Source organism: Halichoerus grypus, chromosome 7 (assembly GCF_964656455.1).
Source record: "Halichoerus grypus chromosome 7, mHalGry1.hap1.1, whole genome shotgun sequence".
Lineage (NCBI taxonomy): Eukaryota > Metazoa > Chordata > Mammalia > Carnivora > Phocidae > Halichoerus > Halichoerus grypus.
In genome coordinates, this window is record NC_135718.1 from 109056892 (window position 1) to 109345249 (window position 288358).

The window sequence follows — 288358 nt, forward strand, 5'->3', positions numbered from 1 at the left end:
TGAAATCATGCCAAGTATATTTTCCAACCACAATGATACAAAACTAAAGACCAACAATAAAACAAAGCTGGAAAACCTACAATGTAAATATTAAATATTTAATATGTAAATATTAACATACTACTGCACAAGCAATGGGCCGAATAAGAAATCAAACAGCAAATCAACTCAAAATTTGTCTCAAAACAAAAGAAAAAGAAAACACAATATTCCAAAACCTATAGGAAGCAGCAAAAGCAGATGTTAGAGTGAAATTTATGCTATAAATACTTGTATTCAGAAAAAAAATTCAAATAATTTAGCATTAGAGGAATGAGAAAAAGTGAAACTTAGCTGAAACTTAGTAGAGAAAGAAAATAACAAAAATAAGAAATAGAGACCAGAATAAACAATAGCATAACATTGAAAGTAATCACCAGTTTAAAAAAAAAAATTAAACAAAATTGGCAATGCCTAAACTGCATTAACTAAGGAAAAAAAAAAGACCCAAAAACCAAAATGAAAAATGGAGGAGAAAACAATGTGACAGATAACCACAAAAATACATAGTGTGATAACAGATTACTATAAATAATTATATACTGACAAATCAGATAACAGAAAAAAACCCAGGTAATTCATAAAAATGCACAAGTTACCAAGATTGAATCATGAATCTTGAATCCAAGAAATAGGAAATCTTCTTAGACCAATAACAAGAAAGTTGAATTAGGAATCAAAAATCTCCCAGCACAGAAAAGCCTAAGACCACATGGTTTCATTGATGATTTCTACCAAACATCTAAAAAATAAATAATTAATGATAATCTTTATCAAAATCTTACACATAATGGAATAGAGGGAGCACATTCAAAATCATTCCATGAGGCCAGTAGTACCCTGATACCAAAGCAGGATAAAAAAAATACAAGAACAAAAAAGCCTAATTTGTCTGATACAAGTATTGCTACTCAAACATTCTTTGGACATTCATTTGCATGATAAATGTTTCTTCACTCCCTCACTTTCAATCTGCAGGTATATGTAGGTCTAAAATGAGTTTCTTGTAGACAACATATAGATGGGTCTTGTTTTTTTTTTTGCCCATTCTGACACCCCATGTCTTTTGATTGGAACAATTAGTCCATTTACATTCAAAGTAATTATTGATGGATTGTACTCATTGCCATTTTATTACTTGTTTTGTCGTTGTTTCTAGAGATTTTCCCTGTTCCTTTCTTGTCTTTGTCATTTTTTGTCTCTCCTTAATATTTCTTGCAGGGCTGGTTTAGTGGTCATGAATCTTTTAAGTTTTTGTTTGTCTGGGAAACTCTTTATTTCTCCTTCTATTCTGAATAATAGCCTTGCAGGATAGAGTATTCTTGCCTGCAGATTTTTCCCATTCAGCACTTTGAATATATCATGCCACCCTCTTCTGGCTTGCCTAGTTTCTGTTGAGAAATCTCCAGCTATCCTTAATGGGTTAAGGCTAAATTAAGGATTTCTTTTGTCTTGCTGCTTTTAAGATTTTTTTCTTTATCACTGTATTTTACAAATTTAATTATAACGTGTCTTGATGTTGGCCTGCTTTTTTGGTTTTGATGTGAGTTCTCTGTGCCTCCTGGATCTGGATATCTGTTTCCTACCCCAGATTAGGGAAGTTTCCTGCTATTATTTCTTGAAATAAATTTCCTGACCCCTTTTCTCTCTCTTCTTCTGGGACTCCTATAATACAAACGTTATTAGGTTTGGTGGAGTCATTGAGTTCCCTAAGTCTATTCTTTCTTTTGTTCAGCTTCATTATTTTATCTTCTAGGTCACTAATTCATTCCTGTGCTTTTGCTAGCCTACTATTCATTAAATTAAGCCTGTGTCCAATCTCATTTATTGTACTCTTCATCTCTGATTGATTCTTTTATCTCTGTTGTAAGGGTCTCGCTGATATCTTCTTTTCTCAAGCCCAGTGAATATTCTTAAGATCATTGCTTTAAATTCTCCATCAGTCATGTTACTTATATATGTTTTGCTTGGATCTCTGGTTGTGGCCTTATCTGGTTCGTTGGGATAAATTCCTCTGACTTCACATTTTGTCTGTCTCTGCCTTCTTCTCTATGTTAGAAAAGCCAGTTATGTCTCCTTCTCCTAAAAGTAATGGCTTTATGAAGAAGAGGTCATGTAGTGTCCAGAGCCTAGCACTTTAGAGAGTGTCTCTGGGGTGTGCTGTGTGCACTCTGCTGTTGTGTTTTAGCTGCTCTGCCCTTCAGGCCAGTTATCTGCAGAGGCTCTCCTTGCCTACCTACTGTGGGAAGTGTTTAATTCCTGGCCTGAGTGTGGCAAGTTTTAACTAGGTATGCTCTGGTCTGCTTGTGAAATGATACCTGACACCAACTCCACCAGAACTGAGGCCCTGCACAACTCTCTGGTCAGGAGACATGGTATAGACAGGGATTTGTGCTGGTCTCCTGGGGGTGGGGTCCACTGCATTGGGACTGAGGCATGCTTGACTGAGAAGGGCGGTCATGCTAGCATACAGTGGGGACGGGGTGTGGGGGAGGCTTGATGTAAGCAAGTTAAGCAGCCAGTGTCAGCTCTGTGCTGCCTCCTGCTATTGGCTCTGTGTTTATGTTGATGGGCAGGGAAGGAAAATGGCACTCACCAGCTCCCCTGTTCCCAGAGAGGTGTCTCTGTGAATGTTGCCTTGTAGGGATGCCGTCTGAGATGAGCAAATAATCTCCCCATTGTGTGCCCCAGGCGCTCTTCAGATTGCTGTTTCCACACTGTCCCCCAGGTTGTTTGCCTGCCTTCTCCCGAGGAGCAGGGCAGTGCCCTCTGGGCTCTATTCCAGCCAAGCCAGCTGATCTTTGAAACTCCAGGCTTTAAGCCCTGCTGGGTGCAAGAACTCACAAAACTCAGCCCCTCTCATTTTCCAAGCCAATGGCTTTGGGGAAGCCTTCTCCTTGTGCATTCCCCTGTGTATTCCTTTCTCCCTCACCCTCCTCTATGACCATGGCTCCCTCCTCTCTGCAGCACCTGAAATGTGGTTCTCCCTTAAACCATGTCTCTATACTTCCTACCTACTTTGATGTGGCCTCTTCTCCCCCTTTAGTTGTGGAGTTTGTTCTATCAGTCTTCAGATTGATTTCTGGGATATTTAGGATGATTGATAGTTATCTAGATGTGTTCATGGCATGAGATGAGCCTAGGGTCCTCCTTCTCCACCTCCATCTTGGGTTCTATCTTCCATGAAGATGTTTTAAGCGATAATATATTAGGTATAGGCCATCTTAATCTCCAGGTTGCTGCTACTCAAACAAAGATCTTTGTAAAATATTATTTTATCCAAATGCTATAAGGTATTGATTCAATTTAGCATCAATGGTGATGGGTCCAAGTTCTGCAATCTCCACCCCTGGGAAGACCATGTTTTGATTTTCTTTGGGCCATAAATCTAATAGCCACTGGGTTTCTGTGTCCATTTAAATTTGTTGGAATCTATTCTAATTTTTATCATTTCTTTTTCTTTTTCTTTCTTTTTTTTTTATGTAGAAAAGCAATTTATTCCATTATAAGCACTTACACAGTTAGTCATGGAGAATAACAGGCCTGCTGGTGAAACAGGTCACCCAAAATAGAGATGGTACCAAACTAGTGGTCAAAGACTAACTCCTTAAAAAAAAAAAAAAAGGCAACTCTTATCCAGGATTAATTTAATTTTAAAAACAAATACAAGCTATCAATTCACTCTTCTCAACTCAACTGGACAGTCTACCTGTGGTATAACTGTCAGGTAAAAACATACATCTTTACAACTTGGTGGTCCCAAGTGTTTTAAAAAACCATTTCACAGAAAGGAAAGAAATATGAAAACAGCTCAAGAAATACACTAACAAGCAAAAATATATGGGGGAAAGAGGAACACATAGTTTTGACTTAACTGAAGAAACTGAGAGGAGACTGGTCTACACAGGAAAATGTGCATCCTGGAAAGTCAGGTGTGAAAATTTTAGAATAAGAATTTATATGAATTGAATCTCCCCCATTTCCTGAATAAAAACGACATCTTGTGGTATTTATACTTCATGGCTCAGACACCTACCTCACTTGGCTCTACTCCTTCCTTACTTTAGCCTTTACTTAACGGAGTCTGAAAAACTTGGGGATATAGCCTAAGAAGAAAAATAACCACACATAACATTCCCCTTTCTGTGCTACTTTAGACCTTTGTTACTAGAAAATTCCTAAAGAAAATTTAAATATAAGTCTGTGGCTTTACTGAATCAAGTCCCCCAGTTAATATTTAGAAAACACCCTCTGTTTGGGCTAGTAACATTGTTGATGGGATGGTACCTATCATAGAGGGATAGCCAAACAAAGTCTGTGTCTCAAAACCAGTGTTAAATCAATCTCAGGGTTGAGAGGGAGAAAAATGGGAGTCTAAAATCACAAGAAGTGCAGACATATCTAGGACCCTGGTCCTTCTGGATCCATGCTTCCTTCAGGATCTTCACCATTATAAATGTTCTCTGCCATTTGCCACACTTGCATGATATTGTCTTCTGATACAGAACAAATCACCCAAGGTTCACTGGGATTCCAGGAGAAATCAGATATCTTGGCAGTGTGACCACCATGAATAAACAACAGTTCCAGTGGCCCATCTTCTGCATCTTCCGGGGATTGTTCCTCTCCAATTTTACTTAAATCCCAGACATTGTCTGCAATCAGTACCACTGGAAGCCAAAATAGTCTCATTGTGAGGCAACTACTGAACCTGGAATATTTCATCCTTACGTGATTCAAAGGAATGCAACTTAAGTTTCAGACTTCTCAGATCCCACAAGGCAACAGTCTTGTCGGCTGATCCTGTGGCCAGAATGAACTCACTATAAGGATTGAAATATATGCAGTTCACTTCAGCAGTGTGAGCATCAACTGAGTGGCTTGGTTTGGAAGTATTGTTTGAACGAGTATCCCAGATCATAAGTTTCTGATCATCAGCAACTGACCCAAACAGAGACTCATGGAGCAGATGCCAGGAAACATATTCTACTACTGCTGTATGTCCTGTAAAGATGGTCTTCGCATCCACCACTTCTCCTTCCTTTGGAACAGCACTGATGTCCCAGAGGCAGATGGTATAGTCATCTGAAGCACTAAGTAAGTGCCCACTGAGATTTGGGTTCCAAGAAAGTCCATAGCCTTCCTTCTAATGTCCACACAGATGCAAGTCTGGGTTGCACTCTCCAGAAGGATCTGGTTTGGAAGGATGTTTTGTATAGTCAAAAACAGGAACATCACTGGATGGAGTCTTTGTTGCAATGATGCAAGCGTTCTGGGGCATATAACGTGCCCGGTTTACTTCTTCATGGTTGATCCTGATTTCTATTTCAATTTTTCCACTAACTGAGCCAAAACCTCCAAATTCTCCTTTCTCACTGTCATAGTGTGAAACATCAAACTGAGCATCATCATTAGGGAGCTGCACACTGGCTATCACAAGATGGTTTTGTTCATCTAACGTGTATATTCCCAGGACAAGTCGGTGAATGCTGAAGTCTTTCTCTTCCGGTCTGGTTACATCTGGAAGCCACTGTGCAGTTAGGCTAGGCCACTCCAGAGCATGGGTCATCACCAAAACACAATGAAAAGGGGTGTTCTTTTTCCATATTTTGTACTCTTCGATGATCACACGTTCTGCGTCATCAAAGGCTTCCTTGTCGGCCATGGCGGGCAGGCAACCCGGGGGGATCCCGGGGTCAAGTGTTGCGGGAGGGGCAGGGAGGCTACCGGCACTCGCTTTGCATGCACGGCCTCTATTTTTCCTGCTGCCTAATTTTTATCATTTCTTGTCTGGTATAAGCTTGCTCTTCAGTGAATCTGATTGGTTATATATTCTCATTTGTTGTAGTTTTGTCTGTTTTTTATGGGCCTAGTTTCTAGTTATAGTTACCAGGGTCAAAGTGTTAAAATAATCCTTGTCCTGGGGTGTGGATTGGTACCCTTAGAAACAAGGGGGTCTGGGTTTCTTCCTACTCTGGAGATGACTTTTTGTGCAGGCACTTTTCCTTTCTGCCTGTCAGCATCCGTGTTACTTCATGCTCCTAATAAGGGTATATAGTTATATAGAATATAACTCACTGGGTTGGGTGATCAGGCTAACATCTGGAGATTCCTTAATTTTAAGTTTTGTCTGGACTAAGTCTTCAGTAGGTCTCCAGAGATCCTCAGAAATGAATATATAATCAATTCTACCCCTAAACCACCTCTTAGGTAATTTTGGTAAGGTTAGTTAATGAGTCATATTAATTACCATCGTTCTGTTGTTCACAACTGTGTTTTAAATGTTTTATTGTAAAACCTTGATGTTGGGGTGCAGATAGTTTATGTGTGGGCCATGCAGGTCAGGGTAGCCAGGCACTTATTACAGGGAACATTCCAGTAGAAGCCTGGTGATGGGAACAGTACAAGTCATCTGTCTACTTCCAAGCCCTAATCTACACAAATGCATATTCACACTGAGGAAGCACTGGAGAAAACTGGACAGCCTTGCCAGGTAGATTGGCTGCTGTAGCCTCTAGTAAGAGACATCTGGGAGCTTTCATTGCTGAACTCCAGACTTCATCAGAAAGCCAGCCAAATGTAGACTGATGTCACTAGTTTAAAGCTGATGCCTCAGAAATATTGTCAGAGGTTGACTTTCACTGCCCAAGAGGTGATACAGATGGTTGGGGCCAGCTGATGTTCCCCAGGCCTTGGGGGCTCTGGCTTCCCAAGGCTGGCTGACAGGTACATACTATGCATGCATGGCCTGTGTAGGTCATGGTAGCTAGGGACCTGGAAGAGGCCAAATGTCAGGAGGGTCCAGGTGTCAAGAGCAGGCTCTTGGGGATCTATGACATATGCTTAAATCTAAGCCCTAATCTACACAAACATGCATATTCTTCCTAAAGGCAAATCTGGAGGAATCTGAACTGCCTTGCCAGGGCACTGCTGAGCAGGCTGGTCAGGGTACCTTTCATTAAGAGAAACCTGACAGCATTGATTACTGGTTTTGGGGAGGAAAATTTTTTTCTCTACCCTTCAATATTCTTCTAACTGGTCTTTCTCTACCCTTCAATATTCTTCTAACTGGTCTTTCTCTACCCTTCAATATTCTTCTAACTGGTCTAAGAATTAAATTGACATGAGACAGATTAACAAGGAGGAAAAAACCTGAAGTTTTATTATGTGTATACAGAGGACCAATAATGAAATTGAGACTCAAAAAATGACCAAGTCATGCAACTTTTTTATGTTTTATACAAAGAAACATAAAATCTGTTAGTAATTGGCAGGACAAATAAAACTTACGTTCTGGAGCTTAATTAATAAAGAATTCTAAATAGCATTTGGGTTGAGGTAATAGATTAGTAAAAGTAACAAGGTTTGATTATACAGCCTTCTTGACTCTGAATTCCTTAGCTCTGATGATTAGGATGTCTCTACCTGGTATAGGGAGGGTACCTCTCACATGGGAGACTTATTTCTTGCTGTCTAGAGATAAAGGAGTATCAGAGTGTTCTTCATACAGTAGCCATCTCTTAGTAACTTTAATTCAAAATAATCAGTGTGCCAAAGTGGCATATTTTGGGGGGCAGTCTGCCTTTAGCCCCTATGGTTCCCTCCTCTGAAACCTCCCTGGGAGTTTTGCATACCAAAATTGGTTCTTTTTTTTTTTATGTTATGTTAATCACCATACATTACATCATTAGTTTTTTTGTTTTTTTTTTATTTTTTTATTGTTATGTTAATCCCCATACATTACATCATTAGTTTTAGATATAGTGTTCCATGATTCATTGTTTGCATACAACACCCAGTGCTCCATGCAGAATGTGCTCTCCTTAATACCCATCACCGGGCTAACCCATCCCCCCACCCCCTCCCATCTAGAATGCTCAGTTTGTTTTTCAGAGTCCATCGTCTCTCATGGTTCATCTCCCCCTCCGATTTCCCCCCCCTTCATTTTTCCCTTCCTGCTATCTTCTTCTTCTTCTTCTTCTTTTTTTTTTAACATATAATGTATTATTTGTTTCAGAGGTACAGGTCTGTGATTCAACAGTCTTGCACAATTCACAGCACTCACCATAACACATACCCTCCCCAATGTCTATCACCCAGCCACCCCATCCCTCCCACCCCCCACCACTCTAGCAACCCTCAGTTTGTTTCCTGAGATTAAGAATTCCTCATATCAGTGAGGTCATATGATACATGTATTTCTCTGATTGACTTATTTTGCTCAGCATAACACTCTCCAGTTCCATCCATGTTGTTGCAAATGGCAAGATTTCATTCCTTTTGACATTGTGTATATTTACCACATCTTCTTTATCCATTCATCTGTCGATGGACATCTTGGCTCTTTCCACAGTTTGGCTATTGTGGACATTGCTGCTATAAACATCGGGGTGCACGTGCCCCTTCGGATCCCTACATTTGTATCTTTGGGGTAAATACCCAGTAGTGCTATTGCTGGATCGCATGGTAGCTCTATTTTCAACTTTTTGAAGAACCTCTATACTGTTTTCCAGAGTGGCTGCACCAGCTTGCACTCCCACCAACAGTGTAGGAGGGTTCCCCTTTCTCCGCATCCCCGCCAACATCTGTCATTTCCTGACTTGTTAATTTTAGCCATTCTGACTGGTGTGAGGTGGTATCTCATTGACGTTTTGATTTGGATTTCCCTGATGCCGAGTGATGTTGAGCACTTCTCCATGTGTCTGTTGGCCATCTGGATGTCTTCTTTGGAAAATTATCTGTTCATGTCTTCTGCCTATTTCTTGATTGGATCATTTGTTCTTTGAGTGTTGAATTTAAGAAGTTCTTTATAGATTTTGGATACTAGCCCTTTATCTGATATGTCATTTGCAAATATCTTCTCCCATTCTGTCGCTTGTCTTTTGGTATTGTTGACTGTTTCTTTTGCTGTGCAAAAGCTTTTTATCTTGATGAGGTCCCAATAGTTCGTTTTTGCCCTTGCTTCCCTTTCCTTTGGTGATGTTTCTAGGAAGAAGTTGCTGTAGCTGAGGTCGAAGAGGTTGCTGCCTGTGTTCTCCTTTAGGATTTTGATGGACTCCTGTCTCACATTTAGGTGTTTCAACCATTTTGAGTCTATTTTTGTGTGTGGCATAAGGAAATGGTCCAGGTTCATTCTTCTGCATGTGGCTGTCCAATTTTCCCAACACCATTTGTTGAAGAGACTGTCTTTTTCCCATTGGACATTCTTTCCTGCTTTGTCAAAGATTAGTTGACTATAGAGTTGAGGGTCCATTTCTGGGCTCTCTATTCTTTTCCATTGATCTATGTGTCTGTTTTTGTGCCAGTACCATACTGTCTTGATGATGACAGCTTTGTGATAGAGCTTGAAGTCTAAAATTGTGATGCCGCCAGCTTTTCTTTTCTTTTCTTTTTTTTTTTTTTAAAGATTTTATTTATTTATTTGACAGAGAGAGACACAGTGAGAGAGGGGAACACAAGCAGGGGGAGTGGGAGAGGGAGAAGCAGGCTTCCCGCCGAGCAGGGAGCCCGATGCGGGGCTCGATCCCAGGACCCTGGGATCACGACCTGAGCCGAAGGCAGACGCGTAACGACTGAGCCACCCAGGCGCCCCGCTTTTCTTTTTAAATATTCCCCTGGCTATTCGGGGTCTTTTCTGGTTCCATACAAATTTTAGGATTATTTGTTCCATTTCTTTGAAAAAAGTGGATGGTATTTTGATGGGGTTGCATTGAATGTGTAGATTGCTCTAGGTAGCATTGACATCTTCACAATATTTGTTCTTCCCATCCATGAGCATGGAACGTTTTTCCATTTCTTTGTGTCTTCCTCAATTTCTTTCATGAGTACTTTATAGTTTTCTGAGTATAGATTCTTTACCTCTTTGGTTAGATTTATTCCTAGGTATTTTATGGTTTTGGGTGCAACTGTAAATGGGATTGACTCCTTAATTTCTCTTTTTTCTGTCTTGTTGTTGGCATATAGGAATGCCACTGATTTCTGTGCATTGATTTTATATCCTGCCACTTTACTGAATTCCTGTATGAGTTCTAGCAGTTTTGGGGTGGAGTCTTTTGGGTTTTCCACATAAATCATATCATCTGCAAAGAGTGAGAGTTTGACTTCTTCTTTGCTGATTTGGATGCCATTTATTTCTTTTTGTTGTCTGATTGCTGTGGCTGGGACTTCTAATACTATGTTGAATAGCAGTGGTGATAGTGGACATCCCTGCCGTGTTCCTGACCTTAGGGGGAAAGCTCTCAGTTTTTCCCCATTGAGAATGATATTCGCTGTGGGTTTTTCATAGATGGCTTTTCTGATATTGAGGTAGGTACCCTCTATCCCTATACTCTGTAAGAGTTTTGATCAAGAAAGGATGCTGTACTTTGTCAAATGCTTTTTCTGCATATATTGAGAGGATCATATGGTTCTTGTTCTTTTATTAATGTATTGTATCACATTGATTGATTTGCGGATGTTGAACCAACCTTGCAGCCCAGGGATAAATCCCACTTGGTCATGGTGAAGAATCCTTTTAATGTACTGTTGGATCCTATTGGCTAGTATTTTGGTGAGAATTTTTGCATCCATGTTCATCAAGGATATTGGTCTGTATATCTCCTTTTTGATGGGGTCTTTGTCTGGTTTGGGGATCAAGGTAATGGTGGCTTCATAAAACGAGTTTGGAAGTTTTCCTTCCATTTCTATTTTTTGGAACAGTTTCAGAAGGATAGGTATTAATTCTTCTTTAAATGTTTGGTAGAATTCCCCTGGGAAGCCATCTGGCCCTGGGCTTTTGTTTGTTGGGAGATTTTTGATGACTCCTTCAATTTCCTTAGTGGTTATAGGTCTGTTCAGGTTTTCTATTTCCTCCTGGTTCAGTTTTGCTGGTTGATACATCTCTAGGAATGCATCCCTTTCTTCCAGATTATCTAATTTGCTGGCATAGAGTTGCTCATAATATGTTCTTATAATTGTTTGTATTTCTTTGGTGTTGGTTGTGATCTTTCCCTTTCATTCATGATTTTGTTGATTTGGGTCATTTCTCTTTTCTTTTTGATAAGTCTGGCCAGGGGTTTATTAATCTTGTTAATTCTTTCAAAGAACCAGCTCCTGGTTTTGTTGATCTGTTCTACTGTTCTTTTGGTTTCTATTTCATTGATTTCTGCTCTGATCTTCATTATTTCTCTTCTCCTGCTGGGTTTAGGCTTGATTTGCTGTTCTTTCTCCAGCTCCTTTAGGTGTAGGGTTAGGTTGTGTATTTGAGACCTTTCTTGTTTCTTGAGAAAGGCTTGTATTGCTATATACTTTCCTCTTAGGACTGCCTTTGCTGTATCCGAAAGATTTTGAACAGTTGTGTTTTCATTTTCATTGGTTTCCATGAATTTTTTTAATTCTTCTTTAATTTCCTGGTTGACCCATTCATTCTTTAGTAGAATGCTCTTCAGCCTCCATGTATTTGCGTTCTTTCCGACTTTCCTCTTGTGATTGAGTTCCAGTTTCAAAGCATTGTGGTCTGAAAATATGCAGGGAGTGATCCCAATCTTTTGGTACCGGTTGAGACCTGATTTGTGACCTAGGATGTGATCTATTCTGGAGAATGTTCCATGGGCACTAGAGAAGAATGTGTATTCTGTTACTTTGGGATGGAATGTTCTGAATATATCTGTGAAGTCCACTTGGTCCAGTGTGTCATTTAAAGTCTTTATTTCCTTGTTGATCTTTTGCTTAGATGATCTGTCCATTTCAGTGAGGGGGGTGTTAAAGTCCCCCACTATTATTGTATTGTTGTCTATGTGTTTCTTTGCTTTTGTTATTAATTGGCTTATATAATTGGCTGCCTATGTTAGGGGCGTAGATATTTATAATTGTTAGATCTTGTTGTTGGATAGACCCTTTAAGTATGATATAACGTCCTTCCTCATCTCTTATTACAGTCTTTGGTTTAAAATCTAATTTGTGTGATATAAGGATTGCCACCCCAGCTTTCTTTTGGTGTCCATTAGCATGGTAAATGGTTTTCCACCCCCTCACTTTCAATCTGGGGGTGTCTTTGGGTCTAAAATGAGTCTCTTGCAGACAGCACATCGATGGGTCTTGTTTATTTTATTTTTTAAAAGATTTTATTATTTATTTGAGAGAGAGAGAGACACAGTGAGAGAGGGAACACAAGCAGGGGGAATGAGAGAGGGAGAAGCAGGCCTCCCGTGGAGCAGGGAGCCCGATGCGGGGCTTGATCCCAGGACCCTGGGATCATGACCTGAGCCAAAGGCAGACGCTTAATGCCTGAGCCACCCAGGTGCCCCGATGGGTCTTGTTTTTTTATCCAATCTGATAGCCTGTGTCTTTTGATTGGGGCATTTAGCCCATTTACATTCATGGTAACTATTGAAAGATATTAATTTAGTGCCATGTATTGCCTGTAAGGTGACTGTTACTGTATATTGTCTGTGTTCCTTTCTGGTCTCTGTTACTTCTAGGCTCTCTCTTTGCTTAGAGGACCCCTTTCAGTATTTCTTGTAGGGCTGGTTTCATGTTTGCAAATTCCTTTATTTTTTGTTTGTCCTGGAAATTTTTTATCTCTCCTTCCATTTTCATTGACAGCCTAGCTGGATATAGTATTCTTGGCTGCATATTTTTCTCATTTAGTGCTCTGAATATATCATGCCAGTCCTTTCTGGCCTGCCAGGTCTCTGTGGATAGGTCTGTTGTCAATCTAATGTTTCTACCATTGTAGGTTACAGACCTCTTGTCCTGAGCTGCTTTCAGGATTTTCTCTTTGTCTCTGAGACTTGTAAGTTTTACTATTAGATGTCGGGGTGTTGACCTATTTTTATTGATTTGAGCAGGGTTCTCTGTGCTTCCTGGATTTTGATGACTGTCTCCTTCCCCAAATTAGGGAAGTTCTCTGCTATAATTTGCTCCAATATACCTTCTGCTCCTCTCTTTCTTCTTCTTCTGGGATCCCAATTATTCTAATGTTGTTTCATCTTATGGTATCACTTATCTCTCAAATTCTGCCCTCGTGATCCAGTAGTTGTTTATCTCTCTTTTTCTCAGCTTCTTTATTTTCCATCATTTGGTCTTCTATATCATTGATTCTCTCTTCTGCCTCATTTATCCTAGCAGTTAGAGCCTCCATTTTTTATTGCACCTCATTAATAGCCTTTTTGATTTCGACTTGGTTAGATTTTAGGTCTTTTATTTCTCCAGAAAGGGTTTCTCTCATAACTTCCATGTTTTTTTCAAGCCTAGCTAGTATCTTTAAAATCATCGTTCTGAACTCTAGATCTGACATCTTACTAATGTCCATATTGATTAGGTCCCTGGCAGTCAGTACTGCCTCTTGTTCTTTTTGTTGAGGTGATTTTTTACATCTTGTCATTTTGTCCAGAGGAGAAGAGATGAATGAGAGAAGATAATGCTAGTACGGTAACAACGTCCCCAGAAAATATACACTAAACAAATCAGAAAAGACCTGAAAACGGGGGAAAAGAAAGGGAAAGAAAGAAAAAAGAAAAAGAAAGAAAAAAGAAAAAGATAAAAACAAACAAAAACAAAACAAACAAACAGAATATGATCAAATATGATCAGGCTGGTGCATAGATCAGTGCCACACACTAGATTTTGGGCATATTTTGGTCTGTTAGAAGAAAGTGCCTCCCAAAATTTTAAGGAAAGAAAAACTTATATACGTACAAAAATAAGGGTTAATATGATGAAGGGATGGAATATGACTGTAATGACGAAAATTATAAAAGATTTTATAAAAGGAATTGATAAGAAGTTGGTTGAAGAAAGAAGAGGATTTAAAAAAAAAAAGAATGTGATCAGGCAGGAGACTAGAACAAAGCCATACACTAGAGATTTAGGGTATATTTTGATCTGTTAGAAGAAACTGTATCTCAAAATTTTAAAGAGAGAACAACTTATATATATATATATATATATATATATATATATATATATATATATATATATATATATACCAAAATAAGGGTAACTACTATGAAGCGATCAAATATGACTCTAAAAATGAAAAATAAAAAATATTTTTTAAGAAAGGGATTGATAAAATGTTGGTTGAAAAAGGGAAAAAGAAAAATTCAAAAAAAAAAGTTAAAAAAAATTAACTTTGAAAGACTAAAGAATCATGGTAAAAAAAGCCATGGATTCTATGTGCATTATTCCCCTAGCACTGGAGTTCTGCCGTTCTCACTGATCAGTAAACTTGGTCTTGGCTGGCTGTTCTTGCTGATCTTCTGGGGGGGGGGGGGCCTGTTGCCGTGGTTCCCAAATGTCTTTGCCGGAAGCGGAATTGCCCCACCCCAGCCGGGTCCAGGCTAAGTCATCTGCTCAGGTTTGCTCTTGGGAGCTTTTGTTCCCTGCAAGGTTTCCATACAGCTTTGGAGGGCGAGAGTGAAAATGGTGGCCTCCCAGTCTCCACCCCGGAGGAGCCGAGAACTCGGAGCCCCGCTCCTCAGTGCACCCCCAGAGAAAAGCAGTCAGTCAGTCCCGTCTTCCTGGTCCCCGGCCGCACTCCATGCTCACCTGGCCTGTGACCGAGCGTTTCTATCTCTGGCACCCGACCCCATGCGGAGTTTCCAAACCCAGCAGATCCCTGCAGTGCGCTCCTGTGCCTCTCCTCCCGGGGGGAGGAAGGGGAGTCTCCCCGGATCTGCCGCTTTTGGGTCCCTGCTGGAGGAGCAGTGGCCCGACTGTGCCGTGGATCACGGTTTACGGCAACCCCGAGCTGAGAGCCCACGCCTCGACTCCATCTCTGTAGCCGGCTTCCCCGCTCTGATCCCTGGGAGCTCTGCCACACTCAGGCATGCCCGGTCTTTCTGTGACCCTGAGGGTCCTGAGACCACACTGTCCCATGAGGGTTCCACCCCCCCGCTTAGCCACTGGAGCGACCTCCCTCAGTGGAGCCGCCTTCTAAAAGTTCCGATTTTGTGCTCCGTGGCTCTATCACTTGCCAGAAGAGGCCAATGGAGGCCCCCTCCCCCACCGTCTATCTTCCCGAATATCACCTCAGATTCACTTCTCCACACGTCCTACCTTCCGGAAAGTGGTCGCTTTTCTGTTCAGAGAGTTGTTGCTATTCCTTTCTTTGATCTCCTGTTGAGTAGTAGGTGTTCAGAATGGTTTGATCCCTATCCAGCTGAATTCCTGGGACCAGATGGAATCCAGGTCTCCTACTCCTCCACCATCTTGCTCCGCCCCCCTCCCCAAAATTGGTTCCTGTTGAACCAGTCTCTTAGTCCTGACAAGAGATCAGTTCAGTTAAACTCATTTCAGGAGGCAGTGTCCAGGTGGTTTTCCAAAGTTAGGCCTATGGTTCAAGTAATCAGTAATAAGTTATCTTATTAAATAAGACACATTTCAATGGAAACAAAACAATGTTTAATGATTGGAGCACATTATAAACCAGATTCTAAGTTCTGAGGGTAGCCAGTTGAGAAGATTTCCAGATGTCAGGATCAAAGTATTTTTATACAGAGTGAAGGCAGGCAATGGCAAGCTGATTTTTTTTTTTTTTCTGTACACAGTTTGAATGTCTCTGGTGATGTTTGTTAGTGGCCACAAAATGGCTGCCAGCACCAGAATATTCATATATGAGCTGTTGTGGTTATTATTCTAAGTTTATATCAAGTCATTCATATTCAGTTTGGAAGGCTTCAGGAAAAAGGTAAGTTTTAGTTTTAAATGATTTCAATTCAAAAGGATGGGAGAAAGTTGAAATTTGAAGAGTTATACCCAGACTTTAGAGGAAACTACAATAACTCAAGATCAAGCCTAGTTTATAGGTAGAAATAAAAACCTTAAAAATAATAGAATTAGTATCTGATATCCAAAAGTATGTATTATAGTTTCAATTGAAAATAACCTCTTCTCAAAGACACGTATCATATGACCTCACTGATATGAGGAATTCTTAATCTCAGGAAACAAACTGAGGGTTGCTGGAGTGGGGGTTGGGGTGGGAGGGATGGGGTGGCTGGGTGATAGACACTGGGGAGGGTATGTGCTATGGTGAGCGCTGTGAATTGTGCAAGACTGTTGAATCACAGATCTGTACCTCTGAAACAAATAATATATGTTTAAAAAAAAGATTGTAGGAAGGGAAAAATGAAGGGGGGGAATTGGAAGGGGAGACGAACCATGAGAGACGATGGACTCTGAAAAACAAACTGAGGGGTCTAGAGGGGAGGGGGTGGGAGAATGGGTTAGCCTGGTGATGGGTATTAAAGAGGGCACGTTCTGCATGGAGCACTGGGTGTTATGCACAAACAATGAATCATGGAACACTACATCAAAAACTAATGATGTAATGTATGGTGATTAACATAACAATAATAATAAATAAAAATAAATAAATGAAAATAACCTCTTCTCTCTATACTCCCATTTCTATCAATGATAACCATGGTAAGACTAATTTGTTTGCAAATTAACTCTAGTTTAAAAAAATTTGGCTTGATTATTTACACAAGTGCAGCAAGAATAGCAATTGATCACTTTAAAATCTGCTTTGCTGGATTGCCTGTGTGGCTCAGTTGGTTAAGCATCTGACTCTTGATCTCAGCTCAGATCCTGATCTCAGGACCATGAGTTCAAGCTCCACACTGCACACCACATATATATTTTATATAAACATAATATATATATATTATATAATTATATATATTATATGTATATGTACATATATATATATATATACATAATATATATATGTTATGTTTATATAAAATATAATCTGCTTTGCTGGAACTTTTCATTAGGACCCTCAGACTGAACTTTTAACAGCCTCTTGAGGCTGAGAATCCAGGCCAAATACTTGCCATCAGATTTCACCTATAGGACTTGATGTTTGGGTTAATTCTTCTTTTCTTGAGTTCCCTTCAAAATATCCCGAGTTTCCTATACCTTTAGGCAGTGACCTTCTTCACTCATCTGGTAAAGCTGCTGGGATCCCTGTAAGCAAGGTATCAGGCCAATATTTCCAAAAAGCTTTACTGGTGTCAGAAAGTCAATCTTAGTTACTTAGAGCTCTCTGGTCATATCTCAGTCTATGTGCATCTCTTTCAAATATGACATTCCAGTCAAAGCCTTGATAATATAACCAATATTACCAATTGTGTCCTGTCACAAAGAGAAGAGATTCTTATTGAACATATGCAAATAAATATATTACCCTGAAAATATAAAAATTTATATTCTCTGGGAGTTTCTGATTCTAGAGGGATCAGGTAGGGAGAAAAAGATGTTTCAGTCCTGCTTACAAAGGTATGATTTACTAAATTAGTGTAAGTCATACTTAGCTTAAGAGGAAAGATTTTCTTATATTTAGAAAACAAAAGATTAAAGATCCAGCAATATTTCAAGCAAAAAGTCATAAAGTATAATTATCCTCCTCAGTTTGTTCAGTCCTGTGTAGTTGATTTTGATCTTTTGTTAGTAGTTGTATGAAGCCATCAGTTTCTTCATTAGAATTCTATAAATCCTTACACAGTTCAGTGGCATGATCTTAAAGGTACTACCTATTACCTGTATTATATAGTACTTGTCAGAATCTTTCCCTTGAATCTCGAGGAGGAGGTTATTCAATTTGTTGACATATAATTTTTTGTAGTAGTCTCTTACAATCCTTTGTATTTCTCTGGTGTTGGTTATTACTACTCTTTCATTCCTGATTTATTTTTTTTTCACTTTTCTTGATGAGTCTGGCTAAAGGTTTATCAATTTTATCTTTTCAAAGAACCAGCTGTTGCTTTCATTCATCTTTTTAACATTGTTTTTATAGTCCTATTGCATTTATATTTGCTCTGATCTTTCTATTTCCTTCCTCCTAACCTTGGGATTTTTTTTTCTACGTCCTTTAGGTATAAGGTTACATTGTTTATTTGGGATTTTTCTAATTTCTTGAGGTAGGACTGTATCATTATAAACTTTGCTCTTAAAATCGCTTTTGCCATGTCCCAAAGATTTTGGGCTGTTGTGTTTTCATTTTCATTTGTCTCCATGTATTTTTTTTCTTTCCCCTTTGATTTTTTTCATTGACTCATTGATTGTTTAGTAGCACATTGTTTAGCCTCCACATGCTTGTTTTGTTGTTGTTGTTGTTACTGATTTCTAGTTTTATACTGTTGTGGTTGGAAAAGATGTATGATATGATTTCAATCTTCTTAAATTTATTGAGACTTCTTTTGTGGCCTAATATGTGATCTATCCTGAAGGATGTTCCATGTGCATTTGAAAAGAATGTGTATTCTATTGTTTTTGGATGAAATGTTCTATGTATCTCTTAAGTCAATCTGGTCTAATATGTCATTCAAAGACACTGTTTCCTTATTGATTTCTGCCTGGACAGTCTATCCATTGATGTAAGTGGGCTGTTAAAGTCCCCTAGTATTATTGTATTACTACCAGTTTCTCCCTTTAGGTCTGTTAATATTTACTATATGTATTTAGGTATTCCAATGTTGGATGCATATTATAATATTAATCTTCTTAAATGAGTCAGACTGTCTGCCCAACTTGGTTTAAGATACTGGGTAGCATTTCTGTCAGCTGCTTTGTCTCAGCATGGCCCGTAATGGTGAAAGTGTTCGCTGCCAGGGATGCCTGAACTTTAGGGTTGTTAAAGTAGATCACTGACCTTGGTTTGTGAACACATACACTTTTTCAATACCAGAGACACCGTTTGCCCCTAACTTCTTTAAGGAGAACTGAAATTTTTTATAATCTGCTGCATAATGTAATATTTTATAATCTATATAATGTAATAAAGTATAGTTATTATACTTTCTTGTTGGATTGACCCCTTATCATTATGTAATGTCCTTCTTTGTCTCTTGTTACAGTCTTTGTTTTACAGTCTATTTTGTCTGGTATAAGTATTGGTACCCTGGCTCTCCCCCCCCCCCCCAGCTTTCATTTGCAAGAAATATCTTTTTCCATCCTTTTACTTTCAGTATGTATGTGTTTTAGGTCTGAGGTGAGTCTCTTGTAGGCACCAGATATGTGGGTCATGTTTTTTTCTCCTACCACCTTATGTCTTTTGATTTGAGTATTTAGACCATTTACCTTTTAAGTCATTATTAATAGTATGTATTTATTGCCATTGTATTGTTTCCTGGTTGTTTTTTGTAGATCTTTATTCATTTCTTTTATTGCTCTTTCCTTGTGATTGATTAGTTTCTGTAGTGTTATGTTTGGCTTTCTCATTATTTTTTGTATATCAATTAGAGGTTTGGGGTTTGTGGTTACTGTGAGATTTATATGTAACATCCTAAGTTTATAGTCTCTATTAAATTGATAGTCATTTAAGTGTGAACACATTCTAAAAGAACTTTTTTTATTCCCCCCTCCATGTTTTATGTATATGTTATATTTTACATCTTTTTACTCATAATTTTCTTTTAATTACAGCCTTTTCTACCTCAAGAACTTTATTTTTTGCTTGCCTAGGAAACTATTTATCCAATTCTGAATGGTAACACTGCTAAGTATTCTTGGTTGTAGATTTTTTCTTTCAGGTTTTTGAATATATCATGCCATTCCATTCTGGCCTGCAAAATTTCTCCTGAAAACAATCAGTTGATAGCCTTATGGGGTTTCCCTTGTATATAACTTTTTGCTTCTCACTGCTTGTAAAATTCTCTGTATTTAACCTTTGAATTTTTTTTTAACTAGGCAAAGAACTTTATTAACTTTGTTTCAAACCTTATTCCCAGACTTCTTCAGTTTAATTAGCTGCAAAGAATGAGTTGTGTATAAGCAAAAACTGAAAAGAGCTGCAATGTCCAAGGGGCTTGGACTTAAAAATATTAGAGATCTAGACTGTATCAGATCCACGAACAAAATTTTAAAAAGCAGTCATAATATAAAATAGTAGCTCCCAGTAACTTCTTCAAGTTTTATCTTCTTCAGAAGTTGACTCAATTCAGTTTACTTCATTCTTGGAAGCTTCATCAAAATTCTTCATAAAATCTGGAATTTTATCATCCTCCATCTCTCTGGTAGCAAGTGGTGTTTTTCCATCCACAGATTGTTTGGGCAGAGCTTCAGCCAGTCTTCTTAAATGAGTCAGACTGTCTCCACCAAGTTGGTTTAAGATACTGGGTAGCATTTCTGTCAGCTGCTTTGTCTCAGCATGGCCCGTAATGGTGAAAGTGTTCACTGCCAGGGATGCCTGAACTTTAGGGTTGTTAAAGTAGATCACTGTCCTTGGTTTGTGAACACATTCACTTTTTCAATACCAGAGATACTGTTTGCCCCTAACTTCTTTAAGGAGAACTGAAATTTTTTATCATCTGCTGTAGCCATTCTATGAACTACCTTCTTTCAGTGAGCAGTTCTTTTCCCACCAATGAGCACGTGTGCTTGTAGTTTGGCAAGTTTCTCCTGGTTCATGATAGTTTCTGCCATCTTTTGGGGTGGAAATGGGACCCCACGGGGGAGTAGGATTGGTGCTCAGGGGGTCTCAGATGGACCAGCTGAGATTAGGTACACACCTGGGGATGCAAGATGGTCTAACCTTGGACATTTTAATTATTGTGTGTCTTGGTGTGGGCCCCCTTGGGTTCATCTTGTTTGGAACTCTATTCTTCCTGAAACTGGATGTGTTTCCTTCTTCAAATTGGGGAAGTTTTCAGCTATTATTTCTTCAAATACATTTTCTGCCTCTTTTTCTCTCTCCTTCTGGGACCCTTATAATGCAAATATTTGTTCACTTGATGTTGTCCAAGAGATCCCTTACCTATCCTCATTTTAAAAATTCTATTTTCTTTTCACTGTTCAGCTTGAGTTTTCATTACCCTGTCTTCCAGATCACTGATCCATTCTTCTGCATCTGCTAAAGTACTGTTGATTCCCTCTAGAATATTTTTATTTCAGTTACTGTATTCAGCTCTGATTAGTTCCTTTATATTTTCCATCTTTTTGTTGAAGCTCTTACTTAGTTCTTCCATTCTTTTCTCCAGCCCAGTGGGCATCTTTATGATCATTACCTTAAGTGCCTTATAGGCATGTTGCTTATCTCCATTTCATTTAGTTTTATTTCTGAGGTTTTGTCTTTTCCTTTGGAGCACATTCTTCTGTCCCTTCATTTTGCTTGACTTTGTTTTGCTTCTATGAATTAGATGGAACAGGTACTTCTCTTAAACTTGAGAAAGTGGTCTTGTGTATGGTCAACCTCTATGTAGACTGTGTGTGCCTGGTGACTGGCTGGTTGGCTGGAACTATGGCTGGTATGTGGGTCCCGGGGAACACCATTCTGGGCCTGCCCTGGTGGGATGGCCAGAGCTGAAGTGGGCATGGGCTTGGTGGTCCTGGGGTTCTCTGTGCAGAGGGTGCCCTGATGGGGCAGCTGGAGCAGAGGTAGGCATAAGCTGGGAGGTCCCAGAGTGCTAGGGGAACCCTACAAGCCATCTTGAGCCAAAGTGGTATGGTCCTGGAGTGTTCTGGCATGCTTTGCATCTGTGTCATCTTGGTGCAATGGGTGGAGCTGTAGTAAACACTACCAGGGGTATGTTGTTGTGTGTCGCACTGGGGCCACTTAGTGAGATGACTGTGGCTGGTGTGGGATAGGGGCTCCAGGCTCAATGAGGTAGTAGGCCAGCCAGGGCACCTGGGCCCTGCTCCCATCCTTGTTGTCAAGATGGAAGGGGAACATACACTAGTGCTGGGCAGCCCCTCTGAGCCAGGGAGAGTTCCAGCAGCTCCTGCACCATTTGGTAGGGTTCCAGGACTAGTTCCTTTCTGTTGTAGTTGCTCTTCTAAACTGAGTCTTTTTTTTCTATGTCCCAGGGTACCTTGGGCTGATGTGGCAGGCCAGGTATGGATCCCAGAACCCTGCTCTCATCTATGCTATCAAGGTAGGAGGAACAAAAAGCGTGGTGCTTGCCAGCCCCTCTGCCACAGACTTCCAGCAGCTCTCTTTCCATTTGGCAGAGTTCTAGGGCTAGATCTTTTATATTCTAGTTGTTCTTTTAAACCACAGCTTTTTGTCAGTACTCCAGGGGATCCAGAGCTCATCAAGGCAGCAGGCCAGCTATGGCCCTGGACCCTGCTTCCATCTGCATTATCAAGGTAGATGCGGGAATGTAAATCATGGTGCTCGACAACTGGGTCAGACCCAGAGAGTTCCAGCAGATCCCTCACTGTTTGGCAGGGTTCCAAGGCTAGTTCCTTTATATTGTAGTTGTTCCTTTATATTGTAGTTGATCTTTTAAACTGCAGTTGTTTTTTTCTGTGCCCCAGGGCAAACAGATCTGCTCATAGTCCCTTGGTATTATTCCTCCCTGCTGCAATTTGTAGCATCAAGGTGGGAGTTCCTTTCATCTGGTGTCTGCCATTCTCTCAATCTTATTGTTCAGGAACTGTTCAGTCAGCCCTCAGTTCTTCTTCAGGAGGAACTGCTCTATAAATAGGTGTATATTTGGTGTGTCTGCAGAGGAGGTGAGTTCAGGGTCATCTTACATCACCATTCTTAAACCAGAGCCTGAACCATCTTCTGATATTAAAACTCATTTTTAAATACATTCATTTTAATCTTAACTAGCTTGACCACACACTAAGATTCCCTTTTTACAATTTTTTTTGGTAACTTTTATAACTTTCCTGTTTTATGTTCAGATTTTGTCCTAAGTTTTTTCCTTTTTCAATAACCAGCCTCATGTTAGGACAAGATTAGTTTTTTCCTCCTACCAAAAATACACTCCCATTCCTCATACCTTCTTCTACCAAAAGCACACATTTTACTTTTCTTACATATGGAGATGTTTCCCTTATTGTTTTTTAGGTTTAACCACATATGTAACTTCTGGTGAAATCCAGATAGTAAGCAATTGTGAATCTTTTATGCCAGCATTCTTTAGATTGACAAATTTATGAATATATTTCTAGAAACAGGTGCTTCTTAATACAATCTTTCAATAAAGCATAAAAAATATTTCATAACAGATCCAAATTCATCTTTAGTTTCTTTGTAATAAGGAAGCCAAAACTAGGTAAACCTATATTCAGTAATATTTTATCTTATTTGGAAATGATCTAGATACTCAATGAATTAATTTAACTCATCACTTAAAGAACCTTACAGTTTCAGGTTACCAAAAACATTGGGAAACTATTGAAAAAGTTTACCTAAAAGCTTTTTAACTTATTTACACCTAATTCAATTTACTTGTTCTTAACAATTATATTTAGATCATCCACAAAAACTTCATGAGTTATCAGACAAAATCAACCATTCTCCTAAGCTATTTTGTTGTCTTTTATAATATGAACTTAAATTTTAGTAACTGAGCAGAGAAGTTTTCATTCTAAATCTGGTAACTATAAGACAGGTTTACTTTAATTAACTCAAAAACCTTAAATTACTTTTAATACCAAATATTTTCCCAGATTATATGAACCTGAAATTTATTTGGATTAAGTTTGTATTTTATTTTTGAGAGTTATGAATACTAAATTTAATACTAAATGCTTAATTTTCTTTAGGCCAATTAAATAGAACTCTTTTACAAATTAATTTTGGCAATAAGATATATCTATAAATGACATACACATACATACATCTAGACAAACATCTCATAGCTTTGGTTTATAAGCAGTAGTTGGAATAAGTTAACTCAGATGATTCAAGTCTTTTGCTATTTTTGGAGAGGACTTTTAAGATTTGTATTTGTCCCTGGAAGTAATCTTAAGGAAACTGTGGCCTAGAGTTTGGGCAAGAGCGCTAATTGTACTTTGTATTTTTAACAAGGCCACTTTTCCTCTTTTTTTTTTTTTTTTTTCACTTTCAGGTGGCTATGGGCTGTGTTCATGTCTCAAAGACACAATGAAATTTCTAACTTCAAGGGAGAGAGAAGAAATCTAAGTGTTTTGAGGTAAATGTTAAATTATTCCCTTAAGTAAGGTCAATTTTGTTTCATTTCAATATCCTGATCTTTTATAATATCTATAAGCATTTTGAGAGGAATGGTCACATTTGGGGATTGGTAAAGATAGGTGGGTTTTGACCTTTTTTCTAGATCTGCATTACAACCTATCAACGGACTAACCCACCTTTCTAATTTCTTTATATCAAGGAGATATATAAGATTTATGCCTTTGTAAAGTCTGTTTAAAGCATTTTGAGTACACAATTCAGCCGTGGCTTCTATCAGCCCCCAAATATTGGCCTTTAGCTGATCATTTGTAGGAGGGACTAGAAGGAATTTTGGTCGTCTGCTTTCTCTGTTAGGGGGCTGTTGTGAATGGTCACAAATCTAATTTTCTTCTAAATTTGGTAGGATCTTCTGAAAGTGGAGGTAAAAGATCTGCTGTCCAGGGGACATGAATTTCTTTTTAGTGGGGGGTCTAGGATATATCTGCAAAGGACATTGCATAGGAATGCCTGAAGCTGGCAGAACCTGATTACAGAGCCCTGAAAAGTAGGAGGAATCATAAGGACCACCTTCTGTTAAATTCACTTTCTGGCTTTCAGCATTTACCCAAGTAACCTGTATACTTTGGTCTAAAGATTAGACCAGAGTGCTCTCTGGAAATCATGTAGGGAAAGGAAGTTGGAGGCCAGATTTTGAAAAGGGGAATTTATATTGAATGTAGACATTAAAATGAAAAAACAGAAATTAGACTTTTTAAAGGAGTCCTTAAGGCCAGCCATTCTATAAAGATTTTTTTTCTTTCTTTAAAGCATCCATCATCTGGCCATTGATGAGTAGGATCTTATTAATCTTAATAGTGACTCAAACCCATAAACACTTTTTTAATGGAAAGACTCTGAGGCAACAGTCTTAGACCCTTGACCCCCATTATTCAAAATATACTTCCCAAAATAGTATAAGAAAGCAAAGGCCTTCACTGCATAGGCAGTAAAAATGATGTAGTCAAGATAGCATCTCTGGTCTCCTGTGAAAATATGAGACCTCTCCAGTCACAGACATGCTAGTCTATGACACTGAACAGGCACTACTGGAATGGTACATTCCAGCACTAACATAATAATCAACAAAGGTTGAGATGAAAGATGTGCTTTATGGGGCAACTCCCCTGAGAGCTGGAATGACCGGAAAAAGAATGCTTCTTGTAACTGCATGTCTTCAAACCTCAGCCTATTTGGCCACCAAGGTGCACTCAGATAAGTGCATTCTCTGGATGGTGGAGACCAGAGAGTATTCTCACTAAACACAAGACAAAAGGAAGAGCTTCATGGATTTTTTTTTTTCATAGAGGACCCACAGCAAAGTTTGTCTAAACAGATACTAATGTGATAAGAACTATGAACACACCAGTCTGTAAATCTGGCTCAAACAGCAGACTTATAAGGGCCTATATCTGCATTCTTTCCTATGGTAATTCCTTTTTATGAAACAAAAAAGTTATTCCATCTCTAGGAGATGAATTATTCAAATCAAGGGTGGTCCATCAAATTTACAAAAGTTGCTAAGCCCAAGGAACTAGTTGCACAAATATTTTCTTCTGCTAATCTAAATTTAGAAAGAGAAAAAGCACTCTCCCCACTCTTGCTCCATTAGATGCTGTAGGCAGAGAGCCAGGAGGCTGATGTGGTAAAGATTCTTACCTTCTGCTAGCTGTTTATCAGATGTGCTGGGATCTCTCAGCTACTGCAGCCTCAAAGCAAATAATGTCCAGCCTGGGAAATTATCCTGCCCCTATGCCAACTGTTGGGGAGGAAAATTTTTTCTACCTTTTAAGATTCTTCTAGCTGGCTAAAGAGTTAAACTGACATGAGATTGACATGAGAAGATTCACAGGAGAAAAAAGGTCAAATTATATGTTCATAGAGACCCAATGTTAAAATTAAGAGCCAAAGAAATGACTAGGCATGTGGTTTTTGAAAAATGTTTTAGACAAATATAAATCTGTGAGGAATGGACAGGACAAACAAAACTTACGTTCAAGGGTTTCAATTAGTAAAGAATTCTAAACAAAATTTGCGCTGGGGTAATAAATTAGTAAAACAGTTTATCTAGGCTTTTTTGGCCCTAAGTTACCTGTTTTTTAGAATAAGGATGTCTCTCTTCCTCCTGATGCAGGGCGGGTATCTTTCACACAAGAGATTTATTCACTGCTTTCAAGAAACAAAGTTTTTAAAGTAACTTTAATTCAAAATACTTAAAGTTTCCACTGTGGAAACTTTTTGGGTGGCCTCCTCTGGGTCCCTACACTGGTAAACCCTGGGACTCCATCAGGTAGCCAGACCAAATGGAGACTATTGCCAGTTTAATGCTGCTGTCTCAGAAAAAATTTCAGGGGGAGGGCTCCCTCTGCTCTGAAGGCCATGTAGATAGTTTGGGACAACCAGTACTACACATCCCTGAAGGCCCTAGGCTGTCCAAGACTGGCACTGCACATGTACAGGTCACAGGGGTTAGGGTAGCCAGGGACCTGTTAAAAGGCAAGTGTCTTTTGGGAGAGGCTGGGTCACAGGAATGGGCTGTATGGGGTAGCAGGCACCCGCCTAATTGCAAGCTCTAAACTACATGAATGTGCATATTCCTCCTGACTGAAGCTGGAGGAAACTGAACTGCCTCCGCAAGGTGTGGACTGACTGATGGGGTATCCTCCAATAAGAGACACCTAGGAGTCTTCATTACTGGAAGTTAGTCTCCTTTCTTTCAGTGATGCCATTAGGGAAAATATGCACATTTGTGTAGGTTAGGGCTTAGAATTAGGCAGATGTCATGGATCCCCAAGAGCCCATTCTTGAGATCTGAACTCTCCCAACATTACCCGCTTCCAGGTTCCTGGGTACTCTGACATGCGTGGCTGGTGCTTGCTTAGTATGCAGACCATTAGCCCACTAAGGGTAGCTATGGCCCTCCAGGCCTGTGGAATTCAGGCCAGTTCCCAACCACCTACATAGCCTGGAAGGAAAAGGGCAAAGGGATCCCATACTCTTAAACTGGTGACAGTTTTATAGGAACCTAATCTGGCCTGTTAAAAAGCCAGACAGATCGTACAGATTTACAGTAGATTATATGTATTTAAACAAACGTTCTCCCCAAATTCAGGGAGCACTCTCAGATACAGGTGCTATCATAAACTATATCACCACTGGATCTGGAACTGATTACCTGGTGATAGATTTATCTGACCTATTCTTTACTATTCTAATTGATGAGGAAAGCCAACCCATGACCACATTCACATGGGAAGGCAGACAATACAAGTTTACTAGGGTACCACAAAGATACCTTAACAGCTCAGTAATAGCCCACAACCATTTAACACAAGACATTCAGGCCTTTGATGAAAACACAACACACATAAACCAGCATTTCCCATATTAATGACATCCTTATATATGATAACTTGAACAGAAAGGGTCAAAAAGAGTTAACTGAATTCCACCCACCTGAGGATGGTCATTGATCTAAGTAATGTCCAAGAACCCCATAGTACAGTAAAATTTATAGGCATTATGGGTCCTCCAAATATCAGACCCAGTCATAAAGAAACTAGATTGCATACCAGCCAATTGAAAGGCTCCCTGGGAAATCTATGAGGCCCTACAAAATACAGAGCCACTGACTGACAAAATAAACCAATTATACTTCAACACCCTATTCTGGAATGGGTAACGCAGACTCCTGACAGAGGGAAACAACCCTTGGTATATTTCATGGTGGAACAAATGGACAGAGGATCAACCCTCTGCATGAATTGAGGTAATCTCAGCAAAGCCACTAGTGGTGCCAAGTTTTTCAAGGGGTGCGCCCACCCAAGCTCAAGCAGTTAGGCAATCAGGAGCATCTGGCCTATGGCTCAATAATACATCGTTTATAAATAGATCACCTCCATAACACCATCTGAATTATGTTGGCATTCCATGGCCTTGAGGACTAATGATGGTCTAACCCTGACAAAATCAAGCTCAGGAGAATCAGCACAATATGCTAAACAGATAGTCCTAAAATAAGTGATTGAATAATCTGTTAATGAAAATCAGAATGAGGTATATCTTTTCTCAGACTAATGAGCAGTAGCTCATAGAACAGCTTTGGTCAGGAACATGTTGAGAAAATGACTGGTAAATGAGAAATAAGACCATATGGGGAAGGACATATGGCAGAATATACAGCACTGGCTGACATCTCCATATTCATTACACATGTCTCTGCACATCGAAAGGACAATGCTGAAGTAACCAAATTTAATACCCAGGTAGACAAACTCACTAGGAAAACTAAAGAGGCAAAGATTTCTAAAATTTAACTTTAAAGGGAGAATGATTCACTGCTAAAGAGGAAACCAACTCAAAATGTAACCACACATATACAAGAAGGGCAATGCAACATATAACTTGAACCCACAGACATGCCAGTTGATAGGATCATTGCATGGGCACATCACCAAGCAGGATCATGCTGCACACATGGCTGCAGAATATGGCTGGAGAAAAGAAACATGTTATGTTTATACCTATCAAACATGTCCAATTTCAGATTAAGAAATATAAGAATTGCATTTGTTTAATGTTTAAAGAAATGTTTAAATCTTGTAGGTCATGAATGAATACTCTAATAAAGTCAAAGCTAAAAGACTTCCAAATTATACAAGTTGATTAGACAAAACCCTTACCTATATCAGAGAATAAACTATATGCATGCACAACTGTAGGCACATGGCCAGGAATATGACTATCCAATCCTTGTAGGAAAAATGATCAAAAGTCCACTGTCAGAGCATTAGACACCTAGATTGCTGGCTATGGTATCCCAACCATCATAAAATTAGATGAGGGTACCCAGTTCCTACGAAAGCTAACATAAAAAATGTGCTAAGGAAGAAGGCATAATGTGGAACTTCTTTTTACCCTACAACCCAACTGCCTCTGGATTCATTGAAAGGGTAATGGCTTGCTCAGGAAAAAACTTAGGTTGCTTACTAACAATCTAGATATGAAAGCTTCGACTAAATCAAAATATCTAAACCATAGATATGGAAACGCTGGAAAAACTCCTATTGCATTCATATTTCAGGCACCCACAGAAATAAGCATTAGCATGAACAGCAGCCCAGAATAGAAGTTAAAAGGAAAAGTATTAATTTAAAAAATAATGATACAGTTTGGGGGAATTATAGCACCCGTCACTAATAAAACTTACTGGGTAACTGAAGGAAAAAGCATATTACATCAAGTTAAAGAAAATAAGATGCCTTTATAAAAATTTCAGGCATGAAGAACTCCAACTTTTATCAACACTAGATGCCTAATATTTAGTCTAGCTTGATTCAGGGCTATTATGCTTGGGGAAATATTGTAATGTCCATAATAACTATAGATAGAATAGAAAGAACAAGAAAGAAATATTTACAGGACACTATCTTTATTTTGCAGGCATGAATCTGCTATGCATATTTAACCCTGACAGGACTAGTAAGCTGGTCAGTCCAGCATGCTGCCTGCTGGCTATTCTGGTTTGCCTATTGCTCACTACTGGATACCATACTCATTGCAGTGAAGAGTACCTGTGACAGCTTCAGCAATGGTAGCTGTGCCCACCAATCCAAGGTGGAATGTCACCTTCTGATCCAGGTATAACTCCACTGTCTGTAACATCCTCTATTTCCTCCATCCTGGTCACCTTGCAACTGAGGACTCACCAGCATCATCATCACCAGTATACCCTAGCCCAACTCTCACCACACCCTTCACTATCAGCACCATCTATTCCCTGGGAAACCTTCAACCAATGGAGAAACCAAATACTTAGGGAAGCTGAAGAAGTGGAAACCTCTACTTCAATCTCTGCAAGAAGTAACGAGGATCCTGAACAACATGCCCAAGAGACACTGGCTTGGGAGATGATGATTGGTCTGAACTATTAAATGGCTCTTGGTAGTATAGCCCAGCATACATATCAAGACAACTAGGTACTGGTGTTTGCCCTGTTATCTTCCTGAAGTGAGTACAGCATTGGACATGTGGCAGAGACTCTATTAAAATAACCCTAATTTAATTCCTGATTTACTTTGTGATCTAACATCTTGTAAAAAAAAAGGAGCTGAATACACATAATGGGCAATTATATCTTTAAATATGCAAGAAATGGGGCACCTGGATGGCTCAGTCAGTTAAGCGGCTGCCTTCAGCTCAGGTCATGATCCCAGGGTCCTGGGATTGAGCCCCACATCGGGCTCCTTCCTCAGCAGGGAGCCTGCTTCTCCCCTATCTGCCACTCCCCCTGCTTGTGCACTCTTGCTTGCTCTCTGTCAAATAAATACATCTTTAAAAAAAATAGGCAAGAAATAATTATTTACTATACTCCCAACTTACACTATTTAATCCATAGTGACCTATTAGAAAATGAAGAGATCCATGGACTCTATGCCCAGATTTTAAAAGAACAGGGACAACTTGTAAGGGGTAAAGAGGACTCATAGGAAACATAGCATATAATACATATCATTATCTTTCATGGCATATACTTCAGGCTTCTATCTCATATCACAGAATTCTACCCTAAGAACGTGGGAACCTTTGTTAGTAAAACTTCTCCTGGTCATATTGGAATCTATAATAGTAGTCAATATCTTGAAATTTAACATACAGGACCTTCAATTCAGATTTAGATTCCCCAAACTGTGCTCAGTTTTATCCACCTTCATTTATGCCCAGTTTACAACCTCTACCAAAAACAGATTCCCTAAAAGGAAGGAAAAACCTTACAGTTCATGTTAGACTGGGAGGGGTTCCATTGGAGGAACAATGGCAGCCACTTTTTTGCAATTCCAAATTGATCAAATAAATTTTAAAAAAATGAAACCGAACAACCTCAGTTTAACACACATACAATGACAGCTTTGTCATAGTTGGGTATATAGATGGATATGATAGGCAATATAAATGAATTTCACACTGAAGCAAATAGAGCAGTAGAAATTTGACATGAAGCAGTTGGAGAAAACACTAAAAATAATTAAACAGTAAGAAAGGATTTTAACAACCTTTCTCTAAAACTGTGGATTGTCAATGTTAAGATTTGGTCGATGTGGGGAATACTCTTAGAACAGATGCTGATCATCTGAGATAACACACAATCCAACCAGAAGTCAAATAGATACCACACACCCTAATGGCTATGATTCCTTGGGCAACTGTAAGATGAATATTGGCACTTAAAAGAGGAAATATGACATGGGTTACCACACTTTTGAGGTTCTGTAATATCAAAAGGGAGAGTCAAGGCCACAGAAAGCCCCCCTATGACAGAAGGAAAACATGTTCCTAAGGATGTGTTGTTGGAAGAGAACCAAAATACCTTTATTACCTCTAGACTGTGGATGTGAACACACCTATGGTTCAGGTACCCATGACTATGGCCCTGATGCCTCCTCAACCAGGAGGAAGCTGGATCAGAATATTTGCTCTCAGCCTAACCTATTGGAGTCAAGGGAAAAACAAGGAACACAGTATGATGGAATGTGTAAAATTAGAATAGGTAGTGAATCTGAACATAGAAAAAAAAGATGTTTGCAGTCAATGGAAGATAAAGGAACTATGAAAAATAACCAGAGAAATGTTTCACACTGAACCTCCGAAAATCTAACAAATGTAAATCCTATATTAGAAAATTTAAGGCACACTTGGAAGATGAGACTAATAAAGTCAAAATAACTTGGCAGGAATTGAAAAGAGAACAGAAACACTCATTCCCTAAAATAATGATTGCCTTGAATTCTGGTGTTATGGCAATTGGCATGTACTTGATAGGGTTTTATGCAAGCTTGCACCCCCTGAAGCTTTATAAAAGTGATCTTTATTTAGAAACATGTTTGACAAGAAAACAGAGTGGCTTAAGAAGGTCATTTGGCAATTGAACAGGCTACCATGTTAAAGAGTTCTTTGTTGTAATATTGGGAATATGGGTTAAACTGGTCATTAAACCATGGTGTAAAAGAATGTGTGTCAAATCAAAATACCCCCAAAAGATGAATGTTTGTGATTAAGATTGTAAGTGATGTAGAATCACAAGGTAGAATGATATTTTTGTGAACTAAGATTTGTACTGGGCATTAAGCCCTTAGTATTTTTTTTTTAAAGATTTTATTTATTTATTTGAGAGAGAGAGAGAATGATAGAGAGAGAGCATGAGAGGGAGGAGGGTCAGAGGGAGAAGCAGACTCCCTGCCAAACAGGGAGCCCGATGCGGGACTCGATCCCAGGACTCCAGGATCATGACCTGAGCCGAAGGCAGTCGCTTAACCAACTGAGCCACCCAGGCGCCCAAGCCCTTAGTATTAATTAATGTGGGAAAGATCAGAAATCACAGGTAGATATCATGTTTATGGCAAAGACAAAAAGTTGGTTAAAGTTGTTTTGATGCAAGAATGAAGTAAGTTGTGTCAGGATGTTATTTCATCTGTTCTCACCAATAAGAACTCTGTAGCTCAGCTCATGAGGGGCCCTGCTGGAGGCTTGTTAATAAAAAACCTATGAAGAAGCAACTGTGCAAGGGGTCACCAGACTGCAAATAAGAGTTTCTGAGGATGCAAGCTGGTACAGCCACTCTGGAAAACAGTATGGAGGTTCCTCAAGATGTTAAAAATAGAGCTACACTATGACCCAGTAATTGCACTACTAGGTATTTACCCCAAAGATACAGATGTAGTAAAAAGAAGGGGCACATGTACCCCAATGTTCATAGCAGCAATGTCCACAATACCAAACTGTGGAAGGAGCTGAGATGTCCTTCAACAGATGAATGGATAAAGATGATGTGGTACATATATACAATGGAATATTACTCAGCCATCAGAAAGGATGAATACCCACCATTTGCATAGACATGGATGGGACTGGAGGAGATTATGCTAAGCGAAATAAGTCAAGCACAGAAAGACAATTATCATATGGTTTCACTCATATGTGGAATATAAGGAATAGTGCAGAGGATCATAGGGAAAGTGAGGGAAAACTGAATGGGAAGAAATCAGAGAGGGAGATGAACCATAAGAGACTCTGGACTCTGGGAAAGAAACTGAGGGTTACGGAGGGGAGGGGTGGTCAGGAGATGGGGTAACTGGGGGATGGGTATTAAGGAGGGCACATGTTGTGATGAGCACTGGGTGTTATATGCAACTAATGAATCACTGAACACTACATCAAAAACTAATGATGTATTATATGCTGGCTAACTGAACATAAAGTTTCTGAGGATGATGAGAGAGTGCTGGGTCTCACTTCTCCCATCTAAAATAGCTCTCTGAAGACCATGGGGTAATTAGCTCCTGCTGGTAAAGGCGACTCTTTTACCTGCAGTGGCAAGAGCTGTGCAGTCACCCCTTGAAGATGGTCATCTTGTCTGTCAACACCAGAACTGTCACTCCTTAGCAATGTGCTCTAGCAACAGGAGAGTTTCACCCTTGTACTGACAGTTGAACTCGGAATTAGGCAGATTCCAGTTACTGCCAACAGCCTACTCCTATGTCCTGGTCTTGCCTGCCATTGTCCTGTTCCAGGTCCCTGGCTACCCTGACCTCCAGTGCTGGGCATGAGCAGCTCGAACCCTACCAACTGCCCTTGGCCAGCTGGGGCTGTCGAGGGCCATGAATCTAGGGTCCATCTCTAACCACCTGCATCGCCTCAATGGTGGAGGAAGCCCACTTTCCAAGAATTGCTCTGAAGGGACCATTGAAATGAGATAGTCTCCACAGGTACTTACTATTTGGGGGGATCCTGGGCTTCTGCAGCAATCAAGACTCCTTGGTATCTCTTTTGAGGGGACACTTGGGCCAGCCTGCCCAATCCAGCCATGGTAAAGCAGTCCAGATTTCTCTAGCTCTACCTTCAGGGGAAATATGGGCATTTGTATAGGTTAAGGCTTGGAATAAGGCAGATACCAGGTACCTCCAATAGCTCCCCAAGTTTGTGTCCCAGCCTTGCCTGCCATTGCCCTGTTCTAGGTCCCTAGCTACCCTGACCTCTAGTGCTGGGCATGAGCAGTTAGAACCCTACCAACTGTCCACATTTGTACTGGCTGCCTGAAGAGGTCCAGAACTTCTCTAGCAATCAAGGTTCCCAGGTGTTTGTTATTGAAGGGTGCCCTGGCCATTCCGCCTTGCCCCACCCTGGCAAGACAGTCCAATTACTCCTAGTTTGCCATCAGGGGGATTATGCCCATTTGTGTGGAGTAAGACTTCAAATTAGGCAGATGCCAGGTAACCTCAATAGAGCGCTTCTAGGGCTCTGCCTTTGATGCTTACTCTGTTCCAGTTCGCTGTCTCCCATGTTCTGCATGGCCTGCACACGGGCAGTACATATCACCCAGAAGCCAGCCTTGTGCAGATCCAGCACTCCAAGCCCATGGAACTCCAACCAGACACAAACTACCTGCATAGCCTCCAGCATGGAGGGACCTCACCTTCCAAAAATCAATCTGAGCTGACAGCTACAAATGGACAATAGTGGCTCCGCATGTGGACTTGCGATCTGATGGGCCCAGGACTTCTCTAGGAAACAGGACTCCCAGACATATCCTCATGGAGGACACTCTGTCTTGTTTGCTTTTCCTTGGAAAAGCAGTTGTAAACCCACACACTTCCTTCGGGGGGAGTATTCCACAATGGGTGAGAAGGCCTTGCCATTAGGCTGATGTTTTATATACCCAAGAGCCCACTCCTGTGCCCTACCCCTCTCCTGCCATTTGCCCTGTTCTAGGTCCCTAACTATCCTCACCTGCATGGCTCACATACAGTATGCACCCATTCAGCTGCTCTTGGGTAGTTGGGGCCCTTGAAGCTATGGAGGTTGGGCCCACCCCCCAAACCTGAACTGCCTCAAAGACAGAGGAAGGCCAATCTCCAAAATGGCTCTGAGTCATCGGCTGAATGAGCAACAGTCCAACCCCATGTAGAAAAACTGCCTGATGAGGTCCTAAGCTTCTGCTGCAATTGAGGCCCCCATGTGTCTCTTAATGGAGGATAGCCCAACCAGCCTGCCTGGCCAAGTCCTCACAAGGCAGTCCAGAATCCTCCAGCATTATCTTCAGAGGGAATATGTACATTTGTGTAGGTTAGGGCTTGGAATTAAGCAGATGCCATGAACTCCCCAAGAGCCTATTCCCATGACCAAGCGTCTCCCAACACTTGCTCTGTTTTAGGTCTCTACCTAGCCTAACCTATATGGCCATGCATACTCAATACCCACCTAGTTTGCCAGCCACGGGCAGCTGTGGCCCTCCAGGCCTGTGGGCAAACACCCACATAGATGTCAGGCTCAAAGCATTTTCAGATAGAGAGCAGGCAGTGACAATCTGACAGCTTTTTCTGGTTTATAGTTTGAATGTCTCTGGTGATCTTTTGGAGTGGCCCATAGACCAGAAGGCATGAAGACTGTCTATTTTGAGCTGTTGTGGTGATTTTCTTAAAGTTTACATAAAGTCATTCATATTCAGCTTGCAGAGCTTCAGGAAAAAGGGAAGTTTTAGTTTTCAAAGATTCTAAGTCAAAAGGATGGAGAAAATTAGAAATGTTATTTTGAAGAGTTGTAACCAGACTATAGAGGAAATTAGAATTTGGGATCTAATCTAGTTTACAGGTAGGAAACAAAACCTCAAGGACAAAAGAACCATAATGTAACACCCACAAAGCTGTGTTACTGAGACATAATTTTTCTCTGAAGTCACCCTATTTTCAAAGTTAGCCAGATAAAGACTCATTTGTAAAGTAAGTTTAGTTTTTAGTAAACTTGATCTGATTATTAACATAAATGCAGCAAGAATAGCAACTGGTCATACATGCTTTTTAAAATCTTTGCTGGAACTTTTCATAAGGAAAGTTCAGATTAAACTTTTACCTGAAATACCTATAGATTTGGGTTATTTCCTCTCTTCGTGGTCCTCAAGATATCCTGTTATCCAAGGTATCTTGGATAATCCCCCTGATGGCAAACTAGGAGTAATTGGACTGTCTTGCCAGGGTGGGGCAAAGTGGAATGGCCAGGGCACCCTTCAATAACAAACACCTGGGAACCCCTGATTGCCAGGAAATGGCCTTCTTTACTCTAGGCTGTTTTTCCAGGGGCTTTATTTGACTCCATAAAGTCAATCCTAGTTCCTTAAGGCAGTCTGGTCATATCTGAGTCCATACATGTTTCTCTTAAATATGACATTCTAGTCAAAGCCTTGGTAACATAACCAGTGTTTCCAACTGTGTCCTGTTGTAAGGAGAACAGATTCTTATTGAATGTACACAAATAAATATATTGCCATGAAAATTTAAGAATACTTACTGTTTCTGAATTCTGGAGGGATCAAGTAGGGAGAAAAAGATGTTTTACAAAGGTGTTATTTACCAAACTACTGTAAATTAGTTAGCTTAAAAAAAAGAGTTTCCTTAAATCTGGAAAGACAAAACATTTAAAAAAATCAGTAATGTTTCAAACAAAAAAATAATAAAAATTATAATCATCCTCTTCAGCTTATTTCATCCCAAGTAATCCTTATTTTGCTTGATCCTGTTCTTCCTGTTAATTCTGGAAATGTTTACCCACTTCAGTTTTGTGACCTTCAAGTTATTTGAAACCTGTATTCTTGAGTCTTTTTCATGAATCTCTTTGAAGATGAAGAATATCTGCAGGAATACCTTTGTAAAAGCATCCAAGTAAAATATAACTGTCTGTAAATGATAGAAGACTTAGTAATGGCATGGTTAAAAATCTGATTCAAGTTCATTACAGTGCAGGAAATTTGGTTATTTCTATTACACAAACAGAAGATAATTAGATAATTAGAATTACTAGAAATAAGATACCAGGACTCATATGTGGAATTTAAGAAACAAAACCGAGGATCATAGGGGAAGGGAGGGAAAAATGAAATAAGACAAAATCAGAGAGGAAGACAAACCATAAGAGACTCTTAACTATAGGAAATAAACTGAGGGTTGCTGGAAAGGAGGTGGGTGGGGGGATGGGGTAACTGGGTGATGGACATTAAGGAGGGCACTTGATGTAATGAACACTAGGTGTTATATGCAATTGATGAATCACTAAATTCTACCTCTGAAACTAATAATATACTATATTTTAATTAATTGAATTTAAATTTAAAAATACATATATAAAAGAAAAAATAAAAATCTAAGAAAAATAAAACATATAAACAGAAAAAAACCCAAATAATATACTAGGACATACCAGATTCTTAGTAGTTTTATACACTTTCTAGAACTCATATTTCAACAACATGTATTACACAAATATAATCAAAGAAGATTTAGCATCACTTATTTGACAACGTTTCCCATATAATTTAACATACCCAATAAACCTAATTAGTTTAATATCTCTTTTTTACAAGGAGAACAAATTCTTTCAATTGTTATAGGGACCCTTTAGAAAACCTCAAAGTTAGTTTCTTGTCAAAGACTCCATTTTAGAATCTGATTTTAGGAAGTTTGTCAAAAAATTTCAAAAGGTTTGGACATTTGATTAAATTAGACCACAGATTATGAAACATTACCTAATTATTTATTTAACCAAAGTGACAATAAAAGATTTCAAAGGCAAGTGCAGAAGTTTACAGGTAGGAAACAAAACTCAGGTCTTGTAATATTAACAGGAGTCAGTTTTCTTAAGTAATCAAAGACCTGATGGTAAGGATATCATGAAGCATAAGAGATTACTTCGATAAAACATAAAATCTTTGTTTTCTGGGCAGATAACTTAAAAAGGTAAAAAAACAAAAACAACAACAACAACAAAAAACCCTTTTACAATCCCTTATTAAGATCAGACCAATAATTTAAGAAAATTATTCTTTTAACAAAGAGTAAACCCAATTTTAATTTTGCACCAGTGTACTTTTGATATTAAAACTCATTTACTGGGGTGCCTGGGTGGCTCAGTTGGTTAAGCATCCAACTCTTGATTTCAGCTTAGATCATGATCTCAGGGTCATGGGATGGAGCCCTGTGTCAGGCTCCACACTCAGTGCAGAGTCTGCTTGTCCTTCTCCCTCTGCTCCTCCCCTGCTCACTCTCTAATACATAAAATCTTAAAAATAAAAATAAAACTCATTCACTTAAATTTATCCCAATCTTAGCCAGTCCTGACCACCCATATACATCTGAGAGTGTGTGCGCGCACGTGCGCGCGTGCGTGTATACACACATCTTCTTTGTCCATTCATCTGTTGATGGAAATCTGGGCTCTTTCCATAGTTTGGCTATTGTGGACATGGGAGCAAATGTTTTATATTACACACAGACACACACACACACACACACACACACACACACACACACAGGAATATTACTCAGCCATCAAAAAATGAAATCTTGCCATTTGCAATGACACAGATGGAACTAGAGGGTATTATGCTAAGCAAAATAACTCAATTAGAGAAAGATAATTATCATACAATTTCACTCATGTGGAATTTAAGAAACAAAACAGGGGAGCATAGGGGAAGGGAGGGAAAAATAAAACAAGAAGAGGGGAGAAGCAAGATGGCAGAGGAATAGGAGACCTGGATTCCGTCTGGTCCCAGGAATTCAGCTGGATAGGGATCAAACCATTCTGAACACCTACAAACTCAACGGGAGATCGAAGAAAAGAATAGCTACAACTGTCTGAACAGAAAAGCGACCACTTTCTGGAAGGTAGGACATGCGGAGAAGTGAATCCGAGGCGATATTCGGGAGGATAGACAGTGGGGGAGGGGGCCTCTGTTGGCTGCTTGTGGCAAGAGACAGAGCAGCAGAGCACAAAATCGGAACTTTAGAAGTCTGCTCCACTGAGGGACGTCGCTCCAGTGGCTAAGTGGGGGGTGAAACCCTTGCTGGGACAGTGTGGTCTCAGGACCCTTGGGGTCACAGAAAGACCACGGGTGCCTGAGTGTGGCAGAGCTCCCAGGGATCGGAGCGGGGAAGCTGGCTGCAGAGACAGAGCCGAGGAGTGGGCTCTCAGTTCGGGGTTGCCATAAACCATGATTGGCGGCACCAGTTGGGCCACTCGTCCTCCAGCAGGGACCCAATAAGTGGCAGATCTGGGGAGACTCCCCTTCCTGCCCCGGGAGGAGCGGTGTGGGTGTGCACTTTAGGGATCTGCTGGGTTTGGAGACTCCACACAGGGTCGTGTGCCAGAGATAGAAACGCTCAGTCACAGGCTGGGTGAGCACGGAGTGCGGCCGGAGACCAGGGAGTCGGGAGTGACTGCTTTGCTCTGGGGGCTCACTGAGGAGTGGGGCCCGGAGTTCTCAGCTCCTCCTGGGTGGAGATTGGGAGGCCACCATTTTCACTCTCGTCCTCCAAAGCTGTACGGAAAGCTTGCAGGCAACAAAAGCTCCTGAGAGCAAACCGGAGCAGATTACTTAGCCCGGACCTGGCAAGGGCGAAGCAATTCTGCCTCTCTCAAAGACATTTGGGAACCATGGCAACAGGCCCCTCCCCAGAAGATCAGCAAGAACAGCCAGCCAAAACCAAGTTTACCAATCGATGAGAATGGCAGAACTCCAGTGCTAGGGGAATACTGCACATAGAATTCATGGCTTTTTTCCTATGATTTTTTAGTCTTTCAAAGTTAATATTTTTTGTCTTTTTAAAAAAAATTTTTTATTGTTATGTTAATCACCATACATTACATCATTAGTTTTTGATGTAGTGTTCCATGATTCATTGTTTATGCATAACACCCAGTGCTCCATGCAGAACGTGCCCTCTTTAATACCCATCACCAGGCTAACCCATCCGACCACCCCCCTCCCCTCTAGAACCCTCAGTTTGTTTTTCAGAGTCCATCGTCTCTCATGGTTCGTCTCCCCCTCCGATTTCCCCCCTTTCATTCTTCCCCTCCTGCTTTCTTCTTTTTTTTTTTCTTAACATATAATGTATTATTTGTTTCAGAGGTACAGATCTGTGATTCAACAGTCTTGCACAATTCACAGTGCTCACCATAGCACATACCCTCCCCAGTGTCTATCACCCAGCCACCGCATCCCTCCCACCCCAACCCCCACTCCAGCAATGCTCAGTTTGTTTCCTGAGATTAAGAATTCCTCATATCAGTGAGGTCATATGATACATGTCTTTCTCTGATTGACTTATTTCGCTCAGCATAACACCCTCCAGTTCCATCCACGTCATTGCAAATGGCAAGATCTCATTCCTTTTGATGGCTGCATAATATTCCATTGTATATATATACCACCTCTTCTTTATCCATGCATCTGTCGATGGACATCTTGGCTCTTTCCACAGTTTGGCTATTGTGGACATTGCTGCTATAAACATTGGGGTTCATGTACCCCTTCGGATCCCTACATTTGTATCTTCGGGGTAAATACCCAGTAGTGCAATTGCTGGATCATATGGTAGCTCTATTTTCAACTTTTTGAGGAACCTCCATACTGTTTTCCAGAGTGGTTGCACCAGCTTGCATTCCCACCAACAGTGTAGGAGGGTTCCCCTTTCTCCGCATCCCCGCCAACATCTGTCATTTCCTGACTTGTTAATTTTAGCCATTCTGACTGGTGTGAGGTGATATCTCATTGAGGTTTTGATTTGGCTTTCCCTGATGCCAAGGGACGTTGAGCACTTTTTCATGTGTCTGTTGGCCATCTGGATGTCTTCTTTGGAAAAATGCCTGTTCATGTCTTCTGCCCATTTCTTGATTGGATCATTTGTTCTTTGGGTGTTGAGTTTAAGAAGTTCTTTATAGATTTTGGATACTAGCCCTTTATCTGATGTCATTTGCAAATATCTTCTCCCATTCTGTCAGTTGTCTTTTGGTATTGTTGACTGTTTCTTTTGCTGTGCAAAAGCTTTTTATCTTGATGAAGTCCCAATAGTTCATTTTTGCCCTTGCTTCCCTTGCCTTTGGCAATGTTTCTAGGAAGAAGTTGCTGCGGCTGAGGTTGAAGAGGTTACTGCCTGTGTTCTCCTTTAGGATTTTGATGGACTCCTGTCTCACATTGAGGTCTTTCAACCATTTGGAGTGTATTTTTGTGTGTCGTGTAAGGAAATGGTCCAGTTTCATTCTTCTGCATGTGGCTGTCCAATTTTCCCAACACCATTTGTTGAAGAGACTGTCTTTTTTCCATTGGACATTCTTTCCTGCTTTGTCAAAGATTAGTTGACCATATAGTTGATGGTATTTTGATGGGGATTGCATTGAATGTGTAGATTGCTCTAGGTAGCATAGACATCTTCACAATATTTGTTCTTCCAATCCATGAGCATGGAACGTTTTTCCATTTCTTTGTGTCTTCCTCAATTTCTTTCATGAGTATTTTATACTTTTCTGTGTACAGATTCATTGCCTCTTTGGTTAGATATATTCCTAGGTATCTGATGGTTTTGGGTGCAATTGTAAATGGGATCGACTCCTTAATTTCTCTTTCTTCTGTCTTGTTGTTGGTGTATAGGAATGCCACTGATTTCTGTGCATTGATTTTATATCCTGCCACTTGACTGAATTCCTGTAGGAGTTCTAGCAGTTTTGGGGTGGAGTCTTTTGGGTTTTCCACATAAAGTTTCATATCATCTGCAAAGAATGAGAGTTTGACTTTTTCTTTGCCGATTTGGATGCCTTTGATTTCTTTTTGTTGTCCGATTGCTGTGGCTAGGACTTCTAATACTATGTTGAATAGCAGTGGTGATGGTGGACATCCCTGCCGCGTTCCTGACCTTAGGAGGAAAGCTCTCAGTTTTTCCCCATTGAGAATGATATTCGCTGTGGGTTTTTCATAGATGGCTTTTATGATATTGAGGTATGTGCCCTCTATCCCTATACTCTGAAGAGTTTTGATCAAGAAAGGATGCTGTACTTTGTCAAAAGCTTTTTCTGCATCTATTGAGAGGATCATATGATACTTGTTCTTTGTTTTGTTAATGTATTGTATCACGTTGATTGATTTGCGGATGTTGAACCAACCTTGCAGCCCAGGGATAAATCCCACTTGGTCATGGTGAAGAATCCTTTTAATGTACTGTTGGGTCCTCTTGGCCAGTATTTTGGTGAGAATTTTTGCATTCATGTTCATCAGGGATATTGGTCTGTAATTCTCCTTTTTGATGGGGTCTTTGTCTGGTTTTGGGATCAAGGTAATGGTGGCCTCATAAAACAAGTTTGGAAGTTTTCCTTCCATTTCTATTTTTTGGAACAGTTTCAGAAGGATAGGTATTAATTCTTCTTTAAATGTTTGGCAGAATTCCCCTGGGAAGCCATCTGGCCCTGGGCTTTTGTTTGTTGGGAGATTTTTGATGACTGCTTCAATTTCCTTAGTGGTTATAGGTCTGTTCAGGTTTTCTATTTCCTCCTGGTTCAGTTTTGGTCATTGATCCATCTCTAGGAATGTATCCATTTCTTCCAGATTATCTAATTTGCTGGCATATACTTGCTCATAATACGTTCTTATAATTCTTTGTATTTCTTTGGTGTTGGTTGTGATCTCTCCTCTTTCATTCATGATTTTGTTGATTTGGGTCATTTCTCTTTTCTTTTTGATAAGTCTGGCCAGGGGTTTATCAATCTTGTTAGTTCTTTCAAAGAACCAGCTCCTAGTTTCATTGATTTGTTCTACTGTTCTTTTGGTTTCTATTTCATTGATTTCTGCTCTGATCTTTATGATTTCTCTTCTCCTGCTGGGTTTAGGCTTGATTTGCTGTTCTTTCTCCAGCTCCTTTAGGTGTAGGGTTAGGTTGTGTACTTGAGACCTTTCTTGTTTCTTGAGAAAGGCTTGTATTGCTACATACTTGCCTCTTAGGACTGCTTTTGCTGCATCCCAAGGATTTTGAACAGTTGTGTTTTCATTTTCATTGGTTTCCATGAATTTTTTTAATTCTTCTTTAATTTCCTGGTTGACCCATTCATTCTTTAGTAGGATGCTCTTTAGCCTCCATGTATTTGCGTTCTTTCCAACTTTCCTCTTGTGATTGAGTTCTAGTTTCAAAGCATTGTGGTCTGAAAATAGGCAGGGAATGAACCCAATCTTTTGGTACCAGTTGAGACCTGATTTATGAACTAGGATGTGATCTATTCTGGAGAATGTTCCATGGGCACTAGAGAAGAATGTGTATTCCATTGCTTTGGGATGGAATGTTCTGAATATGTCTGTGAAGTCCATTTGGTCCAGTGTGTCATTTAAAGTCTTTATTTCCTTGTTGATCTTTTGCTTAGATGATCTGTCCATTTCAGTGAGGGGGGTGTTAAAGTCCCCCACTATTATTGTATTGTTGTCGATGTGTTTCTTTGCTTTTGTTATTAATTGCCTTATATAATTGGCTGCTCCCATGTTAGGGCCATAGATATTTACAATTGTTAGATCTTCTTGTTGGATAGACCCTTTAAGTAGGATATAGTGTCCTTCCTCATCTCTTATACAGTCTTTGGTTTAAAATCTAATTTGTCTGATATAAGGATTGCCACTCCAGCTTTCTTTTGGTGTCCATTAGCATGGTAAATGGTTTTCCACCCCCTCACTTTCAATCTGGGGGTGTCTTTGGGTCTAAAATGAGTCTCTTGCAGACAGCATATCGATGGGTCTTGTTTTTTAATCCAATCTGATAGCCTGTGTCTTTTGATTGGGGCATTTAGCCCATTTACATTCAGGGTAACTATTGAAAGATATGAATTTAGTGCCATTGTATTGCCTGTAAGGTGACTGTTACTGTATATTGTCTGTGTTCCTTTCTGGTCTCTGTAACTTTTAGGCTCTCTCTTTGCTTAGAGGACCCCTTTCAATATTTCTGGTAGGGCTGGTTTCCTGTTTGCAAATTCCTTTAGTTTTTGTTTGTCCTGGAAGCTCTTTATCTCTCCTTCTATTTTCAATGACAGCCTAGTTGGATATAGTATTCTTGGCTGCATATTTTTCTCGTTTAGTGCTCTGAATATATCCTGCCAGTCCTTTCTGGCCTGCCAGGTCTCTGTGGATAGGTCTGTTGTCAATCTAATGTTTCTACCATTATAGGTTACAGATCGCTTCTCCCGAGCTGCTTTCAGGATTTTCTCTTTGTCTCTGAGACTTGTAAGTTTTACTATTAGATGTTGGGGTGTTGACCTATTTTTATTGATTTTGAGAGGGGTTCTCTGTGCCTCCTGGATTTTGATGCCTGTTTCCTTCCCCAAACTAGGGAAGTTCTCTGCTATAATTTGCTCCAATATACCTTCTGCTCCTCTCTCTCTTTCTTCTTCTTCTGGGATCCCAATTATTCTAATGTTGTTTCATCTTATGGTATCGCTTAGCTCTCGAATTCTGCCCTCGTGATCCAGTAGTTGTTTATCTCTCTTTTTCTGAGCTTCTTTTTTCTCCATCATTTGGTCTTCTATATCACTGATTCTCTCTTCTGCCTCATTTATCCTAGCAGTTAGCGCCCCCATTTTTGATTGTACCTCATTAACAGCCTTTTTGATTTCAACTTGGTTACATTTTAGTTCTTTTATTTCTCCAGAAAGTGTTTCTCTAATAACTTCCATGCTTTCTTCAAGCCCAGCTAGTATCTTTAAAGTGATGATTTTGAACTCTAGATCTGACATCGTACTAATGTCCATATTGAGTAGGTCCCTGGCAGTCGGTACTACCTCTTGTTCTTTTTGTTGAGGTGATTTTTTCCGTCTTGTCATTTTGTCCAGAGGAGAATAGATTAATGAGAGAACAAAATGCTAACAGTGTAACAACGTCCCCAGAAAATATACTCTAAACAAATCAGAGAAGACCTGAAGCCGGGGGAAAAAGAAAGGGAAAGAAAGAAAAAAGAAAAAGCAAAAAAAAAAAGAAAAAAAAAAAAAAAGAAAGAAAAAGAAAAAGATAAAAACAAAAAAAACAGAACAAAACAAAAAAAAACAGAATATGATCAAATATGATCAGGCTGGTGCACATAGATCAGTGCCACACACTAGATTTGGGGTGTTTTTTGGTCTTTTAGAAGATAGTGCCTTCCAAAATTTTAAAGAAAGAAAAACTTATATATGTACAAAAATAAGGGTTGATATGATGAAGGGATGGAATATGACTGTAAAGATGAAAATTATAAAAAATTTTATAAAAGGAATTGATAAGAAGTTGTTTGAAAAAAGAAAAGAGGATTTAAAAAAAAAAAGAAAAAAAAGAAAAAAAAGGGAGAGAATGTGATCAGGCAGGAGAGTAGAACAAAACCATACACTAGAGATTTAGGGTATATTTTGATCTGTTAGAAGAAACTATCTCAAAATTTTAAAGAGAGAACAACTTATATATATATGCCAAAAATACGGGTAACTACTATGAAGGGATAGAATATGACTCTAAAAGTGAAAAATAAAATTGTTTTTTAAAAAAGGGATTGATGAGATGTTGGTTGAAAAAGGGAAAAAGAAAAATTCAAAAAAAAAAGACGGTTAAAAAAAATTAACTTTGAAAGACTAAAGAATCATGGTAAAAAAGCCATGGATTCTATGTGCATTATTCCCCTAGTGCTGGAGTTCTGCCGTTCTCATTGATCGGTAAACTTGGTCTTGGCTGGCTGTTCTTGCTGATCTTCTGGGGGAGGGGCCTGTTGCCATGGTTCCCAAATGTCTTTGCCGGAGGCAGAAGTGCCCCACCCTTGCCGGGTCCGGGCTAAGTCATCTGCTTGGGTTTGCTCTCAGGAGCTTTTGTTGCCTGCAAGCTTTCCATACAGCTTTGGAGGACAAGAGTGAAAATGGCAGCCTCCCAATCTCCGCCCCGGAGGAGTCAAGAACTCGGGGCCCCATTCCTCAGTGAGCCCCCAGAGCAAAGCAGTCAGTCACTCCCGTCACCCTGGTCTCCGGCCACACTCCGCGCTCACCCGGCCTGCGACCGAGCGTTTCTATCTCTGGCACCCGACTCGGTGTGGAGTCTCCAAACCCAGCAGATCCCTGCAGTGTGCTCCCGCGCGGCTCCTCCCAGGGGAGGAAGAGGAGTCTCCCCGGATCTGCCGTTTGCTCGGTCCCTGCTGGAGGAGCAGTGGCCCGACTGTGCCGTGGATCATGGTTTATGGCAACCCCGAGCTGAGAGCCCGCGCCTCGGCTCCGTCTCTGCAGCTGTCTTTCCCGTTCCAAAACCTGGGAGCTCTGCCACACTCAGGCACCCCCGGTCTTTTTGTGACCCTGAGGGTCCTGAGACTACACTGTCCCGCAAGGGTTCCACCCCCCACTTAGCCACTGGAGCGATGTCCCTCAGCAGAGCAGACTTCTAAACGTTCCAATTTTGTGCTCCGTGGCTCTATCACTTGCCAGAAGCGGCGAATGGAGGCCCCATCCTCTGCTGTCTATCCTCCCGAATATCGCCTCGGATTCACTTCTCCGCACATCCTACCTTCCAGAAAGTGGTTGCTTTTCTGTTCAGAGAGTTGTTGCTATTCTTTTCTTCAATCTCCTGTTGAGTTTGTAGGTGTTCAGAATGGTTTGATCCCTATCCAGCTGAATTCCTGAGAGGAGACGAAATCCAGGTCTCCTACTCCTCCGCCATCTTCAGTACAAATTCTTTTTTTTTTTTATATGAAGTTTTCTTTTTCCCTTTTTCAACCAAACATCTTATCAATCCCTTTTTTAAAAAATCTTTTTTATTTTTCATTTTTAGAGTCATATTCTATCCCTTCATAGTAGTTAACCTTATTTTTGGTATATATATATAAGTTGTGCTCTCTTAAAATTTTGAGATACAGTTTCTTCTAACGGATCAAAATATACCCTAAATCTCTAGTGTATGGCTTTGTTCTAGTCTCCTGCCTGATCACATTCAATCCTTTTTTTTTTTTAACCTCTTCTTTCTTTTTTCAACCAACTTCTGATCTTATCAATTCCTTTTATAAAATCTTTTATAATTTTCATCTTTACAGTTGTATTCCATCCCTTCATTGTATTAACCCTTATTTTTGTACATATGGAAGTTTTTCTTTCTTTAAAATTTTGGGAGGCACTTTCTCTTAACAGACCAAAATATGCACAAAATCTAGTGTGTGGCACTGATGTATGCACCAGCCTGATCAAATTTGATCATATTCTGTTTTGTTTTGTTTTCGTTTGTTTGTCTTTATCTTTTTCTTTTATCGTTCTTTCCCTTTCTCTTCCCCCAGTTTCAGGTCTTTTCTGATTTGTTTAGTGTATATTTTCTGGGGATGTTGTTACCCTGTTAGCATTTTCTTCTCTCATTCATCTATTCTCCTCTGGACAAAATGACAAGATGGAAAAAATCACCTCAAAAAAAAAGAACAAGAGGCAGTAGCAGTACCGACCTCCAGGGACCTAATCAATACGGACATTAGTAAGATGTTGGAACTAGAGTTCAGAATGATGATTTTAAAGATACCACCTGGACTTGAAAAAAGCATGGAAGTTATTAGAGAAACCCTTTCTGGAGAAATAAAAGAACTAAAATCTAACCAAGTCGAAATCAAAAAGGCTATTAATGAGGTGCAATCAAAAATGGAGGTGCTAACTGCTAGGATAAATGAGGCAGAAGAGAGAATCAGTGATATAGAAGACCAAATGATGAAGAATAAAGAAGCTCAGAAAAAGAGATAAACAACTACTGGATCACAAGGGCAGAATTTGAGAGATAAGGGATACCATAAGATGAAACAACATTAGAATAATTGGGATCCCAGAAGAAGAAAGAGAGAGAGGGGCAGAAGGTATATTGGAGCAAATTATAGCAGAGAACTTCCCTAATTTGGGGAAGGAAACAGGCATCAAAATCCAGGAGGCACAGAGAATCCCCCTCAAAATCAATAAAAATAGGTCAACACCCCGACATCTAATAGTAAAACTTACAAGTCTCAGAGACAAAGAGAAAATCCTGAAAGCAGCTCGGGAGAAGAGATCTGTAACCTATAATGGTAGAAACATTTGATTGGCAACAGACCTATCCACAGAGACCTGGCAGGCCAGAAAGGACTGGCAGGATATATTTAGGGCACTAAATGAGAAAAATATGCAGCCAAGAATACTATATCCAACTAGGCTGTCATTGAAAATAGAAGGAGAGATAAAGAGCTTCCAGGACAAACAAAAACTAAAGGAATTTGCAAACAGGAAACCAGCCCTACCAGAAATATTGAAAGGGGTCCTCTAAGCAAAGAGAGAGCCTAAAAGTTACAGAGACCAGAAAAGAACACAGACAATATACAGTAACAGTCACCTTACAGGCAATACAATGGCACTAAATTCATATCTTTCAATAGTTACCCTGAATGTAAATGGGCTAAATGCCCCAATCAAAAGACACAGGCTATCAGATTGGATTAAAAAACAAGGCCCATTGATATGCTGTCTGCAAGAGACTCATTTTAGACCCAAAGACACCCCCAGATTGAAAGTGAGGGGGTGGAAAACCATTTATCATGCTAACGGACACCAAGAGAAAGCTGGTGTGGCAATCCTTTTTTCAGACAAATTAGATTTTAAACAAAGACTGTAATAAAAGATGAGGAAGGACACTGTATCCTACTTAAAGGGTCTATCCAACAACAAGATCTAACAATTGTAAAAATCTATGGCCCTAACATGGGAGCAGCCAATTATACAAGGCAATTAATAACAAAAGCAAAGAAACACATCGACAACAATACAATAATAGTGGGGGACTTTAACACCCCCCTCACTGAAATGGACAGATCATCTAAGCAAAAGATCAACAAGGAAACAAAGGCCTTAAATGACACACTGGACCAGATGGACTTCACAGATATATTCAGAACATTCCATCCCAAAGCAACAGAATACACATTCTTCTCTAGTGCCCATGGAACATTCTCCAGAATAGATCACATCCTAGGTCACAAATCAGGCCTCAACTGGTACCAAAATATTGGGATCACTCCCTGCATATTTTCAGACCACAGTGCTTTGAAACCAGAACTCAATCACAAGAGGAAAGTCGGAAAGAACTCATACATGGAGGCTAAAGAGCATCCTACTAAAGAATGATTGGGTCAACCAGGAAATTAAAGAAGAATTAAAAAAATTCATGGAAACCAATGAAAATGAAAACACAACTGTTCAAAATCTTTCAGATACAGCAAAAGCAGTCTTAAGAGGAAAGTATATAGCAATACAAGCCTTTCTCAAGAAACAAGAAAGGTCTCAATTACACAACCTAACCCTACACCTAAAGGAGCTGGAGAAAGAACAGCAAATCAAGCCTAAACCCAGCAGGAGAAGAGAAATCATAAAGATCAGAGCAGAAATTAATGAAATAGAAACCAAAAGAACAGTAGAACAGATCAACGAAACTAGGAGCTGGTTCTTTGAAAGAACTAACAAGATTGATAAACCCCTGGCCAGACTTATCAAAAAGAAAAATGACCCAAATAAATAAAATCATGAACGAAAGAGGAGAGATCACAACCAACACCAAAGAAATACAAACAATTATAAGAACATACTATGAGCAACTACATGGCAGCAAATTAGATAATCTGGAAGAAAGGGATGCATTCCTAGAGATATATCAACTAACAAAACTGAACCAGGAGGAAATAGAAAACCTGAACAGACCTATAACCACTAAGGAAATTGAAGCAGTCATCAAAAATCTCCCAACAAACAAGAGCGCAGGGCCAGATGGCTTCCCAGGGGAATTCAACCAAACATTTAAAGAAGAATTAATACCTATTCTTCTGAAACTGTTCCAAAAATAGAAATGGAAGGAAAACTTCCAAACTCGTTTTATGAGGCCACCATTACCTTAATCCCCAAACCAAAGACCCCATCAAAAAGGAGAATTATAGACCAATATCCTTGATGAACATGGATGCAAAAATTCTCACCAAAATACTAGCCAAGAGGACCCAACAGTACATTAAAAGGCATTATTCACCATGACCAAGTGGGATTTATCCCTGGGCTGCAAGGTTGATTCAACATCCGTAAATCAGTGTGATACAATACATTAATAAAAGAAAGAACAAGAACCATATGATCCTCTCAATATATGCAGAAAAAGCTTTTGACAAAGTACAGCATCCTTTCTTGATCAAAACTCTTCAGAGTATAGGGATAGAGGGCACATACCTCAATATCATAAAAGCCATCTATAAAAAACCCACAGCGAATATCATTCTCAATAGGGAAAAACTGAGAGCTTTCCCCCTAAGGTCAGGAATGCAGCAGGGATGTCCACTGTCACCACTGCTATTCAACATAGTATTAGAAGTCCTAGCCACAGCAATCAGACAACAAAAAGAAATCAAAGGCATCCAAATCGGCAAAGAAATCAAACTCTCACTCTTTGCAGATGATATGAAACTTTATGTGGAAAACCCAAAAGACTCCACCCCAAAACTGCTAGAACTCCTACAGGAATTCAGTCAAGTGGCAGGATATAAAATCAATGCACAGAAATCAGTGGCATTCCTATACACCAACAAGACAGAAGAAAGAGAAATTAAGGAGTCGATCCCATTTACAATTGCATCCAAAACCATAAGATACCTAGGAATAAATCTAACCAAAGAGGCAATGAATCTGTACACAGAAAAGTATAAAATACTCATGAAAGAAATTGAGGAAGACACAAAGAAATGGAAAAACGTTCCATGCTCATGGATTGGAAGAACAAATATTGTGAAGATGTCAATGCTACCTAGAGCAATCTACACATTCAATGCAATCCCCATCAAAATACCATCCACTTTTTTCAAAGAAATGGAACAAATAATCCTAAAATTTGTATCAACCAGAAAAGACCCCGAACAGCCAGAGGAATGTTGAAAAAGAAAAGCAAAGCTGGTGGCATCACAATTCCGGACTTCAAGCTCTATCACAAAGCTGTCATCATCAAGACAGTATGGTACTGGCACAAAAACAGACACATAGATCAATGGAACAGAATAGAGAGCCCAGAAACGGACCCTCAACTCTATGGTCAACTAATCTTCGACAAAGCAGGAAAGAATGTCCAATAGAAAAAAGAGTCTCTTTCACAAATGGTGTTGGGAAAATTGGACAGCCACATGCAGAAGAATGAAACTGGACCATTTCCTTACACCACACACAAAAATACACTCCAAATGGTTGAAAGACCTCAATGTGAGACAGGAATCCATCAAAATCCTAAAGGAGAACACAGGCAGCGACCTCTACAACCTCAGCCGCAGCAACTTCTTCCTAGAAACATCGCCAAAGGCAAGGGAAGCAAGGGCGAAAATGAACTATTGGGACTTCATCAAGATGAAAAGCTTTTGCAGACCAAAAGAAACAGTGAACAAAACCAAAAGACAGCCAACAGAATGGGAGAAGATATTTGCGAATGACATATCAGATAAAGGGCTAGTATCCAAAATCTATAAAGAACTTCTTAAACTCAACACCCAAAGAACAAATGATCCAATCAAGAAATGGGCAGAAGACATGAACAGACATTTTTCCAAAGGAGACATCCAAATGGCCAACAGACACATGAAAAAGTGCTCAATATCACTCGGCATCAGGGAAGTTCAAATCAAATCCTCCATGAGATACCACCTCACACCAGTCAGAATGGCTAAAATTAACAAGTCAGGAAACAACAGATGTTGGCAGGGATGCGGAGAAAGGGGAACCCTCCTACACTGTTGGTGGGAGTGCAAGCTGGTGCAGCCACTCTGGAAAACAGTGTGGAGGTTCCTCAAAAAGTTGAAAATGGAGCTACCATACGATCCAGCAATTGCACTACTGGGTATTTACCCCGAAGATACAAATGTAGGGATCCGAAGGGGTACATGAACCCCGATGTTTATAGCAGCAATGTCCACAATAGCCAAACTGTGGAAAGAGCCAAGATGTCCATCAACAGATGAATGGATAAAGAAGATGTGGTGTGTATACATACAATGGAATATTATGCAGCCATCAAAAGGAATGAAATTTTGCCATTTGCAACGATGTGGATGGAACTGGAGGATATTATGCTGAGCGAAATAAGTCAATCAGAGAAAGACATGTATCATATGACCTCACTGATATGAGGAATTCTTAATCTCAGGAAACAAACTGAGGGTTGCTGGAGTGGTGGGGCTTGGGAGGGATGGGGTGGTTGGGTGATAGACATTGGGTAGGGTATGTACTATGGTGAGTGGTGTGAATGTGTTAAGACTGTTGAATCACAGACCTGTACCTCTGAAACAAATAATACATTATATGTTAAAAAAAAAAAAAAGATAAAAAGAAGATAGCAGGAGGGGAAGAATGAAGAGGGGAAAATCCGAGGGGGAGACAAACCATGAGAGACTATGGACTCTGAAAAACAAACTGAGGGTTCTAGAGGGGAGGGGGGTGGGGGGATGGGTTAGCCTGGTGATGGGTATTAAAGAGGGCATGTTCTGCATGGAGCACTGGGTGTTATACGCAAACAATGAATCATGGAACACTACATCAAAAACTAACGATGTAATGTATGGTGATTAACGTAACATAATAAAAAAGATAAAAAAATAAAATGAGGAAATCAGAGAGGGAGACAAAGCATAAGAGACTCTTAATCATCGGAAACAAACTGAGGGTTGCTGGAGAGGAGGGGGTCGGGGAATGGGGTAACTGGGTGATGGACATTATGGAGGGCCGGGGATGAAATGAGTACTGGGTGTTATATAAGACTGATGAATCACTGAACTCTACTTCTGAAACTAATAATATGCTATATGTTAACTGAATTTAAATAAAATAAAAATAAATATTTCAATAACAGTAAAAATAAATAAATGAATATTTCAATGATGGTAAAAATAAATAAATAAAACATCTGCTCCCAACAATTATGTTTAGATCACCTGTGAAAACTTCAGAAGACATTAAACAAAGCCAGTTATTACTCTGTTGTTTTTGCTGACACATTTTGTAACAGGAATAACCTGAAATTATTTGATTAGTATACCCGGGTAGGATAAAAGTATTATATTTAAGGCTGATAACTCTAAAGATGTGTTTATTTCAATTAAACAAATAACCTTAAATTAGCTTTAAAACCAATTATTTTCCAGATCATATAAATCTGAAATTCATTTGGATTAAGTTTCTATTTTATTATGGAGAATTTTTATGAATACCAGATTTATATAAGCACTTAATTTTCTTTAAGTCAATTAAATAGAGCTCTTTTGCAAATTAATTATGGCAATACCATCTGGAGGTATAAAAATACCCTATCTCTAACACACATCCATGCAAATACATATAGACAAACAGAGATCTTATAGCTTCTGTTTTAAAACAATATAAAACTCACTAGTTTATAAATAACAGAATAAATTAAGTTTACTTGCTCAGATGGCTAAAGTCTTTTACTACTTGTGGAGAAGGCTTCTAAGATTTGTGTCTGTCCCTGGAAGTAATCTTAAGGAGGCTGTGCTAGAGTTTAGGCACAAGAGGCCTTTTAGCTGTTTGGTTTTCAAAAAGGTCTCTTTCCTTTTTTTTCTTCAGTCTCAGGTTGATGGTGGGCTGTGTTTATAGTTCAAAGACATGATAAGATTTATAACATTAAGGGAAAGAGAAAGAATTCAAGTTTGCTCTGTGTAAATCATGTAGAGAAAGGGAAGTTAAAATAAGCAAACAGTGCCAGATTGTGAGAAGGGGATTTTTACATTGGAGGTGGACGTTAATTTTTGTCTTTTTTTTTGACATTAATTTTTGTCTTATATCTAATTTCTGCTCTTTCATGCTGTCACAGGAGTCCCTAAGTGCAGCATTTATATTAGTAAAGGAATTGCTATGGGGAAAGAGTACAGGCAGAGGCCCTATCAGCCTGAGGTTCAAGCCAGCCTCACAGACTGGTGACTGTGACATGATTCTTGTCAAATTGGTGTCTGTTTAGACAAACTTTGCTGTGGGTCTCCTCTGTAAAAACTGGAATAAAATTTTACTTTCCTCATTAGTAGCCTTTCCATTAATAAGACAATTGAGTCCCCTCAATGGAGAATTTCTTTTTTTCTTTCAAATTTTGCCAATTTAAAGGATCCATCATTTAGCCATTGACAAATGGAATCTTATTAAGGCCTTCATGACACAGGTGGTAAGGAGGGTGTGGTGAAAATAGTATCTCTAGTTTCCCATGAAAATACGAGATGCCTCTAGTCACAGACCTGCTAATCCGTGACACCAGGCAGGCGCTCCTGCAATGGGACTTTTCCAATACTAATAAGCAAGGAAGGTTAAGATGACAAAGGTCCCTTATGGGCTGGGACCTCTTATAACAAACCCACCTGAGAGCTGGCATGTCTGGACAAAGAGAGTGCAGCTAGGAAGTTCACATCTTGTAACCCCGGTCTATCTGACCAAGTTGTACCTAGGTAAGTGTACCCTGTGGATGGTGAAGACCAGAGACTATTTATTCTCCCTGGTAATAAAGCCAAGCTCTTAGGACATAGAACAAAATTAAAGGAAAACCTCATCCAGATTTTACATAGAGGACCCCCAGCAAAGTTTGTTTAAACAGACGCTAGTCTGATGAGAACCTTGAACTCATCAGTCTGTGAGGCTGGCTGGAACAGCAGGTTAATGAGGCCTATGTCTGTGTTCTTTCCCCATGGTAATTCCTTTTTATAACAAATGACACAAAAGACAAACAGTGACCATCTCTGGGAAGACATGAATCATTCAAAGCAAGAGTACTTTACCAAATTTACAAAAGTTGCCAAGTACAAGGAACTAGTTCCACAGATATTTTTCTCCTGATGATCTAAATTTAGAGAGGGAAAAAGGATTCTCCCCACTCTTGCTCCATTAGGTTCTACAGGCAGAGAGCTGGCAGAGGTGGGGGGGCGGGGGTTGCTGACGTAATAAGGATTCCTACCTTCTGCTGGCTTTTGTCAGATGTCCCAGGGTCTCTCAGCTGCAGCAGTGTCTAGCCAGGGAAGTTTATCTTGCCATCTACAGCAACTTTTGGAGAGGAAAAATATTTCCCTACATTTCAAGGTTCTTCCAGTTGGTCTAAGAATTAAATTGACATGACACAGATTAACAGAAGAAAAAACAAAGTTTAATTAACTGTGGGCAAAGGCCCAGTATTAAAATTGAGACCTAAATAAATGATAAAGATAGGCAGCCTTTATACTTTTTAGACAAAGAAATAATAAATCTGTGAGGAATTGACTGTAGAAAGAAAGTAGAATTGACAGTAGAAAGACAGTAAGAAAACTTAGTTTGGGAGCTTTAATCAGTAAGGAATTCTAAACAGAATTGGGCTGGAGTAATAAATTAGCAAAAGTAACAAGGTTTTTGGGGGTGGCTGGGTGGCTCAGTTAAGCATCCGACTCTTGATTTCATCTCAGGTCATGATCTCAGGGTCCTGGGGTCAAACCTTGCATCGGGTGGGCACTCATCGAGGAGTCTGCTTAAGATTCTCTCTCTTCCTCTGCCCTCCCCCCCACTCTCTTTCTCAAATAAATCTTAAAAAAAAAAAAGTAACAAGGATTTTTGTTTTTGTTTTTTAAAATATATATAAGCTTCTTCAGCCTTGAATTACAGGTCTGCCGAGGAATGTCATCAAAAAGACATGACCACTGATTGACCTGTGAGCTGAACTGGGCTCTTGGAGGCTCCTTACCCCCGCTTCTGTCCTTGGAATGTGGCTTCCACTTGCCTTTCCTACTCCCAGAGGCTGCTCCAAGAACAGAGCCTTGAGATAGTGATGTGGTGTTGAGAACACCTGTACTGTATATGTGACTGAACCCAATTAAGGCCTAAAAACTTTTAAGATTTGGGTGGCAAGTGTGAGGATCCTTTCCTCTTAATGCTACCCAAGATAAGCCTTGTATGTAAGTGTTCTTTGCTTATTAAAATTGCCACCTACCTACCTGAAAGTGGCCTGCCTCTTTTTTTGGTCTCTCCCTATCCTCTGTGTATGGGGGCTGGTTTCAAAATTGTACCTGGGATGCTCTCAGGAGGGCTATAAACCAACACTGTCTCTGATGTTAAGGATGTCTCTTTACTTCCTGGTTACAAGGAGGGTACCACTGACATGGGTGATTTATTTCCTGCTTTCAGGAGGCAAAGGGAAATCTGGGTGTCCTTCTTGCACTGGCTGTTCCTTAAGTAACCTTAATTCAAAATAATAAGTATGTCAAAGTGGCATAATTTGGGGCAGCCTACTCTTGGTCCCCACATGCACGTTTGTGTAGGTTAGGGCTTGGAAAAAAGCAGATGCCGTGGTCCCCCAAGAAATGACTCAGGAGACCTAGATTCTCTGGACATGACCCAGTTCAGGCCCCTAATTTCCGAGACCTGTGACAGCTCACACATGAGCAGTAGGCACCATCCATCCTTGGTTGCCTGGATACTCCAGTGCTATGGAGCTCCGATGAGTCCCCAACCAAATGCATAGCCTCTAGCGCAGAGAGAGAGAGAGCCCAATCCCACCCCCCCACCCCAAATCATTCTGATATAACAGCTTTAAACTTGCAACAATCAGTTCCCATTTGGATGGGCTGCTCGCTGGGGTCCTGAGTTTACCAATAATCAAGGCTCCCAGGTGTCTATTAGTAACGAATACCCGGACCAGCTCACTAGATCCGGCCCTAGCAAGACAGTCCAGACTCCTCAGTTCTGCCTTCAGGGGGAATATGCACATTTGTGGAGACTCATGTTTGGAATTAGGCAGATGCCAGGTACCCCCAAGAGCCCCTTCCTGTTACCCATCCTTGCCCATCACTGTCCTGCCACAGGTGCCTGGCTTCCAGGATTTATGAGGCTCACACATGTGCAGTGAGAACATGTACACCATCCTTAAGAAAATGGGCCTTCTAAGCCTTAGAGGCTCTGACCATGGGCCCCAACCACCTGCATAACCTCCAGCGTGGAGGAAGCCCACCTTCCAAAACTCCCTCTGAGGCAGCAGCTGCAAATGGGCAACACTCCCCATGTGGACTTGCTGTTTGTTGGGTTTGGGGCTTCCCTCGGAACCAGGACCCCCAGGTGTCTCCTCACGGAGGATACCCTTTCCTGCCCACCTGGCCCCTCCCCTGGCAAGGCAAGTGAAAAACCTCCAGCTCTCTCTTTAGGGGGAATATTCCACAATGGGTAGTTTGGCCTTGCAACCTGGCTGGTACTGTGTATCCCCCAAGAGTCCACTCCTGAGAACCTGCCTCTGGTGACACTTGCCCTGTTTCAGGACCTGGCTGGCCTGACCCGGGCAGTCTGCATAAGCCATACGTATCCTGTCAGTTGCCCTTGGCAGCCAGGGCCCTACAGGCCTGTGCAGCTGGGGCCAAAACAGTACCACCTTGCCTCAAGGGTAGAACGTGCCCACCCCCCCCAAAAAATTGCTGAGGCATCATCTGAAGTTGGCGACAGTCCCCGTCTTCTGGGGTCCCAGACTTCAGCAATGATCAAGGCTCCCTATGAAACTCTGGCCAGGCTCCGAACACCTGCATAGCCTCAGGTGTGGAGGGATCACACCTTTAGAATACAGTTCTGAGCCAACAGCTGCAAATGGGTGATGTCAGTCTTTATGTGGACTTGCTGCCTTAACAGGGTACTGGGATTTTCTAGGAACCGGAACTCCCAGGTGCCTCCAAATGAAGGATATCGTGTCCTACAAAACCGGCCTCTCCCTGGACAGCAACTTAAAAAAACTCCAGCTCTGGGGCGTCTGGGTGGCTCAGTCGTTGAGCGTCTGCCTTCAGCTCGGGTCATGATCTCAGGGTCGTGGGATCGAGTCCCGCATCGGGCTCCCTGCTCAGCGGGGAGCCTGCTTCTCCCTCTCCCACTCTCCCTGCTTGTGTTCACTCTCTCGCTGTGTCTCTGTCAATTAAAAAAAAAACCAAAAACCAAAAAACAACTCCAGCTCTGCCTTTGGTGGGACATATTCCACAATGAGTAGTAGTATTGTCCATTACGCTGACGCCTTGTATCCCTGTAGCCCCCTCCCGTGGCCCAGCCTTACCTGGCATTGTCCTATTCCAGGTCCCTTACTATCCTGACTTGTTCGACTCCTTGTCAGCTCCCTGACAGCTCAAAGCTCACCCCTGGACTGCCGGGGCCCTCCAGGTCTGTCGAGCTCAGGCCATTCCCAAATCACCTGCTAGCCTCCAGGGTGGAGAGAACCCACCCTTCAAAAATCTGTCTATGGATCCACCTTAAACGGACAACTGTCGGTCTCCTTTGGGCTGGCTACCTGATGGGCTTTTTCAATTTTCCAACAATCAAGGCTCATAGGTGTCTCTATGGGACAGTCCCCTAACTATTCCAAGTTGCCCTGCCCTGGCAAGGCAGTCCGGATTCCTCCAGCTCTGCCTTCAGGGGGAATAGGTGCATTTGTGCAGTTTAAGGCTTGGAATTAGGCAAATGCCAGCGACCCGCAAGAGCCCACTCCTCCGAACCAACCTGGACCTACATGATCCTGTTCCGGAATCCTGCTACCCTGACTTGCACCGTTTGTACACGTGCAGTGCAAACCCTGTTAGCAGGACTTGGCCTTCAGGGGGCGCTCCAGACCCGCTGAGCTCCTGCAGGACACCAACCACTGTAATGGCCACAGGGTATAGAGAACACACACACGCTGAAAATATTTTTGAGGCTCCATCTGAAACTGGAGACTGTGAGTCCCCATTTGGACTGGCTGCCTAACGGTATCCTGGGCTTCTCCAGCAATCAAGGCTCCCAAGTGTCTCTTACTGGAGGGTACTCCAACGATTTCACATGGCCCCACCCTGGCTAGGTGGTCCAGATTCCTCTAGCTCTGCGCTCAGGGGGGAATATGCACATTTATGTAGGTTATTAGCATTGGAATTAGCCATAGACCGTGTACCGCCAACAGCCTGCTCCAGGACCTGGCTTCTCCAGACACCTGCCCTGCTACGCTGTCCCGCACGGCTCCCACATGGGCAGTATGCATCCTCTCTGCCCACCAAGTGCAGTTGGAGCCTCCAGGCCTGTGGAGATGGGGCCATTCCCAAACCACCTGCAGAGGGAGCCCACCTATTAAAAATCTTTCTGAGGCAGCAGCTTTAAACAAGGCGCGTCCAATCCCCATTTGGAATGGCCACCAGATGAGGTTCTGGGCATTCTAGTAAACAAGGCTCCCGGGTGTCTCTTAAGTGAAGGATACTCCAGCAGCCCACCAGGCCCTGTCCTGGCAGGGCAGTCTGGACTCTTCCAGCAAAGCTTCAGAAAGAATATGTGCATTTGTGTAGCTTCGGGCTTGAAATCAGGCAGATACTTTTGTATCCCTAATGGCTTGCTCCCAGGACAGGCGTCTCCAGACACTTGCCCGGTTCCAGGTCCCTGCTATTCTGATCTGTGCCGCTTGCAAGTGCAGAGTTGCACCCTGTCAGCCCTCTGAAGGCACCCTGGAGTTCTCGCCTGTGTCCAACCACCCGCATGGCCCCCTGAGTGGGGGGATCCCACTCCTGAAAATCTTTGAGGCGGCAGCTTGAACGGGTGACAATCAGTCCCCATTTGAACTGGCTCAGTGATGGGGTTCCTGGGCAATCGAGGCTTCCAGATGTGTTTATTAAGACACCCTGGCCAGTCTGCAGGGCGGGATGCCAGCAAGGCAGTACAGTGCCCTCCAGCTCTGCCTTCAGGCTAAGACTTGGAGGCAGAGGCAGATGCCAGGTATCCCAAATTGCCTGTCCTGTGACCTGGCCTTTTCCTCTAGCTGCCTTCTTCCAGGCCCCCGACTACCCTGACCTGCCCTAACCTGGGTCTACACATTCCCCATCTTGTCAGCCAGGCCTGGCCTGCACGGTACTCCAGGCCTTTGGAGTTCTGAGAAGGACCCCAACCACAGGAAAGGCCTCAGGGTAGAGGGGGGCCCACATCTGGAAAATCTTTCCGAGTCAGATTTAAACTGATGACAGCCAGTCCCCATTTGACAGGCTGCCTGATGGGGTTTTCTAGCCATCAAGTCCCCCAGGTGTCTCTTACAGCTCTGTCTTCAGAGGGAATAGGTTTCTTTGTGTAGATGAAAGTTTGGAATTAGGCGAAATAGCCCTCTCCTGTGAACCAGGCTTGTCTGATATTGACCTGTTGTAGGACCCGGGTTCCCCTGCTCTACTCCATCCACGCACCTGCGGTCCCCACCCTGTTAACAGGCCTCGGGCTGCAAGGGGCACCCAAGGCCTGTGAAGCTCTGGCAGGACCCCAACCCAGGGTTCAGAGACCCCACACCCTGAAAATATTCTGGAGCTTCAATTTTAAACTGGAATTTTTGGTCTCCAGTTGGATAGGCTGTCCGATGGTATCCTGGGCTCCTCCAGCAGTCAAGGCTTCCAGGTGTCTCCTACTGGAGGGTATCCCTGTAGCCCCTCCTCTCCCCTCCCCCCCCCCACCCGGGAAGGCAGTCCAGATTGCCCCAGCTCTGCTTTCAGGGGGAGTATGAGCTTTTGCAAGGGTTAGGGTTAGGATAACGCAGATGCCTTGCACCCCCCAACAGCTCACTGTTGTGACCAGGCTTCTCCTGACACTCCCTGTTACAGGTCCCCGGCTCCCCTGACTTGTGCGGCACACGCGTGTGCAAGAGGCACCCGTCAGCCGGCCTTGGGCAGCCAGAGCCCTCCAGGCCTCGGGAACTTGGGCCTGTCCCCAGTCACCTGCATAGCTTTCTGGGCGGGTGGAGCCCCCTTCCGAAAATGTTTCTGAGGAGGCAGCTTTAAATAGGCGATAGCCCATATTCAACACGGGCTGCATGATGGGGTCCCTGGCTTCTACAGCCACGAAGGCCCTCAGGTGGGTCTTATCTCGGGTACCCTGGCCAGTCTGCTTCCTCCAGCTCTGCCTTCAGGGGGGAATACGAACATTTGTGTAGGAGAAGGCAGATGCCAGGGACCCCAGCTGGCTTGCTTCTGTGACCCGGCCTCTACCAACAGCTGCCCTCTTCCAGCCCCTGGCTCCCCTGACCCGCGTGGCTTGCGCATGCCCGGGTTGTACCCCTTCCGCCCTCCAAGGGCAGCCAGGGCCGTCTGGGTCTGTGGAGCGGGGGTCTGTCTGGAGTCACCTGCAGAGCCTCCAGCACAACAGAGCCTTCCCCCACCCCCAATCTTTGTGAGGTGGCTGCTTTAAACTGGCTACAGTCCAGTCCCTGTCTGGACCAGCTGCACAAGGGGGTCCCGGATTTACCAGTAATCTAGGCTCCCAGTTGTCTCGGTGTGGGATATCCCAGCAGCCTGGTAGTCCTGTCTTGGCCACGCAGTCCATACACCTCCAGCGTTACCTTCAGGGAGAACAGATGCATTTGCGTGGATTAGGGCTTGGAGTTAGGCAGGTGCCTTACCCCCCCTGTCAGCCTGCTCCTAGGACCAGGCTTCTCCGGACACTTTACCTGCGACAGGTCCCTAGCTCACCCGACCTGTGCAGCACACGCATGCGTAAGCAGGCACCCGTCAGCCAGTCTCGAGCGGATGGGATCTTTCAGGCCTGTGGAGTTCTTTCCTGTCCCCAAATCCCTGCACAGGCTTTTGGGTATATAGAGGGCCCCCCGCCCGAAAGTAGCTTTAAAATGGTGATGGCTCCGGGGTGGCTCAGTCGGTTAAGTGTCTGCCTTCGGCTCAGGCCCTAATCCTAGGGTCCTGGGATCAAGCCCCCCATCGGGCTCCTTGCTCAGTAGAGAGCCTGCTTCTCCCTCTCCCTCTGCTGCTCCCAGCCCCCCCACTTGTGTGCTCATTCTCTGTCAAATAAATAAATAAAATCTAAAAAAGTAAAATAAAATGAAACGGTGATAGTCCAAATTTGGACTGGCTTAATAATGGGGCCCCTGGCTTCTACAGAGATAAGGGTCCTACAAATGTTTTATTGGGGGATACCCCAGCCAGTCTGCTGGGCCAGATGAGGGCAAGGCAGTGTGATTTCCTCTAGCTCTGCCTTCAGAGGGAATATGTGCCTTTTTGTAGGGTGAGGCTAAGAATGAGGTAGACGCCACTCACCCCAAACAGCTTGCTCCTGGGATCAGGTCTCTCCCTACCGCGGGCTTCTTCCAGATCCCTGGCTACCCTCACCTGCGCAGCCTGCACATGCGCATTCCTCACCTTGTCAGCCGGCTTTGGCCTGCAGGGGGCGCTCCAGGCTCACGTAGCTGGGGCAGACACGCAACCACCTGAAAGTAATCAAGGCGGAGGGACTCCACACCGGTAAAATCTTTGAGTCTCCATTTGAAACAAGACTGTCAGTCTCCATCCAGACTGCCCGCCTGATGGGTTCTGGGCTTACCAGTAATCAAGTCTCCCAAGTGTCTCAGTGAAGGATACCTTGTCAGCGCACCAGGCCCTGTCCCGGCCAGGCAGTGCAGACTCCTGCAGATTTATCTTGGGAAGAATACACACATTTGTGTAGGTTGGGGCTTGGAATTGGGCAGGTACCTTGTACTCCCAACAGCTTGCTCCCAGGACCCACTCTCTTTAGACGCTTGCCCTATTTTAGGTCCCTGGTGACACTGAGCTACGTAGCTGGAGATGCAAAGTACAGACCCCCTCAGCCAGCCAAGGGGGCTGGATAGGTCATTCAGTTAGCGCTTGCAAATGTATCTATGCCTTGTCTCCAAGAACCCCGTCACAGACCCCGCCTCTCAGGATCCTCGTGCTGCTGGAGGTCCCTTGCTACCTGAACTGCCCTGCGCGCTCACGGGCCGTTCATCCTCTCCAGCCAGGCTGTGTAGCCGGAGCCAGTCCCATGTGACCGGCTGTAGGTCCAGTACGGAGGGATCCCACCACCCCTGAAGAATCACTGTGAGACCACAGCACACTGGCGACAGTCGCTCCCTGTTCAGACTAGCTGCCTAAAGAGGTTCTGGGATTTTCCAGCACCCAAGACTCCCGGGCTTAGGTGATAGATCCCCTGGCCAGTCTGGCTCTGACTGCCAAGGCTGGCTAGTAACCTCCGGTTCTGCCTTCGGGGGCAATATGTGCGTTTGTGTAGATTAGTGCTCGAAAAGGGGCAGATGCCTTGTGTCCCCAAGATCCTCGTCCTGCGAGCCAGCTTCTAAAGATCAGTGCCCTGGTTTCCCTGAAGTGCGTTGCAAGCACACGTGTGGTTCACACCCAGTCAGCCAGCCTGGGGCAGCTCGGACCTGTGCCTAACAACCTGCATAAACTCCAGTGCTGAGGGGACCCACACCCCAAATCACCCCAAGGTGGCAGCTACACAGGAGTACCAGTGAGCCCCCACGTGGACTTGCCTGACAGGGTCCTGGCTTTGCAGCTGCATGGCGTCCAGATAGCCTTTATTAGAGGCTGTCCCACCCAGTCTGCCTGGCCACCCCCTCGCCAAGCAATTTGGTATTCTCGAGCTCTGCCATCCTGGAACATGGGTATTTGTATAGGTTAGGGCTTGGAATTGGGCATATGTTCCTGCTCCTGTAACCTGGCCCTTCCTGTTCCTTGCTCTGGCCTCCCTGATCCAAGTCCCTGGCTACCCTGAACTCCTCCGCATGCGCATGTGCAGCACGCAGCCCTTTCCCAGGTCTTGGGTGTCCTGTGCCAGGTCTCAACTTCCTGCAGAGCCTGGAGGGTGGAGGGATCCCCCCTCCCCAAGTAGCTCTATGAGGATGCAGCTGCATACTGGGGACAGATAGTCCTCATATTGAGTTGCTGCCTGAGGTGGTCCCAGGATTCACCAAGAACCAGCACTCCCAGGTATCTCTTATTAGAGTATTCCCAGCCTCTCCCTTGCAAGACAGAGTCACCTGGAGCTCTGTCTTCAGGGGGAATATTCCCTATTTAGTAGGTTAGGACTTGCAGTTAGGTATAGGTCTTGTCCCCTAAGAGCTGCTCCTCTGAACTGGTCTTTGCAGACTTAGGCCCTGTTCCAGATCTCTATCTACACTTAAGTGCAGTCTATACCTCTTTAGATGCCTTGGGCAGCATGGCCCCTCCTGGCCTGTGCACCTAGGGCCCAGACCCAACCACCTACATTGCATCTAGTGTTGAGGGAGCTCACATCTGGAAGATTATTCTGAGGCAGCATCTCAAATTTGGTGACAGTAGGTCCCATTTGGACTTGCTGCCTTATGGGTACCCAGTTTCTTCCAGGAACCAGGGCTCCCAAGGTGTCTCTCACTGCAGTCTCTCCCCGTGTACCACCAAATGAGGTTTTAAGTGCCAATATGTGTGTGTTCAGAGTGAGAAGGTCCTTTGTGTAGGTGCAGGCTCGGACGCTGAGAGATGCGTATTTTCCCCCACAAGAGTCCATTATAGTGACAAAGACTATTAGGCTTACTCATTCATACCCTCCACATACTTCAATGATACCAGGGGAACAGATGGAAACTAGAATCTCCTATTCTCCTGCCCAAGTCATGTCACTAACTTAAAACACTCAACTCTTCTCAAAAAGAATTATGAGGAGGGACTGGCTGATGGAGTGATCAGTAAATCTAAAGGCAAGGAGTTATGAGATGGACTAATGCAGACTGGGGAGCTGAATGTAGATTGCAGGAAGGATAGGAGTGTGATGGAGTAAGGCTAAATATGTAGGTAGAAATCAGACAGTCCCAAGATCTAGGTGTCTCTTCAGTGTTTTGACTACATTCCTGGGTTGAATGAGGAAGCGCTGAACAATTTTCAATGGGAGAATGACAATCATATTTGCATTTGCCTTTTTAAAGGAGGCTCTGATATCAGTATGAAGGCTGGATTGGGGGATGATGAAACTCACTTTAGTGAGACTTGTAAGGACACTGAGCCTCTGGCCTCCTGTGCTCTAGTCAACCGAGAGTATTCTAATGTGGCTTCTCTCAGAGACTTTTCCTTTTTTTCTAGGGGTGTTTTTGTTTGATATAAGTATAGGATTGTTCTATTAACCTTATTCCATTATGGTTTCCTAGACTGATTAATGTAACCACTATTTCCTTGATGCTTTACAATGTTTAGTATAGCACTTTGCCTCTAGTAAGTGTAACATAAATACTAATACCTAAGCCACAAATTAATTAAACAAGAGCTTAGCTGATGACAATCAGAAACTTGGCCTGGGATGGGTTTGCTGTTTCTTTGGTGGAAACATAGAACATAATGCTGTTCTAGAGGCACAGTGGTGGAAGCAGAGAGGGTCGTGCTTAACTCTGTGAAGGGGAGTTTGAGGCTTCACTGAGAAGGATATTTCCACTGGATCTAGAAGAAACATCCAGAAGAAAAAAAGTTGTACAAAGGAACTGTTAATGAGAAAAATGCAATTAATGATCAGAGCATGAGAAAGCACCTCTGAAGTTCAGCTGGAATGGGGGGGCAGGGGGAAAGAGTGGTGGGAAATCAGGCTAAAAGTTTGTGTGGCTATGGATGGGAAGAGCCTCATAAGCCATGCTACATTTAGCTTCTTTTTTCAATATTATTTTAAATATCGAGTCATTATATTTACCATCTGCTTTGTATCTTCACTCAGCATAGTGTGGAGGAATAGAGGAAATGAGCTCAGGCTAACACATTAGAGAAAGGGATTGTTATTAAGGTTCCTATGTTAGGGGGCGCCTGGGTGGCTCAGTCGTTAATCGTCTGCCTTCTGCTCTGCTCACGATCCCAGAGTCCTGGGATCGAGCCCCGATCGGGCTCCCTGCTCGGCGGGAAGCCTGCTTCTCCCTCTCCCACTCCCCCTACTTGTGTTCCTGCTCTTGCTATCTCTCTCTCTGTCAAATAAATAAATAAAATCTTTAAAAAAAAAAAAAAAGGTTGCTATGTTAGGAGGTATAGACAGTAATGTCCATGATGGGTTTCAGCACATGGTAGTGGTTAGAACTTGGCCTAAAATCTCTCTCTCCAGCCAGTTACCTGGCCTAAAATTTCAGCATCTAGATTCGTTTTCAGAGATGAATAAGCATCCTAATTAAAATGCAAACAGGGCTACAGAATTATATACTCTGAGTTGGAAAGCACCATCTAGACTATCCCCCACTACACACCCTAGCAATTCATGTTCTGTGAATAGGTGAATAACTCCAGTGACAAGGAATTTATTCACATCAGGAATTTTATTCCATTTTTTTGAACAATATAACTGGTAGAAACTCTTTCCCTCTTTGCAGCTGCACAGTATCTAATTCCTCTTACACAAGAAACCTAGTAGTGGTTTTCCACTCCTTCGCCAATTCTAATCAACTGGTATGACTGATCTGGGGCAGTACCCAGCAGGAATTTCAAACTTCCTCAGGAAGATTCATCAGGAAGAAGGATGATTCAATGGCTATGTCTGTTAAGTATTCTGGAAGGGAGAGTGGCAACTTATAGGATTTATATTTTCATTCCAAACTGAGATTATTGGAAGCCAATAGCTTTAAACAGCTCGACTGCCTATGTGTTAAGTGGTTCCCAAATAAACACCTAGTATATAGAAGAATCTGAATAAATGTCCTATCAGTGGATTCAAGACATGGTTTCTAACCACCCCCACCACGCCCTCGCTCTCAAGTCATTCTTCCTCAGATGTTCTAGATAAAGTCTACCCTAAAATCTTGATGTCGTATTTCTCCTTTTCCACTGCACTATTGGTTTATTGGATTTCAGTACAGGGTTCTCCATTTATTTCCATTAAATTTCATCTGATTAGACTTAACTTGTTGCAACATATAAAAAAATTTACTTGTCAAAATAGTCTAAGGATTTAGGGCTTCATAAACTTAATACAAATCAGTGGATTGATGTCAAAACAAATCCTAAAGTGGTATTAAAATCTATTGAGGGAGGAGCACCTGGGTAGTGTAGTTGGCTAAGCGGCCAACTGTTGGTTTCAGCTCAGGTCATGACCTCAGGGTCCTGGGATTGAGACCCCGCCCCCTCAGGCTCTGCACTTAGCAGGGAGCCTGGTTGGGATTCTCTCTCCCCTCTCCCTCTGCCCCCAACCCTGCACTCTCTTTCTCTCTCTCTTATATAAATCAATCAATCTTTTTTTTTCCCCCAGATTTTATTTATTTGAGAGAGACAAGCAGGGGGAGTGGGAGAGGGAGAGGCAGGCTCCCTGCTGAGCCGGACTCGAGGCTTGATCCCAGGACCCCAGGATCACAACCTGAGCCAAAGGCAGCCGCTTAACCGACTAAGCCACCCAGGTGCCCCATAAACAAACAAATCTTAAAAAAAAAAAGTATTGAGGGATACAGAATCCACAGGAGGTGTTTAGCTTATTGTAGAGAAATCACTTGTCTCCTAAATCCTATTTGAAATTCTACTTATCTTTTAAGGATTCATCTAAATGCCAATTCTTGAAAATTTCCCTAATTACCCCATTATCCCACTTCTAATGAATCATCCTCACAGCAATTTGTATATACATAATTTTTGGCATTTTACAGGTGTTATTTTATTTCTTTCTTACTAGTTTGTAAACTCTGAAACAATCCAGTCTTATGCATTTTGGTATCTATCTAGGTTAGGGTCTCTAGAAAAAGAGACTGAGATGAAGGTTCTTGTGTAAGTAATATGTTGAAGGAGTACTCTTAGATGAACAATAAAGAAGAGAAGCTAGACAAAAAAATGGGTTTAACTGTTGTCTTACCTCAGCCTGATCTCGGGAAGAACTTTGGGCAGGAAAAGCGTCAGAGAATCAGCCCATCTTGAGGTAAGGCAGGCTTTCGTAGCCCTATATCAGTTAGTCACTGGTTGCAGCCTTCCTCCAGGAGGAAGTCCTAACAGTGCAAGCACATCCCCTCAGCTGAAGGCAATTCTTAGAAGGCTGCAAGCTATGGGTTTTTAGAAGCCAATACTCACAGCCACTGGGGGATGGGTGCCCTGAGCAGGCAAAGAGGATCTGGGCCACCACCAACAGTGCCTGTTACAGTTTCTCTTCAGAACCAAGCATGGCATCTTCCACATACTGGGACACAATAAATGTCTACTGATCTGCACTTTTAAAGTGTTCAACCAAAAGAACAACTCTTCTATTCAACAAGACTTTTCTTATTCGCTACTGCTGATTTTGCTTTTCTGTTTATGCAGCCAATGGTGGCATTAATTGGATTTGTCATTTGGTATTAAAGTAATGGAAGGAATAAAAAAATCATTAGGATGTCATAAAACTCTATTCCTTAAAATATTCACTGAAAACAATTTTATAGAATTTTTAGCCTATGATTTACTTCTTTGGCTTTTATTCAATATAGATAAGTAGAATTTGCATTCATCAGCTATAAGAAGAATTAAAAGAAGAAAATGTGGATATGATAAGGGAGCCACTCATGTAAACCTCTTTTTTTTTTTAAAAAAGATTTTATTTATTTATTTGAGAGAAAGTGAGTGAGAGAGCATGAGCTGGGGTGGGGGTAGGGGCAGAGGGAGAAGCAGACTCTCTGCTGAGCAGGGAGCTGGACGCGGCGCTCGATCCCAGGACCCTGGGATCATGACCTGAGCCAAAGGCAGATGCTTAACCTACTCAGCCACCCAGGCACCCCAACATGTAAACCTCTTTAATTATTCGAGAATCTTTAATTATTTGAGAATAATTATTTGAGAAATAATCATATTTAATTATTTGAGAACCTACTGCCAGACCTTTAGGTAATTTTAACTGTCTGAAACAGTGTTAAGATTACAGAAAAGTTGCAGGTAGAATTTGAAGAGATTTTTTTTCTTTTGTGAGCCATTTGAAAGTATGTTGCCAACATAATGGCTTATCACCTTGAAAATTTTAATGTGTATTTACTAGAAATAAGGATAATCTGCTATATAATCACAGTACAACAATCAAAACCAGGATATTAATATTGATACATTACTATGATCAAATTCTCAGAACCCATTCATGTTCCAATAATTATCCTGATGACATCCTTCGTAACGATAAGAATTCAGGTCAGAATCACAGATTGTCTTCAGCTGTCATGTCTCTTTAGCCTTCTTCAGTCCAGAACAGTTCCTTAATCTTTCCTTGATTTTCCTGATCTTAATAATTTTGGACTATTACAGACAATTATGCTTGCAATTTCTCTCAATTTGGGCTTTCCTGATATTTACTCATGAACAGATTCAGATGATGTGTCTTTGTGAAACTATCATGTGAGCAATGCTGTACCTTTCCTGTTGCATCCTATTAGGTATGCAAGATTTCAATTTGTCTGATTACTGATGATAATTTTGATTATTCTGTAAGGTTTTTCCATGGTAGAGTTACTTTTCACCCCCCTTTGAAATTAATAAGCATTTTATAAAAGGGCATACTTTGAGATGATTTCTTATTTAACTATCAACATATTTATTCATCAAGATAATGGTTTTCTATATTATTCAATGGGATTATTGCATAGCCCACAGATTATGATCTGTTACTATTATTATTTATTGTAATGCTCAATTTTCCCAAATAGAGCCAGTGGGTATCCCTTCAAGCTGGATTCTGTGTCTTTTTTGACATGTCCTTATTATTCCTTGAGTACTTCCTTGCTTTCTGGCAAAATAAAATGGTCTAAGATTAATTTTACACTTTTCTTGTCTCAGCCCCAAAATCAGCCGCTTCTCCAAAAAGCCTAGGTTTGTTATTGTAAATAATAGGATTTAAAGGCCAAGATTGAGTGATATCACCAAGATGGCAACATAGGTTGCTCCTGATTTTGCTCCTCCTCACAAGGACAGCTAGCAACTATTTAAGAACAAGACACCACTGAGAATCCTAGAACATAGGGGTAGTGCTAAAGTACCACCCCCCCCCCACCCATGCACCACAGAGACCAAGAGAGATCACATTAGAAGGGTAAGAGTAGCAGCTACATATGGATTGAATTGCCTCTTCCCCAGACCAGTGCAGCACTCTGCAGAAAGTCTTTCCTTAGCTTCTGGTTCCTTTGGTAGGAAAAGAGAGCCTGGAGACAATCAGCCATAGCTCCCTACCCCCAAGCATTGTGAGTTGCTTTGCAGGAGCCCCTCCTCTGACTTCACACCATAGGGATTACAGGGGAATCTGTGGAGCCAAGAGAGAATAGGATGACATATTCAAATATTGAAAGAGAATAGCTGTCAACCAAGAATTCTATACCCAGTGAAGCTGTCCTTCAGAAACAAAAGAGGGATAAAGACTTTCCCAACCAAAAAAAGCTAAGGGAGTTTATTACCACCAGACCTGTCTTAGAAGAAATGCTGAAGGGAGTTCTTTGAGTGGAAGGAAAAGAATGCTATAATTAACATCATAAAATCATAAAAAGGTAGTGTAAATCTCACTGGTAATGGTAAATATATAGTCATAGTTAGATTCTGCAATAGGGTAATAGTGGTGCATAATTCACTTAAGACTCTAGTTTAGAAGTTAAAAAAAAAAGAAAAATAAATAACCATAGTAGTAAAAATAACCATAACTACAACAATCTGTTACACAATAAAACAAACAAACAAACAAACAAAAAACAAAAAAACACATGTAAATTGTAACAGAAGTAACCTAAAATGTGAGGGGGAGGATAAGTAAAAGTGTAAAGTTTATGAATTCTTTTGAAGTTCAGTTGAAATAGGGTGTTATCAGTTTACAATATTTTCTGTAAGCCTCATGATAACCACAAAGGAAAATCCTATGGTAATTACACATCCAAAACCCACAATTAACAAATCAAAGCACACCAATACCAAAAGACATCAAAACACAAAAAAAGATGACAGGACAAGAAACAAGGAACAATGTATCTACAAAACAACCAGAAAACAATAAAATGGCAATAGTAAGTCCTTAACTATCAATAATGACTTTAAACATAAACTGATTAAATTCTCCAATCTAAAGACACAGAGTGGCTGAATGTATTAAAAAAAAAAAAAAACAATATCCCCAATATGTTGACTACTAGAGACTCACATTAGCCTTAAAGACACACATAAACTGAGAGTGAAGGGATGGTAACAATAACAAATCAGGGGTAGCTATATTTATCTCAGACAAAATAGACTTTAAACTAAAAATGGTAAAAAGACAAAGAAGGTGATTATATAATGATAAAGGGGTCAATATATCAAAAAGACATAACCATTATAAACATTTATGCACCCAACATTGGAGCACTTAAATACATAAAGCAAAAACTAACAGAGCTATAAGGAGAAATACGCAGTAATAAAACAATCGTTAGAGATTTTAATACCTTACTTTCAATAATGGATAGATCACCCAGACAGAGAATCAATAAAGAAACAGCAGATTTGAATAACACTATGGGCCAAATGGACCTAACAGACATATACAGGACATTCTATCCAACAGCAGCAGAATACACATTCTTCTCAATGGCACATGGAACATTTTCTAGGATATACCATATATTAGGCCATAAAACAAGTCTTTGCAAATTCAAGAAGATTGAAATCATACCAAATATCTTCTCTGACTACAATGGCATGAAACTAGAAATCAACAAGAAGAAAACTGGAAATTCATAAACGTGGAAATTAAACAACATTCTACTGACAACCAATGGATCAAAGATGTAATGAAAGGGGGAAATAAAAAGAAAAGACTGAAACAAACAAAAATGGAAACAACATACTGGAATTAGTGTGATGCAGCAAAAGCAGTTCTAAAAGGGAAGTTTACAGCAATAAACATAGTAAGAAACAAAAAATATCTCAAACATCCTAACTCTACTCCCCAAGGAACTAGAAAAAGAACAACAAACTGAACCTAAAGTTAGCAGAAGAAAGGAAATAATAAAGATTAGAGCAGACATAAATGAAATACAGAAGAGAAAACAATTGAAAAGATTTAACCAAACTAGGAGTTAGTTCTTTGAAAAGATAAACAAAATTTAGCTAGACTAACCAAGGAAAAAGGAGAAAGGGCTCAAATCAACAAAATTATAAATGAAAAAGGAGACATTACAAATGATAACACAGAAATTCAAATGATCATAAGAGGCTAACATACTGGACATCTGAGAAAAAGTGGAAAAATTCTTAGAAACATACAACATACCAATACTGACTCAGGAAGAAAGAGAAAACTTAAATAGACCAATTACTAGTAAGGAGATTGAATCAGTGATCCAAAATCTCCCAGCGAAGACAAGCCCTGGACCAGATGGCATCACTAGTGAATTTTACCAAACATCAAAGAAGGGTTAATACCAATTTTTCTCAAACTCTTCCAAAAAAATCAAAGAGGAGGGAACACTCCCAAACTCATTTTCTGAGGCCAGCACTATCTTGATACCAAACCAGAAAAGAACACTACTAGAAAAGAAAACTGTAGGCCAATATCCTGATGAATATAAATCCAAAAATTCTCAATAAAATACTAGCAAGCTGCACTTAGCATCACATGCAAAGGATCATTCACCATCATCAAGTGGAATTTATCCCTGGGATGCAAGGATGGTTGAACATATGCAAATCAATCAATGTGATACATCACATTAATAGAAGGAAAGAAAAGAATCATATGATCATTTTAATAGATGCAGAAAGCATTTGACAAACTGAACATTCATTCATGATAAACACTCCTAACAAATTAGGCATAGAAGGAACATATATCAATATAATAAAGGCCATATATGACAAACTCACAGTTAACATACTCAATGGTAAAAGGCTGAAAGCTTTTCCTCTAAGATCAGGAACAAGACAAATGTGTCTACTCTCACCATTGCTACTCAACATACTACTAGAAGTTTTAGCTAGAGCAATCAGGCAAGAAAAAGAAATAAAAGGTATCAGAGTTGGAAAGGAAAAAGTAAAACTGTCTCTCTTTGCAGATGACATGATTTTATATATAGAAAATCCCAAAGAGGAGTGCCTGGGTGACTCAGTCGGTTAAGCGTCTGCCTTTGGCTCAGGTCATGATTCCAGGGTCCTGGGATCGAGTCCCACATCAGGCTCCTTGCTCCGTGGGGAAGCTACTTCTCCCTCTCCCTGTGCCTGCATCTCCCCCTGCTTGTGCTGTCTCTCCCTCACTCTCTCTCTCTGTCAAGTGAATGAATAAAATCTTTAAAAAAGAAAAAAAAAGAAAAGCCTAAAGACTCAACCAAAAAAAAAAAAAAAAGCTCTAATCAATGAATTCCATTGCAGTATACAAAATAAAGTTTTAGAATACAAAATTAATATACAAAAATCAGTAGTGTTTCTACTACTGTTTAGAAATAAACCCAAAATAAACCCAAGCATATACTGTCAACTAATATTTGACAAGGCCAAGAATACTCAAAGGACAAAAGACAGTCTCTTCAGTAAATGGTGCTAAGGTAATTGGATATTCATTCTTCTTTCCTTGAATTACCTTTCTTTAACCTCTCTATTCATTTGTCTTTTTTCCTGTCACCTTTTATTCACATTTATACCTATGAGGAAAGACAACAAACAATAATAAAGAAGGGAGCACTTGAAAGTTCATTCTTTCCTCGGTTGATTTATGCATACAACAAATTAGTGCCCACTACAGGCCATCAGACATGCTGCAGGATCTGAGGATGCAGCAGTGGACAAAAGTGACAAAAAGACCTGCCCTCAAGGACCTTATATTCCAGTGCAGGTGACCAACAATAAACAGGATGAATAAGTTTCCTTACTATGTTAGTTTCTCCTTATGTTTACACCACTGAACCTTAGTAGTTCAATGGAAACTGAAACCACAGTCATACAATACAGACTGTCCCTAAGACTCATCTTGCAGATACAGCCCTTGCCACTCTTCTGGATTTTTCTGAGGTCAACTGCTCTCTTGTGGACAAACAGTTCAACATAATCTCAAAGTAAAATGTTAAACTAGAAGAGGTTACATTTTTTTTTCTATTTGCTGAATAAAGATATAGTGTTTGTTCAAGAAATGACACATGCTTTCTCCTTTAAGAAAAATAACCATGATTTAAAATGATAAATTTCACATTACCATTTAGGATTAACAATTTTTGTGTTTGAAAGCTATGAATCTGAGAATCTTTCATAGCTACATTGCAATACTCCATTAAAATTAGGCAAAGATTCAGTTATCTCATGCTAATTGCATATTGATGTATTTATTTCATATATGTATACATGTGTATATAAATAAAAAATAGTGTTGTCTCATGGTATGAATAAATCCAGTCAGTGAATAACATTTACACACAATGCAAAGTCGTACTTATTGAGACTGAACTGTTAAATATTCTAAAAAGAAAACATTTTTTTAAAAAAGAGGACACATAAGATAGCTGGTGAGGAATGTCTAAAATTACAATATATGTCCTTACATTTGCATCAGGAAATCTATACTGACAGAAAATGTAGCTGAGTATATTTTTACATAATCACATCATCTATCAACCTAACAAATTTATAATGGTATTATTCTCATGCAGCTAAATAACTGCAACTTTGAGTATCAGCCAGTCTCTTGTGATCAGTACTAATATCTGTACTATGCTTTTAAATCCAGTTGTAATGGAATTTCAAACTGCCTCAGCATCAGAAATTGCTGCCCTTTCCACTACACAAACTATGCTGCGGGTTTGCTTAGAAACTCTTTGTTGAAGAATCGTCTTGCTTCAACATTACTAAGGGAAACAGAGCAGCGAGATGGATTCTGTCTTCTGTATTCAATGCTCTCAACTATGGCGTTCTTTATCACCTGCAAATAGAGGGAAAAGATGAATAATTAGTATTGCTCTAAACTCACGTAAACATTCGTTTGGTCAAAACAAAAATCTAGTTGATCTTTTTATTATAGTTTTCTTTTTGAAATAGAGAGAGAAACCTCGGAGTCATGCATGTGTATATTTAAATCCAACATCCCACCATTATACTCTTGTCAAGCTCATGTCCAGAGCTTAATTTATCTTTATTCTGGTTTTCAATGGGGAGGTGATAAGAGGGAAGAAATAAGTAACTACTAAACGTAGAATTTATGTTCTTTACAGTTAGTGGACAAACAGGAAAGAGGGACCACAACGGAGTAGCAGACTTTCTTTAAGCCTAATGAGAAAAGAAGGCATTGCCGAAGAATTGCCCCGCTTTCTCAGCTAAACAAATACAGTTATAAAACATGGATGTCCTCTATCTAGAAAATACCATACTTTGTGATTTTATTGATGATGACTTTTTTATTCAGAATAATTTTCATATATACTCAAATTAATGGTGACTACAACTTCTAAGATTGCTATTCCAATTATATTTTCTTCTGGTATGAAGTTAACCTAGTTAAGAACTTCTGGAAAGAAGACAAGATTTGGAATTTGGTTAAAGCAGTTGTTGCAGGGCAATGGGAATGGGCTTTGGAAGAGAGGCCTGTATATTAATCTTTTCTCTGTTGCTTATTTGGAACCCTTTCAAAATCAGAAAGACTCCACTCCTAGGACCAGGACTATAGGATTTCATCTTAACCAATGAGCTACAAGTTTCAGGGCACAGAAGAAAATCACAGGGACTATTTTACAATTCCCTTCATTCTCTACCCCAGGGATTGTTAAACAACATTAAGGTATTATGTGCATGTGTTTCAGCCCTCTGCCCTACCTGGCAAGTCCGAGCAGCTTAGGACCCAAGGCCCCCTCCCACTCAGAGCTAGAGTGGCCCACTTGGCCTTGGAGATATGTAGAGGGGTTTTCCCCTGTCCACATCCAGTGTCACTGGGCAAGCCAGGTTCAATGCTTAGAGGAGAGAGATACGTGACCTGGGGGGTGCTAACAAGCAACTAATATTCTGTGACTTTATGTTGGACCTGAGGGGCAGGCCCATCTAATTCTCTAACAGTAACTTTAAACAACAAACAGTTGTATTCTGGAAAGAGGGATTTATCACAGAAATGTGACATCTTTATTTGCTTTATGATTTTTAAATTATATATAGAGAATATGTATAATAAAACATAGTATCATACCTGTATGTATATATATTGTCTTATGGGCTCAAACATTACTGAGTCTTTTAAGAAAAGCAGGTATTTGCTGAGCCCATTTTTCCCAGGAGTAAGGGAAACATAATGAATTCTATGGTGACAGAAGAGTCTTCAGGCCTATGAAGGAGACCCTGACCCAGGACCTCTAGGCACAATCACTTCTTGGCTGTGTGAGATCAAGGAGAATCCTTGAACCTGTTTCATCTTCTTTAAAGTGGGAATAATAATACTAATCTTGGTTTTTGTGGGGATTTGTATAAAGTATTTTGTACAATACCCAGCACCTCAGAAACGTTCCATAACTAGCATCTATTTATTGTTGTTATTTTTAAACTGACCATATGTGTGAAAATGCAGGAGCTTTAATTTGGATACGAGGCTATCAAGTTTAATAGAAATAAACACACAATGTATATCCAATTATGGGCTTATTATATGGTAAAAGTCAGCAAATCAATTCTGCTATCAAATGTGTCCTACTACATCTTTTTTTTTTTTTTTTTTTTAAGATTTTATTTATTTATTTGAGAGAGAGAGCAAGCGAGCAAGTGAGCAGGGCTCAATCCCAGGACTCTGGGATCATGACCTGAGCCGAAGGTAGAAGCTTAACCAACTGAGCCACCCAGGTGCACCCTACTACATATTCTTTTAATAATCTCCCTGCTTTTGGGGGGCCTGGGTGGCTCAGTCCTTAGGCGTCTGCCTTCGGCTCAGGTCATGATCCCAGGGTCCTGGGATCGAGCCCCGCACCGGGCTCCCTGCTCGGTGGGAAGCCTGCTTCTCCCTCTCCCACTCCCCCTGCTTGTGTTCCCTCTCTCACTGTCTCTCCCTCTGTCAAATAAATAAAAATCTTAAAAAAAAAAAAATCTCCCTGCTTTCTAGATAGTATGACAGCAAGTTTTCAGTTGGTGTCTCCTTCACCATACCAGCACAAGACACAGGAACCCTCACTGCAGAGAAATACCCAAGTCAAATAAAAATCAACTCTTTATTTTCCAAATACCTTAAAAGCTTTAAAAAAAAACAAAAACCATAGGGAAATTACATTAATAATGACTGCTGTCAATTCCTTTGTAATAAATTCATAAGCACAAAAAAATCAGCAATATCAATACCATGAACTAGCGGATTTCTCATAAGTGGGCCTTGGCGGTGTTTCTAGTAAACAGGCCATTCTTATGAAGGAAAAGGAATATTTACATTTATTAACTCTGAAAAACCCAAATCATATGCAATTAGAATGTGCAAGTTGAACCACTAGGTGGCATATTAACACTATGAAACCATTGCCCCGATTTTTCAGATTGCTGCAGAACACAGCCATTGGTTGTGATTTATAATTCTATGATATAAACAGAGGAGGCTAAACTCACTCCTACATCAGTGCTAAATCCAAACCTCCTGTCATGACACATGGTACAGTTCCATGTCCAAAGAAGAAATATGCCATCTTTGAATCTTCCTAGTTTTTAAACGATATTAGGTGTAATCTTCATCAGCGTTTATATCTAATTTCCTTTTTCATCCCCCCCTGAAATTCGTTGAGATTCTAAATCTTTCCCTTCTGTGGTATCCTACAACAGCCCTCCTCTCTCAAACCTCTCCGCACCCTGCCCCTCCCTAAGTATGACTGACCCACATCATCCTTCACGGGTGCCCTTCAATAGCCTCCTAATTGTTGATCCAAGACTCTTTAAATCTACAGCAAGAAAGGCAGAGAACAGGGTGCCTGGGTGGCTCAGTTGTCAAGGGTTAAGCGTCTGCCTTCGGCTCAGGTCATGATCCCAGGGTCCTGGGATGGAGCCCCACATCAGGCTCCCTGCTCGGCGGGAAGCCTGCTTCTCCCTCTCCCACTCCCCTTGCTTGTGTTTCCTCTCTCGCTGTGTCTCTTTCTGTCAAATAAATAAAAATCTTAAAAAAAAAAAAAAAGAAAGAAAGGCAGAGAATAAGAAAAGGAAACACATAAAATGTGAACTTCTCCCAAGTAACCCACAAGCAAATACTGAATTCCCACAATAGAAAATTAAAAATGACCCCAACGAGGAAGTTACCATATATTTTGAAAGAGAAATAAAAATTACAGATATAGAAGAATACAAGAAGATATTCTGGTCTTAAAATTGCTACGAATCTGCCAGCAAATGTCTGCCTTTCCAATAAAAACTGAAGTGTCATGAAAGCAGGGGCCTTATTAGTCTTGTCAGTTTTGATCGCAGCACTTAGAACAGAGAAGGGGAACCATAAATATTTGTAAAAGTAATGAATGCACAGAAGGTTGAGTTCAACTAAGTGTAACTCATGGAGACAATGAGATGCATGGAAGGACAGGCAGACTCTGTAAGTGCAGTGGATGGACAGGGCATTCTCAAAGAAAGACGATCCTGTAAAAAGGCTGAAGGTGGGAGATCATGGCATGTGTAGGAAGCATCTGGGAACTGGCCTGGCTGGAATGAAGATTGTGTTTGGGAAATAGTAGGAAATAAGGCTGCTTGAGAAACAGATGGTTCAAAAGTGGGAAAGAGTGAGGAAAAAACATGCGACCCCATCTTGGCTCCCCACATGACTGTGTGACCTCTAGCAATCTGCCTCCATTACCCTTGACTCAGTTTCTTCATATGTAAATAAAGATACCTACCTCAGAGGCTAGTTTTGTGTGTTAAATAGTTGAGGGGAAAATATCTAGCTTATGTTAAACATTCAAAACTTTTTTCGTTTTCTTTTGTACATGGTTGTATCCTTAGTTACTAAAACAGTGACTGACACAGTAGATACTCAATAAATATGTGTTGAATTAATGAATAGAAGATGGAAAGAGATTATAGGCAGCATTAAAGGTAGATGAATTTGGGCCTTACACATTATACACATGGTATATAATAAGCTTCTAAATTACTTTTAAAAGATAAAAAATTTAACTCTACCTAAATGCTACTATGATGATGAAATAGCAATAAATTAAGAATTAAGTACCAGTACTTCTGGATATATACTTTCCCTCATTTAATTAATTATTTTTTAGAGGGAAAGAGAGCACAAGCAGGGGTGGGGGAAGGGTAGAGGGGGAGGAAGAGAGAGAATCTTAAGCAGGCTTCACACCCAGCGTGGAGCCCACTGTGGGGTTCCATCTTACTACCCTGAGATCACAACCTGAGCTGAAATCAAGAGTCGGATGCTTAACCGACTGAAGCACCCCGGGGCCCCACTTTTCCTCATTTTAATTAGCATCGAGTATTTAACACTTTATAGAACCGTTTGAGAATTTTAGAAGCTCATTATTATGCACCATTGGCATATATTGAATGAATTGACACATAACCTGTTCTTAGAATATGCCTACTGATTTAATAAATTGAATGAGTGAGACTGCGTAACAGTACATTTTCCTGTGAACACTGAGTCAACAAGGTCCTGGGAAAGGAACTCTCAGAGCCACATTCTCTCCAGATTAAACTGGTGATTTATGAGGAGAGCATGTAGCCACACTCCATGCCCATTCTACGTGGTCAGAAATTCTGCCTCCAACCAACAGACCTGCATCCTGACACTTGCTATCCCTTCTTCCTATCACATCGAACTCTTCAACAGTTTCAGCCAATAAGTCAATAGCATTTTAAAAATCATTCACTAAAATTTTATTACATATTTATTTTAGGTCCCAGGCATTGTGATGAATGTCTCTGGAGTATACAAAAGGTAAATAAGGCAAGTTATTGTTTTTAAAGGGTTTAAAATTTATAAGTAAAAGCAGAAGACAATATGAACACTGATCATAATTATTATTATCATATTAGTTGCTTCAATTTATTAAGTGTCTCTTACATGCCAAGCCCTTAAATTATATTATTTTACTTAATCAACACCCTGGTCCTACAAGATATGCATCACTGTTTCCCCTTACAAACCAGGAAAGGAAAATTTGGAAGTTAGGCAACGTGTCCAAGGTCACTCATTCAAGAGGGTTTAAACATTCAATTTGGTCTGACTCCAAAGCTTCTGCGTTTCCCGCATACCACATGTCTACTGGTGTAAGTCACTCTGTTTCTATGTTAAGTTTCTTAAAAAAAAAACAAACCACCAGCAACTACCCCCCCCCCCATTAAATACTACCATTGTAAAATGACTGAGGCAATGTTCAGTGAGAAGGAATTTGGGAGGACTGAGTAAGTGCCGAAACCTGATGCTAATGAGAAACCCAGGCTGCTGTCATGACGGGAGCAGAAACAGAGCCAAAGTTCTCTAAAGATGAATGAGAATTTAGGTTCAGCCAAGCAGGCCAGCTAGGATCTCTGGAGAAAAGAAACCAACAGAAGCATACAGCTGTCGGAGACAGGGTGGCCTTTTCAGAATAAAAAGTTAAGCCAGAATGTTAACTGAAGATGAAAATTAGCCTTCAGCCACAGCAGTCGTGGCCACAAACGTGAAAACCACCTTCTCTGGAGCTGGCAGTCAGGGGTCTGCATTAGAAGAGTTTATATTCCAAGGTCCACAATCTGCAAGCAGCTCTGACAGCCCGTGGCAAGTAATGATGTGCCGCATTGCTGAAGTGTGAATTAGTAAGCTACTCTATTCAAATGGTGTGGGAATGAGTGCTTTAGCTAATGACTGAGCCTAATGAGCTCTCCAGCATTCTACCCTGGCAGTTTTGTTGGTCTTCATTTATCATCACTTACCAAGAAGTTTTGATTCTGATAAAATACATTTTCTTGGTTAAAAGTGAGGGGTCAGGACGGTAATCAAAAAAGAGACAAAATGTCAGTGAACACTGGAATTCCTACCTCGGTATGAAATGTACACACATACAGACAGACAGACAGACACACACACACGAATCCCTTGAACACAAGTCTCAATGGTCATATAATTTAAGAGAAAGCTTACATTCATTCATGCCACCTCCAACCCCCAAAATTTACTGCCTAGGCTGCTATTACCTGTATAGACGTGTCTATATTATTAATTCTGGGCACTTGCAAAGGTCTTGGGGTGTATCTGTCCTGGTATAGGATATAGACACACATAAGTAAGGTTCCCACTTATCGAGCAGCTTCGGACTGTTCATACGTCCCCTGATGATTCACTATTGCTATTATGATAGGTGCTGTTACACCCGTTTTAGAGATGAGGCAACTGAGGCCCAAAAAGTTTAAGTAGCGTATTCAAAGTCACACAGGTGGCCCATCTGAGATCTAAATGAGATATAAAGCCCACGACCTTGCTTCTACACACTATGCCAGAGAAGTTTTTGGAAGCAATTAAATCCTGCTTTATTAATTAATGTTTGATGAGCGGTTTGTCAGGGAAGTTATTCTGGAATTCAGTCTGTTTTTGCTTAGGCTTTTACTTTTTCATCTATGTGTCAAACTACTTTGAAGAATATATAAATAAAACTATATCATTCTTTATAGCAAACAGCTTAGCAGGTTTTATATAAACCAGAACTGAAAAACAATGAGAAAAATGTAGTTGTTTTAAGTTACGATACAGATATCTATCCACTCACACTCATCTACAATATATACAGATATAAATACATATATGTACGTATGTGTATCCTTTTATTTTTCCAAGTCCAAGAGGGTATTTATATATTCCTACAGTCTATTTTTTTTTCCATTTGAGGACACCTGATCAAGTTTAATACATTTCATCCTAAGGAATACATTGTTTTGAGTTTGTTCGTTTCACACTAGAAATAGGATTCTTCTGCTATTACCCCTTGGTTCTCTTTTGACAGCATGGGGTTTTATTAAACACAACTCTATCTTGAGAATGTCTGTTTAAATCATGGCTTAAAATACTGATTTTCTCTTAATCCAGCATATGGATTTCAGATGACCATTGATTGTAAGATAAAAGAAAAAAGAAAAAATATATTTAGAAAACTAATCCCATATACACAGAACCCTCATCCATATACTGTGCTTTCTTTTGCACCATTTGCAAGGTATCCAAAAAGATTGGCAAATCAGATACAACACTTGTCCCTCCCCAATTAATTTCTTTCTTTTTCTTTTATTCTTTTCTTTTTAATGTGCAAAATCCAGCTAGGCTAATGAACTTGGGCTTTCATAATGGATAATAATTTGTCAGACACTGTGATTTGGAACTACAAGCCAACATGATTCCAGTTCTACAACAGTGTTCTTAAATGGTGAGTTAGAGATTACAGAATTTCACATGGTCACGGAATCTTAGCAGCAGATATACTGGGGTTAGGGATGACCTAAGTGAAGAGAATGACTTGTTTCTGAAGTTCCTAACGCAAAGCGTACTTGATATCTCATGAGCTAAAAATGGGAAGGCTGCTACTTTTGGCAACATTCCCAAGATCTACAAAAATAAGGGCATTTAAAAGCATGAGTGTGTCTATGAAAATTCGTGATATTTTAGCAGATAACTACACTTCTGGTTACATTCACTTTCCTACCCTTATATTTCCTCCTTATCACTTTTCTTCCTCCTCATAATTTATTTTTATCAGATGACAAATCATTAGATACTTTGGGAAAGAAGCTGAGTATTAACCCATCCTTCAATCAAATTATCATATAAAATATGGGCTCTGCCAATTTAGAGCGATTACTTTTTATTTGTGATTTTTATAGCGTTCTTCTGGAGAGTAATAAAATAACATACAAAAAATAAAATGGTACAATTTGGATGGTATCATTCATAAACCTTATTTTTATTTTTAATGAATTAAAAAGGTATTGCTATGTTCATGTGATATGGAAGTATGTGACATTGTCAAGGATCACAGGAGATACTTACATCAATGTTGTTCAGGGTATTGAAGTGCATGAGATCATGCAGCCTTTTGAATGCTTGATTTGGATATTGAAAGTTGAAGGTCGAAAATGGTGATTCGGGGTCATCAAAAATATCAAAATCAGCTATCTCTTTCTCTTCTTTAGTTTCTCTCGGAACACCTAAATATTAGAAGAGTCTCAAATGGTGTGATTTTGAAAACAGCAAAATATCTCTAAAGCCCAAGAAAGAAAACATACAGATAGCTGTAAACATAACATAGGGAGCCCCCACTGGGGTCATGGGATCTGTAGTATGCACTGTTATGCTCCCACCCATATTCCCTGGGTTGAGATATCCAGGTGTTCTGCCTGGGAAACTTCCAATTGCCTGCATCTGCATCTTTCTACCCCATCCTGCAACAGGCTGTTTTGCTCTCTAGCAGCAGGATGTAAATTCTGGTAAATAACACTCTGCCCCAGGCAGCAGTCAGCCAAAGACTCTAGGAAGTTAGAATATAAATACCCCAGTTCCCTTGACTCTTGTGGTATGAATGGGAAGGATGATTCTGGAGCATAGGTTCTATTCCATTTCCTAGGCTTTCCCAAAAGGATCAAATCTTCCTCATGGTAGTTGGCTTACTAACACATCTTTTGTTGTCTACCTTCCTTTATCACTTCCCTACATCCTTAGTAAAATTCCCTAGTCCACCCAAATAACCGGTCTGCACTTGAATTCCTTTCCTGGAATCTGCTTCTGGGGAATCCAAACCAAAACATTATCTAACTGTGTTCATGCCACAGGAATGGGTTTCAAGTATACTGTTCAATAACTAAAAATGCCCACCAATTCTTCCTTCTCTTGTTTTGAAGAATGACTCGTAATAACCTCCCTTCCTGATCCTTTCTCTGTCTTCCTCCACCATCTGGAAGATCACTTTCTTCTCCATCATCCCATGTCAAATCTGCCATGACTATCTTTTATATCTTTTCCTCTCATAACTGCACTTTCTGGTCCAAGGATAATATGATTTTTAGGCCTTAAGTATCCTGCCTGTCAATCTCTAGATCTCCTTTTGTTAATCAATATTTTCCAGGATATAGAAGAATCTACAGACTCTGGATGTAGTAAAACAGGACAACTGTGCCTTGAACTTGATTCTCTTTTTCTATAAAACATAACGAAGCAACCTGAAATTATTATTTATGTTGTACTGCCAGATTATATTAATCCTGTGGTCACTTAACATTCCCAGAGTTTTTGTATGATTTGTTCTGAAACAAGGGCTCCCTTGCAAGGGTAATTTTCAAAATATTTAATAATCCCTATGGCAAGGGTGCCAATCAATCAGAACAAACATAAGCCCAGGTTTTGGAATAAAGCCCCAGAGATTTTTATTGAGCCAGTTGTTGACGTATCAGTTTCTGAATTATGAAGAACTCAGGGAATCTTGGAGTGAGAAAGAGGGCAGTACTTGAGGTCTCAGGATAGTAGTTATTTATTAAGGTAAGGGGAGCATTCAAAATTGTAGTAGCTAGTACAGCAAGTGCTGTTATAAACCCACTTAATATCAGTCTTTTACCGGATTTCTACTTTATAGAACACAATTTATTCCCCATGTACCTGGAGCCTTGTACTTTCTGAAGTTGATGTTGGCCAGAACAAAGTGGATGATAGTTGGGCAGTCTTTCTCCACATCAGGATTCTTGGGTTTAAAGACATAGCACTCCTTCAGTCCTTCTCGATCAAACACTTGAGGATCAATCTTTGGAAAGGGGAGCTTGTTCATTTTGGCCCACTTTTCTGCAAGTAGAAGTTCCTATGGAGGAGAGGTAAAGATGCTTTTGGGAATTTTCAGTTTTTATTTATTAAGTTGGTCTGGCCATCATTCAGTGTTCATCAAGTGTTAACTGTGTGCTAGCAATGTGCTCCTTGCTAAGATGAATAATGACCCTGTTCTCCAGAAGCTCATTAATTAAAAAAAAAAAAAGCACTCTATAAGTACACTTGTTAATTTTTGGCATAGGGCTAGCTCCATAGGAGGCATGTGAAAATTTACTGATGAACTGAACTGAATGAAATTATAGTGATATAATTGTTATAGGAAAAAAAAACCCATTAGGGCTCTGGTCATTTATAAGCCCTGTGAATATTTTTTAACCCTTCAGAGTCAAAGAATGATGAAGCAAAATGAGGAACACTCTGGTACTGAATTTTTACTTGTACCTTCTCAGCACAACCAATTAAAATTAGTAAATTTTATGTATACAAATATATTTGAGTTACTCTGAATCAGCTTTTCTTTTGCATCTGTTTATAAAAAGAATTTAACTTCTGGACTCAGAATGTTATATGTGTAGTGGCCAAGAATGGGCCAGACAGGGAAACCAAGAGTTTAGCTAATGGGCGTGGCAGATTGTGTGATGGTTTCCACATATTAGCTCCCTTCCCAGTAAGAGAATTATACATCCCCACCAGAATGAGAGGACACCTAAACACAACGACAGCAGTTGATTTGTAGCTGCTGACATGAAACGTGACCAAGAAAAACATGTTTGTTGTTGGCCACTGAGATTTTAGGTTTGTTTCTGCATCCAGGCTGACTAATGCAGTGGGTAAGCACACACACACACAGTATTAGATTGAAACAAGAAAGCATAAATCAATATGGAGAGATGCCATAAATACAGCTTATTTATGTTTATATACAGCTTAAGGGGTAGTGAGAAAAATAAGAAGCAGACTCTCAGTGGTAAAAGGGCAGACTCCGGGGCCTGATTGCCTGAGTTCAAATGCAAGCTGTGGGACCACGGGCACGTTTCCTAATGTCTCCACACTCAATAGCCTCAAATATAAAATGAGTATGATAATAATAATATATATCTTATGATTGCCAGTAGAATAAAATAATGTCTGTACAGTATTCAGAGTGGTCCCGGACACCTATCAATTGCTATACAGAAGTTTGATAAATAAATGTCAATAAAGAGAGGAAGAGAGGTGGAAGGGGAAAAGTAAGGAAAGAAAAGGAAAAAGAAAGAGAGACAGGTACAGAGAAATTCCCATAGAGACGAGGTTTTAGGGAAATGATCATTACAATCTCAAGTTATTTTAACCTACTCCTTGTCATCACATCGATTTATTCAATGATAACCATTAGTTGCAAATCAAAGCTCCATGCTAAGAGGTGGGGATATCACAGTGAGTGAAACTCTTGTCATTATGGGATTTACAGCCTGGTGACTGAAAGATAATAATCAAATTACTCCTTAGGCTTAAAACCATAGTAAATGCTATGAAAAAAGTATTCACCATGAGAATTGAATATGAATATATTCAGTATATGTGGACTATTTCTTCAGAGTGTACATTAATTCATTCAACAATTATTATTGAATACCTGCTATGTTCTAGGCATAACTTGGCTGTCTTTGAATCCTTGAAGATCATAAATCAATGGGAAAGATAAATAATAGATATGATAGTACAGTATGATAGAGGCAGAGGATGTGATGGATGTCTCCATGCCTGGGCTATGCAGTCTGAAAGGCCCACCTCAAACACAGACACCTAGATTTGCTAGCTGGGTGGTCTGAGACACACTGCGTAGCCACCACAAGTCAACAGGGAAGAAATTATTTTGTGGTGTGTATTTAGTGATATTCCCCTGATGGCACCATGGGAATCATAAGAACCAACCAACCAACTAACCAAACAGGGACTAGGCTGTTCACTATCCCTGAAATGGTAGGCTCCCAACCCCATTTCACCTACATTCCACCTGTTTCTTATTTCTCAGCAACTCATTTTCTATCACTGTATGTAAAGTTAATACCATTATCTTCCTCAGGACTGATATGAGGATTAAATGAGATAATGTATTTTTAAAAACTCAGTAATTTATATTTAACAATATAATTTATATTTTAAATATTTAGATTTAAAACAGCACCTTAAATTTATAGAAAAATATACATTCAACTTTCACTGTTCTTGATGCTTCTGGAATGTTGTGAATTTTACATTGATCAACTCTCAATGCCATTTATAATAAAAATCTGGGAGAACAAAGGATTTAATGTATATTAAAGCAGTTGTTGCATAAACTAATAGGCAAAATATGATATTTTACTGAAAAAAATATTTTATTATATAATATTATTATAGTTATATATATATTCTAGTTTGAAATTTGAGGAAATTTAAGGAAACTTTTATCACTAGCTCCTTTTTTACCTCCTGTTTAGTTGAATTATTCAGTTTATTTCTTGTCTGGCACTTTCACAATTATTCATTCAAGATTATTCAACACCAAAATAAAACCAAGAAGTTCATACTGTGGATCAATTGCGTGAGAATGAGGCAAAAAAAAAGAGCTTTCTAGTGTTTACAAACGTGACTCAGGATGACTAACGATGTGTTGATGTGTGAGGAAAGAGGAAAAGAGAACTTTGTGAAGTAAAAGACCAAGCTATTTTTACATAGATATTTCATGTTGGAATCAGGAAGCAATTGAAACTTTCCCTTTCCTGATATGATCCTTCTGGGGAAAAGGTTAAAAACTGATGACTATAGAGACAGTGATTACAGGATGGAAAAACTACCTCCTTTCTGATGTCTCGTTTCTCTGTAAAGACTGAGAAACAATGACCCAGACTATGACTAGAGCAGACGAGTTTGAAAAGGGTATTTTAGAAGAATGCCACGAGCAAGAACATTGCTGCTTCATACATTATGGCAATATGCCTATCATAAGTATCCATTTTGGTTGTTGGACACCTCATATACTTCAGATTTCCATAGACTGACTCATGGTAAATTGCCAGTACGCTTCTTTGTAAGATGTACACAGTTTTGAGTACTAAGACACTGTGAAGGATAAGGAAAACAGTCTAAATAACACAGAAATATATTCAAACTATAGTGTGAGTGGCATATATACGCCATTTTATTTATTTTTATAGATGGATAAATATATATTTATATGTATTTTTAAATAAATATATATTTATATATAATAAATTAGCTTTTCTCAAGAGGAAATGAGCTTTTTCTCTGCACACACCTAGGATACAGGCTTTCTATGATGTTTCTCAATATTTACCATCTATTTTTGGATTGGGAAGTGGTATAAGTATAAATATGCATGTAAATATGTAAATAAATTGAATCTTAAAAAAATTATTGAAGCAAGTAATAGAAGATACAATGGATAGAAACTATAATTTAGAATTCAGTATTTTGTGGGTATGGTCATCATCACTTCCAATAAAAAGCATGCTGGTATTAGGTTCCATGAGCTTTATAATGCAACAGGTGTGAAAATAATTTTGCATATTTAATAATGTGTAGAATTTACATAGCACTTTATAGTTCTCGTTAGTTCTTCACTAAGATGTTACTATGCCTTCACAAAAATATGTAGAGAACTTAATGTTGGGTATATCTACTCATCACAAGGCATCTGATCCTTAATGACCAATACAGGTGTAGTGGGTTCAATGGGGACCCTCCAAAAGATAAGTCCATGCTCTTACCTCCCCCCCCCCAAGCCCCAGGACATATGAATGTGACCTTATTTGGAAGAGGGGCTTTTGCAAATGTGATTAAGCTAAGCATCTAAAAATGAGGTCGTCATGGTTATCTGAGTGGGCCATATAATCCAATGACAAATATCCTCATAAGAAGACACACACACAGAAGAGAGGCCATATGGAGCTGGAGGCTCACACTGGAGTTATGTAGCCATAAGCCAAGGAAAGCCTGGAGCTGCCAGAAGCTGGAAAAGGCAAGGACAAATTCTTCTGTAGAGCCTTTGCAGGGAGTGTGGCCCAGAGGAAACCTTGATTTCAATTTCTGGCCTCCAGAACTGTGAGAGAATACATTTCTGTTTGTTTTAATCCACTCCATTTGTGGTAATTTGTGATGGCAGCCCTTGGAAACTAATGTTTGAGGTAAATCTGTAAATGCTACATTTAGCAACAGGCAGTTCTCTTTATCAGCCGTAGTGGATCAATGCCCGGAAAGCTAACACTTGGACCGTTCGGCCACGATGGTGCGGCAACCCAAAATACAAGTCAGAAGTAAATCATATTGAAGAGGCTCTAACACAAGGATCATGCCATAATGTTAACAAATAAATCAGGTTGGTGTGGGAAAATACAATTATTTTTCTGGTGTGTGTGTGTGTATGTGAGAGAGAGAGAGAGAGAGTTTGATGGATTTTGGCCTTGAGTGAAAAACAGAAAGATGAAGTCAGTTTAGATACATTACTTCCGTCATTTGTGAAGACTGGCTCATCTCCAATTTTCCTTCCTTCCCTCCTCCTCTTTGCCTTCCCTCATTACCTCCTTCTCTCCTTTTCTCCTTCCTTCTTTCCTTTTATTTTTAAGAAAATGAACCCACTGTTCTGGTTTCTGCTCATTAAGCATTTAAAAGGGCACTGAAAAACTGAGTTAGATTTTATGTCCAATATATGGCAACATAATACAAAATAACATTATTTAGGGCATAATAACTCTAATTCAGTACTCTCCATAAAATTTAGTAAGGCGCAAAAAAAAAAAAATCTCTAGTGGTAAACTCTGAATTCTCCTATACTCCTTGCTTGCGCCTCGCCAGAGCCAAAGCTTTCTTTAAAATGTTTTTTTTTTTCTAAAATCACAGTCTGTTTCTTTTGCAGACTTGAATAGGAAGACCCTGGCTTATTTTCATGACCAACATTAAAGACACATGCTATTAGAATTCTCCTTGGATGGACCCTAATGGTGAAATAAATTTGCATGGCATATATCTAAGCTATTAAAGGTTAACAAAAAGAAACTACACAAAATGAAGCATAGAGCTGCTTTTCTTAAATCAATTAAGAATATTATTTAGAGGGTGCCTGGGTGGCTCAGATGGTTAAGCGTCTGCCTTCGGCTCAGGTCATGATCCCGGGGTCCTGGGATCGAGTCCCGCATCGGGCTCCCTGCTAGGCGGGGAGCCTGCTTCTCCCTCTGCCTCTGCCTCTCTCTCTCTCTCTCTCTGACTCTCATGAATAAATAAATAAAACATTTAAAAAAAAAAAAAGAATATTATTTAGAATCATGAGGCTCTTTATATCTGGACTACTATTAGGGTACATGCCTACAAATCTAAAAAAAACCCAAAAAACAACAAAAAGACCCAAAAAAACCCCTCCAGTATTACTCCCAGTGACATCGTCAGTTTCCAAGGCCAGTTTGCGGCTATCAAAAGCCGTGATATCTATCATTCATATCTCCCCGACAAAAATCTGAGACTTAACTATTCTTACGAAATGTTTATATCAATAATTGTGAAATAAAGTTTATGGTTTTAATTTTTGGCTCAGCATTTTTGCTCTGCTCTTTTATTACAAATGGCATTCATATTTCAGTCTCAAAAACAGAAAATTATTCACTACTTAATCGACTTAATAAAATCCTGTTATTACACGGGAGCTTTTCCCCTCCTCTCAAAAAACTTCACGTAGATTCCTTATCAATTTTTAAACCTTACTATATTATATCTAAAATAAGTATCCTAAAAACAATAAAAAATAAAATAAGTGTCCTACTTCAGCATTAATAGTGCAGTATTTTTATCAATTTAAAAATTATATTTGGGGGCACCTGGGTGAATCAGTCAGTTAAGTGACTGAGAAAGTTGGTTAAGTTAAGAGAGAAAGTGACAAGATAGCAATAATCTGAAAGTTGAAAATAGAGCATTCTTAAAAAGTTCTTGCATATTCACATACAGAGATACCATTCTGTGTTTATAATTATGTTTAAAAAATATTTAACGTCATGGGAAAATGCTCACAGTATAATTTTAAGTAGAAAGAAGCAGAATGCAAAGCAATATGATCCTGGTGTACACACACACACACACACACACACACACACACACAAAGACTAAAGGAAAACAGTAAAATATCAGCAATTGTTTATGAATAACAGAAATGATATATATTCCAAATTTCTAAATTTTTTTTTACAATAAGTATATATTCTTCTTGACTAGAAATAATGAATCAAAGTCCATTTAAAAACTACAACAAAGTACAATGGTTCTTTTTAGAGGTACAGAGTGATATCCTCAAACCTTCCCAAGATTAACTCATGAGGTAGTAGAGCTGTGATTCATATATAGAATGATGGCTTTGACATTTTACACTCCCATTGGTGAAATGAATAATACAGTTTCTTCCACCTCCAGAACTAGCTTCGAAGCTATCATCTTAGAGTCATCCATTGGAACCTCCCCACTGCTGCTCACGGTCATCAAATCCAGCTCTTGGCTTTCTCAGTCACTCGTCCTGTACAGTACTTTATTATCCTATGCTTCGATTATAGTAAACTCCTCTTTTTAAAAAAAAATTAATTTTTTTTAAATGCGGGGCTTGAACTCACAACCTGAGATCAGAACCTGAGCTGAGATCAAGAGTCAGACGCTTAACTGACTGAGCCACCCAGGTGTCCTGTAGTAAATCTCTCTTAATTTTCATCTTTTGCTCTTCAAGTCATCCTACTTTCCACTGTGGGATTAATCATCCTAAAATTCCAATTTCATGAAGTCGTTTGTCAGCTGCAAACTCTTCACTGATTCTCTATTTCCCAACATGCAGCCCTAAAGCCCTCCTACTGGGAGCTTAATATTTATCACTTCTAGTCAGATCGCTCCATCTCCTCAGAAGTGCTCACTGCCATCTCTGTGCCATTTTCATCCTGTTCTATTTATTTCCCTGCTCATCTACTCCAGGATACACCTATCTATTCTTTTTTTTTTTTTTAAAGATTTTATTTATTTATTTGAGAGAGAGAGCACATGAGAGGGGGGAGGGTCAGAGGGAGAAGCAGACTCCCTGCCGAGCAGGGAGTCCGATGCGGGACTCGATCCAGGGACTCCAGGATCATGACCTGAGCCGAAGGCAGTCGCTTAACCAACTGAGCCACCCAGGCGCCCCTACACCTATCTATTCTTATATGGATCTCCCATAACACACATGCTTATACAAAGTCAAATTACTATTTAACAATAAGTTGCTCATTTTCCTTCCAGGTTGACTCTTGTGTATAAAAGTCTTTCCCCCAAGAAAGCTAAAATGTTTTGGAGATCAAGAACCATGGTTTATCATTAACTGCGGGACACAGCACACAGCACAGAAAAAAATACTGTAAAACGTGTTCAAAGGAGGCAGCTAGTAAAGGGGAAAGATCATTAGATTGTCCTTCTGGAGCCTTGAAATCTGGTCCAGCGTGACCACTTCTTAACCAGCACTTTTCCAGCCAGGTCCTGGGGCTATGTTCTGTTCACCCATTATCTTATTTAATTTGTTGATATGATGAAATTGCTCATCTCACCAACCCTTGTTTCCTTGTTAGAATACCAGTAACTGCCTCAAAAAAAAAAAAAAAAAAATCAAACGTGAAAGCAATTTTAAAAAATGAGACTTTATATATATTAAAGAGCTGTTACAATAGCCACTATCAGTCTTGAGAGCAGCTTAATCACAGTATAAGGGGAAGGAAAGCAGATGTCAGAGAACCCGGGTTATAACTGACTTCCTGGTTGACCTGGTTATCACTGACTCTTCCTTGCTGACCTGAGTTATCACTGGCCCTTCATGGTTGACCTGGGTTATCACTGACTCTTCCTGGTTGGGAGATCATGGACTGTGTCACTTAACCTCTATGAATTTCCGTGTCTTAATTGATGAAATGGGTATAATAACTCCATCACTCTCATAGCATTTCATTCATTCACTCATAAAAAATGACCTACTCACACTTTGGCCAGCACTTACAATACAATTAGAACCAAATGATTAGAACAAAACATACATTCAAAATAGTGTTCTAGTTCCCAAGGAGTTCCAGACAGTGGAAGATATATGTATATATATACAGACAATAGACCATGAAAATTGCCATATTTAGAAGAATCTACTAAGTCCTTTGTACTGACACTCAATCTGTGGAGGTCAAGAAAGATAACATTTGAGATGTGTCTAAAGAAAGTTTGAGGTTTCCAGGTGGAGGGAACAGTAACATTCATGGTCTCACTTGGGTGAGGCCACAGTGCTGCTAAGCAATGTATGCTGCCTGTTGGAATTTCTTCTCATTTCTTCAGAGGCAGGCTTTTATTCTCGCCAGGTTCCTGGCTCCACCACCTCTACCCTCTCACTCTCAAAAGATAACACTGAATTATAATTTCTACAAAAGTGAGAAGTCATCAGGTGAATACTTTCTTAACTTCCCTCTCCGTGCCTAACAGTGACCTTCCATCACAGCCATCGGATTCCCCCTGCCCTCTTGCCCCAATATCAACATTTATAAATTACTCTCCACCTATATTTTTATATCTCCTTTGCACTCTTCACCCCTGTAGCCTTCCGAGGGCTGTGACCCTATCATATATGCCATCTCTCCATTCTCCAATAACATATTCATTAATGACTCCCAGCCATCAGCATTTAAACACATTCGAGTCTCTTCTGTTAACAACCCACCTCTCCTATACACAGTTTTCCTGTTCCCCACCTCTTGCAGATACAGCGCATCTCCTTCTTCCCTGGACAGTCTACAGGATTATCTCCATTTTCCTATCTTCCACCCTTCCTTCAAAACATTGCAGTATGATTGCTGCCCTCATGATGTTATTGAAACTGCCTTTGGGGTGCCTGGGTGGCTCAGTTGGTTAAGCGACTGCCTTTGGCTCAGGTCATGATCCTGGAGTCCCAGGATCGAGTCCCACATCGGGCTCCCTGCTCAACGGGGAGTCTGCTCCTGCTTCTCCTTCTGACCCTCCCCCCTCTCATGCTCTCTCTCTCTTTCATTCTCTCTCTCTCTAATAAATAAAATCTTAAAAAAAAAAAAAAGAAAAAAGAAACTGCCTTTGTCCAGTTCACCGAAGACTTCCTTGTTAAATATCTTCAACTGATTTTCACAACACTGTATACTTCCTTGATTTTCATTATTTTCCCCTGATAATTGCTGTTGTACCTTCAAAATAGTATTTCATGTCCTCTCTCCAAGTATAACTCCCCATGCATGGTTTTAATTATCTTTAACTTGCTAACATCCAAATCTCAGCGTAATTTCCTTGAACTTCAGATAGGTCGCATAATTCTTGTTCTGCTTAAGATTGTAAACTTTAATGGGGTCCTCTTTTTCTTTTTTTCTCCTTTTCTTTTTATAAGTTTCTTTAAGAAGGGGAGTGATTGAATCACATCTGTGTTTTTAAAATATGACTCATAGTAATGTAGAAAAATAGGCTCAAGGGATAAGAAATTGGAGGGAAGAGGACTAAGATATCTACAAGGCATGCAAAAGAACATGCTAGATCATGGGATGCTATATAAATTCTCCTTACCTTGAACGGAGGACTAGAGTCACATGGTCTTGCAGAAAAGTCAAAGGAGATAATGAGATCAACTCCCCTCTGAGGTCTCAGGATCAAGGGGTATGGCAGGTTAAATGTGAGGCCACTGTCCACGACGTGAATCTTTTTACTTTTGACATCCAGAGGCTCATATATTTGCTCAAATTCATCAGGATCTTTAAAAAGGAAAGAAACAAAAGAATGAATTAAGTGACCACTTAACATTATTTAGAACATAAACATATTTTTAATGTCAATTTGTGAATACAATTTCATATGGTTAGGCCCTCAGGGGAGTCAAACAGAACTGGACACGGGTCCTACTTTAGCAACTGTAAATGAATTATTTTCTTTAACTCAGAGTTTCCACTTTCAGGGTTAAAGGTCAAATAAGGGTGCTGTGAGGACTAAGTGGGACAATGCATGGAAAGTACTTAGCTCAGGCCCTGGCATTAACTCTAAGCTGCGATCATGATTCCTTTAACAGTATTACCTCACTTTACCTAGGTCTTTACTGGCTTAAAAGCATGTCCTCAGACATTATCTTGTTTTAAGTCATGACAGACATGTGAGGTAGACGATCTCTGTAAGTGAAGGATGAAATAAATTCATCTCTACAGTGACAGAACTGGGGAGTGGCGGAGTCTGAATGGATCCCACACTGCATCTCCCAAGGTGACTGGAGTCCAGGGAAATCACCCAGTCAACACATTCAGCAGACATGTATTGTCTGCTACTATTTGGGCTCTATTCTACGTGCTGAACAAGATGCAAACTCTGCTCTAACAGAATTCATAGCAATGATAGAAAATTTACATTTTAAAAATCTATCAATTTTTAAATTGATAAAAATACTACACTATTAATGCTGAAGTAGGACACTTATTTTATTTTTTATTGTTTTTAGGATACTTATTTTAGATATAATATAGTAAGGTTTAAAAATTGATAAGGAATCTACGTGAAGTTTTTTGAGAGGAGGGGAAAAGCTCCCGTGTAATAACCGGATTTTATTAAGTCGATTAAGTAGTGAATAATTTTCTGTTTTTGAGACTGAAATATGAATGCCATTTGTAATAAAAGAGCAGAGCAAAAATGCTGAGCCAAAAATTAAAACCATAAACTTTATTTCACAATTATTGATATAAACATTTCATAATACTGACAAATCAGTAAACAGATAGTTCAGGCAGTATTAAATGCACTGTAGAAAATGATAGAGGGTCATATCCCATAATAGGGAGTAACTTCAGTTGGATAATCAGGAGAGACCTCTGAGAAGACGACCTTAAGCTGAGACCAGATTAATAATACAGAATGGGCCAACCAAAGATTTGGGGGGATATTTTTTCCAGGGAAAGAACCAGAGCAAAGGCCCTGAGGCAGAATCAGACTTATACCAAGTCTTAGGAACAGCAAGAAGCCCAGTGTGGCTACAGTATTGGAGGAGAGTAGAATGAGGTGACAAGGGGATCTGAAAGAAAGCAGGGTCTAGAAGTCATTTGTTTTAATAGAAAATGGTAACATGCTTCTCTTCACGTTTATGTGTGGTGCTCCTCATTCACTTCCCACGAAACAGAGGTGTGATCAGAATTGAAGTGATTTGAGCTGAATGAAATGACATGCAATTGTTTTGGTCTGTCTCCTTGTCCTCACATGTGTTCCGTTAAGAAGAAGGCTGGAAAGTTCAAGAACAGAGTGAGGATGTTCATACTAGACATGCATTATGATCTCTGAGAACGCTAGTAACTTCCATTTGGCAAGCCTTTTCACAGAGGCAGTAATAAAAACTAGAGGGTCAGACTAACCTGTGTTTATAGAACCCCTCCCCATACATGGTGGTTAATATGTATTATCCAGGAAAACGTTCAGCACATGGTGGGAATCCACTGCATGTTCATTTCCTCCATATATTTCTAAATAAGAATGATACTGACTATAATCCTCTCATAGTGAATTTTATCATTATGTTTTAAGAGCAAGGGATCCCAAAGAAAGGCAAATCTTTTAAATTCTTCCTGTCCCATTAATCCCACAATTCTCCTCATCATTAAAATCTGAAAAGTAGTGGGCGCCTGGGTGGCTCAGTTGGTTAAGCGACTGCCTTCGGCTCAGGTCATGATCCTGGAGTCCCGGGATCGAGTCCCACATCGGGCTCCCTGCTCAGCAGGGAGTCTGCTTCTCCCTCTGACCCTCCTCCCTCTCATGCTCTCTGTCTCTCATTCTCTCTCTCGCAAATAAATAAAATCTTAAAAAAAAATAAAATAAAATAAAATCTGAAAAGTAGCAATGAAACAATTATTAGCACCACGCTCTAACCAACTGAGCTAACCGGCCACTTAGCAATGAAACAATTAGGCTTGACGTTTATTCAATGTGAATCCAAAACAGTTCTAAATTAGATTTGGGCTTAATTACTTAAGAAAATGTTATTATCTTTTACGTTTCTACAGTTAACAGGGAATCATGTGGTTTTTTTCTCTCCTGTTCATTAAAATTTCTCATCCCTAGAATACTGAATAACAAGTGAATGCTACAAACATATACTAGTGTTTAGGCATGAAGAGGAAAAGAGTTTACAGTTGAGGTGATTTGTATTGTCCAGAACTGGTGAATGAGAAAAGGTGTGAATGAATGGTCTTAAACAAAAAAACAAATATGCTAAAAAAAAAAAAAAGCTATGGGGGAATGGTTTAGACAAGAATAAGGTCGTATGATTGAATACATGACTGAACGAAAAGGTAGGCCAAGTTAAAAAAAAAAAAAAAGTCTTGCTATATCTGAGGTGAATGCGTAGGCCAACAAGGACAGAAAAATCATTTGGTAAATAATTATCTCCAGGTTAATTCTCCTTTCTTTTTTTATCAACTATGTGTGGATTGTAGTGACAAAGTACTTTGCTACCAGCCAAGATTGTAAATTTCTATCACAGAAACTTGAACCTCAGAATTATAACATTGAAAAATATATATATTCTCAAACACGATTTTAATATTTTCCTCTGAAATATTTGTTTAAAAACTACATATGTAAAAAAATTAAAAAAATAAAAGACTACATATGTAAATTTTTTAAAGGTGAACAATTGTGGGTCTTTGTCTTCTATTAGTTTTTAAATATTTGACTAAGAAGCTGGGTACTTTTATTTCTCCTAAAAGCAGCTTCATGTATTTTGAGTGTCTCTCATGTATTAGAAATTTTATATATGAGATTTATCATTCTTCTAAGACTCTTACAAAAGAGGTATGATTAGTGTCATATGAAAGATAAGGACGCTAAGACCCAAGAGGTCCAGTTTCACACAGTGACAGTCAGGATTCCAAGCCTGGCCCAGGTCTAAGCCAACTGCATCCTGTGTCCCATGGTTGCTTCAGTAAGTGGTGGGGCCATAGAACTGAAAAGGTTTAAAAATGGCTAACTTAAAAAGCAGCAATTACAATAGAGAGAGGCTAACTACGCATGCAGCTGTCAATCATCAAAACCACATTAATATGTGTCTTTAATCACAAGTCAACACAAACGTCTTAAAAACACATTAGTGGCAATATTTTTTACAATGCAGTGATTTCTCCTCATATTATAAAGTATAATGACAGTTCACAAATAGTTTTCTTTGGCTTCCTACACTTAGTGCTTTTTTTTGAATTTTAGCTAAAAGATTCACCGAAGCAGACCATTTCTCTCATATTGTTTGATATGCTCCTTCTCGTCATGAAACTGGTAGTCTCCTTTTTTCCTCTTTTATATCCAAGATAACATCTGAGAGACAAATCATGACGTGACCAATTCCCAGCTCTGGCATATAGCTAAACACCATGGTTCCACCCTTCCAAAGAAACTGACGGGAAGTAGTGTTTCTTAATTGTGTTGCAAACAACATAGTTTTGCAAGATATTAACAGATGTTCTACACACAAAATAAGAGTTTCATGATCAAATAGGTTTGAGAAATAGAAGATCAACAGCTTAAAGTAATGGCCAGTTATATTGTGTGTTTCCTATTCTCCTTACTATGCCTTGGGCTAACTGCCCTTTTTAATGAGGATGCTACTTAAAAAAAAAAAAAAAAATGCTACTTAATCTTCACAGGAAGTCTGTAAGATAGGTACCACTATTATTTCTATTTTGTAAGTAAACTTGGAGTAAGTAGTGAGGATTGTTGCAACCTTGCTGTCCTACGGTTCCAGGTTCCATCGGGATCAGGGGTGTTGGTTTTTAGTTTGGCTCTATTTTTCTATCATTGCTAACCGACGTTTATGCTAAGTAACTGCTCAAGACTGTCCTGCTAATAAATGGCCCAGCCAGGATTCAAATGTAAGCCAGGCTGCTTTTTCAAGTACTATCTTGAGGCACCTTGAGTAGGGCTGCTTAAATTCATTAGAGTATCCCAAATCATTGTGAAGAGGGGGATGGAGTTAGTTTTTCCAAATTTATTTGAACTTGAACCCGATTTATTGTATAACATCTACTAGAATGTCCGAGAGAGTTTGATAAATCCCACTATGGGAGAATATCCTCCCACAGTTTAAAGCATACATGGTTTCTAAACCTGTAAATGAGTTAATCAGGTTCTTTGTTAGGTATGGAAACATGCTGTGTTTTATAATTATGTACCATCTCCTTAAAGCAGTTCAGCTATGAATATTTGCAATGGTCATTTTTTTTTTAAAGATTTTATTTATTTATTTGACAGAGAGAGAGAGCGAGAGAGTGAGCGAGCGAGCACAAGCAGGGGCAGAGGCAGAGGGAGAACAGGCTCCCGCTGAGCAAGGAGCCTGATGAGGGGCTCGATCCCAGGACCCTGGGATCACAACTTGAGCCGAAGGCAGACACTTAACCGACTGAGCCAGCCAGGCACCCCTGCAATGGTCATTTTATAAATACCTCACACAGATTCAATTTATGATGTACAAAAATGTTTGGGTGTTTGTGTATTGAACTCTGGCCTAAATTAACGCGTGCCTCGATTTTTTATTCCAGATGGTATGTGTCACAGTAAGTAACATAAACACAAAAGTAAACAGGAAAGAAGTCACATAAATAATGGACAGCTTCTCTGAAATTAGTTTCTACAGGTATACAACTATTTTGAAGTAAGCAAGTGAGAGGAATTCCCTCATCTTATTATTTCTCTTATTTTCAGAAGATTGTCTACAAGGTGAAGTAATAGGTACAAAATATTTTTCTCATCTTAGGTTGAGAGATTAGTCTAAGATACTCAATTTTAATCTGTACAAACAAAATCATAGGGTAAACTAAAATGTAAGATTTTCCTACACTAAAATGTAAGCTTTTCCTAATACAATATTTAGATAAGGTAAAAATCTCTATTTCCTTTTTGCGTGGGGGGAGTAAAAAAATGAGCAAAATAACCTTAATGTTTTAATTAAATTATGGTATTTTTGACTGTATAATAAGTAGGGTTTTTTTAAAAAAGATTATTTATTTTCTAGTGAAAGAGCTACATTTTAATTACTGAAGACGGTACAAATTGATGTAACTCTCATACAAAAAAATTTGGAAATATGTCAGGCCATGAAAATGTATATACCTTTTGACCCAGTAAATCCCACTACTGGGAATTTATACAAAGAAAATCAAAAACAAAAGAAAGAAGGAAAAAAGTCTCTGTATATAAATATGTTGCAGGAATAAGCAACAAATTGGAAACAAACTAAATGTCCAATAAGGGGAATGGGGAAGTAAATTATACAAAATACAGAATAGAGGTTTTAAAGTTGACAATTAGACTTTATAGTGGCATTTTTAAAAAAAGGCAAGTTACAACACTGTATTTCTGCAATGATTAAAAATTTAGAGAAATGATGCATTTGGAAAAAGATGAAGTGGACATAGAGTTGTTCACAGTAATAACATTAGATGTGAATTCTCTCACACTTTATGTCATGTTTTCATATATATCAACAAATATATTCATATTATCAGATGCATAAATCTTAAATTAAAATAATTTGAGACAGATGTCCAAAAAAAGTGCTTTATGAAAAAGAAGATGTTGGGAAAGTTTCTTATTCTGTGATTCCTTTTGTCCTTTTAAGCACACTACTTAGTTAACAAGAGATGAGTGGTTAAGTTTGTCAAGAATTTCTAGTCAACCAAATGCCCCATGTGCCCAAGTATCTCCATGCCAGACAAAGCCCAGGAAAGAACAATAATGCTTTTGGCCCAGGCTGAGCAGTTACTCTCTCCTATATACTAAGTAGTCATCCACAGAATAGTAAAAAATATATATTATATATATTAGGTGCTAGAGCCTAATATAAGACAAGAATTCAATCTAAAAACTTCTAGAAAGATAATTAAAATAGTTCTAGTTTTAATTGTGTTATTCACAAAACTGATGACACTGGAATATTTTCCTCATGTGAAACAACAATCAGTATCAAATGTTATGCCTAACACGAAGAACTAATGTTTAATCATTTTTATATCATTATTTGTAAGTGCTCCTATGTTTCAAAACTAATTAAATTTGCCTTCAGCATTTTGTAGCAGAGTTTGGGAACCAGCTCCTTTAGAATGCTCTAACAGCTTGACGGCCCTGTCAAAGTTTTCAGTAGTTCTAAGCAGAGTCTCTAATCTTCTCTTCATTTTCTTCTGATCTTCAAGAGCACAGCCAATTACTATGGACTGAAACTTCTGGTCAACAGGCCAGATGGCACCTCGGATGAACATGCACCGTACAGTGACATCAGGTGACACTCGGCATTTCCCAAATCATCCAGAAACTTACTGAGGACCTCATCAATAATCCTGGTGGCATGCTTTAGGGATTCTTGCTGCTGGGGGTTTCTAATTGTTTCTACTGAAACTTCAACGGTGAGGGTTCGTCCCATCAAACGGTTTGCCGTCAGATTTAATTCTTCTCTTTCTCCGTTGCTGATCTGCCTCATGTCCTGGCTATTTTGGATGCTGTGGATCATTTCCAGGAGGCTTTCTTTCTCTTGCTCAACGGCAGTTGCTGCTTCTCTCAAAGCTTCCACCCTGAGCTCCAGCTGGTCCAGGCTCTCCAGCAGGTGGCTGGAGCGGTGGGCCATGGAGGAGGAGCGGCAGAAGCACCCCTCGTTGGCTTTCGTGTTGATCTTCACCTTAAGTCATCTGAGCCTCCAAGGCGGAGCGGCCAAGAGGTCACCGGCCTCTCCGGCAGCGGTGAGTGGAGAGTCCGGCGGTCGCCGTCACCGCGCGGGGCGCCCGCCTCCCTCTGACGCCCGTGGGGGGTGGCCTATTTATTTATTTGAGAGAGAGAGAGAGAGAGAGAGAGAGTACGAGCGGGGGGATGGGGCAGAAGGAGAGGGACAGACGCAGATTCCCCACTGATCGCGGAACCTGATGTGGGGCTTGACCCCACGACCCTTAGATTATGACCTGGCTCAAGCGACTGAACCACCCGGGTGCCCCTGTATAATAAATAGAAGTTTTAAGAAGACTTTATGAACCAAGATGATTACATTTTATGATAAATCTTTTAACTTTTAGCTCCACACACGTGGTTAGTCTAAAACTTGGAAATAATCAGGAGATAGACAGGGTCTACCTTAGTAAGGACCTGTCTGAGAGAGCACTAATCGATTTAGTAAATCCAGTCTAAGATGCAGTCATTTTTAACAATGTTAGCCTGTAAATTATAAATGTGAATGAACTCATCACTGACTTGAGTAGATTCTTGACTAAAATCTATATGCCATACACATTTTTTTTCAACTGGGTAAATACAGAGCAAGTGAAACAGAATTTTTAGGAGATACAACATTAAGAAATAAAATTGAAGGTTCCTCACAAAGAGCATTAATTGAAAACAATTTTAGGTTAACACATTCCAAAATAGGTCAACAAAAGAATGTTTAGTCGCTGTAATACCATATTTTGAGACGATTAAATTTTCTACTTCCTCCTTGGACTTTATGAGAACTGTCCATGAGTCTTCTTTCAAAGGGCACCCAATAAAGAAAGGAGTCAGATCAGGTGACATACAACTATATTCTCCAAGCATCACAAGTGAGGACTGTGTCCTAACTGATCCACAGTTCTATCAGAATCGGGGTTGCTGGGTGTCAGTTTTACTCTACTTTTCTATTGTTCTTAACTGAACTATATAAATCCTTCCATGAATCAAAACTTCAAGGAAAAGTCAAAAACTGATTTCAATTTTTATGAGGGCAAGGATCACATGTGTCTTGTGGACGACTGGATCCCTCATACCAAACGCATTGCAAGTGCTCCGTAAATACTGTGTGAATGCACGAGTAAACGAAAGAAGGAAAATGAAAATGGAGAACAATTTGAAAACAGGTGAAAATAATGAAAGACACATTTCTTAAGGTTGCCAAATTTATCTACTAAAAATACAAGATGCTGTTAAATTTGAATTTAGGACACACAACAAATAATATTTTAGTACAAGTAGGTCCCAAATGTTGCAAGGGCCACACTTACACTACATATATACACACATATATATGGTTTGGAATTCAAATTTAAGTAGGCCTGCTGTATTTGATCTAGCAACCGGAACACCTCCGAATCTACATAAAATATTGCAAAACCACCAGGGAGTTTTTAAAATGAGGAGTGCAGGATGCATGCTGTGCAAACCACAGGAGCTATTCTGGGTAATTCTATCAAAGTCCTAACATTAAACAGATGTAATATAGTACACAGAAAGGAAACTTCCATTTGACATCAGCAAAACAATGACTAACAAAAACAAGGGCTGTGGGGAAGGGAGTCTTGCAGAAAGGAAAAGCTTCTGAGCAACATTGAGGTCTGTGACCCCATTCTAGCTGAGAAACTGTAGGCAATGAGAATGACTTTCTTTGATCTCTCTTTTCTTTAGAGTAAAATAACTATAAAGATTCTTTCTCGTTCTAAATGACCTTTGAGACTAAGTTTTTTTTTAGCAGCCGTCATCATTCATCCATAAAATCTAAGTTTCTAAGGACGACACATTTAATGGGTATTATAATGGCAATCAGTATAATCAAGTGCCACAAGACAAATGAGGTCACTGATTAATGTTTTTTTTTTTTTTTAATTTTGGATGAATTTTAAAATAGTTACTGACTCTATCACAAACAGACTTTTATCATTGTTAATATGAAAGGGTATAGATTGCAGGTATATAATCATACCATACCTTACATCCTAGACTTTGATGCCATAAACATAATGCGAAGTATAGTGAGTTTCTACACCTCTTGTTTAAACAACAGGGGAAAACTTTGCTTTTGCAATTTCCTTTCAGCTCAAGCAACAAATGGAAACAGCACTAGCAGAAATACCACCAAACCTAAAACTATGTCCTAATTTTCACAAATATTTTATAGGCATGATGCTTAACCAAAGAGCAGAAGAAAGGGTTTTGGAAAAATCCCACTTACATTTCTAAAGCATCCTGTTGATACCCTTCAGCAGAAATAAATGAGAAATGACATCTGGGCAGTTAACAGAAAAATGATGGTATGACGAAGTAGAAAGATTTTAGATGACAGGATCATTGTAAGAAAGATTATTATGTATTGATTAGTCACGAAGGCAAATTTAACTTTTAATTTAAAACATGCATGGAACTGAAAAATAGAGGGAATTACTCCTCAGTATTTGACAAAGTAACAAAAACCACAGTGAGTGGGTTCTTACCAGCTGGCCTTAAGAAAGTTACCTAACCTTTCTGAGAACCGGAGGGACAGGCCCAGGAACCTCATGGACACTGAGCCCGGTGAAGTCAACCCCCCTCAGAACCTTAGGTTGTAGGGACTCCCATGCTACGGCACACAGTTGGGCTAAACACCCCATTGACCAGAATCCCATTCGTGCCTGTTCTGCTGAGACCTGCCCTTTGCCAAGGAAAAACACCCACACGAGATTCAAAGGAGGAAATGAGACACAGGCTACATTTCTGCCATTTCCACTGCCAAGCATGGTTGTGGGGGCATCTGTGGGGGTGATTCTGAAATGTTTTTGGAATCATTCCTGGTAGCTCAACCTGGAGCGTGCTCTTCCAAGCCTTGGAACGACTTTGTAAACACCTAATTCTCTACCTTAAACCCCTCTCAGTTAAACAAGGGAGACATTTCTTGTTTTCTGAGTGAACCTTGTCCAATACAGAGAGGATCTAAGGTTCCTCCTCAGTGTTTCAGTGAAAATTTTCTATGCTGACATAACTATGCCATTTCCTGTCCAACGAATGTTTTTCTTCCAAAAAACCAGTAATTTGAAGTAATTTTGAATTAAACGGATGTTTCTGTAATTGAATATAAAGGGATAGGTATTGACAATGATCAAAAGGCTTCTCCCTAGAAAGGGATAAAGATCTCCTGAATTAGCGTCCATGGATTATGTTCTGTGTGCGTACCTGCTACAGCTGCATCCAGTTCATCTTCATCCAACGATTCCTGCGTCATAAAGTCTTTCAGAGGAGACATTGGATAGGATGTATTGAGATTCAAGCCCAACATGAAGTTGTGCACCTTCCCAGCACGTCCTTCTCTGGTATTGAATAAAGTTGAATCACTCACCAAAGCCATTATCATACGATGGACCCAACTTGCTTGATTATCATTGTGATATTCGCTTTGAGCATCTTCATTTTCAGTGCCTAAGGAAAAAGAACTAGAACATTATATAGATTCCCAAGTCCATTAAAAAAAACAACAACAACAAAAAAAAACTTTGGATAAATACCTAGTAGTGCAATTCCTGGATTGTAGGGTAGCTCTATTTTCAACTTTTTGAGGAACCTCCATACTGTTTTCCAGAGTGGTTGCACCAGCTTGCATTCCCACCAACAGTGTAGGAGGGTTCCCCTTTCTCTGCATCCTCGCCAACATCTATCATTTCCTGACTTGTTAATTTTAGCCATTCTGACTGGTGTGACGTGGTATCTCATTGTGGTTTTGATTTGGATTTCCCTGATGCTGAGTGATGTTGAGCATTTTTTTCATGTGTCTGTTAGCCATTCGAAGGGGCACAGACACCCCAATGTTTATAGCAGCAATGTCCACAATAGCCAAACTATGGAAAAAGCCCAGATGTCCACTGACAGATGAATGGATTAAGAAGATGTGGTATATATATGGAATGGAATATTACTCAGCCATCAAAAAGAAAGAAATCTTGCCATTTGCGACGGCATGGATGGAACTAGAGCGTATTATGCTAAGTGAAATAAGTCAGTCAGAGAAAGACAAATACCATATGATTTCACTCATATGTGGAATTTTAGAAACAAAAAGATAAACATAGGGGAAGGGAAGGAAAAATAAGATAAGAACAGAGAGGGAGGCAAACCATAAGAGACTCTTAACTATAGGAAACAAACTAAGGGTTGCTGGAGGGGAGGTGGGGAGGGGTTGGGGTAACTGGGTGATGGGCATTAAGGAGGGCACGTGATGTAATGAGCACTGGGTGTTATATGCAACTGATGAATCACTAAATTCTACCCCTGAAACTAATAATACACTATATGTTAACTAAATTGAATTCAAATAAACATTTAAAAAAATCTTTGGCAATTGAATGTTGAGATTAATAATGAAGCTCTATTGTTTTGGTTCAACAAACATTTATTTGTCTAAATTAATATAGTGAATATTTCAATCATTTTTGTTCTTAAGTTGTTCTTAATTTACTCTAAACCTATAGTCAGTCTACAGGTTGTGTTCTTGATGTGTTACTTGGTCTATTCTTACATTTCCAGGCAAACTTCTACTTTCCCCTTTCTGTCCTTCTCTAGTCCTTTTCTTCCTTTTCTCGGACTACACACACACACACACACAGGGAAATTCCACAGTAGCTAATCCTCTCCTCTCCATTACTAAGTTTCCTTCCCTATCCTGCTTAGTAAACATCCAGAAATCACGCAAACTAAGAGAGACAACTGAAGGATTCAACACACATATTTGCTGCTCAGTAAACACTCTACGAACACTCATTTCATCCTTGCTTATAAAGTTGGGAATTTAAAACCATGTAATTTAAACACATGCTCTAACATGTCTTAAAATTCAGCAATCTTCCAAAAGAAGCAGTTTTAAATGACTTTTTCCTTAAAACCCGTGCACACATCACCACTGCTGGGAAGCCACATCGTGTAGTTGTTTAGAACATTGGCTTCAGAATCAGACTGTCTGGATTTCAACCTTCTCTCCTCTGCTTACTAATTAGTTAACTCTTCTCAGTCTTCCTCTCCTCATCAGGACACCTCGCAGGACCAGTGTGAAGATTAACTGAGAGAGTCCATTCATGTACATCTCTTAGAAAAATGCCTGGCCTATCATAAATTCATTACAAACACTAGTTCATAGTAGAGACAGTGGTGGCAGTGACAGCTGCATCATCATTATCATCAATATTACTCACTCATAATTCAAGTCGAAGAACACTGTGTGGTAGAGTATAATTCCACCTGCCTGCATCCCTCTGTTCAGATTTCTGGGAACTCTATATAAATAGACATGCATCTACAAAACTGTACGTGTGTGTATTTGAGAAAAAAGAAAGTCTATGTTCAAACTTCATAATTTCTAACAAATGCTAACTAGACATACACAAAATCATAAAATCATAAGAAATACTGATTTTTTTTAAATCTACATAAAGATTGGGTTAGCCGAGCTGAGTAAATGAACGGATCTTTCAGTAGCTAATTAAGATGAATACATACTCACAAAAAATAGGTACATTTTTCTACTCCCACACTTCTCTAAAGCCAAATATGACAAAGAAAATCTTCCACAAGAACAAATTGGGCTTTAAATTGAATGATTTAGGGGTGCCTGGGTGGGTCAGTCAGTTAAGTGACTGACTCTTGGTTTCAGCTCAGGTTGTGATCTCAGGGTCATGAGATTGAGCCCCGCGTCAGGTTCCATGCTTAACTCAGAGTCTGCTTGGGACTCTTTCTCCCTCTCCCTCTGAGCACACACGCGCGTGCACCCTCTCTCTCAAATAAATAAATCTTTTTAAAAATAAAGTGAATGATTTATATTTTCCAGTTACATAGGATACGAAGAAGATACCAATTATTTTCCAAATATTTGGAGCTTCCTCCCTTCTCCTCCACCTCCCTCTCTTCTTGCCTTTTTTCCTTCTTCTTGTTCCTCCTCCTTCTTCTTCTTCACCATCATAATTATCATCATCATTATTGTTATTATTATTAAATAAACCCCATTTCTGTACCAGAAGAAGATCTACTTTCCTTATGAGATATTTGGAAATGGCATCATTTGTGGGACAAACCCAGCAGTCAACAGATAAATGATAACTGGCTGCTTTTTAGTTATAATACTAAGTAAATTTTTATTTGCATAGCCTTTTACTTAAAGCCCTCTGTATGCATTTGCAATTTGATAATTATAACAATTCTGTGAGAGCAGGTAAAATGATGCCGGTATAGATCTGAAGAAACTAAAGTTGAAAATTCCTAATGACCTTGCTCAAAATCATATGATGAAAAATGAAGAAGCCTCAAGAGAATGAGGAAACAAGCCACAGACTGGGAGAAAATATTTGCAAAAGACACATCTGATAAAGGACTGTTATCCAAAATATACAAAGAACCCTTAGAATTCAACAATAAGAAAACAAACATCCCAGTTAAAAAATGGGTAACAGACAGCCCACCAAAGAGGACATAGAAATGGCAAGTAAGCATATGAAAAGATGCTCCACATCATATGTCACCAGGGAAATACAAATTAGAACATCAATGAGATAACACTACACACCTATTAGAAACACCAAAATCCTAAACATTGACATCACTGAATGCTGGTGAGGATGTGAAGCAACAGGAACACTCATACATGCTCGTGGGAATGCAAAACAGTACAGCCACTTTATCCAGCAATCATGTTTCTTGGTTTTTACCCAAAGGAGATGAAAACATATCCACACAAAAATCTGAACATGGATGTTTATAGCAGCTTTATAACTGGCAAGACTTGGAAGCAAATAAGATGTTCTTCAGTAGGTGAATGGATAAATAAACTGGTACATTCAGATCATGGAATGTTATTTGGTGCTTAAAAAAAAAAAAAAAAAAAGGAGCTATCAAGCCATGAAAAGACATGGAGGAAACTCAAATACATATTACTAAGTGAAAGAAGCCAATGTGAAAAGGCTATGTATTGTGTGATTCCAAAATCTGAGTTCTGGAAAAGGCAAAACTGTGGAGACAGTAAAAAGATCAGTGGTTGCCTGATACTGGGGTGGGGGGGATAGAGGAATAAATAAACAACACAGAGGGACGCTTTGGGCAGTGAAAATACTCCATATGAGGCTATGATAGTAGATACATGTCATCCTACTTTTGTGAAAACCTAAAGAATATATGATACCAAGAGTAAACCCTAAAGTTTGGACTTTGGGTGATAAGGATGTGTCAATGTAGTTCCATGGATTGTAACAAATGTACCACTTTGATATAAGATGTTGATAGTGGGGGAGGCTCTGTGTGTGTGTGGGTGCAGGAAATATAGGGGAACTCTCTGTTCTTTTTGCTCAATTTTGTTGTGAATCTAAAGCTACTCTAAAAAGAGTTTTATTTAAAAGGGAAAAAAAAATGAATATTAAGAACTAATAAGAAATCCCTAAGAACATCCTGAAACTCATTTTCCAATCTAGGTTGGTACTAAAGCCAAAGTAGGCATGTTCAAAGGGCCTTTGAACTTCTCCACCTTAAGATAACCGGAGGTGATCAAATGTACCGACCATCTACAGCAATTTCCTTGATAATTAACAAGCCATTATGACACCTACCTAACAGTCCCTTTATCGATACACATTAATTCTAGAAATGTTAGGCATGTACTGTCTATCCCCTTTGTACTGGCTAGCACCCTTCATTAAAAGGAAATTCAAAATTCAAAAAAAAAAAAAAAAAGACCTAGGGGCGCCTGGGTGGCTCAGTCGTTAAGTGTCTGCCTTTGGCTCAGGTCATGATCCCGGGGTCCTGGGATTGAGCCCCGCATCAGGCTCCCTGCTCCGCGGGAAGCCTGCTTCTCCCTCTCCTATTCCCCCTGCTTGTGTTCCCTCTCTCGCTGTGTCTCTCTCTGTCAAATAAGTAAGTAAATAAATAAATAAATAAGACCTAAACAACTAAAAAAATTAAAGTTAAAATTATGAAGGAGCCAGAATGAGGACTGAGTGCTTTCCAGGGCAGGGTTCCTGCCTAAAATATGGAATTAGGCCAATCTCTGGCTGCATGAAGCAGCAGGAGAGTGGGCAAATAGGACTGAAGAGGAGACTGGGAGCAGGGGCCAAACCTTGTGCCTGGTCAAGAGTTCTGTCTGCCCAGGGCAGGGTTCATTTTTTCAATTTTATAAGAAACTACAGGCTAGCTGAGTTGTGGGCTTGTGGACCTGCATTTCCCAGAGAAGGTACCTTTCCTCTAGTTTATACAAACTCATTTTAATTTTAATGTTGATTCAGCAAGGATAAAACAGACTCTTCCAATGTCTATACCGTGGCAGGAGGAATTCATGAATTTAGAGCAAGAAAGCATTTAACATCTTCTAAAATCTAGGTGAGCACATTCACAGGGTCATAGGATGTTTACCCAGTTGTTGTAAAATCACTCCATTTTACCATGTAACATTTGCAACAAATATCCCTGATCCTCCCCTTATCCCTGCCCCGACTTCCTCCCTGATCCTGTGACCCACACCAAGCTGAAAACTGCCTTGTCAACATGTGAAAGAACTCATTTACACTTAAAAATAACGTCTACGAAAAAAATTTCTTGATAATCCTTCCCCAAGAGATGGGTTGTTGACAACGGGATAAGGCTCAGGAATGGGCTGAGAAAAATTGTTCACATGATACTTTATTAATAATAAAATTTTTACAGATGAAATTTTAATTTTTAAAGCCACGGGAAAACGTTCCCATATCACAATTTTCATGCCAAGAAGCCTGGTGCTCTAATCGGACTTAGAATTCGGTATTTCTACCATCCCAGTTTATTCTCCATTTGTTCAATAGATAATATTTTGAGGTATTAAAGAGAAAAGCATAAGGGATATTTATGTTGGCATATTTTATTATACACACAGCATCCATTCTCTCTGTGAACCAAAAGCGACAATTCTCTATCACTCAGTGGCTTAAGCAGAAACTACCATTAGCATCTTGAGTGAGAGCATCAGACACATCATGTAGTTCCTTTCCGAATGGACTTCTGCCAGAGAAGATTCTCTTACCTTTGGGTTCTTGTGATTCATCATCGCTATCTGAGCTGTCATTACTCACAATATGCTCTGCTGTTATATTCGCTGCAGGGGAAAAAACCAACAGTTGAAGGATCTCAGGTGTCAAGACTCACAATTAAATTTACTGTAAGGAAGTAATCTCAGGAACACCACCAAGTGAGATCTACCAAGTTTACTAGTGTAAATTTAGATCAATTTAGTACCTAAATTTATTAGTTTTACTAGTATTTTCAAATTTCTCATTGGACAACAAAATTTCCTAGAACAGGAAAAATTAGTTTAAAACTACTCATTCGTGATTTAAAGGAAAGAATGTTTATTTGTTTGTCTTAATCCTGACAGAAAGAAGAACCTGGTTATAGGAAGCTCCTTGTTATACCAAAAAGGTATATTTTTCTTCACTTAAGTATGTTAAGTGGTGTTTATGAGGGTAAATGCAGGGTAAAACCAAAATCCACAGGGGGACACAGAACAGAACAATTCCTTCAAAATGAATAAAAGCTACTAATATAAGGTATCTTTTGATTTTCAATAATACTGAAAATTGGTTGTTGAAATGTGCCTTTTGGTGTGAAGAATTTGTGCTTCCTCAGAACATATTAAGAGGGCAGTTATAAAAACTAAAACGGAAACCATAAATCCTTAACACTTAAAACAAAGACAGGAGTAAAATCCACATAATAACTAGCTTTTTTTTTTTTTCAAGTAAAAGTTTACTAAACTATGGAGTACACAGACCATTCTTATCATCAGTATTTGTAGAAAAATCAAACTTTCTTTGGACACTTACATAAAACCACTTTCTGTATAGTGACTTTTTTCTTCTATCAGTCAGTAGAATTATTTTATTTTAAAAAATACGACTCTAAATTTATAATTTTCAGTGATAGAATCATTTGGGGGGGTTTTAAACTTGGAGAAATCTATGTATAACATTTAGTTTCCCCATATTACTCTGCATATGTTTACTATACCTACATAAATGTCATATACATGAATGATTGAGGGTATATAATGGAAGGGTTTTAAATGCTTGAGATAGTAAGCTGACTTTATTTTTTAGATTTTATTTAATTTTACTGGCATGATTACACATATGAAATTCAATAAAAGATAATGTTCATGAGCTAATATTATTTATTTCATTTCATGACTATTGCAGAAAGTAGTTTGGTTGTATAGAAGAGGGGTGGTATTAAGAAATGATCCGCTCTAGGTGTCCTGTACATTAGGTGTGTCTCTAGTCGTATATGTATTTTAGCAGAACTAAATTTTCTTCCTGTAAGCACTTTTTTTCTTTTTTTGTCTTATTTGATACTCTCATTTAAGAAAATGGTTCACAAAAAAAAGATTCACTAAAACATCGTCTTTTTTGTAAAGATATTTTCAAGAGATGAAAAGCTAAATATTTGAGTGTATCTTTTTTCCATCATTATAGTAGAACATACAGCTCCATCTGTCCAAAAGCACAGATTGCTCACATTCAAAATTCCTTGAGACTGTAAAGAATTTCATTTAGAGTTATCAGGTTATGGTCCAATTTACCATAATGTCTTTCTTCAGAGGGGAGGAAGAAAACACAGAAACCACCTCTGAGCACCCCTTTAAGAGGTAGACTTCAGTCACCTGATGGATGAAAGAGTTACCAGGTGTCTTCAGATTCCCCTCAGTCACCTCTCTGGTCTCATTTCTGGAAACCCTTACCTAATCTGAGGTAACACGCATCCTGCTGGCAAGTGGATCTCGAGTACACAATATTCCCCCTCAGTCTGACACACAGGACAAGTAAATAGGCTGCCAAACCACTGGCTCCAAAGGAAACATCTCACAACAAAGACTATTCTGAAGACTATTTAGTATAAACACTCTCCTTTTCCTTGGCCTTCAGCCATTGTGCTCACCCAGATCTGTTATTTCAGCCCTATTCTCTTCCTGCCATAGGAGGAAAAAATATCTAGATTTATCTAGATTATTCAACAGAGAAGGAGCAAGAGAAGCAAGCCTCATAACATGTGCTGCATCTGTTCTTTTTCTCTTTTCTTCTGAAATCTTCACAAAATTTTGAGAAGAGTTATTTCCATAAAATTAGAGTCACCAACAGGCTACTTATCCATGTGGGGTATAATGTTCATTAAAAAAAGTCAAGTCATGGGCACCTGGGTGGCTCAGTTGTTTAAGCGACTGCCTTCGGCTCAGGTCATGATCCTGGAGTCCCGGGATCAAGTCCCGCATCGGGCTCCCTGTTCGGCAGGGAGTCTGCTTCTCCCTCTGACCCTTCCCCCTCTCATGTGCTCCCTCTCATTCTCTCTCTCTCAAATAAATAAATAAAATCTTAAAAAAAAGTCAAGTCAGAGCATTTGAGCAAGAGACACCTGGCCTCCCAGTTACTCTTGAGAGAATGGGGCTCTGTAGTTAAGGCTGAAGCAGGCTCAAAGGTTCCACATACCTTGGCCTCTTGTTAACAGTGCTGCTCAGAGGACAGGAGCAAGTTCAAGCACAAAGCGCTTTCTTTACTGTTTTTATTTTAAAATTGTTGGTGCTAGTGCAATCATAAGATCACTTCTCCATTACGTATGAACAACTACCCCAAAATACAAATGATACTACTAAAGAAAATATTAAGGACTGTGGAAAATTGCTGTGCACTTAATATCAATATCAAGCAGCTAAAATCAATTTTGCAGGAGGGATGATAACACTACTTAGAAGCCAATTTGTAGTGTATTAATGTTACAATTGTGTTCTTTTTTTTGCATATAAAGTTTAATTAAATCAACTGTCACTGCCTGGAAAAAGTAAGGGCAGCTTGTCAAAAAAAAATAAATAAAAAATCCTACATTAAGTTTTTTACATGCAAGTATTCTTGAAAATGAATGGACTGTTGAAAAAGTCATTTACGTTATCTGTGAACTCTATCCTCACATAGCTGTGTGATATTTCAGGGACAGAGAAGAGGTAGTAGGTAGTTAGTGCGCTGGTAATCTACAGGACCCTCCTCCCAGCCCCTGCTGGTCTGGCCCCATGATTCAGATTTAGCATTCAAGGCTCCTTCCCACAGCCAGTCAAAATAGCCATAAGGAACAGCTAGAAAGGCATCTGGGAGACACTGAATGGATGTTTCATTTTGTTTGTTTTGAGTCAAATTTACTCATCAACGAAAACCGATGTTCCTGTCATTAATCTTATAACGAATGAAAACCACTGGTCCTCAGTTGAGTCTGTCTACTTTTTCAAGTTTTGTAAATATTATTTTTTAATTTATTATGGGCCAATGAGTTATATTTAAAGAAAATCATTCGTGTTAATTTACTAGATGTAATTTGAAATATTTTTTCCTCCTTTTTGGTATGACTCAGCTATACGAAGCTAACAGAATTCTAGTGAGTTAGTATTTAAGAGGTAAATGAGCTGGCAAGCATGAATTTAGGTATCATACTGTGTTCAACTGCTGATGCATCTAATCTTTTAAAAGCGATTTGATAAAAGGAATATTTGCTCTTTGATAAAAGGAATATTCTCTAACGCAAGTAGTATGTTTAGATATATGATGACAAAGAGGAATGAAGATGCTCCGGTTAAAGATTATTCTTAGGAATCAATAGTTCTAACGAATTTCAAAACCTCCGTGTCAGAATAATACTTAAGAAGTAATATACAGATGATTCTTAGGAAATACTTAAGTTGATTTAATCAAGTTATTGGTAACTTTAGAACAATTACAATCTTAATGGTGATTTAATTTTCCATATATGCGCGTTAAAATTTATCAATTTAGCACAATATGATCAGCAGAAACATGTTTTAACAATACCTAATTCTTCCTCCATTGTGGAACCTTTATTCTGTGAACCAGAAACTCCCAAGACTCTGTTAAACAGTATAGAAAAGGCACTGCCCCAGACACCTGAAATAAAGCAAAGATGGAGAATAACTTAGAATGCTCCAAGATTTAAAACAGTCAAGCAAACAAATGGTAGATTTTGATCACTTACCCATTAAGAAATGCAAGGGATTTTCTTCATATTTCTTCACAACTGTTCCCATAAAAAATTTGCTTCCAAATAAGTCAGGAGCCATAAAAGTACCATATTTAGCCATGCCAATCTCATACGGGCTAAATTCAACCCAATCTGAAAGCATTTAAAAAGAGTGTAATCTGTTAATAGGAAAATACTACAGAAATGTGCACAGTTGAAGATCACTCCAACAATGTCTTGATTATTTTCATTTATTTAAAATATTTTTAAAAATTAACCAAATGCCTATTATGTTTATAGCACCATATAGAAGTTGGGGGAAAAGAGCTTATTGAGATGAAAACACAAAAGGATCCCTCCTAATTTGTACAAACTGAATATCTTTTGCATTTAAAAGCTCAGACATCTTTTATGAAGTCCACCTTAATTCTAAAGAATGGAAAACAGAAAACTGCTAACTCAGATGTAAAATCTACGAAGGAGATAGAAGAAATTAAACTCTGATAACGCCAGCAGACTATGAAATGGAAGAAGGTATTTTCTAACATTTGCCTTTCCTTCATCTTTCTTTAATTTTGCTTATTAATCATTCTTCTGACTCAAGATTATAATACAAAGTTTTTATGCTGAGTGTCTTAAACACATGGTACTACGGTCAAAAAAGCATACTTTCGAGGAGCAGAGACTATGGAGCCAGAGCCCGTGGTTCAAATCTGTTTTGCTGCTTACCAACTACGCCAGCTTCGGTAGATTACTTGTGTTCTTTGTGTTTTAGTTCCCTAATCTATAGAATGTGGATAAAATAAGGAGATCGTAAAATTGTTGTGAAAATCTAACGTGTATAGAAATGTAAAGAACTGGGGCGCCTGGGTGGCTCAGTCATTAAGCGTCTGCCTTCGGCTCAGGTCATGATCCCGGGGTCCTGGGATTGAGCCCCGCATTGGGCTCTCTGCTCCTCGGGAAGCCTGCTTCTCCCTCTCTCACTCCCCCTGCTTGTGTTCCCTCTCTCGCTGTGCCTCTCTCTCTGTCAAATAAATAAATAAAATCTTAAAAAAAAAAAAGAAAGAAATGTAAAGAACTTAGAAGAGGGCATAGCACATTTTAATCACTCTGTAAATGGTAGCCACTATTAGATTTCATGTATATCCATGGCTATCACTGTGTCTAATTATGCATCCAAAAAGAATTCCTGGTTTCTAATTTCTACTTCCCTCACTTGCTACTCTCAGTCCTCCCCTTCCTGGTAAATGGTACTACTTTTCAGATATTTATGCCACTATTCATATTTTATCCTTGACAGTTCTTTTCCCTTTATATCTTATATACAAAAACTCAAGTTCCGTAGGCTCTCTTACCAGATATGGTTACAAACAGGCTGCTTATCCATTTGTCCACCGTGGACCACCATCCATTTGTACCCTACCGGTACAAGCTGCCATACTCTCTTCCCTGGATCTCCACAATAGTCTTCTAAAACATCTCTTCTCTATTCTCCTGCTATCTTTTTGATACTTGTAGCAAGAGTGAATTTTTAAAAGTAGAAATCACAGCACACTAATGCCAGTTGAAAGCTTTCCAATGGCTTCCCATTACACTAAACACAAAAATGTGGTCAACAAGGCTTCATTATGGTCTTGTTGGTGCTCCCTGACCTCATGTCCTAACCAATCTCCCATTATGTTGGTCTTGCTCTTTCCACTTCAGCCACACAAATCTTCCTACTGTTCCTCAGAGACAAAGCTCGATGGCATCTCATTGCCTTTATGCTTGCTATTACCTTATGCAATTACAAGGCTTGCTCCTTCTTAACCTTTAGTTCAAGGTCCAATTTCATTGGCCACCCTCTGTGAAGTCCCACAACCATCCACCCTTGCCTAACCCAAAAGCCTCTGCTCTCCTTTATCCCCCCCTTCTGAAATCATTACATGCCTATCCAAACAATCCAAAATCCAAGTAACTCAAAAATCCACAAATTTTTCTGCTATTCATTTGGTGGTAAAATCTGGCCTGAATTCATTCAGCAGAGAAAAAGTCTTGAAATGATGCGAGGCTGATTTTTTTATCTATCTCACTAAATATGAATATTGACATATCCTATTAGAGAAATCACTCTATTTGACTATGAGATCTCAGGGCGGTATTATGTAATATACAATGTAAGTATTTTTTTTAACTTTAAAATCTAAAATATTCTGAATTCCAAAACATCTATCCCCAAAGTTTTAGAAAAGGGATTGTGGACGTATATTTATTGTTTACTCTGTGGCAGATCATTACATTCTACTTTTGTCAAGGAAGTTATGAAATCACAGTTGGGATGAGAACACATTATAATTCATTTCAAATCAAAGCCAAGTGGCACATATACCTTTCATCAGAAAGTGTTGTGCTTTACAATGATGTACATGGAGTTAAGTGAGACATGACTAGCAGTGAACTGGAGGTTGCTAGGAAAATTCGGTATCACTACAAGTAATTTCCCATCTCTGAATTTCATCTCCTTATCTTGGGTACTGAAACACAATAATTTCTCGAGTAATGTCTTCTTTATTAATGCTGTGGTGTGCACACACAGTAATTACAGACATTCTCAAGGTAAGCTTGCTCTCTAGCCCTTACTGAAGGACCCACTATAGTAGTATGTGACTATTATTCTTTTTGCTGTTGACTCGCACATTTCAAACTTGAACGTCTCTCTTGTACCTCCATCTACTTGTTTCCAACTTCCTGCTGCGCATTTATACTTAGACACACTGTCATCGCATTGCACTATGCTTACCTGGAAAGGAACTCATCATCCTTCCTCCCAGTCTAGCTTACCTGTTTCCGTAAACCACGCTATTATAGCCCCAAAAAGGAAGTTTTTTAAGCTGAAACTTTTACTCACTCACAATCAAACCCATTCATTACCACCTCTCACTGGTAACCTTTGGGCTTTTTACATCCATCTTCATCTCTTCCTATCAGGATCTCCCTGATTCCAGGCCCTTATTACAAACGCACAGTGATAGGGCTGCTTCCCATTTCTTTCCTTGCTAATCTACCCATATGAATCATCAAAATACTTTTTTTTTTTTTCCAGAAACACTACTTAAACAATTTTATCGCCCTGCCCCTAATTTCCCATTATCATCATCATTGAATAAAAAGATTTCTGTCTGGAATTCAAATCTTTCTATAACTTGGCACTAATAGTTTTCCCAAATGTACCACCTACCTTCACCAATTCATACTAAGGCTAGTTTCTTTTTACTGCTCTCCAAGACCTACCTTTGGCTTCCCTTCTGAGCATTTTCTCATGCTATTTCACACAAGGAGGACCATTCACCTCCCTTGATAGACCTTTTCATGTTCAACTGAAAACTGAGTTCCGTCACCCACATGAAGTCTTTCTTATGATTGCACTAAAGCTCTATGATATCTTACTCTTAGGTCAGTTCTACACACTTTAAGAGATCGTAAGATTCTATGTGTACGGCTCATTCATTTTCCATGTTTTATTTTCGTCTTGTTAATGGGATTGTAACTTTCCTGAGGAATAATACTACGTCTTTACTCTTACAGTATCTGTCAAAGAATTTAACACATGATGTTGAGTTCGTAAGTTGTGCTCAATAAATGCAATTTATTACCAATGGAAATGTAAAAATGAAAGCACTGTAGTGAAGTGAAGGAATCAAAAAATATTTAACAGTTTAAACAACTAGTGTTTATTTGTTTAAAATCTTCAAAAGAGGAAAATGTTTAAAATTATTCTAAAGGGAAGAAAAACATTCTCTGATATTGTGGAAATAAAGTTGATAAAAACTTCTGTAAGCTAAGATAATTTGGTTCTTTGACTTTTAAAAATATTATTCAGATAATATTTCAAATTTTTTCCCCCTGAATATCCATTTTTAATCTAAGCAAACTTTAAAGTAATACAGACATCTCTCTCCCCTCCCCGCCCCCCCACCGTACCCCATAACCCAAGCTACTTGAAGCTTCATAACATAACACCTTTGAATCTCTTATCTGGGTACAAGATCCACATAACTAATGCTTGATGGCTTTGTCCAACTCTGTTGGAAGAAATAGCTTTGAACCTCCTTATTGTAAAAGCTTAACAATGAAGGTTAATGGTGTATCTCTCATCTCAGTAACAATATCGCAGTCAGGCAGATGGCCCAAATCAGACACATCAAGGTCAAAAGGTACATAAAACAGGCTTTCCCACTCTAGATGAATCCAAAACATTCACTTGTTCTTTAATGATTGTGGTCAGATTTTCCACTGAGAGTGGCTACTGCCTCAAAGTTCAGAATAAAAAAAGGTGACTATGAAAATGTCATAACAATCATAACAATAGTAATGACGCTATATTTTATGTCTCTTTATGATGTTCCATCTTCTGCCTACCTCCTGTGATTGTCTTAATAGCTCTGTAAGATAAACCTGATGTTTATTAATATCCTTTTTTTTAATAATGAGGAAAATAAGAATCAGAGAGATAAATGACCCACCTAAGGTATTTCAGCCTAGAAATAAGACAAGGCTTCCAAATTAGTCTAGTGCTTGTTTGACTATATCATAGTGCTTTTGGGGTAAAATGGCTTATTTGGCTATGCACAGACTTGACCAGCATACTAGTAGGATTTATCAACCTATCTGCAAACATTCCAAGACCTCACAAAACAATAGCTATAGGAATGCAAAAACAAAACAAAACCGATTTCAGCATGGCACTTACTTTTCTTTTTTTTTTTTTTTTATTATTTTTTTTAAGATTTTATTTATTTGCGAGAGAGAGAATGAGAGACAGAGAGCATGAGAGGGAGGAGGGTCAGAGGGAGAAGCAGACTCCCTGCTGAGCAGGGAGCCCGATGTGGGACTCGATCCCGGGACTCCAGGATCATGACCTGAGCCGAAGGCAGTCGCTTAACCAACTGAGCCACCCAGGCGCCCGGCACTTACTTTTCTTATATGAATAAACTTCAGTTCTCTTTATGAACTTCATTACAATCAAGATCTTGCACCTTATTACTTCTGGGCATGCCATGGTTACCCCAGACTCCGAATGTATGCGTTACCCCCATTCAATAATTAAATTTGCCTTTCATATATAAAACCTATTTATAGTTAAGATCCAGACCTCTGATTTCTCATACAGCTTTCATAGAGCACTAAATTTTTAAGATTTACTTAAATTTAAGTTGGGTGTGCCACTGTTTTATGTACTTTGCATACTTTATATCATTTTTTTAGAGAAACATATGATAGGCTCATCCTTATTTAACAGATGTGGAAGCAGACTAAAAGACGTCATGTAACTTGGTCAAGGAACAATGCATAGTAACTTCTTTCTTGTGCCTTAACTTCTTTGATAATTATTGTAAATTTCCCAGATTATAAGGCCTGATAGAATGGGGGCAATATACTGTGGTGGGGAGGGGAGTTCATGCTTAGCACCTGGCTTACTACATTCTACACAGTCAGTAACCAGAGAAGCCAATATTTTTATAAAACAAAGGATTTTCGAGAATAAATCTCAGCTCTGCTACTTACTTTCTGTGTGGCAATGTGCAAATCATTTAATCTTTCTGAGGTTTTGTTTTTTATTCTTCTATGAAACAGAGATAAAAATACCTCACTTCCTGAGTTGTAGCAAAAGTTCAATAAAATAATAAATATGATAAGTGATTTCTGAACCACAAGCATGATGAACATTTTAGCCAATCTAACTGGTAAACATCTGAATGGACGAATTCCAGGTGCACTGCTTTTTACAAATAATTCAAAATTCTTCTTGCCTGAGAGTGGTCAGTTGAAAAAAAGTGAGACTTTGTAAAATTGCAAAAGGATTCTGGATATAAATCTGTTAATTACATGCCATTCGCAGTGATTTTTTTTTTTTTTTTTAAGCTCATGGTGTGACTGATTTCCCTGAGGTCCTTTTCCTAAAATTACAATGAGCCCTACCAGCTATAGTGAGAAATATTTCCACCCTGCAGATTAGGACTGCCAAAGGCCCCCGGAAGCATGAGATCACATGCTCTGAGAGCATCCAACGAGAAGCAGAGCTACAGAAGAAACAAATATTTACATTTGAGATTTAACAAAATGAGGCATTTTGTTCACCAGATGCCACAAGTACAGACTAGTACTTTTTAAGTACTGCACTATAAAAATTACAACAGTGCTTTGAATGATAAACATATCATGTTATCCAATTTAATGAAAATATAAGCAGTAAGCAAAAGAATATGCATTGTCTGGAAGCACTAGGCACACTATTTTGTTAAAAGCCCTTGAGAAATGAGTAACTAAAATTGAGGAGATTACAGTCATGACTTTTTTATATTTCCTATTTCACTAATTTAAATGAAGATATATTAGTAATTAACTTCATGGAATATTCTCCACAACCAGAAAATCACCTAGCTTAATATTTTCTTGTATCTTTGAATGTGTTCATGTTACAGAAAATATATGGAAACAGACAACTAAAATTGCTTATGATCTTCCGCTAATGAAAATCATGAGAAGCTGCAGCTCAAGGGTTCAAGGAAATGTTTTGAAAGAGGAAATTACATACCTGCAAACATTAGCTCTGAAACATCGGGTTTGACATGGAGACAGGTGAAGAGAGGTAAAGGGCATTGACCAGAATTGACTTTTTCCTTCAAACTACTCAAGGTAATGTTCATTCTCTGTCCACAAAAGAAATAAAGACATGGTTTTAAATATAGAAACAAACACAGATAGAAAGCTATTTAAAATAGGACTTCCTATCAAGACATTTAAAATGTTTATAATAAAAATAAGTCTTACTTTTTCTAGAAATCTCTGAGTCCTAATAAACAACAAGAGTAAGCTCTAGGGAGGTAATTATCTTCATTCTAAAAACAACCACAACCTTAAAGGCTACATCTACATTTGAGCTGAAGAACAACTTGTCAGCTATGAAACTATGAAGAAAGAATTTGGACCCTGGATCTCCTGGCACAGACTCTATCTCCCCTGCTTTATCTTCCGATGAAAAGTCACACTGTAGTCATGTGTCAGATGGCCTTTTTCCATGTGATTCCCTTTTCTGACTCTCTTTTAGGCAACCTCTATTTTTCCTCTGCCATTAAAATATTACTTGTATTCATCTCCTGATTTAAAAAGACAGCCATTGGGGTGGGGGGTGGAGGGCTAAGGTTTAAAATGTGTATTTTTCCAAAGAAAAAGAATACAAAGTACTTCGCTATACATCAAAACTGTTACACAGAATGAGTAAGCATTAGCTGGAAATGTAGTGTTATATCTGGCAGGGAGTATGTGCTCAGTAAACATTGTTGATAGGATCCGCTGAGTCAAGGGACTTTTACAAAATATATCATTTTGTTTTATTAAAACATTATGATATACAAGGTCTACTTGTATTAAAAGGACTGTAGGTTGAGTCATAGCTTACATTGTGAATTAGTGTTTCTCCTATTAACATCCCAAAGATATCGGTAAAGGTGACAGGTTGTCCAGAGCTCTTCTTCTTCCATAGAGACTCGACGTATCTTTTAACTTTCTGTGGTGTGAGAAGTAAAAGGGGGCTGTGACTAACATTTTTCATTAGCTCTTCATTAATCTCCTCTGGCCCTTTCTCTGGAAAATCAGGGTGAGAATATAGGGTTGACATGTACCTATAAAGAAAACAAAAGATGATTAGTGAAGAGAAAGGGCATTACATGGTAGTCTCCAAAGAAGGCAGGTACTCTTTGTCATAAAAAATTAAAAAAAAAAAAAAGAATGTTAGAAATAGTTGGTTTACTTAATTATCTGACTGAAGATATTAATCCATTTAAGGAAAGAATGTATCAATCAGAAAGGAGCTGGTCTACAATGGAAGCAAAGTAAAAGAGAGGTCTCAGGGGAAACAGTGGATTTCCCATGCCCAATCCAGAGAGGAGGATGCCCTACCAGGCTTATGGTGCACTGTCTAGCCTCTGGGAATGGGTAATTCCTATTAGACTCTCAGAGACCAATGAACACAACATGTTTGAGTCATGTAAATAAACTGACTTGTCTGGAGGTAATACTAGTCAAGTAATCTGATAATTTGATTTTCCATAATGATTATCTACAGGTAGGAAATGCACTGTCTTAACTAACCTATTCTGAATGCCTAATTTTCCTGACAAATGTGGGTTTTTTGGTTTGTTTGTTTTGTTCATTGCAAACTGGGCAGAATCCTAAGTCTTGCCAATTGTAGGTCTCAGAATTTCTGCGCATCTAAATCTGATGGTGAAATTCTGGAGAGAAAGAAGTCTTTAAGGTAAATGCCTTCTTGTGGAGATTCTTGGCCACCAGCCATTTGACCACTTCTAATGAAACCGGAAATCAGTAGATACTACCTTGGTGTTTGATATTTAGACAATAAACATTCAGTTACCACCCTCCTTCCTGTGCACCAATATCTCTGGTATTACAGCTCTCCATACTGAACATGAAGTATGACTTTACGTATCTGTCTCCCTTACTGAATTATGATCTCCTCCAGGGAAAACTTTGCTTATTCATCTTCTCTAGCCTCAATGACTAGCAAATGCCTGGAATGTGGAAAGCATGGTTTTTTGAACTACTGAACCAAGAGAACAAAATAATGAAAGCAATAAATATCCACCATGTCATCCAACCAAAGAGTACATAAAATAGCACATAGTTTAATCTCCTGTTTCCTTGACATTCAAATCAAAATGCCTATTATAATGACTTATCTTTCCTTTAGGGAGAGGAAAAAACTAACTTTTAATGGGTCCCTGCCATGCTCTAGGCCTGGGCTGGTTAACTGTGCATAAGCTGTTACCTTGAAGAGACGCAATAGCTTCCAATACTTCTAAGAGAGGACTAATGAATTTAAATAAATGTTCACAGTTCCCCAATTAATACCAGAACTAGAATTTTAAAATGTGTCCTCTCCCCTGATAGGTTTTATTGTTTTTTTCTTAATCTCTTAAATAAGATTTCAGTTCTTAGAGATCAAACTACTTCCACTTTACATTAAATTATAATTTGTTATTGGATTCAGAGTTCTTTGGAGACAAATTAACAATAATTATACGTCAACAAATGGAGACTGATGAGAGACCTAAAATGGAACACATGCTCTGAAAAAAAATTTTTTTAACAATAAAAATTCTTAAAAGATCTTTATTACATAAATTGGATTTGTAATATTTCCCAAAAACTTGTGATAAAGATAAATCAAAAAGATTTACTCTGAACTCGAGCCTGGTATAATCACCAAATATCTATAAAAAATACAGCTTAGATTGTTTGAGAGATACAGGGTCTATCCAAGTGTCTTAGACATAGCAGGGCCTCTATAAATAGTTATGTAATGAATGAAAGGATCCTCAACTTATTTCTCTATAAATCTGAAAATATCTGCCTCTAATTTTTCAACATATTTATATGATGGGACACATCATTCTCTTCATATGAATGCATTTTAGGCTAAGTGTGAAATGTTAACAGCTAAATCATGTCAAAAGTCCACAAGGAGGGGCGCCTGGGTGGCTCAGGAGGTTGAGCAACTGTCCCACTCTTGATTTCGCCTCGGGTCATGATCTCAGGGTCATGAGATTGAGCCCTTGTGGGCTCCATGCTCAGAGTCTGTTTGTCCCTCTCCACCTCCCCTTCCCCTCCCCCGACCTGCCCATGCGTGTGCTCACTCACATGCATGCACTCTCTGAAATAAATAAATAAAATCTTAAAAAAAAAAAAAAATTCCACAAGGAATTCTCAGTACAATCCCTTCTTCCAAATCACATAGCCAATGTTTTAAAATATCAGTGCCAGGCTTCCAAGGACTTGCCAAATCAGCATCCTCAGGGGTAAACATATAGAATTTCTATGCCTAAATAAGTGTCAAAATCAAGTCTCAAAAGTAACTAAAATTTGGATTGACTTGAGAAGACTCTTGACATTTGTAAAGTGAATAGCCTAAAACTCTAAAGAAATCTCTAGATTCATTTCCCCCTCAAAATGCAGTTACTTATGCAAATCTTCATTTAGTCATTAAATATGTGATAAGTTGGAGAGACCCACTAGTGAACACGACAAGCACAGTGCCCCCCCCCCCCCGCCCCAAACAACATATTTTCTCTAACTTACATCTTGATCTTTTAGCCTATCACCTCTTATGTGGCAACATCTCCTAAAATTGTTTCATTTTTCAGCGCGGCAAGAATTCTTCAGACTGTCGAACTGAAAGTTCTCATTCTTGAATTCCATTTTAGTCAGTTTAATGAACTGAGCCCTGCTGTTACAGATGTAGAGCTGCTCTCGTTTCTCTTTAGATGGTATTGCCATACAAACATGGCCGTCAAGAGCCCATAACCCCTCAGGAGCCTACAAATGAAGCTGTACTGGGGAAGAGAGTTGTGCTGACTGGTTGGCTAATACTTACATGCAATGAATAACAAGTATCATCCAAAAATAATTTCGGAAATAATCACCCTAAAGGTAGTAGCAGTTACAAGGGAAGCCTTTGTCCTACATAAAATTCTCTTTTGTGATCACAGAAAACTTTTTGGGAGGTCCAGGGCTTCTCCAAATATTTCCGTATTACCTCATTTGTGTCAAGTAATGGTCATGTGTCAGCAGAATATAAAAACTTACACAACAGAAGAGTGTAATTTGTTTATCCAAGTCTTTCCGAATTCCTTCCTTTGAACTTTACCTTCTCACCTATACTTTTCAAGAGAAAATTAACATGAATCATCCTGACCACCTTTTCTTCTGTCTCAGGAAGTATCTCTTCTCTCCCTGATGAGCAGCTTTCACTTGTGTTTTTTATCTTGTCCTGTCCTGTCTCGGTCTGAATCTTTTTCTATCCATGAACCATCTATTTCTTTATCTTCCATCTATCCTTCTACACTGTTTCCTTTACCTCAGACTTCTACATAAATGTCCAAGTTTCTTAAATTCTGAAAGCAAAACAAAACCAAGACACTTCCTGATTCCTATATTCCCTTTCTTGAAAGAATAAACAGCTCCTAGTAGGTTTACCCACCCATCTTTCTTCCTTTCATCTTCTATTCACTTCTTATTTGCAATTTCATGGTCAAAAGTCCTTTTTATCTACTTCACTGATTCTTGCTAAAACCACTAAAGATTTCCAAACCCAGTTCTAAGCTAAGCTATTCACAGATGTTTCATTCTATTAAAAAACCCACTACTTTTTGAAGTACTCTCCACCCTTGACGTCTGGGTCATCTTTTACTTGATTCTCTTCTCCAACGGCTACTTTGTATTGTCCAGCCTTTCCTTTTTTGGTCCATTAACTTTTGGGATGTTCTAGAGTTCCATGAACTAAATTATTGGTGGTAATAACTGAAGTGGTAAAAGTTGGTGAAATTGCCAAGGGTGCAGTGTGTAGATATAACAGAACAAAAGGGAGGTCCTGGAGGAAAGCTCACATTAAGGAGTAAAGCAGGGAAAATAGTAAAGATAGTATGGAGGACAGAGCAGTCAGAGAGGATGAAATAAAAACCAAAAGGCAGAGGAGGAGGGATTTGAAACAGGGACAGTTACTGTGTGAAATGTCCCAACACCCAACCTCATCCTCCCGGACTCCACCAGAGAGTCAAGGAGGAAAAGAACTTCAAAAGACACCATTATATTTGGAAATTAGGTGGTTGCTGGGTGAAAATCAATTGTAAGGATTTTAGGAGTGAGTGGCCTTGAAGGAAATGGAATAAGAGAAGGCTAATCTTGGAGAAATTAGACAATGAAGGATAGAGCAGAAGTTTATGTACATATAAATGTGTGGCCTGTGATATTTAAATGATTGGCCTGTAACATTTAAAATTCTCTTAATTACATTTTGCAGGACTTGTTTTTAGAACCTGACAGGAGAACAGAAGATGTTGCCCTAAATCCATAACTAAAGCAATGACTGCAGCTCTAATTAAGCCTAAACACACACTATTATACCCTCAAATCAGCACCCCAAATCATACCTGCTGTCTTTATTAGATAAGTTTAAGAAAGTAAGTAAGCTCCTTGCAATGTATTAGTCCGTGATGGACCACAGGAATCTAACAAATAGTGAATTCAGAGAAAGAAAACCACTCGAAGAATAATAACAAAATGCTTGAGGAGGCAAATTAATCTAAGGGTCCAAGTTTTTCTGTCATATTACTCATTAAACAGGCAGGTGCCTGCTCTTTACTTCAAGGGAAAGAACAATGGTGGGTTACACCCTTCTTTCAAAAGAGATAAATCATTTTGAGGGTACACACAAAGAAGGTGGCAACCATCGTTCTAAGTTTTTGTTTCTTAGTTAAAGAATCTGATTCAAAATATTTAAGAAACTAGAGATTCTTTATACATGAATCTCTATGTAAGAACATATAGCTGTCCAAGAGAAGGTTATGGGTTAGTTCCAAGAATCCTGGACTAGGGAATCAAAAGCCTGACTTTACATGCTGGTTCTGCTAGTGATCTTGGACAAATCCCTTGGCTTCTGAGTCAAATTTTCTTTAGTTGAAAAATGAAAAACCTCAGATCCATCTCACAGGATGAGAAAGTACAGAAATCTTCAAATGCTAGACATACATAATATAGTATTATGATAGATGAACTTTACTATGGCTGAATGATTAAAAAGACTTGTTAAGTCAAAGTCAGACATTTTGTAATAAGGTGACACTCATAGTTGAGACACCTGAGGAAGAACTAATATTTGATTTTCAGTGTGCTTCCGTGGGTTAGGCAAACCAAAAAGTACATAGCAGATTCTTTGAACATGTTTCATAAATGTTTGTGAAAAGGCAAATCTACAGTGTACAAATATTTTATGTACAGATGTTTTACATCTCTATCCAAATTTAGCTGAGCTTAAATGCATATAAAGGATTAATTTCATAATTAGATGTGAATCAGTGAAACATTCCGTTTCTACATTCAAAAGTTGTTTTTCTTCTTCCATATACTAAGGTATCTTGCATTTCATTCTATTTGCCCTAGAGAAGAAAATGAATACCTAGTGAATCATGTAGACTTAGGCACGATTGCTGAAAGATTACAAATCAGCAAATAATAGAAAATTAAATTAATTATAGGTGGAGCATGTTATTTCACCTCTGTGATATTTATATAGAATTTCAATTGATCTATTTTTAAATTTTATGTTTAACTACATTTTAAGTTACAAATAGGCTTAAAGGGAGTAAATTTATGATGAGTCATCATTAGGTATGAATTTGCCTTAAAAAACATTTTTAAGAAACAAATTATTGCATCAAGCTGGAACATTTCAGTAATTTGAAGTTAAGTTTCAATTTTCTAAATCCTTTCTTTTCTAAGGTTTCAGGTAGATAAATGCTAAACAGTTTATTTCGCATGATATAACTAAGATTTAAGATGTATACTAACCATGTGGAGCCAGAAAGACCAGCAATGTAGGTAGCACAATCTAAAATTCCCGCTTCATACAGTGCCTTGATCACACCTGAGAAGCCGACCATGGCTCGGAACCCTCCACCTGAGCCCAGTATGGCCACCACGGGCACCTGGAGTGATGAAACACAGAGATCATTGCTAAAGTCATAAAATATATTCCCTTTTAGTTTCGCTTTTCACGTTATATGTTCCACATTTGGTAATAAAGAATTGTAAGTTCACTCCTACTTTGATAATACCTAATTTTTTTAAAAAAGAAAATGTTTCATATAAGAAAATTAAGAATTAATGTCTATTAGAAAGCAGATGTTACTCAAATACCAAGTAACTCTATTTAGAAATAACAACAACCATAACTCTGTATTTGCCTGACCCTTTGCAGTTTTTGGCTGGCTTTAGGGTGCACTTTTTTTTTTTTTTTTTGATTCTCTCAAAAATCCTGTAAAGTGAGCAAAAATGTCTTTGCTCATTTTGTAGATGGAAGTTCTAAAATGCTGATATTATTTGTGTAAGATCTATTTGCTGGTAATCTGGAGTTAAGTAAGCCCCATGCCCTTTTGGTCCAGAATTCTTAGTGCTCCTTTATGCTGACTCATTTCAAAATATACACTATTAAAAAAGACAAGATCTACAAAATCTATTCTTTAATCTGTTAAATAAATCTGACTGAGTGTTCTCTTTCAGGCATCACAGGCAGATCCAGGGACTAGAGTTTATTTAAGTGAGGCAGAAATGTAATAATAATTATGACAATATGGGCGCCTGGGTGGCTCAGTTGGTTAACTGTCTGCTTTCAGCTCAGGTCATGATCCTGGAGACCTAGGATCAAGTCCTAGGTCAGGCTCCCTGCTCAGCGTGGAGTCTGCTTCACCCTCTCCCCCTACCCCTCTCCTCTACTCGTGCTCTCTCTCTCTTTCACTTTCTCTCAAATAAATAAAATCTTTGTTAAAAATAATTCTTATGACAACAATAAAAATAGAGATAGATGACATTTGTTGAGCTCTTACCACCTGGTAGGAACTGCTCTTAGTACCTTACAGAAACTGTCTCATTGAATCTTCACAAAATTTCTATGAAGCATCTATTTTATAGGTGAGGAACCAAGGCACCTGGAAGCAAGACCTTGAAGACTTGTTCAGAGTCATGCAACCAGTAAATAGCGGTCAGGAGTTAAACCACAAAGTCCTATATCCAGGCTCATGCTAATATGCCTTCCTAAAATAAAGGGCTACAGGCTAGGAGTACATGAGGTCCAGAAAGTCTGGTCAATTCCAGTCAGAGAAATTGAAGTGGTGGAGAAAGCTTCATAAATAAAAAAGAAACCTGAGCTTAATTTTAAAGATGCACAGTTATTCAACAGGGAGGGATGAGGGCAGGGAAGGAGGCCATTCTGGAAATGGAAGCAACATGAGTCAACCAAGAGTTTTTGCAGGAGAGAAGCAAAGTCTGTCTGCAACGTGACTAAAATACAAGTGCTTGTTTGGAGAGGGAGAGATTGTCATTTTCTTTGTGGTCCTGGACCATTATTGCTCAAGAGAGCTGGTGGTTTCTCTCTACCCTCGGGCACAGTTCTCAAAATGTACACAGCTGTCTGGGTGTCCACAAGGTCAAAACTATTTTCATGAAAACAGTAAGATGTTATTTGCCTTTGTTCATTCTCATTACTTCATGAGTCTATGATGGAGTTTTCTAGAAATTATAGGATGTGCAATATAGCAAGGGATTGAATTCAAAAGCAGATATGAGAATCCAGCTGCTTTCTGTTAAGTCAAACAACAAAGATACTTGTAAAAATGTAAAACAGTGCTGCCCTTCTCACTTTTTTTGGTTCTTGAAAATATGGTTATTTTCATAAAATGTCATTTATATTAACATGACAAGGACTTGTTTAAAATAAAGTACGTATTTTAATAAGTTTTCTCAGTTTTCGTTTTTCATACGGTAGATATTCATAGATGTAACCCATACAAATAAAATCTCTTACAAGTTCTTGATATTTTTTTAGTATAATGCATTTCTGAGACCAAAACGTTGAATAACTACTGCTCCAGAATATCAGGCATGTGGTGAGTACAATCTAACATCTTCCAGGAAAATTCTGAGCCTGTTGAGGATAAGGGTGTGGGGGGAGACAGACAAGAGAATAGGGAGCAGATGGATGGAAATATTTACTGGACGGACAGAGGCTGACGTGGAAGAACAGTCAGATTGCTGGGGAGTAAGGGTGTCTTTTGTTTGATGTTATTTCCCAATAATAACTATTAGCAAAAGAAAATTAGAATAGAAGACTGAGCAAAGAGGGAGCAAAGGTATTAGATCATGAAGGAATTCAAAGCTTTATAAGAAACAGTGAAGAAAGAAATCCCCATGGGTGGAAGAGCAGAAGCTGAAGTGAGTGGGGATGATGTTCTGACTGGAGTGAAATCAAAATTGTCATACTGTTACCAGGTTTTATTTTCTGTATTTGTGACAAAGTCTCATTTGGAGAATAAATGTACAAATCACAGAGTGCATGTGCAGAGAAGAGCTCAAGTACTTTTGCCAGTTCTTTTTTTTTTTTTTCTTTAAGTGGGCTCCATGCCCATTGTGGGGCTTGAACTCAAGACCCTGAGATCAAGACTCAGATGATCAATCGACTGAGCCACCCGGGCCCCCCACTTTTGACAGCTCTATCTTTTTTTTTTTTTTTTTAAAGATTTTATTTATTTATTTGAGAGAGAGAGAGAGAATGAGAGACAGAGCATGAGAGGGAGGAGGGTCAGAGGGAGAAGCAGACTCCCTGCCGAGCAGGGAGCCCGATGCGGGACTCGATCCTGGGACTCCAGGATCATGACCTGAGCCGAAGGCAGTCGCTTAACCAACTGAGCCACCCAGGCGCCCTTGACAGCTCTATCTTATCTCTAATAGTCATGGTTTTCTTTTCTTCTGAGGCACGAATGGGAGACAACAATTCCTCCTTTCTTCTACCCCTAGAGCGGAGCTTAGGAGGAGAGAAATAGAATCAAGGCACATTTACAAGGAGACTCTGGTGACTGATCCGCTGTTAGGCATAAAAGAGGAAGGAGGGTGGTAGACCGTTAGGTTTTCTAGCTTTGCTCTCAGCAGATGACACTGTCATTACCCAGAAAAACCCCAGGGCACAGGCTAGCTAAAGGGGAACACTGTACTCAATCTCAGAAATGCAGAACACAGGACATGAATGCATTCTGTTGCAAGCACTTGGATCCTGATCCTTGGGTGTTCACTGCCCAATGTGACAAATACATCTATCCATGGAATTATTGTTTTAGAACCAGAAGGACCAAAAAGACTATAGAACTGTTACATATAGAAAAGGAAATCTGTAGAAGTTAGGTCTTAGTGGAGGTAGGAAGTGAAGAGTGGGACACCTAGAGCTAGTTTCCTAATCCAGGGCTCTTCTCTAATACCGAGTGGCCCCAAACTGGAAGAGCCTAGGCATCCTAATTAGGTTCAGACTGGAGACCTCATTCATGAAAACACACTCCAGCATTTGGTGCAATGGAGCAATTTAAATGGCTCTGAACCTATGTATGTTTAGATGCACAGAATGCTTTCAAACATAAATGTTTAAGTTGTAAATAAAGTAAAATACCTAATTTCTTAAAAACTTGTCTGGAGAGGAAAGAAAGCTAAGATAGGAAACAGAAGTGGGTTATAAAGCAGGTGAATGGAGCACAACACAGTATTAGCTGTCACAGTAGTTGTAAGCAGGCCAGATAAGAAGTGAGAAGGAGGAATCTGAATTAGGCCTTGAAAGAAGACTTGAGTTTATGGGCAATATGATAATAACAGTGAACATTCCCTGTTGTCATGTGCCAAGTACTGAGCCTAAAGTCAGGCCAAGACAGTCATAAGCAGAAAAGAACATGTGATTTGGAGACCAAAAGATCAGTTTTCTTTTTTTTTTTTTAAAGATTTTATTTATTTATTTGAGAGAGAGAATGAGACAGAGAGAGCATGAGAGGGTCAGAGGGAGAAGCAGACTCCCCGCCGAGCAGGGAGCCCAATGCGGGACTCGATCCCGGGACTCCAGGATCATGACCTGAGCCGAAGGCAGTCACTTAACCAACTGAGCCACCCAGGCGCCCTCAAAAGATCAGTTTTCTTATTGCAGCAGGAATATACTAGGGAGTTGGAAAAATAAGATTAAGAAGGGCTTTAAGGGAAAAAAGTGATTAAGGTTGATATTCTAGAAAGAAGAAGACTGTTTATATTCAAAACTCATTTAGGGGCATTTGAGCCTGTTGATTTGGTTACTTGTAACATTGCATTATTGAAAATAACATTAAACCCAATACAAATCAGATACGTTAGAGTAAGAAAATTCTTAGTAACAGATTACACTGTTCAACATACAACACAGAACTGCACTGTTGTTCAGAGTCAGATTTAATAAGAAAAGTTGGAAAATTGAACATGACTTTCTTTAATGCTGAGAAAACAGCTCCCCCGATGTCCTTCTTCATAAGCCACTAGCTCAACACATATTTATGAATGTCTATGTTGTTAGGGATTTTCTGGAAATAGCCACTTACTAAACTGGAATTTGTTATTTATATAACCCATGGTTTTCATTATTGCTTTGCAGTAAATTCTTAGAGTTTTCAGGTAAGATTTTAAAGTCAGATATCTGAGCTGCTAGCAGGTGAAAGAAGTATCAGATACTTGTACATAAAAATTGAATAATCAAATACTTGAACGACTATGGAGATTAAAAATCTCATCTGCATTTACTACACATGAATTAATCTGTTTTTATGTATATCATTTAATTTTCACAACTCTATGAGGTATATATTATTACCTACATTTTAAAGATAAAATAATTGAAACACAAAGAAGTTAATTTTTCCATATCACAAAGCTAGAAAGTAATGTCCTGTGGACTCAAAGCTGGATCTTTTCTCTTCCAAAGCTTTTAATTCACTCTGCTCCACGATCTCTGAAAGCTTTCCCTACAACTAACTTTGTGACCCAAAGCAAAGAAAATCCTCCTTGCACTCTGTTTCCTTAAATGTAGAAATACGGGGTAGAATTAACCACCTTGAGGCCTTTAGCTACTAGTAACACTCCAGAATCTGTAACTTATACAGAATATGAATTATAAAACTATAAAAGTATACATTTTTATTAACATTAAAAAAGGGAGATTCAACTTATCAAGAAAATACTGTATGTCTGGCATGAGCACGGGCACTTCCATTCAATTTATTTCATCTAATTTTCCCAGCCCTTGAAAGGAGATCATCACTTCCATTTTTCAGATGATGATGTACTCAATGCACACAAATACCTTGTCCACACACAGACGCAGCTAATTGGTCGTAGAACCACGACATGAACTAAGGTGTCACCGACACTGTAATTCACTCTTTCCTTTTACTCAGTGTTGAGAAAGAAAGAGTAATCTTTGCTGAAAGAAACCATTTGATATTTAGCTAATTTATATTTCAGATTCATGTGTCACTTCGGATGATATCAGCCGAATTTTACGTAATAAATGAAAGCTAAATTTGGATGTTTTAATAGCCTTGGTCATTCTGAAATAACTTTCAAAGAAATAACTGAGGAGTTATAAGAAGCAGCTGTTAGTCCTGGCTCAAAATCTAAAAGAATCAAAGAAATGTTGTTGACAGGTTTTAGCTTATATTTAGACCTAATAGCATCAGTATTTGTGCATAAATGATATCAATGAATATCTCTCATACTTTTCTCATATGATAACAGGAAATGAATTTGCACTTACCAAAAATCCTGTGGTTTTGGTTAAATTACCTTGATGCATGGGCCTATGGATATTATTAATTTCCTCTCTTGCAAAAGAAAATTCTCAAGTGCCTACGGATTTTTTGTTTTTTACATTTTCATAGATTTTTAAGGTCTGAAAATTATGTAAAGACTTTTGCCTCCTTGGCTCCTGTATTAGTCAGGGTTCTCCAGAGACACAGAATCAACAAGATGTATCTAGCTACCTACATATCTAGAAAGAGATTTATTATCTAGAATTGGCTCGTGAAATTAGGATGAATGACAAGTCCAGATCTGCAGTATGGGCCAGCAGGCTCCAGAACCAGGGAAGTCAATAATGTGGTTCTAGTCTGAAGGCCAGCAGGCAGAGACCCAGGAGAGCCAATGGTGCAGATGAAGAGAAAGGCAGTCTGCTGGAGAACTCCCTCCTGCTCAGGGAGGCTGATCTTTCAGTTCTATTCAGACCTTCAAGTGATTGGACAGCGCCCACCCACGTTATGGATGGCAATTTACTGACTTGAATGTTAATCTCACCTAAAATCACCCCATTTCATGTTTTAAAGAGGCAAGAGAAAAGTATGTTACTACCTCTGTGCCAAAACTATCAAGTCTTAAAAACGATGCTCAAAATTATGAAAAATACAAAGAGAAAATTTTTTCCTTGGTAAATTATTCATTTAAGTGGGAAAAAGGTACTTTTAATATATAACTCTAGTGATATTATATGAAAGTTCACTTCATTACAAAGTATTTAGTAAGATACTGACTTAAAATATTTTACTTACAGTACTTTTTAAAACACCAAGTCCAGTTGATTAAATACACTTTTTAATTTCTAAGAGAGTTTATCATTTTATTGACTAGTATGAAAGAGGACTATAAGTCAAAAAAGTTAAGTATTAGAATTTCCTATGCCAGTTCCTTGTTAGTATCATAATAGATGGTTATAATCATTTGAATTGTTATGTACTTGGGTTTGGGTTTTGTTAGAAATTATCACTTACAAATAATTCCTTTTTTTTTCTTCTTGTGGATAAAATCAGGCAAATAAAGAATGAAGATGCCACAAACTCTACATTATTGAAATTGATTTCTATGCCCTTTAATTTGCCCCAAATCATCTTTCTGTTCTTGCCAGTTTGGAGAAAAATATGGTACTAATGTCAAATCAGAACACTTTCCACCTCTGTTTTTACTGAAAGTCAATTTTCTAAAGTGCCAACCAGCTCCCGGCCCCCGGGACCCCAAAGCACAAGTCGAAACACCTGAACATACGTTGAAGGAAGTAGCCAAGACCTAGTTTTGCAACCCTCAACTGATCACTCCCCACCAACTTATAAAATGGGTCAGAGAAGCTGTATTGAAAATGAGAGCACCAACCCTGTAAGTATAAAGGAGAACCAAAAAAAGTAGCACTGATTTTTTAAAAAAGATTGAATGAGCATATCACAGTGATTATCCCAATATTAAAACTGTTTAGGCTTTAGACTGCTTGTTTGTGCATCCTAGGTCTTTACTCATAATAATTATTATTATTTATGATTATCATTATTTTTTAATTAGAGGATAGAAGCAAAGATGACAATTATTGAGTCTGATTTCCCAGTGCATCTCCACAGTATCGGAATTGTAGGAGCGGACATGTCTGCCCAACTGGGTAAATGGTAATCCCCACAGTGGGCTTTGCCTCCCCACCATCCTGTGCCCAGTACTGGCCCTCCGAAGGTGCTGTCTGGTCCATTTCTGGTCAGGAACTTAGGCAACCTTTGTACACAAAGGGAAGGAACTCACTGACCTGGTTTGCTTCAAGAAATGTACAAAAAGTAGTACATATTCTCTCATTTCAACCTATTTACAATTTTTTCCAGCATAGCCATAATTTCACATGCAAAATTTAGAAAGTGAGTTTACATGAAATTAAAATATATTATTGTTACTAGCATTTCGTTTTCATCCAGCCCCTGGCCCTTTGAACCCAGTAAGCTCCCTCACATAATGCCCATTTGATTTATAAAACAAATTTAAACCTGTAGCAAATCCAGCACCTGTCCCCATCTGCCTCCTCCCTCCTTGCTTGGACACGTGTGTTCCTGCGTGCCTCCCTCTGAGCCTGTTTCCCCGAGAGCTCTGTAGTATTCAGTAGTCACCTGCCTTATAGTGGACAACCCTACAGAGTAGAGTCTGGGCCTCTTGGACATCTACTTTCTAGACCAACTCCAGCTCTCTTATTCCTTGGCTATTCACATCCTACCACTACCTCAGATGAGAAAAACTCTAAGTCCACCTCGTGAGTCCTGAAACTTGACCCTTGGAAGCCCACACCTGTTCAGTGCACCTCCCTGTCCTCCACTATTAGGAATTCCACACTGTCTGCCCTGCAATATTTGCAATCTGAGAGGGGAATAAGAATTGAGTACAGGTGCCTGAGTGGCTCAGTCGGTGAAGCGTCTACCTTCGGCTCAGGACATGATCCCAGGATCCTGGGATCAAGCCCCGCATGAGGTTCCCTGCTCAGGCGAGGTCGGGGGGGGGGGGGGGTGGGTGGGTGCTTCTCCCTCTCCTTCTGCCCCTCCCCCTGCTCCTCCTCTCTCTGTCAAATAAATAAAAGAAAATCTTCAAAAAAAAAAAGAACTGATAGTACAAAGTTCTGTCATCACAACCAAGGTAGGAAGCAAGAGGTAGAATATTCTGGAAGATGGAAACAACATACACAAGGAATACAAATTCTCATTGACTACCCAAGCCTGACTTCTATCACCTCCTTCAGGAACTGTTTTGCTTTGCCTCCTCCTCTATCACCAGATGGGCTCTCTTTTCTCTAGTTTTTCACTTAATTTATATGACAAACAAGTACAGAATAGCACTCACAAAATGTATTATTTAAGGTCCACTTTATACTTCACCCAAAGCCATCTATCTGTTTAAACTGAAGTTATTTCACATAGTCTGCCTTGAAACACTTTCGCTTTTATTCTCTGATGAAGGTTAAAGTAGAATTCCCTTCTCTTGCTTCCCCACTATTCCAATTCTTAGATTTTAGTCCCCCAACCAGCTTGGCTTTGTTATGGTCAGTTACTAGGGAACAAAAACTATAGAGTAGCATTTCCCTTCACATAAGACTCTAATCTGGAAACTTCATCTGACCAAAAGCTATTTTCAGACAAGAAAATTTATAAGAATTGCCTCTAAACAATCCAACTATGCCAAAAATCCCCACGTACACAGTCTTACAGATCTTACTCACAGGAAAGATTCCAGGCCTCTATTCATAGAGAAATTACACTAATCAGAGACATTGTTTTAACAACAAGCTTGCTTATCAGATTTGAATTCCACAACAATAAAACTGAAAGAGAAAGGAGTGGTTTGAAGAAATTACTTCAAGGAAACACATAAAGCACAGAGAAATCGCAGTTGATTGCAAATGAAACAGACATGAGAACATTCAGATCAGTTCAATCTGGGCAAGGAGTGACATATTTTAGAAAGACTTCCCTCCAAATGATTCAAATCGATAAATTTTTGAAACTTTTTTTTATTGAGAACACATTTTTTTTTTTAAGATTTTATTTATTTATTAGAGAGAGAGAGGGAAAGAGAAAGCACAAGCGGGTGGGGGAAGGGGCAGAGGCAGAGGGAGAAGCAGGCTCCCTGCTGAGCGTGGAGCCCAATGCGGGACTCGATCCCAGGACCCTGGGACCATGACCTGAGCTGAAGGCTGATGCTTAACCGACTGAGCCACACAGGTGTCCCAAGAATACATATTTTTAAAAGTCTTAGTACTTAAGAGGGTTATGAGGCACCTTAATTATTTGACTAATTCATCATAATATGTCTTATAGACAGAAAAGCTAAGATTTTATTGAATTTAACAATGATTGCCCTCGGGTGTTATGCAGCAGAACAGCCACACTCAAGTAGTAGAGTTACTATTTTATTGAGCAACTACTATGTGCCCTTACAGATGGTGCTGGAAGCTTATAAGCAGTAGCACTTATCCTTTCACCTAATAAGAGACATAGTCTCCATTTTACAAGTGAAGCACAGAAGGGAAGGAATGTGTCCTAGTTTATAGTGCCCAAATATATTCAACATTTTAATTTGACACTGAAGTCCAAAGCTGGATGCTGTCTGTTTGTTGAACACCGGGAACAAGACAAGCACAGTCCCTGCACCGAGAATCAAGTAGGACTGTTCTTTCTTTGTTGAGCCGCCATGACAGCCTGTTCCACACACTGCAAGGAGGATGATTAGCCAGAACTGACTAGAAGGTGAAGGCTCATCAGAGAGCAAGGGAATTGGGAGCTTAAGAGACCCCTGACCACGGAGTAACATAAAAACAGGAAACCATCATGTGTGTTGTGGGACTGGGTGGTTCTGAATATATCTAAACTGATTATTTTGGACAAGAGAAAAAAACTCTAGACCAACCAAAAACAACTACAGTAACAGCTTTAATTCCAAGAATGACTTCCAAAAACATGAGTTTAACATTTTTTGAAGAATATTCCAGAGAGAAACATAATTACTTCATTCTCCATCTGTTGCAGAAAAGCCAATTTGCATGAATATTAGGCCAAGTTTCATTTTCCCAGGAAGACTCCTTTTCCCACAAAACAAGGAATCCATAGGGGGGTTGCAGCCGCAACTTTCCCTTTGCAAGAGGAAAACCTGAGGACAAAGGCTAACGGGACATCTACACCAGTATGTCCCACATACATTTCTAATGGAACAGTTCAAACTGGGATCTTTTCATCCAAACCCTCTCCTCAACCTGTGTCTCCTCCATAACAACCCGACACTGTGTTCTTCAGTTCTGAGTCCCTGATCCCTCTCCCCAGTTAATTCATCCCCTGGATGCAGCACCAAGCCACCGCCCAAATCTGTGCCCTGACTCACACAACACAAGATTTACTGAGTGTCTACCATGTGCTAGGAGCCATGCCAGGTGCTGGGAATATGAAGGTAAATAACACAGACACTGTCCTGATCTTCATGAAGCTTATATTCCACTGGAGAAAACAGACATGAAATGAGTATCTGTACATGTATGTTTTAAGTCCGAGTGTCATCAATGCTGAGAAGATAAGGTGCGTATTTGTGCCACTGAGAATATAACTGAGACCTAAGGGACATGGGGGGAAGGATGGAGGCTGTTGGTGACGGGGACAGTCCCAGAAGAAGCTACATATGTACTGCTTAAAGAACGGGAGGGAAGGTGCCAGTTACCTGAAAAGCAGGTGGGGTGGGGAGAGGGCAGGTACAGGGAAAGCACGTGACAGGGAGAAGGAACAGTGTCTGGAAAGGCACCAGCTGGGGAAGGGTTCTGAGGAGATGTGGAGCTAACCCAATGAAGGAGTGTGGTGTGAACTGGGAAAAATGGGAGTTGGAGAGATGCTGGGAGGCCAATCCTGAGAGCAGTGGAAGGATTTTCAGCTCTGGTTTGAAAGCGAACAAGAAGGTAGGGAGAGGGAGAACAGGCTTGGGTGGAACTGCAGGAAAGAGAGGTGTTGTGTTCCCCTTTAGACGTGCTGAGTTTGAGATGGGAGGGATACCAGTGAAGAAATCAAGCAGGTGCATAGATGTTCAGCTCTGAAGCTCAGAAGGGAGGTTTTAAGTCCTTGATCTACATGGGAAGTTCTTCGGACACAGGTGCTGGGTGACATCATGCAAGGGAGAGAAAATTCTTTTTAAAAAAAAAGATTTTATTTATTTATTTGACAGAGAGAGAGCACAAGCAGGGGGAGCAGTAGAGGGAGAGGGAGAAGCAGGCTCCCCGCTGAGCAAGGAGCCCGATGCGGGACTCGATCCCAGGACCCCGGGATCACAACCTGAGCCGAAGGCAGCCGCTTAACTAGCTGAGCCACCCAGGTGCCCCTGGAAAGAAAATTCTTTTTTTTTTTTTTTAAAGATTTTATTTATTTATTTGACAGAGAGAGACACAGCGAGAGAGGGAACATAAGCAGGGGGAGCGGGAGAGGGAGAAGCAAGCTTCCCACGGAGCAGGGAGCCCGATGCGGGGCTCGATCCCAGGATCCTGGGATCATGACCTGAGCCGAAGGCAGACACTTAACCAACTGAGCCACCCAGGCGCCCCTGGAGAGAAAATTCTTAAGAACGTAGAATGAGGAGAAAGAGAGCCTAGGGTGAAGATCTCTTATATTTAAAGAATGCACGGGGCGGAAGATCCTCTACAGGGCACCAAAGAGGCAAGATGAAAACAAAGAGGAGGCAGGAGGTGAAGGGTAGAGAATGTTTCACAAAGTAGGGAGACAAGTGTCATTTGCACTGACTGGGTTGAGGGAGACAGGGCCAGATCTTTTGCATTTATTAGTACAGGCGACTGGTAGAGCAACCACAGCAGAATCATGAGGTCAGAAGCCTGAGAAAGTGAGGAAAGAGGACGAGATGGTGTAGGAAACTTGGAGAAGTCTGTGAACATAAGGAGAGAAGTGGAGAGACAGGAGAAGGGAAGGTACATTCCAGGCAGACTTTGTGGTTGTTCCTTTTCTCCCCTTCGTGTCGGAGTTGATATTTTTACAGTAAAAATTCATAAAGAGGTAGAGGCAGACAAGTTGGGGGAGGGGAGTGGTCCTGGGAGGACTGGACAATTGAGACAATCGATAGGGCTCCTGTTTGGGGCTGGCAATCATATCTGCGGTTGATCTGCATTTGAAAGAGAAGGAGCTGTTTCCTCCATGGAATTCAAGACGGAAGCAGCAAAGAATAGCATAACTTATGGAATATGGCAATCCTCTGGCAAGAAAGGAAGGTTTTGTCATCTGATGCCTACTGACCTCTCTTTGATTAGGAGGCAAGTCTATCAGTTGTGAGGGGAACAGAGGGTAGATCAGCAGCTGGGAGTGAAAGAAATAATTATTGCAAATAACTGGAAAGCAGCAAGGCAGGGAAACAGAGTGCAAGACAGGGTTTTGCAAATGAAATTGATGGCCAGAAATTAACAGAGGTAGCCATTTCCTGCTTTTTTTTTTTTTTTTCCCTAGCAAACTCTTTCCTTCCTCTAGGCCTGACCAACTAACAGTCTTCAATTCCAGGAGGACCTGCCATTGTAGGGGAGGGAAAGGTTTTCCTTGACCCTCTTAAGGTCCCTGGCTGGGTCTGAAAATTAAACTGACAAGAGAGATTAACAGGAGAAAAGCATACGGATTTATTTAAGGTAAGTTTTATGTGACGTAGGAATCTTCATAAGGAAATGAACACCCAAAGAATAGTTACAGGGAGGCCTGGGTGGCTCAGTCGGTTAAGCGTCTGCCTCCAGCTCAGGTCATGATTCCAGGGTCCTGGGATCGAGCCCCGCATCGGGCTCCCTGCTCAGCAGGGAGTCTGCTTCTCCCTCTGCCTGTTCCTCCCCTTGCTCGTGCTTGCTCTTTCTCTCTCAAATAAATAAAATCTTAAAAAAAAAAAATAAAGTTAATTCAACAATCTCATGGGGAGGGGGTTGGAGGGAAGGACAAAAGGGGTGAAGGGGGTGGGAGGTATAGGTTTCTAGTTATGGAATGAATAGATCACGGAAATGAATGGTACAGCACGAGGAACAGCATCAGTGATATTGTAATAATGTTGTATGGTAACACATAGTAGCTACACTTGTGAACACAGCGTAACCAATGGACTCGTTGGATCACTATACTGTACACCTGAAACTAATGTAACATTGTATGTCAACTATACTTCAATTAAAAAACAATACAAATAAATTTCAATGATCCTTTTACATCTGAGGCTAAACTTTTCTTACTAATAAACATCTCGTTTGTGCACAAGTATGCCTATGCATCTTTTTAAAACTCTATCTGATCAATATTACTAAATATGGGCAGCATCTGTGATGATCTTCCTCAAAGAATTTGTATTTACAAAACACTTACCTTATCTTAAAAAGCTGAAGATATAATGCTCAATCAATTTCAGTATTTCCACATTTGGGTGCAATTTGGGAGAGAGTACTAACAACATGACTATTAAATTACAATAACATTCGAAACATTTCCAACTCACATCACGTGTAGAATACAAGCCTTCACTATTCTCTGGACCCAGGAGTTTCTTCATGTTTTCCTTTATGTTTTCTTTTCTCTGTTGTCTGAAAGTTTTCTCCTGATCACACAGAGCCATACTGAATCGGAGGTCTGGGGATGAACTGTATAAAAAACACAGAGTCATGAGCCAATGTCCCCGGTAGCCTTGTTAAAAATCACCCAGTCCCCGGTAGCTTTGCTGATATATGCTCATTGCTCCCCTCAAGCCATTTACTAGAAGGGAACCTGAAACAAGGGTATAAAATGATGGATGTCTTAAAGCTGCGGGTTCCAAGGCATGTGTCCAGAAAATAAGGAGTAGGAGATGTTTTTAAAAAAACAAAAACAAAAACAAGCAAACAAACAGACCCTGATAAATTCATCTTATCATAGCCAAGACTTCGGGAAGTGCTTCAGAGAATAAACCTGTTTCCATCTATTTGGCACAGTGTTTCGCGCGTTGTACATGATCCAGAATGCCTTCCCCTGGCCCTCCATCCCCCACTTCTCCATGACGTAACACTAACATTCCAAAGAGTCTGTGTTCTGAGAGGCACACCTGCAGAAATACCATCGTTAATGAGCTGCCCTGTCTCAGAGATGTCCCCCTGGGACCAAAAGAGGAACTTCTAATGGTAGAACTTTAGACAACCACAAATAAGCCTATGGCTGGAGGATTTCAGGACCCTTACATTTGTACACCCTTCCTTTCTAATAATGGCAGCAGCAGCAACTTCTCAGATACTTATACTCTGCCAGAAACCACACTAGATATATAGGTATGTATCACTGCAGAAATAATGGGAGTAAGTATTACACATTATTATATAATGTTTTATTTTTATAACTCCATATCACAGATCAAAAACGCTGAAGCTCTGAGAGGTTAGGATCACAGAGCAAATATGTGATGTCTTTTCCACAACTCAACAATGCCTCACAAATGTTACAGGTCCAATACTGAACTCTGAAACCAGCTACTGAATTTAAAAATAGTAAAAAAAAACAAAAGAAAACCAAAAAACTCCCCCAAAAAACAAAAAAAAAACCAGAACAAGAAAACCCAGAAATCTATGTCGTGATGGGAAGAAATCCAAATGTAGAAAGCAAGAAGTTCGCTAATCAAATACTGTCTCTTTACTATTCATAAAAGTAAGTCCTTCCCTTCAGAATGAATTAAGTTGAAGTATCATTTCTCCTAATTCAGTGTATTTTTTTTTTTTTTAAGATTTTATTTATTTATTTATTTATTTGAGAGAGAAAGAGAGAAAGCACAAGTAGGGGGAGGGGCAGAGGGAAAAGCAGACTCCCCGCTGAGCAGGGAACCTGATGCGGGACTCCATCCCAGGACCCTGGGATCATGACCTGAGCTGAAGGCAGACGCTTAACCCACTGAGCCACCCAGGCGCCCCTTATTCAGTGTATTTCTTCCAAAAGAAGACACTCCATAGTCTCTGGGCTGTGTACTCTGTAATGATATTTAATCATTGCAAATAATATTTTAATTACTACTTCCCAAAAGACAAATATGGACAACTCACAAAAGAGCATATATGATTAAAAGTAAAAAACAAGAATATTTAGTTTCACTAGCAAATTTAAAAAATACTGCTATTATTAATAGTTTTTAAGAAACATTTGAAGTATGATATTTTCCAGTACCTGGAAAAGGCAAAGTAACACTGTTATCATAAATTCATTTTGGGAATAAAAATTTGCAAAACACTTTTGAAAGTGATTAAGCGAATGAGCACCAAAAATAATTAAAATGTATATTCCCTTTGACTGAGTAATTCTATTTTACTGTGAATTTTGAAAGGATCATTTAACCATATTATCCAATAATAAAAAATGGTCAGTATAGTATATTAAAGCACGGATTACACAGTTATTAAATTTGATTATTATGAGGTTTAGGTAACAAGGAGGAAAAGAGATAGGAGTGAAGGAGCATTTTTTAAGTCAAGCCTTAGGGTAAACTCTCTATTGTTATTATTTATTGTAATATATTAGGTTGAGTACCTTCTAACCATTTTTAGGAAATAAAAATCTCACCTGCACAGTTGTCTCTGTGAACCCACCTCAGTTGTGTTTCCTTTTCTGCTCCTTAGAGTACCATTACCTTAGACTTGCTCTTCAGTATTCCAATGTATTAATTTATAATTTTACAGTATATATTTATATCTCTAAATGATATATAGAATTTTATGGGTTTTTAACTTTTTTTATAAATGCTATCAACTGTATGTATTCTGTAATTTCTTCTCCATGGAACATTTTGTTTTTGAGATTCACATAAACAGATATATAAATAGAAATAATTCAAACATTTTTACTATTATGGGGTATTTCCATTATATGATTAGAGTGTAATTTATTTATCCATGAACATTGAGGTTGCTTCTAATTTCTGTAAACTATTACAGTTTTACTATGAACATGTGGTGCACATGTGGAAAACTTTTCTATTTTATATTAATATAAAACAATTTTTGCTTTTTCTAAAGGACATGTCATTAAATCATCACGATATGCTTATAATGCACTGTTTTCTTATTTTACAAATGAGTAAAAAAGTGATTAAAAATCTTTCAACTGTTCACATAATTAGCAAGAGGCAGATTTAAAACTAGGACTTCTCATTCTGGAACTCATGTTCCTTATAATATACTATGCTGATCACTGTCTTAGTTTTTTAAAAAAATCTATGAACAGAGCAATAAATGTAGATGTTTAGAAGATATTAGCATAAAATGCAAAAGAAAATTCAAAATATTGAGTAATTTTATAAATATAGTAAGAGAAGCTTGGTTCATTTATTTATTTCTTCTTTCATGTGTTATCTTTTTTTTTTTTTAAGATTTTTTTTTTTTGACAGAGAGAGAGTGAGAGAGCACAAGTAGGGGGAGCAGCAGAGGGAGAGGGAAAAGCAGGCTCCCGGCCGAACAGGGAGCCCGATGCAGGGCTCAATGCTAGGACCCCGGGATCACAACCTGAGCCGAAGGCAGATGCTTAACGGATTGAGCCACCCAGGTTCTCCTCATAGATCCAGCTAATTCTCCAGGTAGGCCTGACTCCTCTAAGATGTACCATTTGAAAATAAATACATGATTTCCCAACATCTTTTTTGGAGACCACTTTGAAAGAGCAACATGCTTCATGGAACTTTACTAAAGTAGTCCTGCTGATCTCCATGAACAAAAACAGTCTCAATTTTCAGTTTTTCATTTTTATAGTTTCCTGTTTATGTTTGCTTTCATGTTTTTGAATATCTATCTGAATCAACAATGAAAAATAGACTTAAATAACCATATTTGTTCATTTCTATGGGAAATGAACCTTAGGGAGGACTCTCTAAAAGCTCTTATTATTGACCTTATAAGCCCTAAACTCTATTATTCAAAGACCAAACTACAGGGAAATTAAGCAAAGATATTAAATTTATTATTTTTTGATGCAGTAGCTATTAGGGAAGAGCTAAAGAAAAGTCTAATGTGTTTCTATACAGCTGTCAGAATTATTTCATATTTTAGAAGTTTACCCTTTAACAATTAAAATGTCAGTGGATCCCTCTACCCAATGAAATAAATGTACTTACCAAACTTCAAGAGACATTTCCAGAAACATTTCAGTGACCTAGGACAGATGTATTAATCAGATTAGGTCATAAAATGGATGTGTGTTACATATAATGCAAACAAGGTCAAAACAATTTTTGAGTGCCAGATTATTTTTAACCTAAAAGAATCCTAAAAATAAAAGTAACATAGCTTCATGAAGACCCTAAATTATGGATGTATTTCAACAAATATATATATATATATATATATATATATATATTTGCTATTTTTCACAATATAAGTCTAATCAGTCATTTTAATAAACATAAGAATTGCCTCTGCATAGTTGTTTTCCTCGTTCACTAAAATGAAGTAGTTGCGTTCTACAATCATTATGCGTGAAACCTAAAAATTGCCTGAGCTCTAAAAACTATGAATATGTGCCTATTATTCGGGAACTATTCCTGGGCCAAAAAAGCCTGGGTGAAAATACACACAGGTGCATTTGTGACAAGTGTGGGCTGTAATAAACTGGAGACAGAACACCTATCCAAGGTGGCAGCAGGACCAGGGGCCAGCCAACTGTGGTCGGCTCAGGAAACATCTACAGATGGGAGGTGGGGCTCAGGTTTTCATTTTTTCAACACTGTGTGAGCCAACCAAATTTATGGGAGGACCCCGTCCTGCCAATGGGCCAACTGTGGTTTAATGGAAAAGAGAGTGATTAATATCCACAGAGAAGAAGGGATATTAAAAGGTGTCTTTCCAGAGACTATACATCTGTTGTATGGAAAGACCTTCTCTGTACTACCCCTGCCATTAGTTATCAATAATGTAATTTTAGATTGTTATGAGAACCAAATGAGAAAATGTTTTGAAGTTTGCTGCATAATTGTAAAATGCTGCTATTATTTTTATTATATCGGTTACCATAGAATATAGTTAAGAGTGAACCTGCCCAATACCTTTGGATAGAACAGAACTCGGATATGCCTCTTAAAAGTGAAGAAGATGTTTTTGGAAGCAACATAAAATGCTATAGATTATTGGCTTTGTTTTCTTTTTGGTTTCAGAGGATGGAAAAAAACAAGCTAGAAGGAGCTTTCCAAAAGGTTAAAATAAGTTCATGGCTAATTCTCAGGACTACATTTTATGAGTAAGAAAAAGGTACTGAAATCATCTGTACAAGAATTTGCCTCTCCCACTAAACTGTAAGCTTTATCTTATATAGATCTCTACTACAGTTCATTGCACAGTGTTTGGTATTCAACACATAATCAATAGATACCTGTTGAATTACTGTGCATGTGAGTGTGAGGGGAGCACATGAGGCAATCTTTCCGTGTCAAGAAACATTTCATTGCTGCTAAACATAAAATCATGGGTTAGTCTAACACACATAGCAGTTCCTCTGGAATCCTATGACCTTTATTCATCAAGGCAGCATATCAAATTACTTTGAAGTTAACAAAATAATCAAGAATCCCAGTACAAATGGAATTACACATGCCCCGATGAATCAGAGTTCAGTTATAAGTCAAAAAGGTGACTGGCTTCCAAACAATTAATGGAGCTGCTGTCTGTTCTACCAGTGGTAGCCCTGCTCAGACCACACCCCAGCAGCACATCGTGTCTGTTCCCTATTTCTAAATTTCAAACGGAGTCTTTCCCAAAGAGGGCTTGGAAAACTTTATAGTGAATGAGGTTGCTTTGGATATTTAGTGAAAAAAACAAGACATGGGTAAAACATGGTCTGTTTTTTTTTTCCCCAAAAAATATATGAAAGCTGGTATTAAAACAAGACTTAGATTTACTGTTTTCATCTCCAGAGGGCAAAAACGCTACGGAAGAATGGAAACTCAAAGAACGACATTATAACTCTTTGTGAAGTATTCTAACCAATGGAAAGATTCGAAGCTGGAATGGGCTTCTTAGTCCAATGTGCCACATGATGACAGACTTGAGAAAAAAGATGGCTCCCCGACTGGCAGGTCCCTAAGCAATTTAGCTATTAAGATAATCAATGCTTGGCTATATCTAATCCCTACTTGTCCTGACAACTTAATAAATAAAAGGAAAATCAACTGTGCTATGTTCATGGTCATATTTGTCTTCTCCACAGAATGTCCCTTCTATAGCCACCCACAGCACTTCTTGGACATTCATAATCCTAGAAGACTGACTGATAAGACTTCTTAAATGAAGGCAGGATGAGAGAAGGGAAGACACAGGATTTTCCCGCCACGTACAGTAATACAGAATGTGTTGTGGTGGAAATTATCACATGGATTGGGATCCTCACTTCCACATGTGGCCCAAGTGGATCACCCACCATCTGGAGGAAATTTTAAACTCTCCCACTTGATGTGCTATGCTCAGACATGCTATGAAGACTGACATTTACAATCTCCCCACACCTTTTAACCTGAAACATGTCATTCAGATGCAATAGCCACAAAAACATGTACTTCCTGTGAGGCATTAAACAAGAATTGGAAATTCCTTCCCACACACTGCATCACGGTCTTCCACATTGCTTGCAGTCTCAAAGCAATTTGAAGGAAAGGTGATCCAGTCTCTCTGGCTCTCCCCGACCCCGTAACGGCTAGCTAGAAGCCAGACAAATGAGAATAACTCCACCTCTTCTAGGAATTATAAATGTAAGAAGCAGACTGTACTCATTGTACATTCTTATGGAAAACAACAATCTCATCTTTGAATTCCACAGTGGAAAGCAATTTTAGATGCTTACAATGGGAGATGTTCACCCAGGGGGAGAAGGTAAGGACCTAGAGGAGAGAAACTATATAAAGAAGCCACTTTAGATTTAAAAATAATTTATCTTTTAAAAGATTTTATTTATTTATTTGAGAGAGAGAGCAAGAGAGAGAGAGCACAGAGGGAGAGGGAGAAGCAGACTCCTTGCTGAGCAGAGAGCCCGACATGGGACTTGATCCCAAGACCCCGAGATCATGACCTGAGCTGGAGGCAGACGCTTAACTGACTGAGCCACCCAGGTGCCCCTTAAAAATAGCTTTTTAAAGTACCTAACCTGCTAACTCGCTTGCAAACTTTCCAGGATCATTTTGAAATGATAAAGTTAAAGCAACAAGCATAGTGCCTGGCATTAAGGAGGTCGTTTAAAATTATTATTATGAAAAGATGCACACAAATGTTTTTAAACTTGAGGATCTATCCTATTAATAAAGAGCTCTTCAAATAGGCTATGCCTTTGCTTATTAATATACTCCAGCATTTACAACCTTTACTTTCAATAAAACATTACTTTGAATTCTGATCCCTCCTGAGTCAATGCACTCTTCCCTACCACCCCCCCCCCCACAGTAAAATAAAACAGCAACTGATCACCAGGCAGATTCAATAATCATTTACATCTTTTGAGAGAATAACAGAGTATTTTCTGCTTTATGTATATATACCTGACCTGTACAAGATAAAATAAAATTATATTTAAAAAATAAAGGCCACTTTTACTAAAAATCATGTTTACATACACTGTAACCCTATCCAATGAAGAAGGAAGCAGGTGCGGATCTCACAAGAGGCAATTCAAGTGTACAGCAGAAATTCACAATTCCACCAATACAAGCCAGATCACATCTAGGTAAATTTCGCAAGTTTAAAATTGAATGAGATACTGCTAAAGTCACTTTTAAAAATATATATGATGTTTATTTTTTAAATTGAGATGTAAGGGACATTTAACATTATATTAATTTAAGATGTATAACACAACGATTTAACATTTTTATATATTGCAAAATGATCACCACAGTAAGTCTAGTTAACATATATGATTTCTTAATAAAATGAAATTCACATTTACTACCAGGAATCATCTAATCCATTCACCCAAGAATTCAGGATAATTGTGCCCCCGGCCCCCCAAATGGTCTTTAAAAGATTTGAAAGATTAAAAAATACACTATTTCCCCTATAGTCATCTTCCACTCTATCATGCAGGGTTCCTCCTTACATTTGAGGATGATCTCTCTTTCCTTGATTTAAGGTCCCTTTTCCTTACTTAGACATTGGAAATTCTAAACCAGATTTCCTAGAGCAATAGTACCAAACCAAATGGGAATCTCTCACACTCTAGTTTCTCCTTTTAAACTTAATTTACTTTCATTATTCCTGTCGGACCACTTCCCAGATTTTCTGTATTTCTCATAAGTGCATTCATTTATCCATTCATCCAAAAATGACTCAAGCACCTAATGTGTATCAGGATAGGTATGCAATAATAATTAAGCTGAAATGTATTCTAGTCCTTGATGGAACTTAGGTACAGTAAGAGGACCCAAGAAGACAAGAACATTCTAAAAGGCCCTATAATTTAAAAGTTACAAATTGTTAAAGTGTCAAAAAAGACTTAAGTTTCCATTGCTAGCATCCCCCCCCAAAAATGTGTTCTCTCTTAAAGCCAGGAATTGTTTAACCTGTGTTTGAACTCTAACCCGCCTCCATCTGACAGCATTCACATCTTAGCCAAAGATCCCCCAGACTTCTCATAAAAGTATATAGTCCTCTTTTTTTTTAATTTTTTTTTTTTTTTTAAGATTTTATTTATTTGCGAGAGAGACAATGAGAGACAGAGAGCATGAGCGGGAGGAGGGTCAGAGGGAGAAGCAGACTCCCTGCTGAGCAGGGAGCCCGATGTGGGACTCGATCCCGGGACTCCAGGATCATGACCTGAGCCGAAGGCAGACGCTTAACCAACTGAGCCACCCAGGCGCCCAAAGTATATAGTCCTCTTGTTTCCCCTCCAAACCCTTTGTCATTCACTCAGCTAAACTGTAGTCCTAGTCTTCACACATCAAGACATAGTTTTCCAAAGAAATCATCCTGACACTAACTTCACATTCTGAACTCAGCATCAAAACTACCATCTTTTTAAAGCTTTGCCACTCTCTCTTCTATAGAACTACCTCATTCATTTTCAAGTTTACAATCATGAATAAGCAACAATCAAAGAAAGCAATTAGTCAGAATCAGATGCCACAGAAGCTATGAGACATGGCTATTTTTAAACAATACCACTAACATCTAAATAAAGATGGCAAATAAAAACACCATACCACGTAAGCTTGAGAGGCTATCTCCCTCAAGGTATTGGCCAAAACAAACTAATTTCATCTAGAGAATAAAGAAGTGTAATCTTTCTCTACCGTACTTCAAAACCTCAGGATTTTTAAGATTCTCTTGAAGTGGGCTACTTTGTTTACAAAAAACACAGCAAATTCTGAAGATGTTATATCTTTCCACTTTAAAATGGGATTCTGTAACGCATAGCCTCACATGATATATTCAGTAATGGGTGACTGGAGCATTTTTGAACTGTGTGAAATGATCACTAAAGCAAATGATCACTAAACTTAAAGGCTCTACATATTTATATATATATATGTTTATATATATATGTTCATTTTGGTAAGTTCAAACAATTAAGTTTAATAGGTAAGTCAGTTTCATGAAGCACATGACAGTTAAATCTGGCCAGTTATAATAAGAATATCTAATATTTATTTAGTGCTTACTGGACTAGGCACTGTTCTGAAGCTTTCCATGTATTAATTAATTTAACCATAACCACAACCTTAAAAAGAGGTAGGTACTACATACAACCCTGTTTCACAGATGAGGATGCACAGCAGAGAGAAAAAAAAAAAAATGTTCAACATCACATGGGCAATAAGTAGCAGAATCATGATTCCAACCCAGGCAGCGGCTGGCTGACTCTGAGCCTGGGGTCAAAAGCAGCTGGTCCTGCCAATTTCTTTCAAATGACAACTGTGATGCTCTCTCACTTTGTGACTCCAATAAACACAACCTAACCCTAAATACCAGCAAGAAAACAAAACAAAACAAAATGTGGATCCAGCCCTAAGATTGGCTTTTTCCTAAAAACAACAAATAATAATAAACAACAAAAAAAGTTCAAAAATCGAGCAATAAATCAGTCTTGGGAAGGGCCGGATCCACTGTAAATTCTCACTCTGCGGCTGCAGCTGGTCCTCAGTGCCCCCAGCGATCATTCCATTCAGCTCTTGCAGACACCGGAGAGTTGCTGCTTGTGCTCACTTAGCTCAAGTCACCCTGCACTCCTCATACTTGTCCCTGGCCACAGAAGAAGTCTGCTAAAGCTGCATCAACCCTTTTGTTTTCACTAGGAAACAGACTCTGTCTCTTTACCTACTAACTTGCTGCTTACTAATCCATCTGAGGAAGAAGCCAAATCCTGTTGGCTCGAAATTCCCTATTACCGGGTCAAAAACCTTCCATAACTCATTGCTGTGGGTAGGAAAACATCCAAATTCTAATACCTCAAATTTGAGCTCTGCCATAGTCTGACCCCTGTGTACCTATTCCTCCTTTATGCACGAATGCTCTGCTCTCACCACGCTGGTCTAGACACTGTTTCCTGAACACACTTGTCCTTCCGAGTCCCATGACTGTGAGCAAAGGCTCAGGCTCTTCTCTCCACCAGAATGGCCTTCCACCCTGTTTGTGATCCAACCACATCCTTCCTTTAAGTACAAGCCTAAAACATTGATATCCACTGTAACTCACTGAAACCCCATCCCCCTTCACCTTCCTGTCCTCATTTCCTACCACAATCCCTACCACTCTTTCTCTGTGTGTTCCAGCCATACTCTCTTCAGTGTTGCTACTCAACACACCAGGCAAACTTCCACTGCAGGACTTTTCTACTCAGAGCAACTTCTGCCCCAACTTCCCCCCCACCCCCGCCCCGATATCATCAGAGATGCTCTTAGCCATATTTTTGGAACTGCACTTGCAACCCCCTTTACATACATAAATACCTCTTTCCTCCTTCCCTGGTTTATTTAGCACTTACTGCTATCACTAACACAAGTAACTTTTACTTATTTATCTTGCTTCTTGTCTCTCTTACTAAGTAGAATATGAGTTCCATGAGAGGAGGGATTCTTACTGTTTTGTTCACCGCTGAATAGGTAGTTCCTAGACTTGCCTGACACATCAGTAGGTGTTTAATAGTTATTTGTGAAATGAATGAATGAATAATTCCTTCTTATAATGCTCACTGTATATATTATCTATACTAATGGCACTTAAAATTATACTATATAAATACTAAACTCTAGTTAATGATATGCTTGTGTTTAGGGGTGAAACATAGTGTTGTCTGCAATTTGTTTTTATTTTTTATAAGATTTATTTATTTATTTATTTATTTAGAGAAAAAGCGCAGGAGTGGGGGAAGGGGCAGAGGGAGAGGGAGAGAGAGAATCCCAACACAGGGCTGGATCCCATGACCTCGACACCACAACCCGAGCAGAAACCAAGAGTCAGATGCCCACCGACTGAGCCACTCAGGCGCCTCTCCAATTTGTTTTTAAATGCATCAAAAAAATAAGATGGTTTGGGGCACCTGGGTGGCACAGTCGGTTAAGCAGCCAACTCTTGGTTTCGGCTCAGGTCGTGATCTCAGGATTGTGAGATTGAGCCCCACGTAGGGCTCCGTGCTCAGCGAGGAGTCTGCTTAAGACTCTCTCTCCCTCTCCCTCTGCCGCTTCCCACCCTACCCTCTCTCTCCCTCTCTTTCTCTAAAATAAATAAGTGAATATTTAAGAAGTAAGATGGTTTGATGGATGAATAGATGGAGAGATATGTGGCCAAGTAAATACAGTAAAACAATTGTAGAGTCTACATGGCAGTTATACATTCTTTCAACTTTTTTCTATGTTTGAAAATTTTTATAATAACATTTGGAGAAAAATATAACACTTTAGAAAGGCCTTCCCTGACTATATAAACTTCAGTTGCCCACCAACTATTCCCTATCACATCCCTCTGTTCTATTTTCCTCACAGTACTAGCGGATATTGTATTGATTGTCCTTGGCTTTCTGATCCTATTTACCTTCCCCATTAGAAAGCAAGCTCTCTGGGAACCAGAACATCATCTAGCACGTCCTCTACTGTTTGCCCATCACCTAGAATACTACTTAGAACATAATAAATGTTTAATAACTCCCAAGTAAGTAAATTAATGAATAGATGCCTCATGATACTGCTTATTGTATTACTTATCAGTTTAAACATGAATGTCTACTCCTTTCCAAACAGATTATTAATTCCTTGAAAATGAACTTTTTGTGGCTTTCTTAACATTTAGCAAAGTATTAGCTGCAATATTTTAGCTGCTCAAATTCTCATATTAAAAAATAGTCTACTGGGCGTCTAGGTGGCTCAGTCGGTTAAGCGTCTGTCTTTTGCTCAGGTCATGATCCCAGGGTCCTGGGATGGAGCTTTGCATTGGGCTCCTTGCTCAGCGGGGAGTCTGCTTCTCCCTCTCCCTCTACCCCTTGGCCCTGCTCATGCTCTCTCTCAAATAAATAAATAAAATCTTTAAAAAAGAATCTACTGATAGGTCAGTATTTTAAAATCACATAATGAAGATTTTTGTGTGTGTGTGTCCCCGGGTGCACACAAAATGAAAGATTTTTATTATTGTTTTGTTTCCATATCCGTAAAATGGAAAGAATTAAAAATTCTTGAATGAAAATGATCATATAAAAAAGGTATTCTTTCTGGATCACAGAACTTTATAAATTAGAAAGGATCTTACATTAATCAAAACTTCTATCTTAGAGATGAAGAATATAAGGCAGAAAGAGTGACAAATCAAACATTCTAGAGGGAGATTAGTGACCAAGACAGAATGAGAGAATGGATCTCCCGATTCCCTGAGTGCGTAGTGCAAGCCCGTGGGAATCTGGCAATCTCCATTTGGAGACTCCCTTTCTTTCTCTAGCTGGCTGCTGGCCACAGAAATCACTCTATGTTGACTCAGTATTAACTTTTGGATGACAAAATTTTGAAGAAGTTTTTGTTAATAATGTCTTGGCTGGAAACCTGTGTTCTCTCTTTGTCAAATCCAAGTGCTTTCTTTATTGTTCCAGACTGTTATAATCATCTTCAAGAATTGTTTAAAAACTTCTTTTCCCACATTATTCCCTCACAGTCTGTTCTCTCTCACCTCCTTAAACACTGGAAAGAAGCCCATGCTCCTCTGAAAGATGGGGTGCAGAGGTGAGGTGAGGCTGGAGAGCGTGCACAGGGCACGCCACGTGATCTGGGGAATGCCACGGGCTCTCCACCCAACCTGCGCCTTTACCTTTCTCCCCTCTACCATCACAGATCACCAACGCAAACAATTGTCCTTCAGATACAAACTTCAAAAGTCTCTTAAGAACAGAGTGATGAAGAAAAGCTGTTTGGCCAACTGTTTTCTCAGGCGCACTAAAGAAACTAATTATGTAAGCTACTTTAAATTCAGGAATGTAGAAAGTCTTTTTTAGAGCCCGGAGGTTACACAGCTAACCATAGGAAATGACAGGAGGAGAGGAAATGCATGTTTCCCTCCAATATCTTCTCCCATAATCAGACTGAAGATGGGGGAAAACATACTGTGGAAAGGCCAATCCATGCTTACAAAGCTCTCAATAAACATTTATTGAGAACCCAGTCCTAGAGACACGCCTTAGGAAGGTTGCGGGATATTAGCCTTTGACCATCTCTAAACTTTACCCACCATGCATCAACATGTGTCTGCAGGGCCTTGTAACTTGCCAGGCCCCGACTTGCTTTCTTCTTTCAAGACTCCATGCCTTTGCATTTATAAAGTGCTTAATATGTTCTAAGCACTATATATATGTACGGGTACATCCATGTGCATACATTAGTGATATATATTCTATAACCAAGCATCATTATATATTTAATGTATAATAAATTCTATACTTAATAAATACATAAACTAAGCAACACATTATATCTTATGTAATAAACCATATAAAAGTATAATTATGTATGGATATATTCATGTGCATACAGTATTTTTTTAAGATTTATTTATTTATTTTAGAGAGACAGAGTGGGGAGGGGCAGAGGGAAAGGGAGAGAGAAACCTTAGCAGACTCTGAGCAGCGACTGACTGTGCATACAGTATTGATATGTATTTCTATAACCAAGCATTATTATATATTTCTTTTTTTTTAAAGATTTTATATATTTATTTGAGAGAGAGAAAGAGAGGGAGAGCGCGAGCAGAGGCAGAAGCAGAGGGAGAAGCAGACTCCCCGCTAAGCAGGGAGCCCAATGCAGGGCTCAATCCCAGGACCCCGGGATCATGACCTGAAATGAAGGCAGGCGCTTAACCGACTAAGCCACCCAGGTGCCCACCCTATACATTTCATATGTAATAAATTTTATACTTAATAAATATATAAACTAAGTAACATATAATTTATATCTTATGTAATATACTATAAAAAGTATAATCAAATAATTACATCTAAATGTATTTAAAATATATGTATATGTAATATAATTGCAGTATATATTATTATATGGCTATATTATATATAAGTAAAATTAAGTCATTTAATCATAAATGAGTTATCATAAACTCTCTTATGAGATATTATCTCCATTTTACAGATGAGTAAATCAAGGCCCGGAAGAGCTAAGTGATTTCACCTGGATGAAACAGACAGTAAGGGGCAGAGCTGACATTTAAACACCAAATAACCTAGCTTCAAATGCCAAGGCATTAACCACTATGTTCACTCTTGAACCTATTCAAAATCACCTACTTGTATGCAGCGGTCGCTGGCTTCCCCTGACAACAGTCTGTCTTTATTCTGCCTTCCTACCACACATTCCTGATTGATGCTTATCTCACCGTACGGTGGTTTCATTTCTCACATGTTTCTATCTCCTCTGCCCATTTCCTAACCCAACCCCTACCTCACCTCTACCCCACATGGAGGTAACTGAGGGAAGAGCCTACTGTGTCTTATTCTTCTTTATATTCCTTGCACAAAGCACAGTGGCTGGTACACAGTGTACTTCAATAAACATTTACAAGAGGGATGAATGCAAGAACTTTAAAAAAAAAGTCAACAGAACCGTGGGCAGTGTATCTCTTGGCACTGGAGTAAGACATACAGAAGACATGCTTCCTGGAGCAGCTGAAGGAGTCAGCAGGGCACGTGGGACTAGACTGTCCTCAAGGCACCTGGGCTGCCCCGCTCGCATGAACCGGTCAGGTAGACCTTCGGGCTTAAGTTGGTTTCTAAATAGGTATACATTCATCCAGTAAATATAAACTATGTATTAGCTCTGTAATTAGGCATGCATAACCAGTATTCCTGATCTATAGGATTTTAGTTTATGGGGAGAGGGAGGAAGATAAGAAATCAAACAATTTAAATGCCTCAGTCCCAGTGAATACCATAGATAATTATCTTAGGGCTTCAGAGAAGGAGGAGGTCACTTGGGATAGTAACAGAAAGGAGGTGAGAGTTAAGGAACAGGCAGGTTTGGGGGAAGACAGCCAATTTGAAGTCATTCCAAGGACAAGCAAAAACACAGAGCCTCTTCCAACAAGAAATTAATACATTAACCAGCCTTCTGGATACTGGTCCATCAGTTGTTTACATTTCTCACTGTAAACTTCTAAATTAGTTTCTTATAAAATTCAAAATCCAATGTTTACTCTGTATTAGTAATCTTTCTAGGGCTTTGTGATTCCTAAATTATTGACATTTCAGAAACGCAGCATACCTAGAAGTGTAAAAAAAAACAAAACCCAAGACTATTCCCGCTGACTTTTCATTGCTGCAGCCCTAATTATTTGAGGATTATCTGAGACAGAAATATCCCTCCACAGAGGCTTAATTTATTGCTAAACATGTAATTTTGGAACAGTTTGGATGTTCCGACAGTTTTCTTTTAAAAAAAAAAAGATTTTTTTTTTATTTGAGAGAGAGAACATGCACGCGCACACGTGAATGAGGGGGAGAGGTAGAGGGAGTGGGAGAGAGGGAATCCCAAGCCGACTCTCTGCTGGGCGAGAAGCCTGATGCAGGTCTCGACCCCATGACCCTGAGATCATGACCTGGGCCCCGAAATCAAGAGTCAGACGCTTAAATGACTGGCCCCCCAACAGTTTTCTTTTTGAGTTCTCTCTCTCTCTTTCTCTCTGCCATTCCTCTCAGATTTTACATCTTCCTTTATCTTCTCAAAAGTTTTGTTAGACCTCCTGTGGGGTCGGGGGTGGGGGGCCCAAAGCCATTGGCTCACTTAGAGCAACAACAGAGATTAATGTCTCTGTATTATTCAGTGTAATACTTCAATCAAAGCTTATAAATATCAGAACAATAAAAAGCTTTGGACAAGAAGTAAAAGGGACACAAAATTTTCTCTTTAAAAAAGAAACATTCCAACAAACAAATAAAATAGATTCCAGAATAAATAGATTTTTATCTGACATAAGGTTGAAAAATAATCCTGTTGTGTCACTTACTTGGTTGAAAATAAAAGGAACCTCTTTCTTCTCTCCTACTTTCATAGAGGATATGGGGAATGTTGCTGTCCCTAGAGTTTCATCCATGACATAATTGGCATCCATTAATGTGACCTGTAGAGATTAAAAAGTAGAACACAGGAATACAATTTCTCTTGGATCTTTGGATATTATATCGAAAATTTCCACCACACTTAAAAAATCAAAGGTCTCAAATGATATTTAAGTCATTTGAGGCCCTCAGTATTCAACTGGTTATAATTCTTTGTCTTTTCTTTCTGACACATTTGCTACTAAGACAGTCATTAACTTTTTCACTTTCCTGATTGACTTAATCATTATCATGTTTTCAAAAATGGAACCTTACCCCCCGCCCCCAGGGGAAATGCTATTTTGGAGTATGAGAAATAAATTAATGTAGAAAATCCATGTAACCATTTTGGGAAAGATCTATTTTAACTTATTTTCAGGTTAATTATTTTCAGTTAGAAACTTTACGTTAACAAAGTTCACTTATTTTAAAGTAGGAATCCATTGACGATATTGTTATTCTGTTGTACTTGGACCCTCCTCTTTATATTAGAAAATATGTTTTCTCCAAAGCACAGGAGGAGGATAAAAGATTCTTCCCAGCGCTACCTAACTCTTGCGTTACCACTGGGCACTCACATCACTTGATGTACACCACTTAGAGCCCAGTGTTCCAGGCTGCACAGCTGGACCCCAGCTACACCTGCCCAAGGAGAAAGACGGCATGAAAGGGACAAGCTCAAACACCAACTTCAACATGAATGAGGACCATCTAACGGTCCGCAAATGATTCACTGACCTCCAAAACATTTTCCTGGTTAGGATCCAAAATAAACTCGAAGGTCTCATTCCACACAGGGTTTATGTCATTATTGAAGTGTCTTGTTCTCTTCCTGCTGTCAGGGGTGGAGGAGATGAAAAGTTCCACGTACGGATCTGGAGTGTCAACTGTAGACAGTAAACACAAGTGAGGAGGATGAAAAAATATGATCCATAATTCCTAATTTGGTTTTATTTTTTTTATTTTTTTAAAGATTTTATTTATTTATTTGAGAGAGAGAGAATGAGAGAGAGCATATGAGAGGGGGGAGGGTCAGAGGGAGAAGCAGACCCCCTGCTGGGCAGGGAGCCCGATGTGGGACTCGATCCCGGGACTCCAGGATCATGACTTGAGCCAAAGGCAGTCGCTTAACCAACTGAGCCACCCAGGCGCCCCCTAATTTGGTTTTATTAATATGTGTTGTCAGATTATTTTTAATGAATCTGCAGTAGCATATTTAAAATGTCCGAGACAACATACGCTATAACGGAAGAACATTACAGGTTAGATACTTCTTATGTATTATGTCCCCGCCCTTCGTAACAGCCCCGTGAGAAGGAATCTTTTATGAGATGATTTACTCAGAATTCCTCTATTCACTTAAAGAACATGTTCAGCAACACCTCAGGGGAACTACTAAATGATGAGAACAATCTCACCCAGCTAACTACAGTATAACCTTCACCCCAGGACAATGATGGTGACGAGATCATGGGTTCAGGATGATGGTGCTTGTCTACAGTACAAAAATTATCCTAATTACTTTATTTGCCAAGCAAAATAATTAAAGTTGGTGTGAGATAAATATTGTTTGTAGTTATAGGGTTGCCTGGCACAGCTGTACAGGTTGTACACTGAACAACCCTTAGTGGGCTGGCATTTGTATTAGTGATCAACATATATTTCCGTATTTATTATAGCAGCATTCAATCAGATGGAAGTGGGTGTCTCAAGGAAGTGACAGCTTTTTCTCTTGTACATAAAGGCCTGCTGGAGTCAGGGCATGATGTGGGTGCCATTTTAAATAGAAAGAAACAATGGCAAATAAAGGGGCTATTTAAGTTTCTTCCCATTATATATTCACATAGCAACAAGGCAACTGACACTAAGCAGTGGAAACACTCATCACTCCCTCCTTAGTGGTTCCATTGAGTCCTTCACCATCTTACAACATTGCACACACTGTATTTTATGGATGTAATTATACATTTATCTGTCTTTTCCTTACAAGACTCAACAACTTGAGGGCAGGGATCAAGTCTTACTCATCTGTATCTCTTCAGAACCTAACAACTATCACAATACTTAAAAATCTCCTAACTTAAGGACTCAACTTTTCTCTTTAACACACCCTTTCCCATGCAATCATTGAAATTCATAACCATAAAAACCAACAGTTGAGTAATGACTGCTAGGATCTCTGTTAAGTGCTTTACACACATTAGTCTGGTTCAAATCTCCCAAAGGCACTACAAGGTAAGTGCTCTGTTTCAGTGTTGAGGCAACAGGAAATGAGAGATGTTAAGCAATATGTCTAATATCATCCAGCTAGTAAGTCTCAGAGGAAGATCTGGCTGCAAAAATCATTCTTTTAAGTGCTAAAGACGAGATCATAAGGTAGGCCTTGCTATCAAAAGAGGAGCTGGACTTAAGAGTTATGGGAAGCGGGGGAAGGATAGAGGGAGGAAGGTAGGGGGCAGGGAGAGAGGGGGGTGAGAGAGTTAGGAATATGAGCGGTGGTGGGAGGGGAGAGGGAGAGAGAGAGAAGGCGGTGCAGAGGTCCACACAGAAACATATAAACGTTGAAAACAAAGGAAAAGCAAAAATAATAGTTCTCAAATGCTTGCTTTTCAAAGAAACATTTTTTTAAAAATATACTTTGTCTTTCAACAATAGTTACGGTCATCAAACAATTTAACCAATGCCCTTCACTTAATTTTTAAGCACTGTTCATAGTTCTATGTGGTGATCACATATTTTAAGTGTGTGTTTTTATTGTAAAGTGGAAAGGTCTACACACGAGGTATATGCATTTGGAATTGTCTTTTATTTAATTTTCTCACTTGGACTTAATGCGTCATTGGTCAAGGGCAGCTGAGTCTCAAAAGAGTACGATATAAATGCCTAGAGCTCTGGTTAAAAATGCAGACCCTTGACCCTCATCCCCTAAGACCTATGATCAGTAGATCTGCAAAGGGCCTAGGAATCTGCATTTTAAACAAATATTCTAGCTGATACTGATGTAGGTCATCTTCTGTTCACACTTTCGATATCCTGCTTTAGAGAAAAGGAAATAGGCAGTTATTGGAATTTTATGTATTGTTTATTCTTACGGAGCTATAATTGGCATATATTGCATGAGTATAATGAATCCAGTGTGTTGGTCTGATACACTTACATATTGCAATTTCTAACTTAACGCTTCTATCTTTCATTAGGACCATGGAAGACAAGCTAGAAAACAAAAAGACTGAGCAGGAAGCAAGGCAAGGGGAAATGGGCCAAAGAAGAGAAGGGCATGCTACAAGGTGACTCTTCGCACCTCCTCAGCCTGGAGACGTTCCTTTTCCTCAACCATATTTCTGCCATGGCGCCAGAGCTCAAGATGTCAAGTCAGAAATAAAATGACATATTTAGAACAGCAGGTGGTAGAAGATCATCAAGAAAAATATCTTTCCTCTTTTGAGTAAAAGTCAGCACATGATTTAAAGGAAAAGATTCAGTTGGGATTTCACATTAAATGTATAAAAATGTAACCCTTCTTCATCCCATAGGGCAGGTGCTTTCTCATGGGGCTAATGCTCTTTTCTAGCTGTTTCCCCCAAACATGAGAAAATCCAAAACCAAGCAAAAAAACCAATCTAGAAAACAAAAAGTGTCTGAGAGGAGGAGGCCTGCAAACGGTAAACATCACTCATTCATTCAACAAATACTTGAGTGCCTGCTCTCTGCCAGGAGCTACCTGTCAAGAAGCAGCTTGGCTTTCCAAGCAGCCCAACGCGAAACTGCAGATCTGAACGATGGAAGTGAGTCAGATGCTAACAGCCTAATTTTAGAGGCGAGAGTAAAGGGGAGGCAAGCAGATACACCATGCCGGTGACTAGTAACTCAGTCGCTCAGATTATTACCCACAAATAAAGTCAAATCGTAGGCGGCAAAATTGCCTTTGAGGCTTGGTCTTCATTTGAATCTGAGGAGAGGAGGGGGAGGTTTTCTTGGGCCAAACAAGGAGAGAACAGAAAGTTAAGTTCCTTGGGAGAAGCCATGTGGGAAAAGGTTGCAGCAAACCGAGCAGCGTCAGTCAGTCAGGGAGATAAGCATCTTCTAAGCCATTCTGGGTGCTCCGTCTGGATCATATACTTTAGCCAATTCTAACTCTGACAAAATGATGATGAAAAGAGAATACAAGACGCCAACACTACACTTCTGTATTAAAACATAGACCGACAGCCCTTTTTTTTTTTTTTGAGTAAAGCGATAGAAGTTAGATACAGAAAAAGCTCTCAAGAGTGAGAAGGGTCCCTACAGGGTTGCCATTGAGGGCCGTTAGGGTTGGTCTTTTATAGAAAGCTAACCAGGGAACTTAAATTCTTTTAACATCTCTAATGATATCACCATTGAGCAAGGTCTAGTCATAACACCTTCAATGGCTTACTTCCTTTTTAGGGTCTGGTTATTCTTGCTGGTCACAGGTGACATAAAAAGATACCCACCCCACATGCCTAGGGCAGGTTTGTTCCCTTATCTCTGGTTTCCTCACACCTCCAGATTTTTGGGATTTCTGTGAGCCTGAGCACCTAGCCCCCTACCTATCTCTCCCTACCTAGCCCCCTGTCCCTTACTCATTCCTCCTCCTGGAATAGTAACCCTAACTGCCGTTAGGGAATGGGACGATGACCACTGAAATGGGGCGGCAGGCTGTGTGGCAGTTAGAATCTATCCAGGGGTCGGTCCAGGGGCCCGAGGTATGGCTCCAGGGGGTCATGATGGGCAGCAAACGGGTACATGCATCAGCACATGCAAAAGGATGAACATAAAACAAGTATGAGGCCCCAGATTATGGTCCCACCCCTTAGATAAGATCCCCAATTACCAATGTTGTCAAATAGATCAGTGGATATCTTGATCAGACAGACCTTTTTAAAAAGCAAATTAGAATCCTGTTCAATTCCCTTTGGATTCTGCTTTTCACTTTTAAATGCAATCAATATTCTACAGCTCTTGTCAAGAGTGCTAGTTGTGTGAGCTTCTCCCCTTGCTTCATTAGCAAGAGACCTCAACGTTAAGTTGTCAAAGGGTGCTGGGCAGCGGAAAAGCACGGCCAGCTGCGAGCGCTGATGCCGCAGTCAGCGTCACGGCTGATCTCTGCAAGCCGAGAACCATCCGTAGCGGGGGCAGGATGTAGCATCCGCTGCGGGATGAACAGGAGTTTTAGGACACGAGTTTAAAATCGGATTACGATAATCACATAGCTCGCTTTCTTTACATCATCTGTAATCTTCACTGGCTTCAGAAAGGGAAAGCTGCAGGGAAGCTTTGAAAAGGGAGAGCAGCCCATTTTGACGGCAAAACCAAGCCCGGTGCTTTAGAAGGGGGAGAGGGGTTAGAAAAAGGCAAATGCAGGAAAAGAAATGTTCGGTGTTTTTTTCTCCTGTATACTTATTTCACGGTTTTGTGAATTAATGCCTATAGGGTAACTGGATGTTGAGTCACTGATTCGGCTTCACCTTGATTCATTCCAGCCAAATAGGTGGTAAAGCAAAGAAGTAGTGTGTGGGCAAAGACATTCTTACCTCTCATCCTTTTATCTCAATCTTGACAAACAAAAATGTTGGGGGTATGGGATACAGATCTTTTTTTGCTCCCATAAATCCCATAAAGATGACATGAAACTACATGCACCAGAAATAGCTTCAGAATTCCTGGGTTGTAAAACCTCTCATAAACTTTAGTAGTTTAAGGAGTGCCTACCTAAATTAATAAAAGATCCATCTGTCATTTCAGCTTTGTCTGAGCAAAATATTATGTGATTCATGATAGGGGCTGATGGCAGCTTCTATACTCTCTAAGTTCTATTTTAAATGTCCTCCATTGGCTTTCTCATATCCACTTTGCTCCACAACTTAAACCCTCCACTATAAATAAAGATGACCTATAACCTGTTATAATTCTTGTAATAAACAGCATTTAAAAAATCCCCAAAGGAATAGTTCTCCCAAATTCACAGTCAAAATATCACTTTCCAAAGAGCTGTTACTGCTGATGGTGAGCTTAAAGTGGGTTTTTCAAAATGCAGTCCTCTAAAGTATCTTCACAGAATCATCTGGAGTGTCAAAAATGCAAACACCTTGCATCTTCGGTCAGAGCACAGGCTTAGAAATCTACATTTTTAACAGCTTGACCAGGTGATTCTTATGTACACAAGTTTGAAAAACATGGTTTAAAGTATATATTATTAAAATCGACTAAACAACAATGATATAAATAACACCCACAGAAAAGTAGAAACGTTTTGGCATTGAGAAATCAATAGGCTTACTGACCTTCTGTCATGGAGTTATTCTGCCATAGACTATATTAAGCACAATCCAGTAATTCACTTCCGTTTCTTTCCAGCCATTAAAGACATTTTCAAGTGGCCACATGAAAATAAATCCAAGAATAAAGTATGTGTGGTGTGTTAGGTGGCAATCTATATAAGGTGACAGGCTGATATTCAAGCATTCTGCTTCCATCACCACCAAAATAGGAATACCATAGTAAGACCAAAAATTAAATAATAATTTGTTGAAATAAATGCCTCTGAATTGTCCTCAAATGTCGTCCCTCTGAAATGTTTATGATTTCCTGATCATGCTAATTATGTGGAGAACTTAAAGCTTTTTGAGTTTAAAGGTTTTTGAGCTTTTAAGGTTTAAAAACTTAAAGGGTTTGTGATGGCCAGCCTTTTCACTTTCCCTGTACTACGCTGGCCAAGTGGCTGGCCAGGAAAGGAATTGTTAGCCTCATGATAAATGTACGAATTTCAACAGCAGTTTAGTTTTTTTTTAAATTTTATTTTTTTAAAGATTGTATTTATTTATTTGACAGAAAGAGACACAGCGAGAGAAGGAACACAAGCAGGGGGAGTGGGAGAGGGAGAAGCAGACTCCCCGCTGAGCAGGGGGCCAGATGTGGGGCTCGATCCCAGGACCCTGGGATCAAGACCTGAGCCGAAGGCATATTAATCATAGTTATTTTAAGTATTATGTGGAGAACTATTTATTTTTCTTGATCTTGTTTTTTGGTACACCCGGCAATTCTCTGCTGAATGCCAGAACTTTTTATGAAAATTTGTGAGGCAGCTAGATCTACTTCCACAGAGGACCCATCTTATCTTCTGGCAGGCAGTGAGAATAGGAGGGATCGCCTCAATTTAACCCAAAATCTCAAATCTGAGATTGACTCAAATCTTTGTAAGGTTCAGCCTACCTCTTGTTCATTCCCACTGTGTAGTAGGCTTACATTTGGCAGTTCTGATCTCCAGTTTTTTTCCCTCTTAGCACCATGAGGCTGCCAATACTTCTGCTTTGTTTTCGGGGGATTTTATGTTTGCTTCTCAGCCTGTTGCCCTGCACAGATTAAGACTTGGCCAGTGCACATGGTGAAGGCACTGTCTTTCAGCTTCTATGGGCTTCCCCTCTCTCAGAGATATTGCCCCTCAAATTCTAACTGGCTTAGTTCTGAAATGCAGCTTTTGTGTCCCCATGTCCTTCGAGATTGCCAAAGCTCTGTTGGATTCTCTGCCTCTTCACTGCTTGGCTACTTTCCACATCCCTGTCTCCCTGTTATCCCCCAAATCACCTAGATCCAGCAATGGATTGAGGGGGGAAATGGTTTGCAGAATGCTGGGCCTACTTCAATGACTTCTCTGGGATATTGGTCCTTAACATCCCAGTTGACCAGTGGCTTTTCAAACCTTCAGACATTTTAAAAATTAATTTAATCTGTGGTTTCTAAGTTGCACTTAGGGGAAATGAATGCTCTGCTGTTAGTTACTTCAGCATAGTCCAATGACCACTGAGTCATTAACTTGACCCAACATATACTAATCCCTATTCCTTTTATTTCCACTCTTCACATGACTGTCCAGAAATTTACTGCATTTCTCAGGTCACCTACCCTATCCACTACTCCTCATCCGAGGACACAACTCAGACTCATCCTTCACCAGGAAAACAAAACAAGAGGATTAGATGTACTCATTCAACTTCCCTTCCACATACATCACAACCATAAAGCAATATTTATAATTAGAAAATGTATTTATTCATACTTAAGTTCTTCCTTCAGGTCTTAGAAGAAAACATCTCTATACCCTCTTCTCTCAATTTCATACTATTCTCTACCTCTTCTATTTCTCATTCATCCCTAGCCCAAATTTAATCTGTAATTATTTGCTTTGCCTTGGCCACATCTTCTCAACCTATAAACAAATGTTGATCAATAACAAAATAAACAAGATTTCATTAATTTTGCCAATTCCTCAAGATTGCTCCTATCCTCAGCAAAGAGTTTAGAAAAATAAATGTAGTCTATACTGGGGCACCTGGGTGGTACAGTCAGATAAGCATCCGACTCTTGGTTTCGGCTCGGGTCATGATTTCAGGATCCTGAGATCGAGTCCCACATCAGGCTCCGTACTCAGTTGGGAGTCTACTTGAGATTGTCTCTCTCCCTCTACCCCTCCTGCTATGTTCTTGTTCTCTCTCAAATAAATAAATAAATCTTTTTTAAAAATGTAGTCTAGACTTACTGCTTCTATTCCCATCATCTTGTAAAATTCTGACCCATTGTGCTCCACCTTGTTCTATTACATAATCAGTTATTCTCCTTATTGTAACTTTTATCTTGGCTTTATTGAGATATGAGGTGTACAACATGATAATCTGATACACATATTGCCAAGCAATGATCACAGTAGGGGTAGTTAACACCTCTATCATCTCACACAAATACCATTTCTTTTTGTGATGAAAACATCGAAGATCTACTTTCTTAGCAACTTCCAAATATATAATACAGTATTGTTAACTATGATCACCATGTTGTAATTAGATCCCCAGAACTTATTCATCTTATAACTGGAAGTTTGTATCCTTTGACCGACATCTCTCTGTTCCCGCCTCCCACTCCCCGAGTTCCTGGCAACCATCATGCCCGTATCATAGCTTCAGTATAGAACTCAATGAGCTTTTTCTCAGTGCAATACCCTTTGTGCAAATAAAATATATCATGACTTGTGATTTCCTACCTAGTTCTGTAAATGTTCCCTCAGTATATCTTTCTCTACCATCTTCCCCTCAGCTCACACTAACTTGTGGGCTTTCATGTCATATCTCTTACAAATCCTTCAAAAGAGTCCTTCAAGATGAAGTGAACCCCTTAAAAAAAAATGAATGCTCATGTGGTCAAAACCAACTTGTTAAGGAATTATCTGTTATTTACAGAGTCTTAAAAAACACACTCAATATGTATGTACCCTTCAGATCATGTGGCACACATGAATCCTGTAGTTTGATTAATCTCATATCGTTTAAAGCTGATCGTCTTCAAGGTTTAAATGGCAGTCACAATGCATTCACTCACTCCCTCAAGGCTGCAGGAAGGGGGTGGTATAAGCTCGACAGATACGAGATTCTTGATCACATGTCCATATAAACCCTATTGCAGAGTAATACATTTTTAAAGGCTTCCATCTTTTTTTAACCATTCTGAGTCAATTCTGGAAGTCCTCTAATCCTCTCTTAATTCTAGTTGTCACAGAAATAGGACATGCTCCCTAATCTACATCTCTGAGCCCCTCTCTCCTTTGAGATTTTGAATCTGTTCTTGAATGCCTTGAAAATACCTCAAACTCAACATGTACAAAACAAATTTATTTTCTTTCCATCTTTCTTTCCTTATCCGCAAGACAAAAGAAAAATAAAGCAAAATAAACCAAAAACCTAAAGGTAAAAACTTGTTATTTTTCCTAACTTTCCTAATTTACTTCATGGATCCATCACTCCCAGCCGTCAGAGCGGGAAACACAAGAATTGTTCTCTTTTCTTCACGGCTCCTCTGTCCCATCTGCCTCACCTATTCCACCCCTCACGTGGTCATCACTTCTGCTTCCTCAAGCCCACTCAAAATATCACCGCCCCAGTTCAATTAAGCAATACCTCTCACCTGACTCTTCACATAATCTCATAGTTGCTTATTTTCCCCACATTCAAACCACTCTTTGTAATGCCTCCACCATAATACCACGACTGTCTTTGTGAAACACACTTTTGTCCTTCACTGACTAGGACTGGGAGGGCAGGCCTAAGCGTGGTGAGAGAGGGCTGCAGAGCTCCCCCAACTGGACCCCAGGTTCTCCTTCCAGTCAGTGACCCTCCTCCACCATGCACAGCAGCATCACCCTCAAGAGCCAACATTCAGGCCACGAGGCATCCCTGGAATCCATACATTTTGAACATTCCATACAGTCACACTGATGGCAGAAGCATCCATTCTGAGTAAGAAAACATGGCTTCTCTTTTACTTGTGCATATCCTTATGCTTTCTTTTTGACATTTTAGCTGATAACTAAACATTATTAAGTTGTGTCCTTGTCCTAAGAATTTTCAAGAGTCCAAATACTGTACACATAAAGGATGAGTGGAATGAGCTCTTCTTTTTTCCCTTATCCAGTTCATACATCCGTCGTCAACTAGTTGTTCTGTTTTCTTATCAAGTAAAATTGGCCACTATAAATCACTATAAACCCTGTAGGCTACATCTATATACATATGCATAAAATAAAAATAATTCCACATCAAGCTTCAACTTGCTGATTTAGGTATTATTCTCCCAGTTATGTAGGTGAGGAAGCAGAGACTCAGAGGCATTTAGTAAGCTGAGCAAGGTCATTCAGAGACCGGATTTTAGCCTAGTCTTTCTGAAGCCAAATTCCTTGCTCTTTCAAATATACCAACACTAATAACTCTTACCTATTTTTGCCTCTAGTAAACTATAAGCTCCATGATGGCAGGAACCACATCCTTCCTATTCACTACTATGTCTAAGAGTCTAGCATAAAGTCTGAAACATTATAGGAACATATAAATATTATTATTATTATTTTTAAAGATTTTGTTTACTTATTTGAGAGAGAGAATGAGATAGAGAGAGAGAGCATGAGAAGGGGGAAGGTCAGAGGGAGAAGCAGACTCCCTGCTGAGCAGGGAGCCCGATGCGGGACTCGATCCCGGGACTCCAGGATCATGACCTGAGCCGAAGGCAGTGGCTTAACCAACTGAACCACCCAGGCGCCCCGGAACATATAAATATTATTGAAGTAATGGATGATGGACTAAACCTGAGCAATACTGCAGAAGGGGTGACCTTTACTTTAGGCCCAACAATCTTCCCTCTCTAACTTCTCTCTACCCTTGCCTAGTATGTCTCAACCTTCCTGGAGCTCTGTCTCATCTCATTCATTTGTACAGAAGTCAATGCCAGTCATTTCTTCTAAGTGCATTTGCATTTAACCTTTATTTTCAAGTTCTAAATGCAAATATAATAATAAACCTTTGAATCCCATTTTGCCCCCCTTAATAATTCCAAGGAACAGAGGAGAATGTCAAGGGACTTGTTTGTAGAGAGCAGCCCCTGCTTCCTCCAGAACAGGCTCAGAGTTGGAATTGTGACGGCTTTAGATGTTGAAGGGCAGTCCCTGCAAATTGCTGGAAATGCAGAAGCTGGAAAAGTTAGTGAATTCAGTGTGGTTTCGTGACACAGAACTTCAGCAGTGAGTCCGGATACATTGGAGAGAGAGAAGCAAAGCCCTTACCAGGGCAGCAGCATCGTCTGGGAACCCAGATCATCATACAATACCTTTCCCTCACTGGAAATTACAAAGCAGTTTTATTAACACTATTTTTGAATCCCTTGATCAGGCAGAGTCTCCAATTTGAACTCTCCCTATTTTTTTCATTTTTCTTTTTCTCACAGCCTCAGATCTATGAAAGTGCTTTCTTGGGTCACACGTTTCCTTTTGCAAAGGGACAAGAAACTATCAGAATGTAGCATCAGCCAACTGGATGCCAGAAAGAAAGCCCAGTAACATCTATACACAACTGACTTATGTCAGCTTGACTTGTGTAGAGCTTGAACTAACAACTGACTCAGTACATTAATGAAGCGGGCTACCATCAGGCATATAGTAAAAAACAAAACAAAACTTACTGTAAAGAATGTTGATATTCATGAGAAAACAGAGAAAGTTCAATTCAAAACAACCCAAAGCAAGCAAAATGTCAATCTAGAATAGAACTGAAATGTTTGTTACTCCTTGCATTGCCTTTCTACTTAAATCTCTGGGATACCTTTTTGGAAGGAAACTAAAAATACCTTTGTTATCAGTTTATCTATGTTTGGAATGTTTTTAAAAGTTTAGCATCTAGGAATGTTTCTTGGCATCTGTTTAGGTTGGAGAGAGAGTAATTCTCCAAAAATTCTTATGTAGTATTATAAAACATTAATTTATATGGTTAATGTTGGCTATATGGATTTAGCTGTAGATACGCATTCTACTCTACACAAGAACAATTCTTATTTTTCATTAAAAAAAAGGAGTTCTCAACCTGACGATACTGACATTTTGGGTCAGATCATTGCTCTGCGATGCTCCCTGCCCTCTACACACGAGATGCTAGTAGGATCCCCTAACTGTGACAATTAAGAATGTCACTAGATATTATGGCCCAGGGTACCCTGTGCAGCAAAACCGGCCCCCTACCCCTGTCTAGAACCACTGTACTCAAACAAGGCATTATCCCTGCTACCTCACATTTATTCATTAGCATAAACCATTAAAAAATGGCCAGATTCCCTAATAACGTATAGTACACATACTATGTCTGTCCCATGTTTAAAACCTTTTATGATTTTTTTTCTAAACTAAAATGTCAGAATTATTTAATAATAACATATTAAAATTCTACTTAGTTATAAAACCTATCTCAATCTCCATTCAAGCTGTGAAGTCTTCTGCGAAGCTTACTGCCAACACTTTTCAACAGTAACATCATATAGCCTAAACACACAATTACTGAGTGCATACCTTCTTGGGCTAGTTTTCCAGAGTTATTCATATCTATTTCATCTTTTCATCTAGACCACAAATAGCTCAAAGGCAAAGCCGCTGTACAAGTATGCATCAGAGTGAGATAAGTTCAAGTTCTAGCCATAAAACCTAACAGCTGTGTGATTTTAGATTATTTAATGTCTTTTTAAAAATGTTTGTATCTGTAAAATTAAAATAAAAACAGCACATATCTTCTCATGTTACTAAACTGAATAAATGAAGTATGATGTTAAGTTCTAAGAACTCTCCTTCGCATTTTTGTTTATTTATTTAACATGTATTGTGTATACTATTCATCAAGCCCCTTTCTAAACACTTTATAATCTTATTTAATCCTCATAAAAAAAATCTATGAGGAAGGTATAATTATTACGCCCATTTAACCACTGAGGAAATTGAGGCTTAGAAAAAGTAAGTAACTTACCCAAAATCATGCGGTTAATAAATAGAAGGGAGAGTTGAATCCAAGCAAGCTACTTCCAGAGTCCTTGCTCTGATCTCTAAGCCATGCTTCCTCTTGGGTATGGGACAGGCACTCAATAAAGTTATCTACCACACGTATTATGTTTATTTCTTTTGTATTTCTCAAGGCACTGGGTGAGTACAAGGTATAAACAGCAGATGCTCTTGGGACGCCTGGGTGGCTCAGTTGGTTAAGCGACTGCCTTCAGCTCAGGTCATGATCCTGGAGTCCCTGGATCGAGTCCCGCATCGGGCTCCCTGCTCGGCGGGGAGTCTGCTTCTCCCTCTGACCCTAACCCCTCTCATGTGCTCTCTCTCATTCTCTCTCTCTCAAATAAATAAATAAAATCTTTAAAAAAAAAAAACAAAACAGCAGATGCTCAGCATTTATCAATGAGGATGCTAATAATGGACATTTATAACGCATTATATATTTCTGTAACATTTCTTTTGCAAAGTTAAAAGTTCAAAGCTGTTATTTCATTTTGCATCTGCAGATTTCGATTAACCTTGTACATCAACTTAAAATAATTTTGTTTAGAATTTTATCTAAAATAGTTCATAAAAAATATATTGATGCATCGGGAGGAATTGATGCAATGGAAGAAGACTTCTAAGGAGTCAGTAACATTTACAAAAATCCCCAGACTATCCCTTGGCTAAGTTTCATTAATCATTTCATTTACTAGTCATTTCAATCTCTACATTATATACTTTTAATTTTTAAGAAAAATTTTAAAATATGGAAATATACTAAAATAATATAATGATAAATGTTTTCACATGTTTAAATTTTTAGAGCAGCAGAGGTATTCTCTTTGACATAAAAAGTTTAAGAGCATACTTTTTTGAGGAAATTTAAGAAACATTTAACTACTTTTAAACTTAATTCCATGAGATATTAATCATACCTTTTCAATACAGAAGTGGTATATGATTTTTGGCAGAGAATTTACTTAACATATGAAAAGAAGTTTGCATATCACTCAGTTTTTAAAAAGTTTTTAGAATGAAGATTTCCCTTCACTCGGTACAACATTAACATGTTAAAGTATACGTGTTAATATATAGTTTTTATATACATTAAAATATATATACACACTAAAATATAAAAAGTATTTTAAGACAAAGAAGCCCAAGTATAAGACATATATGATAAAAAAAAAACAAATAAGGAGGCTCCATCAGTGATAGGTCTTTAAAAAAAAAAAAGAGAGGGAACATGTGGATTGTGTCCCTATGAGTACTGGTAACATACTCTTCATTTTGATGGGAACCTGCTTTTATTATGTCTCAAAAGCATTGCTGTCAAATATACAACTGCAATATAGCTGTTAATCTTATTGAATAAATGTGGTAAAAATCCACCCAAGGACTGATTAATATTATCAAAATATCACAGGACAGTATTTACTGTACTCATCAGACCTAGACACACAAATATATACATATAACACACACACACAAAATCTTATGACATTTAAATAAAGATAAAAAGGACTAACTGTACTCATAAAACATTTGTCCATTTAATAAACTACGTGACATTCGAAATGAAAAAAGAACAGTAGTGCCCTCCTAACACAATCTATTTCTCAACTTTACAGAAAATACAAGATAAGAGATCAGAGGCAGGCATGTTCTGGAACATTTTATTCATCTTGAAATTATCTCCCATAAAAATCCCACTGGGAAACAGTTTCATTATACATAGAATTTTTAAAACCTTGGGTGGATACTCAAAACATTCCAAAAATATTAGTAAACCCAAACTCATGCTCATCATTAACTTAAGGGCTAATGCTAGGGAAATATCTGACTTCAGAAAAATATACTTAAGGGTAGCAGGCGGCTATAGGCCAACAGCAGCGCCACTTATAAAAAATATATATATATTTGAAACACCATAATTAATCTAAGAAAAGATCGATTATATTAATCCAAAGGTGTTATAAAGTTTCTGTACATTGAAACCCAGGAAAATTCTAGATAGCTATGGATAGAAATAGCAGCAGTGTTTATAATTTACAAAAAAGATGGAGTATAGGGACGCCTGGGTGACTCAGTCAGTTAATCCTCTGCCTTTGGCTCAGGTCATGATCCCAGGGTCCTGGGATCGAGCCCCGCATCGGGCTCCCTGCTCTGCGGGAAGCCTGCTTCTCCCTCTGCTTGCCACTCCCCCTGCTTGTGCTCTCTTTCTCTCTCTCCAACAAATAAAGTCTTAAAAAAAAAAAAAAGATGGAGTATAAAATTATTATTAGAGAGGGGAGTGGGGGAAGGGGCAAAGGGAGAGAGAGAGAATCCCAAGCAGGCTCCACACCCAGCATGGAGCCTGACAAGGGGCTCGATCTCACGACCCCGAGATCATAACCTGAGCCAAAATCAAGAGTCAGATGCTCAACCGACTAAGCCACCCAGGCATCCCTAAAATTATTTTTAAAATTCTCTCTTTAGTGGGGCGCCTGGGTGGCTCAGATGGTTAAGTGTCTGCCTTCGGCTCAGGTCATGATCCCAGGGTCCTGGGATCGAGTCCCGCATCATGCTCCTTGCTAGTGGGGAGCCTGCTTCTCCCTCTGCCTCTGCTTCTCTCTCTCTCTCTCTGACTCTCATGAATAAATAAAAAAACATTAAAAAAAAATTCTCTCTTTAGTGTGGCAAAAAGAAAGCAATATCCAAGAAGAAAGGTGTAATTACACACATTTGTGCATTCTATTCATTAATCCAAAATTCTCTGAGATCTAACTATTAGGCCAGACTCAAGGCTAAGCACCGATTTTCTAAAAAGTGAGTAAGACACAGGCCACAGTTTTACAAATGCTTGATTAGATGCCCAGGTGACAAGTGTTAAACAGAGTCTGGACTGCTGTGAGAGGAACACAGGAGTGAACTGTGCCCAAGTGTATCAGAAAAGACAACGGAAGTGCCATTCCACCATTTCTTTCTTCCAAGCTGAAGAAGAAGGATCCAGCGATTTGCTCAACACATTCACCATGGAAATTTCTTGTCTCCAAGATGAAAAAGTGAAAATTATCCCAGTGCACAGACTATCCCCAGAGAATATTCTTTAGCTCACACAGAGGTTATATTTAAGAAATAAATGTCTTCTGATGTTGGGATCTGAAATAATTTTAGCCATAATAGGTAACACTTATTGAGTGTGTACTGTGGGTCAGGCATGTGAGTACTTCACTTTAGTCAACTCCTTGAATTCTCCTAACATCTCTATGATTAAAAAAGAAGACAGAGAAAATTTGCTCAAGGACACGGCACTGGTGAGTAGTGTTTTGCCTCTGGAGACGATGTTCTTTCATAAATATGCTCTCCCTAGAGATCTGATCACTGTGCTATTCAAGAATGTCTACCAGAGAGGGATAATACATTCTCAAAGTAATTTCCACATTGCTTTTGCTGCTGCTGAAGATTCTCAAAAAATTAAATAATAATGTTTTTGTACATACACACCCAACACCCTGTCTCTCAGGCAAACATGTACCATAGGAAGGTTGAGTTCTAAGCTCCTTTCCCAGGGAATTATTAACCCTATGTGTTTGAGAGTCATGTCCTTTGAAGAGGCTAAATCCTCTTGGTGTTCCTAGAGGTGAGAGGATCGAGGCTGCTGCTTGGGAGAAGACTGGAGGAAAGAGAGAGACCTTTCCTAGACCTACTGAATCAGAATATGCACTTTGACCAAGAATCCCTGGTGATTCATATGGATATTAATGTTTGAAAAGCACTAAGTGGGGAGATGAGGTCAGCCTTAGACCTGCAAATGGCACACCTGTTTAAAAATTAGGAACTTGGTCTAGATCTTGCTGTGAGTTTACCTGCAATAAAACATCATTTACCCACAGAGAGAGACATGATGAAAAATAAAAGCTTGAGGTTCTTAAAAAAACCTTAAAAGAGTACCTTAAGATATTAAGCAATACAATCTTATAAAAATTGGTTTCAATACAATGAGCTCATAATTCTCCCAAGTATATTTATTTTTTCTTAAAGTTTAAATGTTGGAATTAAGCTCTGCATTCTCCTGAATATTAAAGAAGATCCATCTGCCATCCTACAACTATCCTTAAAACCCTAATGCTGATGACGATAATTCAGTAAAGAGAAAGAGTTCAGTGTCCATTAAGTAACCAGACAAGAATCCTTAGTATATGTTCTTAATTCAGACATTAAAAATATCTAACACTGGTGGGGCACCTGGGTGGCTCAGTCCATTGAGCCTCCGACTCTTGATTTTGGCTCAGGTCATGATCTCGGGGTCATGGGATCGAGCCCCGGGTTGGGCTCTTCGCTCAAGCAGGGAGTCTGCTTGAGATTTTCTCTCTTCCTCTGCCTCTGCCCACCACCCCCACAATGCTGGCGCTCTCTCTCTCTAAAATAAATAAATAAATCTTTAGAATATAGATAAACAAAAACACTACGGTATCCATAGTTCTGAATTCTGAGACTAGCCGCCATTATCATATATGATTTGTGTTTTCCCCAACACTTTTTTTTAAATTTTATTTTATTATGCTATGTTAGTCACCATACATTACATCATTAGTTTTTGATGTAGTGTTCCATGATTCATTGTTTGCGTATAACACCCAGTGCTCCATTCAATACGTGCCCTCCTTAATACCCATCACCGGGCTAACCCATCCCCCACCCCCATCCCCTCTAAAACCCTCAGTTTGTTTCTCAGAGTCCATAGTCTCTCATGGTTTGTCTCCCCCTCCGATTCCCCCCCTTCATTTTTCCCTTCCTACTATATATATATATATTTTTAACATATAATGTATTATTTGTTTCAGAGGTACAGGTCTGTGATTCAACAGTCTTACACAATTCACAGCGCTCACCATAGCACATACCCTCCCCTTCCCCAACACTTTTTAAAAGGAGCAGAAACTCAGTGAGTTAGCTAAAACATTTTTTTTTGCCAGCTATTTCATTCTGTTTTAAAATCAGGTTTGTGGCCAGGGATGTGTGTTTTTCATTTCATATATGTGCAAAGGAAACTATCACCAACTGAACTTTTATGGTCACTGTAGTCATTCTGCAAATAGGTAACTTCTGTTAGAAGAGGAAAGGAACAGGGTGCCTGGGTGGCTCAGTCGTTAAGCGTCTGCCTTCGGCTCAGGTCATGGTCCCAGGGTCCTGGGATCGAGCCCCACATCGGGCTCCCTGCTCTGCCGGAAGCCTGCTTCTCCTTCTCCCACTCCCCCTGCTTGTGTTCCCTCTCTCACTGTGTCTCTCTCTGTCAAATAAATAAATAAAATCTTAAAAAAAAAAAAAAAAGAAGAGGACAGGAACAATAAAGAATACAAAGTTTAATATACATCCATCCAACACTTACACTGGCTATGTGTTAGATCTAACTACAACTTCCTATACCTTTAAAAGTAAGAGTTATGTTAATACTGCCAAATTAATGCAAAGTATTTGTCTTAAAAATAAGACTATGGTGAGTCAGGTGCAAATATGAACTTCAAACTACCTCTTCATAGGACATGAGCATAAGAAGGCAAGGAAGGGGGCGCCTGGGTGGCTCAGTCGTTAAGCATCTGCCTTCCACTCAGGTCATGATCCCGGGGATCTGGGATCGAGCCCTGCGTCGGGCTCTCTGCTAGCGGAGAGCCTGCTTCTCCCTCTCCCACTCCCCCTGCTTGTGTTCCCTCTCTCGCTGTGTCTCTCTCTGTCAAATAAATAAAATCTTTTAAAAAAAAAAAAAAGAAAAAAAAGAAGGCAAGGAAGGGTTGGCACTGGGATACTGGTATAAATGATATAGTTGAGCACACTGAAATTAGCAACCAGGTCTGGAAAGGGGTTGTCCTGTTCTTGGCTGGCCCAGGGCCCTCAGGTAAAAACAAAGAAATGAGTGAAGTGTTATGATTAAAATGTCAGCTCTGACCCCTCAAAAGACAGTTCATGGGGTGCTGCTAATTTTATTATGATGTTTTAGCAATTTAATACAGTATTTTTCAGTGGAGATAATTAGAACCGGATGATTTATCAAGGGACAAAATAAAAAATTGATATAATCTTAGTATTATCTCAAAAAAGAAAAAGGTGGATATAGGTATTTTACCAGGAATCAACCATTTAATTTGTGTGACACCCTTGAGAAAGCCCCCACATACACAGACAAAACAAAAAAAAAAACCCAATAGTAATCTGTCATTCTTCTTTACCAACATGTAAATTTGCCTTTCTAAATAAATGCAGACACTGTCAACAACAGAAAAGAGCGTAGGTTTCTGTTATCATGGTCTTCACGGACCTTAGGACATTTCTTATAGCTTTATCCTTGTCCATATTGAAAGAAGTTCTATATACAGAGATCCCAAATTCAGTTTACTTGATAATTTGTATTGATCAAGCTCACCAAACAATATGATCAAAACTCCTCTTAGAAAAGTGACAGCTAAGGCCAATCCCTTTTCTCACTGTAATAATCTCCTACAACTTCTCAAAAATAAAGTGCTTGGCACTGTATATTATCCCTTTACTTTTTCATGCTAACCTTCTCAATGAATTCATTTCTCTAAGACTTTCTCTTGTTCTTCCTTCTTATCTCCTCCTGACTTTCAATAAATTCAATAAAGTGATATAAAAGGTTGACAACAATTCCCTCCCTCACTTCAAAAAAATTATGTAATAACTCAAGTGAACTAAAATCAAATTACAAATGCTGAATAAAAATCTTAGCAGAATGTCATAATACTGCCCTTTCTCCTATTGAGACTAATCGCCAGTGGCTATTCCTTCCATGGGTCCTTCCTTTTCAAAAGGAAACTTCTAGATACCATGGGTCTAACCTGTGCTATGTACACAGTGGGGGATTCAAAATGCACCTGTTCCCTATTTCATGAGTCGAGTTAATATCTCATGTTAATTTGTAAGTATTATTATCAATGTCACTCCTCTAAGTTTAAAATGACACTTGCTACACAATGGTGACATGCTTTACAATTTGTATATACAATACAAATTATCAAGTAAACTTTACCACAACTCGTCTCAAGGAAACAATGAGAACAATGAGAAGTCAGTCCCCGCCTTCCTTCGAATAACCACAGGCCAAGTGCCTGTGCCTATGGGGGAAGCAGCTAGGAAATCAGATACATACCAGCTGAAGGCAACTCACAGAGCAGAGAGTTTGGACTGCCGTGGGGCTCATCTTAAACACAGTAATACCCACTGTCTCTGCTCGACAGAGCCCTGCACTACGGGAAGGAGTTGCTGCTGCTTTGTATATGACAAAACTATATTTTTTTAAAAGTCAAATTAGGTCAGTAACTTGCATGCCTGGCGAGTTCCCGACACAGGCTTCTGGCGAATTAAGAACAGCTTTTCTAACAGTTGAGCTCTTGAGTTGTAAAGCCTGTGCCTTTTCCCCAGGCCATGGGGGATATACCGGTTTTTAAATATGGCTTCTGATGTGACTTCTCTTTCTTCCAGTGAACTATCATTTAAATGATGAAAATGCAAAGGATTAGAAAATGTAAAATAAGAATCACTTCAGAACACTGACAAGAGAGTGATTAAATGGGTTGGACAGAAGTAGGAGATAAAATTTAGAATATAAACCCTTGGTCCAGATGAAAGTTGAAGAAATTGTCCTTGTTCCCTCACCTCTCATGAAAATCTCTGCTCATCCAAAACTCTTACCCTTAGATTCCACGTCCTGTTTCCCATTTTACTCCTAACTTCTACCCACTCCCCAGACACGCTTTTTCATTCACTGAAGGCTTGAGCACTGAGCTTGCATTTTTTTTTCTTAGTATTTAGCTTTTCTCCATTGGCCCATTTCAACAAACTCATTTTTATTCTTGTATTATTATTTGTATTCTTTTTTTTTTTTTAAGATTTTATTTATTTATTTGACAGAGAGAGAGTGAGAGAGCACAAGCAAGGGGAGCAGCTGAGGGAAAGGGAGAAGCAGGCTCCCCGCTGAGCAGAGAGCCCAATGCGGGGCTCAATCCCAGAACCCTGGGATCATGACTGAACTGAAGGCAGTCGCTTAACCAACTGAGCCACCCAGGCTCCCCTATTATTTGTATTCTTAAAAATAAAAAGTATAGTCCGCATTTGCTTCCAATCTATTTAACATAATATGGCCAGAAAAAACATTTTTTTAAAATGAAGATCCAATCGTGTGACTCGTGAGTCAAATGCCATCAAAATTTTCCCCATCGCATTTCTGATGAAATTGCAATCTTGGACTTTGTCCTATTAGTGCTCGTCCCCCTTCCCCTTTGCTCTCTGTTCTCTAACAACACTGGACCTGTTCTAGGTCCTCACAAGCATTCTGCTCTCTCGCTTTTGAACACGCTGTTTGCTCAGCCTGGGACTTCTCCGCACTCTCACCGCCAAGATTCTCTTCTCTGAGTACCGGCAGGGCAGACTTCCCTGTTTCCCAGACCCATTAACTGCAACCTCCGTTCTTTCTCCAAAACCTCTTCTGAGGGGTCAATTGCCTATTCCCATATTTTAGCAATAATCTAAAACTTTGCCGAATTCGTCCATCATAATCCTTATCTTTCTTTGGATTCCCACCTCCGTGACCCCTAGCCATTTGAGTGGGGAGATTAACCAGGAAACAAAGCATGGAGAGGGATCCTGCCGGCAAGCTAATTCACCATTATCCTCAGGCTGTGTGGTTCAGGTCGTTTCCAGCTGCATTACCACCAGTTTCTATAGCTATTGCCACACATAATAAAAACACTCTAAGGCATAAGAACTAGAGAAACTGCATTTTTTAAAATCCTGTAGGCACCATGCCTCAGGCAGCTTGCATGAAGTCTTTTTCTTGACTCAGCACTCTTTCCAAAATAGAATTAAATAGAATTTATTTTAATTCCAAAAATCTGTATGTCCTAAGACGTCATTTTGTCTGGCTCCAAGTACTCAATTAATCTAAAGTCAAGATAAAACAGTATTCTGACAGAGATCAGACAGAGAACTTTTCAAAATGTTATCATTTAAAGATCTGGACAAAGATAACCACATTTGAAAGAGGGACAGCCCCCCACTTATCAGAGAACTAGAGCAACTAAAGAGTGAACTGCAATTATTCATTTTCAACAGAAAAGCAAATAAGGACACTTACGCATGTCACCGAAGGCCCCCTTGGTCACTTTGGTGGCACGTAACACCACTACTGTGAATTTGTGGGAATACTGGTGCTCCACCTGGAAATAAATAGCAGTAAATTAAAAACAAGCTTCCAACATAGAATCCAAGCAAACTGTTCTCATTGTTTCCTTGAGACTAGTTAAAAACATTCAGGTTGAAGGGAAGTAACATTCATACCAGAAACATCCTTTGATCCCAGGGCTGTTTCTTATTCGAGTCTCTCCTCTCTCCCACCACAGAATTATTGAGAAGTTTAGATCATTCTTTAAAATGTCACTACAACTGGACTACTGGAAGCTTTTTGCTGTCAGGTTTACCAAGCTGGAGGGAAAATGTAAATGAGGACCGCAGGCCTTCTAGGAAGACAATCAGGCTTTGTATAGAATGACAAGGAAGCCTGGGCTTAGAAAGGCAAAGTCAGAGCCAGATGTTTGCATTATTCAGATTTGTTTGTTTTTATTGTTACTGTTCAATGAAAGTTTTTTTTGGCAAGACATTTCCAGAGCAGTATTCAAAATCCTTTGGACCTAAGGCCATAACCAGTGAACTACTTATATTAATTTTAATGCATTTGTTATAAACCATATGCAACAATGTTAAAAGTTTCTAGACCTTATTAAATACTTCACCTAACTAGAAAGTAGTTACCAAACAACTCTATCAACCAAAGCAGAATAAGGAAGCAGGAACTTACAAAGTTCTTTGAGCAACTGAAAATTGTGAAGTCCTTATCTAAAGCTCAAGCCTGTTTAATCTTAGAAGAGGCTCACACTTATAAGCCACTTCTATCTTTCCTAACTTTAATAGATTTGTTTCACTGATTAAGAAGCCCATAATTGACTTTAAAAGGCTAAAATACTGGCAATACTGATAAATGAGTAATGACAGTCTAAAATCAAGGTGGCTGGAAAAAAGTTATAAAAACATAGATTCATAAGGACCAGCAGTAGTGAGATACAGGATCAACAGTTACACAGCATTCAACAGTTTCTGAAGGTATCAATCAATAGAATAATTTGTGTTCAGATTTAACACAGCATCAAGAAGTGGTGAAGTCATTAATGATGAGCATACTTTGTTTAAAAAGGCAGAGAAGCATGTAAAATGTTTCAGGATATTTCTTATTCAAGTTTATTATTGAAGAGACATAACTTCTAGGTCTAGGGGTGCTCTGAGTAGCCAAAGTTTTCCTCCATATAAGTAAAATTATTATAAATGAAATGAATGCTTACAAAAAAGTGTGTTGCTTTGAAGCGGGAGAGCTAGGTTCTTGACTCACTGAGTGGAAGAATGAATTCTTGTGGACAAAGGAGAGTGAGTAAAGCGATACAAGTTTATTAAGTGAAGATACAGAAAAAGCTTCAAGAGTGAGAGGGGTCCCTACAGGGTTGCCACTGAGGGCCTTTAGGGTTGGTCTTTTATAGAAGCTAACCAGGGAACTTAAATCCTTTTAACATCTCTAATGATATCACCATTGAGCTAGGACTAGTCATAACACTTTCAATGGCTTACTTCCTTTTTAGGGTCTGGTTATTCTTTGTTGGTCACAGGTGATTATCATAAAAAAGACACCCACCCCACATGCCTAGGGCAGGGTGGTCTGGTTTGTTCCCTTATCTCTGGTTTCCTCACACCTCCACATTTTTGGGATTTCTGTGAGCCTGAGCACCTAGCCCCCTATCTATCTCTCCCTACCTAGCCCCACCTGTCCCTTACTCAGCTTTATATAACCAAAAATCACACACACTGCCCCCACCAAAAAAAAAAAAAAAAAAAAAAGAATCCACTATCATAGTTGGAAACTTCAACAACCCCCTATAAGAAATAGATCTGGGACGCCTGGGTAGCTCAGTCGGTTAAGCGTCTGCCTTCGGCTCAGGTCATGACCCCAGGGTTCTGGAATCAAGTGCTGCATCAGGCTCCTTGCTCAGCAGGGAGCCTGCTTCTCCCTCTGCCTGCCACTCCCCCTGCTTGTGTTCTCTCTCTTTCTCTGACAAATAAAGTCTTAAAAAAGAAAAAAAGAAAGATCAGGCAGAAAATTAGTAAGAATACAGTTGAACTCAACAGTACCATCAGTCAACTAGATATAATTGACATCTATGGACTACTTTGTCCAAGAGCAGAATGCAGATTCTTCTTAAGATCATGTGAGACAGGGGCGCCTGGGTGGCTCAGTCGGTTAAGCGTCTGCCTTCAGCTCAGGTCATGATCCCAGGGTCCTGGGATCGAGCCCCACATCAGGCTCCCTGCTCTGCAGCCTGCTTCTCCCTCTCCCACTCCCCCTGCTTGTGTTCCCTCTCTCACCGGCTCTCTCTCTGTCAAATAAATAAATAAATAAAATCTTAAAAAAAAAAAGATCATGTGGGACAATCATACAATGTGTACTCTCAGACCACAATGGAATTAAACCAGAAACCAAAACAGAATGATAGCTGGAAAATCACGAAGTACTTGGAGATTAAATAACACACTTTTAAATAACACATATGTCAATGAAGAAGTCTCAGGAGAAATTTTTTAAATATCTGGAACTGAATGAAAATGAAACTACAATTTAGCAAAATTAAGGTGGATGCAGTGAAAGTACTGCTTAGAAGGAAATTAAATAATATGTATACTGATATATATATTATTTCATACACACGTATATTTCATATATTATTTCATGATATGCATATATGAAAAGAAGAAAGATCTAAAATCAATCATCTAAGGGTCTACTAGAGAAAGAAAAGCAAGTTAAATCCAAAGTAAGCAGAAGAAAAATAGTAAAAAATAGAGGAGGAATGAATAAAATTGAAAATGGAAAATCAATAGAGAAAATCAATCACACTAAAAATTGGTTCTTTGAAAACAGCAACAAAATCAATAAGCCTCTAGCTAGGCTAAATAAGAAAAAAAAAGAGCACAAATTACAAATATCATAAATAAATGAGGGACGTTCCCTCTAGATTCTGTGGACATCAAAAGAATAATAAAGGAATACTATGAACAACTCTAAGCCCACAATTTAATAATCTAGATGAAATGGACCAATTCTTTGAAAGACATAATCCGCCAAAACTCACACAAGTAGAAACAGACAATCTGAATAGGCCTATAAAGAAACTGAATCAATACTTAACCTTCCAAAACAGAAAGCACCAGGCTCAGATAGATTCTACCAAACACTTAAGGAAGAAATTACACCAATACCCTCCACTCTCTTGGGTTGTGAGTTCAAGCCCCACACCAGGGGTAGAGATTACTTAAAATAAAATATTAAAAAAAAAAAAAGCTCAACATTATAAAAAAAAACACATACAGAGAGATGATAATGTTATAAGGATTCATTGAGTATGAACCATATGTTACATATTCTTCTAGATGTGAATCCTCATTTAATTTTTGCAACAACCCTATAAAATAGGTATTATTTATATTTATATATGACTAAAGTGAGAGTCTGAGAGGTTAAATGATTTCCCAGTATCTCATAGATAGTAAAAGTTAAATTTGAATTAGAACCTATTCTTGCTGTCCCCAATGTCTTCACTGTCTGTACGTTCCTTGACTTACACAGAGAATAATACCAAATACCAATACCTTAATAGTGAAAAAGGCTGTTTCCACTTATTAAAGTGGTACAGTCTAGTCTATTATATCTGTTATTGATCTGAAGTTCCTGTTTTAACTGAGTTACTTCCTCTATCATTCAGCTCTGTTTTAATCTGCTTTTATTTCCATTAGCCTCAACTCTGTCTTGACTATAATGAATGAAATACTTGCATACTCTTCACAGAAAATAAGGGGCAAATCAACCATTTTCTTGGTTTTTATAAGTTAATTTTGGAAATATCATAAATCTTCAGATGACCTGTAAGTTATTTTCAGAACCGGAGTGTCAAAATCATACCCATCTCTTTCTTAGAGCTGTAAAAATTGTAGTATCTATAAAGTAAGTACAAATTCTTGGAGAAAAATGCTTAGTGTCAATCAATAACTATCCAACTATCTTTTGATAATTCTTTTCTTTGTTTCTTGGGGCCAGTATCACATATAAGTTCAAATTAGTATGGACTAGGCTAGCTTCCGACTTGGATAGGAGACTTTTGGTTATGTCTCAGGGGTGGTTCCAGAGGAATGATATTATTGAATCCACAACCAGTGTTCTCCGGAAGAAAGTAATGACTCAGCACAATGCTAGTTGGTAGCTGGCAAAAAGAGATGCCATATTTCAATTGAGATGTCAAATATAAGCTCAATACACTGACTCAGCCACAAGATTAAGCTCTGCCTTCAGGTCTTGGATTACCTGACTTTGAGTGTCTTTTTCTCATCCCTAATCTTTTCCATAGTGAAAATCACAACTTTTTCTTTTCGCAATTCCAATTCCCCAGTCATTAGGAAAATAGTTACTGTATTAAGTTCATTCTGGAGAATTACATTACCATCTGTAACTAAAATGACTGGGCATTGGAAAAAAGAACTAGTCAGCTTGTACAAAATCAATTTGATGATTGTTCTAATCTGCTGAAAGTCCTGCTGTTAAAGGAAGAACCAAAAATCTGATGGAAGAGAAGGTAGAGTCTGCATGCAGGTATCTTTCTCTACTTAACTGCCATTGCCTAATTTTAACTCAAACTAAAACCAAAGACTGTTAGTGTGATAAAGACTGGAGAATCTCATTACTGAACCCAGAGATTGTGATCATCATAATCAGCAACAGGCAATTTCAAACAGACCTCAGAAATGTTTCAAATGAATTTCTGCACTGATGTCATCTAGGAGTTAGGATACTTTTTTAGATAAGATACCTATTTTTAGTTTCACTTCCTGGTGTGGAGTTTCATTCTAATACTTTGAGAGGCACAGGCATTGTGTTACTATTCTCTCACATTTTTTATGAGTGGCCAGCTTATCTATTTACAATCTATAATGCTCTCTAAGCTTGCTTTAAGAATTCTCAGTCATGGGGGCACCTGGGTGGCTCAGTCGTTAAGCATCTGCCTTCGGCTCAGGTCATGGTCCCAAGGTCCTGGGATCGAGCCCCACATCGGGCTCCCTGCTCAGCAGAAAGCCTGCTTCTCCCTCTCCCTCTGCCTACTTGTGCTCTCTCTCTATCTCTCTGTCAAATTAATAAATAAAATCTTTAAAAAAAAAAAGAATTCTCAGTCATGGACTGCCATATGCATAAATTATCCTAATGTCCCAAATACCTAATTTGTCAACAGAATTTGTTAGCTCTAGCAGAGCCAGATTTTTCTTTATTAAAAGAAAATCATAATCAGAAATCTGAGTTTCTTCTCTCTCGTGAACAAGAAGCTTTCCCCACTTACACGAAAATATATATATTAAATACAGTAATAATATATATCATAATAAATATGTATATATATTTAAAAATTAAAGTAAATATAGAGTTCATTTTCACTGAAGTTAAAAGATTTTAAGTCCTATTTTAATCGGGATTACTGAGACTGCCCTAGCAGAAAACCAGTACAAAAAAGAAATATTTGATGGTGACAGCTTGCATCTAAAATACTCACTTAATGGGCGCCTGGGTGGCTCAGTTGGTTAAGCGACTGCCTTTGGCTCAGGTCATGATCCTGGAGTCCCGGGATCGAGTCCCGCATCGGGCTCCCTGCTCAGCAGGGAGTCTGCTTCTCCCTCTGACCCTCCCCCCCTCTCATGTGCTCTCTCTCTCTCTCAAATAAATAAAATCTTTAAAAAATAAAATAAAATAAAATAAAATACTCACTTAATGACATACTCACCATAAATTTATAGTGACTATAACATCTTCAAGATACCTAAAATTCAAGTCACCCAAATTTTTAGCACCTAGCTTTTAATTGAGATATAGACTCTGGTCCAATGTAACTGAGTACCATAGTACCACATACACAGATTTTTTTTTTGAACATCAGCTTTTTTCCTACTGCAATACTCCTGAAGAAATCTATACTCTCCTTGGAGTAATTATGGCTGAGTTAGGACCAGGAGGTAGAGAGGTACACCTTCATTCTCCTGGAGGGGCTCATTAGAACACATGAAGCACCATGCATGCTTGAACATTTCCCCCCACACATTCTTAAAGATGCTTTGGGTAGCAGAAATATTTATGTAGGTTGGAATTACTGACCTAGTGGATATGCCGTGTTTGTTCAAATCTACGATGTCTTTGCAATGATGATTTTCAGATGTGTATGTTAAGTCTAGTAGATCAAACAGACTTGAAAATATAGATATATTTACAGATGCCATTTGGGGTAATTTATTTTAAGGACCTTCTTCAAAACCTTCTCTTGGTCTTAGTTCATCTTTGCCATTAAGCAGTAAGTGAAAGATTCGTAACTAAAAGACAAGGATATTTATAATAAACTGCCTGATATTTCAACTCAGTTTTTCTGCCTTGGTTTCCACATCTGTAAAATGAAATTATATCACCAATCCCCTGAAACCAACCCAGCCTCCAACATTAGAATTTCACAGAGATCAATATTGAACGTCAAGTTTGGGGGATAATTTAGCATTTGTGGAAATCTTTTAAGATGAAACTTTTTTTAAATCTATCTTCTGGGGATTATCTAGAGGCACCACTGATCTAGAGTAAACACAATGGGGGAACTCCACTTGTAATAATGGTAGGTTAAACAATCATAAGACACTTCCGACATAAACACTTCCCACAGAAAATAACTAAAAACTGAATAAGGTTTTACAAAATAAGTAAAGATTTTCCAAAAAGTAACTGTGACTGACCTCAGGGTGCTCAGATTAAATATTACTCCTGGGTGTGTCTGTGAGGGTCTTTCCAAATGAGATTATCATTTAATCAGGGACTTGGGAAAGTAGGTTGCCTTCCCCAGTGTGGGCTGGCATCATCCAATCTGTTGAGGGCCTGAATAGAACAAAAGGAGGAATTTGCCTCTTTTCTTCCAGTCTTACTGCTTGAGCTGAAACCCCTCATGTCATCTTCTCCTGACCCTGGACTGCTATTTATACCATTAGCCCCCTGGGTTCTCAAGCTGTCAGAAGTGGACTGAATTATAGCCCTGTCTTTCCTGGCTCTCCATTCGGCAGATGGCAGAATGTGTGACTTCCCAGTCTCCATAACCACATGAGACAATTCTTCAAAATAAGTCTCTGTATCTAGATCTAACTGCTATGGTCTGAGGGTTTGTGGCCCCCCCGCCCAAATTCATATGTTGGAATCCTAACCCCTCAAAGATTATGAGATTAGAGCTTTGGGAGGTGTAAGGAACCCTCATGAATGGATTTGTGCCTTTATAGAAGAAAATCTATAGACAGATTCCTTGCCTCTTCTACCTCGTGAGGACAGAATGGCTACAAACCAGGGAACAGGGCCCTCACCATATGCAACCATGCTGGTACCTTGATCTTGGATTTCCCAGCCTCCAGAACTCTGAGCAACAAATTTCTGTTGTTTATAAGCTAAATTAAGACTCCATCTATCTACCTACCTCTCTATCACCTATTGATTCTGTTTCTCTGGAGAACATGGACTAATAGAGTAACAAAGAACTAACAAGATAGAAAGGTCTTAACTACCAGGAAAGAGATCAAAAATCAAAGAGAGCACCAAAAATCAGAGTGGTAAGCATTGTTTTTGCTGATCCAGAGAGGAGGAGGCTGAGACTGAGCAGCCTTGAGAGAGTGTGAGCCTTCTAAGGATTAGTACCCTCATAAACCAACCCCGTTTTAAGTTGAAAATTCCATAGACTGCACCCTAAGGAATGACTGGTATCAGGGAAAGGTGAGAAGCTGATCACTAACCATCCTCTTTTTCACTTTTCTAGAACAACAACAACAAATGTGCTATTTGCCCTAAAACTCATTGTTAGTTTCGCACCACGTTAGGCTTTGCAACAGGAGGTTTTTGCCACCTTTAATATTTCTGATTTCTCAATAGCAGTGTCTCACCCTCTGATGTCCCTTAGCTGGAAATACCTTTCTTTACTGTGTCTAGAGAATACTTTTAGACACATGGCAATTTATTATTTATAAAAGCCTTGCGAAGCAGACACAGCAGGTACTATTCATACCCTGTTTTTCCACACGAAGCAGCTAAAACTCAGTTTCAGTGGTCAGGAGCACGTAACTGAAGACAGGAAATACCACTAGAATACTAGCTCTTTGATTCCTTACCCTGTGTTGCGCCCCTCCCCCGTCATGTTACCATAATAATCTAGAATAATATCTTTCTACTTTCCCGGTAAAATTTCCAGTCACCCACAATGACGTTTTTCAAAGGTCCCTGTATTTTAGAAGCACTCATGCTAGCACACCCATGTGGTTGACTATGTCTAATGTGAATACAACCTTGGGTTCTGTGGATGTGGGACAGTAGCCCTCCACTGCTAATAGGGTGGTGGGAAGAGGTGTGGATTCTTTTTCACTCCAGGGAAGTGACTCATTTTCAGAGTAAAAAGATGGAAATTTTTATAAATAATTTATACTTGACCTATCCTTGTAAGATTGGTCCAAAAGAATTTCAATAAATCCTGGAGACACAAACATTCTTCAGGTTAGAGAGTACCTCACGAGGACTCTAAACATATGGACACTGAATTCTGCCATATGTTTATTGCTCCAGTTTCTACCAGGTTCTTAAAAGCCAGCACTGTGGGAAGCAAGAGAACTTGCTGGCTGTGAATTGCTGCATCAGCCCAAGGGATTCCCCAACATGTCACTGCATCACAGGTGTGGGGAATATAAGGCCAATTTTCTGTGCCTTGAGGCAGCCAAAACGGTGTTGGCCCATCTGGTACCACTCATTACAAGTTAGCTGACTTAGTTTTCCCCATCTTTCCTTTTTACTAAAATTATTCTGTGCTGAGTATGCTCACTTATATATTTTGAAAAGTATCTTTCTGTGAAAACCAGGGCAGGGAATTTTGTCACTAAAACAATTTACATAGACAAACACACACAGTGTTTTTCATACATACACAGAAAGAACAAGAAGAACAAAACTACAAAGCTCTTAGGGATCCTCATTTAAAAGCGCTATAAATTGGAATACGAATTAAATGTCCCACTCTGATGCTGGGAAAGGTAACGAAAACCGTGATACAGATATGTGGTTTTCAAGCTTCATCATATTAAGATGCCGCGTCGGTAATTACTATGTCCTAAATATTTAGCTATAGTTAAAATTTGCAAGAAAAGGTGACAGCAATGAGTTAAAATATCCAGAGTGCAGTTTGATTTTTAAATATACTCTGCCACGTTAAGAGAAGAAACTAAATGGCCAGCTCACAAGGTCATCTGACAAGAGACATGTGGAGACTATACAGCGGTCAGTAAGAAGGCCTGGTCAGGTTTAGGTATGAGAGGGAGGCCATTTGAAATAATTATATTCTTTGAAATGTATTATACTCCAACCATACTGAACTTCTTTCATTTCCTTAAATGAACTTTCTCATCTCCAGATTACCTCACATTTGCTTTTTTCCAATCCAGAAAAGTAATTTTCTCCTTCTTCACTTCCCTTGTGCTACACCTTCAGGTCTAGGCTTACATGTCACTCCCTCTAGGGAATTCCTCTCAGGATTCTGAAGGCAGACGCTTAACTGACTGAGCCATCCAGGCACCCCTGATTATATGCTTTTCACAAAAACCACACTTTAAATAAAAGGAAAAATATAAATTGAACATAAAAGGATGCATACACACTAATCAAAGAAACTGGAAGAAGTCAAATTAATAAAAGACAAAGTAAAATTTAGAACAAAGCTATCATTAGAGATAAAAAAAGAACTTATAATGATAAAACATCAATTAGAGAAATATATACATCCTGAAGTTATATGCACTAATAACATATCTTCAAAATTCATAAAGCAAAAGTTGAAATGGAAGCATATTGTTGTATATGGAACATTTACCAAAACAGACAATATGCTAGGCCATAATCATGTATAAACATATTACAAACAACAAAAAATCATGCAAGAGTATGTTCTCTGAACAGAGTGGAATTAGATTAGAAATCAAAGACAAAGACAACTGTTTGAAAATTAATATACACGTGTCTAAGTACCCTGTGAGTCAAAGCTCAGTTCAGGGACTGAGTTAGAAAAAGTTAGAAAATATTTTTCATTGAGCAATTATGAAAATGTGACATTCCCAAACCTATGTGCTATACCTAAAGTAGATGGTCTACAATTAATAAAGCTCTAAAGATAAATATTTAAAAATTTAAAAGGAAGAAGTAAAATTGGCATTATTCACAGATAACAGGAATGTGTAAGTTGAAAATCCAAAAGAACCTACAAACTATTAAAATTGATAAAGAAATTCAGTAAGTTCATTAGATCTACAAAGATCAATTGTATCTTGATATAAATGCAAAAACTAATTGGAAAACAAAATTTACAAATAATGATGCTAAAACATCAACTATCAAGAAATACATCTAAAAAAAGATATATAGTAATCGCTCTTTAGCCTCAGGGGATACATTCCAAGCAACCTCCCAGGCGCCCCACCATGGATGCCTGAAACCGTGGATAGTACAAACTCTCTATGTACTGTTTTTTCCTGTACGTACATACCTAGGATAAAGTTTAATTTCTAGATTAGACACAGTAAGAGATTAACAACAATAACTAATAATAAAATAGAACTATAATAACATACGGTAATAAAAGTTATGTGAATGTGCGCTCTCTCTCAAAGAATCTTGTATTATCACTCTCCTTGTGATGATATGAGATGATAAAATGCCTAGGTGATGAGATGAAGTGAGTGAATAACGCAGGCTTTGTGACGTAGTGTTAGGTTACTATTGACCTTCTGATGATACGTCAGAAGGAGGATCATCTGCTTCTGTATAAGGTCTGACTGCAGGTAAGGGGGGGAATACTATAAAAGATATCCTACTGAAATCTACAATACACTTTTGAGAGAATTAAAGGTAATCTAAATAACATTAGTTTTGGATTAGATTCATGTGTTATTAATGGGTGGGAAGATTCAATATCTTTGTCATATCATCTCTCCCTTAATTGGTCTATAAAATCATTACAGGACCAATAAAAATCCCAGCAGTTTTGTGTATGTGTGTGTGTGTGTGTGTGTGCAAACTGACAAACTGATTGCAAAATTTATATGGAAATGCAGAGGACTAAAAATAACCAAGACAATCTTGAAGAAGAAAAAACTGGAGGATTTTACACTACCATATATAAGATACATTTCAAAGCTACAGAATTTAAGATGCGACACCTGGGTGGCTCAGTCGGTTAAGCGTCTGCCTTCGGCTCAGGTCATGATCTCAGGGTCCTGGGATCGAGCCCCGCATCGGGCTCCTTGCTCGGCACGGAGTCTGCTTCTCCCTCTGCCTGCCACTCTCCCTGCTTGTGCTCTCTCTCTCTCACTCTCTCACTCTCTCACTCTCTTAATCCCTGACAAATAAATAAATAAAATCTTAAAAAAAAAAAAAAAGAAATTAAGATAGACATGTTATACAACTGTCATTATATAACAAACCCTAATAGACCAATAGAACAGCATGGAAATCAAGCCACACACATATGGCTACTTGATTTCCAGTAGAGGCGCCACGGCCATTCAGCGAGGAGATGAGTTACCAGGGGACTAGAGAGTTCATAGTATATTCAGATAAGGGAATGCTACACGGCAATGTAAAAGTGTGCAATTCTGCTGCTTTGCAACAACATGAATGAATCTCACAGATGTAATGTGGAAGGCAGATATCCATATGAAGGTCAAAAACAGGCAACACTTATCTATGGTCATAGAAGTCAAATGTTGGTTACCTTTGTGCAGTTTACTGACTGGAAAGGACATGAGCAACTCTTCTGCATTACTTTTAATGCTGTGTATTTTTATTTGGATGGTGGTTTCATGAGAGGAATACATAGGTTAATATCCATCAAGCTGAACAATTAAGATTTATGCACTTTATGTATGCTATACATCGATTAAAAAAAAAGAGTCCAACAGGAACAGCAGCTTGCAAAGAAAACTAAGAAGGAACCAATTGCAAGAAAATAGGAAATGGAACCAGAGAAATCTGAAACAGAACCACAGAAAAATCAAGAAGTTTTTTTTTTTTTAAAGGTTTTATTTATTTGAGAGAGAGAGAGAGAGCACGAGGGGGTTGGGGGGGAGGGAGAAGCAGACTCCCGGCTGAGCAGGGAGCCCGATGCGGGACTCGATCCCAGGACCCCGAGATCATGACTTGAGCCAAAGGCAGACGCTTAACCAACTGAGCCACCCAGGCACCCCATCAAGAAGAGTTTTAAGAAGAGAATGACCAGTGGGGTTGGGGGAGGTCAGGGTGGGATGTTGGGGGAGGATGGGGGTACTGAAGAGTCCACTGAATTCAGCACCAAAAGAGGTCCTTGGTGAGGCTTCTTTGTGAAGTAGGAAAGCTGAGTGCAGTTTTTAATGACTCAAGTTGTGAATAGAGGGGAAGAAGGCACTAGAAAACACTTGTAATATGTTAATCCTTGCTCTCCAGGCAGGGAAAGAGAGAGGATGGTAGCTAGAGAAGGATGTAGGGTAAGAGAACAAGTGCTTCATTTGAAGTAACAATAAGGCTCCGGATTATTCCTTAATGTCCATAAAAACTATTTCTAGTCCATATAAGCCTAACTGGATCGTTGAATTCAGCAAAGAAATCCTGTTTTTTTTTTCGATCAGAAAACTGAGTTTGGAAAAATACATACTAAAATTTGAAATTACTCTTTACTATGAACTAACCACCTACAGAAGAATTGGTTTAAGAACAGGGAAGGGAAAGTTTACAGAACACTTTACCCTGGCAACGCATACCCAAATACAGCCTTCAATTCAAGAATTCCTTTATCTTCTCTCAGTGCATGTGAAGGGTAGAACTTACACAGACTGATAATTGCTAAGTGGTAACTACATCTTTTATTGTTCCGTGAAAGTTCTATACTGTTACATGTGGTTTGGAATTTTTTTTCCCTCCAAGTACCTCTGTTCTGGATTTGTCTTAGAGTTGTACTTTATTGGCCAATGCCAGCAAGACTCCTGCAGAAGTGTATCAGCCTCCCTCCCAGAAAAGATATATAAACAGTATGACTTACTATAATGTGCTGATACGGATCTATAAATGACATTTTGGTTTCAATTACAGGAAATCTCTTCACACTTCAAAGGTCTTCTCTGGCACTCTAGCTTCTTTAAAACCTACAAAATAAACAATCACTATTGTTAAGCTTCCTCTTGGACGCAGTTCCAAGATTTAAATCATGATGAATATGAACCTGAGGAAGTCAAAGTCCACCCAAGGGGACCAGATAGACTGAGTTTCCAGTTGTTTATAAGACCAAGTGTACACGTATAACTTAGGGAAAGGGTAAACTTATTTTGATAGTACTGTTTAATTTCCACATTTATTTGTTCAAATTTATTCTGTCAGTAATTATTAGGAAACTCCAGAATTTTTTTTTTGCATTTGCCAAGTATCTTATGGGAAGGTCATTGAACTTACGAAAAATTTAAATTATGTTTGTACTGTTTATAATTAAAAAGCACACGCCATTGTTTGTTTTCTCAGTTGGGCTAGTGTTACACAAATTCATGATAAGAAAGGAACAATTTTTTACCTTAGCTATTTGTTAAGAACTTTAAAGATACATTCATGTTGAATTTCAACTCAGTGTGGATATTAAAAAAAAAAAGTTTATTCATTCTAAAATAACCAGTTAAATTTGGAAGCAGTTAAATAAAAATGAATGAAAAATATGAAAAAATACTTTCTATATTTTGCTTTCTTCTACAATTACTCCATGTTATTTAAAATCAAATAAACTATTCAATGAACATCTGTTCCTTGATCACACATTTTTTTTCCCTTGAGACTATAAAACAACATATATTTATAGGTTAGTATTCTATATGTCACATCTAATTTGGAACATTTCAAATAACCTTTATTATTTATGATTAATATGTAAAGTCTAAAATATGTTTTTATTTCAGAATAAAGAAAATTTAAAAATTAAAGTGTTCTTTTTTCTTTTTAACAATTACATTTTAAAAATTATAAAAAATAATTCATGCTCAATTTTACAAATATGAACTATCGAAGTGAATAAAGAATAAAGTGTAATCACAATGCTATTTTGATGTATATCCTTCCAGACTATCCAATGCATATTCATATATTTAGAGTAAAAAGGAAAAGAAAGGATTTGAATTTTTTTACACAAATGGGATCTCATGAAGTGCCCTTGAACTTTTAAACTCACTTCATCATTTTTTTAAGCAAAAAGAATAGTATTTATTTATTCATTCACTTATTCATTCATTCATTCACTTATTTTTAAAGACTTTATTTTTTAGAGGAGTTTTAAGTTCATAGCAAAATTCAGAAGGTACAGAGATTTCCCCACGTACTCTCTGCCCCCACACATACATAATGACATCATCATCACCCAGAGACCATAGTTTACCTTAGGCTTCACTCTTCATGTTCTACATTCTATGGGTTTTGACAAATATATAATGACATGTACCCATTATTATGGTATTATATTTTCACACCTTAAAAATCCTCTTTGTTTTGCCTATTGATCCCTCCCTATCTCACAAGCCCTGGCAACCACTTATAGTTTTGCCTTTTCCAGAACGTCACATAGTTGGAAATCATACAGTATGTAGCATTTTCAGATTGGCTTATTTTACTCAGTGAGATGCATTTAATAAATTTTCTCCATGTCTTTATAACTCATTTCTTTTATACATGGTCTGGATATACCACAGTTTATTTATCCATTCACCTACTGAAGGACATTGTGGATGCTTCCAAATTTTAGCAATTGTGAATGAAGCTGCTATAAACATCTATGTACAACTTTTGGTGTGGATATAAAACTTCATTTCCTTTGGGTAAATATCAAGGGGCATGATTGCTGGATCATATAGTAAGAATATGTTTAGTTTTGTAAGAAACCACCAAACGGGCGCCTGGGTGGCTCAGTAAGTTAAGCGTCTGCCTTCTGCTCAGGTCATGATCCCAGGGTCTTGGGATTGAGCCCCATCGGGCTCCCTGCTCGGCGGGAAGCCTGCTTCTCCCTCTGCCTGCCGCTCCCCCTGCTTGTGAGTTCTCTCTCTCTGACAAATAAATAAACTCTTAAAAAAAAAAAGAAAGAAAGAAAAGAAACCACCAAACTATCTTCCAAAGCGTCTGTACCATTTTGTATTCCCACTGGCAATATTTAACACTTCTATTGCTCACATCTTCACCCACATTGGATGTTGTCAGTGTTCTAGATTTTGGCCATTCTAATAGGTTATACAATGTTATCTCGTTGTTTTAATTTGCATTTCCCTGATGACATATGATGTGAGCTTCTCCTCATATGTTTGTTTGCCACCTGTAAATCTTCTTTGGTGAAGTATCTGTTAAGGTCTTTTGCCCATTTTTAAAATTAGGTGTTTTTTTTATGGTTAAGTTTTAGGAGTTCTTTATATATTTTGGGTAACAGTGCTTTTTCAGGTGTGTCTTTTGCAAATATTTTCTACCAGCCTGGCTTCATTATTTTGAAATATGAAAAATATGAACCAATATTATAAGAAAGACAAAAATCACTCATAATCCCCTATTTAAAAATTATATAAAATGAAATTCTCCCTTCTTCCTTGTTCTGGTTTATCAAGAATCACTATTTTTACCGGAGAAAAAAACTTTTTAAAATAAAAGATTTACTTATTTAAATCACTTTCTAAGCTCCTAGAAGTTGATTTCTATCTTCTCATACACATTTTCATCAAGATGAAACAGTCTATATTTCCTCTATATCATTACCCTTTAGAATTGAAGCAATTTCTTTTTTTTTTAATTTTTTAAAAATTTATTTATTTGAGAGAGAGTGAGAGAGAGAAAGAGAGAGAGCATGAGCAGGGCAGAAGGAGAGGGAGAAGCAGGCTCCCTGCGACGCGGAACTCAATCCCAGGACCCTGGGATCATGACCTGAGCCGAAGGCAGATGTTTAACCAACGGAGGCACCCAGGCGCCCGTTAGTGAAGCAATGTCTTAATAAAATTCTTCTTTCACGTACATGATAGGCCATGTGAAGCTCCTGGGCCCAGGAGCACAAAGCCTTTATGTTGCTGCAGCAGTGGTAATCCCTGAGAAGTATATGTCCCCTTTCTAGACACTGGCAAATTCTGTACAAGTAGACAGCAATGCCAGGGCACAACTATCAGGGTCTCAATGCCTGAGGAAAAATCAGATTATTTTCTTTATTGAAGTAGCATATTTGGTAAAAACAACACCAGATATGGGATCAGAAAGACCTTGATTCAAACTCCAGTTTCACATTTTAAGATCCAGTGTATTCCACCATAAATGGAAATAGTACTCTCTTCAATGTTGTATTGAGGACTAATGAATTAATTATAATGAAAGGTGCCTGCCCCACAGTAAATACTCAATGTATGTAAGCTTCCTTTTTTAAAAAAAATTTTTTTAAATTTTATTTTAATTCACTTAGTTAACATGCAGTGTTATATTCATTTCAGGTTTACAATAGAGTGATTCAACGATTCCATACAGAACCCGGTCCTCATCATGACAACTGCACTCCTTAATCCCCATCACCTATTTCACCCATCCCCCCACTCACCTCCCCTCTGGTGACCATCAGTTTGCTCTCTAGAGTTAAGAGTCTGCTTCTTGGTTTGTTTCTCTCTCTCTCTCTTTCTCCTCTTTACTCATTTGTTTCATTTCTTAAATTCCATATATGAGTGAAATCATATGGTATTTTTCTTTCTCTGACTGACTTATTTCACTTAGCATTATACCCTCTAGTTCCATCCATGTTGTTGCAAATGGCAAGATTTCCTTCCTTTTTTATGGCTGAATAATATTTCATTGTGTATACATATATGGTTTATATGTATACATATATACTATATATATATATATACACACACACACACACCACACCTTCTTTATGCATTCATCAATCAATGGATGCTTGGGCTGCTTCCATATCTTGGCTATTGTAAATAATGCTGTAATAAACATAAGGGTGCATACATCCTTCTGAATTAGTGTTTTTGTATCTTTTGGGTAAATACCTTGTAGTGCCATTGCTGGATTATATGGTAGTTCTATTTTTAACTTTTTTTTTAAATTTTTTTTTTTTTAAGATTTTATTTATTTATTTGCGAGAGAGAGAATGAGAGACAGAGAGCACGAGAGGGAGGAGGGTCAGAGGGAGAAGCAGACTCCCCGCTGAGCAGGGAGCCCGATGCGGGATTCGATCCCGGGACTCCAGGATCATGACCTGAGCCGAAGGCAGTCGCTTAACCGACTGAGCCACCCAGGCACCCTCTATTTTTAACTTTTTGGGGAAACTCCATACTGTTTTCTACAGTGGCCGCAGCAGCCTGCATTCCCACGAACAGTGCAAAAGGGTTGCTTTTTCTCCACATCCTTGCCAACACCTGTTGTTTCTTGTGGTGTTGATCTTAGCCATTTTGACAGGTGTGACGTGATATCTCATTGTAGTTTGGATTTGCATTTCCCTGATGGTAAGTGATGAACATCTTTTCATGTGTCTGTTGGCCATCTGGATGTCTTCTTTGGAGAAATGTCTGTTAACGTCTTCTGCCCATTTTTAAATTGGATTATTTGTTTTTTGGGTGTTGATTTTTGAAGTTCTTTTTTTTTTTGTTAAGAGAGAGAGAGGGGAAGCAGGAGCAGGGTGAGGGGAGGGAGTAGAGGGACAGGGAGAGAGAGAGAATCTTAAGCAGGCTCCATGTACGTGGGGCTCCATCTCATGACACTGAGATCATGACTTGAGCCAAAATCAACAGTCAGATGCTTAACTGATAGAGCCATCCAGGCGCCCTGAGAAGTCCTTTATATATTTTGGATACTAACCCTTTATAGGATATGTCATTTACAAATATCTTCTCCCATTCTGTGGGTTGCCTTTTAGTTTTGTTGAGTGTTGGCTTAGCTGTGCACAAGCTTTTTATTTTGATGTAGTCCCAATAGTTTATTTCTGCTTTTGTTTCCCTTGCCTCAGGAGACATATCCAGAAAGAAGTTGTTACAGCTGAGGTCAAAGAGGTTACTGCTTGTGTTCTTCTCTAGGATTTTTATGGTTTCAGGTCTCACATTTAGGTCCTTAACCATTTTGAATTTATTTTTGTGTATGGTATAAGAAGGTGGTCCAGTTTCATTCTCTTGTATGTTGCTGTCCAGTTTTCCCAACACCATTTGTTGAAGAGACTGTCCTTTTCCCATGGGATAGTTTTTCCTGCTTTGTCAAGGATTAATTGACCATATGGTTGTGGGTTTTCTATTCTGTTCTATTGGTATGTGTGTCTGTTTTTGTGCCAGTACCATACTGTTTTGATCACTACAGCTTTGTAATATAACTTGAAGTCTGGAATTATGATGCCTTCAGCTCTTTTTTTCTTTTTCAATGTTGCTTTGGCTATTTGGGGTCTTTTGTGGTTCCACATACATTTTAGAATTGTTTGTTCTAGTTCTGTGAAAAATGCTGTTGGTATTTTGATAGGGATTGCATCAAATGTGTAGATTGGGTAGTATAGACATTTTAACAATATTTTTCTTCTAATCCATGAGCACTGAATGTCTTTCCATTTCTTTGCATTGTTTTCAATGTCTTTCATCAGTGTTTTATAGCTTTCAGAGTAAAAAAGGTCTTTCAACTCTGGATAGGTCTATTCCTAGCTATCTTATGGTTTTTGGTGCAATGTAAATGGGACTGATTTGTTGAATTCTCTTTCTGCTGCTTCATCATTGGTGTATAAAAATGCAACAGATTTCTACACATTGATTTTGTATCCTGTGACTTCACCAAATTCATTTATCAGTTCTAACAGTTTTTTAGTCAGTCTTTTGGATTTTCTATATAAAGCATCATGTCATCTGCAAATAGTGAAAATTTGACTTCTTTCTTGCTGATTTGGATGCATTTATTTTTGTAGTCTGATTGGTGTGGCTAGGACTTCCAGTACCATGTTGAATAAAAGTGGTGAGAGTGGACATCCTCGTGTTGTTCCTGACCTTAAAAAAAAAGGCTCTCAGTTTTTCCCCATTAAGGATGATGCTAGTTGTGGGTTTTTCATATATGGCCTTTATTATGTTGAGGTATGCTCCCTCTAAACTACTTTGTTGAGGGTTTTTATCATGAATGGATATTGTACTTTGTCAAGTACATTTTCTTTGTCTATTGAAATGATCATATAGTTCTTATCCTTTCTCTTATTGATATGATCAATCATTGATTGATTTGAGAATACTGAACCACCTTGCAACCCAGGAATGAATCCCACTTAATGTGGTAAATGATTTTTTTAATGTATTGTTGGATTTGGTTTGTTAGTATTTTGTTGAGGATTTTTGCCTCTGTGCTCATGAGGGATATTAAAAAAGTGGTATCCATCTGGTTTTGGCATCAGGATAATGTTGGCCTCAAAGAATGAATTTGGAAGGTTTCCTTCCTCTTCTATTTTTTGGAATAGTTTGAGGAGAATAGGTATTAACTCTTCTTTAAAAGTTTGGTAAAATTTTTAGTAAAATTTGCCTGTGAAGCCATCTGATCCTGGACTTTTGTGTGTTGGGAGTTTTTTGATTACTGATTAAGTTTCCCTGCTTGTTATCAGTCTTTTCAAATTTTCTATTTCTTCCTGTTTCAGTTTTGGTAATTTTATGTTTCTAGGAACTTATCCATTTCCTCTAGGTTGTCCAATTTGTTGGCATATAGTTTTTCATAATATTCTCTTATAATTGTTTATATTTCTGTGGTGTTGGCTATTTCTCCTTTTTCATTTGTGATTTTATTTATTTGACTCCTTTCTCTTTTTTCCTTGATAAGTCTGGCTACAACTTACCAATTTTATTGATTTTTTCAGAGAACCAGCTCCTGGTTTCATTGATCTGTTCTATTGCTTTTTTAGTTCCTATATCATTTATTTCTGCTCTGATCTTTATTATGTCCTTCCTTCTGTTGGTTTTAGGTTTTGTTTGTTGTTCTTTTCCTAGCTTCTTTAGGTGCAAGGTTGGGTTGTTTGAGATTTTTCTTGCTTCCTGAGGTAGGCCTGTATTGCTATAAACTTCCCTCTTACAACCACTTTTGCTGCCTCCCAAAGGTTTTGGACCATTGTGTTTTCATTTTCATTTGTTTCCGTGTACTTTTTAAATTTCTTCTTTTATTTCCTGGTTGATCCATTCATTGTTTAGTAGCATGTTATTTAACCTCCATGTATTTGTGGTCTTTTCAGATTTTTTTCTTGTGGTTGTTTTCTAGTTTCATTGTGTTGTCAGAAAAGATACATGTAGGACTTTGATCTTATTGAATTTGTTGAGGCTGGTTTTGTGGGCTAATATGTGATCTATTCTGGAGAACATTCCATGTGCACTTGAAAATAGTGTGTATTTTGCTGTTTTTGGATGGAATGTCCTGAATATATCTGTGAAATACATCTGGGGCCAGTGTGTCATTCAAAGCCATCGTTTCTTTATTGATATTCCGTTTAGATGATCTGTCCATTGATGTAAATAGCGTGTTAAAGTCCCCTACTGTTATTGTATTATTATTGATTAGTTTCTTTAGGTTTGTTATTAACTGTTTTATGTGTTTGGGTACTTCTATGTTGGGTGCATAAATATTTACAGTTATTATATCTTCTTGTTGGATTGCCCCCTTTATTATTATATAGTGTCCTTCTTTGTCTCTTGTTACAGTCTTTGTTTTAAAGTCTATTTTGTCCAAAACAAATATTGCTACTCTGGCTTTCTTTTGACATCCACTTGCATGATAGACGTTTCTCCATCCCCTTACTTTCAATCTGCAGGTGTCTTTAGATCTAAAATGAATCTCTTGTAGGCAGCATATAGATAGGCCTTGTTTTTTAATCCATTCTGTCAACTTATGTCTTTGAATGGGAGTGTTCAGTTGATTTACATTCAAAGTTATTATTGATAGATATGTATTTACTGCCATTTTATTGTTTTACAGTTGTTTCTGAAGATATTCTCTGATTCTTTCTCTCTTTGATGTTTTGCTGATTTTCTTCAGTGATATATTTGGATTTCTTTCTCTTTATTCTTTGCATGTTTATTAGTGGTTTTTGATATATGGTTACCATTAGGTTTGTATATATCCTCTTTTGCATATAGCAGTCTATATTAAGTTGATGGTCATTTAAGTTTGAACTCATTCTTTTCCCCATCCCTCCCCACATTTTAGGTATATATTATATTTTTTTAAAGATTTTTTATTGATTCATTTGAAAGGGAGACAGACAGAGAGAACACAAGCAAAGGGAGAGGCAGGGGCAGAGGGAGAAGCAGACTCCCTGCTGAGCTGGGAGCCTAACGTGGGGCTCAATCCCAGGACCTGGAGATCATGACCTGAGCTGAAGGCAGATGCTTAACCATCGGAACCACCCAGGAACCCTGGGATATATTAAATTTTGTATCTTTTTTTGTGAGTTTATTGACTTTGTACAGAAATATTCATTTTTACTGCTTTTGTGTTGCAAGTTCCTTTTTTAAGATCAAGATTACATAGACAGACCACTAATAACTATACATTTACTTTGAAAGATGTACTGTTTGCTTGTAATTATTGTTGGGAAATCAGAACATGTTGATGGATTCATCATTCAACAAACAAATACCTACAATATACCTATAAAACACTTTGTACTAGGAAGCAAGTGGTGAGCCAGACCATTTGTGTAATATGAGACTGCAGTCCTCTAGACTTTTAACTTGATACTATCCATCGTGGAACCTTGAAAGGTCAGCAGGACCATGGTAGTTATTCTCACCAAAATTTGCATGTTAAAAGCAGTATTAATGACAGTAACATGGCAGAAGAGTCTCGTCTCTTCAGAAAGCACTACAGCCTTTCAATTCACAAACAGTAGCTTCACACAAGAGATCATCTACCTAGTCTATGTCAGGCACGAGAATGCAATGGTGAATAAGGCCTGGCTTCTGCCTTCAATAAGCATAAGGTAACGTAGGGGTGACAGTAACTACAGCCTAGCCTGGTACTCCATGCTCATATGTTGCAAAAGTAACACCATTCTCTGTAATTAATGTCTAGAGTTGGAATCTTGAAACTCACTCCTCTATAAAAATATTTCCAGTGGTTTCCTATTCCTTTATTCTAAAGTTAGAAATCTTTCTCTCTATTCCATACCTACTGTGTGGCTTTCATACCTATTTATGGCAAACCAAAGTAGGAACAGCTTTTGCTATCCCAATACACAAATGTATATACACACATATATAAATAAAATATGGAAGCAAATTTGATTTGACAGTTTTACAAAGAACAGTATATCCTAAGTTTTATTCTATTTCATGTGTTTAAATCTGATAGCAGCTCACCAAATTGATTTCATGACCCACTAATGGAAGTTTGAAATTAGTGGCCTAATGACTTCAAGATGATTTCTATCAACTTCCTCTGTCTTATCCCCCCACCCTCCCCTTTTCTTTCTATGCTATGGCCACACTGTTTTCTTTCTTTTCTTCAATGGTGTCATACTCTTGTCCACTCAGGGCTGTAACCTACCACTTCTCTCCGTCCATTTACTCAACAAATATTTAAGGCATAACTCCTGCATGTCAAGCACTGTTCCAGTGTCTGGAGAGGCAAAAATGAAATGAACTCTCTCTCTCTCTTTTTTTTTTTTTTTTTAACAAAAAGCAGAACTGATATTTCAGAAGAGAAGAGACTAGTACTCAAGATGTTTAGAGGAAATGTGTTGCTGGTGCCCAAAGTTTGGTGTCAGCAACTTTCTTTCCTCTTCTCATTTCCAGCAACTCCATTCATAATCACTGTGCTCACCACCTAACTCCTCACTATTCGCCACCACTGTTACTCCTGTGTCCTGCAGCAAGATCTGGATAGAGGCACCCCCAATGTTAAAACCAAAAGCAGGAAATAGGTTTATGATAGCTAACTGTCCATGTCCATTAGGTTAGACATTAAAAGGTAAATAGATAGTAAACAAACATAACTCATGGCAGTTAATCCTGGAGCAACATGCTTTTGCACTTTAAATCCATTCAGGACTATGTCTTCTCCAACCTTGGTGAAACCTCGATCAGCCTCAGAATGTTTCTATTAAAAACTTAGGTATATATACATATATAATTTCTAAATATACATATTTAGAAATTAAAATGCTAGGCCCATGTATTCATCCAAAATTAAACTTGATTTAGAGTTGAAGTTTTCTCCTCCCTAAACTAGAGCCTATAGGGAAAGATAAGGCCATTGGCTTTTCTCCACCTCTGTCTACAGTCTAACCCTTCTAACTCGTGAACGCTGGTTTTTGTCCCCTCATGGCTGGAGAAGGCTGGCAAAGATACAGGAGCAAAAAACTTACTACTTCACCATACTATCATAAGCAGGCTTTGTGATCTCTGGGCCTGGAATATATTAAAGCCGATTCTTTATCTCATAAATAGATGCTTTTGTGAATTCTTCTGAGATACTCTACTTTCAAGATCTCTTCCTTGTATTTTCTGGCATGTAGCAATGCATCTCTATTGTAGCTGGAGGCTTGCACTTTCTTCTAAGCCCCCATGCATCCTGTGGTCTACGTCCACAGGTCTTCCGAGGTTCGTTCACTCTACCAGACAAAACCCCTGTATAGGATTTAAGGTCCTTTCCCACGGTCCTCTTCAGTCCACAGAGAATACTCGTAACTGTTCCTTTCTTCAACAGACTGAGAATGCAATTGCTTCCCAAATGAAACTCTCTATTCTGCTACCTATGCCCCTTTATGTTTCTCAAGTCTGACTAGACACCAGCCTATGGAGGAGACACATAGTAAACTCTCTGATAAATTTCTGAGTAGTCTCTTTGAGGGCCCCTGTCTTGATTGGGGGTTAGGAGGTATATTCCTCCCAGATCTCCTCACCAAAGGAAGGATTCTACTCCAAGCAGTTCTCTCCAAAACAAACAAACAAACAACAAGAACACAAAACTCTCCAAGTCCTCCCCACATCTCTACTGTGTGAAGTAGGTAGTAAGTTAGTATGTTATTTTAAAGTTAAATACTGTTCTTGTCCACCTGCTTTTTTCCAAAATGTAAAAGGATAGGCTGTATCACAACCTATTTTAGTTTTTGATATCTTAGGTCTTATATCTTAGAGTCTTGACCAAAGCTTCCACTTTAAAGTTTCTCTTTAAAGTTTCATACATAGGTGTGCCAACTTCCAAAATGGCAGAATGAGGAACTTGGGAAATCCTCTTTCTAAAAAGCAGATTGAGCTGGTCAGAGTTCTAAACAACTCTGGAAACTAACTGGAGGACATAGAACACATGAAAAGCACTTATTTTTTTAAAAAAATCTACTAAATCTCTGGTCAATGGTATTGTAATAGCATTATCTGGTGACAGCTGGAGCCACACTTGTGAGCGCAGCACAACACACAGACGTGTTGAATCACTATGTTATACACCGGAAACTAATGTAACACTGTGTATCAACTACACTTCAATTTTGTAAAAAAATCGATTACATCTCAGTAAGAGCAATGAGAATCTGTGACATTTTAGCAAGAAGTTGCTCCTACCATCCTCCAGCTCCTCAGCATAGAAGTTCTAGCTGGGAAGATAGGGCAGTCCTGAGGGTTTATAGCTCTGTTGTCCTTCTGTTTGGGGGAGAGAGGAGGTAACTGTTATTTGGAACAAAGCTTGGAAAGTTCCATGCCCAGAGATGTTGTCAAAAACAATAGAGATACAGTAGCAAACAATGTAGGACGTTTAATGCTAGCATCAGGCCATACTGGTTGGGTGAGCAACCAATCTGCAGACCATTCAGAAATGTAGTAAGATTGGGAGGAGGAGATAAGCAAAGAGCACGTTGCTGAGGCACACTTATTCCCGGTCTGGAAGGCTGTGTGTAAATGCAAGGCTGCATCTCCTCTGAAGAAAGCTGAGAGGACTTAGCAAAATACTCCCCAAAAGTGAGGCCTTGCAAAATGCAGAAAGCACAAACCAGGGAGAACTTGTAATTTCTCTGTATTTGAAAGTATTCCCCCAGGCCACATAATGATTAAACAGCAAAAGGTAGACTTACTTGTTCAAGATGCCTAAGTTAACCTTTGGCTATCACTGGCTGACAGCAAAACTATGCTAACCCAGGGGCAGGGCTTAGGAAACCAGGCTTAAAAATAAAAATGAAAAGTGAAAACTGAGCTAACACATCAGAGTATCAGAGTCTGAACCCGGAGGGGAAGACTCCCTCGAACAAGCTGAAGAAGTTGCTAGAACAAACAGCAGCACTAACCCAGAGGAAGGATGAGATTCCATAGGTGCTACAATATCTAACCTGAAAGTTTCAGTTTTCAACAATAGAAACAAAACAAAACAAACAAACCCAGGAAAATGTAAACCAGACACAGGAAAGAAAAGCAACCAATAATAACTATCTCTGAGGGACTCCAGATTATGAACCTAACAGACAAATACTTCACAGCGTCTGTTACACACATGTTCACAGAACTAAAGGAAACCAGAAAGAATGGAAGGAAAGTATGACACTGTAACATAGCAATGAAGAGGTGTAGACGTTAGAAAAAATAACCCAAGTGGAAATTCTGGCGTTAAAACATAACTGAAATGAAAAATTCACTACAGAGGATAAACAGCACATTTAAGCTTTCAGAAAATTTAAAGATGCATGAATAGAGATTATTCAATCTGAAGAACAGAAAGAAAAATAAAAAGAATGAAGAAAAATGAACAAAGCCTTAAAGCCTGGGGGACAACATCAAGCATACTAATCTGTAAATGGAATCTCAGCAGAGAAGAGAGAAAAAAAAAAAAAAGGGAAAGAAAAAATATTTGAAGAAATAATGGCTGAAAATTCCCCAAATTTCATTAAAACCATGTCAAAAAGCTCAACCAATTGCAAGTTGGAGAAATACAAAGAGATTCAAACCTACACACATCATAGTCAATCTGTTGAGAATCCAAGACAAAATCTTAGAAGTCGCAAGAGAAAAAAGGTTCATCGTGTATAAGGTAACTACAATAAGATTAAAATCTGACCTCTCATCGGAAGAGGCTTGAAGGCAGTGTGAGGACATATTCGAAATGCTGAAAGAACAAAACTATTAACCAAGAATATTATATCCAACAAAATCAAGAGAAATAAAGACATTCCTGCATCAGTAAAGCCTGGAAGGATTTTTTGCTGGAGAAAAGCATTCACGGGAATAGTAAGGAAAGCTTTGGTTGGAAAGAAGTGATGCCAGACAGTAACTCAAATCCACACAAACAAACTGAGAGCCTATAAATCATATAAACAATTTTACAAGATAGCAAAAATACAGCTTTCTATTTTCTTCTCTTACTGATTTAGAAGCCAATTGCATTAAAATAATAATTATAAAATTGTATTGTTGGCCTTATTTAAAGATGTCATATATAGGGACGCCTGGGTGGCTCAGTCAGTGAAGCATCTGCCCTGAGCTCAGGTCACGATCCCGGGGTCCTGGGATTGAGTCCCATATAGGGCTCCTTGCTCAGCGGGGAGCCTGCTTCTCCCTCTGCCTGCCGCTCCCCCTGCTTGCGCTGTCTCTCTCTCTCTCTGACAAATAAATAAATAAAATCTTAAAAAAAATTTTTTTTTAATTTTTTAAAAAGATGTTATAAATATGCAAATAATAGTCCAAAAGATGGGGGAGGATATGCAGCTGTAATGGAGTAAGGATATAATACCAGATGGTAATTGATATAAAATATTCCATATAGTTTTTCTCTTTTTTTCTCTAAGCTTTTTTAAAAGACACTGAATGAATAAAGCAATCAGTCACAATACTGTATTATTGGGCTTATAACAATATACAGACTTAATATGTATGATAATAATTGCACAAAGGAGGACTGGAACTACAGTAGAGCAAAGTTTCTATATTTTACCTGAATTAAGTTATTATTTATGTAAAGTAGATTATAATAAATTAAGGTACATCTAGAAATAATTCTTAGAGAGAAAGCACTACAAAAATCAGTCAAAAATATAGTTAACGTATCAACAAAGGAACTGAAATGGTCCACTGGAAACTATCTGCTTAACACAAGGAAATACAGGAACAACAAAGAAATGAGACATATAGAAAACTGAAAGCAAAATGGCAGATGGAAATGTAACCATAACTATAACAACATTAAATGTGAGTGGATTTAACACTCCAATCAAAAGGCAGAGATTGTCAGTCTGGAGAAAACCAAATACATGCAAAAGAACAATGAAATTCAAATAGGATTTGTAGTTTAGTTAATAGCTTTATACTGATGTCAGTTTCCTGATTTTGATGATGTACTATAGTTATGTAAAATGTTACACTGGGGAAATCTAGCTAAAGGGTATATGGGAACTCTGTGATATTTTTGCAATTTCTTACCTTAAATTATTTCAAAATCAAAAAGTTATTTAAAAATCCAATACATGTGGATGGATCTAATTTATATGGGCAATTTTCATTCCAAAGTTAAGTTCTAAAGAAGTAACAAAACAGTCATAGGGGAAAACTGACTAAAGTTTACTTTCTTCAGGGTAAAATTACTGGTCATTATTGTTAAGACAGTGACAGCATTTTCACTTCCAGTTACAAATAGGCATCCTTTCACCCTTTTTTCCCCCCTAGTAGTAGTACTAGTAGATATTTTAGCTTTTTGTGAAATTAAAGCATTCTGTCCAGCTAGCCACATTAAACACTGGGAAAATGTTTTTTCCCCCACAACTGTCTCAGTCCTGGAAATCTTATTTCAACTAGGTTGCACAACCATTATCATGAATGCTCATGAAACAGTAGTTTGGGGGGGGTTTGTGTTTTGTTTTTATAACTAAGCTGAGTGACCAGTCTTGGTGAGTATAAACAGTCTTTTAAGTCTGAAGAGAGAGACAGAAAGCTCATGTTTTCTTTAATTTCTTTCTTTACTTTGTTTTTTTTGGCTGCCCTGTCATTAGAAACTTTCTGGAACATGAATGAGAGGGGAATTTGGATACGCTTTTTAACATACTTGCCTGTGCAATGCAACTTTTGGCTTTCCATGAATGCTTAATAGTGTGTGGTCTGTCCAAAACCCTCTTAGTCATGTTGTCAGGACAAGACGGGCTTCTCTGGGAAAAGTGAGCAAGAACCAGAAACACAGACTGGAGTGCTTTGTCAATTCTCTTTCCTGCATAGAGCGATAGGACAACAGGAAGAGAAGGCGCTATTACTAGGTTTGTGGCATCTGTTGGAAATAAGGATAGAAAAGCAAAGGATCCTCTTCTCTTTCCTGTCATTTCATTGTGTAACAGAACACAGGAGGTAATAAGGGGCTCGGCACAAAAAGTGGGAGCAGGCTTCCCTGCCGGAGCCCGACTGATCTAAGTTCAAGCTTGTCTCCTCCTTTCTCTGACTGTAGGATCCTGATCCTCCGTTTCCTTATCTGTAAAGCGGGGGAAATGGCCCCCACACCGCACGGAGGCAGTCGGATGATGAAATGAAAGAATGTATGTCAATCATCAAGCACAGTACCCAGCAGGTCATAACTACACAAAATTATCATTTTGTTATTATTGTTGTTGCTTATGAAACTGGTGCTTTTCCCCCCAGATTGCTCCAATTTCCTGAGATTTATTTGGCTCTTTGGAAATTTCTAAGAAATTCAAGTAGGCAAATTTGTTAAGCACCTCGTATAAAGACTGTACATTTTCATACTCAACAATGAGTTTTATTTTTTATTTATTTTTTTAAAGATTTTATTTATTGGGGCGCCTGGGTGGCTCAGTTGTTATGCGTCTGCCTTCGGCTCAGGTCATGATCCCTGGGCCCTGGGATTGAGCCCCACAGTGGGCTCCTTGTTTGGTGGGAAGCCTGCTTCTCCCTCTCCCACTCCCCCTGTGTGTGTTCCCTCTCTCACTGTGTCTCCCTCTGTCAAATAAATAATAAGATCTTTAAAAAAAAAAAGATTTTATTTATTTATTTGAAAGAGAAAGAGAGCACACAAGCAGGAGAAGAGCAGGCAGAGGGAGAGGGAGAAGCAGGCTCCCCGCTCAGCAGGGAGATGCAGGGATGCAGGGCTCCATCCCAAGACCCTGGGATCATAACTTGAGCTGAAGGCAGACGCTTAACTGCCTGAGCCACCCAGGCCCCCTCAACATGAGTTTTAATAGAGATTAAGAAACACTTCTGTTTCTGATCTGAAATACTGGGCCACTTACTTGTCTGCTTCCAAACTCAAAGCTTTCTCCATTACGCTGGAGATAGAAAGAGGTTCCAAAGGCAAAAAGAGCAGTGCACTAGTGTTCCCATCATCTTCATTGTTGTATAGATATATAGTCACAATGGCATGACTAAAGTTTTAAATTTTTGGATTATTTTGCTGGAACTTTTTTAAAACTTGGGCTAAGCAAAGAGTTTGCTATCATCAACAGGCACAGAGAAATAAACAACAGGAATTAAGATAAGTAAATGAGCTGCTTTGTATTAGAAATGTCTCTCAAGCCATATTCTCAGTTTAGTATGGAAAACCTGTTAAGAGAACTTCCCTATTCCCAAGGAAATCTAAAAGCATGCCACCAGATACAAAGACGCAGATTAATTAACTATGTCTGTTTCCTAAGATAGGAACCCAGTGGTATGGGACTTGCCTTCTAGATCCCACAGAGAGACACCCAGTCCCTGTGGCTAATGTCCATGCTATTCCTTTTGAATTGACTTTTTCTGCTGTTTTTATTCCTAGGTCTCTGGCACTGCTTCTTTCTCTCTCAAATTTCTATTACTGAAAGGTCATTATTTAAACAGACAATTAGGGATGCCTGGGTGGCTCAGTTGGTTAAGCATCTGCCTTCAGCTCAGGTCATGATCCCAGAGTCCTGGGATCGAGCCCTGCATCTGGCTCCCTGCTCAGCGGGGAGTCTGCTTCTCCCTCTACCTGCTGCTCCCCCCGCTTGCTCACGCTCTCTCTCTCTCTCTCTCTCATTCTCTGACAAATAAATAAATAAAATCTTTAAAAATTAAAAAAAAAATAACCAGACAAGTATATATGGAATACCTACTAGGGTTTCAGAGAAGGAAGAGTCAAGTGGTTTTAAATAGAAAAAAAGGCTTGACAGAAAAGGTGAATAACTAAGCTGGTACTTGAACTCATGATCAAGCTTCGATCCATAGAAAGGGGAAATGGAAACACTTCCACTCTGTCCAACCTCAGGCTCCCCTGGTGCTGCTCCCCTGTCCTCTCACCGTCTCTGCCTGTCCTTCAGGGTTCTGCCATAAACTTACTCTCTGAAGTAAACTGTCTCTTTATCTACCAGGTTAGGACCCCTGTATTTCTTCTTGATATCTCTCACCACACTGTTATACATTACATTTCCATTACACGCAGCGTATGCATCCCCTCACTGTGCGCAACATAAGGCAAGTTCTATCTCCTTCTCCCTGTATTCCTGTTGGGCCCCAGATGATCACTCAATTACTAGGAACTGAAGAGATGAATGAACAAACTTGGGAATTTGTATGGTGTATGGGGGCGGGGTGGGGGGAACCACAGAGAAGGTCTTGTATTGAGAAATAATCAAGGGGAAGCAAAGCCTATTTATAGATCCTAGAATGACAAACTGCAAGATATCTTAGCAATTGCTAATTTGCTTACTTAATTTTAAAAGTTCGCATTCATTAAACACTTCCTAGGGGCCAGGTACCGTGCTAAGTGATTTGTATACACCACCTCATTTCATTTTCATAATAAGAGAGGGATTATTATCATCATTTTAGAGATTAAAAAAAAAAGTAACCTTTAGAAAGGTTAAGTGATTTGCCTAATTGACAACTTAAATGGAGGCGGACAGTCTCCCTTACCATGCTCTACAAGAGAACACAGTCTTCCAGGAAGACTAAGAAACTTGCCCAGGTCAGCTGGGTTCACAGGGGCTGAGCTGGCCCTAGAATCCTGACCTTCGGCCTCCTATCAAATTCTTTCTTTCTATACCATTCTGCCACTCCATAAAAGGGCCCGAAGGACAGATAGACATTCGGAGACATTATATAATAAGCAACAGCCTATGAGAGAATCTTAGCAGGGAGATGACATGATGGAAGGGACACTTTGTATTAGTTTGCTAGGGCTACTGTAACGAAATGCCACAGAGGAGGTGGCTTAAACAAACAGAAACTTATTTTCTCACAGTTCTAGAGGCTGGAAGTCTAAGATGGATGTGTTGGCAGGTTTGCTTTTTTCTGATGCCTCTCTCATTGGCTTACAGATCGCCACCTCTCCCCATGTCCTCACACAGTCTTTCCTCTGTGCCCACACATCCCTGGTGTCTCTATGTGTGTCCAAATTTCTTCTTCTTATAAGGAACCCAGTCAGATTGGATTAAGAGCCATCCTAAGGGCATCATTTTAGCTTTATCACCTCTTTAATGGCCCTATCTCTGAATGCAGACACATTCTGAGATATGGAGGTTAGAGCTTCAACATATCAATGGAGGGAGAGCACAATTTCATCTAAAACACACCAATAATATTGGGACGCCTGGGTGGCTCAGTTGGTTAAGTGTCTGCCTTCGGCACAGGTCATGATCCCAGGGTCCTGGGATCGAGCCCCGCATTGGGATCCCTGCTCTTTGGGGAGCCTGCTTCTCCCTCTCCCTCTGCCTGCCGCTCCCCCTGCTTGTGCTCTCTCTCTCTCTGACAAATAAATAAAATCTATCAAAAAACAAAAACACCAATAATATAAACATAGCAGTTAAATAAAGAAGCATACAATTGTTAATGGAAAAATGTGGTGTTGAGGAGGCATGGACACAACCAGCCGGAGGTCAGATGTGATAGGAAATGCACCTAAACTAGAGTTGTGGATGTGATAGAGGAAAGACCACAGCATCTCTTACATGGGCCAGCCTCCCTCATCTGGTTATTTAAAAAGAGCATGCATGTGCGTGCATATACACACACACTCTATAAATGAAACATAATACATAATAGTTTGTTCTACCCCTTCACAATTGGGAAGTACTAATCCAGGTGAACCTGTCTATTTTAAGGGCTAGGAAACTGGCTGGCCCAGTTTCACACATTGCATTACAAACAAAGCAAGAATGTCTCCTCACCCCTGAGCCAGTTTTCGACTTTTCTTTCCTTGACCATCTCGTTTGCTATTATTTTCCATTGTTTCACCTCTTGGTGGCCAAAACCAAGCCACCATTCTCACCATATTTTAAGTTCACAAAATTGGAAGAACTATTCACAACCACCACGCAGACAGAACTTCCTTGTGCAAATATATAAGCTGAGGGCCAAAGATGCAAACAAACCTAGTGTAGGGGCTAAGGGCAGACTGCTCTAAAATGCGCCACTTTGGCATGTTGATTATTTTATATAAAAGTTACTTAAGAAACAGCCAATGCAAAAAGAACACTCTGACCCCCACCTCCCACCCTCCCATCCCTACCTTTGTCTCCAGAAAGCAGGAAATAAAGCGCCTAGGTGAAAGGTACCCTGCCTGTACCAGAAGGTAAAGAGATATCCTGATCACCAAGGATAGGGAATTCAAAGCTGAAAAGGTTGTATGAACAATCCTTGTTACTTTTACTAATTTAGTACCCAAGGCCAAATTAGTTTAGGAGTCCTTACTAATTGAAGCACCTAAACAGAAGTTTCTTTGTCCTGTCAATTCCTCACAGACTTATTGTCTCTGTCTAAAAAGTAAAAAAACTGCCTGTCTTGGTCATTTCTTTAGGTGTTGCTTCTACGCACATATAGTTAAACTTTGGGGCTTTTTCTCCTGTTAATCTGCCTCATGCCAATTTAATTCTTAGACCAGCTGGAAGAACTTTGAAGGGCAGAAAGAAATTTTTCCTCTCCTACACTAGTCAAGTTCACCCAGTGGGAGAAAGAGCTGAACACAGCCCCTCACTTTCAACCAGGTACTCTTTCTCTATACCCTACCACACTTCTTCCTCCCCCCTGCCCCTCACATGGTGCACAGTAGACTCAAGATATAAATTAGAAAGAAATTAAAAACTGAATTTATATTTGGTCAAATAAAACTTTAAAAGAGTCATTTTCATCTTCTACACTTTTCTAGGTTTGAATTATAAGATCTTTACTTGCAAATACCAGATGCACTGTTTTAAAAATTCTTCTTCCCACATAGGCAGTTATGGAATAATACCACATTGACAAGTGTTAACTATATCATGTTCATTTTCAGAAAATGTAGAATAATGTTCTATCTTTTACTTAAAAGAAACAGATAACAATGATGCACTTGGTGTTACTGCTTTTTAATTTTTTTAAAAGATTTTATTTACTTATTTGAGAGAGGGAGAGACAGAGCACGAGCAGCGGGTAGGGGTAGAGGGAGAGGGAGAAGCAGACTCCCCGCTGAGTGGGGACCTCAGGCGGGACTCGACCCCGGCCTCTGGGATCATGACCTAAGCCGGAGGCAGATGCTTAACCGACTAAGCCACCCAGGCACCCTTACCACCTATTTAAATATACCTAATGATGTGACACAAAATGCTAGAAAAAAAAATGTTTTGAGAAGCATATTTACTTCTACAGCTTTCTCTCTCCAGACTAGACAGTCTACAAAAATGCTCCCCTAGGGAATGTTTGTGTTTTGTTGAGGGTTTCACTCCCTCCTTAATTGCTGCCTTTTTTCATGACGTACTCAAGATTGCCACAGGAGGGAAAGCCATATCTTTTCTTCTAAAGGAAACAGTCCAGGGAAAAGCCCCAGAAAAACCGTCATACTGACTTAAATATTTCATGAGAACTATTTTTTTTTTTTTTTCATGAGAACTATTTTATTACTGAATTAAATTCTCAACACTTTGGGTTTGTTTTACTTTTCAACTAACACAATAATTATTTCAGGAAGCTAGTGAGGTTGACCTTGCAGTTAAAATAGGGATGTTGACTATGATTTTAAAGTGGAAAAAGATGACAAATAAATACAGTAGGATTGTGGAAGATCAGAGGCGCTGTACACCCACCCATCCCAGGCACTACCGGGAAGTTAAACCACTAAAGTGGAGACGAGCATTCTGCATGCCCTGGATAGTGTTACATGCAGTGGGAGTTCAAATTCACCGTTCTCTTCTCAGGTTGTAAGCAGCCTTAGAAATGTGCTTCCAGATACTGTGAATGGCAATTCACTTTGGAAATAAACTGGAAACCCAGTCTTTTGCAGGAGTAAGAGCTGTGTAAAATTGCCAGGCGGTGCGTCTGGGAAAGGTCGGAGCCAGAAGCAAACATAAATGCATTTGGCCACAAAGAGCTTCCACGCCTCACTGTACTGCCCAGCTTGACCCACACAGACTCATTGCTTCCATTCATGAAGTGCCTGGCTCCCCTAATGTTAAGAGGATTTACAAGGCCTCCTCAGTGGCTCAGTTGGTTAAGCATCTGCCTTAGGCTCAGGTCATGATCCCGGGGTCCTGGGATTGAGTCCTGCATCCGGCTCCCTGCTCAGCGGGGAGTCTGCTTCTCCCTCTCCCTCTGCCCCTCCTCTCCTTTGCTTGTGCTCTCTCTCTCTCTCTCTCAAATAAATAAATAAATAAACAATTTTTTTAAAAAAAGAGAGGATTTGTGAAAAATAATGAATTTAAAAAGAACAAGATTTTCTTTCAAACTTTGAAGAAATGTTGAGTCAATATTTCAATAATATTATTTTCATTCCTGAAAAAAACATTTTGATTGTAGTAACCAGCTGTTCTCCAAACCTCTAAGGATTGAAAATGAAAAGGAAATGACTTTTAGTTGCAAAATGAAGAGTTTATGTCAGGTTGAAGAAAGAACATCCCGATAGCAAGGCTACAGAAGAAAACCTTCTTTTCTGATGGTCATTTACTACTATTACATGTTTTAGCCATCTTTATACTATAGAGCTGTAATGGTTCAAATTCTATCAAGCATTCTCTTGAGGGAGCTGATGGTTTCCCGGAGCCTGGAGAAGTAAGCAAACACTGAGGGAAAGTGGAGGGGGGATGATAGAAGGCAGACACAGGACTTAGCTAGGCACCCCACAAACGCAGGCACACTAACTGTTAATCCAAATTTATTTTTCTAAATTTTTTTTAAAGATTTTATTTATTTATTTGACTGAGAGAGAGACAGCTAGAGAGGGAACACAAGCAGGGGGAGTGGGAGAGCGAGAAGCGGGGCTCCATCCCAGGACCCTGGGATCATGATCAAAGCTGAAGGCAGATGCTTAACACTTAAGGACTGAGCCATCCAGGTGCCCCTGTTAATCCAAATTTAAAATGACAACAACAGTTCTAGCAACTAGGACAAGAAGAAAAACAAACCCAGTATGATGGCTCCTGGAGCAGCTTCCAGCAACTGGTACAGTAGGAATTCAACAGGAGCGAAAGCAAGAAGACCCAATCCCTTCCTACTACATGCTGGAAATCAAGCCAACTTGTAACCATGCCTGCTAGTTAATAATTACCTTAGATAAAAGGATCTGTATTTGATTAGCTCATAAACTTCTATGCACTTTTGTCTTAGGTGCTTTGCTTCTGTTTTGTGTTTTTGCTCAGGGTATTGGTTGTTTATCATAAGCATTTGCTTGCTTGCTTGCTTTCAAAACTCCCACTCTAGAAGAACTCAGCCATTATAGCTTTTCTGAGTTTTCTCCTAGCATTTAGCTGGAGAACACCCACATAACCTGGCAGACTGGTTTTATTTTCGGTTCACATTCTCAACAGCCCTGGACGGGACACAGCATCTTTCTCAGTTTCTCTGTGAACTTGCATTCCCATTCTAGAAATGGCTTTCTTCTCCCGCTCATCTCTCATCATCCCTCACCGTGCCCTCTCAGAGCGGGTGACCTTATCTCCCTTCACTGAGAAAACAGCCCGAGAGGGAAGTTTCTTATCTTCCCACCACCAAATCAGCAAACTCCCTGTACTTTTGGGTTCTCCTCCTGCCACAAAGGAGGCAGAATTCCTCCTCCTGTTAGACACCTGTCCCTCATGTGGCTCTTTGGACACAAAATCCCTCTCTCTTCTGCAAGTACATGATAGTCATGCCTTTCTTTTCTGCACAAAAGGACTTTCTCCTGGATGACCTGACTGGCGAGCCTGTCAGAGTCCCTCTGTTCCATATTCCTTTCCCTCCATGCCTCCATGTTTCTGCCGAGTTTACCGAGAGAGCTCTCTAGAGGGTCTGTTGCTCACACTGTATCGGGTCCCCAGACTCCTCACCTCCCATCCACCTGCCACCTTGCTTCCACTTCCTTCACACTCTGTGCCCTGCACTCCACTGAAACTGCTCTTAATCAAGATCACTGGTGACCTCCGAGTTTTCAAATGAAGTCACTTTTCTCTCCTCTGTTTGCCTGGAACCACTTTTCCTCCTTTGTGCCCATGACATCACCCTAATCCCTGGTTTTCCATCCAGCTCCCTTGGTGCTTTTTTGCAGGCTTGGGTACAAATGCTCTGCCTGGAGCCCTCAGCTTGAGCCACACCCTGCTCACTCCATTCACCTCCCACGCATGGCTTCTCATCCCTCCCAGCTCTGCTCACGTTTCATCTCAGGGAACCCTTTCCATCCTTCCCCTCCCCAGGTTATTCCCAACTGTTGAAACCGGGTTGCTTCCTTTATTATCTGTTTATTGTTGGCTTAATTATTGCCTCTCTCCTCCACGAGGGAATGAACCATCCCTGCTTTATTCACCCAGGTATGCCCTAAAGGTTGCACAGTGCCTAGCAAGTAGTCAGTATGAATGAAAACTTCCCGAATTGGTGAAGGAATAAATATGTACCTAGCCCAGTGATCAACAATTCCTGGCTGATATTAGCATCTGGATTTTTTTTTTTTTAAACCCAACAGGTAAAATTCTTAAGTGAAAGAGAGAGCACAGATTTTCTAAATTCCTTCCTATAATACCTGTTCTTTTTCTAAGTATTAAAAAAATACATTTTTTCCTAGGCACGCTATATACCATATTAATAAAAAGCTGGAAATTATTTTTTCCTCACGGAAAATTGTAATTTATACGAGGGTTCTTTTCACTCTGACAATAGTTCACAAGGTATTACTCAACCAAAGCAATCTGTCACTCTAAAACATAACTTAAACAGTAAGAATTTTTGCAAACACTGAATGGGTCTCACAAAATGGATTCTTTTATTGCTTTTCATTGACAGCAGAGGCATCATTAGTGATGAGGATAAGGAAAAAAATCTCATGTAGCTATTGTGAACTTTATGTATTTTAAATATAAATCCTTGGTAGTCACCACCTCAAAAAAAAAAAAAAAGGTACCAAGTAGGGGCACCTGGGTGGCTCAGTCAATTAAGCCATCGACTCTGACTCTTGATTTCGGCTTAGGTCAGGATCTCAGGGTCTTGGGATTGAGCCCTACGTCTGGCTCTGCACAGAGTCGGCTTGGGATGGCTCTCTGCCCCTCCCCCTGCTCACACACACACACTCTCTCCCTAAATAAATAAAAATCTTAAAAAAAAAAAGTACCGGGCGCCTGGGTGGCTCAGTTGGTTGAGCGACTGCCTTCGGCTCAGGTCATGATCCGGGAGTCCCTGGATCGAGTCCCGCATCGGGCTCCCTGCTCGGCAGGGACTCTGCTTCTCCCTCTGACCCTCCCCCCTCTCATGTGCTCTCTCTCTCATTCTCTCTCTCAAATAAATAAATAAAATCTTAAAAAAAAAAAAAAGTACCAAATAGTAGATTATAAGTAACCATCTTAAGAGAGTGCAATTAAATTTTTAACCCAGAAGCCTCTTTAAATTAGAATGTTTGCTATGTGGAATCTTCCTGAAGTAAGTTACTAACATCTTCTTCTAAGGATCAAGGATCTAACAATACTTTGGTGTCATTACCTGAACATGAATTCTCATTATATATTGAAAGTAGTGATTTAGAAGACTGTGTCATGAACTGTGGGAATACTCTACCGTTATCTCTTTAAGATCTAAGTTCGTGACTTCAATCAATTTTAAATTCATCTGCCTCTTCCTCATGACAGTTGAATGGAAAGGAATACAATACCTGTTTGAGGTTTGTGGTATATATAACAAGGGACTGATGGATATTAACAAATCTTAATTACAGATGCAGCTGTCTATACAGCATGTCCTCATAAGTACATGCACCTTTAGGCGCTTTTCCCCAAATTGCTTTTCTATAAATTCTTACAAAATTGCTTTAAATTACTTTTCTCAATACTTTCATAATATTGAACCAAATACATGAAAAAAGTCTACAAAATGGATTACTCTTTTGTTTCAATAAATTAAAAATGAGAACCCGGGGGCGCCTGGGTGGCTCAGCGGTTAAGCGTCTGCCTTCGGCTCAGGTCGTGATCTCAGGGTCCTGGGATCGAGCCCCGCATCAGGCTCCCTGCTCGGTGGAAAGCCTGCTTCTCCCTCTCCCACTCCGCCTGCTTGTGTTCCCTCTCCCGCTGTGTCTCTGTCTGTCAAATAAATAAATAAAATCTTTAAAAAAAAAAAAAAAAAATGAGAACCCGAAGAAAACTAAAGATACCGTTGATCTATCTGCCTCCAGCCTACCCCAGGCAGACATGACCTCTTCTATAGTTACGGATCCAGCAGTCAGCAAGAATACCTCCTTCCTTAAGGGGTCTAACATCCCAGTTTATTGTCTCTGTACTGCACTCAACCCGCTCATCTTATTAAAGCTGTGGGCATTCAAGTGTGGAGCAAATTGGAAATGTGTCAATTTACTGACTGAAATGCAGAAGCTATTTGCTGACCCACGTTTCCAGTGGTACAGTTGCATCCAGCAGTCAAACCTGCCCCAGCTCTGCATTAGTTACTATGAAATTATGCATATGCACAATAAGCCATTTTGTAACTAAAGTTGCTTTTCACCCCTGAAAAGGAGTATCTGGTTTACCATAAGCTCCTGGATTGTCTGGAAAGGTAAAATAATGATGATTTTTTTTTCCTATAAATGATAAATCCACGGTCAGAGTAACCATTTTGATACAAACATTTTAGGCCGATTTCCAGGATTAATAAGAATGAAAAAGAGCAATAGGCTCTGTAGGTTATACTTAGAATATTCTAAGAGAATGAGCCACTACCAAATCGAAGTAAAACCTTTGGTAAATTTAGTATTTATATAACTCATAGTGTGTCTATTTCATATTTTTGGCTAAAACTTCATATTCTTTATTTTCTTGAAGTGACATATATCCATATAAAATGCTACATAGTTCCAAGACAAGAAATTCTAAACCATACACTACTTTTTCAATAGTTTTTTAAATGTTTGTGCAACTTCCTCTATTATGTTAATCAGTAGCCCAGTTATAAGAGCAGAACAATTGAGTTACTATGGAACTGGGATGTGTATTTTCTGGTTCTTTCCCTATAATTTTTCTGATGTTAATAAAAATCCGAATAAGCTGACAGCCTTAATAGCATGCATCAAAACTGAAAATATAACTCAATCAATTAATCACCTGAAGCATACAAAATGCATGAAAATGGAAATTATAAGACTTGGACGTTAAACAATTTCACTTTTCTGTATCTTTCTTTTCACATCTGTAAAATGTAAATACCTGCTCTGCTAACTTACATGGTTACTGTGGGAATGAAGTTCTTAAGCAACTTCTTTATAAACCACAAAATACTATGCAAATGAAAGGTATTTTGGGGGGCACCTGGGTGGCTCAGTCGGTTAGGCATCTGCCTTCAGCTCAGGTCATGATCCCAGGATCCTGGGATCAAGTCCCATATTGGGCTCTGTCCTCAGTGGGGAGTCTGCTTCTGCTTCTCCCTCTCCCTCTGCCCCTCCCCCTGCTCATGCTCTCTCTCTCTCTCTCTCTCTCTCAAATAAATAAATAAATAAATAAAATCTTAAAAAAAAAAAAGAAAGAAAGAAAGGTAATTTTGGCCCACTGATATATTTTCCAACTGAGTAATCAAAAAACAAATTGTATATTAAATAGTAAAGTCAAAACCTAAGCAAGATAAGCTAAGTATTATATCTACGTGAGTTTTATGTATTATAAGATCATGAAGTTACCCATATGATGGATATTTGTTTTCTAATTCAAAACCCCCTGTTACTTAAAATGCCTAAATTTCCCTGCACACTCCAGAAGTCAAGGGGAAGAAGATTAAGGAAGGGGGATCGGGTCTTCACTACTGCATGCACTGAGAAGAGAATAAACAAGAAAACTGGGTGCAGCCTCTCCTCGCTATCCCAGTGGCTGTCAAACGGGCATAAGGATCACTTAACCAGCTTGCTGAGTTTCTCTCAAGTCATTTGAATTCATTAAATAAGTAATTAGACTAGTAGTGCAGCCTTCCAAATCTGCTTAGGGTGAGCCCTGAATTATTTCATATTTTCATATTTAATAGTTGTACAAAAGGGGAGATAAACTGTATTTTCCAAGAATGTTGTAAGGGTCAAAGAGGATCAGAACACAGACTCCAAGAGCAAGAGTAGCAAAATTTTGGCACATCTCTTTTTTTCTCAGGCAGGTGAAGGTATCAAAAGATCAGATCAGGATCTGCTCTATTTTCTGTTCTTTGGAAAGGACTCCAGAACCAACCAACCTTTGGGTTCCCCCAACTGTCACTGCCCTAATCATCAAGGAGTAGGAGATGAAGAGATACTGATAATTAAATTTATTTTCTCTGAGTCAGTTCTTTTTTCTCTCTCTTTTTTTTCTAAGATTTTATTTATTTGTCAGAGAGAGAGCACAAGCATGGGGAGTGGCAGGCAGAGGGAGAAGGAGGCTCCCTGCTCAGCAGGGAGCCCGATGTGGGACTCGATCCCAGTATCATGGGATCATGACCTGAGCCAAAGGCAGATGCTTAACCGACTGAACCACCCAGGCATCCCCTCTCAGAGTTGTTTCTTGACAAAAACGGACACTATTTTTCTTACAAAACCTTTATAAGGAATCATGTAACCCTTAGTCCTATCTTCATCTTCTCTACATGTCATGAGTCTGGATGTTCCCAGAGCTGTGGGAACTTCTATAAGGGTTTTGGCCCTCTTTGAACCCTCTTCAATTTCTCTGATTTTGTAGACTATGACAGTCTATGAGAACAAAAATGACTTGCTTTAATTTTTCTATGCATCTCACCCAGCTTTAAAGAACAGGCTTCAGGCAAAATAAGAACAATCTTCCAAAATTGAGAAAAGCAGCATTTATAGAATTTCTACCTCTGGTTTAACATTTAGCCTTTGATATTAAGACCCCAAACACTTCAAAATTATTGAGGACCTTAAAGGGACTTGGATTATGTGAGTTATTTCTATTGATACCATATTAGAAATTAAAACTGAAAAATAAAATATTTAAAAATCACATCGAAAGAGGCAATTCATAAACATAGACACATGAGTGGCCATTATAAAATTGCCCAACCTTATTTCTGAAAAAAGTGTAGATTTAAACAAGATACCATTTTATACAACAATTGACTAAGTTTTTGGATCTGTTGTTTGTTCTGTTTGAGTGATTACACAGTGTTAGTGTAGAGAAATTCTACTCTCCTATATGACTTATAAACTGATACAATTTTTCGGGGCACCTGGGTGGCTCAGGTCATGATCCTGGGGTCCTGGGATCGAGCCCCGCATCAGGCTCTCTGCTCAGCAGCGAGTCTGCTTCTCCCTCTCCCTCTGCCTCTGTGATCTCTCTCTCTCTCAAATAAATAAATAAAATCTTTAAAAAATTGATACAATTTTTCTCAAGAGCAAAATGGCAAAAATAATTCCATGACATTTGTTAAATGTTTCTGAGAATCCCCCAAATACTCAATTATTATGATTACTTCTATTTTACAGTTGAGCAAAGAATGGTTTGATAAACAACTGGCTTATGAGCTCACAACTTGTAAGTAGTGGAGCTTTTGTTAAAACCTGGGCATACACTTTTAAGAATCTATCCAAAGGACGTACAAAGATGTATACAAACATTTATATAAAGGGTCTTAGCTGAAACATTATTTATAATAGAAAACTAATCCACCTAAATATCCAACAATTTATAATCAGCCAATATAACATTTCCACAGACTAAAAATTACATCATGGTGAGAACCACTCTTGCTCATGGATGGATTGTCATTACTCGCACAGTGCCTGACACATAGTAGGGCCTCAATAATATTTGTTTCAGATATGAATGATTACAAAATTATACATGAGTATAAGAAAATCATGTTTTAACAGAAAATTTCATGACTGAGGAGTAAGCATGTTATAAAAGAGCAAAGAGTAGTGAGTTAAACTAATGAAACAAGGAAGCCATTAGACAATGTGACTTGAATGCCTTGGTGGCCTAGATAAGCAAACCAAAATCTAAACCGGTCTAAAAACTAAACCTACAAAATTGAAACATAAGGACAGCCAATCACAAACAGCCAACTAAGCTTTAAACTATAGACAATAATTTCGTTAGGTTGACTCCACTCTTTCTTTACAAAAGTCTCTCTTTGGAGATCCTGCCGGGAAGCACTTCTATCCACTTCCCTTTGGCACTGTCCCATTCCAATCGAGTTTTATTCAAATAAACTCTTAAAATTTTGATATGTCTCAGTTTAGCTTTTAACAAATATAATCACAATTTTGTAAAATCTACATGTGAGTGTAAGGATAGAAAAAAGCCTAGAAGTATAAACAGATGTATATACATGAATTTGTGTCTCTTTGTCTCTGTACTGATGCATAATAGTTAATAAATATTTGTTGACTGAATAAATGAATGAATGACATTTTAAAAAGAGTTATCCCTTGAGGGGATTATAAGTCATTTTTTCCTTTCTTCCTTTGCAATTTTCTATATCTAAGGAAATTTAAACAGTAAGCAGGAATTATCTTTGTAATAAGAAGAATATTATAGGGGCGCCTGGGTGGCTCAGTCGTTAAGTGTCTGCCTTCGGCTCAGGTCATGATCCCAGGGTCCTGGGATGGAGCCCCACATCGGGCTCCCTGCTCAGAGGGAGGCCTGCTTCTCCCTCTCCCACTCCCCCTGCTTGTGTTCCCTCCCTCGCTGTGTCTCTCTCTGTCAACTAAATAAATAAATAAAATATTTTATAAAAAAAAGATTATAAAACAATCCTGCTGGGAAATATTGTTAGGAATTTTGGAATAAAAGCAGTAAATACAGACATCCCATAATCCAATAAAATATAACTTGTATCTTATTGTCCTATTTGTTTTACTTACTGCATTCAGCAATAAAAAATATCAGATGTTACAGAAAAAGGCAAGCTTAATATTGTTCAGTTAGTTATTACAAGGGTTGAGTCAAGAATCTAGGTCACTTGGTTTTCAGGCAAGTAGTTTTTTCCATTACACCAAATTGCTTAGAGTCCCAAAACACTAATGAATAAATGAGAGTATGGGCACTGCAATATTCACCATTCAACAGTTCTTATAAGCAAAATGATTTGCTAATTATTTGATATGAGCAGAAAACTCCGAAGTTCTAAAAAACACTACATGTTCATGTGACATGAATTGTTTCGGAGCGTTTGTGATCTTCCTAACAGTGTTTCCAAATCTGTGCCTGTTGGAGCAGCATTCGTGCATTATTCTGGGGAGGGGTTTATAGCTTTCATATGATTTGTAAAAGGGTCTGTGACTGAAAAAAAAAAAGTTGAGAATAACTAAAGCTATGAAGTCTGCAAGCAAGAGGAGGGAAACAAACGGAAGGTAAATAAAAGGCTTATGAGAGGAAAGGGAACCTGAGCTAACTCTGTCTTCCTCTTTTTTATTTCTGGAACATATGTTTTAATACGCAAATGCTTGGTTTCATGATTTTGCTTTCTAAGTAGTGACACCAGGAAAGATACTGATGGGTTAAAAACACAGCCAAATTATCTCTCCGGAATGAACTTTATCAGGTCCTAGGAAATCTATTTAATAATTTTCCTTTTCCTAATTAAACACAAATGCAAAACGCAAATGCAAAATACTTCCAAAGTATGCATCTTTTTAACATTGTAAATCACTACTGGGGTATTCTGCATTTATGTCTAAGTAGAAAAAGGAAAATTATTAAATAGGTTTCTTAGTTTCTTGTCCCATAAAATGTGCTGCCCTTTCAGGAAGTTTGTAAAGCTGCTTTGAACAAATGCAGAATACACACTTCTCTGTGCCTTTCACAATTATTGCTTAATTTAAAATTTAACTCTTCCTTGGCTCGAGGACAGAAGCAAATACTTGTTTCCTATCCCCATATCCGGCTCCTCTGGAATAAAATTTAAAAATTCTTCACAGGGTTTGTTTCACTACTATTCCCTGCAAATATCTCTTGGGCCACAATTCCAAATTTCTGCAACAAACAGAAACAAAGCACAACACAAATTCTCCTTGAACTCAAAGGTTATATATGCAAATATCGTAAGTGAGAATTGATACCCATCCAAATGAGATGCCTCTAGCATACTCTTCAACCACCTTAGCTGAATAAATGCTTACATCATCAACCCTTGTGAAGAGCGTTTCTTGTTCTAGTTTTTGAGACGAAAATCATTCTTTTTAACACTACCATGAACAGAAGTTGTAGGAGCGTTAGATATGTTAATACACTCTTATTTCAAATCCAAATGCCCTTTTAAACTTCTTTTTCTAAAAAGAAATGACCAAAATAGCATTCACACTCAAAACTTAACTTTATTATTTGCTCAAATCTTTCGCAGCATCTAGTTTGGAGCTCTGATCTCCCAGCCCGTCAAATAACTTAGGGCAGGGCGAATCAGCATACCAGGTGGTGTACAATTCTCTTTTCTCTATTGTCTTTCTTTTCGCCCAGCACCGCAGCATATGAAAAACCCAGGAATGCTTTGCATAAGTAATCGTAATGACTATTTTTTTTAAATTAAAACGTCACCGAGCCCCCCAAACTCCATCGCTAACAAGGCACGGGGGCTGTCAAACAGCGCGCCTCTCCAGTCTGGGCTGGGTCACCACGGGGTGGCATCACGTGGAGCTCTAACCGGAGCCACCTCACTGGAACGCTCGCTTTCTTTCGGGGCTCTAAGCAAGGGAAACAAACACCTGATCGTCCCACTCCCCTGCACCTCCAGACCCCGGAAAGCAAGCTGGTATTTGTTAGAAAGAAATTAAATTCCCTGACCTGTGTCTCGTTTCCAAAAGGCAGAGGAGACGCAGACTTGGTAAAGCAGTGAATCCCAGGTTTGCCTCCGTCCTTTCTCCCTGCCAAGTAAGATACAAACTTTAAAAAGCTCAGGAGGATGAGGGGAGGGAAGTGGAGCCGGGCAAGAGTAAATATATTGCTTACTGTTCCCAGAGTTATATGAGATTCTTCGGGCTCCTTTTTGCCTCTGGCTTTCTGTCAGGATCCTTTTTTCCGCTGGGACTACAGAGAAGTTCAAGTCTAATCCTTGGTAGGCGGGGCTAAACTGTGGGCTGGTTTCCTTTAGACTTTGCAGATGTTTTTAAGGTGGCATGAAAGAGGAAGAGGGGGAAAGCAGTGTTCTCCAAGAAGCGGATATCTTAAATGTAAATGTTTACTTATCAGTCTGAAGTCACAAAACGTGCGTAAAATAATCTGTAAATTAACTGGTGTAAATCACATGGATGCTCCTGGGTGTGCCCGTGTGTTTGTGTGTGGGAGCACGTCTTGTCCTTAAGCAGTCACTGCTTCCTCTCCAATCTCCCCCAAACAAGTAAGGACAAAGTTGAAAAGATGAATAACCTAGAGCATTTTTGCATTCTTTAAAAAAGCAAAGTTTATAACAAACCCAAAATATAAGATGTGTACATTTTGAAGATGAAAGATATAAGAGCACTTCAAAAAATCTATTCAAATATTTCCTCCCCAAACTCAAAACACCTGATAACCCAGTGTTTGTAAATTGAAGATTAAAGGCATACCAAAGACTGTAATGCATATTTTGAGATAGGCAAAGATCAAATAACGTTGAATTACAAATTGGCAATACAAATTCAAATACCCCATATCACTGTAATAAAGAAGGTGTACTGTCTAAAGTTATCCAAATGCCACTGGATCAGTGTCTTTAAAGATTGACATATTCATTTAGGATAGCTTGTTTTCAAACACAGGATCTTCTAGTTTTGCCTTTAATCGAACACTGAGCACACCTTCCTAGCTCTCTTATAACACTGTCAAAGAAATGTATTTTCTGCAGATTTCATCATTAAGTCTGCTGGATTATCTGCTTTCTGCCACCCAAGAATCAACTCCTTTTATTTTTTTTCCCCATAAATTCAACCTGGCATATTATAAATCTCTCCTTCCTAAAAAAAGCCTGTAGTGTCTCATGGGATCCAGATCTTTTGGTTTTCAAAGAAGACCCCGAAATTCTTGAAAGGTGGGGTGTGTGAAATAGAGAAGCAGAGAGCACACTGCTATTTTTCAACCCTGCCCCAGATACAACTGGTGAAAGAATATGTTTTGCAAGGCATGTTTATCCTGAGACTCTGGCAAAGAAAGACTCCCTTTTCATTAGCTTTGTAGTGTTCTAGTCAGTTTGATAATAAAAAATCATAGCTTTCAATATTTGAAGAGGGAGGATTTCTAATATGTTATATATTAAAAATAGAAAAATGTTTTGATTAAAGGCTTTTAAAGAAAAATTCAGTATATGCTATGGCTAGGGTTAAAACATATGGGGAGATGTTTGCCTCTTTCCAAACTTACTAAATGAGACTATCTCCATACTTGTAGTGAATAAAAGCTTCTGCAAGTATGTCTCTCCCTCTCTACAACTGACATAGACCACCTCCCATCGCCCCATTCTGTGGCCTCCATGCCCACCTCCAGTTTGGCTCCCTACCCATTTCACTGTTCGCATAGACCCCTAAATGGATGGTATGAGTTCAGATTTACTATCTTTACTTTGTCCCATCTTCTCCAAAATGATATCCGGTACTAGCCTACTGGCTCCAGGGACCTCTGCCTCCACCCTAGGTAAGAGAGACACTGCATTCATAGCCTGCCTCAGTCCGTATGACCAATTAGATCTGAAGACCCCTCTTCCCTGGGCTTGTGATCAATGAAGGTCATTTAGGAGGACTGCATGTGAAACCCCTCTGAAACTGAGGAGTATGGTAGCAGCCTCTTTAAACACAGTCCGTCCTTTTGCATTATTACTAGTCAATGAGTTTCATACCATTTGTTACTAATCAACATCTTAACATTTTAGACTGAGAATAAGTAAGCCCTAATAATAATTAGCACCGGTTAAGTAAGCAAATGGAACAGTCCTAAAACTGGCTGAATTAATTAACAAGGAAGTACCTACTTGTCAAAACCCATGGCTCAAAAAATGGAAAAGAACTTGATGTTGGGGTGCTTGGGTGGCTCAGTCGGTTAAGCGTCTGCCTTCGGCTCAGGTCATGATCCCAGGGTCCTGGGATGGAGCCCCGAGTCAGGCTCCCTGTTCAGCGGGGAGTCTGCTTCTTCCTTGTCCTCTGCCCTCCTCAACCTTTCATGCTCTCTCTTTCTTTCTCTCTCTCTCTCATGCTCTCTCTCTCTCTCACAGAAACTAATTCTCTTTGCACACCTTTCCCTTAAATTCCACTGAAATAATCTTCATCCTGAAAGTCTTAACTCAATTACCACTTTGTCTGGAAAATTTTTCTACCTACTACTTTTTCTGGTATAAATAATCTTTCACTTGAGAAAGAACATTCATTTGAGCACTAATCAATTTGTATTTTACTTGGCTATAAAAGAAAAAATATTTTATGCTCTATGATGACAGGAAACAAGCCTTCTACATTCTCGTCAACCCTTTCCCCCACTCCCCAAATCCACATTACACTAGGAGTTCACAGGATGTTTTTGCATTTGTTATCTATGATAGTGGGTTCAGAGATATCTTACACCTGACCTTCAGGTAACATTCTACTTGTGGCTGCTATTTTCATCATTATTAAAGAAGAGAAAGTTTAGTTTTTCTACTCTCCTCTCCCACACTGGTAAAATTCCTGGTAATATGAAGCTAAACCGAGATTAGGGGTGGAATGGACTCGAATTAAGATATATTTATAATGAGGGGCAGCTGGGTGCCTCAGTCAGTTGAACACTGGATTCTTGGTTTAGACTCAAGTCATGACCTCAGAGTCTTAAGACTGAGCTGGGCGTAGGGCTCTGTGCTCCGTGAGGAATCTGCATGAGATTCTCTCTTCCTCTGCTCCTCTCCCCCACTCACACACACTCTCTCTCTTCAAATAAATAAATAAATAAACTATTTTTTAAAAAGATATATTTATAATGCATTTAAAAATTACATGTTATGATGAAAGAACAGATCTAGAGAGTATTTATGAGCAATAAGAACTATATTTTAACAGTTAAATATCTACTAGTAATCACCTGTCCTCTTCATGTACATTTACTATAGCCATACATTTACATCAATACTTTGACCTGAAAAGTGGAAGCAGTAATTTTCTCTTAACTACTGCTTTCTAATTGAACATGTTAGGCAGATTGTTACTACTTCTTAAAAATGTTTTTCTTCTTAATTTTTTTTTTTTTAGATATAGGAAGAGAAATATAAGAAATAAAGCACTGGTAATATTACTGTTACTCTTTATTTTTTTATTTTATTTTTTTAAAAGATTTTATTTTTTTATTATTTTTTTATTTATTTTATTTTTTATTTATCAAATAAAAAAACAGAGAGAGGTAGAGAGAGAGCACAAGCAGGGGGAGAGGGAGAAGCAGGCTCCCCACCGAGCAGGGAGCCTGATGCGGGACTCAATCCCAGGACCCTGGGACCATGACCTGAGCTGAAGACAGTCGATTAACCAATTGAGCCACCCAGGCGCCCCTCACTGTTATTCTTTTACTCTTTATTCTTCTTTATTGTTTATTTATTTATTTATTCATATATATAAAATAAATAAATAAAATATAAATATTTTTATCTTCTTTATTCTTCTTTATCTTCTTTATCTATATAAATTATTATTTATTCTTCTTTATTCTTTATAGGCTCTATTGATAGAGCCTATAAGGAGCCAAGTAGTTTGTATTATTACTACGTTTACAGTATCATTCATCACTACAATCATGAAATTAGGCATTATTATCTTTATTTAGAATCCTAATATTGCATAAGCACAGATTATTAGTAGTGGAGCCAGGACTTCAAACCAAGTCTGTCCAACTCCAAACCCCACAATTTTTCCAGTATGTCATACGACCTCATAGCAAGTGTTGTTGGACCATCTTTTCAGCTTTGTTCCAAGCCAATCAAATCTCTGATAGCGGTGGTGGTGAAGCCATTGGTAGAAAATGAAACCTCGAAGTGCCGAGGCTAGAACCTTCCACCATTCTCTTCCTCATCAGCCATGGTTACTCTCTTGCCTATCCTTCCCACCCCCCACTCCTTCATTCATCATTGGGTTTCTATATTCAAAATTTTTATATCTACATTTTCCTTTTCATTTTGCTGTGAAAATGTTAATTTATACCCTTGCATTGCTATTACTTACATATACTATCATACGGGACTCACTCCTGCATCTCCTTTCCCCTCTTAAAATCATCCTAGAGTTGGGGCACCTGGGTGGCTCAGTCAGTGAAGGGTCTGCCCTTGGCTCAGGTCATGAACCCGGGGTCCTGGGATCGAGCCCCGCGCCAGGCTCCCTGCTGTGTGGGGAGCCTGCTTCTCCGTCTCCTCCCCACTCATGCTCTCTCTCGCTCACTCTCTCTCAAATAAATAAATAAAATATTTAAAAAAAAAATCATCCTAGACTTCATTCCCAGAAAAACTTTACTACAAGTCAGATCATTTTACAGTCAGACTCATACTATGCAGTTTTCTCCACTGCCTATCGACTTATATTCCTATACCTTAAAAATATTTCTTTTTCGGGGCACCTGGGTGGCTCAGTCGGTTAAGCATCTGCCTTCAGCTCAGGTCATGATCCCAGGGTCCTGGGATCAAGCCCTGCACTGGGCTCCCTGCTCAGTGGGAGGCCTGCTTCTCCCTCTCCCATCCCCCCTGCTTGTGCTCCCTCTCTCACTGTGTCTCTCTCTGTCAAATAAATAAATACAATCTTTAAAAAAATTTTTCTTTTTCTTTTGTAGATGAAGTAGAAGTGAAAATCAAATTGGAATCCCTTCAGAATTTATCAAGAATTGCAAATTCATCTTGTACAAATGGGATGGATCCTACAGTCAACAATTAATATAACTTAATACATAGTAGAAAATTTTGACTGTAGATAAACCATGTTGAGGAACTTTTGACAAAGCTGAGTTGTCCTAATTCATTTTACCTACTCTGGAAATAATTTAGCGAGTTGTTTTCTGCTCTCCAAGATCCCTCTAAATTTGGTAAAGCAAGTGCATGTCTAGTTTCAGCAATTCTGTCAGAATGGGCACCAGCCCAATTACACAGCTCAGAAACTGACTTGCCAGCACCTGACAGAATTTTTCAAATATTTGTACTCTTGGAATTTAGATGTGCTGATGACCGTGATAGAATCTGAGCCTGTGTCCCTTGCTTTGAAGGTAATCCTGAGTAGGAAGAATTACTGCTCAGTGAATGTCCAGAGTTCTTCAAGTAACCGAGGTCTGATAGATGTCAGTAGTGTTTTCTTAAGAGGACCAAGATAGTAAGAGCATTCCTGTATTTGTCTATAAAACCAGTGACTAAACATCTTCATAAGCACTTTTGCTATATGATTGTCCAAATATGTTGTCAGGTCCAAAAATTTCTCTTTGGAGAAAAATCTGTCTTTCTTCATTCCCAATATATATATGTCATTGTTCTCTGATTGAAAACACAGCAAAGAATAGCAAGTAACTCTTAATCTTCACCCAACTAACAAAGATAGTCACATATTAGAACTTAGTTTCATTACACGTAATCTAGCGTTTAATCTCAGTTTGTCCCAAATCTGTTTTTTAGGGTAGAGTGAAATTTAGGATAATTCACAACTATAACAAAATTCCAAAAACTGCTATGAAAGAACAAAACACTCATTATAATCAAATCCATTCCAAATTAGCAAAATGATCCAACCGTTTTATTTATATAGATAGGACCATTGAGGAAAACATTGCGGACACACAAAAAATTAAATGTTTCTTTTTTTAAAAAAGATTTATTTATTTATTTATTTATTTATTTATTTATTTATTTGACAGAGAGAGAGAGAGAGAGCGAGTGCACAAGCAGGGGGAGCAGCAGAGGGAGAGGGAGAAGCAGGCTCCCTGCTGAGCAAGGAGCTGGATGCGGGGACTCAATCCCAGAACTCTGGGATCATGACCTGAGCTGAAGGCAGACGCTTAACCAGCTGAGCCACCCAGGTGCCCCAAATATTTCTTAATTAATATCCTACTGAGATATTTTCACTGTCCTGAAAATAGCAGACTGGTCCAAAAACTGAATTAAGTAAAAAAAAGACTAGTATCCTAACCAATTGTATGTCCATTCTTGTTTATAATTTGCTACAAAGCACTGCAATATCAAATAATGTTTTATCACTAAAATAGGAAGAAAGAAAAGGGTATGACTATTTTACTCTAAATAGTAGTTCTAGAAAAACAATTTCCCTTTCATTTGGTTCTCTAGATATTTCTATTCTGATATTTGTAATAAATTCACGGTTTAAGTTATATATGGTCATTGTTTTGGAATGTTCTACCATCCCTTACACAGCATTCTCTTTGGATATAAAATATATTTAATAAATAGCATCCATTCACCCAATAATAGGATTCATTCATTTGATCACTCATTTACAATGATTTTTAAATATCTATACTGGAAGATTCTTTTAAAAATCCATAATTTACTTGGGGAGGCAAAAACTAAATTCAGTAAGCACAGGTTACTACTGATAAACCCATTGGCCAAGCCACTTCATCCCCTGAAAGTAAGAAGCTTATCTGTTGCTTTTGTGATAAAATTGGCTCCTGGGAAGACCTGAAAACATAATCCAACTTTACCAAGGGCTTACATAGCCATTCCCCTGCAGTCTTGCCTACTTATCATGCGCCTAGCATATTGTTAGGGATTAGAAAGAGAACAAACTGGATAGACAAGGTTCATATTTTCATGGAGCTTATATCCTAGTAGACAGGGGATACAAAGAACAAAATAAATAGGATAATGACATCAAAAAAAAAAAATTCAACATGTCTAGGAAAGGCCTCTCTAAGGATACATGTCAATGGAGATTTGAAAGATGAAAATAAGCCAATCAGCCATGAAACTGAGTGTAGGAGAAATGTACAAGTTCAGAAACCTGTATTGACGTATGAAATATGAAAGATACGTATGACTGAAAACCATTAAAAATGTCTTGAACAAGAAGTGCTAGAGGGAGGAAATAGAGACAAGGGAGCACTATATTAAATTTGAAAATCCAAATTGGGCCATGAAACTAGGATTGGAATTTGATGGGTTGTTATTAATTTAAGTAGAAAAGGTAAAGGCCAGCATTCATGGTTCATAGGAGGTACAAAGGCAATTCTAGATGAGGAGAGTTTGTAGGGAAAGCAGTAGGAGGTAAACTTAGAAATGTACGTTGGGGGTTGGGCTTTAAAAATTCTTTAGTAATAGAGAAATTTAGACAATTTTGTGCAATGAATAAGAAACTTCCCAGGCATCAAAGATGGTAGTGGTTAGTTGCCCTGTTTTGTTTTAATTTTGGTAGTTGATTCTTTGTCACAGATGGATGTTGGTCTTTTTGGATCTTAGCAGGGGAATGACACTTTTAAACTAGTATTCTGGAAGACAACAGGATAGATTGAAGAGTAGAGATGGTGATGCAGGGAGAGAGAGGCCAAAGTGATTACTGTGTCTAGAAATGTGGTGGACTCTCCGAGGAAGAGCAGGCCTGTCAGGATGGAGAGGATGGAAGTGGACGGTTGAAAGCGTTTGACAAAAGTCAACTGCATGAATAAACCATACCACACACCACATGGTAGGGGAAGATGGCTGAATTAATTAACAAGGAAGAGACTCAGTTCAAAATTAGAGACTTAATGTTTTACACATTGTGTGTATTGAATAATGTCACATTGAGATTTAAGAGTTAATCTTCAAGTTGCTGCTTACCTCGTGAACTTACATCTGAACAAGTAGTTTATTCTTAGTTGGAATCAGTTTTGCCACCTGAAAGTTGTGGAAAAGAAGTTTAAGAAACAAGGAGATTTGGGATTACAAAACGTGTCTTCTGCTTCTAAGTCCTCAGAGAGGCAGATATGAGTGCTTAAGGAAGAAAGTCTTCCCAGTTTATGGGAGTTGCAGGTGACCTCTGGGATGAACTGGGGTCCTGAGAGCATTGCCCCAGCCTACCTTGTTATCATTCCAATAGAAGAATAGAACACCGTGGATCTCAGAGACTGGGTGATTTACCCAAGATTGAACATCAGAGTCAGAGTTTAAACCAAACCTTTGACCTCAAAATATGTATGTCTTTTTATAGCCATTTCCCATTGCCTATTCACAGATAAATTAAATGAGCCTGAGAAGTCAAAGAAAAAGCTCCCAAGGAAATAGGAAATGAGAAAGTTTGGAGTTTTTATATATACATGCTTTGTTTTCTTTCCTGCTAAATTATTGTTTTTAAAAAATTCATATTAGATGGGTCACAAGCTTATCGTTAAACATTTTGAAAATACACACGTCATCTTATTGTGTTTAGTTCTCCCGGCCGTGGGTATTTTTTCTTTCTCTGTTCTAAATCATGACTTTCTGTTCCACTGACAAAGAATTTTCAAGCTGCAGGACGACTAAAGCAGTCAGTACAAATCATGGAGATTACTGACCTCAACTCCTTACTTCCCTCCAACTCCCCACCCAATTATGTTTGCAAAGCTCAAATTCTTCTTCTTCTTTAAAGATTTGATTTATTTAGGAGAGAGAAAGAGACTAGGGGGAAGAGCAAAGGGCAAGCAGACTCCACGCTGAGTGCGGAGCCCTATGCGGGGCTCAATCCCACAATCCTGAGATCACAACCCAAGACAAAAATCAAGAGTTGGAGACTCAACCCACTGAGCCATCCAGGTGCCCTTGCAAAGCCCAAATTCTTATAGGGGATTATGAGAGGAAGCAAACATGGAGACAAGGTAGAAAGAATCCAGGTGATTTGTGTACTTAGAGTATTGGTAACCCCCATCCCTCAGATCAAGAGTAGGTGGCAAGACTTTTGGGGAATGGCTATCCTGCTATATGGTAGAAGACAATTTGCATAAGATTGATGGTTCATACAATCTAGTAATTCCACTACTGGGTATTTACCCAAAGAAAATTAAAACACTAACTCAAAAAGATATATGTATATATATCCCTATGTTTTTTGCAGCATTATTTACAATAAATAAGATACGAAAGCAACCCAAGTGTCCATCCATTGATGAATGGATAAAGAAGATGTGATAAATCTATACAATGGAATATTACTCAGCCACAGAAAAGAATGGGATCTTGCCATTTGTGACAACATGGATGGACCTAGAGAGCATTATGCTAAGTGAAAGAAGTCACACAAAGACAAACACTGTATGATTTCACTTATATATGGAATCTAAAAAACAAAGTAAATAAATAAATAACAACAAAACCCAGAAACAGACCCATAAATATAGAGAACAAACTGGTGTTGCCAGGGGGAGAGTGGTGGGGGGATGGGCAAAATGGGTGAAAAGGAATGGGAGGTATGAGCTTCCAGTGATGGAATGACTAAGTCATGGGATAAAAGGGACAGCACTAGGAATGTTGTCAGTGGTACTGTAATAGCGTTGCATATGACAGATGGGAGCTACACTCGTGGTGAGCACAGCATAACATAGAGTTTCATATCACTATGTTGTACACCTGAAACTAAATGCAACATTGTGTGTGACAACTATACTTCAATTTTTAAAAAAGCTGCTAAATGCATTAAAAAGAAGATTGATAATTCAGAAACTCCGTTTAAAATTAGGAACTTTTGGGTGCCTGAGGGGCTCAGTCGGTTAAGCGTCTGCCTTAAGCTAAGGTCACGATCCCAGGGTGGGATCAAGTCCCACATTGGGCTCCCTGCTCAGCAGGGAGTCTGCTTCTCCCTCTGTCCCTCCCGCTGCTCATGCTCGCTCTCCCTCTCGCAAAAATAAATAAATAAAATCTTTAAAACTGGTTTTCTTTTTCATGTATTAATTCTTGAAGTAAATGGCAATTTGAAGATTAGATCTTAGTATTCTTTAATGCTTAATATGTATCTCCATGTATTAGTTATGTATTACTACATAGTAATATGTATTACATACTATGTAGAAGGCACAAAAGTCCCTAATTTTATTTTATTTTTTTATTTTTTTATTTTTTTATTTTATTTTATTTTATTTTTTTAAAGATTTTATTTATTTATCTGACACAGAGAGACACAGCGAGAGAGGGAACACAGGCAGCGGGAGTGGGAGAGGGAGAAGCAGGCTTCCCGCTAAGCAGGGAGCCCGATGCGGGGCTCGATCCCAGGACCCTGGGATCATGACCTGAGCTGAAGGCAGACGCTTAACGACTGAGCCACCCAGGTGCCCCTATTTTATTTTTTTAAAGATTTTATTTAAATTTTCTAGTGTTAAATAGAGTCATCAGGTTGTACATTCCATCCCCAGTACTTATTTATCTTATAGCTGGAATTTTGTACCTTTTGACACCTTTCACCCAATTCCCCCTACCCTCCACCCCCTGCCTCTAGTAACCACAAATTTGATCTCTTTTTCTATGAATTTGAGGGTTTGGGGTTTTTTTGATTTCACATGTAAGTGAGAACATACAGTATTTGTCTTTCTCTGACTTAATTTCACTTAGCATAATGCTCTCAATTTCCATTCATGTTGTCACAAATGGCAGGGTTTCCTTTTTTATAACGGAACCACATCCATTATATATATATATATGACTCACAACTCATTTATCCATTCACCTGTTGATAGACAACTTAGGTTGTTTCTTTGTCTTGACTATTGTGAATCATGTTGCTACAGACATGGAAGGCAGATGTCTTTGACATGGTATTTCTGTTTCCTTCAGATAAATACCCAGAATTGGAATTTACTGGATCATATGGTAGTTCTATTTTTAATTCTTTTCAGGAACTTCCATACTGTTTCCATAGTGGCTGGACCACTTCATAATCCCACTAACCACGCACAAGGGCTCTCTTTTCTCCACATTCTTGCCAACATTTTTTATTGCTTGCCTTTTTGACAATAGCCATTCTAACAGATGTGAGGTGACATCTCATTGTGGTTTTGACTTGCATTTCTCTAATGATTAGTAATGCTCAGCACTTTTTCATCTACCTATTGGTCATTTGCATGCCTTCTTCTTTTATTCAGGTCCTTGGTCCATCTTTTAATTAGATTTTTTTTTTTTCTATCGAGTTATATGAATTCTTTATATATTTTGGATATTAAGCCCTTAGTAGATATGTGATTTGCAAATAAGTTTTTCATTCCATAAGTGGTCTTTTCATTTTGTTAATCATTTCTTTTGTTCTGCAGCTTTTAATCGGATGTATTCCCATTTGTTTATTTTGGAAAAACTCTTCTTAGTATGCTAATAGGTGTGCTAGTGTTACTCCTCCCCAGATTAAGACTAAACTCACAAACTTTCTTATGCCTGCTTTATATAGAGATGGAAATCACATTTTCCTCTTACCAAAGCTCTCTTCCACCATAAGACCTATTATAATTAAGAATAAAAGGAAAAATAAGTCATTACTCATCAGCGTTTCTCACCTCCCTATTACTTCACCCTCTTAATTGTAAAACTAAAAACATAATATCTATGGTATGAAACATTTTCAGAGATGCTCACTGGATCTTTATTTTCTAAATCTTTTCTTTTTTTTAAGATTTTATTTATTAGAGAGAGAGAGAGCATGAGCAGGGAGAGGGGCAGAGGGAGAGAGAGAAGCAGACTCCTCACTGAGCAGGGAGCCCAATGCAGGGCTCCATCCCAGGACCCTGAGATCATGACCTGAGCCAAAGGCAGACGCTTAACCGACTGAGCCACCCAGGCATCCCTTTCTAAATATTTTCAATTTGAACTAACATATATGCAGTGAATTTATTTCATGTGTATGTTCCTTAAAAAATTGCCTCAAATCAGGGAAGTCTTAAAATAGGTTTTCAGTTTCTGTTCCTATTCTGAGGTTACTTTTCAGCATCTTTATATGAAAGCATGATGACTCATCAGAATTGTGTTGTTTCTTCCAGGGGTATATTTACAAAGCTAGTAGCCATCAAGCACAAGGAATATTCTGAGAAACATTTGCCCTCCTTCAGTGAATAAGCAACTAATCATGCTTTGTCAGAGGTTAAGTCTTCTTCTGGTCTATCCTAAAAGGCACAGCTGTGGAATTAAAGTGTATTTCAACTCTTAAATGACCTTGGATATAATTAGTTCAAGGATAAAGGCCATACCAGTTTTTATCCTGTCTCTGTGATAGGTGGAGCTAAGGTTTACAAAATTAAGTCTCTGGGAAATTGTGAATGTGACAAAAGGTTATAACTTTGTGGACAAACTAGAAAAATAAGGAAAATCATATGCACAAAAATGTTACTATCCTTCCAGGGAAATGAGAAGGCTTACCATTTATTGTGAAATTATATTCTTCTGAAATTATGATGTTAAAATGGCATTCCAAATTTTTATTCAGGTTATTGGGTTTGTTGGGGTTTTATTTTTGTTTTTGTTTTAAAGAGAGAGTGGAGTGATTTCCTGATCCCTGATATTCAAGTTTGGGAACCATGATTTTTCAGAAAGGCTAGGGAACTTTGCTCTTGATGCCTTTCCAGCTGTACAAATGTTTGTCATCTCATTACAAGGGTTATCATCAAGGAGGAAAACTTCACCAGGCTGCCTAATAATGTGATAAACCATTATCCTAAACTTCTCCCTGTTCTTTCTTCAGTTAATGCCATCTCCCAAGTAGCACGTCTTTACCGCCTAGATTTAGGGCAAGTAGACATTATTTTCTGTGAGCCTACATGTATACACATGTACATTTCCCACTCTCACTCTTCCCCTTCCAATAGCAGTTACCATGATCATGATCATTTCAGTACACAAATCTTTCATCACTTCCCTTCAGTGGCTCCCTGCTTCCTTTGGGATGCTACCCATTCTCTTTGATGTGGTCTCAAAATATCTTGACTAAGTCTCATCTGTGAGTGATGAGAAGAAGAAAGAAGAAATGGACTTCTTTCAATTCCAAGAATATCTCAGCTCCTGTCTAATTACCTTCATACTTATCCCATCCCTTTCCTTTCCCAACATTTCTGCCTTGCTAACTAACACCTACCTAACCTTCAGTTTTCAACTTCACGATTACTTTTTGCTAAAAGATCTTACCAGGCCAACAATATCCCTCTGTCCTCTGCCCAAAGTCAAGTTCCGTTTCCTTCTGTTTCACTTGCAGTTCTCCATTTTAAAACTTCTAATCATTTATGCAATACCTACATTCCCTGTAGCTTCCCACTCTACACTGTAAGCTCTGGAAGGGCAAGGGACTGTCTGTTTTATGTTCTTCTATATGACCAATGTCTAACAGGATGCCTCCATATCTTAATAACTGGTATTCAATAAATATTTTCAAATTAATGAATTCCCTCTGCTTTGTCTTCTAAGTCCTTTTCTCTTATTACTTTTTTTTTTATTCTGGCTATTAGTTTCAATAACACATCTTGATTATTTCAAAAGATAGTTTACAAATCAATATTCCAATTTCCAAGGCTCCACTGCTCTGGATTTAATATATGATAATAATGTGTTTTTCCTCTAATGTTTCTCCTTTGTGCTACCAAATCATGCTTCTCAAATTCCGGTTGAACTTTTTTTTTTTTTTTCCTAAGTAAGTAAGGTAAGTGAATTCTGGGGCATGATTAACACAAACTGGTATGCTGCTACTGCCCATATTGAGATTCTAGAATGAATGTTTAAGACTCTGCAACATACTTAAACTAGAAGATTGATGACAGCAGGGTTTCTTGGCCATGTCTGGGGGTGTGCTACAGTGAGATGAATCAAAGTAAGGTAAACAGAATAAAAGTTTTATCAAATGGAAAAATCCATGATAGAAAACAGCCCCATCCCCAGCAATTAAAAAAGAAAAGAAAGAAAGCAGGTGGTTGTGCTGAGCAATGCTTACTAAAAGCCAAGAAGCTGTCACAAACATTTCCAGGACTGGCAAACCAAAAAATGCACTTTGTGTGTACAAAACCTGGGAAAGATTTCTAATTATATACTTGTTTTAAACATATTTGTTCATCCAGATAATGATCACTTTCAGGGCTATCATTTTGAAATAAGAAGAGGGAAGGAAAAAGAGGGGCATATAAAGGAAAGAAACTGCTCCAATTCAAGAATGTTGTAAATTTACAAGACATTGACCCTGAAAATCATCTAAGAAAACTCTTACTAGTTTCTAGATGAGGAACTGAGACATGAATTGCACACTGATTTGCATTCACCCACTCCATGTTTTTTTTAGTGGACCATTAGGATGTCTAAAAAATGTAATGAATTTCAAGCAGCATTTAGCATATGCCTTAAATTAGGTGCCATCCCAAACTCCCGGATGCCCTTAAGATCTGTAGACTTGACACCCTAGTCATAATTGAATGAACTCTCTCCTTGTTATCTCACATCGAATGAGACTTTTTAAGTTCTGCCATTCTTTTTTCCTACTCAATATCTCCTAAATTATTTTTTCTTTCTTTCCTAGTTCCAGGGACACAGACAACTGTAATTCTTCACAACTCCACAGCTGTTGGACTATGATCAACCCCTAACTTGTCTCTCTGTAATTCAGCCTGTACAGAGTAGCCAGAATAGTGAGAATAATTATCCCAAAGATCATGTCCATCATAGCATAATATATTTTATCCTATCACTCAGAAACTTAAATGGTTCTCCATCGCCCTAGTAAGCCAAAGAAGTTCACAGCAATCAGGAGTTGTGTGCTCCCTGGCAGGAAATTTTCCTTTTTGCACACATATCTGTGAGTTCAACATCATCCATGCTGTGATCTTAGGCAAACTGGAAAGAACCCAGCATTGTCTCCCAGCCTTGCCCATCACTAGGTTTACCACCTTGTTGCTGGTCTTTATGGATTCTGAACTGCAGTTTATTTCTCTCTCAAGGATAGATGATTTCACTCTCCACCACGTTGACTTGCTGGGAGAATTAAGAGACATGGTTTAAGTAAAGAACCTGGCATGTATCAACATACTCATACACTTTACTCTTATTTTATATATTTGCCCTGCCTAATTTCACAAAGGATTTGAATAAGCTATCATCTACTCATTCTTTCATTCATTTATTCAATCAAAAAATGTATATTGAAAACATCCTGGTGCAAGACACTATATTAGCAACTTGGGATATAAAGAAGAATAAGATACAATCTCTCACCCTGAAAAACCCTCACATAGTAGCAGAAATAAAAATACAAACATAAAACAATGTGACTAAATGGGAATAGCAATAGTGTATTCGGGGATCCCTGAGTAAGGACTCCTAAACTCTAACAAGACTTGGGAGTTGGGTCAAGGAGGATGGGACACCTGATTTCAACCAATAAGCAAAGATGAGTAAAAGTTATAAAGGCAAAGAGGAAACAAGATTGTCACAGGTAGGTGGTAGATCACTAGAACAATTACTGTGGTTATTATTATTGTAAAGTCCTATACCAGAAAACACTGTCTCAGATCCAAGCTAACTTCTGGTTCCTTACTTACAGCAAACTGTACTGAATTCTTTGTGGGTTTTTTTTTTTTAAGATTTTATTTATTTGAGAGAGAGAGAGAATGTGAGTGGGGGGAAGAGCAAAGGGAGAGGGAGAAGCAGACTCCATGCTGAGTGCAGAGCCCCATGCTGGGCTCAGTCCCAGGACCCTGAGATCATGACCTGAGCCAAAATCAAGAGTCAGACACTTAACTGACTGAGCCACCCAGGCACCCCAACTGTACTGAATTCTAACATTGCTCAGTTTATCCATGACTGAATCACACGCATGCCCACACCCAGGTTTTGGACCCCTCCTCTTTGAGCTAGCTCCCAACTTCTATATACCTCAGAATTGTGGTTTAAGTTCCTGAGATCCTTCCTCATAGGATCCTCATCGTCCCTTACCCAGCTTGCTTACTTAAGCCATTTGTTTCTTGCCTACTACTTCTTGACCACATTGGCCTCCCAGGGTTTTGGATTTAGTCTGTCTGCTGGGAATTGCTCCATCAGACTCTTCTCATCCCAGCCACACATCCCTGGTTATATGTGTGTGACTCCTTCTTGACTTCAGGTCTTTGTTTAAATGCCACATCTTCAAAGAGCCCTCCCCTACTACCGTCCCTTCCCCACCCCCAAATATAAAAGAACAGTCTCTCGTCCATATGATTCCCTTTAATTTCTGCATTGCAGTTATTATCGGGCAATATTTTCATTTGTTTATATGTTTATCTGTTTGTTTCTGATTTCTTCCACGAGGATGTAAGTTTCATAAGGTTTCAGGGCTTATCCAAGTGCTCAGAACATTTCTTGGAACATACTATGTTGTCAATAAACATTAGATTAATGAATGAGTAAATGAATGAATGAATATCTCTGCTCTGCCAGTTGATCAAATTCCTGCTCCCCAGACTCTCAGAACCACTAGATTCTTCTGCTTCCTAGTTCTAAACTCTTATGATCTTATAGATCCACATGAATCCACATGTGTCCACATGACTCCATAATTCAAGGTCACCCATTATCTTCCCCAGCCCAACCCTTAATTCATATTTTATTAATTAGCAATTTGAATCCTCTACTTTGGCCAACAACATTTCATTGTCCTCCTTCAACCAAACTTACTAATATTTGTCTTTGGGCCTTGGGACAAGTCGTTAGGCTTAATTATGGTGTAAGAATTTCTATCATTACCTTCAGGTTCAGGTCAAAAACTACTCTCAAAGGGGGTGCCTGGGTGGCTCAGTCAGTTAAGCACCCCACTCTTGATTTTAGCTTAAGTCATGATCTTAGGGTCCTGGGATCGAGCCCAGTGTTGGGCTCTGCACTCAGCACAGAGTCTACTTGAGATTCTCTCCCTCTCCCTCTGCTCACTCTCTCTGTTTCTCTCTCTCAAACAAATAAATAAATCTTTAAAAAAAAAAGAACTACTCTCAAAGTCTTCTCCAATCATCTTCAAATGAGATCTCCCTGTAATCATGTCCTTTATTAGTTTATTCAAGCTGTACCATATTGTAATTTTTAGTGTTGATTTTAATTTTTTGTATCACTGAACATACGTATTTGTTTTTCCCTTGCTACACTCCAAGTGTTTTAAACTAGTTATCATTTAGCTCTCTGTTTTTTAAAAAACTGTACCTCCCATCACAGTTTCTTGATTTCTCCTCAGGAGATAAAAAGTAAGGAATTTCAAATAAAACTGCATCCTAATTATTATTGACATGACACAATTTTACTTGTGGTGACTCTTCAGAGTGGCTCAATGTCACCAAATCCCAAATCTTCTCACCTCGATCTTTTTTTTTTTTTTTTAATGCATCACAACTCCTCTCCTCATCTACCAGGACAGTGAGCTCTTGGAGGGCAGAAACCAGTCCCCTTCATCTGTGAACTCCTAATAGCTAGCGCATTGTTTGACATATAATAGAAGTTCAAGAAAACTTCACTGACGACCAAAATAAAGAAATCGTGTTTCCAAAGGTTGTTGTGATGCATCGTTCAGATCCTTCACTCCACCAACAGCTCAGAACATGGTCCTGAAATGCTGGTGCTACTGCTTTGGCTTCCGTGGAATCATCACAAAGTTTGACTGTGCTTGCTCAATGGGTCGAGCGCAGATGACCATGTCTGTGGGGTCTGTGCTTCAGTACCAATACGTAACCTTCTTTTACTTGTTAACTTCTTTTACTCTTAACTTTCTTTTACTTGTTACTATGGAAAGTCCATTCTTTCCTCAATGGGAAGAAAATTAAATTTATCATATTTAAGGTGCTTCTTCAATGTATCTGGTTTATAGTTTGAAAATTTAGGGTGCCTGGGTGGCTCAGTCGGTTAGGTTTCTGCCTTCGGCTCAGGTCATGGTCCCAGGGTCCAGAGATGGAGCCCTGCATTGGGCTCCCTGCTCCATGGGGAGCCTGCTTCTCCCTCTGCCCAACCCCTACCCCTGCTTGTGCTCTCTCTTGCTCTCTCTCTCTCTCAAATAAATAAATAAAATCTTAAAAAATTTATTTGCCTATATTGTGTGAGGGCAAAAAGGGGCCCCAGAATTAGAAGAAGCAATTCATGTTTGTGACAAAGAGAAGTGGTGAAAAGTAGTGTGTTACTGACTAGATGCCAAATTAACCAGGGCTTAGGAACCAAGGAAGCAAAGGAGGGACTTTCTTTGATCATATAAGAGGCAGAAAGGTGAGAACTAGGTAAGGCTCAAAGTCAGAGAGGGATTAGTAACACCTTTTATTTGAGGCTGAGCCTGCCAACTATTCACTAGGGTTCATTATGTTTCCCTTTATTTCATTCCAGAGTTTGAAGCACAGCTGAGCACTGCACATAGAAGTCAAGTAGGTCCAAGTATAAAGGTTGGAGAAAAGCAGTGAGCAGAAGACAGGCAAGACATTATTCCTTACGTGGCCCCCTAATTTCATCATACTCATTGATCCCTCTGTGTATGAGGCTGTTCACTCAGACATGCACATGTATGGTGCTACAATCCTCTTCTTACCAGCTATTCCTAACCTTGAACATTCTCATTCACTCAGGATTTAATTTTAGTTATAGTATGGGGTAACTCAAGTCAGCATGTGGTTATTAAAAGTTTAATAGCATTTCTTATAATTTTGGAAGCACTGAAAATTTATTAATTTTACATTAGTTTCCTTGTGAACACCATAATTTATCATATACGCTGCCAACCCTTCAGTTGATTGAACATTAGAAGTTTAACTATATAGATGACTTAAGCTTTAATCTCTGTAATAAGTTATTTTGTGTAAGAGGTAAGCCACCTTCCCAGAATTTAGCCAACCTTATTTTCTATTATAGTTTTATTTTTCATGTTGATTCATACTTAAGTCTCTGCTCTTTTGGTTCATTCCTTTCCTACAGAATTTTAACCTCATTCTCCCTTGAGGAGCTATAAATTATTTATCTTGGAATCTTTTAAAAATTCTTGTGGTTCAAAATTTTTCAGTAGTAAGACTATTCTCGTCACTATGAGACAATCCCTCAATAAAAGCAGAATTAAGTTTGGCACTGTTAATCTTCCACTCCATATTTTTTTTCTTAGCAAAACAAAAATTTATTTGTGGGTTACCACAACCCTTCTAGCTTCTCTTTTTGTAAACATTCATTCTTATATTCGGATCTTTTGTTAATGAGGGGGAATTAAAAAGTAAAGAATGACTCAACACTTACCTTTCAAAACCTTATATCCTAATTAAGGGCATGAAAATACGTGCACACATGAGGGACACCTGGATGGCTCAGTCAGTTAAGCCTCTGACTCTTGGTTTTGGCTCAGGTCGTGATCTTAGGGTCATGAGATCGAGCCCCGAGCGGGGTTCTGTGCTCAGCCTGGAGTCTGCTTGTCCCTCTCCCTCTTCCTCTGTCCCTCTCCCCACTCTTTCTTTCTCTCTCTCTCTCAAATAAATAAATAAAATCTTTTAAAAAATAAGGAAAATACATACACACATGAAAAAAGCAATAATAGCAATAATAATAATCATAGTAGTAGTGGTAGTAACAGTAATTGTAATAATAAGCCTTAGGGAGCTTTGCCATTTTCAACAGACATTCTCTCATTTGATCCTATAATGGCCCTGTAAGATAGATATTATTATCATCCCCATTTTACACATGAGAAAACCAAGTACAAAAAGTTGATATGACTTGAGGTGCCTGGGTGGCTCAGTCGTTAAGCGTCTGCCTTTGGCCTAGGTCATGATCCCATGGTCCTGGGATCGAGCCCCACATCAGGCTCCCCGCTCAGCGGGAGTCCTGCTTCTCCCTCTCCCACTCCCCCTGCTTGTGTTCCCCCTCTTGCTGTGTCTCTCTCTGTCAAATAAATAAACAAAATCTTAAAAAAAAAAAAAAAAGTTGATATGACTTGTCCAAATTTTCTTAACCATAACCGGAGTTTGAAAATTGGTCTTCTAACTCCAAAGACTATTGCTTCCACACTGCTCCTCAATGATGAAAAAATAGTACATTACTCTCTGCCTCAAGTCACCCATATCACATAGTATTAGGATTTGAGGCACAGAGGAAGCACTCTAATTGTATTATTAATATTTTTATTTCTAAATTCTATAAGAAAGGGAAGAATATTTCAAGGAAAAGTTGGAACTTGGACTCTGGACAATGGGACTTGTAACTGGAAGAGGGAAGGGACATTCCTGTCTGTAGGGTTACAAAAGTAAAGCTCTAGTTTCTATAATAGGCATGTCTTATGCAGGACATTGGGAAATCTTCCTCACCTGATGAGCTGTAGCAAAAGATGTTCTAATACAAAGTCTGGTGACAAATAATAGTATTGCATGCCCCTGAATGCTGGGCTGAGGAACTATTTTATAGGCAATCATGAGCCCCTGGAGGGTTTTATGCTCAAAAGTGACAAGATCAAATAACTCACTGCTTTAGTCAGATATTTCATGCACTTAGCAGCAGAAACATCACCTAAGACACTGCTCTAAAAATCCAGGTTTTGGTGATGACCATCTGGACTAGAGGAGGGCAATGGGGATGGAGAAGAAAGGAACAAATGTGAAACAAATTTGAAAAGAAAAGACAGTACAATTTGGCAGCTGATTAGAAATAGAGTAGAAAAAAGAGTCAAATACCTCACTGAGCTTTCAAGCCTGGGTAAAGGCTCTAATAAGAACACAGAAAGACTATAGTGAAGCCACTCCAGCTTATAGAGTGAAGAAAGAAATCTAAGAAATGATAAACTAGCAGGAATGGGCATGTTCTCAAGTACATTAAAAAAAAAAATTTTCAAACATACTGAAATCAGGGACGCCTGGGTGGCTCAGTTGGTTAAGCGTTTGCCTTCAGCTCAGTCATGATCTCAGGGTCCTGGGTTCGAGTCCTGCATTGGGCTCCTTGCTCAGCAGGGAGCCTGCTTCTCCCTCTGCCTGCCACTCCCCCTACTTGTGCTCTCACGCTCTCTCTCTCTGACAAATAAAATCTTAAAAAAAAAAAACAAACTTACTGAAATCCATTATCCCTCTATTGATATCTCCAAACCAACAGATAATAAGAATATTATCTTGGGCATTTTGTAAGATTATAACTACCCTTGCATTGACAAGAAGAGTAAATAGCAGCTTGACAACATTCCAGTTGAAATCAATCCATAAATCTCTTAATTCATAAATAACTTCTTGAAAACATTTTATTCATTAATTATCACATACATTTAATCACAACAAAGTGTTCCTTTCTTCTTATGTCAAAGCAATTTCTAGAATCATGTCTGATTACCACATTATTGCTTTATTCCAGTTTATTTTATGTACAGAATTTTAGTCCTCATTCTATCTTCTAGAGTTCTAGACCAAAAGGATTACATGGTGTGAAGGAGCTACCCAATAGACATTTATTCTACACCAGTGGTTCTTAAACTTTTTGGTCTCAGGAACCCTTAACATTCGTAAAAATTATTGAGGACCCAAGAAAGTTTTTGATTATATGGCTTATATCTACTGCATTTGAAATCAAAACAGAAATGTTTGAAACAATTACCTATATATTCATTTTTAAATAACAATAATAGGGGCTCCTGGGTGGCACAGTAGGTTAAGCTTCTGACTCTTGGTTTTGTCTCAGGTGGTGACCTCAAGGTTGTGAGATTGAGCCTCATGTCAGGGCGGTCTGCTTGGGATTCTCTTTCCCTCTCCTTCTGCCCCTCCTGCTCATGCACTCTCTCTCTAAAAAAATAGATAAAATCTTTTTAAAAGATTAACCATAATAAATGTAAATATATATTTAAATGAAAATAACATTTCTCAACCAAAAAATTTTAGGGAGAAGAGTGACATTATTGGACACTTTTGCAGATTTCTTTAATATCTGGCTGAAGAGAAGTAGCTGAAATCTATCATTTCAGTTAAAATCAATGAAGAAAATCCAACCACACACAGATATGCTACTGGAAAAAGAGGGATATTTTAATAGTCTTCTTAAAAATTACCTTTGATACCACACATGGTATTGATAACAAGTGGTAGTTTCTTAAAGGTGAGCTGAAATGGGAAAGCTGAAACCAAATATCAATAAACTTACTCTTCTGTCTTCAAATAAATCCATTGGTCTGTCTTACCCAGATCTTTCAGCCATGCAGGATTTTGGAATGTTTGTCATTTGTTAAATATAAGTTCACTGAAATTATGCAGCTCTTTAAAATGCCAACATATTTCATTATAGAAAATAAAACATCACATTTGTTACTATTACTACCAATCTCATTAGAAAAGTCTTTGAGTATTTAGAAGCTCTCAAGCTCGCAGTGCTGGATATAAGTTTTCCAAAATTCTAATTTTCATGTGAAACTTCAAATGCTACTATTGGCAACAAACACTTGGTTATTTTTCTTGAAGTCACAGGCTCACTTCATTCATTTTGAGAAAATGAATGTCAAATATTAAAGTCTAAATAACCATAATTTGTCTGTAATTTGGACTTTACTTATTTATTTGAGAGAGAGAAAGAAAGAGAGCATGAGCAGGGGGGAGGGGCAGAGGGAGAGGGAGAAGCAGACTCCCTGCCGGACAAGGAGCCTTATGCAGGACTCCATCCCAGGATCATGGGATCATGACCTAAGCCAAAGACAGACGCTTAACTGACTGAGCCACCCAGGTGCCTAAGAGTTGAGATTTAATAAAATTACTTTTAATACTTCATAAAGGCCATTCTTAAGTGACACTGACTTTTTTTTTTTTAAATTGAGATTGCATGGTGGTAAAATATTCAATGACAATAGCACAAGTGCCCATACTAATAGTGAAGAGTACAATGACTTATAGTAATGGTTACATAAATAATGTAAAAATAATACCTAGTACTATTATATTTTGTCTTGTTGACCTCCTGATAGGATTTTAGGGACCCATGGGTATCCACGTATAACATTCCAGCTACCGTTCCTCTAGAGCATTCTGGTAATAGCTAATGTTTATAGTCTCTTCCTATGTGCCAGATTCTATTCTAAACACTGAGTTATTTAAAATCTGAATTTATGTGTTGAAGGGCATCTGAGCTCCCTCCATAGTTTGGCTATTGTGGACATTGTTGCTATGAACATTGGTGTGATTGTGCCCCTTCTTTTCACTATATCTGTATCTTTGGGGTAAATACCCAGTAGTGCAATTGCTGGGTATAGGGTAGCTCTATTTTTAACATCTCGAGGAACCTCCATACTGTTTTCCAGAGTGGCTGTACCAGCTTGCATTCTCACCAACAGTGTAAGAGGGTTCCCCTTTCTCCACATCCTTGCCAACATTTGTTGTTTCCTGTTTTGTTAAATTTTGAATAAAGAAGATGTGGTATATATATACAATGGACTATTAATCAGCCATCAAAAAGGATGAATACCCACCATTTGCATCAACATGGATGGAACTGGAGGGGATTATGCTAAGTGAAATAAGTCAAGCAGAGAAAAAAATTACCATATGGTTTCATTCATATGTGAAACATAGGAATAGCAAGGAGGACCATAGTGGAAGGGAGGGAAAACTGAAGGGGGAGAAATCGAAGAGGGAGATGAACCATGAGAGACTATGGACTCTGGGAAACAAACTGAGGGTTTCAGAGGGGAGGGGGGTGAGGGGATGGGGTAGCTGGGTGATGGGTATTGAGGAGGGCATGTGTTGTGATGAGCACTGGGTGTCATAAGCAACTAATGAATCATTGAATATTACATCAAAAACTAATGATGTACTATACAGTGGCTAACTGAACATAATAAAAAATAAATAAATAAAATAAAATCTGAATTTAACATCTTTTTTACTTTAATGAGAAATATAAACATGCCAGAGTGGAAGAAGAGGTAGACTATAATGTTGTGATACTTTTCAACAGAACACATTAAATAAATGCTCTAAGTAACTTGAGATCTAAAATATAGTTGAGGGTGCCCAGATGACTCAGTTGGTCAAGCATCTGCCTTTGGCTCAGGTCATGATCCCAGGGTCTTGGGATCAAGTCCCACATCCCTCCCTCAGCAGGGAGTCTGCTTCTCCCTCTCACTCTCCCTTTCCCTCCCTCTCTCTCTCTTTCTTAAATAAATAAATAAAATCTTAAATAAAAAATAAATAAATACAGTACAGTTGACCCTTAAACAATGAAGGTGTTGGGGTGCTGACCCCCCACATAGTTGAAAATCTGTGTAGCTTTTTTTTTTTTAATGTGATGTATCACACTGATTGATTAGCAAATATTGTACCACCCTTGCATCCCTGTAATAAATACCACTTGATCATGGTAAATGATTTTTTTAATGTATTGCTGGATTTGGTTTGCTAATATTTTGTTGAGGATTTTTGCATCTATGTTCATCAGGGATATTGACCTGTAGTTCTCTGTTTTTGTAGTGTCTTCATCTGGTTGTGGTATCAGAATAATGTTGGTCTTGTAGAATGAATTTGGAAGCTTTCTTTCCTCTTCTATTTTTTGGAACAGGTTGAAAAGAATAAATATTAACTCTTCTTTATTTTTTATTAAGTTTTTAAATTTTAATTCCAGTGTAGTTAACATGCAGTGTTATTTTAGTTTCAGGTGTACAGTGTAGTGATTCAACAATTCTATACATTACTCAGTGCTCATCTTGATAAGTGCTCTTAATCCCCTTCACCTATTTCACCCATCCCCCAACCCTCTCCCCTCTGATATGTTTTATGTTAAATGAGTACCCTCAGTTAAAGTTATTATTTTTTTCAACAAGAACATTTTTTACTTGAAGCATTCTTCAGAATACATCATTCTAAAAGATATATATAAAACATTCCATACAAGAAAAATAGAATACACATTTTCTTCAAGTACACACAGAAGAATCCCCCGGTTAAGTCACATAAAAAGATAATATATATATTATAAAAAGATTTTATATATATATATATATATGTTATATATATATATATATATATATTACAAGTTTAAGAGGACTGAAATCATACCAAATATATTCTCCAACCACAATGGTACAAAACTAAAAATCAACAATAAAACAAAGCAGGAAGAATCTACAATGTAAATATTAAATACTTAATATATGAATAGTAAATAACACACTACTGCACAAGCAATGGGCCAAATAAGAAATCAAACAGCAAATCAAAATACATCTCAAAACTGTTGATGATATTCCAAAACCTATGGGATGTAGCAAAAGCAGATGTTAGAGTGGAATTTATGCTATAAATGTTTATATTAAGAAAAAAAGTTCAAATAAACAACTTAACATTACACTACAAGGAACTAGAAAAAGAAGAAACATAACTGAAATTTAGTAGAGGAAAGAAATAACAAAGAAAAATAATAAGTAAACAAAATAGAGCCCAGAATAAATAATAACATAACATTGAAAGTAATGACCAGCTTTTCCAAAAAAATAAACAAAATTGGTAGTGCTTTAACTACATTAACTGAGAAAAAAAAGAGAGAAGACTCAAAGACCAAAATGAGAAACAGGAGAGAAAACAATACAACAGATAACCACAGAAATACATAGTGTGATAACAAATTATTATAAACAATTAAACACTAACAAATCAGATAACTTAGAAAAAAAACCAGGTAATTCCTAAAAATGCACAATTTATCAAGATTGAATCATGAATCTTGAATCCAAGAAGTATGAAATCTTAGACCAATAACAAGAATGAAAGTTAAATTAGGAATCAAAAATCTTCCAGCACAGAAAATCCCAAGACCATATGGTTTCATTGGTGAATTCTATCAAACATTAAAAAAATAAAAATTAATGACCACCTCTATCAAAATCTTACAAATAAAAGAATAGAGGGAACACATTCAAAATCATTCCATGAGGCCAGTACTATCCTGATATTGAAGCAGGACAAAAACAATACAAGAACAAAAAAGTCTAGTTTGTTTGATATAAATATTGCTACTCCGACTTTCTTTTGACATCTGATTGCATGATAAATATTTCTCTACCCCCTCACTTTCTTTCTTTTTTTTTTTTTTTAAGATTTTATTTGTTTATTTGAGAGAGAGAGAGATATAAAGAGAGCAGGAGCAGAGTGGGGAAGAGGGGCAGAGGGAGAGAGAGAAGTAGACTCCCCACTGAGCAGGGAGCCTGACTCAGGGCTTGATTCCAGGACCCTGAGATTATGACCTGAGCTAAAGGCAGAGGCTTAGCTCTGACTGAGCCACCCAGGTGCCCCTCCCTCTTGTGTATTTTTAATTTTGGTTGTTGAGTTCATCTCTGATTGCTTCTTTTTTATATTTTCTATCTCTTTACTGAAGGTCTTACTGATATCCTCCACTCTTTTCTCAAGTACAGTGACTATCTTTATGACCATTACTTTAATTCTCTATAAGGCATATTGCTTATATCTGTTTCATTTAGCTCTTTTGCTGTGATTTTGTCCTGCTCTTTCATTTGGGACATATTCCTCTGTCTCCTCATTTTGTCTAACTCTCTGTTTCTCTGTATTAGGAAAGTCAGCTATGTCTCTTGATCTTGAAAGTAGTGGCCTTATGAAGAAGAGGTCCTATAGTGCCTTGTAGTGCAATGTCCCCTATTTACTAGAACCTGGAACTTCAGTGGTGTCCCCTATGTGTATTGTGTGACCCCTACTGTTGTGGCTGAGCCACACATGCCTTTAGTGCAGTCAGCTACAATGGCCCTCTTTGCCTGTTGTGGGCAGGGTTTGGTCCCTGTGCTGTTAAGGGGCCAGTCTGGGGTCATCTTGTGCTTGTAGTTGGGTCAGACCAGATGCCTGCATTCAACCTGTTTGCTGGAACTATGGTTACATCAAACTCACTTTGCATTGTCTCCTAAGAGGCTTTAATGGGCAGGGCTGGCAGTTAGACCAGATGTCTGTCCCCAGTCTGTCTTTTGGATTGCAGTAACCCTGAACTACAGGGCTCTCTCTCTGTGCTGCCCCCTGTGAGGTTTTCGACGGTGGGTGGGACTAGCAGTCAGATTAGATGTCTGTTTCAATGAACAAAGCATTCAAATGAAATTCATCGATGATGGCTACAACTCGTACTTCATTTCCCTCCATTTATTTCATGTTTTGTTTTGATTTTCAGAACTACTTTCCTAGACTACTTTCCTAGACTGCTGGGGCTGCAGTCTAACTGGTGTGTATGGTTATCTGCCCTCTCTGCAGGGCACGTGTAACTTTGGAGTGGTGCTGTCCACTGTTGCAGAATGAGGCACATCAGGCACTGTTTTGGAGGGACTCCTGCCGAGTGGGGCACGTTGGATGGAGCACTATTTAACTCTAGCCATGTATATCTTTTGACTCCCCAAAAACTTAACCTCTAATAGCCTGCTGTTGACTGGAAGCCTTACTGATAACATAGTCAATTAACAGCAATTTTGTAAGTCATATGGATTGCATACTGTGTTCTTACAATAAAGTAAGCTAGAGAAAAAATGTTATTAAGAAAATCATAGGAAAGAGAACATACACTTATAGTACTGCACTGTATTTATTGAAAAAAATCCACATATTAAGTAGACCTGCACAGTTCAAACCTGTGTTGTGCAAAGGTCAACTGTATGTATTTTAAATGATAGCAGTGGTAAACTATGAAAAAGTCAACATTTTTATGGGACTGTAATTAGAATAAGATTTCCCCAATTCTTTTTTTTTTAAGATTTTATCTATTTGCTTGAGAGAGAGAGAAAGAGAGAGCACAGAGGGAGAGGGAGAAGCAGACTCCCCTCTGAGCAGGGAGCCCGATGTGGGGCTTGATCCCAGGACGCCGAGATCATGACCGGAGCCAAAGGCAGACGCTTAACTGACTGAGCCACACAGGTGCCCCAATTTCCCCAATTCTTAACACTAATTCCTCCAGTTGTCAAGGAATTAACCAAAAGTCTTAGAAGAAATTATGCCTACTTACTGGTGTAGCAATTTTAGGAGGATCTAGTTTCTATCTTCAAGAAGCTTATACAAGCTTAGAATCAAATTCCAATTCCAGCTTTGCTATTGTCTTTAAGTGTTACTGCATAATATAAACCACTAACTTTTGGGGGCTTTAGAAAATTAAAGGAAAAATTTTAAAATGCACAAAATGACCTCAGGTCTGTGTCCATTAAAAGAAAACCTAGATCTGACTCAAATTCTAAGCCAAGAGTTATTTAGAAGGGCTATTGGGTTAGATGCTCCCTCTGTGGAAGTGGCTAGTAAGTGGGCCTTTGGTACTGAGTTATATATAGGCATTGGAATATAGAAAAAACTTTTACACACTATGGAGACATCTGTGTGCTCCAATCACACTAATCTAGGTGATCTAACCAATGACCCAAAACCCAACAAACCAAAACACTAGTTTCTCTAGACTTAGCACTGAATCATCTTATCTATCTTGTTTACTAAACTTAGTTTTGGTATCTGTAAAATTGGTCTAATAAAATTGGCCTAATAATTTAGGATTATCCAGAGCTAGCACTATGGTATAATTCCAAGATAGCGTGTTCATGGCTAGAACTAGTTAATTTACAGGACAGTTTGGTGTCATAAAATCTAAAAGTAAAGGATGAGAGTGTGAAAGGGTCTCAAACCAACTTCTAGGATTACCCCAAATTACCAATTTTCACTGTAATCTGGGATGAAGGAATATAATGTGTCATCAGTCATCATCATGACCGCTTGAAAAAGGCCTGGAAATGTGTCCTGTCAGTACACGTTGAAAGGTAAGGACACAGCATTCTCTTACAGGTCAGCAGGGGGTGTCAGGCCACCAGACTTCTTGCTCTAATGGTAAACTCCTGCAGTTGCAGAAGAAATGTTTCAATGAACAAAGCATTCAAATGAAATTCATCGATGATGGCTACAACTCGTACTTCATTTCCCTCCATTTATTTCATGTTTTGTTTTGATTTTCAGAACTACTTTCCTAGACATCTGTAGAAAGTGAATACATTGCCACATAAAAAAATTAGGTTCCTGGACCCAATTCCAATGTGTGTGTGGAGGCTTCCCCACACCAACAAGCAATTCTTGGACACTAGCAGGGTGTCCTAGAATTCAACTCCATTCTGACACTTTTTACCTGGGGATAGAATCAGATTCTACTCATAAAGAACCCACTCCCACAAGATCGCCCCCCACATCAAGTTATTACTTATGCTTCTGACCTACAGGCTACAAATTGAAGGTTCCAACAATCCCTGGGGTTTGATTAATTTGCTAGAATTACTCACAGAACTCAGGAAAACCCATTTACTCACTAGATTACTGATTTATTTCAAAGGATATTAAAGGATACAAATCAACAGCCAGATGAAGAGATACATAAGCTGAGGTCTAGAACAGAGGAGCCTCTGCCTTCATGGAACTTGGGGCCCAGCATGGTGGCATGTCGAAGTATTCTGGTACCCCAACATGGAAACCTCCTACCCCAACCTCATCCTTTTGGGTTCTTAATGGAAGTTTCATTATGATAGGCATGACTAATTAACTCATTGGCCATTGATTCAACCTCCAGCCTCCCTCACCTCCCAGAAATCAGAGGGTAGGACTAGAAGTCCCAAACCTCTATTTCCAGTTGGTTCTCTTGGCAACTAGCCTCCAACCTTAGTCGCCTTCGTTAACATAAACACTGTTTTGGTGGAAAGGACTTGTTATGAATAACAAGACACTTATTTTCCCTTTATGGCTCTGAAGCAACTGAGGACAAGAGACCAAATATTATGACAAAAGGTGCTTCCACTGCCCTTATTGCTCAGGAAATTCTAAGTTTAGGGAGCTATGAGCTCTGATGCAGACTATATATATATATATATTTTTTTTTTTAATGATTTTATTTATTTATTTGAGAGAGAGAGAAAGAGAGCATGGGAGTGGGGGTGGAGGGGCAGAAGGAAAGGGAGAAGCAGACTCCCTGCTGAGCAGGGAGCCCTACATGGGGCTCGATCACAGGACCCTGAGATCATGATCTGAGCTGAAGGCAAACACTTAACCAACTGAGCCACCCAGGCACCCCTATATATTTCTTATAAAGCACAATATTGTAATAAATGTATTAAATATTTAAATATTTAATATTTAAATATTAAAAATTCTTAGCTTATATTTTACAAACCCGTCCTTATTTATCACTGTCAGAAAAATCAATTCATTTAAAAATATGATTGAATCTAGCTTATCATGCTTTTCCAAAGAAACAAATAAACAAAAAAATCAGCTCAGGAAAAACTACAGAATTCCTCATGTAATGAGGAGCATTGCAGAGTGTAATGATATAAGATCTTTGAGAAAAGTGGTTATATTACTAACAAATAGGCAGCATTTTCCTCTGTGAAATTCAAATTACATACTAAGAGATGCAACTGATCCTCTATACAGATGCATCTTGGCATGACATATTGAAAGAGGCTCACACAGTCAGGGTGGGTGTACCAAGACAATCTGGCGCACAGAGACAACAGAGGGGTAGTGAGGCAAGATTGGGAAACTGAGGCTGGAGGAAATTTTTTTCATTTTAATTGTAAAACAAAATTAAGAACAAATATAAAATGCTTAGCTGGGGGGGCGCCTGGGTGGCTCAGTCAGTTAAGCCTCTGCCTTTGGCTCAGGTCCTGATCCTGGGGTCCTGGGATCGAGCCCCGCATCAGGCTCCCTGCTCTGCGGGAGCCTGCTTCTCCCTCTTCCTCTGCTGCTCCCCCTGCTTATTCTCTCTCTCTCTCTCAAATAAATAAATACAATCTTAAAAAAAAAAAATATATATATATATATATATAATGCTTAGCTGGGGTAAATATAAGAGGAAATAGTTTGCAATTTATTTTTTTATTATTATTTTATTTTTATTTTATTATGTTATGTTAATCACCATATATTACATCATTAGTTTTTGATGTAGTGTTCCATGATTCATTGTTTGCATACAACACCCAGTGCTCCATTCAATATGTGCCCTCGTTAATACCCATCACCAGGCTAACCCATCCCCCCACCCCCCTCCCCTCTAGAACCCTCAGTTTGTTTCTCAGAGTCCATAGTCTCTCATGGTTCGTCTTCCCCTCCGATTTCCCCCCCTTCATTTTTCCCTTCCTGCTATTTTCTTCTTCTTCTTCTTTTTTTTTTTTTAACATATAATGTATTATTTGTTTCAGAGGTACAGGTCTGTGATTCAACAGTCTTACACAATTCACAGTGCTCACCATAGCACACACCCTCCCCAATGTCCATCACCCAGCCACCCCATCCCTCCCACACCCCTCTACTCCAGTAACCCTCAGTTTGTTTCCTGAGATTAAGAATTCCTCATATCAATGAGGTCATATGATACATGTCTTTCTCTGATTGACTTATTTCACGCAGCATAACACTCCAGTTCTATCCATGTCGTTGCAAATGGCAAGATTTCATTCCTTTTGATGGCTGCATAATATTCCATTGTATATATCTACCACATCTTCTTTATCCCTTTATACTTTTTTATTATTTTTAATTTTTTTAAGATTTTATTTATTTGTCAGGGAGAGCACAAGCAGGGGGAGCAGCAGAGGGAGAGGGAGAAGCAGACTCCCCACGGAGCAGGGAGCCTGATGTGGGACTCGATCCCAGGACCCCAGGATCATGACCTGAGCCGAAGGCAGACGTTCAACTGATTGAGCCACCCAGGCATCCCAGCAATTTGTTTTTTTAAAACCTGAAAAAATTATACTAGTCCCCACTTATTCATGAGGGATACATTCCAAGACCCCCAGTGGATGCCTGAAATTGTGGCTAGTACCGAACCCTCTAGAGACTGTGTTTTCCTTGTACATACATGCCTATGATAAAGTTTAATTTATAAATTAGGCACAGTAAGAAATGAACTATTGTTCATAAATAATGAAATAGCAAAATTATAACAATATACTGTAATAAACGTTATGCGAATGTGGTCTCTCTCAAATTACCTTACTGTACTGTACTCACCCTTCTTGCGATGGTATGAGATGATAAAATGCCTAGGTGATGGGATGAAGTGAGGGGAATGATGGGTTTTGTGATGGAGCCTTAGGCTACTATTGACCTTCTGATTATACATCTGAAGGAGAATCACCTGCTTCCAGACCATTGACTCAGGTAACTAAAGCCTGAAAAGTGAAACCACTGATTAATGGAGGACTACTGCTGTGGAAGAAAACAAACAAACCCTCTCTGAGGGAAAATAAGAGAGGGAAAGCCCACATTCTTTTCATTCTGTTTGTATACCGATGGAAACTGGGAAGCTGGGCTTAGCATCCTACACTGTCATACCAGCTACTTGTGCTCACCTACCACTGACTTCCCAGGGATTGCAACTCAATCGATGTTAGCAACTGGTTTAAGAGGTTTAAGTTAAACTGTGTTTAAGAGGTTGTAGAAAGTAAACTAGGTATATAATGTCTTTTGCATTAATAGATAAACGTAAGTCTGACCCAGGACGCCTGGGTGGCTCAGTTGGTTAAGCATCTGCCTTCGGCTCAGGTCATGATCCCAGGGTCCTGGGCTCAGCAGGGAGCCTGCTGCTCTCCCTGCTTGTGCTCTCTCTCTCTCTCTGACAAATAAATAAATAAATAAATAAATAAATAAATAAATAAATAAAATCTTTACAAACAAACAAAAAACATAGGTCTGACCCATTCATGATCGTGGAAGTAGTTTTCATCAGCTTGGTGATTTTACTCCTCAAGTGGGTCAGGCAATCTGGATCTAGGTGACAGATTAGGACCATTCATAAACTTTTGAATAAAGGTCAATGTTTCTCAAGGAAAGGAATCTAAATGTGGAAAAAAGTGGGGGTTTCTGTTTGTTTAACCTAACTCTGCATCCAATCATTCACCTGTATGCATACGGCCTACATAAGTAATATATATTTTCTACCTATTTAACGTTGAGAACAAGACCTGAAAGACAGTGAAGTCTAAATATTAGGTGCTTGGCGACATTTCAATAATGAGTTGATTCATTGTATGTTGTCAGAGAAGGCTCCAAGAGTAAGCCGTTGATGTCCACAGTGCTGGAATACAGTTATTCCGAAGCACTTATATTGCACTAAAAATGTCCCCTTTTATGTGTGCTCGATGTGGATACTGGTTAAAAACAACATTTGGGGGTTAGGGGGAGTAGGTAATCAAGAGGCAGTAGTATGAATAACCTTGTATGCCCTTCAGAAAATGCGTAATAACCGTGTCCTGCCTCGAAACATCATAGTTCATTAGGTTTCTGAATACCTATTCAATCATTTCAAAGCTTGTCCATGGTTAAAGAGTAACAATATGATTATTTCCCTTTCCCCAAGGGAATTACCAAATCGCAATATCCTGTTATGGAGACCCAGGCCTCTGACACACATACTGAATATTAAAGCCTCGCTCACTCGGAATAATTGCAGTGCGTGCAGCTTCATTGTTCTGAGTGGGGTCTCTGGTGTTCTTTCATAAGTACTTCAATTTATAAACTATTCTGAAAAAAACATGGCTTGTTAGTTTCTAGTACATTTTGTAATGCACCAAGATGTCAGTGAGTTCTGCTACTCAGAGTTCATGCTATGGTTGAAGCCATATTGTCACAAAAAAGCCAGACAGAAACTGATCTTTTCTCCAGGAAATAACAGCAAACAGCAAAACAAGCAGAATTGTCAAATTTGAAGCTCAGATGTTGGTTTTAAGGATCTCTAACCTCTCCTTCGTCACTATTCCCTTTTTTTTTTTAACAGCATTCACTCTTCCTTCTGAGGCCCACTGGGACCACATTTTCTACTCCCACCACTCAAACCTAGCCCTGAAAATAAATAAATAAAGACATGTCACACCATCCTCTTAACTTCTAAGAATAACCAGTTTAATATACAGACGGCCCATTCTTTGAAAGTAATTGTAGGCAAGTAAAAGCAGAATACAAAAGACCTAGGCAGAAAGAAGCCCAAGACTACATAGAAGTTTTGTCTGAGCCAATGCATTGCTCTTCTCTATCCACCCCTGCTATCTTCTGCACTGAGAACTTCAGACTCCAGAAATCCAAAATGTGCTCTCATTTCAAAACACTCCCATCCCTGATCTGTGCATCCCTGAATAATCATACCTGCTGATTTACAGAATATTACAGTTTTCCAATTGAAAACTTGTTAGGAGCTGGACCAGGTGTTAACAATACAAATAAATGGCTAATACAGGACACCTGCCTTTAACAGTAGGCTCCCGCTTATCGGAAAAATGTTGCCCCGAACCAACCAGTGCATGTTAGGCTCTCAGAATAGCAGCTGCTCCCTAAGGGTGAAGAGAGGTAGTATAGAGAGATAGAAATGTTACTTGGAAAACCTCTCAGTGGGGGCAGCTTGAGGCAATGTAAGCAGAGACTAAAACCTAAAGGAAGAGATATTCCCCAGCATTGGGAATTAGGAATGTCTAATCTCCACATTTCTCAACTGGGAGATATTCCTGAAGACCATTAGAAAATTCCGTCTAGCAGATGAATAGCAATGGTCCTGGCCATTTGCTCTATCTCAATTCTACCTTCATATGGAAGAAGAGGAGCATTACACATTGCCACCGGTTGTCGTAATGTTTCTATGTGAGAAATGCAGAAGTCTGCTTGCCAAAACCCCAAATGAGAAAGGAGTGATAACTGGTGACAACTGGTTGCAAAAGAAAGAACCTTTCAAGCAAAGAAAGCAACCTCATGGGCAGAGAGCTAAGGAATCAGTGGGGGTGATGTTTGATAGTTATGCTTAATTTTATCTTGAGTAAATTATAAAAAGAGGCCATGGTGAAAAATATTTGTGCTTGATATCTTTTTCTTGATGTTCTTAATATTTTGTTATCTTAAAAAAGCAAATAAATTCCCTCGGTTTCAATACAGAGATGGGAGTCTCTCCTGATCTTCCACCAAATACTGCATTAAAAAGCAAGTTTAGAACACATCACAAGTTTTCTTTTGGTCTACTTGGCCAAATAAAGAATCAAAAGAAAAGACATCATCAGTATCTTTTGGCATTTTGAAATCAAGGTCATGAAGTTACTTGATTTAGGCACTTCTTGTGAGTGTCTCCATGTTTTGCCTATAATAACTATTTCTCCATCCAAATTTTTTATTCTATGAGTAGCACAGTAAAAGGAAGAAAACATATTGATTGACAGTGTGGTTCCAACCTCACTGGTCACTGATCACTGATATGTTTTTAATTAATTTCGGAAATTAATTATTAATTAACTAAAATTTTTCTTTTTTTTTAAGATTTTATTTATTTGATAGAGAGAGACACACAGAGAGAGGAAACACAAGCAGGGGGAGTGGGAGGGGGAGTGGGAGAGGGAGAAGCAGGCTTCCTGCTGAGCAGGGAGCCCAATGTGGGGCTCGATCCCAGGACCCTGGGATCATGACCTGAGCCGAAGGCAGATGCTTAATGACTGAGCCACCCAGGCACCCCAATTAACTAAAATTTTTCTCACTTATTTATATTCTTTTGTGTTGTATGCCATTGTTCAACAATGGGCTTGGTCAAACTCCAGAAAGGCGACCAAAGAATAAGTTGCAATAAATAATTTTAATGTTTTGTAGTGTATTAATTTTTATATTAAAATATAACACTGGTATTTTTTTATCCCAAATTTTGCTTTGGTTATCTCAGATGTAAGTATCTGATATATATTTATTACATATATATGTAATATATATAACATACATACTTATGTCTTTATACACTATAATATTTAAATATTTGTGATTTTTGTAGAGTTTAATAAAATCACCTCACATCTTATGGAAATGATATACTTAAAAATAATAATTAAATAAAGTTAATGCAATAATCTTCAAGGTCTGGAGTATTCAGGCAACTAATTCAAAAATCAAGAGGTTTCCAAATCTCTAAAAGACCAAAGTTAATGCAACTTTGATCTTAGGAGTTCATTCTTTGCTGTCAGTTCCTAATCTTCCCCTGAAACAGATAGTGTCTGCTTTCAGCCAGAGTTAAGGAGGAAAGGGGTTTGTAAGGTAGAGGAAGGTAGGGCATAACATCTTGTTGCAAGTCCGCTACATTAAAGCTGTGCACTTAGATATCCCCCATCAAAATACCATCAGTCAAAAAAGTACAAGTTAAAAGTCAGCAAGTTGGGGCACCTGGGTGGCTCAGTCGGTTAAGCGTCTGCCTTCGGCTCAGGTTATGATCCCAGGATCCTGGGATCGAGCCCCATATCAGGCTCCCTGCTCCACGGGAAGCCTGCTTCTCCCTCTCCCACTCCCCCTGCTTGTGTTCCCTCTCTCTCTCTGTGTCTCTCTCTGTCAAATAAATAAATAAAATCTTAAAAAAAAAAAAAAAGTCAGCAAGTAATAAAATCTTGTCTGGCGGGAGCAAGAAAAACACGAGATATTGTTTTAAAAAATATGGTTTAGAGGTGCCTGGGTGGCTCAATCAGTTAAGTGTCTGCCTTCAGCTCAGGTCACGATCCCAGGACCCTGGGATAGAGTCCGCATGGGTCTCCCTGCTCCCTCTGTTCTTGTGCTCTCTCTCTCTGTGTCAAATAGATAAATAAAATCTTTTTTTAAAAAAATATGGTTTAACTGAACACGGTAAGTGTGATAACATTTTCAGACAGATCAGTTTGGAGGCAATGGTGTGATTCAGGAATGTGGATGTCTGCAATCCTAAAACCAAGGTGAAGGAGATCTGCAGGATATGAATGAGGATTAGGGCAACACAACGATGGCTTCTTGTATGCACAATGCATTTTTACACTTGTCCTCCAGTCTAATTGTCCTCAAAGCAGTGACTTGGTAATGGTGGCACTTTGCAGTGAAACAGCCTTTGTTATGCTTTGATTCATGACAAAGATTGGCAGGTCTGTCTAGCATGATGATGTACGTTGCTATGCTCTACGTACCATGCAATATTACATAATACCGCAATCACAATAGACCTGTAATTAAATATATATATATATATTCTTTAACAATCACATACTATTTACAAAATACATATAAATGTATGGGTTATGCTAAAGTATAATAAGCTCATTAGGTGGTAATATCCTTGCTTGCATCATAACATGAAGATACATCAAATAAAAAAATTCTGATTTTTTTTTATAAAGGGAAAAGCTGAAATACAAAAAAAAATTCTCCTTATTTTAATATCTTTCACATACGGTATTTTCTAAGTATGGGAAGGAAAAATGTGGGCAGAAAACCTGGACAAGAGTCTATGAGTAGACAAATGACTTCTATGGTGATTGTAAATCAGTTCAGGAAAGGAGGGTGGGAGGGAGAGAGGAGAAGGAAAGGGAAAGAGAAGTAAGGAAAAGAAGAATAGAACAATCCAGAAACAATCAATAAGGACCATTTTAAAAAGGGCAGTAACTTCATAATACTATAAATGACAGTGTTATTAACCTTATAACGCTATGAATAAACAAAAATGTATTATTTACCCAATGGCTAAGGTAAACTTTGAGAGTTTAAAAGGAATTAGGCAACTCCTGAATTTTCCAGCTCAGTAATTACTGGTATCATTTTGCATTGCTTTAGTTATTTAAAAGTAATATAATTAATGACTCTGGATTAATATTTTTAATTTGTTCCACTTTCTATTCTATTTCATCCTTCTTCTCTAACAATTGAACGTGATTGTCATGTCACGGAAGCAGAGCTAAATCATAGTGCAAATGTACAAAATCTCACTAGCTTAAAAGACATTCCCATCATTATCAAATCAGTTACAGAAACAGAACAAAGGGTAAGAACTTGGGTTCTCTGACTGTGATTTCCCCTCATAATAAACAATCTGTTCAAAATGTCCTGTATTTTTACAATGGAAAACATGTTTCGCCCTGAATTATCTACAAGGTCATATTGAGAAATGTTTGTACAGTGTATCTGCCTTTGTTTTATCAACTGAGTTATCAGTGACACTGATCTTAAATCGGAGGTTCTGGAATACTGGAATCTGTAAGTAAAAAAATGATGAAAACACTTGAGAGGAGTGCTCTTTTTTTTTTTTAAGATTTATTTATTTATTTATTTGACAGAGAGAGGGAACACAAGCAGGGGGAGTGGGGGAGGGAGAAGCAGGCTTCCCGCTGAGCAGGGAGCCTGACTCGGGGCTCAATTCCAGGACCCTGGGATCACGACCTGAGCCGAAGGCAGTCGCTTAACCGACTGAGCCACCCAGGTGCCCAGTGAGGAGTGTTCTCTATGAGAAAGGGGAAATCTGGTTTGATATGAAGCTTATATCTGCTATAAAGCTTGTCTCCAGTCACCAGGAGCCTCTTTTTACTTTTCCCTTTTTACCTCATCCCTGGTGCCTTCTCTGATCTGGCTTCCTCACCACCCCAACTGACCCCCTTTTAACCATCTAGTGGTCAAACATGCCTATTAGGAAATTATCTGATTCACAGAGTCTCACTAACGTATATCTGAGGGATTATGTTTTATTAATTACCATTCCTAGAAGTATCTGCATCAAGAAATAGAAACTTTAATAGAAAGAAATGAAATACTACTGGTGAAATTCACTAATGGTGGAATTTCAGCATCTCTTGGGAAAAGGGTCTGGGAGTAGGGAGAGGCAGGGGCAGAGGGGAGGAGAGGATACTAAGTAAGTGGGGTCTCCTGATACACCGGTCACAGAGATCACAACTACCACATGCATACATAGCCCCAAGTCCTTATACCATGTTCTTCCTAATGATTGAACCCAACCGCATGGTGCTGTGCAAAGAGCTTTGGATTAAGACTGAGGACACCCAACATGTACTTCTAGTTCTGTCTCACCTTATTTGTGTGATCCAGACCAGATCATTCCTTACTTCATTCCCATAGCACCTGTGAGTTCTTTCAACTGTGTCAACAAAAACAAAAAAAGCCCGTAGAAATTGAGGTAGAGTATGCAGTAATAAAATAAAAGGTTCCTTCCAAAACAGCAAATATCAAAGTTTCCCAGACCACTATGCTTATACCTCTTACTTGAATTAAAATTTTGGCTTCTGAGACTAACTTTGTAAAATTTCCTACTGCCAAACACTGTCAAGAGTTCCATTTGGAAATCCAAACATCATTACTTAAAATGAGTTATGATTTCCTGTTCAAACTCCCACAGGAGCTCTGGGCTGATAAAGAATCGCTTGAAGGGGACTATTCCTCTTCCCAAGGGATTTACAACCTAACAAAGATGAATAAGATAAGTAAATATTTACTGATGTTTTAGAAACCAGAAAACAAACAGCCTAGTGAGTGGGTCGACTTAGCACGAGCATACTGATAGTGATGGGACTATTAAGGTTTTTGAGATTACATGACTTATTGGATTATGTTTGCTTATTTTACTTTGAAGGACCCTAATTTTTTTACTCAGGGGTTTGTTATCTATTTGTGATGATGTAATTTCTTTAGTAAACAACGATAACCTTTGCTACTCTATTAAAAAGTTTATAATGAAAAAGTGTAGAAAAATGTAGAAACACGTCCGACGCAAGTATAAACTCGTGAATAACTAAAGCTGTGAAGTGCATCATAAAAAGGCTTTATGATCAGAAAAGGAAAGGATTAGTAGGCTTAGAACAGAAGCCAAGAGAATTGCTTGCTGTGGTACCATAAAGGACTGAACAGAGGGACCAGGCTTCATGAAGGAGGTGGATACTAATTCAGGATATTATGTTATTCTTGCATTTTTATAGCAAAGTCCAGGAAACTCACCATATGTAAACGATTATAGTTAATCTTGTATTTAAGGTTGATAATTACTCATTGCAATAAAGATTTTTTCCTCTTTATGAGATATAGTAGGCTAAAAGTCTTTCCCCTCATTAACTTTCCAAGTTACCTAAAATTCCAAGCTCTAGACATATGTGTCCATCTCTGTGTCTGATATCTCCACCTAGATGTCTTAAAGAGTCCTCAAACTCAATATGAGGACCACTTAAAACCGTAACCTTTGTCTCATACCTGGTCCTCTCCTGGTGTCACCTCTTTCTGGGAATAGCATATACATGTCATTGTCATCCTTGACATCTTATCCCTTTCTAAGGATAGAGGCCCATCACCAGGTCCATGGATATCACCGTTAAAATATCTTTGAATCTAGGCACATCTCTCTCTCTTTCTCCCCATTGTCACCGCTCCTAATTCAAATAACAAGGTCTCCCAGAGTAACCTCTTCATCTGGTTTTCCTGTACAACCCTTGCTCTCTGCAGTTGATTCTCCCACACAGGAGACTGTGTGAGCTGACTAAAATATAAGTCTCATCATGTTCTCTTTCTTCTTAAAACCATTCAAAGGTAACACAGTGCTCTTAAGATAAAGAAGAGGCTCCTTAACATGTCCTCTGGTGGTCTGACTGCTTGAACCCTAGATCACCTCAGCCCCAGCCTCCTTGCCTGCTTGCTTTCTTCCTCACTCTTTATTCAAGCTTCCTGGCTTCTTTCCAATTCTGAATGTACTCTCCTCCTCACTGCAGGGCCATTCCACTTACTGTTCCATCTGCCTGAAACCCCTCTCACACGCACTTTCACTTAATGACTTTTGCTTTTCCTTCAAATTATCCAAATATCTCTTCCTCAGGAAATCCTACTCTGACTTGATAAATTGGATCAGATCCCTACATCTTTCATGCCACTTATCACTTTTTTTTTTTTTTTTTTTTTTTTTTAGAGCAGGGTGGGAGGGGCAGAGGGAGAGAGAGAGAAAGGGAACCTTCTGCAGGCTCCATAAAGCCCAGCATAAAGTCTTGTCACAGGGCTCAATCTCATGACCCTGAGATCATGACCTGAACCAAAATCAAGAGTCGGACGCTTAACTGACTGAGGCACCCAGGCGCCCCCACTTATCACTATTCTTGATTTGTCTACTTAGTTGATGACTGTCTAAGTCCCACACAATGAGCTTCATGAGGCAGGGACCATGTCTGTTTTCACCGGCCCTTTTCTTAAGCACTCAGCCCAGCGATTAGCAAGTACTGGGTCCTCAATGTATTGTGGAATGAATGAATGTGTGAATGACTGAATTGATGGATGGATGAATGGATGGATGACTGAAAGATCACTATCTTCAGATGTCAAATACCTAAAGTCATTAAACCAATTTATTGTAGAGTTTTATCATTTCTCAGGAAGAGAGATCCTGAGAGAATGGCATTTGATGCAATGGTATAGAGAATAGGAAGTGAATAACACAGAGCATATTTACAGTTACTTTTGCTATTTGGAATTTGTTCCCCTTTCCTAAGAGGGTATCCTCTTTTGGGGGGGATTTATTTTTCCTCCATGGTATGGTTTTGTGGGAGTGTATATGTTTCAATTCAATAAGAAGAAGTCAAATAACGCAATTTAAAAATGGGCGAAGGATTTGGATAGACATGTCTCCAGAGAAGATAGACCAATCGACAATAGGTTTATGTAAAGATGCTCAAAATCTTTAGTCATTAGGGAAATGCAAAGCAAAATGACAATGACAGACCACTTCACACACAATAGGATGACTCTAATCAAAATGACAGACAATAAGAAGGGTCGACAAGGATGTGGAGAAATCCACACCTCTCATACACTGCTGGTAGAAACCTTAAATGATGCAGTGACTTTGGAGAACAGTTTGGCAGTTCCTCAAACTGTTAAATGTAGTTATCCTGTTACTCGGCGATTTCACTCCTAGGTATCTACTCAAGAGAAATAAAAATATATGTGAACATATGCTCACTAAGAGACTGGTACACAGATAGCCATAGCAGTATTATTCATTATAGTCAAAAGCAAAAACATCCCATAACTGATAAATAGATAAACAAAGTGTAGTATATCAATACAATGGAATATTATTTGATCATAAAAAGGAATGCAGTGCTGACACGTGCTACAGCATGGATGAATCTTAAAAATACTGTTACATGAAAGAAGCCAACCAGAAAAGACAACATATTGTTTGGTTCCATTTATAAGAAATGTCCAAAATAGGCAAATCCCTAGAGACCAACATTAGCTGAGTGGTTCTAAAGGCTGGGGTGAGGGGGGAAAATGGAGACTAATTACTAATGAATATGGGGTTTCTTTCAGGGCTGTTTAAAATGTTCTAAAATTAGACTGTAACAAGGGTTGCACATCTCTGGGAATGTATTAAAAACCACCCATATGTACACATTAAAGGAGTGACTTTTGTGGTATGTGAATTGTATCTCGATGAATTGTTTAAAAAATAAATATAATGTATCAATAAGTGCAAATCTAGTTATATGCACAAAATGTAAGGGGGGGTGGGGACGGACTGGGGGTAAAGGAGTGGAACAAAGAAGGCTTCATAGGCGAGATGATGGTAAATCTGTGAATTACTTGTCTTTCACCCAACCTTCCCTGTCAACACACTGGGGGTCATTTCCATCAGGCTTGGGCTGCCCAGATACATAAATATTAAAGAATAATAATTGCATTTAGTTTTGAATGGAAAATGTGTTCCAGAACGCTCAGGCACATAAATCCCAAGAGATTAAGCTTCAGGCAAATCCAATCTACACAGCCAGATCGCTAGTAGAGGTCATGATTGCAGTTTGGCTACACTTAAGTTTATTCAATGACGTCTTTTTCTCTCTCTTCAAAGACTCATAAGTACAAGAATTGCCAGGAGACAAGAACCCCCTCAAACATTTCATTCTCACAGGATGTTGAATGAGTAGGCATTAGAACCCACATCACTTCTATGGTTGTTCACTGTGTAACAAAAACAATTCAGGTCACCAAATATTTGTGCACATACCCAAAACCTAAACAATATTAAGCAGCACACTCAAGACAGGAAGTGACTTCTGGAAATTGTTGTCAGCACTTTGTTACCATATTCATAGAAAAAAAATGTCTCTTTCATCAGTGCGTAGACTCAGAAATTATTACAAGAAATTTGCAAATTCTTTATTTTCTCTTTTGGAATATATCTGTGTAAAATGAAAAAAAAAAATGCTTTAGACTGCACATCCCAGAATTCCTATATACCTTTAGCCTCGGGCATAGTTTTTATGGTACTACTTGTTACTGATTAGTACTATTTCGTCAAGCTCACCCCATGAGTAAACAACAGCTTACAAAACACAATAGGATACAAAGTAGAATTTTTACTGTAACCTAGGAAATGAAAGGCTTGTCAGTCATTTCTCCTTGTGTACCACGGAATCAAAGAGAAAGTGACAAGGATGAATTGTAGCAAAAACCTGCACCACAAATTATACATCAGTCTTATGACCTTAAGATTTCTGGGAGAAAAAAATGTCACGTCAAAGACCACTGTGCCCAGAAAAGAATGGTAATCTATGGACCAGGAAGAAATGTATCTTAGCAGACTGAGTGACCAATCCCTGGATCATATTGAGAAATCATATTTTGTAATATAATAGATGTGTACTGAGTCAGAGTCAAGGTTAACCTATAATGGTAGACTATTAGAATCAGGAAGACCATGCACAAAGAGGGAGGTCCCCACATTTCCACTGACTCACTAAGGTAGACCATATCTCGACCTCCAGCATGCGTCTCAGTCATTTTCTGCTCTACACAGATCTGCTGAATGAGACAAAAGGAAAACAAGATCCTGAAGAGTTTGGGGTGGGGAGGGGCCAGAGGAGGAGGCATTTAGAGCAGTCTGCCCGCCTGGTGGAGAGTATCTACAGAAAATTAAGTGTCTTGTGTTGTGAATTTTAATTGCCCATCAGTATTTGCTTTGTGCCATTTAAAAGAATTTTACTGAAGTCTATTTTACTGCAGTGAAGTAGACAGACTTTAAAGGTACAGTATTATCAGTTTTGACAAATGCATATATATTCCTATACCCTATTAAAATATAGTTCCTTTTCATGACCCCAGAAAATTCCCTTATGCTTCTTTCTAGTCAGTCTGTTCCCACCCAGAAATAGCTCTGTTCTGATTTTCATCATCACCATAAATTAGGTTTTCTTGTTCTACGACTTCCTTTATGTATGTATTTCTTTATGTCAGGATCCTTTCACTCTGTATAGTGCTGTTGTATGCATCTACAATTTATTCCATTTTATAGCTGAATGTCATTCCATTGTACATTTTTTTATTCATTCTTCCATTAATGGAAACCAGACTGTTTCCAGGTTCAGTCTTTTGTAAGTAAAGCTGCTTGTGAATGTTCTTGTGAAAGTTATTTTTTATATATATTTTCATTGCTCTTGAATAAAAACCTAAAAATGGACTTGCTGGGTCAGAGGGTAGAAATACATTTAAATCTTTCAAATATTACAAGTTTTCCAAAATAGATGTAGCATTTTACACACCCATCAACAATGTGTGAGAGCTCTTTTTGCATTACACCTTCATCAACATATGATTATGCTTTTATTTCAGCCTTTCTAGTGGTTATGTGGTTATTTCACATGGTAGTTTTAATTTCCATTCGTCTAATGATTAAGAACATTGAGGGGTGCCTGGGTGGTGCAGTCGGTTAAGCATCCGACTCTTGGTCTCTGCTCAGGTCCTGGTCTCATGGTTGTGAGATTGAGCCCCATGTCGGGCTCCCTGCTCAGGGCAGTGTGCTTGAGAGTCCTTCCCTCTCCTGCTGGCCCTCCAGCTCATGCTCTATCAAATAAATAAATCTATTTTTTTTAAAAAGAACATTGAGCACAGTTTCATATGCCTGTTGGCCATGCATACGTCTTTTTTGTGAAGTATCTGTTCAAGTCTTGTATCTATTTTTATATTGGGCTGGTTATCTTTTTATTATTGAAATGTAGCAATTGTTTCTATATTCTGAATACCACTCCTAGTCTCAAATTCATGTGTTGTGAGTGTTTTTCTCCATCTGTGGCTGTATATTCATTTTCTTAGTAATGTCTCTTGATGAGCAGTTTTAAATTTTAACATTCAATTTATCATATTTTTAAGTTTACCTTTATTTCTGTTTCATTTCTAAGAAACATTCGCCCAGCACAAACTTGCAAATACAGTCTCCTATATTTTCTTCTAGAAACTTTATAGTTCTGGCTTTGCATTTATGTGTATTATTCCTCTCAAATTAGCACTTGTGTATGACTTGAGGTAGAGGTCAGGATCTTTTTATTTTTCCATATGGATGTCTACTGGTTCTAGCACCATTTATTGGGAAAAAAATTTTACTTAAAAAAATCATTTGCTTGTATGGTGATTAACATAATATAATTAAAAATAACAATAAAATTTAAAAAAATCATTTGCTCCTTTTAGGTTCTTTAAATTTCTATACAGATTTTACAATTATCTTGTCAACTTTTACTCTTAAAAAGTCTGCTAAGATTATGATCACAAAGAATTAATAGCCCAATTTTGGGACAACTGAATATTTAACAATGCTGAGTCTTATAATTCACAAATATGTCTCTCCACATATTTCAAGGTCTTCTTTAATTTCTCTCATAATATTTGATATTTTTAAATGTAGAGTTTTAACACAAATCCTATTAGATTTATTCCTAAGTATTTTATGGTTTGGGTGTTATTATAAATGCTTTTAATCTTATATTCAAATTTGGGGAAATAAAAATACAATTTATTTTTGCAAATTGGCTTTGATACTATAACATGGCTAAATTTACCTATAAGTTCTAGTAGATTTTATATCAATTACTTAGGAACTTCTACAAGTACAATTATATCATCTGCAAAGAAAGGCAGCATTATTGTTTCCTTTTTTATCTATATGTCTTTTTTTTAGATTTATTTATATATTATAGAGAGAGAGAGATTGAGCGGGGTGAGGGGCGGGGGGGAGAAGGAGAGAGAGAATCTTCAATAACCACCACCACCCCCCACCCCCCACCCGCAAGCATGGAGCCCGAGGACGCGGGGCTAGATCTCAGGACCCTGAGACCATGGCCTGAGCTGAAACCAAGAGTCAGATGCTTAACTGACTAAGCCACCCAGGTGCCCCTTTTATTTCTTTTTCTTGCTGTATTGTGCTAGATAGGACCTCCAGGACAGTCCTGAATAGAAGCTGTAAAAGTGGACATCCTAGGAGAGAATGAGGAGATAAGCCACAGACTAGGAGAAAATATTTGCTGAAGACGTATCTGATAAAGGACTGTTATCCAAAATATGCAAAGAACTCTTAAAACTCAATAAGAAAATAAACAACCTGATTTAAAAATGGGCAAAAGACCCGAACAGACATCTCACCAAATAAGATATACAGATGGAAAATAAGCACATAAAAAGATGTTCAACATCAAATGTCATTAGGGAACTTCAAATTAAAACAATGAGATATCACTACATACCTATTAGAAAGACCAAAATACAAGACACTGTTAACTCCAAATATTTATGAAAATGTGGAATAAGAGGAACTCTCATTCATTGCTGGTGGAAATGCAAAACGGTAAAACCACTATGGAAGATGGTTTGGGAGGTTATTAAAAAATGAATATGATCCAGCAATCACACTCTTTGGTATTTACCAAAATAACTGAAAACTTACGTCCACAGGAAAATCGGCACAAGAATATTTATAGCAGCTTTATTCATTATTGCCAAAACTTGGAAGCAACCAAAATATCCTTTGGTAGCTGCATAAGTAAATACACTCTAGTACTTCCCGGCAATTGGATATTATTCAGTGCAAAAAAGAAATAAGCCATCAAACCATGAAAAGACATGGAAAAACCTTAAATGCATATTATTAAGTGAAAGAAGCCAATCTGAAAAGGCTACATACTTTATGATTCCAACTATATGACATTCTGGAAAGAGCAAGACTATATAAACCGTAAAAGGACCAGTGGTTGCCAGAGGTTGTGGGGAGAGAGGGATGAATAGGTAGAACACAAAGGATTTTAGGCAATGTAACTATTCTGGACAATGCTACAATTGTGGATACATGTCATTATACTTTTGTCACAATCCATAGAATGTACAATACCAAGAATGAACCCTAATGTCAACTTTCGACTTTGGGTGATGATAATACGTCCATGTAAGTTCATGGATTGTAACAAATGTAACACCTTATGTTGCTAAGGAGGAAGCTGTGTATGTGAAAGCCAGGGATGTGTGGGATCTACTTTCCTCTCCATGATGCTGTACCCCTAAAATTGTTCTTGAAAGTAAATCTATTAAAAAATGTGGACATCTATACCTTTTCCCTATCTTTGAGGAAGAGCATTCAGTATTTCACTAGTAAGAATGATATGAACTCTCAAATTTTTAATAGATGCCTCTCATTAGACTAGGAATTTTTCCTTCCATTCTTATTTTGCAGAGAGTTTTTGATCATGATTTTGAGCTTAAATTTGATAACTGCATTTTCTGGGCCTACTGAATTATCATATAACTTTTCTCTTTAATATTTAAATCACATTGTTGAACTTTTGTGTTAAACCAACAATGTATTATGCTTTTTCTATGTCATTATATTCGATTTGCTTATATCTTGTTAAGGATTTTTGTATGTACATTTTTTTTTAAAGATTTTATTTATTTATTTGACAGAGAGAGAGAGACCCAGTGAGAGAGGGAACACAAGCAGGGGGAGTGGGAAAGGGAGAATCAGGCTTCCTGCCCAGCAGGAGCCCAATGCGGGGCTCGATCCCAGGACCCTGGGACCATGACCTGAGCCGAAGGCAGACGCTTAATGAATGAGCCACCCAGGTGCCCCTGTATGCACATTTATAAGGAATATTAATTTGTAATTTTTCTTTTTTTCTTTTTTTGTAATATCTCCAAGGAGTATATAGACTTTACAAAATTAGCTGGGAAACATTACCTCTATTATAGTATCTGAGAGAATTTGTGTAACATTAGTAATGATACTTTCTATTTCTTTTTTTCTTTTTGATTTTCTCCTTTCCTGTGTTACAAAAAGCCCCCTACTTCTGCAACTAAGAACTCTAACTCTGGGTGTTGGCAATGGGTCTTTGAGCTGTAAGAAGGAACGAAAACCTGTCTTGCCACATGTTTTTAAAAGGAGTCTGTTTCTCTTTTATTTGAGGTATGTGTGTATTTCTTTTTTTTTTTTTTAAGATTTTATTTATTCATTTGAGACACAGAGATAGAGAGAGAGAGAGAGAGAGAGAGAGCATGAGCAGGGGGAGAGGCAGAGGGAGAGGGAGAAAGCAGGCTCCCCGCTGAGCCAGGAGGCCAATATGGGGCTCGAACGACCCAAGCCAAAGGCAGACACTTAACCATCTGAGCCACCCAGGGGCCCCATGTGTGTGTATTTCATATTTAGGTGAAATTCTAAATACTTCTACAAATATAAAAGCAATCATATACATGCGCACACACACACACAAATAGATTATTTAAGAGCCTCCCTTTTGAAATTTACCTCTGCTGGTGTAATAAAGGACTTGAAAATTCTTAATTATATTATTCAATATCATTAGAAAATATAGATGTTAGAAATTATTATTGTGATACATGGAAATTTAAACTAAACATATCTAGGAGAAACCAGGAAACTTTGGGGAGCACATTTGGAAAAGAGGAAGGAAATATCTCATCTTTGGAGAACCAAAGCGATGAAAATGTCTCTGTCCTGGGAGTTTGAAGTGCTTGCTATACCCATTTTAAGGCTATAATTTTACTGGCATGCACATAAAGAATTGTTAAGTTTTTCTGGTGAATTAAACCAGGAAATTCATTGTAATCATTATAAAATGAAATTCTTTAATCTCTTAGTAATGTTTCTGCTTAAAATTTTATGTATTGTGATGTTAATATAGCGATATGTGCTTTGTTTTGTTCGTTGTTTGTATAATCCTCAACTGGTTAGAAAGGATTTGTAAGAAATATTCCTCAGAGGGGTGCTAAGGTGGCTCAGTTGGTTAAGTGGCTGTCTTCTGCTCAGGTCATGATCTCAGGGTTCTGGATTGAGCCCCACATCAGGCTCCCTGCTGGGCGGGGGGCGTCTGCTTCTCCCTCTCCCCTCTGCCCCTCCCCCTGCTCGTGCGTGCTCGCTCTCTCAATAAATAAATAAATTAAATCTTAAAAAAAAAAGAAATATTCCTCAGAGTTATTGAGTTAAGTTAAAAATAAGTTCTAAACATTGACAAAATGCCTTTTGACATGGAACAAAGTTCACACAAACATTAATGAATATCAAATACAATAAATAGCACATTCTTGGGGTCTGGGTGTGTGTGTGTGTGTGTGTGTGTGTGTGTGTGTGTGCGCGCGCGCACGCGCGCGCGCCCGCGCTCACGCTCATAGCGAGCATACCTAGTGGTGTAAAGATACACACCCAGCTGTTTCTGGTAGTTTCTCCTAAGTAATGGAATGTTCTGATTTTTGTTTCTTTTTGCTTCTTTGTACTTGCTAATTTTGCAAAATGAGAGTCAATTTCTGGGTTTTTTAAAAAGCTTTTTAAAAATATTAAGGAAAAGGGAACAGCATCAAATGCATAAAGAGAAACCAAGTTATCTTTGGATTGGGGCAAATCACTGACTTGGGCAATAGTAATGTCTCCCGTATCTTTAACAAGAATAGTTTCAGCAGAGGGTTTGAAGCTGAAATTAGAATATAATGGACTTCAGAGTGGGAGAAACAAATCATTTGTTTTAACTGGCTGTGAAGGACATGAGAAGGATAATGTATAAAGGATGTGTGACTGAAAAGGCAAGGTCTAATTTTATTTTATTTTATTTTTAGATTGAGAGAAAGATTAACATGTTTATGGGTGAAGGACAAGAAAGAAGATGAAAACAGAAAGGTCAGTTCATTGAGCAAGAGAAAGGAAGGCCTCAAGGGCACAGGCAGTGGGCTGGGCTTGTAAAAAGCAGAAACTGGGCAGGAAAAGGTAAAGGTTGCATTCTGGAAGTTCCTTTTAAAGCTTAGCGGTGCTTGCAAGTGAGAGGCAGGCAAGACTAGTTTCAACTTGCTTACGGTTTGCTTTTTTTTCTGCGAACAGAAACAGGGTCTTCCAAAAAAAAGGCCCAGTTAAGAGAATTAGAAAAAACTTAGTCTTTATCTTGGTTTCTTATCTGAATAATTACACCATTCCAGTGGCCTTTTGTAAATAGACTCAGGGTTACTAATACTATAATCTCGAGTAAAAGGTAAAGCAGAAATGCTTTCTTTCAGCCCCGCCAGCCTAAAATGACAATGGGCATTAATTATTAAATAATTATTATAAGTAATTCTCCTTAGATTTACACCCAAGGGTAACCATTTAAAATAATATATTCATAATACTTAGTGGATTTTCTTTCTTTCTTCCTTTTTTTTTTTTTTAAGATTTTATTTATTTGAGAGAGAGAGAGAATGAGAGAGAGAGAGAGAGAGAGCATGACAGGGGAGAGGTCAGAGGGAGAAGCAGACTCCCTGACAAGCAGGGAGCCCAATACAGAACTCTATCCTGGGACTTCAGGATCATGACCTGATCCGAAGGCAGTTGCTTAACCAACTGAGCCACCCAGGCGCACTTTCTTTCTTTCTTTCCTTCCTTCATTCCTTCCTTCCTATTTTCTTTTTCTTTTTCTTTCTTTCTCTTTCTTTCTTTCTATTTCTTTCCTTCCTCCTTCCTTCCTTTTCTTTTTTCCTTCCTTCCTTCCTTTCTTTTTCTTTTTCTTTCTTTCCTTCCTTCCTTCCTTCCGTCCTTCCTTCCTTCCTTTTTCCAGATGCTGTGACAAAGACATGGAATCCTTGGAGGGAGACAATGGGAGGGAAGGAGCCAAAAGATATACTGAGTTATTCAGTGCTGGGTATAATATAGTAACTCGCTGATGTTTATATTTGATATGTGATGAAACTAAACCCAAAGTGATGAAGTTATTTAACAAAGCTCATGCAGCTGGTAAGTAGCAGCGGAATTTTACTCTAGAACCCATGCGGTTTATACTATTCCAGCCTGGCTACAAATCTGAATTTCCTGACTGCTGATCCTAGAGCTCAGCCTCCCAGAATTGTGAAGCCAGCTGATGAATCCTTACAGAAGATGGGGGGAGAAAAATGGCAAAGTGGGAGAAGTTCTAGCTTCCAGGGAAGAAAGCAGGCCTCTAGTCCCCGGCTGGCTACATACTTTTCTTAGGTCACTCTTCATCTCTGGATCTCAGTTTCCGTATCTGAAAAAATGGGAACTTTGGTCAAATGACCTGTAAGATTCCTTTCTAGCTCCAAAATGTAGGACCTCACTGTATCTGCTCTCTACCTTGAAGGCCCAGCCTGCTCTCCAGCACGTTATGTGCTTTCTAAGAGTCTTTGGGATAGAATATTTATCCACAGCCACGCAAAGCAAGACAGGACAAGATGCAGTCTGTCAGGCCAGACTTCTGGCTGCAACCAGCCTTAAGTAATCAGCAAGAAATACCTAACTACCAACTTCTGGCTGCCTCTCCAAGTTAGGAATGACATTGGTTAGCATGTACTCCCTTTTTCATGTAAAGAGATTGTCATTGTGTAGCCTCTATTCTATTTTTGCTTATATGTTTTGCAGCAATTCTCCTATGAGACTGTAATGTGAATAACATAGTTTTGGATTCATAAGGCAGTTATAAAATATATATTAAAGTGTTGTGTTCTAAAACACATTAAGAAGCTTTAAAGAAAGCACGTTATCGTGGACCTTAGATGAATGCACGCACGTGCGTTAAGTCAGAGATCAACATAAGTAGAAATGACGATGGATCACCTCGTCCACACCTCTCACATGTCAGATGAGGTCTTCACTGCACTCCCAGATGATTCCCAGAAACTCTGCCTGCACTTAGCGCAGGGACTGGCCACAGCAGCACAGGTACAGCAAGAAGAGATCACACAGAAGACCAAGGGGTGGGATCGGCCAGTCAACAGTGGGCCCAAAGAGAATTTTTGCCCTGGACATCTGGAGAGCAGAATCAGCTCCCAAGACAGAGACATTTTCATTGCCGTAGTTCTTCAAAGAGGGAGTACTTCCTTCCTCTTTTCCCAATGTGCTGCCCAAAATTCTTGGCTTCTCCTAGATATGTTTAGTTCAAATTTCCATGTATTACAAAAATAATTTTCCAATGCCTATAGCTTCTACTGATATTGAATAATATAATGAAGGGTTTTCGAAGAAGAGAAACCTTGTGGGTGGAAGCTGTTGGACTCTGTGTATCACTTTAATCGAGACAATGGTACTTGTGTCCCTGGTTCATGCTTACGCTTGGCTTAGCAGCTGCTAGAAGCCTCTGTGCATTACAATAAAGAAGTCCATGCCATGCTTGGCTGCTGATTTTTACACATTCACATAATAAACACTGATGGAACAGAGAAAGACTGAAAATTATCTAGTCTATTCTGACTTTTTAAATACAATATGACTCATATCTTGCAATGTGGCCAGCTATAAGATGGATAACTGTAACAGGATGCAGCATTCTTGGAATGGCTGAGAACTGCAGTTCTGCCCACACACCAGAGAGGCAGGCGGCAGGTAGGAAGGCCACCTACACAGACAGAAAATAATACTGAAATATATGGCAAGAAAAAAATCAGAGGCAATTGAAAGGGAAGCATGAGGAGGACAATACAGCGTCATTTATGGGAGAAAAGACTGTAATTTCCATATCTGACAGAGCTGGATATCCACAGGGTGACTCAACCTGGAAGTTCAGGGAGGGAGACTGATGCACTGTATTTATTTTGTCAGATTCAGACGAAAGGCACCAGTTCAGGGAGACGTGGAAAGAACAAAGAAGATTCTTGGCCACAAAGTGATTTCAATACTCAGGAAGATGTCAGAATTGGGAAATACAGTGGGGCCAGCTCACAGAAAGTATGTCGAAGCCCATGAGGGGGCACAGGCCGCAAGGGCCGAGAGAAACACCAGTGGAAAGGGTGACTTGCTGCTGAGTTGGAGACCGGTAGTCCAATTCATCAACACTCCTTGCCTGCAAGAAGGATGACATTGAGCGTTTACAGGGTTTCAGCTCTGCCGAGAGAGGCCCAGAAAGCCGAAAGACAGATCATAACAGAGGCGCAAAGTTAGAGCAAGTTGCCAAGAAATTAAGTGGCACAAGAAATACCAGACTCCACCCCTAACATTCTTTAAAAAAAAAAAAAAAGACCTCACAAAGCTTTCACCGGGTTTATAAATATATTTTTTTACCTTCGAAAGTATCTATTTTATCTTTATAACTAAGAATGTAATACATTTGATGAAAGTTCCTCTGTGTATCTACTTTTTAAAAAGGCAACAGTATTGTAACAGATTTTAGCTTCCCTGATCTGAAATGACACTTCTTTTAGAATAGAAAAAAAAAAAATTAATGATACATGTACCTACTTTAATACTATACAAGAAAGCACAGTAATTTCGTACAATTCATTTGTGAACAGACAGACAGACATTTCATGAGCTGAGACTAATAGGATGCTGCCTGCTCTTTACGAGCTTTTTTCTACCGATTTATGCCACAAGTATTTTGAATGGTTACTATGTGCCAGGCACTGTTCTTGTGGCTTGGGACACAGCAGTGGGCAAACAAAGATCCTTGCTCTTCTGAAGCTTGGATTTGAGTGGGGAAAGATACACAATAACCATATATATATATATGTATTTAGTATGTTAGAAGATAATTTGCTATGGGGAAAAAAGTATAGAACTGAGTGGGATAAGGAAGATCTAGAGTGTGATGTTGGTGGGGGGGCATGATCTAAAAAGTGATCCTTGGAGTAATCTCAAGTAAACTTAATTATAAAGATTTGAATGAAGATTTAAGAGTTGAAGGAGTTAGCCAAACTGACATCTAAGGGGGCATGTCTGGTGGATTCTAGGAATAGAAAGGAGACCAGTGTGACTGGAGTGGAGGAGGAGAGAAGCAGGGAGGGGCTAAGGGAGGGAAAAGAGGAAAGAAGAATAGAAGAGATTTTGTTTCAAAAGTAATTTACAGGGGCGCCTGGGTGGCTCAGTTGGTTAAGTGTGTGCCTTCGGCTCAGGTCATGATCGCACAGTCAAGGGACGGAGCCCCTCATTGGGCTCCCCACCTCGGCAGAGAGTCTGCTTCTCCCTCTGCCCCTCCCCCTGCTCGTGCTCTCTCTCTCTCTCTCTCTCAAGTAAATAAATAAGATCTTAAAAAAAAGTAATTTACATGCTGAAAATGTAATTTATGTTGACCTAAATCTCCATAAGGCTCACTATCCCCAGTGTAGCATTTGTACATAAATAGACATGTTCTATAGGATTCCAGTACTCCAAATAAATGTAACATTGGATCAAATAAATGTAACATTGGATCAAATAAAAATTTTAACTTTATATTTTAGGTTGGAAAGCTATGTGGGAAAGGGGGAAGGGGAGGTGCATTTAAATATCATAAATAGCTTACTTCAATAACAGAGCTGAAAATCTATCATCTATCTATCTATCATCTATCTATCTATCTATCTATCTATCATTATGTATCTATCTATGTTTAATCCCTCAAGGCAACAGAGACCTGTTCACCTACCTGGCACATTGGAGGAGATTGTGAAGCAACAAAATCACCAGATCTGGAGCAGTTTGAATGAACTGGGATGCAGGAACCTACATGTATCCAATACTCCAAAGACCAAAATATCAGTGTCAAGAAGAGGGAAACGTCAGTTGCTAGAAGCAAAGACTGGCCTCCTAGTGAGTGGGTGAGTAGATACACATGCAATGCTAGTTTAATCATTAAGTGGTTTTCTTCTGCTTCTCTTTGCTTAGAGTAAGCTTAATAACTTTAATTTAATAAATTCCAACAATAAAAATGATAAGTTTATTTGGAAACATTTATTTAAATGCACACATATCAATTTGCCAACTATGAAGAAAACAACAAAATTAGTCAGGCTTAACTATGCAGAGTATTCAGTGCTGGAAAAAGTCTTGAGAGCCTCCCCTAACAGGGAGCAATTTTTATTTAACATCTCTACTGGCATTCTCTAAGCATTAGCTTTTTTATTCTACACAACAATTCCATGGTCTCGATTTTATTTATTTATTTATTTATTTATTTATTTATTTATTTATTAAAGATTTTTATTTATTTATTGAGAGAGATAGTGATAGAGAGAGAGGATGAGAGGGGGAGAGTCAGAGGGAGAAGCAGACTCCCTGCTGGGCAGGGAGCCCGATGCGGGACTCGATCCCGGGACTCCAGGATCATGACCTGAGCTGAAGGCAGTCGCTTAAACAACTGAGCCACCCAGGCGCCCCAATTTTATTTATTTTTAAGTAGGCTCATGCCCAAGCATGGAGCCCAATGTGTGGCTTGAACTCACGACCCTGAGATCAAGAGTCAGATGCTCAACCGACTGAGCCACCCAAGCACCCCTCTATGATCCTAATTTTAAACAGATGAGGAAACTAAAGCACAGAGAATTTGAGTAACTTGCCCAAGGACACACAGACAATAAAAGGTAGAGCTGGGATTTGAACCCTAGTGGCGTGGGTCCAGAATTGGACTCTATACCAAGGGCATTGTGGGCTTACCATACGTGGAACTTAAGAAATAAAAAAAAATGAGCAAAGGGAAAAAAAAGAGAGAGACAAACCAAGACACAGGTTCTTACCTATAGGGAACAAACTGATGGTCACCAGAGGGGAGCATGGGGTGGGGGGGAAAGGGGGTGTAACAGGTGATGGGGATTAAGGAGTACACTTATGATGAGCACCTGGGTGTTGTAGGGAAGTGAATAGCTATACTGTACACCTGAAACTAATATAACACTGCATTAACTATATTGGAATTAAAATAAAATGAAATAAAATAAAATAAGAAAATATGTATATGCCCAAGCTATTTATGAATGATATCATCCTGGAGGGAAAGCAACTATATACTATTGCAACATTAAGATAGGAAACACCATGTAGATTGCGGGGGGGGGGGGGGGTGGTGGTGGGGTGGGAAGAGTTCTCTTGAAAAGAAGCCAAACAAGATAAAGGTCAATTGTGGATACCTGACAACTGGTGGCAGTCCTCATACTCTTTCCATCTTTTGCAGGCTCTTCATGGATCTAGTTTCATTACTGCTTCTGGAGCCCATGAGATGATAGGTGTTTTCAGCCATAGGTAGTATAACGTCTAGATGATGCCCATGATTTTGTGACGGCTGCCGTGGGGGCTTCTACTGCAGCCCAGCGGCTTTTTATAGACGCCCAAGTGGACCCAAGGCTCTCAGTCTCATCTTACAAATAGAACAGAGAATCACCCACAAATCACACTTGGGTGCTCAGTTTTCTCAATTCCTTCCCCTCTGGCAGGTTCTCCTTCTTTCTTTTTTCTCAGCTCTCTTTGGGAACTTGAAATCAGTTGGAGAAAGACGAGGGCTGTGGCTGCCACAGCTGCACCCGCCACAGGCCATGTCCTTGGTCCCTTCGAATGTGCCGTCTGGCCCCAGCAGCTGTTTAGCCCACCGTCCTTGGCTGCGCCTGAACCCAGATGCACTGCCTTGGTTTTACCATTTCATGAGCAAAAGAGTGAAGCTGAAGGGCGCCTGGGTGGCTCAGTCGATTAAGCATCTGCCTTCGGCTCAGGTCATGATCCCAGGGTCCTGGGATCGAGCCTCACATTGGGCTCCCTGCTCAGCGGGGAGTCTGCTTCTCCCTCTGCCCCTCCCCCTGCTCGTGCTTGTTCTCTCCCTCAAATAAATTAAAAAAAAAAAAATTCTTTAAAGAGCAAAGGAGAAGAAATGTCAGTAATATCAAGTACTGCTGAGAGCACACAGAGGGTTGAGATACGAATAAAAGGTTATCAGTTACATCACTGAACATAGTTTCCGCGGAACAGTAGGTGGAAGGCAGACTTCAATGTGGAAGAGTAAAGAGAGGTTGAGGAAATAGACAAGGAAAGGAAATGTTGGCATTTAAATAAGGTTGGCTGAGGAGAAAAAGGGAAATGGGCTGGTGGCCAGAGAAGGAAGTGGAGCCAAGGGATACTGTTTTTACTCGATGACTGGTTCTCTGAATGTGTTAGCAACTAAGGGAGAAAGCATCAAAAAGGAGGCAAGTATAGTGGACTGGAGAATAGGTGGATGGAAAAGGCTGCTGAAGGGAGATGAACAGCAAGAATACAATTTCGGGAGAACCTCAAAATGTCATGTGGTCAATCCCCTCTTCTTTTAAGGATAACAAACAGACATAATAATAGGGTTCAAAGCTACTTTGTTAACTAGTCAGCTGGCTTTAATTTCTTACCTAATAAATTTTCCTAAATTTCCCTTTGCATTATTTGTGTAATGAGTAGGTCAGTTAATGATATGGTTTTGATTTGTGTTAGTAGAAAACCCGAAAACTCCTAACCACTTTTCTCATATCTGTTATGTTCTTCTTATGAAAAAGTTTTGCTTAAAAATGCGTGGCAATTCAAAATCAGGTAAATTAGCTTAAAGGAAGAACAGGAATTAATTTATGTTTGTGTATATATAATCAGTCCCAAAGACATTGACAGGATATTAAATGTGAAATAAACTGAGCTTATCTTTAATAAGCACTATGGAATTAGTGGAACCATTGTTATTTCCAAGAATAGAGATGCTAAAATGTCACGTTAATTCTCAGTTATTCACACAGTTGGAAATAGGCTTGAGTCAAGAATCCAAAAGGGCAAATTAATCATGCATTTAATGCACATCGTTTCTGGAAGGTTTAGTGGAATTTCTATTTATATGTGGAGATTCTGATGCTTGAGAGCATTTAAAGATTCCCCAAAATGAACATGCATATGTAAATATCTACCATTTAATTAGATTTACTCTGGTGCTTCTGCCAAAAGCCACACATACCCAGAGCTACATCTTCCTTCTTATTAAAGGAAAACAATTATCTTGCTAGTTTATACTGGTACCTAAGGCAGGCAATTGCATTAGCTAAAAAGGAAGGAGGTTTACTATGTAAAAAGTGTTTAAGTATGTCAATGAAGAATCTCCCTAATTAAGTACAGGAAGTGACAACACTGGTCAGAATATTTAGGCATGAATGAGAGTTAATTTTACATTAACACTGGATTCTTATAAGCTCTCTGCAGTTTTTCTATGCTCCCACTAGAGCCTAGGCATTTATCTATTATTGTATTATCGATATACGCAGAATGTTCCCCAGGAGCATATTTTATGTAAGCTACAAAAGGGGAGTTACAAGCTTTGGAACACAGAAAAAAATCATCTGACCTGGACATGAAGAGTAATTACATGAAGTCTTCTAGAGTAAGTGATCTATAAACTGGGATGTGAAGGATTGGTTTGCATTTTAGAGGAGCTTTGGTAGAGGTTATGGTGACTGTAGAAATGGGCAGTAGAGATCATGGTACCGGGGTGGTAATTGGTAATAGAGAACATCTGGTATATTAGACGGAGTTTTCAAGCTAATGTGCCCTAGTTACATTGCCACTATGTGAAAGAGTTACAGATATATTTGAATCTCGATTTCCCGATTCTTGGTTGGGGAGGGGTCGAGGTGCGATCCCAGGTCGATTGCCCCTAGACACAATGTTAAAAAGAAAACCACAGGCCCAAAATGGCATTCGTAGGCCAAGTCACCAAACCAGGGCTTAATACCTAACCTAATTGCCTTTCAAGCTCCCCCAGAGATATAAGTCTTAACTAGTCAAGTCAGGAATTTTCTTTTTTATTTTTATTTTTTTAAAGATTTATTTATTTGACAGAGAGAGACACAGAGAGAGGGAGAACACAAGCAGGGGGAGTGGGAGAGGGAGAAGCAGGCCTCCCGCGGAGCGGGGAGCCCGATGTGGGGCTTGATCCCAGGACCCCGGGATCATGACCTGAGCCGAAGGCAGACGCTCAACCGACTGAGCCACTCAGGCGCCCCAAGTCAGGAATTTTCTGATCACCAATAAAGTAATCTGTCTTAGGGGCCTTCTCTGTTCCCCAAAGGAAGAGGAGGTAATCCACCTAATAAGATCCCCTGTCCTTCCCCCTATGGGAAGGTGACCTTGCTTTTTTGGCTAATAACTTTCTTGCCCCAACTTCTTTCCTACAAAAACCTTCCATTTTTACAACTCCTCAGAGCTCCTCTCTACTTGCTAGATGAAATACTGCCTGATTCATGAATTGCTTAATAAAGCCAATTGGATCTTCAAATTTACTCAGGTGAGTTTTTGTTCTTTAACACAAGCAAACTTGTTGATTTATCCTGGTGTGTCATGCACGTATTATGATTTTGCCTGTGTTGTGAAGTAAAGTTTCTTGGAAAGCACTGCCTTAAAGAGTGGGTGTGGCTACCACACTGAGTGAAAATTGGTTGAGGGAGGAAAATGAGGATATAAAGGTGAGCATGGAAAGATCATGAAGGGCCTTGTAAACCATTATAAAGATTTCGGGGAGCCATCAAATGGATTTAGGCATAGAACTGACATGAAGAAATTCACATCTTTGGAAAAACCACTCTAGCTGGGGTGACAGAATAGATTGGAAGGAAGTCAGCCAAGCAGCAAGGGAGACTAGTTAATACATTATCACAATCTGGAATTATGGTTACTGGCCTGGGAAAAAAGCTAAGGGGTTGGAGAAACTGTAGAACCTGGAAATTAAGTAAATAACCAGAGGAGGGCAAAAGGTAAGGGTCAAGGATGACTTGCAGGCATTTGGTTTAATCAATTAGGTGGATGGTAATAGGAATAGCTGATGTTTATGAAACAGTTTTAATAATCTTATCTATGTGCCTGCCACTGTCTCAAGAATTGTATCAATTCATTTCATTCTAACAACATTCCTATGAGGTAGATACTATACAATAAACCAATCTACAGATGACAAAGCTGGAGCCCAAGGACAAATTGTTAGTGAGAGATTAGAACCCAGAATCAAGCCCCAAAAGTTTGGCTCTAGCACCTGTTTGCTTGGCTACTTGTGCTTTACTACCACTCAGGGGCCTTATACCATCTCAGGTGCCTTTCACTAAAATTGGGAATGCAGAAAATCAAGTTGGTTTTGGTATGAAGCTGATGAGTTCAACCTCGGTCTGAATTATGTCCCCATAATTTATCTGTTGAAGCTCTAACCTCCAACATGACTGTTTCTGGAGATAGAGCTTTTGTGAAGATATTTAAAGTTAAATGAGATCAAAGGGTAGGGCCTTATCCGATAGGACTGTGGCCTTATAGGAAGAGGAAGAAAAAAAACCTCTTTCTCTCCCCACCCCACCCCAGCCCACCATCATGTGAGGATACATACGTGACCTTCTGCAAGTCAGCAAGAGGGCCTCCCCAGAACCCAGCCCTGCTGGCACTCTGATCTCCAGACTCTACTATTTCTAGCCTCCACAACTGTGAGAAAATAAATTCTATAGTTTAAACCACCCAGTCTATAGTATTTTGTTATGTCTGGAGAAATTCGCCTGAGATCACACCTAACCCCCGGTAGGGGATCAAGATTTAAATATGTATGTAACTCACATCACAGCCATTGAATTAGGGCACATTAGCTCGGAAGCTCTAACATACCAGATGTTCTCAATTACAGATGACCACACCAGAGCCATGATCTCCACAGTCCCTTTCTACCGCCACCTAACAACTACAAAATAGTTTGCAATAGCCTTGCAAACTAAAGCAGACTTTTACCCGTTGGAAGTCCAAGAGGAGTGGCAAGTATCAGTCTGTTACTCAGAAGAGCCACTGGAATGGAAATACACATTTGGGAGTCAACAGCCTATGGGTAGAAAGTTGGACCATGGAACTTAATGAGATTGACTGGCAAGAGTGTATGTAACAGAAGAGGGCTGAGAATGAAAAATTAAGCCCATAGAGACATTGACATTTAAGAAATAGACAAAGGAAGACAAGGTAGCAAGAAAAATCTGAGTAAAAGGGGTTAGCAAGGAAAAATAGAGAAAGAACCAAAAGAAAGCAGAGGAGTGTGGTGTCACAGAGGCCAAGGAAAGAAAGATTCTGGGAGAAAAGAACGGAAGAATGATGTTAAATGCTACAGTTACAAGGACTAATAATGATCCATTGGATTTAACTCTAAGAAATCACTGTAATCGTTAGTGGGAACAAGTCTATTGTGATAGACTTGTAAAGGCAGAAACCATATAGAAAAGTATGAAGAGTGAGGGGCTGTTGGGAAGTGGTGAGCTGAGAGTAGATAACCCATTCGAAGAGGGGTCCTTAATGGGAAAGGAAGATGATAGTAGATGGAGGCCAACGCGGGGTTGAGGGACACTTTTGTTGTTCTTAAGAGAGATTTAAGGAAGCTTAATGCTGCTGGGAAGGAGAAAAGGAGAAAGAATGTGGGTTCAAGAATATAGGAGGGAGATGGGCTCATTAATAGGTAAAGTCCTTGAGAGAGTGGCTGAGATAGAAAGGCAGAGAGCCCAGGCAAAGATTAGGAGGAGGGACACCGATTCTTTTAAAAGAGAAGAAATAAGAGAATAGTGAGTTTGGAAGCAGGTGAATCTTTAGATTGAGAGACAGATGTGGAAAGGGCTTTTACCTGATGACTACGTTTTCCCTAATGACTAAGTATTTTGGTGTTTTAAGAATAAGGGAGAAGTTGGGGAGGGGGGCCCTGGGTCGAAGTTTACTTTGTTGGTGTAGTGCTGGAAACACTGGATTCTTCTATGTTTGTTTTTTTTTTATGAGGCAGTGGTGGCAACAGAATGGGATCTAGATGATTGGTGAGAGGAGAGGCTAGAATGTGAACCATGGAATCATGGCTGGAGGGGAATGCTGTGAGTTATTGAAAAAACTGATAGGTGAAGATAAAGGAAAAGGACCCTGGAATTACAAGTTGTCAGGACTTCGTAGGACAGATGGTGAGGGTGTAACTACATGGCCAGAGAGCAGGATGACTAAACTGAAGATTTTAAGGATAGCAGTTCTGCATGGTGACAAGCTCCAGAGTATGGTCACTAGGAATGGGAATGAGATGTTCTTACAAACAAAGAAGTGAACAAGCAGGGCGCCTGGGTGGCTCAGTCAGTTAAGCGACTGCCTTCAGCTCAGGTCATGATCCCAGGGTCCTGGGATCAAGTCCCATGTCATGCTCCCTGCTCCTCGGGGAGTCTGCTTCTTCCTCTGCCCCACTCCTTCTCTCAATCTTTCTCTTTATCTCTCTCAAATAAATAAAATCTTAAAAAAAAAAGTGAACAAGCTTACGAATAGGTGAAGTTATTTTAAGTAAGTAGTCAAAATGTAATCTGAAGTTCTCAGATCCACTCATTCTGTTTTTGTTGTTGTTGTTTTTTTGTGTTTTTTTTGAAGTGAAAGCAGAGTTTGTTGAAGCTATAGAAAGAGCAGATACAGATGAAGATGGAGTGGTGTGTGTGGGAGACTCAGAAAGGGAACGAGGAGCATGAGGTCCAACCTCATTCTGTTCTAGTTCAAGCATGAGAATCAACAGAGAAATCAGTGATTGTCTTCTAAGAAGAAAATCTCAAAACCAAGACACTGTACCTATATATACGTCTCAAAAACCTCTGGTGATACAGTTGCCATGTCCTTAGCACTTTGAACTCTTGCCTAGCACAGCCTTCCTTTAGCAGCGAGGTAACTTTGCACCCAGAGTCAAAGGTGCCTTGCAGAGAAAACTCAATGAACTTTCTGCAGCTGTTTTTCCCCCATCTCAGCTGGAAGCACCAATGCCTTGGCATCTTTTCCTATTATTAAAACAAAACTTTACCTCCGGACAATGTTGCAACCTGTAGTTCCAAGATAGCAATGCTTCCAGAGCTCCTTTTTATGTAAGTGTGGAGTGTTCATTACTATTAATGGGATGATTCTAATCAAATAGAAAAGTTAGAATCAAAGGAAAGTCTATGGAGGAAAAAACTGATTTCATGAAATTTTATTAAATCAGAATTGTGACCACAGCCTAATGAGCCGTTCTGCCACTACTTTTGAAAGATGGAAAAGATAACTTTTACTTGTCTTTTCCATTTCCAAAACTACCAGGCTGCACTCATTTTGCCCCGGTGCTCCTTCTAGCATGTGTATCACTCCTGCCTTGGAATGCTGAATGTCTCCTTTGTCAGCTTCAAAATATATTGTCTCTCGGGCACTTGGAGCTCAGTCGGTTGAGCTTCTGACTCTTGATTTCGGCTCAGGTCATGGTCTCAGGTTTGTAGGATCACGCTCCATGTCAGGCTCTGTGCTCAGGGGGGAGTCTGCTTAAGATTGTCTCTCTCCCTCTCCCCCTCAGCGCCCCCTTTAAATAAATAAATCTTAAAAAAAGAAAAGAAAAGAAAGATATTGTCCATAGAACTTCAACAAGGATCATCATTCCTCCCCATATTTGAAGTTTAGATTTTGTGGGCTGCTCATCTCATGAGCAAGTCACCTATCATTCTCTGTTCTTACATGGTGACCATCTTTTCCAAATATTATTCAAGATCCACTTAAATCCTATCTCCTTCATGAAGTCTTCTCTGGCCACCCTAAGCTGCAGAGTATTCTGTCTCCCATGATGTGAAATACATAGTTCAACACGTATTTGTTGGATGCCTACTAAGAGGCAGGCACTGTACTAGGTGCTGGTGATACACTGTTCAATAAGCTGAC

At 39.0% G+C, this 288358-nt stretch overlaps 1 protein-coding gene and 2 pseudogenes across 4 annotated transcripts; all 3 read right to left on the bottom strand.

The window, feature by feature from the left end:
* Positions 1-4192: 4192 nt before the first annotated feature.
* Positions 4193-5704, bottom strand: LOC118522093 (histone-binding protein RBBP4 pseudogene; annotated as a pseudogene).
* Positions 5705-73767: 68063 nt separating this feature from the next.
* On the bottom strand, positions 73768-225174 carry PLA2G4A (phospholipase A2 group IVA). Of its 4 annotated transcripts, XM_078078035.1 has the most exons (20): positions 225058-225174; positions 224893-224972; positions 224429-224792; positions 192856-192958; positions 179742-179823; positions 158002-158150; positions 157173-157286; positions 144833-144870; positions 141215-141356; positions 127400-127536; positions 121437-121659; positions 120573-120687; positions 114014-114151; positions 113833-113925; positions 110013-110084; positions 104168-104410; positions 93788-93972; positions 84035-84230; positions 82436-82593; positions 73768-74395 (listed from the first exon to the last, which is right to left on the bottom strand). In XM_078078035.1, the coding sequence occupies exons 4-20, from the start codon at positions 192886-192888 to the stop codon at positions 74264-74266; spliced, it is 2250 nt and encodes a 749-aa protein (XP_077934161.1). In that variant the 5' UTR covers positions 192889-192958; positions 224429-224792; positions 224893-224972; positions 225058-225174; the 3' UTR covers positions 73768-74263. The 4 variants fall into 4 exon arrangements, with proteins under 4 accessions (XP_077934161.1, XP_035926835.1, XP_035926836.1 ...); XM_036070942.2 differs by lacking the exon at positions 224429-224792; XM_036070943.2 differs by lacking the exons at positions 224429-224792; positions 224893-224972 and having other exon boundaries at positions 225058-225157.
* LOC118522097 (BAG family molecular chaperone regulator 2 pseudogene) lies at positions 99234-102024 on the bottom strand (annotated as a pseudogene).
* Positions 225175-288358: the final 63184 nt, after the last annotated feature.

Excerpts from the sequence above, each read along its gene's own strand:
- PLA2G4A (XM_036070942.2), bottom strand. The coding sequence starts at position 192,888 with ATGTCATTTATAGATCCGTATCAGCACATTATA. Across the intron at positions 120,688-121,436 it reads GAGAAACACTAATTCACAAT|AGAATGAACATTACCTTGAG; the intron begins GTAAGCTATGAC and ends TTTTGTGGACAG. Across the intron at positions 110,085-113,832 it reads CACAATGGAGGAAGAATTAG|CGAATATAACAGCAGAGCAT; the intron begins GTATTGTTAAAA and ends TTTCCCCTGCAG.